The sequence below is a fragment of the Plectrocnemia conspersa genome, unplaced genomic scaffold (assembly GCF_051122295.1).
Source record: "Plectrocnemia conspersa isolate PC_06_02 unplaced genomic scaffold, ASM5112229v1 ptg000013l, whole genome shotgun sequence".
Taxonomy (NCBI): domain Eukaryota; kingdom Metazoa; phylum Arthropoda; class Insecta; order Trichoptera; family Polycentropodidae; genus Plectrocnemia; species Plectrocnemia conspersa.
In genome coordinates, this window is record NW_028277177.1 from 21,907,668 (window position 1) to 22,124,772 (window position 217,105).

Genomic DNA, 217,105 nt, shown 5'->3' on the forward strand with positions numbered 1-217,105 from the left:
AAGCGCTTATTAAAGCTGCTACGAGTATTTGAAATTACCCATTCTAGAATGACTACATGTTACGTGTTCGTAAACTTTGGCAAGCAATAACAGCTATCGTTAGGCCTTTATATGTAATTGACAACGTGACTCACAATGAAAAATATAGAAGTGAATGGGTTGCCATGCGCGTAAATCACAAATGGTCAAAAGATCATGACCAATGCAAAAGTACCCAGCGCACACATATCTACACGTGCACAGATAAAATGTTTGAGCGATGACGAAAAGTGTCGATAATATTTGTTTTATTATATTTTTTTTTAATAATCAACTACCTTCTCGTGGAAAATAAAAATACGTTATTACGTAACATTTTTTTTAAATAAATATTTTTATATATAATTTCTTGTTATTTTTATCATGTATTTATCGCTTTTATTTACGAACCCAAACTAGGGCATCTTGAATATATATAATACATAATACATGTACGCGAGTATTTTCAGGAAATTAGACATTGGTATACGACCGATTTAAAAATTATTGAAAAAAATAATATAACCTAATTGAAAATATATTTTAAATTGTTTTTTAGCCACCCTATATATTGATTTCATAACAAGAACATATTATATGATACCATAAAACACCTTATTTAATCAAATACACAAGCGTCATATAATAAACAATCTGAATATTATAATAATAATAAAACGACAAATTTTTAACTGTTGCTGTTGATTTATATTAGTTTTATATTTCCAATATACGCTTGTCAGATTCCTGATTGAACACTAACCGCAAATGCCCATACCTTCCCCCCTTCCCACCACAAAATTTCCAGCGATATATTGTCATGCATTTCACATTTTAGCAAAGTATTGAAAAAATTAACTAGGAATTTTATATAGCCTAACACTTTTGTTTTTATTTTAGAGGATATATTTTGGACATTAGCTGGTCATCTGACGGATCTGCCCGTCGCGTGTGACTGGCGGACAAATCCGATCGTGTGTGATGAGCAAAAACACAGATTTGTCTGTCCGTCGTCTGTCCGCTCTTCGTGCTCAAATAAAACGAATCGGACACAAACAGGCAGTTCTGAGCACTACGTTTGCACGTGTGTGTGCTTTATGTTTGTCCATTCTTAAGAAATTTCTTCGAAACAGATAAAACCACAAGAGTTTGCTCGTTTGAAATTGACATCAGACAACCGTTTTTTTTTTAATTTTAATAAGTATTAAAATTGATGTCCGAGTTTAGACAGCTTGCGTGTGTGGCGAAGCTCGGACAGATCTGTGCGTGTGTGCTTAGCTAATATGTGCATGATTTAAATCGCACTATGTTTATGATTTATCTGTAGGTGAATGTAGTTTTCTGTTAGCATGTACATACAAAGTAAAAAAAAACTAGCCAACATTTCCGCTTTCTCCTAGTTGGTATTGGACATGTTGCTTCTAGTTTTTTGACGGTGGAGGATCAAAAACTATTTTTGAATGATTTAGTTATTATTCTTAAATACTTATTTACCGATTTTAGTTTTTTTACTTAACCGCAATAACATGTATTTTTATTTTATTTTAAATTAGTTTATTACTTACAACTATTAAACTTTTTTATGCCAATGATGCCTAATTTTATTTGAATTTTTTTGAATTGGGTAATTTTTCAGATTTTTTCTTGGTGAATAATCTTTCTGAAAATTATTTTTATATTAAACTTTCATATGTAATATCGTTGCAGAATATTTATGAATAGTTGATATTAATTTAATTTTTAGTTAATAATCATTCATTTAGTACATTATCTTATATATTGTTACATTATATACATATCATTTATTAACATTAAAATTGGGTTTCTCCAACTATAACATTTTATTTGAGTCCTAACAGCGCCCCAAATAAATACATTACAGTAGACAATACAATTATTTATGGTGGCCACCTCTAAATGTAATATTATAAAAAATATTTTCTGTCACTAACAAGTGCGGTTCATATACGTACCAAAGGAAGGTTGAATTTCCCCTTCAGCCTAATTGTATCAAATAAGCCCAAAGCTGCCAGCCATTAATAATATAAAAAAGGCTTTTCACTGATTCCGAAACTTTAATTCAAGCTACATACATCATAACTAAGCTTCAAGGAGCGTCCTGAAATCATCGCTTCGTCCATTGATCAATAAGCTACAGATGTAGGCTTTGTGCCTATATACAAAAGTATCTCACTGACCGACAAATTTACACTCACTCGGTCCTATAACCCGATAAAGTAAATCAATCATATATTTTTTATTAAAAAAATTGATAAACTTTAAAGTATGATGGAATATATGTTATAAATTGCATTTATAAATAATGTTTATTTTGTTTGAATACGCAAGTATGAGTATATAAATATTTGCAGATTGAATGCAATATATATCTAGAATTCCATTTAATCATCTAGGTTATCGCATTATTTAACCCTTACTAGTTTATTATAAATTTGCATTAGAATTGTTTAAAATAAAAATATGTTCTATATTTATTTAATATTACAATAGATATCGCATAGATTCAATCATAATCATAGAATTTCACATATTTGTTTTTCTCTAGGAAAATGGGTCACTTTTGAATGCCAACAAACATAAACTTCTCATCTATTGTGTTTACTTACGATAAACGGTCTGTCCAAAAAACATGTACGACTGATATATGATATATTAATAATTTGCGAATCATTAGTGTTACAGAAAAAATTAAGATTAAAAAATAGAGTACACTTCAAAACCCTTTCAAAATATATAGAAACATTTATCATAATTTTCGTTACATTTTTAGTAATCGTAATTATTATATTTTTTTTATTAAGGCATTCTAATAAGAATAAAATAAAACGCAAAGGTCAAATAATACAGTCCTGATAGAAATATTACGCATCATAACACCAAACAAAGATTGCAAGCAAATTATTGTAAAAAAAGGTCATCAACTTTTCGTACATTGGATTGAACTTGTATAGATCAAAATAAACAAGCCAAATATTTCCAAATAATTCACAATCTTACACGCAATTCCACTGGATGACATTATCACTCCTCGAGTGCTTATGGACTTATTTTAAAAAAACATTGATAATGTCGATAATGAAAATCTTATTTTGAATTAATTTAGTTCAATGTTTCATCTTATATTGTATATGTGTACTCTGTTTTTTCTTTCTTAAAATAATCAACAGATTGTATACCCAATCGCTTAAGTGATTAATCGTATCGATTGTTTTGCGAAATATTTACACTTTACACATAAATCTTCAATTTTCCGGATACACCGTGACCTTGTAAATAATTTTCAAGGCTAAATATTGCTGTATATAATGTAACGATAAATTATTACGATCAACAACAAAAATGTTCATGTTATGAAAATATTTGTTTTTAACTTATTTTTAGGTTCTGATTAAGAAAATAAATAGATTGAATAATTGTAACGTTTCGAATCAATAACGTGTACGTATGTATATTTGATAGTGTTCACTTAATATTTATTTGTTTTAAATCAGACAAATTTTACAGTTAATTTTAAGCTGTTACTTCAAATACAGATATGTCTCAAAAATAGTTATACCAAAACAATAAAAATTACAACTTTTCTTTATACGTAATATTACATTCTGCGAATCTTTTGTGATAGTTATAGTTTTAATGACCTAAAGTTCAACATTTTTTATTGCTGGTGTTACTCCATACCTAGCAAGCGTATGCTATTACCGGTTTTATTAGATGTGTTTCTGTGCAATTTCGGTCTTGAATTCACAATGGCAGCAAATTGTTAAGAGCTAAGTTAGAAATATAATTGGTAAACGCTAGAAGTAGAGAAATATTTGTGCAGTTTTCTCGTTAAATTTCAATAGGTAGGAACAAGTTTTAAATAAAATAGTTTATGTCTTATCTTTCGCAATATTTAACTTTTATTGAATTAAATACATATTACAATTTAACTTGTTATAACAGCTGTGTCGTTTAACATTTTATAGAAAGGAACGGTCGGAGAAAACTGTTCTGTTTAATTCTGAAATATGATGTGGTATTGAAAGTTCATTATTTAGCAAAACAATACAGTTTCAACCTTTCAGATATGATTGTATTATGTCGATAAGATAATCAGAGCCTCTGTTTTCAACTGTCGTGCCTCACCGTATCGAAGGCTTTTTCAATATCGAGCATCAACCATCATATGTGCTCGGTTAACCTGTGTAGTTAATGAGTAATTTTTCTACTGCTATATTTCTTCAACCTCGATAATATTATTATTATGTTAGCATTACCTCTGTTAGATTAATCTTTCATCGTATGAAGTGAGATTTAAATTTACAAAAGCCACTTTGATTATACATACATATTATTTGGATTAAGCTTCATATAGTAAATGTAATATTACCAAATGATATTTTTAAGTATTTTCTTTATTTTAGCCAACCTGTATATAAAAGTCGAATACGCACATGCGTGCGAAAAATTAATTCAACATAGATAAAACGCCAACCTTGACCGCTGCTCGTGTGTGCATGAGAAATTGTTTACATTTCCGGCAATCGAAAACTGTGCCATATCAACGCACGTTGTTATACATAAATATACATATGATTTTATACCACAAAAAATAGTTTTTCGCGAAAACATCAACAGCAGTTGCCTTCTGACATCGCTCAATCACTTTTTGCAAGGACAGGTCATTTTTTAGTCGGTTCAAAACCAACGATAGACTTGTTTTCGTATTGATTATTTTATGGAGTGAAATTAACCGCAATATGAAAACAAATTATTACAATGTAACTAAGTGTGTAAATTGTATGTTATTTTCAGTGTAAAAAAACAATTCTAAAAACATGAAAAAACATCACAGTTCACAGAAATGTTCAATTCTCGTTGATAATTTCAATGAAAATATTATTTGTAAACAAGCGTAAATACAGCGAATGTTGTATATAATGTATAAACACTGGCGCTGTTTTTCCTGGATAAAAATAAACACATGATTACTCAAAAAGTCATTACTGTTACATGCATGGATCATAGGCGGTTTGTTCGAAAAAAATAGTAGATACATAAATATTTCCTTTAAAAAAAAAATGTAAAATGTCTGTGGAGTTTGGAAGGGATGAATGTGATATTCTCGGGGTCCTAAAGTGCAACTGGACAAATTTAGAACAGATGTTCAGCAACAATTTATTGGTTTATTTATTATTGCATTAATAACTCGCAAATATTGCTTGAGTTTATTTTTTAAGAAAGACAAAATACTACTAAAAAATGTGCAATATGATAAAAGCGAATTTATATATATTTTTTGTGAATATTTTGTGCTATGGCTCTTTGTAGTTTAAATATTGTAATTCAAGTTGCAATTATTGTTGAGGTAAAAGGGATTGGTAGGCTAAACAAAATCTGACGGTTGAATTGAAAACGCTGCTATGCCTTTCACCGCTCTCAAGAACCAGACAGTGTCGATTTGACGCTAGCTCCACTAGTAGCGAGCAAAGGTTCTGACTCACAATGTGAAGTGGCGGCGTTCTGTGTTATACATATGTACATATATAGTGTCAGAGAATTAAAAATATATTAACAATTCTTCTGTCTAGTAACTCTTCAACTTTTCTCAATAAATCATATGTGATTTGCGGTCTAACTAGAGTAATCCATATTTGTTTGTATATTGATGTTGCAGGTGTATTACGAATTTTTAGAGTTGTACTATATTTCTAACAATTCAATTCGGAATTTTCCTAAAATGTATTGTATGTATCTAAAAAACACGCATTCCCTAGTTATTTTTCATTTAAACGCGTTTCTGAACAACGATAAATATTTATTTTAAAAGAGCTAATTGCGCCGGAAAGTAAATTTTAGTGTCATATCGCGTGACACTAAGTCGCGTAATTTATTAGTTATTATGTATAATATATAGAGTGTAATAATATGTTGCTTAAAATACTATTTTAATCAATCAAAAACGTATAACTTATATATAATGAATTTTTATTCTAAATATAAAATGTATTTATAAACAGACGTGCCCTATGACCTATGACATTTATAACTTGTATTAAATTTACATACACTTTATATTTAGCTCAAATATCTCTTAACAAAAATTAATAAAATATTTAATTTGATTGAAAATAAATTTTAAATATCAAACTTATTATACTTTAATCTAATTATTAATTGATTGCAAATGTTCTATCCTAATCTGACGGCTCGTTAAAAAAATTGAAATAACACAAACAAAAATAGCAAAGTTCATGCGATGTTATGAAATCTAACAAATATTATTGTTAAAAACAACGATTCCACCTACAAACTTGACATTGAAATCTGGGAATTTTATTCGAGGCAATTTACATTTAGCCTTGAATTTTTAAAATCTTGTCGAGACGAATATGAAAAAAAAGTAATCAATTCAGATGACATAAGGTTTTAGGAAAAACAGCAAAAAGGCGACAAGGATTATGTATTATACAAGTACAAGGCCAATGCCAAATATTTTAAGATGTGAAAAATAGTGTTTAATTCATGAATCTAGAAAAAAATAGCATGTATTTTAAATGAACAAATTATAAAGAATAGTTTTTAACAATTTTCTTAACAGTCCTCAAGTAATTTTGTTTCATCGATAAATATTTAAAAAAATAGATTATTCGAAAATTATGTAATATTTAATTACTTTAAAATTTTAAGGACATAAGATAATTATTTTACCAAAACGTAAAAATATTGAAAATACATAATATTTTATTATTACAATAACCATTGCAAATATACAGACGAAAATGGTTTACCTAACAGAACATTAGAAATTGGTAGAAAACCTAGACTTGCACAATAGCCACGTTGACTTTCAAAAGCTGTCAATTATAATTCTACAGAAAACTCTTTAAACGCTTTAAAACTCATCTAAAAAAACACCAATGGCCTTCACATTAAACGATATGGATACTAATTTCTTTTGGCTTAGTAAATTATGAAATGTTTTCATATTTTTGTAATGTTAGGGAAATTAAATTATCGTCATCGATATATGTTATGTTACGATACGCAAAATATTATTTTATTTATTATATACTAATAAAAACGTATTTTGATTATATAAATTGATATTTTATTCAATTATACTTATTTTTCTCATAGAATATAAATATTTAAATTAATTTTCTATTTATGTTGTTGTGTAATTAAGACGATTAAAAATACAGTTAAATATTTTTATATTATTTTTAATAAATATTAATATTATTAAATATTTTACTTTATTTTTAACACGCCATGCAGTAAATGTGTATTCGTAAAAACGTATTGAAAATGTTTCAAAACACAAAGCTATTTGTAAATAAATACCGAAGAAATTCAATCATTTTTTAATAAACGTATGATTCTTTGGCAATATTTTAATGCAAAAGATTTAATTTTCGACTGCCTCTTTGATTGATCTGTCAACAGTTTGTTTGAAGGAGCTTTTGCATAAGGGCTTCGGTTCGTGTCTTCTGTTTCGTACAACTGCTTTAAACATTTCCCCATAGAAACTTAACAAGAAATTTAACATCTAAGCCCCGCGATGGGGTCTTTGCTTTATTTTAACGATTTAATTTAATCCGACTGATTACTGGACGGAAATTGCACTGAAGGTTTCCAAAGACTAATAATAAACTTCGCTGCCATTTTTAGTCTAAAATAAGTGTGAATTAAACATATTTTAGCACAGTTTTTAGCGTGATTCAGGGCTATAAACAATTTAATTTACTGTTTATATTTATTAATATATAGACATAATAATGTATGACTCACAATTAAGAATAAATGTTTTATCTATGTTCGGGGTCGTTCTGAAGACCGTTAAACTATTATCACCTTTGTATAAATGCAATAAAATGCAAACATAAGAGGCAAATTTATTTTATATTGGGTAAAAATAAAAATAGCATATGTATTGACGAGATAAAATAACTTTATTTGCGGCTTTCTATAGTTTTTGTATTTTTATTACTATTATGTCACATTCAGAAATTATTATAAATATATGTGTTAAACATTTAATACTTTAGTAAGAAATAATCATAATATTATTAATGCGTAGAAAAGAAAATTGTTTACCTCACATTATATATTGTGTACATTAAAGAAGTGTGTATCTATTAATTTTTGCTAGTCAAGAAATTAGATATATATTTTTTGTGATACGTATTAGATAGGCAATGTGCTTTCTTCTAATGTTTTTGTTTTTGTGGTTTCAACGATCCATGAACTACTTAAAATTATTTGTCTGTGGTACTCTTTGACATTAGTAGTTGTATTGTTTTTTTGGTCCATTAGAAATACATTCAGAAAAAGTTCAGATTCTTAGAACACAATCAAATTTGTTTTTACATTTGAGGTATCTTCCCAATGCATAATTAGTAAAATAAAATACAAATATGTAATTACTATTCTAACATAAACATCAAAACGTATATGTATATGTGTAGTTATATTTACTAACATGAACCCACTAATTTGATATCTTGCAAAAACAACACAATTAACCCAAAATAACCTCAAACTAAAAGGGGGCGACAACGAGTGCGATAAATAAAATTGACGATAAATTCTCATGGCAAATATCTTTTGTCTTCTACCCGACTATGCAATCAATTTTACTTTGGATAGTTTTCTTGAACACAAGTATCTCCAACCCAAATTACAATTGGTTTATGTTTATGTTCATCTCTTTATTGCATGTAACATATCAAAATCTTAATAATAAATAATATCCTGGTCTTGGTAAATAAAATTTATTCCTTAAGTACCACAAATATGTGTAGGACTAATAACCAATCATTTTTTTTAATATAAAATAAAGTTAACATTACCTAAAATTATATGTTTTACTGAAAAGCATGTCTATATATATATATTTGATTAAGTACAGGTTTATTATGGTCTTCAAAGTACACCCCGTGCCAAATTCGCATCTCCTCTGGATAATATTATTTGATTTGTCTTATGGGTGGTCTGCCATAATGACTCAGCGACCATAATTATTCGTATTATCTGTCCAAACATCAGTTATGTATTTTATAAAGTCTTGAAATCACGTTTGTATATTATTGTTGATGAACAGTAACATGTAACACCCTCTATAATACTACTCTATTATCATATGGCCACTAGAAAAATGGACTTATGTATCATCTAACGAAATACGCAGACCGCGGTCCTTCTAATCATACGAACCTCTGACGAATCACGTACGCGTATTTGTATACCTTATTTTAGTAAACATTAATAATGTAGATATTAATGTTTTAAGCAATATATTATAATGGGAAAATACTTACACAGTCTTTTAACACGTATTATTTGTGGTAGCAACCTTGTGGAATATATATTGTCTGAAATTAAATTAATTTCAAGGATCACTTGAAATTGGAACGTTACCCAATACGTTTTCAGAAGGTTGTATAAATGAATAAAATAAAATTTATTTAAGTAAGGCTTGTTTGAACACTAAATGAAATAACATAGATAATAATAGTTAAATTTTCTTATTTTGTCAAATGAATCTTAAGCTCATTAAACGAAAATTTGTTTAATGCTTAAAAATGAGAAAACTTTCGCAGTGCGCGGTTAAATTGCAGGTTATGATAAATATTTCATAGAGTCATTTTATAAAAAATAATCGTTTGACCAAATGTACTGGGATGAAAATGATAAACGGGCAAATAATTAGCTAATTACATGCAATTAGAGTAAATTAATTTTTTTAACTATCTCGCAATAAACTCAACGTATCATGAATAATTAAAGCAATTTTTAAAAGCTAAACAATTTTTATGTATATATAATTAATATGATTACTGATTTAAATGCTTGGTTGTCCCAGATATGTCTTATTAAGATAATTATAGTTGCTTGTATTATATTTTTTAATTGGAATAATAAAACTAGAAAAGTATTCCAAATTAAAAACAAGAATGTTTTTTTTTAATGTGTCGCTACTTTTATTAGTGTTAAAACATCTTCCATATAAATATTAATATCAAGTTTGTTTAAATTAAATTTATATAATCTGTAAGTAAATTCAATATATTTTTAATAAAATCCATTTGAGATGAATTATATTTCTACAGCTTCATATAAAAAAATAAATTTCAATAACTCACATTGTTTCTCAGTTGAGTTACTTATCTAATGATATTTATCACAATTTAACGGTAAATTCAGTATTTTTCTGGTTAATATCCTTTTCTCAGAATTTATTTTTTATAAAAATATATTAATTTTATTTCTCTATTCTAAAGATATAATAAAACAACCGCTTTGATGAAAAACCAACTTTGGCAAACAACACTTTCAAAGAAAATCACTAAAAAATTTAATACAACTAAAAATTAAAAACACAATTGTAAAAAATTATAGTGAAGTTAAAAGAAAAATAGCAATAATTTCATAATTAACAAAATTCATACAAATAAACCGATTCGAAAATTAATTCACTTGTTGTTACCTTAGTAACAAACAAAAACACGCCCAAGATGATGGCCATGACATCGGTGGTCGAAACATTGTCAAACAAGATGCAAGAAAGAAAAAGCGCGATACGAAAGCCCTCAAATCTCAAAAAGCTAAGTAACGTTTAGAATAAATCTTTAAATATATATATATTCTTTCAATATTTCGACTGCGATGCTTCAGCCATGGTCACGAATTATCTGTAACTGACGCTTTGGTCCTTGATCTTGTCATATATACACGATTCGGTGGGGCAGTATTAATTAATTATCCATCTGCTCGGGAGGCGTCATTTGTGTGTGTTTGTGTGGCAATTGGATATAAATCGCGATGAATCCCGAGATTCCAATAATATTAATACTTGCGAACCTCTAAAAATCCATATACTTTTTTTCCATATGTCAATAGTTATGTGAGAGAACGTTTCAAATGTTTGAGAGAAACAGCAACATTTTCTTAAGCTGAACTCTTTCGCATTTGACACCGCCGCCCGATACTGACACCTGAATTATATTTGTATAAATAATAACTTGTTCAATTAAACGTAGTGACATATTCACACAGCGTCTCATTGTGTGAATATGGCAGCAAAAGCAGAAAAAAACATAAATTAATTCGTGTTTTAGCACAATTATATTTATTATTATTTTATTTTTATACAGTTATTATCTCCAGTGAAAAGTGGAAGATATTTAGTATACAATAACCAAATAAGCAATTTTAGTTATCTGTTGTAATATATAAAATAAATTGATTTCACAGAAATTTTTACATTAGAAATGCAAATAGTAAAGCAAAATCTTATTGAAAAAAAATATGTATAAATATTAAAAAATTGCTTATGTGTTTATAGTAATTAAATATGTTATGCATATTTGTGAATATCTGTTCTTTTGAGCAATTAATCCATTTATTACTCTAAACGTATTTTATTGCTTTATCCCAAGTTCTAAGCAATAAAATACAAATTGCGATTGTATGCAAAATGTTATGATTTTTACTTAGAGTTTAGTTGCATTAATTGAACTAATGTTATTTTTTTTTGTATACTAATCTGTCCAAGCATTGTTTATAATAATATAATAGACAGGAAAATAGTTTACAATTACTCCTTACTGGACTATGAATTAACGAACTTGAACTAAGCTAAAATTACAAGAATTTGGTAATTTTTTTACTATTGCATATATTTTTATTTATTTATTGTAAATATTTCTTTACATGACAAGTGTTAGCCTATAATAAAAAAGTAGTGAGATATCAGACTAAAATCAAAAGCTGTAAATTAGTGAATCCTATTTTAATAATTTTTAACTATTGTTAAGTTCACAAGATTAAGAAAATATAGAAACACCTAATCTGTGATGATCGATCGGAATTATAATTATATAATAATCTCCCAGACGCAATATATCATATATGGGATTCATACCTATATCCTTTGCGTATTAGTCAACACTACACTTACAAATCTGCTAATTGTATTTTTAGCACTGGGGAGAAAAATAGACATAATACTTGTTAATATGACATAATATGTTAAATATTAGTGGATTCCAAATTTACACTAGCAACTTTAAAATAATTTTTATGCTTATGAAATCAAATCTTATTAGAAATTACAATATTTTAAAGTTAAAAGGCATGTCGGTCGATATTGATAATATGAAAATAAACATTTTATTTTAGCTTTATTTTTATTTTAAGTTAAATTATATTTTGACGCACAATCTATGTGAATCCCTGTTACGAAGTATGCTCCAACTTTTGAATTTAAATTTTGGGACGATATTCCAGGTGGTTATAAAATATCTGTTTGTTCGCTATTCATTATCGTTGAACGAATTTATATTTATTTAATAACATTAATTGTTATTTTTGCTTGGTTACTAAAATTCCGTATACAAAATAGTATTTCAGTCACATATACTACGTTCTAAATTAAATATCATAAGTGACAAATCCTTCAGTATTTTCCCTGTCAAAAAATGGCGCTACCCATTAATGTTGAAAATCAATAATTATATTTAAAGCTTTAGGTTTCTCTCTGAAACTGTATATATGTATATGTATTAAAATAATAAAAAAAAACAGGGGGCAGGGATTTTAGTATTGTAAGACTTCTGTAAATACGTACGCTAATGATAAATTAAAATAAATATTCGTTTACATATGTACATGGCAACTAATTTTTTAACACCGAATTAGAAAAATCCAGTGAGTAGATTTAACACGTGGTTTCAATATAACTCGCATTCTGTAGATGTAGTAGGTTAAAATACATGTTTCAGAAAAGAGTTGGTATTATAGTTTATTCTGCAATTTTATTTTGTATTAATTTGCTCAATGTAAGTTTTTAACTTTAATTTCAAACTTCCTCAAGGAAATATTTGGTAATTGTATTTCTCAAGATTATGTATGGAATTCCCAAAAATATTTTTCAGCCTGACTTGTTTGCTAATCTTTGTTGAAAGTTAAAAGACATTACGTGACTATTTACGTTCTAGTTATTTACCACTTTACCTCTTGGTGACAGCATCGCTGATAAATAAATCTAATTATTTATTAAAATATTTACCAGACATCCGTGCCAGACGGTTATATGCGCGTATTATAAATAAATACACCATAAAATGATAATTATAAAATCGTTTAATTGATTTAATAGTACGAATCGGGCATGTTTTTCGCACGAGCCAGGGCTGAGCAAAAAAAAACATGAAAATCTTATCACTATTATTAGATAAAATATTATTTAAAAATATGTAACATAAACAAATTATTTATTGATAATGTAGTATTATGGTGTAATAGTAAGTGATGGACCATGTACCTAAAACAAGAACGATAAAACTGACCAAATATTGTATATATTATTATAATTTAATTTCTATAGAATGATATGTGCGCTAGTATTAAATACTATAAACCGTAGCCTTGAAAAATGGTTATGTCACACCTTATATGAATATATCAGTCTGAAGTCTATGTTAAAATATGTAAATTTTTAGATTAACTGAATTTTAAAATTGTTAGTAAACATTGCTTGTAGTGCCAAACATATTACTATTCGTGTAATACATAATATGCTACTAGAACAAAAATATACTATTTTTTTATTTCAAAGCGTAAATAGCTGAATAATGAGCAGATTTTTTAAATTTATTGCAAATCCCACGTTGCAACATCACAGCCGTTAGCCTAATGCGTTACAACAGAGTAAACATAATCAATAAGACATCAGACGCAAATCAAAGTCCGTAAATTAGTGATTTTTTCATTAAATATAAACTATTATTATAGCTTACAATCATTATATGTCAAAAAATAAAATATAGGAAAACCAAATCTGTATAGCCGTACATGTACGGCGATACTCTTCAAAGGCTTAATATATATATATATATATATATATATATATATATATATATATATATATATATATATATATATATATATATATATATATATATATATATATATATATATATATATATATATATATATATAGCACATATATATAAGCACATATATATATATATATATATATATATATATATATATAAATATATATATAATATTATATTACCATGAAAAAAATATTTTTTGTTTATTGTAACTAGAGTTTTTGAATACCAGTGATTTGGTCACGACTCAATGGCATTTCTGAGAATTGGTAAAAATTCATCTTTTTTTGATATTTTATTATTGTAAAACTGTTTCAATTACGTATGATATTTTTGGTAAGCTAAAGATTTTATTAGATATGGATTTTTATTATTGTAACCTTTTTGATGATCTTAATAGACATTTCATCTTCAGCAACATAAAAAGATCTATTAACACAAATTTTGTTCTAGTAAAAACTTTTCAAGTATCTTTTCATTGAACATGTAATTGACGCTTTAAACTTAGTTGCGACATTTTTTCTAATACATTTTATACTTGTGAGTGATTTATTATTATAGGCTAAAATATGAAAGAAAACTATTTCAAATCAAATTTACAAAACTCTTTTAAACTACTTATATAAAAAAAATTCTAAAATATTAAAAATAAACACAGAGCATAAAAATATGCGTCGAATCAATCAACAAAACTCAGGACGGAAAATTATAGCCTAAAGCTGAATGACGTTGTTGAAGTCAGAAGTAAATGTGTCAGCAATTAGAACATTGACTGCTTCTGCTAACAATATTATAACAAAACCAACGATTAACTGCAAAAAAATATATGAATTAAATTATAAAAGTTCCCGAGTAGTGAGAAAACAAAAAAAAATGGACTTACCCGGGAATCATTTTTCATGAATGAGTCGGGACCCTAAATTTATATTGACTATGCTAAAAAAATAAATAATGTGTGTATATAAAATAAAACAGATAATAATAAAAATAAAATAACTATATAATTAATTCCCAAAAAAGCTAGCACATAAATATATGTATATATAAATGACAAATCTAAGAGCAAAAATATGAAGATAATTCAGATATCATTAGCAGTAATATGCTACTTATTGATAATAAAAGGTTGAAGCAATTAAAATATTCAGTGAAGCTAGATGATACATAAAAATTAATAAGTTTGGTTAGATCAAAAAATAATCAGATTAAAAATTAAATTACTGTAAATACGTCTACGATTTTTTGTTATATTTAATTATTAATAAAAAATGACATACATAAAAAATGTACCGAACGGACATATTACATTCTAATTCACTTACTAGAGAGGCATTTGATCATCACTGCACTTTTTTTAATCGTATATATGAAACAGATACTAACTGCAATATTTTTTGCTTAATATTTTTATTACATGTTGGAATTTAGTTTTTGTCATGTGCGCTTACGTCGTTGCGCGCTTTTGACAGTGCAGTTTTGTCATCCGTGCATTGTTACAAAAGTATGATTATTTTAAATAAATTGTACGTTCTTAAAATTTATTGAAATATTTTTTAAACATTATTCGATTTACATATAATATCTTAGCTAGAGTGTATGAAAATCTTCATTACTTGACACATTTTATTAGAAATTATATTATATACAATTTCATAGTAAATTTAGATGTTGTTGAAATTATAAGCAATCAGAAAAAAAGGGATTTTCTCTCCATTAAATAACTTTTCAAGTCAATCCCAAATTAAAATGCATTAAAATATTTTACTTAAGTTTTCGATATATTTTTGCAAAACGATAAAAAAAATATATTTATTCCCACGCAATTTCCAAATATAGCGCATAAAATTTTAACTACGCCTCTGTCCATATTATACTACACGTGTGTTTATCTATCGAAAGAAAATGCAAAGTGACCAATACGCATCAGACATGCTTGTGTCAGCCCTAAGCGAAAAAAACGCTGTCGAGGTCGAGGAGTTCGGAGCTTTATCGTCATGTACCAGCCTCATGCAAAATGGTTGTGACATATAAAAAGCTTCAAACGTCCCCTAGAGTCACATCGCACCAGTAGTCGTTCGATTGTGGACGCGTTGATACGATACGAATCGCAAGCCGGATATACTATTATAACACTTGAATTATAACTAACAGTGACGGCAAAGAATCGCGTAAAGTGACACAAAACAGTGCAATTTTTCTGTGTGAATTGTGTGATTGAAAGTGCAACTTTTGCATCGACGGGAAAATGGCGCCCATTTTACAATACCTACGTACACCCTCTGTAAGTTATTCACTCGATTTTTACTAAATATTATATTACTGAACAATCACTATTTCATTTACACTATGCAGCAAAACATAATTGTTTTTATAACTAAATTTATTTGTCCTTTAGGTCATCTCAGTGTGTGTGATAGTGTTCATACTATTGACAATAACTGACTATGCCGATTCCAGACCTTCTTGGACCACTCCAGACAACTATTTCATCAAGAAGTTCGGAACACTCTCTCAATGTGATCAAGATGTAAGTACCGCGCATATTTTATGATTTTGGGATATTTTAACAGTAGTAATTGGATTATATAGGAAATAAAACAGGTGTTAAATATTTAATATTGATTTATTCGTTTTATATTCATAGATTGACTTGATGGAGTTATGTCAGAGATGCGCAAAAGCGACCAAGTCCAACTTGGCCTATCCGATGTGCTGCACTAATTCGGAGAACGCAACACCTTGGTGCAAAGAATTCATATTCTTTGGCATTCATGATTAATTCGAGCATACATTGTAATACAAATACAATGTTAGTTTATGATAAAGTATAGCAGAAAATAGGGAAACCAGTAGTCGGAGGAGCAAAGCCTAAAGTTTCCGATCAACGTCCAATATGTGTTAGGTCGGTGCCACATTTTTAAATACTTTAATATTTGTAACTGAATGGCTAACTAATGTTTTAATAATTAATTCAGGTACAGATTGTAAATCATCTGACGTTTCAACTTAAATTTTAGGGTTATTCTCATGGGATATTTTAAACAAAATTGAAACATAATCATTATGGCTATAGTTTTGAGTTTCCGTAATATTCTTGAAATACAAAAACCTATTCACACAAATACGTTTTGATCTAAATATCAAAATAAATGATGCATCCAGATTCGCCGAAAATAATTTTTAAAATCAATAATCAAAAACATATTTAAATGTTAAATAAAATCTAGGTTTTTGTGTTAATAACCCATTGACATATAATAAGACGTCAGGAGGAGTACTTTTCTTAAATATATTACTTTATTTAAATTGTAAATCAAGTAATTTAGCAAATATAAACTAATTCCTTTCTCCTCCTGAAGTCTTGTGTATGTAAAATATGTTTCGAAATCATTTTGTTGAAATTATGTAGCTTATTATTGTGGCCACAAATTTTAAGAGTTAGATACAAGTATTATAATTAAAGAGTAACGTTGAAAAATAGCATTAATTTGTTCTATAAAATACGACATAAAATACGCACCAACCTAATGTTTAAATTACTTGATTGTTTTTCGATATTTAATCGAATTCGCTTATTATTATAGTTCCTTTTTATATAAATATATATTGAAAAATCACGTGCATTTATGGATAAAAAAATGGGGAATTTTTATATAAATACAAAATTATATTTAATATTAATTTACCTTTATTTAATAATATAAAATATTATTTATTTATATTTTGAAACGAAATATGAATTAGATTTAAAAAAAATCTATGGCTTATGATATAAAAACGTATCTAAAAGATTATATGTTTAGTTAAATTTCTATATTTTCTATGACTAACTCAAAAATCTCCATTTTTTTTATCTGATGCAATAAGTTGATAGCAAATATTATATCGAATTCAAACAAAATTAGATTAATTTATTTAAACAACGGTTCGTGGTTCCTCTATTTAATTATAGTTTCATGGCTTATATTATTTATCGAATTATTGTTAATTTAATCATAGTCGTTCATAATCGTCTGCATTCATTGCTTTGGTAATTTGATTAGTTTGCATCGAAGCATACTATAAATCAATAGGGATTATTTATATAAGATATTTTTTTAATTTAACCTAAACACGATTTTTCCATCAATTATAATATATCTCATACGCAAAATTCCTATAATTTATTATTGTATAAGTTTATATAAAACTAGTATGAATGTATGAAACAAGTGGCTCAGAACTTGATTCGCCTATCTGAATATATTATTTATAATTAATAATTCTGTTAAAAATATTAAAATGAGATAGGCAATTCCTGATCTGATCTACAAAAATAAAACTATTTGTTAATTTATAAAGTATTGTTAGATGGAAAATGATTGTGTATATGTTCCTATATAAATATTGTAAAATATTTTAATTTTGTGAAGTAAGGCTGTGAAATAAAATTGTTGTTATTAAAATTTTATAATTATTTTTTTTAATGAAATAAAATACTTGTCATAACTAACCAATCGATTCCTAACTTTATTAAATTTTTTACATCTTGCAACATTTTTTTGCGCTTCGTCTTAAAATATTTATGTATATTATTTAATTGGATCAAATATAAAAATTACATAATCTATTAATCTGTTTAAATTGACCTTCTGTCATGTAAATAACATATCATAACATTATTATTACACAACGTTTATAGTATGCGTAATATTATGTAAGATTAACAATAATAATATTGGATACGATCAATAAAAAATATGCAATCTTATATGTGATATGAGAGGTATTTTGTTAAATAAAATTACATCATCAAAACTAATTTATTTTTCATCACTATCACCCAAACAATAACCCGCGGAAGGATCTTGTGTAGCCCTATAATTTAAAAGTTTCTAGCTTTATGATTACTATCTAAAATATTATTAACTCTTGAAGAAAAAATACTTTACAATCCATTAAAAATGTATTCAACTCTTCAGATTATAAGTATTATAGCAAGATTTCGGAAACCAAAGGGTTAATGTATGTAATAAGAGTAAAAAAAATATTTTACAATTTTACACAAATATCTAACTTACACTGAAATTGAATTTCTATAAAAGCTTAATAAAAATATTTTAGTTATTTGAAGTACATACACCCTTTGCTGCCAAACAATGATACATCGTTGTTTGTGATACTAACTAAACTCATTATTGGCGAAAGGTATCGGTGGTATATAATATTTTTATTGGTGTGTAGCATGAACTTATGAATATGTAACCAGGTAGGATTTTGAAAGACATCATAGCAACCAAATAGTTTGGGAAGTACATTATATGTATGTATGTTTATGCAATAATGGAATAAAATGATCAATATATTTTTTTACTTATTCACGAAGCACCTATCATATATTCATGAATCCCGCAAGTTTGGAAAATAGTTAATCTTACGAATTACAATTTTGGGCGTAAGCTATTCACTTTTTAATTGGAAGATCGGCATTTTAAATAAGTTTATTTATATTATTGTTAAATTTCAGATCACTTACCTAAAATTAGATTTTGGAATGTTGTTGAAAATAAGTAACTTTAGATTTTAAATTAAAGTAAGTCACTTACCATCTAGTAACTATGACTTACGTATTATGTCATATTCCAATCTTGACTACACAGAATTGTGTGTGAAATAATATTCGAGTTTCTAATATAATAATGTAACTATCACTGAATATGTTTTAAAGTATCACGTATCAGTCAATGTGCGTTAAAAGCTATGAAATCGTTAAAAATATATGAAATGATGACACCAGTCCAGACAAGGTTAAGACATGAAGATAATTTCTTCACAAGAATTAACACAAACAACTTTCGTTATAAAATACAATTTTATATATAATTTAATAATAATAAAAACAAGAACCAATGTGTATTGTAACAAGTTACATTTTCATAGATTCTACGACAAAATTTGGTTTAGAATCTAAAAAACGTTGCCAAATAGTATAAGGAAATTTAAAATCATAATATTCACTAGCCCTAGAGATTAAATGTTAAAATAACATTATAAAACTATAAAGCAGAGGTCTTAATTTATTAATGATACTGTGGAGGTTTCAATAATATCCCTCTATAAAAGTAGAACATCAAAGATGCATGGCCAAGCAAAACATGAGTGAAATCGCTATTTCGGGACACTAAAGAGCAGCTCTAAGTATACATGCAGACTTTTGAAAGCCTTTATAATAAATTACCACAATGAACTTCAAATAACACGCCTAGAAACATTAATCATGGCCTCGCAAATCAAATGTCATTGTTGCACGTCTCTTTAAAATTTACATAAAACGTATTATAAGTTTAACTATAGTTAATTCAGTGTCAAAATTAAATAAAAACAAAATTGTCAATATGGTATTAAAATATTTTATGGACATATGTATCTTTCAAGATCTACATGACCACATTTTTGACCTATTTCCATTGGAAAACTATTTAATACAGTAATTTTGGACAAATATTCAGATGTAAGAATACATTTTATAACAAACTCTTTCATAAATATAGCAATTAAACGTAATTATTATAATAAACTAATCCATTTTAAAGGCAGATAATTTTGAAAAGATAATTATTGTATGTTAGATATTTACATGTAGTGTATAAATCGTATCTATACTGACAAAAGTCACTAACGACAGTTTTTTTTATAAAATTGACACCTACAAAAAAATAGAATTGTCGTCAGACAACAGTCCTTGTTTACTATATTATACATACCAGCAGCTTGCTTTTGAGAAATCACTTAAATAGATATTTATCAAAATCTATTTCAAAGGCTTTTTAAAATTGGTTTAGCTCAATAATGAGTTTTTGCAATTAGTGACTTTTGTAAGTACATAAACGGTATATTGTATATTTATTAAGATGGCAGTTTTCTTTACAGTTCTTTATGTCAATACTAATAGAACGTACGGACCTTAATATATAATAATATAGCGGAAAAAAATAAATTGTATTTTATTATTTTATTTAAAGTAAACAAACCTAATTGATGTTCTCAAACGAAATACGATGGTGCATCGGAAACAAGCGCGTGTGAATAAATCAATAATATATCATTATATTTTGTTTTTGGAATTAAATATTACATATTATGTAAGTAACATTTGTTTATTTTTATTTAAAATTTATTATAATAATGACAACTCTTATTTAAAATAGTTTCTCTTAAAAAAATGTATATGTATGCTGGATACGAGAATAGTTCAAGCTTTCGACTTTTGTAGGCAACAGCTGTTCTATTTATTCTCTATTCTGTGACAAAAACTCACGGACTCACAGACAATACGAAGTCATCAAGACGCTCATTCGAATCAATTGACGAGGAACCAGAGACCAGAGAGACTCAAATTTTTTACAACTGCAAGGCTCAGCGACTCTCCTTTATTCGACAGCGGTGTGAAATTATAATACTATATATCAAACAGCTCCTCACTCGACATACAATAGAAATATATATACTTCCAGTAATTGATTTTAAAATCAGCTGTAAACAATGTTCTCTTTCATCTTACCACACTCACATATGACCTGAAGAATTTCAAACTGAAAATCATACAAATTAGTAGAAAAACGACAAACCTCTTGATGTGATGCGTCATGTATTTTGGAATAAAAAAATCATTCAATTTTACACAGATGAACTTACACGTAAAGTATATTAAATATATTTGTTATTGCACATTTATGTGGAAAAGAATATCATTTGGAATCGTGTCGTGGATAATATGTAATCGTTACCGAGCGTTCCCACTGCGACGGCGCTGGCACAGTTTTATTGCTTTTGACGTGAATTTTTGACTTCTGAGAAGTGATAATTGTTTTTGCGCCCGCCTATTGACCAAAATTCGGTTACAATATACCAATACTCACATATTCCGTATTCATATCCATATTAAATATCTTTGGCAATTGTTCGTACACTGTAGATACAGCTTGTTTCTTGAATGACCACCGAGAATTGCAATGTTTCTTCAAAGACACAGGTAAATTTGAAATAAAAAAACCCAATCACTTGAGATTGTATTCCTTTATATTTCCCAGTCATATTCGTGGCATTGTCATAACACTAAACTTTGCAATATTGAATATTGAGATGATCCACCTACAATTTGTCCAAAATTTTTATTTGTAGTTCAAATTTGTAAAAAATACTATTTTGGCGCTGTCTCCACCCTTCGCACGGGCTGTTTCATAAGATTCCCATGTCGTCTGGACGAAATACCGTTACACGTAATAGCATGCTTTATCTCTTTCTTCGTTGCATGTGAAGCCCCTCTCACTTCTCATCAGTCCTGGATTGTTAAATGAATAAATTTTATTAACCTACAATACCACTTACTTTATTCCATAATTTTGCTACATATATATTTTATTCTATTATATAATATTTATTATAAGAAAAGAGCATTATTATATAATAAAAATTACTATTTGCCTCAGCCTTACACCGTGGGGGTGTATGGCTGAGAGACAAATAGTAATGGATTCTAATTAGAATGGAACGGTATATCGTCGAGCTCGATGGGAAATCTTATGACGCGCACTGGCTTGGTCACCTTCTATGTAACAACTTGTATGATTAACTATATAGCCTAATTGATCATAATAAACCTGTTCACCATTCGTCAAAGTCACTCGCATTAAACATATAAACTTCGAGCTGCACCTACACGTCAGCAGTGTTAAAAAAGTTTTTAATCTTACTGTTTTCGGTTGAAACTGAAACACATTTAGTCAGTCTTTAATACGTAACAATCATATAATATCAATAAAAATACATTGAACTAATATTTACTAAAATAGGATTTGGAATTGATATTTAATTTAAAAAGATAATCCAATATAAATTCTTTATTTGTGTACAAAAATTAAGAATCAGGATTCTTTATAATAATGAGGAGCCAATTTCGTTAGCCATTCTTTTTGAATAACTATAAGGTCTTTTATGTACATTTTATCAGAAGAACTTTGTATATCACTATATATTAACCATTGGGGTTGTTGTGCATTATACAAGCAACTATTTGGACTAATATATAAATTTGTATGATCGCTCCGAAGAGTCTTATAGCATCCTGAATGATGAAGAAAACAAGCGTTCATGAAGAGTCCGGCACACAGGCATCTTAGTACAATTTCCATTTTAGCTATAATAAAAATTAAATATGTATTACAAATAAACAATAAAATAAATATATAATTAATAACCTACCGCCGCCCAATAGTTGTTTTTCATTATTTTTAATACCCAACTTCTTAGTCGCTAATTTTTCAAGACTAGTCCTGATATCATGTACCTTATTCAAAGATTTTTCATCTAAGAACAACCTATGACACCAGTCTTTTAAGTATTTCTTCCTGCCTTTCTTTTCTGAATAATTTAAATGCTTTTTATAAGCATCGTACACATTTAACATAGTGATTAAATCGCCTTCGGCGACTTCAAAAGTGTTCCTTTTCATAACTTTGGCCTTGATCGATAATCTTCCTCCTTCAGGCCGTATAAAAACATTTTCGACTTGAAGCATCGATATGATGGTGAGGATTTCGTTTAAACAACCGAATTCACCACTGATGCAGAGTATTTTCGCATACGCCGGTTTCAATGGTATCTCAGCCATATTCACACCCAATGGATGAGTCAATTGACCTTTTTCATCAATAGCACCCAAAGCATATAAAACTTCAATGGATGATAGTAGAATTTTTGATGGCGGAGGTGATGGAAACGTAAATCTAAAAATGTTTATCAAATTAAATATCGTATATTGAATAATATCATTGTGAGAAAATACCTTAAGATGTTATCTATTCCTAAAGCTTTCAATTGAAGTACAATTGCCGATAGATCGCTTCGCTGCATCTCGGGAGATACGTTATCAGATAATTTGTCATATTCTTTCTCAGAATATAATCGGTAACATTTTCCTTTGGCTGTCCTTCCTGCTCTTCCACTTCTTTGTATTGCATTCGCTTTTGATATCGGGCAAATGATCAAATTGTCCAGAAAAGCATTGCAATCAAAATATCTCACTTTATGAAAACCGCAATCAATTACTGCAAAAAAATAATAGATATGAAGAAAGCAAACAAATTTATTATATAACTGTTTGAGGCAATCTTTATCTTCATTGTTCTAATAACAAATATGAAATAACCTTTCACATATGATTGACGACATACTGATACTGACGACATACCGAACAATAATTAAATTAGAAATAATATCAAAATAATCTAAGGGTTATAAGTATAAAAAATAAACTATTTATCAAATTTGAACTGCTGTTGTGTAAAATGTGAAGCATAAAGCGAGCTTGATCTCTTACTATAGACCGCTCTGGTGACTAAAGCCAAGTTGAGAAATTAATGCCGTAAAATTGACCCAAAGGCGGTGACACATGACAGTGACAAGTAATTAGAACTCTTGCAATCTTATGTGCTACTACTGTATCATTAAAAACAAAAAAAATACCATATACAACTCCTGGAATAGTGACGGATGTTTCTGCTATGTTTGTAGAGATCACAACTTTTCTGACATTCTCTTTGCCCACCTCGAAAGCTTTCAATTGATCGCGATTTGGAAGACTGCCGTACAATGGCACGACGTTCATTTCAATACGTCTTCTGCCTTTGAAGAGAGAAGGATTTTTTTCAGCATTTTCGGCATACTCCTTCAGTGTTCTCACCACAGACATAATTTCATCCTTAAAAATAAAATATAATTCAATATAAAATGCATTAATAATGATCGAGGCAAATAAGTTTAAAATACCTGAGCAGTAAGAAATGCTAAAATATCACCAAACGGTTCAGTTTCATGAATTTTCATGACAGTATCAACAGTAGCTTTCAAATAATCAGGTACAGGTTCTAAATTATAAATGAATTAATTATAAAATACACATATTAAAATTTCATAAAATTAAAACAATCAACTCACCTTTTGAATAATATACTTCGACCGGATGAGTTATATATTTAAAATGAGCTCTTCCTTGAACAGAGATTATGGTAGATGTACTTTCTCCTTGATCTTTACCAGTTTTATTAGACTTCTTATTCAGATTGAAAAAGCGACAAAGAAACTCAGCATCCATGGTGGCAGAAGATACGATAACTCGTAAAGTTTTACGTTTCTATAATGAATTAAATATATTTATAAATATTTATTTAAACTAAAGTATAGTATCAGCGACTAACCTTCATTATCTTTTTTACCAAACCCATAATGACATCAGTTAAAAGGCTCCGTTCGTGTACTTCGTCTAAGACGATACAACTGTACTGAGTCAATAAAGGATCTGAGAACATCTCTCGGAGCAGGATTCCTTCAGTCACATATTTAATCTGATTTTGAGGTCCGTATTGATTGTCAAAGCTTACGGCATAGCCGACGGTTCCGGTGGTTCCGCAAATAGTTCCTCGTTCGACCGCGACTCTCTTCGCCAAAGAAACGGCTGCAACCACTCTAGGTCCAGTGACCACGATACTCCCATTGTTGCTGCAGTATCCGCCTTCAACCAAGTACTGTCGAATTTTTGTATAAATATTATAAAATTATATTAGGAAACAATTTATTACAAACAGATTTTTATATTCAAATGATTTTAATCAATGTAAAGCAAAAATAGTACTATCTGTATTTTTACTAATTTAAAAAGGACATAAGATTCCTCTAGAAAAAACCTTTTACTCTGAAAGGCGAAGTCTAAATGTGCAAGTCCTCAAGTGCAATTGATATGCTTAACCTTTTCTAGGAGTCTGTCACAGAACTCTGACCTTTTCAGATCTTTCCACTTCATTTGTACATATGTTAAAGCGTATACATAAATTCGTCGGCCAATAAAGGTTAAAAGTAATTTTTATTAGCCGACGAATTATATATACGCTTTACCCCTTCAATTATGAAACAGGCAGCAGAACGCTGCTTCTCTTCAGCTAGACTTGCCATTCATACATGGATTAAATTATCATAGAAGTAATTTGTGTTGATCTGTATGTTTGATGTTTATAACTACTAGGTAGTAACATGAGTAAAAATAATCTTTTAAGTCACACTAGATTATTTTCAGAACCTCGTAGAATCTCTGAGAGAAATCAAAATCACTTCAAAACATTATAAATCAAGCAAATGACAATGGTTCTGCGTTCAACATCGGCAGAACACCTAATATTGTACAATAGGTAACCAAGCTTTATAAAACCAGCAATAATCATCGATTACTACAGCATATAAACAATACATCGAATAGCAGTGTTGAACGAATCATTTGTAATTATCGGACGGTCGCTCAAATAATGGGCCACATTTAACAAATTTTCAATAAAAAGGTATGGTTAGACGCTAATGCAATTGGCTCTCAATCCGCCTCGTTTCCTATTCGTCCATGCTTCCTCAACAGTATAAAACATGTGGCACTCGGTTACATCCTCAATTATTGGAAAGCACACAAGGAACAACAATTACTGGAAGACAATCAACGACGACTACAATACTTATTCTCAAACACGAATCGTTCATTAACAACTACAGTGGAGACTCTCGGACTCTCAAAACTTACTTACCAATTTGATCTATATTTCGCTGTATTCAGTCAATTATATATTTATACAATAAACTGTTATCAGATTTTTTTGTGCAGAAGTGTCTACAGAAGTCACACTACTCGACACTAGTCCCGAAAATAGAACGTACTTGAAGAAACTCTCCAGTAAACAGAGTTTTGCATGATTTAAATTGATCAATCAAAAGTATATCTTGTTAAGTAGTTAGTAGATGAAAAAAATAGCTTTTAGTCTAAAGGATTTTTATTTCATGTAACTTATTATAAATTTATTGAGAAATAAGTTAACAATTCATAAATATTAAAAGCATAGTTCCCACCTCAAAAAATGTTTTAAATTACCAGCACGATAGACGTGTAGTCAGTGATTATTGCCTGAAAGACTTGGGTTCGAATCTCATATGAACCTTCCTCTCATACCGTCAATATCGATTGACATGCCTTTTAACTTTAAAACATTGCAATTACCGGTAAGACTTGTTTTCGCTATACCCATGAAAATAATCTGAAGTTTCTGTGGTAAATTTGGAATCACCTTATTTTTATCATGGTTAACAGCGCCGACGGTAGAAGTAGACTTTTGGTCGCCACAGAGAAGATATCTGTTTTCCGTACTATTGATTAAATTACAAATAGCATATATATTTAGCATCATGATAGATCAATGTCATCATCACAGATTAGGTTTTCAGAGATTTTCCTAATCTCACAGATGAATAATTAAAATCAAACTTAAGTCGTACGTATTAGGTTTTAAAAAATATCTAATAATAAGCTACTTCAACTGATAGAGAATATGTATAAAAAAAATGCAAACTTAAATCTGACAGCTCAAAATTAAGCAAAGTAGCAGAATGCTTCAAAGAAATCAATGATAATTTTGCAGAAAGTTATATCAATTTCATAAGGAAAAAATAGGCACTGAAAAACATTCACATTATGGTGGATGTCCGAGTAGGAATTAACAAATCAAAGGGCCAGAATAGATAACGTATCACACATAATATTTTTTTGGTAAGCATTTTAACAACGCCGCCACAACGAAAATGTTTTAACACTCACAATACTGTTCATTCAACAAAAATAAACAGATGAATAATTTAAAGGAACACATTAAAGAAAATCGTATAGGAAAATGCGAAGATCAAGATAAAGAAGAACAGCAGAAAATAGAACATACTCTTTAAATATAATTTTATGAATCTGTTTAAATATAAATTTATATTAGTTGTTCTAGGGCCGTAAAAGTCGTAAAAATTCATTAAGTAAAAAAAAGCCACGTCTACCTAATTCATCTTTATTGACTTATTATAATGATATATGTAAAAAGTAGGTACAAAAAATAAATTTAATAAAAAAATATACATAATATATGTTAAGTAAAATAAAATATTTATATTATATTAAATAAAGCGAAACATTAAAGAAAATAAAAATAACAAATTTAATAATTAAAATTGCAATAGAAAATGCTTGTTTCATTGCGATGCTAAATAATTTCGGGTCACATATGTAATACAATCTCACTGAACACGGCTCCTATGTCGACCATGAGGCTACAATATTTGTATTGACACGAGAGCCATGTTCAACACACTAAATTATCTTACTCCGACTCCCCCTAAAATACCACAACTTCAAGACTCTGACTCCACAGCCTTGGTTTCATTTAATACATATTTTATCAATACTGATTTTATATTGCATTGAAATTGTGTAAAAATTCTTTATTTACTCTTTAAAATATTCTCAGTTGAGGTAATATTTTTGAGAATTTCAAGTAACAGCACATACTCGATGGGTTTTGAATTTTTTTAAATCATAACACACAATTGTCACTAAAAAATATATATTTTCAAGAGTTACATATTCATCATCTAATTTTATTTAATTTAAAAAAAAAGTATTTTTAGGCTTTGAGATACAAATTTTAAAGTATAATAAACAAATCACTCGTCAATGAAAAAAGTATTGGAATGAAATATCTGTTAAAACAATCATTATTAGGAATGAAACATGAAATAAATATATATTTTGATAAATAAAACTTCAAACAATAAAATAGGCCATTATATGATACAATAGATAACGTAAAATTTGATTCAGAATATGAAAAAATTCAACAAATTTCATATCTCATATATAAACAAGATTTTGCTATTATAAATTCATATACATTAGAATTATATAGAATATATATATAAAAAATTAAACATAGTTCATATGCAACATTAGTCGATAACAATTACGACAAATTTTTCTATGGCATCGTGCTATTACAAAAAATCAACAATCGCCGACAGTCGATGCGGTACTGACGCGAAGAAGGATCACAGAGAAGCACTGATATTACATGCGAGAACAAAGAAGGAGTACACACATTAGACTATAATATCTATTTGCTATATTTATAAAAATATTCCATATTTATATTTTAAATAAAGGACTATTTTAAATATTTGTACAATATACTTCGAAAAGTATTTGCTTCAACATTATGTCACTTAGAAAACCCGCAGTCTTTTTCATTATTTAATTTAACTACATCACACTCTTCCTAATCAAATACAATCGATACGTCGTTAATTTATAATTATGTATGTATATATTAATTTATAATAAATTAAAGTAAAATATCAACTCTTTGTGGAATCACTAAAGAGACAATGAAAGGTAAATTGATTTTTTACATAAAAACACTGCTAATCATATTCTCTTTTTATTGCTATTTTGTTATACATACTTGTGGTTTGTCTGCTTTAAGATTTAATTTTATAAATTATTATCAAATAGCAGTCAAGCAGCAGATATGACAAGATAGCACACTGAAGGGACTATGTTTTACTAGCACAACTATAATACAATATAATAATAAAAATTACAATAATATTTTTGAAAAAAAATAGATTGTCACTTAGTTCAAATAGTGTGCTTCAATTTCTTAAATTAGCAACAGTTTATCAAAATAATGCTTAATTAAAAATCAAATAAAGCAATACATATTATTTGGAGAATATGAGTTTTCAAGTCAAGTTCAGTCGATTTATAAAGTGCAAAATTAAATAAAAATTAAGAGTATCAGATTTTTTCTTAAAAAATCATAAAAACATAAAGCATTGATCACTTGCATTTTTAATTATCATATAAGAAACATAATTTAATATAAGATCATTATCAATTTTCAGTTCAAGACATTAACAAATATTACGAAAATTATGTACGGAAGATGTTCTTTAGGTAAAATTCACGCCCTCAAATATACCTTACTCCAAACAGTAAAAGGCAAACACAGAGTTTGTACAATTTTAAGTGCATAACAATCAAGTGCGCATAATATTCTATTGAAAATTTACACATTTACATCGTACATCCACATAAATATATAAGAGCTTTTATTTGATAGGAAGCAGAGGTATACCACAATAGGACATTTCAACGATCCTCAACTCTAGTATTTTATAATAAGTGTGCAAATGAGTTTTATTATATTTTTTAATATACTAGGCTATCAAATCAAAAAACATATTAAAATTCATAAGTACACCTACTATTTAATACTAGGCTTTTATATTTACTATTCTTAAACACGCTTAATAATAAAACATACAATTAAATTTAATAAATATTAATTATGTCAATGATAATACGACTTTTAAAACATATCTCTTATGTAATAGCGTCTAGTGTATTTCAATATTTGTTCCTTTAAAGTATATTAAAAATTCATAAATAAATTCATCATTAAGATTCTTATAAAAAAAAACAACAACAAAAAATCTATCATAAACAAAACATTTCATTAGTCAATTACAGATGAGAATAGTTAGATATAGAGTAGCCAAACAATAAAATAAACCCTTTTTTAAATACATAATTTCCAAACATTAAAAGTAATAAATTAGGTGAACTGTTTTAACTTTTCCTTTTAGACCAATTTGTTGATAGTAAAAGTTAATTTTTAAAGGTAAAGTATTTTTTTACTCACACATTTCTTATAGAACTGAAATTGTGATGTATATTTATTTTAAAAATGTATATTAAAAATAAAAATGTATATTATGCCACTGGTTTTTATCCCCATTATTTTCTGTTTTGGTTTCTATATAATTCGAGTCGTTCATGTTATAATTATATATAATATATATATACATACATAGCTCAGAAGCTTATTTTTCAGATAAAGTACACAAATATATACTTACTCAAATGGGAAGTAGAGAAGAAATAAAAATAAAAAATAATTTGAAAATACGTTATATACTACGTACTGTCTTTGTGGCTTAATGGGAGAGTGTCTATATTTTGAGCAGGGTATGCAAAATTTAATTTATATCAGTCAAAGGGTGTAGAATTATATAGAGAAAACTAATGTACATTTATATAATATATAGATGATTGAATGTTTTATAAAGCAATCATTGTTACATTCCATAGTACATATTATTTTAATACCCAAATGTGAATCAAACCTAGGAATTAATGTTTAGCTACCATTTACACAACTACACTCAAACAATGAATCATAATAAATCAGATACATAAAATAATGATACACAGTATATAAAATCATTTCATAATAAGAACAATATATAAAACCACATTATATAAAATCATTTCGTAATAAAAACAATCATTAACTTACTAAGAATCCCGAAATTATTCGCATTCCAAATACATATACCTAATTGAGTTACTCAGTTCTTTAATTCATAATTCTTATAAAATACAATTAGACCTCGGGATCCTTATGTAAATAACTTTTCAGCGTTACACACTAAAATAAATACAGTTTAAAATACGCCTAGCCTATAATTGTGCTCCGCTGTTATAGGATAACGTCTTAAAAACATAATTTTGTACTTTAATAACGTGCATTTCGGTGAAACACACAGATGCAACGAGTAGAGCGTATCCTGCGAACTGCACAAACCGCAGAAACTCCCACAACTTATCGCAGAATATAGCGAACAAGATGAAGTGCATCAGATTGTGAACGTTGACGATCTTCCACAGCCAAGAGACGGCGAAGAAGAGTCCGGATCGGAACACAAACGATTGTCTTTGCTTCTGAGCAGAGTTGACGCTTATATCGTCTTTTTCTAAAGTCGCTTGATATATGTCTATGTATCGATTCCAAGCAAACGACGACAGCGCTAACTGTCCGGAGAACATCAATATCTTACGTACCATCTTCTCCGTCGACACTTTAGGTTTGTATATGAAACCGACATCACCGTTAGATTCGCTCGTTTCTTTAACACTCTGATTCTCATTGTATTGAGGTAATAACGTATGCACTTTCACATATCCTCTTCTAGGTGGGTTGTTTTTCAGGTAAAACAACACTCCGATTATTAAACATATACAACCCAAAAGATCGCATATTCCGTCTATATAATAACCAGACGTTCCCACTTCAGATCTTTCTCCATGTATATGCTTTCTAGCTCGAGCCACATGCCCGTCCACGTCGTCCAAGAAAGTTCTTATTTGGAATATCAAAACACCAACTCTCCGATAAGCTAAATTATCCATCGATATCAATTTACCGGCGATCATCGCTAAAAATACATGAGAGTACGATATCATATTAGGTGTTATGTATAACATGTCTTCGGATATTCCAATTGCATCGTCAAGGATGGAGACGAGCGGTGCGAATAAGTAGTGGTTAGTATGATCCAACATCAAAGCTTTAACCGTCGGATAACATAATGGGTTTATATTGCATGAAATCCACGTCACCGACTCGTATTCCACTTGCGATTCTCGTATCGATCGTTTGTGCGTCAGATTGACGCTTTTGTATTGCTCTGATGTATACTCCTTTCTGGTGGCATTGAGCAAAAACAGTGTAGAATTGCTCTCTTGGTAGTAGGGCTGCGGTTGAGACGGAAGCACATCATTGCTGCCAATCGGGTAGTTTTGGATTCTCAGATACATGCTGACGTCCATGAAGACGAAGTAAAACAACAGCAGGAAGAACAGCGCGAGCAGGATTTTGCTCACGTGAGACGACGGCCCAATCATTTCTCGGTAGAGTGACGAATGAGTCTAAATATTAACATGTTCCTTTCGGAGATATCGTTAGAGTTATCGTTATCGATAACTCTATACTCCTCATGTTTTTGCGCATTTTTTATACAGTGATGATTGGCGGCAACACTGTCTGAAAAAATAATTCGATTGCAATAAGAATATGTAAATCACTATTGAACTTTTCTTATAAGATAAAATACACAGTTCTTTTACAAAGCTTGTTAACCATATGCTTGTTGAACAAAAGAGATTGTAATTAGTAGAAGGACTACAAATTTCCTGTCATAAAAAAGTCTATAATAATTTTATTTGATATAAATAATATTATTAAAAACAACAAACTAATAAGAAAAAATCGATACAAACTATACAATATAATACAGGTATAAAAATATAATCATTACTACACACATACACATAGAGGTCAGTCACTCATGGGCTTCAAAAAAAATATAGGGTGAGTAAAATGAAAACCTTAAATTGGTGATAAAAATTCAAAATACTGTTCTATTGTCCTGTAAGAGAGGCCAGTAGGTGGCATTATGAATCTAGCATGCAACGCATACATCATACATAAGTAGCTTAAAAATGCTGCTGCCTTTTTACTAAAGTGAGGCAGCACTATTCAGTATGGTGATGTATGTCTAGCGAATGTACGAATGGATTTCTCGACAATGTATGCACACCGAGTAGTAAAATCATAGTCTTTTGCAGGAGATGAAGGCAGGGATGTCATTTCAGCTCTTTCCAGGGGAAGGCAAAAGTTGGCCTGTCAGTTTTCGTTTTTTTAATATTTCGATTTCATTAAGATTCGTAGTATTTCATATCAAATGCATTTTTCTGGCCGAATTTAAGTTAGAATCCACGTCAAAAACAATAAAATCGTGCATTACTATCTTTCATATTAAGACTTTTATTAACAATATTACTTTAATAAGTGAGAATTGAATGAAGCATATCTAAACCGAATTTTGACCAATAGGAGAGCGCAAAAACCAATTATCCCTTCTCAGAAATCAAAAATCCACGTCAAAAGCTATAAAATCGTGCTCTCGCCGCCGCAGTGGGAATTCTACATGACACGATTTTATTGCTTTTGACGTGAATTTTTGACTTCTGGGAAGTGAAAATTGTTTTTGCGCCCTCCTATTGACCAAAATTTGGTTTGAATATACTTTGACTAATACTCTCATATCAGAAGTCCATAGTAATATCGGTAAGGATAGCTATCATATTTTTAAAACAGTGTAATATCGAAATGCAGACAAGTTATAGTGCAATATGCAAAATATTACGTCTGTCTGTACTTCTTTTTCCGCCTATTTTCCCCTGAGAGTTGATTTGGTAAGCTTGTATTTTGAACTAATGAAAATTCTAAAACTATAATTAGTTTTAGTACTTTCGTTAGGTCGTTGGGTAAGTTGGGTTTAGTTAATTCGTGTAGGTTGTTTGGGTTTGAACAGCAAATGTATGTTTCGCAACTGTAAAATTGAGTTTCATAGACATTTTAGAGCAGTATATAATTTCAATATTACTAGTAGAAACATACATCTGCTGTTGAAAAGGTATTTGGACTTAACTAGATTTTAATTTTCTGAATAGATTCGAATGATTTTTTTAGATTTTTTTTGAGGGATAACCGGAGAATTTCTTGTTTAGAATCAGAGACATAATTTCAGATTTTTTTCAGGGGTTGTGGCAAAATTTGGCAAGCCAGTGGTTGTTTTTTTTTTAATACATTGATTTCATTTAAATTCATATTATTTCATTAAATTACATGTATTTTTCTGGGAAAATGCTCCTACCTGGCCAAATGACGTCCCTGAATGAAAGCATAATGAAGGAAAATTGCCAAGAACATTTTTGCATCGCTTTGAAGCAGCAAGTGATGGCTTACTAAGAATAATTGTTACCAAAGATGAAACCAAGATTTATGACCATCAGTATATAATAAAAAAATTAAGATTTTTCAGTATTTTACTTTTTATTTTAGATGTTTTGCTCATATAGCCACATGTCACACCGTTTATCGAAACAGATTAAACTGCGTCTCAGATAATAGTGACTTGCTGATGAAAATGTCACATAAATATAAGAAGTTTTGGTTTTGAGAAACCCCTTTTCTTCGGCAGAAGCCAGAGGTACCAACGGATTCAAGCCAATGGCACAAAAGTGAAGTTTTATTCTTTGAGGTAGGACCACGCACCACAAAGAGGGGCTACACCCACGGGAATTTGCCTTTTGCTAAATAAACTATAGTTAAAACCACGCAATGAGGAACGTTTCGTATAGATTGTCTAGCTTAATATTATGCTCATTTCAAAAATTGAAAAAAGTATTCAAATTTCATTCATCACTTTTAACTTATCTTTTAATCTAGCTGTTTGTTGACATTTAAACGGTAATAGTTAAAACCATCCGCAATTTCATCAAAATCACGTATCAAAAATTTTATTCGCATATCTTCAAACATTATACGTCATCTCTACTGATCCAACATTTGCTCGAAACACACATGCGAAAGTAGTTTGAAAACTTCGCGTCCTGCAATAATACTGGGATTTCCAATACCGGTATTACCAGTATTGACATTACTAATAGTTTTTATTAATTAGTAATAAATAAGAACGAAAAAATAATCTCCGTTCATTCAAAGTAAAAGTGAATGCTGTAATATATTGTTGAATGTTAACACATGTTTGCGAATTTACCGAAAAAAAATAATGTTTTAAAAGTCAGGACATTTTCTTTGAAGATATTAAAAAATATATATTGTCGTCTTCATCATTATTTTTAAATATAATTAAATAGCAGGTTGAATTTTAATTGAAGTTTCCGACATTTATAGCCGTTATTATCCACCTGACTATTTATTAGTATTTCAAGCAATAAAAATCGTTCAAACAATTTTCCTTGAATTCAGATACTTCTAAAAATACTTTATACGCTGATCGAGAGACCTGGGTTCGATTTCCGCATGGATCCACATGTTTTTTTCATTTATATTGTGCATAGAAGATTGGAATCAGTAGTTTTGATAAATTTGCTTATTAACGTGAAGAATAAATAATAAAAAACCGAGTTAGGTTATTTTTAATGATTTGTAACAAATTTGTAACAAATTTTGAAGCCACGCTAATTTCAGATTATATTTTTATGAATTATCTATATACGTGTAGGAAGCATAAACAGACCGTTTTTCTAAAAAAATGAGATAGGAAAAACACGTGTATAAAATTATCTATAATATTTTATTTTGGTGAAAAAAATTAGATTAATAACTTGGTATTCACATTTATGTTTTAAAGACCGCCATATTGGTTTTATCGTTAATTAATACCGTGGCCGTTGAAAAGCAATTAGACGGCAATTTTTATTATTTATCGACCATTAAATTTTTATTCACCATTAAGCTCGAAAATATTATTGTTGTGTTTTATAAATCCCTGGCGTATTTAATCATGTCCGATATTATTATTATTTTTATGGATTTGCATGAATTACGACTATATACGTGTATAATTTTATTTAAGTGAGCGACAAAATTAATATTAAAATACATTAGGAGTCGGCCATAACCCATTAAATTCAATATAACGGAGTCACAGCAAAAGGGGGCAAGTCACAATTTGCTAATTGTTCACGGAGGCGTGGCAAATCGCGCCATTGTAAATCGTATATTTGCATTTTATTTCCTGCAAATGATATTAAAGATCTTAATATGTGTTACATTGAATCTAAATTTACAAAAACTCAATTTAGAACTGTAAGCATTGTGGGTTACGTTGAAAAAATAACACTTTAATAATATATGTATGTTAAAGCTACTCACTAGCAAATATAGTCTGTTCACGTTCAAGAGTCAGCGCACATAATTAACAAATGAACAAAGGAGAACAACAAACCAATCAGAAAACAGGACAGAAAAAAACCATGAGCTCTAGAACAGGGATGGGGAAAATGTTTACAGCTGCATTTTACTTAGAATTTAACACTAGTTGCAGAGATTTTTAACCCTTTAGAGTCCTTTGCCCAACGCGTATTGGACATCTATTTTTTTACTGGCAACTTATGAATACTTTTCTCAATAAAATAAACAAGAAAACTAAATAAATAAAACGTATTTTAAACAATTCTTACAAATAATAAACTATTATAATTAAAAAAAAATATTATTAGTACATTTCTTGAATTAATATCAATTAAATGCCATTCGATTATAAAAATTAAATTTAAATAAGAATAAATAATTACAATTTAAAAAAAATATTTTATATTTTTTTAATTAATACAATACTATTTATATTATAAATATATAATTTAACTTCTAGAGTTAATTCTGGTAGAATAAAAATTATTTCATATAATACACATATTATATATAAAGAAATAATATAGAATAAATATTTGTTTTTTTATATTTCATGATCAATAAATTATTTAATTAAATATGTTAATTTAAAGCGGCTTGGACTTTAAGCAACACTTATTAAAAACAAAACTTTGGACTATAAAGGGTTAAGATTACTGTCTCAATATCAATGTATTACTTGATTAAAAAAATATGTTTGAAAAGCATGTTATTTCTCTCTGATGTATCCTCATCAAAAATGTATCCGGTTCTTTATTGAATAATGACATTGAAACTGGCAATTTTCATTTGCATACATTGCATTTGGCAATTAATGGGTTAAAAAATAGTGTACAGTTTATGTGTCGCTATCTCTGCAAAAAATTAGCTTCCCCTCGCAAAAAAAATCTTGAAAAGTTTTAATTGATGTATTTAATATGTAAATAAATAATTAAAAATAAAAATAATGGGGGGAACAATAGAAAACGTATGTATATAAATATTACTAAAATACTACAGATATGTATGCATAAAAGATTTTAATGTAATTTACTTAAACCATTTGAATGCTAAACCGCGATATATCGTTTTTCGTGATAACACCAAATAAGTGCTAACGGCGATTGTTGACGTCATATGCTCGAAAAAGTAAATTATTGTGGAAACTTCAAAGCATCATAGAAACCTAATAATGAGCATAAAGTGGCCAATAGATGACATTAGGAATCATGCATGTAATACGAAGGCATAGCAGTAGCATAAAATTACCGCCGCACTTAGGAACAACATTAATAATATATGTTTTTAGCGTATTTGAAAAACATTAAACCATGTTTTTTCCATACTATGTCGAGATTATTCTATTCATAAGTTATTGTTATGTTTTGCTAAAAATGCAATATTTTACTAATCAAGTTATATTTTAAGAACTCGAAAATATTAAAATGGCCAAGAAGGTTTAATAATAAATATATTTTCTTGATAAGAAAGTACAGAGCACATTACATTTTTGGTTAATTTACTTAAATCAAGAGCGTTATTTGAAAGGGATAGATAGGAGCATTTGCCCCCTCTTGAATTTGACCAGAGAAATGCATGTCGTTAAATACTATGAATATTAATGAAATAAAAATATTGAAAAAATATTAAATGACGTAGCTGATTATCCCTCAAAGAAAATCTAAAAAAAACAGTTTCTAATCTATCCCAAAAATATTTTTAAACTGTCATTTCAGTGTTCGAGTGATATACTATATCCATATACTATATAAACCTGTATATATGTATATACATACATAACCTTTTTAGGCTTTCATAGTTTTTTGTATATAGGCATAATAAATAAAGTATTGGTATTTGAATGCAATATACTTATTGCTCACATTATCATATAAATCATGAAAAATATTATTTTCCTCAATTAAAAAAAATATGGATAGTTTTGTTTATCAACAAGCATAAGGTCATATTTAAATTAGTAATAATTTGGCATTCCTAACTAACTACTTCTTTTATTATATCAACATACCCAGTGACTTAAGTCGGAATTTCCTTCCTTAAAGCTATTCTGATCAAAAATATTTTTAACACTTCACCTTCAAAACAAGACATGTTCACATTGCACAAAATAATTAATTTCACACGTATTTGATGTATTGTTTCACAAACACTATCGCACAGTTGTTCTTAAACTCTCCTATTATTCAAGTTTCACAACAGACACCATTGGCGCCCAAACGTTCGCTGCCGAACAGACGTCCGACTGACTGAGACCGCCTCTGTACAAGGATCGACCGCTAGCAGCGGTTGTCAAACTGTGCAACGCGAGCGACAGTGCATATTTCACAACTAAACGTGCATTACACTCATGCTCGACGGTGACAAATAAACGATAAGACTTGTAGTATTTGTGGATACAGCCATTGTTTTGTAGACACACAGAACCACTGTGCAATAGAATAATATAAACATGAATTAATTGAGCAATACAAAAGTAAGAAACTGTTTTTAATACAAAATTAACACGAACGCAATTTGCGCACATTATATAAGTACTAAGGAATAACAATATAATTTTATAATGTGATACAATGGTAGAAAAACTACGTAATAGTTCAAGTGGCAGACGACATAAACACAATTTGTATTGAGATGACGGTGTCATCCCATAATGAACTATTCATTAAAAACAGACTTAAATAGCTTGATATATTTTTTTGCATAAAGTGACATTATAGCACTCAATAATCGTTCTTTCTACTTATACTTTATCTCATGCGCTTATTCGGCCAACGAAAAAGCACAAAAACTCTTCCTCTCTCTAATTTTAATAATAAAAAAAAATGCAAAATATTTTTTTTAATAAATTAGGGCGCGCAGCGAATTTTTTTTCAGCCTTTACTCAACTTTCTTAATTGATAATTTAGATAACTCCATCTTTCCTTCCTAATTTTTAGTATATGACAATGTACCCAGCATGTCTAAAAGCTTTTTGTGAAATTGACGCACTGAGCGTGAGAAACAAATCCTCTTCATGTGCCGGTCATAAATTAAAAAGATTAGCTAAAAGTATCGGTCAGAGATGCTTTTACAAATGCATCACAATATCCATGCGAAAAGACAAGCACTGTTGTGTTATACATAGCGGTAGGTTGCCAGACTATATAACAGCCGTTCCAAACCTGTTTAAAATCCACGCAATTACACCCCCAAATCGTCGTAATTGATGGTGGCAGCAAAAAGCGAGCAAGCCCAAAATCTCCTCAGGCTGGCCATGTGTATAAAAACAGATATACGCCCAAATCGATAACTACCACTCGAGGCACCATCCCGACAACATCATAAAGAATTTCAACCGAGCTCTCCAGCTTAAACTCACACGAGAAGATTGCGAAAGCAGCCGCTTCCCTCTTCACGTCAACTATGGTCCAGATCAACGTCCGGATACTATTTTCTTTAAAAACATATATTATTCAAAGTTGCAAAATACAAAAACGTGTGTTTAAAAAAACTATTTTTTAACATACAAATACCACTTTAACGAGTTTGAGAATCTTTACAATATATATATGTTTATTTTAAACATAAAATATATTAAAAATAAATTATCCAAATATCATATGATGAAGAGCGACGCTTTGGTATCTAAGTTTCATATTTAAATTATACCACGAAGGTAAAAAATATTATTAAAAAAATTATACAGCAATTTTAAGCGAGTGTTTTTTTTTTAATTTTCTAAGTACATTCTAAAATGACATACTATATTTTATCTCGCTATATTGCGTTCAACGTTATTTGGTTCGTCAACCTTTGCTCATCTGGTATTTAGTTGTTAGTGGCTTTAATACTGAAATGGCGCAAATGCATTTCTAAAAACTTGTTTGGAGACTTTTCTATAACATTTAAATATAAATATTAGTATTTCTACAAAAAAAAATCACATTACTCCATTTCAAGTTTATGGCAATTAGTATTCAAATCCACGAAAAAAAATCTATAACTAGCTGAACTTGAACTGGATATGTTACAAATTAAAAGCAATTTTTATTATTTAGCATATGATATTGCATCTTATATCTACATTATATATGAGTTGCTTCACATGAGCGAAAATTAAATATTTAATCAACGATTAACTGCGTCGATAGTCTTCGTTCTACGATATACATAATACAATATTATTTAAAAACGGAATAGATAAAGGTGCAGTCTATCTAGTTTATTATCAGTATAACATTGTTTACGTTGAAATGCACTTCGTGTAAAATACAATTTCCGTTACAGTGTACAAATATGTACTGAAAGGAAGATTACAGCGGTGGTGATCGGGATCAATGCTTCAAAACAACGAAATTAAAATACACACTACAATCTATTGAATTAACCAGAATTAGATAATATCTACTGAGTTGGATTATTAATGTTGATTATACAGTATCAACTTTTTTAAATAGAACTAGTATGTGCAATATTTCGTAAACCTATTCGAATAAGACATTTGCGGGTTCAGAAGTCATTAGGATTGAATAGAACAATAAAGCAGTGGGAAAATCTTAAGAGACAATAGGAAATAGTGATTTTAATAGCTTCGAATTTTTTCAAGGTTCAACGATAGCCTTATCCTACATTACCATTAATAAGAATTATGACACAAATCAAGAATGTGTCTGTATTTATAATAATAATTCTGATCTTTTATACCATATGTAGGTAAATAATAAATACACTAAGATATGTATTACTAAAATATTAATTGCAAACAAAAATAATAGTTAACTGCTTCTACGAAAAGAAAACTTTCAAATTTATTTTGTCTGGTAACTATACTCTAAACACATTTAAATATCACTGGATTAGAGCGTTAACTGTTTTTTCTTTTAACCTTCTACTATATATTTTTATGGTAGATAGTTAATAGGTATTTTTTATAATGCTACTATTTTTGTATAATATATAGTGTTGAACAAATTGCCGATTAACTTTCATTGCATTAATCGTACCATAAACCATATACCATAGAATTTGTATAGCCTCGGTCATATTTAATATTACAGTGCATTCGAAGTAATGTTATGGCTCTTAGTTGTTGACTTACTGCGCAATTTTGAATAGCAATTTCATTAAAATGTATAGTTAGACTTAGATCAGCTTTGGAAAGAAATATTTCAATTGGGAATGATAATTACATTATCATTCACAAATCACGAGTCAGTCACACTATTAAGCTCTTGTAGGCGCTCTAGTAAAATAATTTTTAAATAAAATAAAGTAAAATTAAAACATTTTAAATATCTAACTTCAGTTTCTGAACTTTAAAAAAAAAACACAAATTTTAAAATATCAGATTTTTATTATTAATTGAAAATTTGATGTATTTAATTAATTATGAAAAATAATATCAGTCAATCCTTTCGATAACGTTTTTCGTACATTTTGTGCGGTATCTCAGCTATAACTTAGCGGATGTTGGTTTTTAGGTGCTCCAAAGTTTCCGGTTTGTCTGCGTAGACACGACTCTTAGCGTAACCCCACAAAAAAATCTGGTGGCTAGTTGACGTCACCAAAACGTGAAATAATGCGACCTGTGAACTTTTCTCGCAACACTCGATGTGTGGCAAATTTATCCGTCTTGTTGGAACATATGTATCACATCAATATCTTTGATTTCGTGCCAAAAATAATCGGTTATCATATGCCTTTAGCGCTCACCGTTGACTGTCGTTTGTTAAAAAAAAAATAAGGCCCAATGACGCTGCCTGACCATAATGCGCACCAAACATTCACGTTTTAAGCATGTAATGGTCTCTCGTGAATAACATGAGAATTTTCCTCGCCTCATATGCGACCATTTTGCTTAGTAACATACATATAAAGGTGGAAATGTGCCTCATCAGAGAAGAAAATGTTCTTTGAAAAATCAGCATAAGCTTCCTGCTGCTTTAACACTCAATCTGCGTAAATCACTGTGTGTTATCTACATTTTATATTGATGTAGATGCAATACCCTAGTTACCCTATCTCTAGAGCTTCCATTCTCTTACTGACAATAAAATTGACCATAATATTCTCGTAAATTTCGATACACAGTTCGTACAGAATTGTTTCTGCGACCCATTTGGTAAATGTAAAAAAAATAACATTTGACACTTTGAACGCGCGTGGTTATTGACAGCTGTCTGATTTACAACTGCCAACATAAGGAACTCGAATTGATCATACTGTATCAAAGGTCTATTGTGCTAGTAAATAATCTAAAATACACAATGCAGTGTTTTATTATTTAAAAAATCTTTTAAAATGTTGATCATTGAAATTATTTATGAATGAAATATATTAAAGAAGAAAATAAGATTTATTTTTTTGGTGGAGTTTTCCATTACTTTTCTTAGCATTTCCTGAGATATCAAGGCAATTTCCGCTCGAATATTCGCATTCAAGTACTGTCAATTCTGTGGCTAGTCGTATACAGTGTATTTTTTTCTTTAGGAAGCCTAGCAAAAAGTTTGGTGTGCTCATATCTGATAGACGAGATGACCATCTTAGATCTCCGTTTTGCGATATCAATCGATTTGAAAGTTTTGCCATCACCTAATACGAAAATATTGATAAAAATATTTTTTTATATAATAAGGAGACTTTTGTCGCATCCTATGAGAACAAATTAAGCATTTTAGAAAAAAATACTTTTAAATAGGAATACAAATTTGTATCTTATATTGTCAATATTCATCGCAACAGAACAATCTTGATATTGTTATTGATGTTTACAAAAAGTACATAAATTTCAATGGATTCTATTGTAAGTATACGTCGCTGTTTCATGTCTTCTAAGAAAATGCGATACATAGCAGTGACTAATAGAGGAAAATGATAAAAAAAATTGTGCACATGTCGGGTGCACACGATTCATAGTTATGGGAAACATATATTTAGAAGCAGCTGACGGCGCGTTTAAAAATAGCCCAGAGGCATATTTTCACATTAAATAAATTATTTAAAAACAACAGTTGGAAAGCTCGATGCATCCGCCGCGTTTCACTGCATTGCGGAAAACCACAAGTAAAACGCAGCAGCCGCCTGCTAATGTTGAGAAGCGCCGATCCGGAACGATGGGAACGACGTTAGACACGCGCGCGCGAAATAAGGAGAAAACAGTTGACGACCCCTGACGATAATATTCGTCGGATGGATACGTTTTGGTATATTTTTGATAGCTTTCGGTGCGTTTCGCGGCTATTTTCGCCCGCCCCCGTTTTCCGCCGCCTGAAATAGATTGTGAAGAACACACAGACAGACATACAGACTCATTCAGAGCTGGGGCATCCCCGAAGGTCGAAATCGATATGACGCACACACGCACTCGGACGTTCAGAGTTCCGATTCTGAGTGAGTGAAAAGAGTCCAGGAAGTCAGGCAGGTTTAAAGGAAAAACGCTGTCGACGCCGCATCCGCAAGCCAAAAAACACGCAACGCGAACTTCGAATGTAGGACTGGCGAATAACCGTGGTTTCTCTGTTGACTGGTTAACAGTTAACAAAAATGCATGGCTAAAGAGGATTGTAAGTATGTTTGAACACAGTTGATAAAGTAGCGTTGCTCATATACCAAAAATACCGTGACAATCCGAATATTTTCATGATCATATTAGATTTCCTGTTCACCTGAACTAAAAAACTATTCACTAGCGACACAAAAAAATCTTCCAGAAGAAGTTTTTAGGTCATGAACGTACCAATAAAAAGTGTGGATGTCACATCTTATCTGATTGGTTCAAGATGCTGAAGACCAAGCCGTACGTACACTGGCCTTTTATATCATGATTTTTTTACGTAATTCCGCTTGAGTAAGATATAACTCATTCTGTGGTTGCAATTTGATACATCAAAATTATAAATATAATACGTATACATTTAGAAAAATATAATATGTACAATTAAAATATTTATTATTAAATGAATTGTTTATTGACTTTATTTTATTTGGTTATATTTGCATGAATTCATTGAAAAAATATTTTTTAATTTCTTTGCAATTATTCCTAAATGATTTTGGTATAGCAGTACCAGGCGCGGAGTTATTTTTAACTTGTTTGTATATCTTATGACTTCTAAATTAATTTGGACCGTATTTATGAGTGTTTATATCATCAAATGATTTTTTGTATTTGATCTGATAGAAATGTTCCAATCAATATAAAATCTTTATTAAATTAAAAAAAATGATTCTGAATATTCCATCTTTCTCTAAAAAATAATATTAAAAAATACAATATAAACACTAAAACCCACAACTTATTTAGCTTAATTAAAATCCTTTCGCCAAAAGGGTTGTGGGTTTCGTGTGTATATAACCTTAAAATTCTTAAATTTGTCCGTCCTTTGAAATCATCCTTATGTGAGGAATTTTACGGTCAATTACCTTTAGCAAACTTCTGGTTTAAGGATTATAAGGATGGAAGAAAACAAATATAATCTAATTTAATTGAGAGAATTAGATGTGTATTAACTTTCAAATCTTTATAAATTGCCACTAATACAATATTATAACATTACACGTTAGTTAAATATTACTAAATAAAATTGACGCAGGCGACTTTCTGTAGTGTCTCACTAAAAAAAAGCTGATTTCGCCCACACTTGACCACATATTTTAAGATTTTTTATTTTGACTCACCATTTATCAAATAATTCGTCATTGAGACTATATGCAAAATTAAATATTGTAGTTCTAAATATGCGTAACATTATTGTTTATTACATTACGATTATTGACATTTAAAAAAATGATTTCTTGAATTTATAGCGACAATTAATGTTTCTTACCGAGAATCTTTTCTCAAGAAAAATTTTATAACGCATTTTTTATTATATAAAATTAAATTTGTAAGAATATTTTTAAAAGATTTAGAACCACTTTCTTTTATAACGCTTCATAAGTAAAGGCGTTTTCATGTATAATATGCATACTTCTTGCAAGGTTTTAATAGGGTTCTGGTAATGGCTTAAGTAATAAAAGAAGACACTCAGATAAGAAACCTTTCCAAAGGTATTCGTGCCAGATGATTGAAAACATTTGAATGACCAATTTTTGCAATTTATTACTTTAACCGGCCGGCGGCTTTATCTTTGCTCAGGTGATCAAAGAACCCGCTCACATAAGCAGAATTTACGCATTTTTTGTGAAGTAGCAACAGTTGTTATTGACAATTGTCTTACGGTTATTATTGACAGCCGAAGGGCTTAAATTTGTTGTTAAAACAATTGGAAAATATCAATTCTGAGCTAAGCTCGAAATTTCAATGGGCAATTAAAGAACAATTACATAATCGAAGAAATCAGACATTTATGTCATTAATTAAATATTTTCAAAATTCAGAATCTTTCATCAGTCAAAAAAAGAATGACTTTAAAAGCAGAAATATGGAAAATATGGAAAGAAATTATTCTCAGTTTATTTTTAATGGCACGACGAATTTTCAAGGACTCTCACGACTCCATTAAATCATTAGAATCCATTGAAGAAATTGAAAATGTATTATTGGCCTAAAAAATTTTCAGCCTTACAGAGAGTAGTGTAAAAAAATCAACGTCTTACAGATTAATGGAGAAGGAATTCAAAATATTTTAATCGACGGACAAGAGAACAAATAATTTATAGTGCCTATTTTAATTCTTTTTAAATTTTAAAAATTAAAAATTTTCCACGGCCGAAATTTTTTAACAAAAAAAGAGAATGTTTGACTACTTTAGATGACATGTGTTTTTAAAAGGGTTATTTTAAGAATTATATGTAATATTTTATTGTATTACATTCATTTTTTTCATTCGTCAAAGAAAAATTAAAATCATCAGGAAATCAGAATGCGTAACGACAATGATGAGTGTTGCAGTAAGTTAGTGATCATGATCGAGTGTAGACAAGAATAGGAAGAAAAGCATCACGCTAACGAAAGAAAAGTGTTTTTTTTTTCCGAAAACATTTAAGACATCTCTCAATCTCTAAGAGAAAATGTATTCAGAATCTATCACAAATTTCTCAAAGTACGTATCTCTAATAATAAGCTTAAAAAATGCTATTGTCACTTTAAAAATATTTTCGTAGTTTTCATAGAGAATCATACATCAAAAAGATAATTATAAATTAATTAGGTGTAACCAGTTAACGTGCTAGTAAATCATAAAAAAATACTTCGCGGCTTAGTCTGATTTTAATTATATATTATTATTATAAAATATTCGACAAACGGTTAACAGGTTAATTTCTAATTGACTTGAACAAAGCCTACAGCTAAGTCTCTGGATACGAGTTGTATTTAGTCTTAGAATAGAGAATATCTATTAAAGTTGGGAATAAATGAACAACACACTAACTTGTCAGTGTTTGCTAGATGTATGTAATGTTAGATTGTATGTATGAACAAGGGCACACAGCAAAACTTGGTGCTAGTTTGGGAGCATTTGTGTTATCTTGCCTTGTGGCTTGTAGCAATTTGCTTCGTTTTTGTCTGACAGTTTCGGTAGACGCGAGACAAATGTCGAATATTACGATTGACAAGATACTAGGCCGACTTTACTTATTATAACATTTGTAGTTATTGTTATCACTAATGGTCGAAACGCGGATACTTTTTGGTACTTGCTGCTAAAATTACAATAAAAAATTAACTCGGATCTATTCACCGCTGGTACAAAAAGAGCAGAAAACACTTTTATATGTAGCACATTAATCAAAAATTCCATTTTCTACATCTGGAGTTTTGATAAGATATTACAATAAAAATAATTTTGAAATATGGAATTAAAAACACCTGCTTTTCGTCGTATATTTTACTTGGACTAGCTGTCGGTACCTCACTATCGTGAGGTACCGATAGCTAGCGAGTGTGCGAATACCGGACCCTCAACTTTTTGGGTTTTAAATTAAATTTTTGCTTCGTTCTGATTTTTAAAAATATTTTTTAAAATTAAATGGTTCAAATTGGACATTACTATTTAGAATTTTCAATGATAGACAAAATAGTTCAATCTATAAAAAACTACTTAGCATTTTCAATTCATTTGAAAATAGGTTTACAACTTGACTAAATATTTCCAGAAGAAAACATTTTATATTATTTATAAGATTTACAACGTTAGATTTTATCGTTATATTGAAACTTAGATATTTAAAGATAAATCTAAATATTGTATATCATTTATGAATAGGTTTAAAACTTGGCTAGATAATAATAAATTAAAAATTGTTCTATGAAATTTCAATACAGCGAAGCTCACGGAACCAATGAATAAATTTTGGTATACTGAAAATTCGTTATATTGAACGTAAGGAAGATGATATATTTTATTTTTAATTATCACATTACTACAACATCAAAATAACCTCTTATAAGGTTGACAGATAGTTTTTTGCCCATTTTTAAGGATACTGTATGAAACAATAAAATTTGTGAATAAAATGTTTTATAAAAAAAGTTTGAGGGTCAGCGAAACACCTGTAATGTCGCTTTAGAACACATCTGCCACACACCACGTCAAGAACGAACTGAATTTGGAGAAATATTGTGTAAAGTTGCAACGTCATTCTTAAATTCGGATCAAAATATTTCGTTATACTGAGATCAGTCTTCGTTATAATGAAAACATTTTGTATGCAAGTTTTTCGGGGACAAATTAAAGATTCGTTATACTGGGAATTTTGTTATTTCGGTATTCGTTACAAAGAGAGTTCGTTGTAATATTTTTTAAAATAGGTTTGTAACTTTACTAAATATTATTAAAACTAAAAATATCAAAATGTTTTCAACATAAAAAAAAATATTAAAACGTAACATTTTGTATCATTTAAAAGTAGGTTTACAGTTTAATAAATAATAATAATAATAAATAGCATCGGTTACACATCCGCTCAAAAATATTACTGATATGAAAAAATATTTTGTTACACCTTACTAACGCTACAACACAATCGATCATATATAGTTAGTGCAATGTGAGTGATTATAAGTCATTGATTGTGTTTTAGCGTATTTTATGTGTTTGAGTGCCAGTTTTAACGCTGCATAACACAATTATATCATAAATTTAAATTTTCGTAATAAAAAAGTTTTTTGGTGACACCTTAAGTTACTTTATAATTTAAAAAAAATATTTCTATGTTTTATGTGTAAATATAAAAGTCAGTTTTTAATTACATTTACTAATGAGAAAGAAACAATAATCTAAAGATATCAAGCACCTAATCTGTTACTTTAGACCAAAAGTGCGTTTTAAAAATATTAATAATTTTGAAACCTTTGTCTTTTTTGATTAAAAAATATTTTGATTTACATATTTTTTAAAGTAAATGTTTTTCTGCGCAGCATTATATATTTTAATAATTAATGAGTGTAAAAAGTTTTCACTATATTTAAAATTAATAATAAACTAATGATATTTAAAATCTATAATAAATTAATAATATTTAAAATCCATAATAAAATAAAAAATATTTTTAATGTTGAAAAAAATATTTTGAATAAATCTTGAAATTTTATTCTGAAACTTTTATTTTAAAAAATATTTAAATTAGTGTTATACATTTTTGTGTAGTTTACTTTCAAAGGCGTCAGTAAGAGGGATTTTTGCAATACTGTGCGCTTAGTAGTTGGCTGGTAATGAATAGTACTTATTTTGAAACTTTGCCCCTTTTTGTTTAAAATATTTTTTAAAGCAAAGTTTTAAAAATTCTCTAAAAACTAAAACTTTAAATTGCCAACGTTCGCCAAAATTTAGGTACATATTTTTTCTGTATAAAGAAGCTAATACATATCCACATTATTTATATTATATTTTAAATCTATAAACTAAAAAAATATTTTAAAAAACATTTTTTTTTGTATTTGATGATTTTTATACATATTTTAATAAATTTTATACAATTTAAATCGTTAAAATAAATTTCGCTCGTTAAAATCAATTTCGCTCGTTAAAATCAATTTAGTTCGTTCTCAAGCGCGGGACTTCCCAAATTTGCTTTGACAGTTCTTCTGTCATCTGGCAAGAAATATGTTATAATCGCGGCATTTTTGTTACAAAGTGACAATTGAAGATGATTCAAGTGATGCAGCATTTGAAATTATAGACAAAACTATAAATTGCGGGTGTGCCAGTAAGTGTTTAGTTATAAATGAATAATATAACACAAAATTACTATTGACTTTCCAGGATCTAATATTAAAAGACTAACAGCGGTGATTTGGCAATTAAAGGTATACATACCGAAGTTAATTAAACATATTACAATGCTAGTAATAATAAAAAATATATGACATATTGTGACAATTTTGTAGAAGATGAAAAGATGCCAATCTACGTGTTTAATCCTCTACAGTACATCCATCAATTGTGTTCTTTGGTTGTCGTTTAAATTTAATTTATGGATTATATTAGTAGTAATAATGTGTTCAATGTTTACTCTTGATAGGAGTCTTATTGTTTTTTTAATTATTTTTCAGAAGCAATGATGGAACAATTTGATGACCTATATGGCTACAACGTAGAATTGGTATATATAAACAAAGAGTTAATCTTCTCATGTTGAAGTCACTGTCAGCAAGTATTATCTTTTTATAAAGAACATACTACATAAGTTTGATGTAACTGAATATCTTAAATTTGGCTATTCAGAAAGAGGAATGATGGCACAGAAAAAAAAATTGTACCTATTTTGCCACATCGGAATTAAAAATAACCCACTTTTAGATATTTTGGCTATCGATTATTCCAGGTATGCAATCACATATTTATAATCATTGTAAAATGTCGTTTATTAGATAACATCCAAGAAACTACACATTTATAAGCTGTCCGACAGCGCCGATTTGATCGACATTAACTTTCAATCCTCACATACTAAGGATATATTACACGTTCATGTTTAAAACATAACTGGTTAATTTAAAATTCTTAAAATCTAACGTATATGTGTATTAAATCGGAAAGCAATGATAATGTTTATGTATATAAAAGAAAAACTCACTTTCCGGCCTCGGAGCCCGGCGACGGGATATCAAAATTTGAAGATTTCATTACAAAGATTGTTTTATGATTGTTTATCTAATTTAATCAATGTATTCTTCTTATCCTAAACACATTATGTATATATTTAATTTTCATAGTTATAACACACCTAGTTAATTTGCAATCCGATTATTTATAAAAGCAAAAACTCACTTTTAGGCCTCGGAGCCCGTCGCCGGGAATTCAAAATTTGAAAATTTCATTACGAAGATTATTTTATGATTGTTTATCTAGTTTAATCAATGTATTCTTCTAATCCTCAACACATTATGTATATATTTCATTTTTATTCAGTCAAATGACGAATTAATGAAAATTATTGTCGCGTAGCAAAATTTTATTATTAAATAATAATTATTTAAAAGTGTTGTCACGGTACTGTCTATTTGAATTTGAATGCTTATTTTTCATTGGTCGAAGCTATTTGAATATTTGAATGCTTATTTTTGATTGGTCGAAACAACAGAACGCATTACCGGCGGCTCGAAAATCAATCGGAACAAATTCAATTTTAATTTTTATTATTATTTATTATTATATTTAAATATATTTCCTTTGTTTACGTGTATTGTTACACACCGTTAATACAAAGCGATACGATTTACAGAGTAGATAATTGAACGGAGAATGTTTCGTTTAAAGTTATGCGCGTCCGGATACGGAAGCGACGGCGGAAGCGACGGCTTAGAACAATTATATATAAGATAACCGAAAAGCACACTAGAGTTTATTACATTGTCTTTACTTTATGAAATTAGTCCTTAGTACGTTAGCAATAATTAATAAATATAAACATTTATACAACTAAATGGCGACGATAGTCCCAAGTAGAAGAAACGATTACATAAATCATGCACATATTATGTTTACATTCCCCAAATTAAAGTTACAAATATGTAAGACAAACTAATGGTTTTGTGCTAATAGCTCCATTATATATTGCCTCTGCATATGTAAATATATATTACAATAAAAATAAAATTGATAAACGACTCGTGTGAATTAATTCGTGGTTTAAATTTCAGATTGATATAGAATATGAAATGTGTCTCTAAATGCGTATAGAACAGTTAAATTACTGAAAAAATTGGTACATTCACGTTTTACTGCACCCGCCAGATAGAAAGCCTTTTGTATTGCGTTTATTCGCGGCTTTCATACAAGGTTCGATCGCCTATTCTTGATTACTTATAAAACAGTATCAACAACAAAAATTTTAGTGAACTTTATTTTTTTAAATGTTATTTTATACTATTATTCCAAGGAAACGCGATTTATTGTGAATTTGGCCAAGGTGAACTATTTTAATTTTCGGAAATTGGCACGCGTGACGGAAATTCATAAGGAAACTCTACTTCTTCTAATCCACCAGGTGTCATGTTCTGTAAAAATGAATCATACGTAATTTCTTGTAAGACTGAATTATATATAAAACTAGCTCTGTATCCGTTGATAAACTAACAAAAAATAACCTAACCAAACCGGAACTATGTTATCAAAAATGTAAACTATTTTTGCGATAGCAAAACGCGTAACATAATTTAAGAAGCACTAAAATATATTTAGATAAATTCAACTATGATTAGATGTATGTACTTATATATAATCATTTTATTTTTAAATTTTTCTAAAAACATTTAAATAACTTTTTATTACAAATTATATATGATAAAAAAAAACAAGTTTATTTTCCCTCTTTTTTATTGTATGCATTGGGCTTTATAAGACCATGACGATAATATTTAGAGTTAAATCCTACCATGGAAGTGACCGATGTAGTATACGCGTATTTTTTCGTAAGCAAACTATGCTGGTCACTGGTGCTCTCCATGGCACAATATCATTAATAAGTGCCGGAAACCAGTGAGCAGTGTTAAATATTTACTATTTAGAACAGGAATTTACTCTTCAGGTCTATCGATTTTTAAAACAAAACAAATTGTTAATATTTTTAAAAGCAAACAAAAACACCCGAAGCGTCACTTTTCAAATAATTATATGGCACTAAGTAATTAAATTTAATAAAATCTATTCGAAAATGGATGTTATATTCTTGAATCATATTTAAATTAAAAAATAAATGTTGAAACAAAAGCTTATTTCAAAAAAATATAAATCTATATGAATTTGAGCAAAAACTAAATATTATTTCAAACCAATCGACAATAAAATCAATAACTATTTATATGTATGTATATATATCCAGAGGAAAAGTTTAAATGCACAGAAAAATATAATAATCTTATTTGCGTCATAATTCAAAGTTCGCTACATATTTTTGACGAGTTAAGTCTAATAAAGGTAGACGCGACATCTACGCTTCCTTTTCGTTGCGTATTACGTATACGTACAATAATCCCGCGAAGCAGCACATCTCAAACATGCTATCAGATTTTTTATCTCATGTTTAATTAATTTAAGCAATCTATGCAGACTGTAGATTTAATATTTTAAATATCACATGACGAATGTTTTCGCAGTAAAATTTTATGATATCGCATCACATACTTGCAGAATTTATCGCACATTACCTGATGTCATATTGTCAATGCAGGTGGTAGCAATTAGGGAAATAAAAAAACTATAGCTATCTAACGCGATACGATACTGCACTGTTTGAAAATGGTACATAATTTATAATACGGTTGGATCGTTACTGACAGTTGTGAAAGTTTGGAAAGCCTCTGTACACAAACAAAAGCACATACATATTTGACTTTTGAAAACAGGCTCTATAATTCAAATTGTAATGAAGAAAATTTAGATTGAATTTAATTAAAACTAACTTGGAGATCAATCGATTGATAAAGTGATACTAATATCATATATACATATATACTCATAGTTACAGGAAGATAACATTTAATCAGCATAATCATAAAAGGCATAACAGCCATTTTTCTGGTGACTCATTTATACAATTGAGTATATTGGGATAAGAGGTTCAAGGTTTTTATTACGAATACGATAGCGACATAAAAGTATAAAATTATAATAAAATATGATCATAAGTTATTAAAAATAATTGTATTTTGACATATACATATTTAAAACAGTTGCAGTAACGAGGTAAGCTTATCGGATGATTAAATACGCTTTTACATTATAGGTCATAATAGATAGCAGAAAACCACTACACCAATTAATTTCCTATGGCGTTCGAATAGTCACTCTCGGCGCATTTCAGCATGATTATGTTTGTTAGGACCACACAAAATCGAGTTGAAATTAGTAGACGTGGTAAAAGATGCCACGGAGCCACGGAGAGACAAAAGCAGATCGTTTAGATAGCAACGCGAGAACACATCACGACAATGCCAGTCGCTCTACCAAAATCACGGCCGACAATAATACAACTCGAGACGCCAGCGAAGACTGTCCGACTTTCAAGACCTACCCTTTCAACTCCACCGTTCTCTACATTTATATATTTATAAAATTAACCGTTACTAGCTTTTCCAGCGTCTATTTAGCTGCAAATTTACACCCCTTCTGCCTCAAAACTCAAAAGATATTTAAATAGTTCACAAAAAACATGGCAGCTTTTTGAGAAAAATACCAATTGGGGAGAGACTCATGACACGACTTCAAAATTATCTGATTAACTTTTTTGTTTCATTATGTGGAATATAATGAAATTTAAGGACAAAATATCAACCGTAGTTTTAATCTTATGCCTGTTACACATGTGACTGTAGGCTAAAATATGCTCTCGAGTTGTAATATTTTAAATGTGTTTCAGGCAACAAGATGCTATTATGATTATTACAAATGGACTTTTACCAAAAACATTCATGAGATAACATTTTACAGTTCAACTTATTTTGATTGTTTTATGATGATATTGTGCACCATTAACTGTGTGATTATCAAATATGAAAATATGATATTCTATCTGACTAAAACTACCATCAACTATTTTTTTTAAATGGACTTATACCACTTTCAAAGAGCTCTTTCAAAGAGAGATTTTTTTTAACATATGTGTATAAATTATTTTCGACAAAATGTCAATTACCTTGGGGTCCTAAATATGACACAAAAATCAGTTGTTATTATTAATGTTTAAAACTGGTTGATAAAGGGTTAAAAAATATTTTTTAGTTGTATTATGAATACTTTGGTTAACTACCATTATATTCTTTGTTCTGTGGTTACCATACAGTTGTTTTCGTCGCTATCTACTATATTTAAAGTCGTAAATGCGTAAAGTTATATAATAATTATAATATGACAAAAACTATGTATTTATTTAATTTGAATTCCTATAATTTAAAAGGCTTATTAATCGCGCAAGATAATTAATGGTTAAGTAGTATTTGACTATTATATTTGAATATACATACATACATATGTATATGTTATATGATTTTTTAAATAAGTTTATTTTAATAATATAAATAATATACATGTTACTGATTTATAAGCATTTTCATGTTAAAATTCAATAAAAAAAAATAAGAATATATAACAAAACGTTTGTGGTTATAATTTAAGGGGGGAAAATACAAGACCCTTTACTATTTAAGCGTTAAATATATACATATATAATATATCATATCATGTTTTATATGGCCCTGTGTTAATGCGTAAAAATTGATATATGTCTATTATGGGTTATTTGTCAACATAGCGTGAAAAAGTTGACAATTTATTCTAAAATAATATCAGTAAAAAAAATCCTCAAAATCAGATCATTGCGTTTAAGAAAATGACGAAATATATTAGTTGTTTAATTGAAAAAGTTAACATATTCGTACTAAAAAAAATTAATTTTATATTAGAAATCAAAGAATCGAAATCTTTCAATGGGCGCGTAATCCGTAACTTAATTTATTTCTAAGACCATATAAGTAATTTTTGATAAAATAATTTCAAAATGTGAACACCAACGATATATTAATTGTGTTATGTCAACACACTAAAAGGTTAACTGAGTATAAGTATTTTTAGTAAAGCATTACATATTAAAGTATTCCATGTTACTAATCGGCGAAGGTTTATGATTTTACCTTCTTGAATATTTAATTCTGAATACACATTTTGTGCTTCTGAAACGTCGGAACGAAAAGCTCATAAAAAATTCTCATCATAATAATTTAAAACGAAATCCGTTGTTTTAGAATAAGAATTGCAATCGTATTTTTAGATAACCTTAATAAAATTTACCTTACATGAATGTTGGACATACAGCTCAATAAATTTTCCCTTGTATTACTAATGTTTATATCAATCACACTTTATATTTACGATACCTAAAATTCAACGGTGCCATATTTTCGAAACAACAGCAATGGACTAATGTCATACCTCTTGAATAATGCTGCTTAGGTATGGAAATTTAAGTCCTAAAAAGGCCGACGGACCAGTCAGCCGAAAATTGTTTACGGCCATCATTAGGCAACTAGTGACCCTAACACACTTTTATAGATACTTCACTGTCTTATCGAAGCGAATTGAGGGAGAGCGCATTTCGCAGATAGTGTAGCAGACTTAGAATTAATTAAATCCAATCCCTAGTTTATAGTCATGACATAGTGACAAGTTCTGTTTGGACTAATCGAATTTTTATACACACCTGTCACACGCGAGTGACCTTTCGTGATAGTTGTTTTCGAAATTGAGTTTTAATCTTCGCGATAGTGGTGACTCGGCGGCCAAAAACACCATTAGCAGACTATTACACGAAACGGTCGATTAGGTTAATTTAGAGTCCCAACCTTGAGTTCAACTTGTATCCCATTTAATCCTCCGCGTTTGCGTTAATTAAATTGTCGAAATTCGCAGATGGAATTAGCGCGGGCGGTCGAGCGCGGGATCGGCGCTTAACTGCCATAATGCGAAATGCGGTCAATCTATTTATTACGTATAGAATAATCTCTGGATTATAAACATTCATATTTTAAATACTTATTGATTCATTTTGTACACGTTTTATTGGTTATACACTAACATACGGCATCACAGTGACGCATGTTTGTACGAGCAATCGCAGAAATCGAATGGACACACTCGCCTTAATACACATGCCATCAAAAGGTTTCGAGAACTTTTATAACATAACGTGAACGCAGATAATAAATAATTAAATCACAGCCAATAAAACTTGATCGAAATAGTTGTAGCATATACCAAGGTGGATATGATCCGTTGGCATCATAAGATTCCCTATCGAGCTCGACGGTTTACCATTACATTCTAATTAGAATCCACTACTATTTGCCTCTCAGCTATACACCGTGGGGGTATTACTCTGCGCTTCTAAAGAAATATTCATAATTTTATTTTTATTATATAATAATGCTCTTTTCTTATAATAAATACAAATGTTTTATTTCTTTTGGAAACAACAATAGTAGGAACACATTTAATAATGACTATAATAATTATATTTATTTAAAAAAACTTTGAAATTCTGCGCAAAATTAAAAAAATCAGATACATAAGTAGCAAAATTATGGAATGAAGTTAGTGGTATTGTAGGTTAATCAAATTTATTCATTTAACAATCCAGAACTGACGCCGATCCCCTAGAAATAAAAGTAGGAGGGGTGTCGCACGCAACGAAGAAAGAGATAAAGCATGCTATTTCGTGTAACGGTACTTCGTCCAGACGACATGGGAATCTTATGAAGCGATCCGTTGTATGAGTCTTAATTACAGAAATAAACAGTCTTTGAACTAAGTACTGGAGGTAAAGTATAACTACTTTGGCAACTGTTGCGTGCACTACTGCCGTTACCAGTACTTGGGCCCTACGAGTCCAACCCTATGGGCGGTCACCCAGCTTTTGACGGCCGGATGAACGGGACCACTCCCTGTACTACATATTTTATGGGATTTCATTAGTATTTTTCCCGAGCGTGGGATCGCCCTTTAGTGCTCTCGTTGGCGATCTGCATTGTTTGCAATTGCATGCACTTGCAGATCATACTTGTAACAGTACCACCCCCCTTTTATAGGGGGGTGTATATACTGCCTCAGTCGCAGCCTCGGCCCTTGGGCCGAGTTTATGCTAATAAAAAATCGGGATGTAAAATCACATGGGAAATTGGTTTATATAGCGCATCTAAAGCGCTCCATAACTTATTATACTTCTACATATAATCTTGGTTACAGGAAATGCGAAAATCTGCAAAAGGTCGGTCGGCGAATATTTAAGACTTTCGTCGACCGACCCCTGAGAGTCAGCGGATGCTGCACACCACCAGCTGACATTTGCCGCTCACTGATATCAGAATGAGATCTTCGAAGTGAGGGCTTATTGATACATAATGGACCGTCCTGATTTTAGGATAGTTACAACATCCAACTCTTTCTGATGTCGAATATAAAACTTTACTGATTTAGCTACAACTTTAACGAACAATACTCGATTCAACTAATACGTCGGTCAATTATAAACCAACTTTGAAATAAAATATATACAATGCTTCTTTGTGGGTCACCACCAATTAAACGTTATGTTAACAACATAATCCATATATGAGTTTAAAATTGTTATCACACTCATTTGAGTCGTCCTGTTACTAATTATTTTATCCTTACACATGAACATGATTTCTGCCATATCGTTTTGTTTGACCGTATATATTCAATTATTGACAATATATTTTAAAATAGAGTTAAAAAAAATTAAGCATTTTAATTTAACCATAATAATATATTTTATAAACAATGATTAGGTTCAGCTAATCTTGTTTAGTTAAGTTTGATTTGTCCTTACAAATTTCGGCAAATATTCAAATGTGGAATCTCGGCGTTGCCTTTCTCTTTTTTATAAATAAAAAAACAAGAGCTTATGTAGAGTTTCACAACTACATACTTCGTTCCACTTTCTTGACCCTTTTGCTCAGTTTTTCAACCAACTCTTCGTCGGATGACTAGCGATAATCTTGCCTTTCTGAACAGTTGGCATTCGTTCTATTCAAGTTTCTAATAAGGACTTTTATGTACCAAGTCTAGCAGTGAGGTAAAAATAAGCAATTGATTCAATTCAAAACTACTTGTGCCCCACTATTATGACGAAGGCTAAATGCTATACACTTCTACACAATATTTATAGTAAATAAATCATAAAAAATACTGATTCAAGACATCACAACTCATATACATATACACATTTTACAAAACGATATTTTGATACAGCTTAAATTATTACCGTCAAGGAATTCAAAAGACGGATTTAAACATGTAAACACTTGAGTCATATTCACAGAAAATCCACGACCTTGTCCTACTAACTAACTGATTTGTCTAGCCAATAAACTAATTAACAGCTATAATTTTGGGTAAACCCAAGTAGCACCAAATTAATACATATACTTGATTCACGCTCAGCAGTCCGTAACGTGAAAAGAACTCATGAATCGTCTTTAATAGTTAAGCTTTTACACCTGTAAGGTCGTTTGAAAATCACACGTGCGTGGGTAGTCAAAAACCTGAGAGTTCTATATTATTCATTACTTTGGGCGTGCACGTGTGTTTGATTCCATTCGGAATTCATTTGAAAGAGTCCCAAAACCATCATGTTACAATCCTATAAAAATGAACGGATGATATTCGGTAGGCGTATGCCACAGTCTAATTTTAACATTAATGTAGTTCACATGTTCCAAAATAATCTTACAGAATGCAACTCCTCCATAAATATATGTAAACTGACTAAAAGATTTTGATGCATTTTTTTACACAAACATTCCTTTGCCGCGTGTCTAGCGCCAAGCGTGCGTCATCTGATGAACTCAGTAGACTGATCACTAAAAAATGATTTAATACTAGGCAATGTTACATCAGCGTCAGCGATATCTAAAATTGTTTCTTAAACATCAGGTAAATTTGCTACACTGTTTTTATACCATCGAATGATTTTTAGCGAGACATTGTTTGAGCATCACTAGTGTATGTATGGTATATAAATTCCCGGATTGGCGCTTAGCAGTTCTCTTGAAAAATTACTTGCAAATATGGTGCTAATCTGCTAATCAACACATTTAAAGTGTGCACCATATTTTTTTAAATGTTTACTATATAATGGCCATAATGGAGCATTGGAAAAAATTATCAAGACGTCCATATTATACAGGGCCATTTTTTAAATCACTCAGCGAGAACCTCGCGAAGAAGGGGCGCGCAAACGACAGCACGCGGAAGTTTGATCCTTGGAAATTTAATCGCAATGAATATCTCACGGCGAAACAACGCGCGTTCTGCGTAAAACAGTTTTACAAACACAACGCTTTTTATGTGATTATTCGGCGTCTGTTGAGTCTTGATTTAATTAAATCATGGCTCAGGAAATTCGAGGAGGCCGGTTCAACGCCAAATAAGAAGAAAACCGGGCGGCCACGGAGTAGGAGAAGCGAAGAGAATGTCGCGCAAGTTAACGAGTCTGTACGAGAAGATCCCGGCTTGTCGGCTCGCAAGCGTTTTGCTGCTGTAGCGATACGAAAATCAACTTTCCATCAAATTTTGAAACTGGGCTTGAAACTACACTTATATAAGATATAATTGGTAGGTAACCTGTCATACGTCCAATGTTACTATATCGGCGGTGAAAAAAATGTTTCCTAACAAACTAATATCACTCTTGATTTCTTTATCTCAAAAGTCGTGTTTACGGATGGTGGACTAAGGACTATGGATGGGTGAAATAGACATTCATTATTTTTTTAATTATTGATTGTTCAAAGGTGCAAAAATGAACAAAAGCGCACGTGCTGATCAGACATTTTGGCGGATTGGAACTACTAGAAAATGCACTTTGATAATGGGCCTGTACAAAGGTATGCGATGCCGATGCCAATACAAGGAATGCACTATCAGAAAATAGGTGGAATGTGCCTAGCAAATTCAGAATTACAAGTGCCCAGTATAGAAGCTTCTACTGCTTTGCTTGCAACTTGGCTGGACTAGCAGCTTGCGAAGCGACAAGAAATCCGATCCGCTTTACATCAGACGAGTCTGCAATCCAAAAGTTCAACCCGATCTTCAGAGACGAATGAGAACTACATGACGCAGACAAAGCTACGAGAAAGATTAGTTTATAAATTAATAACTTTGTATTTTACAAGCGGGCGCATATAATATTAAAGAAAAGTGTAACAGTTAATGTTGAAAACTACATACAGTGTATTTTAATGATTTAATCGATTATTTTTTTCGACAATCTTACACGAAGATTACTTTCATTTTTTATTAATACTGTTACATTATATAATATTTACAAATATCACTTATTTAGGAGATGAACGCTATATAACTATTTTAAGACGAAATGCCGCCTCCTTGTTTATTTATATTTTTTTCGAGATATTAGAGCAACTATGAGCCTGACGTAAATAATGAGCACAAAAGACTTTCGAAAACCATAAATATTAATCAGGCCAAGCTTGGCATCAGTATTTTCCCATCTGTCCAAACTTTCGTGAGAAAACATAAAAAGCACGTCACTTACTCTCTTAGAGACTTACTTAGACAAACACTCACGTATTTCAAGAACCACCAACATAATCTCTACAAAGATTACTACTATTCATCACTTTAAGGACAACAACTACTCTATATAGGAACTGGCTGCTACATTTTTGATGGACCTGGATCTTTTGAATTCAACACCGCCGCCCGATACTGACACCTAACTTACATGTTAAAAGTGTTTACCTTCTTACTTTTTATAACGAAGTTACGATTTTTAATCGTATCAATAGCGAATTAAATTGACTAAGAAATCTAATCCATTTCCAGAACAAGTTTTATGTTGATATGATTAAAACTAGGGCAGTTATCGTGTCCTTAAAAGCACACATAAATGGGCAAAAAAATTAAAAAGCATTTTTACAGCTGTACTAAGATTGAGAGTTGTGATTTTTTTGTTCTGAATAGTTGCAATTTTGAAAATGGCGAATTTGACTGGCAAGAACCATATCTATTTTCAGAATAAATTTCATGACGAAATCATTAAAAATCTACAAAAATTACCAAAAAAATATTTGAAAAAAATATTTAAAAAAAACTTTTTTTTTTTAAGGTTTTCATCCAAATGCGCAGAAAAATGCCGGAACGTAAAAGATGATAATTGAAAATATTTTTTAGTTTACATAAAGTTAAAAATATTATAGAATATTCTTTTTGTTCTAGGGAATATAATCATAAAGCATTCCGTACCATGCGGTCCGTCAGGACACATATAATATCGATCTCCACCCGAATCGCAGCTAGATCGTAGTGATAACAATTATTTTATGTTGCAGCAATAAGTTTCATCAATAAACCTGTAAGCTAAGAAGAGTTACTGTGAGTTAAATTAGAAAGCCTTCCTTGAAATATTGCGCGATAACCTTTGAAGCTGAAAGCTAAAATGAATAGCTGAGTTGCATCAAAGACTTCAGATCCTCTTTGAATTTTATTAAATTTTTTTCGGAATATAAATATTTAATAGCTGTATCACAAGATATCCAAAAATACATTTTCTATGGAAAAATATGAAAGACGTTTTACTAATATTATCAAAAATTATATATTATTGTATTATAATCATCTTTTCGTGACATTTTATTTGATTTCGTATCTGATTCCGTATATTAATTGAGAATTTTTCTCACTGCGATCTTTGATCGTTTGCAATCGGACTTTTTTGATTTTTTTTATGGCCTTTGGTCTCTTAGGTGTAGCAATTCTTCGCATTAGGCATCAATGAATAATTCAATAGAAAATTCATCATATTTCCTTCTTCTCCTACTTTATATACGCCAAATATAATATTTAGATTCTGCTCCACGCGCGCTATAAAGTCTGATACATCCTCCTTTCGCTCCTTTGTGTTCAATTATATTGGGCATTGATTTTCTCCCAACACTGTGTCGTGACTTTGAATTTCTTGTTATTTGATACTTGCCCATGTCGGATCGATTTAGCGCGTTACGTCAGTGATAAAAAAAAATGAATTTATATACAAAGTCCCGGCTGAAAAGACTGGATATATTCTGCGTAATAAATTTATGTTTTTCTTTTTGGCGTTTTATGTGCAAACTCCCCAAGGGCACATAACATACAATATACTTGCACATAAAAGCTGACTGAGACTAGAACAATAAATAATATTGAACAAATATGACTCACCTATATAAATGTAAATTACATATTCGATATGCATATGAGAGCCCATCGAGTAACAAGTTACTCAATATGTTCCGAAGCATGCCTCTCTATACTAATATACTTTTAATCGAGCTACGCCAAAGTTTTCCTACTCGCGTCTGAAAAGTTAGAAACGTGTCCTCTTACGCTGCTCGAGGAAAAACTTTTCCATATGATTTGATAGTCGTTATTTTTATTACGAATTTTGCACGCAGCGTAATGAACGTGTGACTACTTCATTTTAACATATCTACAATATTAACGACCGTTTTGTCTGATATAATTATATTAATTAAGATTTGTCTTGAATTCCATTGATGGAAAATCTATACCACGTCACGTTTTAAATATTCAACTAAATTATAAAGGAGATGTTAATACGTTTAATAATATAATTTAAGAACAAGATGATCACCTCAACATTGTAGTCAAAACGCTTAACAAGAGAAAAGGCGCGATACTATATGATTTTGCATTGCTATATGATTTTTTTAACAAATAATTGTGGGCGAATTATTATGGTCAAAAAATTGTGGGCGAATAATGTTCCGGACACCGTTTAAATGTTTGCAGGGCTTCCTCAACGGTATACGCTACGATTGAGTTGTTTTTAATTGAATATATATTTTTGTCATTTCCATCCCATTGATGTTTTAATACCGCATGTTGAGATCTGCTTCTTCTACCTTGCCATATCTTGTTTCTATCAAATATCTATTTATCAAATTTGCGGAAATCCATATCAACATGAATGTCTATTACCCATCAATTTTGGCCAGATTCCAAATAATCTTATTTCAACGTCACTCTTCACGTAAATCTCACCCCATATTATCCTTCGACAACGTCACACTTTCGGCGCTAAAGTGACGCCTTTCTATATTAACATCAACTCCGAATTGACGTTATCGTAACGACGCCGTCACACCGGTGTGTCTTTCGCGTAATTCGCCGCGGTGGTAAGGTTTCGCATTCAATTACCCCGTTGGCTCGTTCATCTCCCCGTGCTTTCTCTCTCGCTCTCCTTGAGCCGCCCCTCGTTATCGACCCCTAGGGACCTTTTGTCTACGCGTGTGTGTCCGTGGTGCCACTCTTTCGGAATTTATTCGCTTTACGTATTAATTTCCACCTCCGGACCTTCCGCGAATTCGCGTACTACATTGCGCCTCCGCTCCTTCCCGAGAGTGTCTTTTAACTGCGATTTATCGCCGGGAGTTTTTCGCGGGTTTGTTACGCATGTTTTCATTATTTTTACAAAAGTTACGATTCCTCATTTCCAACGGTGCTCCCACGCCTGCTTGACATATATAGCTTAGACACCCTGTCTTACTCGCAACTCATCCACGTTTAGTGTATGTTAGTTTTTGATTACCGCAGTATTTAAATAATCTACTTATGTCGGAACTTAATTAATAACATCTAACTAGGGCAAACATATACTAAGAAGACACCACAAAGATTTTTTGCGTGTATTGACATATGGCTTCCAGATTTTGTTGTAATGTGTGTTAATTCCTTGAGCTTAATAACTCGACAACCCCAATGTTACTTTTCATTTCCGAAAACAGCACATTATCTAAAAAGCATTTTTTTTTATTATAGAACTTCACAATCCTAATCCTAAAAATGTTTTGCACAGCTGTTTACTTTTTGTATGATTAAATATACTAAAGTCAAAATTGCAAATGGATTATTTTAAAATATATATAAATAATCTTAAAATGTGGTATTAAGCATTTTTTATATTAAAAATCTTATAAATTATAAAATTATAACTTATAATCAATATTTTCATACTATAAATAAAATTAACTTATTTCAACCGCCATTTTTCATTATTAAAACGCCGTGATACATACAAAAACATATTACAAACAAAATGTTTTAATCAATTGTTATTTATATAAGAAAGTGCATAGAAGAATGAAGTTGCGGACGGATTGATTGAATAACGAATGGCCTAGACTAGAGACCGTTATGGTCCAAATTGTAATTTACAAACGATATCGTCATTTTACATATATTTTATAACTTTGTATAATTGAGTAAAAATGGCCTAAATATATGGATATTTGATCGATATATTCGAACAACTAAACGATACTCGCCCATCATAATAGCCGCAATATATGTAATATAATCTAATAAAATTCTCACTAGTTTCCACTTGTGTCTTACTGGCTACGAAGTCACACTTCACAGGGTTTAAGACCCGAAATCTCCATCCAAATATCCATTCGCAGACACTTGGAAACGTAGAAAAATGATAATGGAATATAACTTAACAAGTGCGCAATCAAACTAAGAGCTAACCCGCAAGAAAATAATGACATATTAACACAATAGATTCAAACTGAACAATACGTGTAAATAATTAAGTACATATAATTTGATTAATTTTTAGCATGTGTCTATAATAATTTATTCGTTTCTATGTCAATTTATTTTTAATAAAATAATATGAGTAAATAATTTGTTGGTCCTAGCAATTTACAATTGCGAAAAAATCAATACATTATCGACCTTCGGAATGTGTTCATCTAGAAAATTTCACTCTTTCAATGCGTGGACATATTTTGTTGGTCGAATAACTAGTCAACTCATATCTGTATGGTTGTGATTCGCCGGAGACGCTCCGAATCAACCGTACAAAATGTCTGACTCTAGAAAGAGACGATCGAGTGATCAGACGAGAGACAGTTTAGTTCGGCGAAATGCTCCAGAGACGATCCAGAGACATTCCTGCGACTAGAAACCGAGACGAGTAACGACAGATCACATAGAACCATCATTCATTCTTCCACCAGATTCTAGCGCTCCAAACACTCAAATATTTCGCTTTGGTATATGTACTATAACCGAGTAAATAATTATCAGCTTTCCGGCGTCTATCTTAGCTGAAAAATCACACCCATTCAGCCTAAAACCTGATTTTTTAACGCTTTCAATTTCTTAAGATTTTTATTTTTAAATACACACCATTTTGATGTAAAATGACGGATCAGAGTGGCTAACTTAGAAATGTTGTGAAAATGAAAACCTACGGCAGTTACCATATCATCAATTACCACAACATAACTCTTTAAGCCCTTACATGATTTATGAGCTTCGAACCGCACGTCTATAAAAAATAATCAGGACCTCGCATCTAATAACGTATGTAAGTTCGTATCCTTCGTAATTAATTATTATACGGTGGCCCACAAATGGCCACCTTGAAAGTTACGTTTTTACTAAGGGATCAGATATGAAGAATGACGCGATTGGTTCTAAGTTAACCTTTATTTTCATTTGTACAAGCGGCCTTGAAATACAAGTATCAAGGATGTGACACTTGAACACATCATTACGTCACGAACTCATTCAAGATCAAGGAACCAGAGACAAGAGAGATTCATTTTCATTCAATATCGCTACCCAATACTGAAACCTGCATATGTATGTATCAGGGGTACCGGAAAGAAAACCATTATTTTAAACATCATAGGTCTTATTGAAATTTTATTTTCATATTATTTTACATATTATAAAATATAATCCCCATAGTTATCTAGAACTGTTTGCCAGCTTTTAGGCAATTTTTGGATTCCCGCTTTATAACAATTTAGTGGTTTCGAATTAAAATACGAATTTAAATGATTTTCGACTTCCTTCAGATTTTCAAATTTTTTGTCCCTAAATGAATGTTCCATAAATCTAAAGAGATAAAAATCAGAAGGAGCGAGGTCTGGCGAATATGTAGGATGCTTCAAGACTTCAAATTTAAATTGCATATTTTTTTACGGGTCATCTTTGCACTGAGAGGGTGCGCGTGGTCGTGTAACAGAATCACTCCATTTCGGTTTATCAAATTCGGACGTTTCACTTTTAATTTCTCATTCAATCTTTTGAGTTGTTGACAATAAACTTCTGCAGTTATCGTATCACCCAGTTTTAACAGTTCATAATGGATAATTCCACGAATATCCCACCATACACACAATAGGACTTGCGAAGGGTGAGGTCGGGCTTAGGGGTCGGAACAGGTACTTTCTTCTTTGAAAGCCATTGTTTTTTTCGCACCATGTTATCGTATACTATCCACTTTTTGTCACTAGTCACAATTTGATCCAAATATGGGTGAATTCTGTTTCTTGACAACAGTGAATCGCACGTGTTCATTCGCTCCTCTTTGTTCGCTACGGACAGCGCACGGGGAACCCAAACACCCATTCGATTAGTTTTGCCGAATATTTTTGTGTTCTTGCACTGTAGACCACGGAGCAGCAAGTTTTTGGGATAAATCCTCGATACTTTGACGAGGATTTGATTTCAAAATGACCTTCAGCAGTTCATCGTCGAATTTCGAAAGTCGTCCTGATTTCGGAACGTCTGTTAAGGTCCTATCGCCAGATTTAAATCGCCGGAACCAAAACTGGCATCTGTTTGCTGTTATTACTGCTCCATAAATTTCAATAATGGTTTTAGCTGCCTTAGTTGCTTTCCAGCCTTGATCGAAAAAAAAAGTAGCATGCAATGCCGTATGTATTGTTCGATTGCTTCTGGTTTGCTAATTTTACCCTTAAGATTAAAAGAATATTTATGGCGCAAAAAGAAAGCCGAGGAACAATACTATAGAAAAAAAAACATACAAAGATGCTAACTCCACCGTGTCCAGGATCAAACTGATCTCAAACAAGGAATGTAAAAAAAAATGGAATCTTTTCCGGTACCCCTAATATATAGGTATAATCCATGTATATTTTGTACAATGAAATATGGCGTCACACTGATTGTTTACAATAAAATATCAGGATATTATTATTCTAAAATTTAATTTATTGTTAAAATATCCAAATGCACATAACAGTTTAAAGTACAATAAAATACTCAAAGTCTGAAAAAGTTACCGACCCGATTTTCACGAAAATGCCCTTCAAGCTTAATCCGCCCGCATTCGAATAGCATTTTCTTTTTAGCTCCCAAGTGAACCATATGTTTAGCACTAAGTCGTATTGAGGCCCGAAAAGGATCTAAATATATTTCGCCCACATTCAAATTTTACAAGAGACTACTGTTTTAGATATGTTGCTATTAGTTGCAGGATTTCAAGTACTATTTACATATATATTTTACTCATCAATAACATAATTAAAAGTTTTTATGTGGCTTTAAAAGACCATTGAAAAAGTAATAAAATGAGTTCTTACAACTTGATGACTGTACATGTCTTAGATCTTTATGTCAGAAGTATGTATGCTTTTAAACAAAACTCTATGTTGTATGTGTGATATCGAGCAAGATAATACCGGGAGCAATGTTATTGTGTTACTTACATAAATAACCCAACATACACGCGAACACATGCCTTTTTGTGAAAAAAGAAACCATCGTCTCACATTTTATAAGATTATTTTTTCGAACGTATACACGCCATATAGGTAAGAATATATTATTATTCATACAATACTACAATGTATTTTTATACAGTATTTTTTCGTTTTTACATGACACTGCTGATGTTATCGCTTTAACACTGCAAACAATAAAAGGATGTGGTCAGAAACCAAGAAGTGTACTTTGAAATATCTAAAAATTTACTCCGAAGCGTATCGCAGCAATTAACTTTGGTTATTTATGAAATCGATTTTAAGCACCCTGTGCGAAACCAATTAGTCGCGATTTATCGTATTGCATTATTTGACCCTTCTGCAGAAAGGATTTCCTACGTCGCAATTCCCGAGAAGGAGAGAGTAAAGACGTAAAACCAATTACGTATTTCGAGTAACTTTTACAATATGACTATTTTTCATTGCTTTTCTGACTCACGTAAGCAAACGGAAATTTTATGAGTTGTATCTCGATTAGTTACAGTTTGATAACGCGTGTTTTATTTTCTATGATCCAAGATTGTGTTATATGAACCGAAAATTTTCAAAATTTTAAGATAATGTTTTTCTCATTCACTTGTATGTAAATATTGAATGAGTTTTAAATTCATTAATATAAATCAATCGATAATGGACTAAGCCATTTAAATGCGATTATAAGAATCTTAACTGATCCATATTAATTAATACGAATTAATACATTAGCGGCATCTGCTTCCAATTTATCGAAAATAACGAGGCTGTGTAACGAGATGTAAATAAGCCAGACATAATTAATCAACATGATTGAACCTACGCATATGAATATTGAATAACAACACAATCACGTCTGCTCCATATGCATATTAAATTTCATATAATATCCATTATACATCCATATCATATTCAACGTTCAATATCCGTCCGCCGAATATGTGTGCCACATTCAATGGGTTTAGGTGGTCCTCCAAAAGCAATTTTAAAAAATCATTCTCGACTAAAAATAATGAATTCAATTGTATGTTTTTAAAGTACGTAAAAGTGCAGTTCGCGTGTGAAAACTCCCCTACAGTCTGGTTTACAGGAGAGAGCTGCCTCAAGGGATGTAACCTCGATTCGTGTTTTTTTATTCGTTCACCCCCAACCCTGCCGGATGGCCGTTTGCCAAGAGCTCTCCGAATTGAAAATTATTGAGCCGACCGACGTTATCGGCGGATGAGGAGGCTCAGTTCTTCTGGAGTATCTTGTACATATGTATATGTGCGATCATATTTGACCTATATTGTCTGCTTTTATACGCCTCAAGAATGGATGCTTATGAAGTTTAGCTCGTGTATAGAATTCATCAAAAAAATTACTCTAGTCCAAAAGCACGTATTTTTGTAATTGTATACCGTATACGAGTTTAATAGTATTTATATTAATTGTGTATAAGTAATGTTTAGATACATACATAGAATTATTTACATTATTTAAATGCTGGGATTCATCGCGAATAAAACTTACCATTTGATATTTCGACAGTGTTGTACCTGCCATGGTCTGTTTTGGAATTTAAATAAGATAAATTCTTAAAATGCATATACAAATATGTATGTATGTATGTATATGGATATGAGACATTGCATTTTTTTAATATGTATAAGCACAGTAACATAATCGCGATTGAATTGACAATGTTCTTCACTTAACTTAATTATGTTAGCTGTTAAGTTACATTACTTTTACATATATGATTTATTGTCAATTAAGTAACTTTTTGTTTAATTATTAATCGGTATGATTAATGTTTCTTCGAGGGAACATTTTTTTGAAAAAAATAATAAATTTCGATAGAAACTATAGAAAAATTCATAAAGATGATATTCCATTTCTCAGGTAAATTTAGAGTTTCTCGAGAATCCTCATTGAATATTTTTTTTTGTTAAAAATTGAATTTATACGAATATTTTTATATGGCTAAAAATTTTAAAAACAGGAAGTGTTTTAAATCTGATGCATTCAAAGCAGGTAGTAAAAAAGGACGGAGATTTCTAATTAGCACTCATATAATATTGTTTGGCAATAGAATTTTAATGACCAATTTTAACATTTGCTGGTCAACAAAAGTTAAAAATGCAAGGATCGATGATTTAAAAAAATATTGTATTATAATGCCTGCACTACACTCTCTGGAAGTTGTCCGAACCGAAGTTACAACTGAAATCTGAGATCTAAGACTTCGAGTAAGCGACCACTGTCGCAAATTTCATATGTCGTCCGGACGGCAGCCGTGAATGACGTCCGGACGGCGGCTTCTGTCACGTACAGCCGGCATATTTGAGCGCGATCGAAAAATGTGCCAAATAATCGCAATTTTTAAATTGTCATATTATTAAAATTACGCTACTGATAATTATAAAAGTTTGTGTGGGCACTCACCAATACAATATCAGTGAAAACTTTTCAGTCGTAAATATTCAATTTACGCAATATCTTTGTCGGCTTTTGCAAAATGCCATAAGGCATAAAAATGATACTTTAGAATACGAACACCACATCTGTGACTATCCTAGAATTTGTCGCCATCGATTCTAAATAAGAATTCGTTATGGTGTGACATTTATTCGGATATTCGAAACAGTTTTTTTTAACAAAATCAAGTACCACTGATTATTTTTTAATTATTTAATTTTATATGAAAAAAAAATAATAACGATATCTGTAGAAGAATATACTATCAAAAATATAATTAATCCCTTTTGGTGCCCTAAAATATTCAAAGATGTCAGTAAGTCTGTTGAATTTTCCGATAAGCATGTGGTATTATAACTTGACCACGATGCAGCGCTCGACATGCGTGTTAACCATAGGACGCCTACGCGCATACTGAAATTGAACCGAGTTACTCGTTCTATCTCAGTTTGCGAAACACTATATCATTATCTCTCTCACTAAACTAAATACCTGCGACTAATGGTTAAAAACAAGCAATAATTGCATCAATAAAAGTCTATGAAAAATATTCTAGATTTAACAGTGTCAGTTGCAGCACGTTCATTTTACTCAATTAAAATATAATGGACGAATAAAATCTTAGTTAAGTTTTCAAGATTCCTAAATCTATGTGGATTACTATAGCACAAAACATGCTTTATGATAAATTTGGATACACTAAATCTGTGCAATGAAATGTAGTTAATTGTAAATGCATTGAGCATTCCTAAGTGAACATTTAAATTCAAGAATGTATTCTGCTGATTATTGGCGATTTAACCAATTGAATTCAATCCCAAATTGCTTAGCTTTTACTATGATAATATTAAATTATTAGTTTTAAACGCATTTTCGGTCTTCCACTTTTGTGCTAATTTTTTTTACTGATCCTTTCTTGGTGATAAATAATTAAATAATTATTAACGCGTTGTTTAGGGTTAACGATGGAATAAGATATTTGGTATTAGTTCTGTTTTGCTAACATTAGGCGATTAAAGATGAAATCGTAAAATCTCATCTTTACTATCTAGTTTTTGGTTCAAAGTGAAAGGCTTTAAAGATTCACCTACTGTTTTCGTGCAAGCGTTAAGGGACTAAACGAGAACATTAAACGAAACATAGAGAGAAAAACTCGTTAAGTTGAACCCTCAAATACTAAAAGAATACGGACCAGCAAGGGTAGCTAAAACTTTTTCACCGTACTGTAAATGCTTCTCGCGTGATCGCTTTCACAAGCCAAAAAACCATTTAAAAATAAGCATATAAATATTATAATAAACAGAAAAAAAACTCGTCTACAGTGTACGATATAACTAGAAGCTCAAATCAAATTAAACTTGTAACGCCATCAAGTAAAAACGTACCGTTGTAATTTAATTTAAACGTTTGCAATATCTTTGAGTGCTTGCAGTTAGTTGTCCGGTACCCCGTGTATTTATATAAACGATAGCGCATTATACTGATTGAAATTCTGACTTGCATCTTCGTTTTCATCACGTTGAGATAAAAATGAACGAGATCGCTTTAATTAATGAGACTAAATCTTCTAATTCCCAACGCTACAATAAATATGACCTCATCGGCAAAATGACGTAATTCGGCGTTTAAATATCAACACACTAAACACACGTAACCATTTTGGCAACATCAATAATTGAGCGGCCTTAAACCTGGATCATAATTCTGAAAATAGGTTGATGGAAGAGCAAACGAAAAGCAACGCCGGAGAGTAAGGTAAACCGAAAGTTAACGAACACTAAGCGACAAATGTTCATGAACACTGTGTACAAAATCAGCAATACATATTTTCTGACGAAAATGTACAGATGTAAATATAGTTTACAAATTTAACAAATATAAGATAAGACTATTTAAACATTTTACTAAGATAAGTTAAATAAATATTTTAATAATTAATTACTTTTTTTACTGTTATGTTTTCGATGATAATTTTCCGCGGTTTTTTGTATACCATCTAGAACGGAAGTTCGCATATATTACACACGTTGTACTACAATTAAAAATATCATTAGAAAATTCAATTTTAATAAATAAATTAATATATTCAATGTATTGTATAATATAAATATGAATTATGCAACAAAATAAATAATTAAAAAATCGGTGGAAATCCGGTCATAAATTAACTTTTTTCATATTATCATATTAAACTTTTATTATGGAAAAAATATTATTTAATTTAAAAATTATATACTTTTCAATAAAAACGTCAGCCGTGTCATGTTGTTTTTACAAAATCGCGGATATAAAATTTCATGAGGATACATGTCCCCCAAACCTTAATTTAGTCGCGCAACGAGAAATTTTTGACTGTTTTAAAAAATCATCACATTGATAATTAGGCGATAAAGACGTTATTGTGTTGATAAGGCAATACATCTGAAAATAGTTACAATTTCAAGATCATTTTTTTATTTTATCTAATAATAATAGTGAAAAATATTAAATACACAAAAACAAAAGAAAATTTTTTTTTAAACTTTCATAAGATCAAAAATAATAAGAAAAATACGAGTTCCGACTCAAGATAGTTTTTAGGTGTTCATCAAAAGGTTGTGAATTATATGTTATAGTGAATGTATATTACTAGCAAAGTAATGTTTTTAAATACTAGTATAAATATAATTTTACTAACACAGCCAGTTAAAATCAGAGACGTCATTAATAATAGAAAAAATATATATTCATTAAGATTCATAGTACTTCATTAAATGACATGCATTTTCTGGCCAAATTCAAAGGTGTCCCTGTTTAGAATCCACGTCAAAAGCAATAAAATCGTGCCGTCGCCATCACAATGATAACGCTCGATTATCAAGCGTTTATATTAAGACTTTTCATAACAATATTACGAGTGAGAATCGAATGAAGCACATCTAAACCGAATTTTGACCAATAGGAGAGCGCAAAAAACAATTATCACTTCTCAGAAGTCAAAAATCCACGTCAAAGGCAATAAAATTGCTCGGTATCGAGCGTTCCCACTGCAACGTGCCACTGTATACAGAAAAAAGTTTAATTTTAACTATCAAAAAATTACAGAAGTGCACACCGTTTTGCGAGCCATTCAAATTGTCACAAATTTGATCAGAGATTGCACGGTTACAGGTCTATAACTACCATAATTTATAGCTCATCATCTCGCGACACATTACTCAATTACTTAATCAAGGTGTCGTAAAAACCGAAGAGTCATTCTACGCAGATCTGCATACGCAATCAGTGGATTCACATTCCGTCGTTCGTTTACTTAAATATTTTAAACTCGATTTGTATTTACACTTCGTACACGGCTTCCGCTTCCATGCAGTGTAGCCCAAATGCGATTAAATCTCGCTAATCCCGTGTTTTATAACGTTATAGTAAATACAATACATCGCATAAATTTTCCGCAAAATTTTACACATCGATCCGACGCGTCCTCGGCGGCGTGTACACTGTACACGTCAATCGACAATCAAAACACGAGTCTTTAGTGTCACCATTTTTTTTAGTAATTTGACACAAATTTAGTGTAAAATCGATAGCAGACGAAAATGGCGCAAAAATAGATTTTCACATAAAATATATACAAGTATGGAACGGAAAAGCCCCATCATTTTTGATGTGGAAAATTTAACAAATCCTGGGCTATATCGAAATTCAAGACATTAATAAATCTATTTTTCGATTCAATGGCAGAATTTGCGTCAGCAGTCATTGTAACGCCAGCCATAAAGCCTTTCGTTCGCGATCAATATTTATAACTATAATTGGATTGATTTAGTTTTAAATTACGTTTCTGCCATTACGTTAACGTATAGAAAATATTATAAGTACGTACATAGTATATATTATTCAATAGTGTCAACGATTATCCTATGATCCCAGCTTATGTAGGTCATATGCGAAGGATGAATGAGTCTGATGATAAAAAATAATAGGCACGTGTTATATGCAAGCATGTGAATTTTTTATCAATGGGTTTGATAAGATTGTGAGCGCCGCACAATAAAAAAAATAGGTCAATTCTTACTCTAACAGACAACATAAGGAACTATACAGGTACAATAATATAAATTCTTTTACATTAATTTGTAAACACGGGTGAATAGCGTGGTGTAACAAATTCAGTCCCGTATTGAAAAAATATAATAAAATAATAACATAACAAGACGTTTCAGATTTTGAGGAAAAAATGTACTTTGCCTTTTCTGGCATAAGTTGAGGCATCAGGACATGCCTTTGGTTGTTCAATTTGCGTGGAAGAACTGCGGCAGTGGTTTCATGGTAAAAAGCAAACTTTTCGCTTTGGTATATCAATGGTTTGGAGGGAGCCAAAAAATTGTAGGGGATCTTATTCTTGAAACTCGCGTTAATGTCTGTGACCAAAATTATCATTTATCAACAATTGAGAGAAACAAGACAATATAGTGTAAAGGATGGGACCACACAAAAAAGGATCACAGCAATATCACGCAAGGATTCTCCGGTGCATTGACAGAATATTTCTTTGTTTCGAAACGGTCACGGGAAAGAATATATCAGCGGAAGACAAAAATCACCGTTCCACAATTCGAGCTCAGAGATGTCCATCAAGCAAATGCCACTTTCTAAAGGCGTATACACATTTCGCTGTTCTAAGAAGCGAGTGCAACGATTGGCTGAATGATCGCTGCATGATTGTGATTTGTCAGAAAGCTTTGCAGCCCTGAATATGTAAGGCTGATCTCCAATGAGGTGGGCAGACACCGGCAGACACGGCCCGCCCGCGGACAACATATAACGTCATGGAAGTCTAAGAATCTTCCACTGACATCATCCCTCCGCCAGCTTCTCTACCCCTGTTCGGGGAAAACATTTTGCCCATAAATAGTAACTCTAATTTTAAAAAAATTTAGACGATATAGAAACACTGCTTCAAATATACAGCGATGACATATGATCCTGGCAGCAATGATCCACAACTTTTCACCCAGTCTGTGTTAAATGATTTAGTCAGAAACTTAGATCTTAGAATAAAGAAGAAAGAACTACGTCCTTTTATTGGTTTCGAAGTAGAGAAAAAAAGTTTGTTCCTTTCTCAAAAAGATGATCTTGTTTTTGCAAAGATATTTATGGACTCATAGTAGCTTTCAACGTTGAATATAAACCTGACGATTGAAGGTTTTTTATTGTTTCATCAAAAATTCTGAACTAAAACAGTACTCTTACACAATAGTAATAGGTATGCATCTTTTCCTGTGGGACATTCAGTTCATTTGAAATAATACTACGAAAATCTTGGGTTGATTCTTAACAAACTTTCATATCCAGATGCATAAATGGACAATTTGTGGCGACTTAAAAGTAATATCGATGATACTTGGATAGCATAGTGGTTACACCAAATTCTCATGTTTTCTGTGTAAATGGAACACCCATGCCAAAGAGCAGCATTATTATCAAGATAATACGGCCAATCAGAAATCAAAAATACTGAGAGAGAATGCCTTGTTGATCCGAAAAAAGTTCTACTTCCACCTCTAATGAAACAGTTTGTCAAAACTTTGCCAAAATAACGAGAATGTTTTAAGTATTCCTGTGACCAATTCCCTAGTTTGTCAGAGGTAAAGCTGAAGGAAGACATTTTTGTTAGACCCAACAACAGAAAACTTATGAAGGATGAAAATTTCGAATCAGAAATGAAAAAAGAGTGAGAAAGCATTTAAACTTGATGTAACCAGCTTTCTTGTAAATAAAAAAAAGAGTAAAATGTTAAAGATATGTTAAAAAAATTCAAGATCTTGGGCTGTAATGACTATAAAGGTACATTTTTTCCATTTACATCTGGACTACTTTCCTGAAAATTTGGGTGCAGTAAGCGAGGAGCAGTGAAAGATTTCCCCAGATAATAGAAATGCGAAACCAATGAAGATAGAATGTGAAGATTATCGCCGTCTATTGTTGGATGTTGAAAAGAAATGATCCTTAGCAAGTTTACAAAAATAAAAGCGAAATAAAGAGTTTTTAGGGAAAGAGAAAACGTTGCTATAAGGACTTATAAATTTTTTGTATCTATTGGAAACTAGTTATATTATTGGTATGTATTTCTGATATATATTAAGTGTCAACATTAAAACATAAATACCTTAAAATTGCTTTTATTTAATCTTGTATATTATCTTTTTGTGGTATAACCTTGCATGATAGAAAAAATGGATGTCATTCTTAGAATCAGCACTAAAAATTGCATGAAAATCAGTTAACAAAACTAAAACAATTTTCAAAAAGCAGGCCAGTGAAAAACATGTATTTACACATGAATGAAAATAATTACTTTAATTCAATAACTACATATTTTTTGTTATTTTAATGTATAGCATTAGTGCAGATGATTCAGTTTAGTGAGAGTGACTGAATTTCCTAAATGTTTTGTAATTATTTACGTCAACCAAATAATTGTTGTTTTTATAGCGGATTATTGGTTTGTGTAACAGGATATGAAAATGTGATAAACTATGATAAAATATATCAAGTCAAATTTCAGAATATTATCATGATGAAATAAGTCAACGGTCTAATTTCTTACAAACAATAATATAGAATGTTCATTATTTTTAAGACTTAAAATAAAAATGCCTCGAAAATATATAAAGATAAAAATTAAACATCCTGTGGAGAACAGTTTTAACAGTTTACAAACGAAAATACAGAAACCAATAGTTCTTAGGTTTGCATGAAATGTGAAAAATACAGACTTAAACACATTTTTACATTCATTAAATTTTAATTACCGTTTCTTAAATGGTTCAAATACTAAAAAAATTATTGAGTTTTTTCCAATATGTATTATTTAGGTGTTCGTTATCTTACTATACTAAACTGTTGAATTTAGAATTTAATACCAAGGTTTATGTAATTTATGTAGAGACTAGTACTTGCAATATGGCTTTCTGTCTACTAATTAAATGGATATATTAAGGCATCTTAACTCATAATTTAAATACCGTTGTAAGGTAAAAAATATGTTTTTTTTATTATTGAAAAAAAATTGTAGAGAAAAATATTTACTGATTTGATTATTGATTTGAATTCAATTAAAAATCAGAAGTTTATTTATGATATTATAACACCTACATAAGTGACAAATCTAAATTTCAATAGTGCAGTGAGATAAGGGATAACTCATCAAAATTGTTTTCGTTGTATCGATATGCGAAATTTGAGTTTCTCATGTGACACAGAAGCGATAACGGTGATTCGAACTACTGGCACGGGACTTGATTGGCTGTGAGAAAAAAACAATCGACGGGGCTTCGCCCTTGGGCAGTTGATTTCACCACAGAAGGCACACTCTGCAAAAGAGATCATCTCCAGATATTGCAGTCCCACAGAAATAAGATCCCAGAGCCTGCCCACACATAGGGTGCCTATTATTTTAGCAATTAAATTGGTGAAATACAGCCAAATACTTATAAAGCCTAAAAAACTCGATAGAAGATTATGTCATAATACTTAATTTATTATGGATGTTTAGCCTCTATATTTTTAACAATGTAAAGATAATGATAATTCCGGTAGTTACAGATTTATATGATAAAAAACAAATTAATAAATATGTTTTACTTATAAACCACAATTGTTTATTGTATTATTATTTTATAATTTTATATTTGTCATGGAAATATAAAGATTGTAATATTTTTTAATAGAAAATAAGTAATATTATTGTTATTTAAATGTTATTTTTTGTAAACAACCCATAAAAAAAATTAACATCATGAAAGCCTGTCATAAAGATATCGATGAAATATTGTCTTTTTAATAAGACATTTAAAAAGTGTAAATCTTAAACCACAGTTATCTTAACAAAGTCGAACATAATTTTACAAGTTAAATTTGCAATTGTCTAATTATCTAGAAACGTTTCTGTCAGTTAACGTGTTATTTTTCTGTAGGGTCTTTAAATAATAAAAAATATTTACTAGCATTATGTCCTTTTTAAGAATTTTTACAAGTATCACTAGCTTTTTTATCTAGAATTTAGTTTAGAATTTCAAACTAAATATAAATATCTATATTCTAGAAGATAATTTTGGCATGGAATATTTTTTTTTAAATGAATAACATTCACAAAACATTTCCATTAATAAATAAATTAAATAAATTCTCTCATACAATGATTAATAATAGACTAGGACAAATTAAATAATAAATTCATGTTAGCTACTGCACCGCATTAGATTCCCCTCAAAATAATTATCTTAATACTTCCGAGCAATCATCGTATTACATACGAAACAATCTGTTGTACAACTCGACGGCTCGTCAAAGCAATAAAACTTTTTGCATACAAATTCATTAAATAAATAGTTGAAACATATAGAAAAACACAAATTATTTTCTATCTTGAACTAAGTTAGGCTAATTTAAAATAAAAACAATAAAACAGATCGTACCTGTGGTATTTGAGTTGATTTTCCAGAGCCGGTTTCTCCAACCAAAACCAAGGTTTGATACTTTTCCAGCAAGTATAATATGTGATTCTTGTATTGGAATATTGGAAGCTTTTGTCGTTGCGTCTCTAGTGATAGATGATGATGTCTGTTATATACAAAGCTGGTATGTGCATCGACATCGGCGTTTATGTTTTTCTCGGTTGTGGGTAATACTGTCTTCGGTGCTTGCTCTGTCGATATTGGTTGATAAATTGGAGTATCAGCTGACAATAATAATACAAAACACAAATTAATATACTTTTATTTTAAAAATATGATTATAATAAAAAAATGTTAACAAACCCGGTTTTAGGAATCTGGATCCGCCACTTGGAAAATTCATCACAATGGCAATCTAAAACAATAAAATAATATATAATCATTACAATCATATTGATTTATAATTATAAATTTAACACTGAAGCATTTATACGTACTCGATAAAATAAAATAAATATTTACACATTGTTATTTTTATTTTACAAATTTTTACCTTTCACTCCATAATTATGAAATAAAACTACAAAATCAATCGCCGATATAATGTCAAATACGCGTAAGCCAATTTAACAAATATAAATAAACATTAATATTAGCTGTAGATGATTGAAATACTCACATTATTTCAACAAAACCAGCAACAGTCACAACGCCATTGTATCTGACTCTGCTTGTCGTTATTTACATTTTTGGCCATAGTACTCTTACTCTTGATCATTGCCGTTTTAAAATATATTGCGCAATAAAATCAATAATGTAAAAGGGGAGAAGAATAAATAAAATATCAAATGTCAGTAAATATAACATGATTATTTTTATAAATAAACGCATATGAGTATTAACTAATATTTCATACATTTTTTTTATACAATAAACTTAAAAATAATACAAAAAAATAAAATTTAAATTACATCAACTGTTTTAATCATAAAACACAATTTATTATTCCAAACTCAAATATTATTTCTATTGTGTAAAAGAAATAAGATACCCGACTCAACTTTGTTTTAAAAATAATAAATAAAAATTACATTTAATTTATATTATTGTTTGCTTAATATGTTTAATATATGCTTTTTTGCCAAACGAATGGTGTCGGGTGGCAATTAGATACAAATTAAGCCGCTGCATTAGTATTTATTAAAGTTTACTAGTCTAGGTCCATATAAAATGGACCTATACTAGTAAACTAGTGTTATTTCAAATAAATGGGGCGCGAGCCCGCACCGCCGTAGTGGGCCCGCCTGAGTTTCCACAAGAAGAGGCTCCGTTATGCAAGTGTTACCAGAGTGCCGCCAAGTTTTGGCCATAATAAAATAATAATAAAAATTAAAAAAGGCCCCTTCAATTTGATTTTCAAAATGTGCCGTTTTATTACAAAATGTGAAAATATGAATGATCGACGGACGAAGCACCGCCGGTTGTCGTCTTCCTGTCATGGTCCGTCAAAGAATACGTTGCACTACTCCGCCGTCACATTAGTAATACCTACCAGAATGTTGCTTAGTTTTAGCTATAATGAATAAATATATAAATAAGCTTCCCAAAAGAGAATATAAATTTAAAAACCTTTCTAGAGCTTTTGATAGCAAAAATATGGTTACGCGATAGGTGGGACCGACAATAATCGCATAAGTCGGGGTACAAATTTGTTTATAAATACATATGAGTTTTGTTTTAGTGGGACCAAAGACTAAAAAAACACTGGTTTGTATACAAAAATATTTAATAAAATTGCAGTTATTTATACAAAAAAATAATTGAGTTAAATGAAAAAGTTATTTCGATGCTTTCATAAAATCTAACAAATTCGTCTGACGACATAATGCCTTCTTTTTTTCTCGCAAAATTTCTTCGTTGCAAGCTAATATTTTTTTATTTCTTGCTTTGTAGTTGTAATTTTCTTTTCGCTAGGAACTATGATTTCTAAGCTTTTTAAAGCATTTTCAATAGAGCTGAGACCTTCTCTCAAGTTTGCAATTGTCATCTGTTTTGTGGCGAAGCGTCGTTTTGCTCACACATCACTATACGCTTGTTGATTGTCAGCTCCTAACTATGCGACTCCAGCATCACATGCATGACATTACTAGTTTCTAGCGTTGTCTCTGTCCCATCTTGAGAAGAAAAAAATTTGCAAAGCTTCTTCCAGATACCATTCAATGTATTTTTTGAAATTTAAACTAAAAATAGCGGGCGGCAGTAATGCCAAACGAAAAAATCAAAAACCGCGTAACTTCGAGTTCGCGTAAGTCGGGGGATCACTGTATATGGCTTATTCCAAATATTTTTTTACTGTGTGGAAACCTAGATTTGTTATGGCCAAAAACTTGGCGGCACTTAAGTAGCATTGACGTGACTGTTATTCTCCCGCCTGGCAACCCTTGGTCCGTTCGCGCGCGTCTCGCGTTCGAGTCCCGTATATTATAAATAACCATGTAATGTTCATAAATCTTCAATAAAACATTACTGCAGCGGCTCAATCTGTGTCTAATTGCCACCCGTCGCCATCCCGTCGTTAAAACTACTTTGACTGTCTGTTTTGAGTCGTTATCTTGTTAAAAATAAAAATATTTAACCATCTCTCATACTTGTATTGATTCGCATTAATCATTTTGTGATTTTTGATGAAATATTACGAGATTGATGATTGAGGTTTTATTCACTTTTTTTGAGTCCAATATTGTTAATTTATATCCTCAAACCAAAGTATATACATAAGTAACATTAAGGATACAAAATAATTAAATGTAACGTATTTTGCCGGTATGATTTTTTAAACTTTAATATTCTTATGTGCGATACATTTCAAAACAAATTTTAAAAATAGGAGTCAAGAATTAGCCGCCTAAAATGCCACGACTTCGACACAGAATGAATGTAATACAAAAATTGTAAGAAATTAATATTAACTATTTAATTGTTTTTATAATTTGAATCAATAAATTTGATGTTTTATTGAAAAATTATTTTTCTTAAATTTTATTATTCTTCACATTACTTATTTATAAAATTTTGAAGCGTTCAGGTGGTACATAGTCATTTCGATAGTAGGTCTTTGAGTAGATTAATAAATTGTACAAGTTGTACGTATTCGCTTCGAAAGTAGATCTTCGGTTGTATTGATAGAAGTCTTTATATAAGTCGTCGGTACTTGTTTTCGAGCGCGTTCCTGGAGGTGATTGCTTGAACAGGATGTGAGGTGTAAGTCTGAGGTCGAAGAAGTCCGTTTAGCAGAGAAGTTCATGGCGATGTAGTAATTCGGACGTCAGTGTGTAGTAAAGTTGAATTTTTTTATTCACGTACGTAAACTGTATATCCACTCCCTACATTGGAGGGAGTAGTAGAAATGCGGTGTTCTTGTAGACGACTGCTAGGTTTGTTGTTCAGATTCGTGACTGACGTGTCTCTTGAGTAGTGCTGTGTATAATAATTCTAATTTTTAAAAATCAAATTGTGTACATATATAAAACACCAAATTAATGCAATTTTATTTAAAAATATTTTATTTTTAAATCACAGTTATTAAAAATATTAATAAAAAAAACTATTAGAAGAAAAAAGTAACCAGAAAAACTACAATACCGAAAGCATATTGTAAAAGTAATCTACATTTGTGTTTATCACACAAAAAAATATTGAGAAACATTTCTGGTGATATTATTAATATATCATAATAAAATTAACAATCTTTGCTCAATAATAAATAAAAATATTTTGTACATTGTCTTAAAAAATACATTATTAATCTATTATTGAAATGTAGTCTTATAAATGCACTATTTTAATAAATAAAAATAATAATGAATCATAATCGTTCACATACAATGAAGTAAGTTTCAATATGATACCTACTAATACATACATTTAAAAAATAAATTATGCGCTAACCAATTTAAAATAAAGTATAAAACTAGATATTGGAATATTTTAGTATTTACAAAATTATTAAACTATTAATTATAAGATTGATTTGCACTATTATATCACATAATCATTTAGTTGTTTTTTTCTTATTTCTATTTCTAGTCTCATGAGTTCATTTTTTAATCTCTCGTTTTCACACTGCAAAACATGCATTTCTTTCGTACGCTCCATTTTATAATTATGCTCTTCCCGTAACTGTTCCATTTTCAGCTGATGTTCTTCCATGGCACAATTCGTTATTTGTTCTTTCACTAATTTGTTTAACTCTAACATAGATCGTTTATATTCGATACCGTTTTTGGATTGATATACTCTTGTCGTCAAGTTTTTCGTTTTAGGTGGATTCTGTAAAAATACAATAAATGTTAAAATGTTGATATAAAGACATCGAAAAATCGTAAAGTTAGCAAATGAAATTTTGTAATGAGGAGACATCAGTGGTAAAATGTTATCCATAATTACCTCCTGAAATTCGCATTTGGATATTACATTTATCTATCATCATCTTATACTTATGGATGTAAATATATTAATTATTTACGAGATAAAACTGAAAAGCGATTATAAATTTAACTTATACAATTAATTATAATCCTGCGTGAAAGGATAATTTTGTTTTACTATAATAAAAACAAAACAAAAATATTATTTATATTTTTGATTCAGTTATTTTTTTTTATTTTAATTATAAATGACAATTAAAATTGTATTTTTAATGATTAAAAAATTGTAAATCATTATTTATATCATACCATTATGGAATCTCTGGCGTATTTATATTCTGCCTGGGCAATAGTCGGAGCTCCGTTTTCAACGCCGATGTAGTCCGTGCACTGCTGCATCGGTTCGACCGCTTGATTGATATTATTGAGCATCCCGTCTTCTTTGTCTTGAAGACCTAAAGAAATCTAGGGATTGTTGATTTATTCCTTGAAAATCTCGATGCTTTCACTGAAAGCGAATTGAACACTAGTACCTTTGTTTTTGAGACTCTTTGAGTGAAGTTTCATCCGTTTCCATTGTTCGCGTAGTTTTTGCACAGTGCGTGGACGTTGGTTGAGCAAAACAAAGCGCTCCCAAATCTCTTTCCAGGCTTCTAATTTATGCATATTTGTGTTGGTATCTGTGCTCTTGTTTTCCACCACATCGAGACGATCGGCCACTAACTGTCGCAGCAGAGCGCGCTCTTCCTCTGTCCAGTTTTCTGCGCGCTCGCGCTTGCTGCGCCGTTCCATTTTGATGCGGATCATAGTTTGACAGTTCGTATGCCGGACGCCATCTTGTTATTATTGCCAATGTACAAATTTCGTTCAGCATTTCCTTACATACATTGTGCAAAATGTAAACAATAAATATATATTTAATAAAAAAGTAATGATTATATAATTAATTTATATACAATATTTTAACGATTTTTATCACTGATATTTTAGCTCACAGGGTAATATAACAACTAATTTATCATCTAGTTTAAGTCGAAAGCAATGTTCGGCCAGATAGCTAAGAATCGATTAATATATTATGTATTAAAAGGCAAAATATACAATTTTTGTTTTACTAATAATAAAAATAAAATGTAGCAAATAGTTTTAACTATATAAAAACTTATATCATGGTCTCTTAAATAGGAAGGGGAGCATTTGCTTAGTGGCAGCAGAATTTGTCGTTGGCAAAAATTGGTATGATACATTGTCAACAATCGCAGGCACTTAAAAAGTTGTGAGACCCTTCAATGCCATTGATAAATTACTGCAGACCATTTTTTATAAAATAAGGTTTTCACTTTTTATAACTACCTACAAAAATTTATGTTTCAAAATAATAATATATAAAGGGCGGTAAAAATTTTTTTTTTAATAAGGTGTCGAAAAAGCTAGATCAGGGCCTGCTTAAATATGTATAATATGTTTAGTAGTCGCCAAACTCGATAAGCATGGGAGCTACATCAAAAATATAAATTATATAATAAAACTATTTTGAGAGGTCTTGAAAGTTTCACTTTTAACATTTAACGTAAAAGTTTTTAGGGGTGGTGATGATGGCGGGTGGCAATGAGACACAGATTGAGCCGCTGCAGTAGTATATTTATTTGAGGTTACGGTTTACATTACAAAAATGGGGCGGACGCGCGACGGCACGCGTCCGAACCCTTACAAGCTTGCCGGAAGAGAGGGAGCCGTCACAACACCGCTATTTCTGCGCCGACCAGTTTTGGCCATAACAAATCTATATTGGCCCCCATACGGCTCCGGCCCTAGCAATTTACAATTGCGAACTATAACCAGGGGGAGGTATGGGGGCCTTGGCGCTGCTGTTGATTAAATGCTGGCGGCGCAAAAGTAGCAAAGTCGTGACGTATGGTGTGGCGGCGCGGCCTCCAGTGACGCGCGGCGTGCTTCGCTCCAAGCCGAGTGGAACACGCGTAGACCCGGGCGGCGCGTAGGGCTCCAGGGGGCGCGAGAAGAACGGGCATGTCCGGGAGCACCTTTCGGGGCCCTGTGGTGCGTCGGTGCAGCTACACAGGGCGCGCGCGTGACGGGCCCCGAACATGTGGTTCGAGCTCGGAGTCGCGGGGGCGTAGCCCTACGGGTGCGTGACGGGTCACGCGTGGTCCACTCGAGCCTGGTCTACGGCAGCACTTCGGTGGCTTCCCGCTGAAGGCGCGTGGCGGCGCCGGGTGCTTCCTGGGTCACGTGGTCGGTGGCGGCGTCTGTCAGTGGCGACGGTGGCTGACGATGGCGGCACATGGTCGGGGGCGCAGGCCCATCGTCTTGGTGGTCCGCCAGCTCGAGTCCGGGTCCAGGGAAGCACCGGCGGGATGGCAGCAAACAGCTCAGCAGCGGCTCGGCTTTTGTACTGCAGCGGCGTCTGTGTCTGCCATTTTGAATCTGACTCCATGTACGTGCTCAGGATCACGTCGGGGTCACCAGTTTAGGGGTGGTGATGATGGCGGGTGGCAATGAGACACAGATTGAGCCGCTGCAGTAGTATATTTATTTGAGGTTACGGTTTACATTACAAAAATGGGGCGGACGCGCGACGGCACGCGTCCGAACCCTTACAAGCTTGCCGGAAGAGAGGGAGCCGTCACAACACCGCTATTTCTGCGCCGACCAGTTTTGGCCATAACAAATCTATATTGGCCCCCATAAGTTTTATTAGATATTTTTTTTATAATTAGTACATTAAATATTAAGGTATACTTTCGCAAGTGATTTAAAAAAAACTTTTGATTCTAACTGTAATAAAATGTCACTGCTAATTTTACTGCTCAGTAAAAATTAGAATTATTCCTTAATTTTATTTGAAATTAACTATAAACTTTGTTTTTGTTGAGCCGTTTATTATTTTTTAAAACTACAATTGCTCTGATTTTTTGAGACACAAATTTTGTTTTGGCTAAATGTTCGGACAGGAATAGTCCTGTTTAGGTTTAACACAAAAAATAGAACAAATGATTTAAATAATAATTTTCCGTTTCTCTAGTATTTTTTATTAAAACGACAGTAAAGATACCGTATATTTAAAGTTTAAATTTTAAACAGTACATCTGTTAAGCGAATTAATGATTTATAAATATCTTATTAGCTTAAACATATGGTGGTTTTTATATTAAAATATATTTATTTTAAATTATATATATTTAAAATAAGTATCATTGATTTGCAATGATTACTTTTTACCGGGCCCGGTCTTGGTTTATTATTACATTTGGAAGAAAGACCGAAATAATACAGCAATTAAATATTATTTTGAAATTAATAAATAGGAGTTTTTACTTAAAAAAAAATGATAATATTAAAATATATAAGTTATTTTAGGGTTTTGTTTATGTAATTTTAAGGCAGTGTGTTATATTTTGCTTTTTAAATTAGTTTGTTTTAAATAACTATAAACGTATTTTTTAAATCCATTCATAGTTCAATAAGGGCAGTATTAGCACACACAGAACTTCACTCAATTCCGTGAAACGCGAAATTTTTCATTCATTCTGCTATTTTATAGACAGATTCAAACACAAATGCCACCGCACATATTTAGTTAACTAATTATTGTATCCCTATAGGCAATATAATAAGTTGGAACCACATTATTTTTTAATAGTAACATATTTGCGATAAATAAATTATATGTAATATATTGTTCAGCGTAAACAAATTAGCATAGTTTACTCTAAATCTCTAATTTGATTCCCAGTTTGATTTTATTAAATTAAAGTATAATATGCATAAGAACACCTAAAAAAATGAAAGATTCTTACAATTTCTTTTAACTGTAACAATAATTGCTCTAAAACAATATTTAACAAGTTCTTGAGATCTGTATTAAATATATAATAATTAAAAAAAAATATTATTACATATCTGATGTATGTAGAAGCTAAAAAATTTATCGTATATACTTGGGGGAAAATATTATATACCAAAATATTATTATTTGCGTACATAACGTAAGAGTTTCAATTGCTTTTAAAAATGTTATGATTTATACGATCGAAATAAGCGTTTATTATTAATAAAAATAATAAATTAAGTATTAAAAATTGAACGATATAAGTTGCAGCGTGCGTGGGTTTCTTAGTATTTGATTATGCGTAGGAAAGTGTATGGCTCCCGAGCGTCAGTCGCTCGTAGCGTTTGTTACCGGTAGGTAGTGTCTATGTGTTGTTCTTCGCCACACGAAAACAAAACTAAAAGTGCATTAATTACTCCGATTTTATTAAGTTCAACGTTGACATTTAACGCCGGGCGTTTCTCTGTCGCCTTTAGTGAACAACTTTCATATATATTTTACGGTTAAATCGTAAAAGATCTGTCCCCCTCGATTTGTTTTATTTACATCTGTCTCGGTGGCGGCGTCCCGGCTAGACGCACGTGATTGCTGAACTCGAATAAAAAAGGTAAGCTTTTTTTAATATATGTAACATTTTTTTATGAGTGAACATTGTGCATAACATGTGATTGATGTTATTGCAAAAAAAGTAAACAAAACATTGTTTTTAACGACCAGCGCGGTCATAACATTTCGGTTACCGGACATGAACTTGTTTAATTTTAAATTTAATTTAAAACAATTCATTTAATTACCGTCCATTCTACGGAGTTAATTGTTGAATTAGTCATATTATATAATAGAATAGACGCATTGAGATGTCCGCCCAGTCAATTAAGAAAAATCCTTTTAAAAATTATACAATCGAGCTGTGGAGCGAGTAGCGCCGATTATATCACTAATGTGTTACCGGCGTTTCAATTATTCATGTGCGGTGTGCACAAAAGCTCTCTTTTTTGTAAATAGAAATAATGCCGAATCGTTCTTATCTGTGAATAGAATAAAGGCGCTCATCTGGCTTTGATCTAGTCGTAAACGCAAACATTAGATTCGCTCTCTAACTATTTAAAACAAAATATTTGTTTCAGTACGTAACACTTATGTTTTACGCATGGTCATTAAAACGCGCGTTATTGCCAATTGAAATATTAACGTCTACTTCATAAATGTCAAAAATGGCCGTTATTTGTCGAAACTGTATTTTATTCTACATCGACAAACATTTAATAATATAGCGGAGTAATTATAGATAATTAAAAATCAATTTATTGATGAACTAACTACGATATGTAAACATTTATGATACGTGTTATAATAGTATATTAAAAAAGAAAACAACTTTAACGGTCAGAATTTAAATCAACTTTGGGAAAAATAAAACAAATCTCGGTCAGAATTTTATTAACGGCCTGGTCCTAATTATATTATTTAGGGTCAGAATAAATATCTAATGACTAGAATATAAATAGCATATGATTAGAATAAAAATGGAGGACGATCATGTAAATTAAAAAATATACTATAACATTTATAAATATAAATGTGGAATAAATTATTTATTTTGGAAATATTTTTTAAAATATCTCGGTCGCAACAAAACTGTAGCGAACAGGCGTTGGTCAGAACACTGAACACCTCATGAATAACTCTTAGCGAATCTTTTAATCGTCGCGATGGTATTTAGTGAGACGAACGAAGCGGGAATAATGACAGAGCGGCAGTGGAGAGCACGCTTGGCTTGTTGTGTTGTCTGACAATGTTTTTATTGCTTTTGACGTGGATTTTTTACTTCTGAGAAGGGATAATTGTTTTTTGCGCTCTCCTATTGGTCAAAATTCGGTTAAGATATTCTTTATTTGATTCTCACTTATAATGAGTTTTTCTCTATTTGATTTTCTTTATTTGATTCTCACTTATAATGATTTGACCAGAAAAATGCATGTCATTTAATGAAATACTACGAATCTTAAAGACATGGGAATAATAAAAAAATACTTCCCCCCCCCCCCCATATTTGAATTGACATTGATGAATTCTTGCAGAAATATATTTGTTATAGTAAAATGTATTATAATCATTATTTTCATGCATTTTGATGACTTATCATAATTTGTTTGTTAAAAATTTTTTATATTAATATTAATGTTTTAGTATTTTATGTTCATGTTTATGTACTTAATAATTACATATTTAATTCAATTATTTTTAATAATTTATAGAAGTTTTAAAATTCATATTATTTTTTAATTTTACGTTATTACGCTTATTAGAGCCAGCCGCTTATTTGGGACAAAATGTCCCGATTAGTGGAGAGAAACAGAACCACTTGCTATTACATTTGTGTTGTATTGACCTAATTTAAATTGGAAACTGTTATCATACTCAATTATAAAAATTTAATTAAATCATATTTTTTCCAAGAAATTTATGAATGTTATATAATTAACGTATGTCATAATTTATGATAACCAAATCGACAATATCTAAAAAATTAGGATTGGATCGCAATTCATAATAATATACATATGTATATATACATAAAATAAAATGCTGTCTTGAGTTTATATGAGACAACACTCCCATAGAAACAGATATTTATGTAAATGTTAAAAAGTCTTACATATGTGTATCGTTTAATATTACATTGTAATTCGTCTATTGTACACAATGAGGCCTTCTTGGGATCAAGACGATCGATCTTATAATACGTCGCCTCGCATACCTTCTTCATTATCGAATCATTTTTTATCACGTACGAGATGAAGTGTAGAATATCATCTCAGGAATCCCACAACTATTCAATCCTTCATATTTAAATATGTTAAGTCGCGATGACTAATATCCAAAGATTCTAAGCTGTCGCTAGGACAAGGGAGTGAGGTATGCTTTATAAAAATGTGATACGCACATTCAACATATACTACCTGTGTTCATGACTCAGGTGTTTCGAATTCGGGTCATTGCTGCATATCACTTGAGTGGAATTTAAAGCTCAGTTACACGATGGGAGAGATCTTAATTGTTTTGAGTTATTATGAAACGTACTCGTTTGAGAAGTCTTCATGGAAAAAATCGTATTTTTTGATAAGATAGCCTTGTTTGTATGGCACACATGGCATTACTGGTCTCTACATTACTGGTGTGTGTTTTATTTTTCATCAGCGAATAAGAAACTGTGTGTCGCAACATATTTGCCTTATTCGGTCGTTCTCGTTCTGCGGACCGTGTCACAAGCGCGTTCCGCTGGCTTTGTAGTCGTTATCACAACTATTAAAGTAACGTTCTTCGAGTCTTATCATAGCAGCTAATTGAAACGTAAAAGGAAATCGAGAGTGGGATGTATGTGTTTTTTTGTTCTACTCGACAACAACAAAAAACTAGATCCATTAACCTGCGATTATTCAATCTTGCTCATTGCAATAAATTTATCATGACTGAAATTATCGGCGCCGTGATACATATTTCATGTTTTTAGATCGGTAAAAAACGGTTGTCTATTGGTGTATTTTTTATAGATCAACGTGCCTGAGGGCAAACTGACCGCAAAAGGTTCTTTTAATTTGCGCTATTACCTTATTGCCATCTGTTCTTAGAATCGTTTTGGTATTAAACGTGTAATTTAATGCAAAACTAACAAATTTGTTTATGTAAGTTTCGTTCAATCATTATTCAATTGAGCACTTGATAAATATCATTGCGTGCACGTAAAGTATAAACTTGGATCAGGTCCCGTCAACAAGTCGATCGCGATCGACCGGTCGATCACAAACTATAACACGGTCGATCGCGAAACAACGTATCAAAATATTCACAGTTGGTTGGCATAACGCGTATAAACATCACATTTCTAGATATTTAGTGTTGTTTTTTTTCAATCGGATTTTTTATTATTATCAATTTGTTGTAGATTATAAGTAATTTAAAAAAGACAAGAATTGGAATTAATATATTTTTTCGTCATTAAGATTTCTTTCGTAATATTTAAAAAAAGAAATATGGAGCGCTATTTCAACACTTTTCATGCTAAATTTTAATCTGATTTTCCTATTAATAGTAAAAATCTGGCTAAGTATGTTTTGTTTCCGACGCTAGTAGCGAGTGGGAAGATGCAGGAAAAAAGTGCTCGTGTGGAAAGTGGAAAGAGAATCAGCCTGTTGCCAGTTCGCTTTGCCCGCTGCAATTATATACTTCAAATAAATACTACTGCAGCAGCTCAATCTGTGTTCAATTGCCATCCGTCCGTCATTTAATTTTATTACATATAAGATGTTCTATATGAGCTGAAATAGCTCATTATTAGAACATTTTTAATACCTAATACGCACAATCTAATTCGATGTTAAGTAATCATCACGATATTAATCCGTGAGATTAGAAATATCTATATAAATCTAATCTGTGTTGATCGATTGGAATTATAATTATCTAATGTACATTAGAAATTTAAAAACACTGAAGGCCATATGGGATTCGAACCCAGGTCTTTCAGATCAATAGTCAGACGTCTACCGGTCGTTAAAAGTTAAGCAATATCGGTTTTTCGGACAGTCTGGCTAGCTTTATTTCGAGTTACGTAAGTGGCCGGTGTCAGTATGTAAGCTATGGTAAAGTGCAGGAACGTCATTTGGAGGGTATTTGCACCCCCCCCCCCCCCTCCTCGAATTTGGCTAGAAAATTGCATGTCATTTAATGAAATACTATGAATCTTGATGAAATTTGAATATTAAAAAACTGTTGCCCCCCCCCCCCACGGAAACAGCTGAAATGACGTATATAATTCTAAACCGTAAATTCTCGGGTTATATATCGAAAATATTTTTTAAAATATGTAATTTCAGTGTACATTTTCACTGGTATATATATTTTTACCACTGAAAATATAATTTATCTGGCAGGTGCTAGTAAAATTATATGATTTAAACTTTTCCATATGTAGTAATATATACATTTTTACATACGTATCATTATTTAATTCCATGCTATGTATAAATGTTACAGTCAGTTATAAATGTCGGCGACGTCACGATTTTATTGCTTTTGACGTGGATTTTTGACTTCTGAGAAAGGATAATTGTATTTTGCACTCTCCTATTGGTTAAAATTCGGCTTAGGCATGCTTTATTTGACTTAAAAAAATTTTTTTTTAATAATTTATTTAGCTAATATTAATTATTAAAATAAAAAAAATAATTATAACTAAAACAAATACATACATATAAAAAATACTCTATTGCATAAAGGTATTAATACTTCCCACTGCCAAGTCGTGTCCATATTTCAATCCTAGTGTTTTTTTTTGCTAGGAATGTTGGGATGTAATTTATGGCATTTTCAATGAAACGATTTTTGACGTTACTGAGGGGTGGTGTCGACAAACCGTACCAAAATGTATCATCAACAATTCAATCTATGAATACCGCTGAATTATATATACATATATAAACCGCATACAGGCGGCCATCGACTTTCGCGCATAATTGGTTCCTGAAAATGTGTGCGAATGTTGAATGTACGAAAGTCGAGGGAAGTAAAAAAAATTGAAATTGTGTGTATTTTAAAATATTTATTTATCAAGTAAATATAATATGTTTAAGAGGCGTTTAAGAGACACGTTTAAGTGGGGTTTGCGGATGTTTCCTTTGAAAAGTTATCAAGAGTTAACTGTTTTCTACTATTCTTTTTTTTTTCATATAGTATTTTATAACATGCTACGTTTTTATTGATCTCCCGACGCACTTGAGATATGCGTTCTTCATTGGAATCACAATCTTCCATAATATTTAAAAAGTTGTCAAGGTGCGTGAAGGCTTCATTCATATTTTTCATTGATAAAGAGTTTTCCAAAATAAACCTGTCTCATCTACATTAAATATTTGGCTAGAGGAATATTTTACATCTTCAATAATTTTGGATAATTAGTAAATAAATTCTTTTGCAGCATCTTTATCCGCATCAACCGATTCTCCAGTAAATTTAATATTATGAAAAGAATACCTCATTTTAAAATTGTAAAACCAACCGTTACTTGCTTGAAAAAACGCGTTAATTTTTTTTTTAATCTATCCTTCCAATCTTTGTGCAAACTAAGAGCTTTTGCTTGAATAATTGAAATAATTAGAGGGACATCTTATTGATGTTGGTCATCGATCTACGATGACAAAGATTTTCCATTTCATCCATGTTTTTTTGGAAACATCATTAAAGATTGTGAAATATATCTTTATTTTCCACAATTTTGAACGTATTCTTTAATTATATTTTCATTTTGCAAAATTGAACATATCGTAGACCTATTTGTCATACGAACGTCCGATTGAAGCAAAAGATTCACTGCTATTAAAACTTTTTTTTTTTAAAAATTAAAATAAAAAAAAATGTTTTTATAGCACGATCATCATGTTAAATATATTAAAATTAATATGCATACGATATCAATATAATACGAGCGGATATATAAAATCTGACTCGGGTTCAAACGCAAAAGTCGGCAGATCATAAACAAAATCGACTTTTATTGCGATTTCCTACCGAAGAACCGAACCAGAATCGTTCCCAGAACATCTGGCCAGCTACCATCAGGTATTGAGAATGTCCTGGAGAGCGTCGTATGATCTCATCGTCGCCGAAATAGACGTCTTTATTTTTCTCGGCTTCCTTGCGACGCTGATGCTGCAGTGAAACAAGAAGAAAACAAACGTTCAAGCAGTGTATAGATATAGATAGACGTAGCAGTGATTCAACTATGAACTGTTTCCCATCTCGTGATAGCTGTTGCAGTGTGCAGCGTATACAAATTTATGGTTACAAGATGTGTAATTTAGAGCACTGTGCATATGGGATGACAGTGATGCAGCGAGGTTTTCATCGACAGTGAACCTTGATTACGGTCATGCGAAACATCTGAAGCTACGTACAGATAGTTTTTTTCTTAAAACAGTACATAAATATAAAGTGTGTTTCAACATCAAGTTTATTTTCCGATATTGAAGATTCGTTAATAAAGAATACATATGTTATGAATACAATGACTGTGTTGAGAACAAAAGGAATATTCTTTCTAACTAGCAGTTAAATGATTTGATAATAGCTTTACACGATTAAGATTTACAGTTTAGGGACAGCTATTGTTAAAAATATACTTAGACCATCAGGGTCAAATCGTTTTTGACTAATTGGCGCTATTTAAAAAATAATAAATAAATTGGATCATTGCCACCATCGATCCTTTTATCCAATCAGCTCCCGATTTGGAAGTCTCGCTGCGGTGACGTCGTCTCGAGACAACTCATCTCAACAAAACACTCAAGAGACAAAGGGACGCTAAATGTTTGTACAATGACACGTCATTTCGACGTGATATAATCGACGTTGAAAGCATACGTGGAAATCGCATCGAACTGATTAAAACGTCCTCACGCAGCAAGAAAGTCGACTTGCAATTCTAGAGTTGTCTTCTTTAGAGAACCTCATATCGATGGATAGTTTTGGTTGCGCAATTCGAGGCGGTCAGGGAAAGTGTTATGCGATCTTGGATCTACATATCCATGCCAATTTCACCACGTGAGATTTATAGCTCAGTTCAGCTCTGCATTCTTCTGGTTCTGATTGCGCGTAATCGTGTTTGTATTTTATAACTCGATAAAAGTGCTATCGCGTGTTTGTAATAGGCGTATCGAAGAAAAAATATAATCTTCAAAGTTATCTCGGAATAGATACAGCACGCACAAACGCGTTGTTTTTGATGATCGTTTATCGACACGTATAGTTCATTTTATAACATCAAAAAAAAATCGCTCAACTGAGTGGTTATTATAAAAACAGATGCTGATCCAGTATTCGAGATGATTGATATAATTTATTAACCGCGATTCGCTAGTCTTCAAACATTTTGATTGATACCAAAAATAACGGCAAACTATACTTGGAAGTTCTTAGACTTCCTCGATCAAGCTAAATATCTGTAAAATAGTTACTTCCTGGTGCCGCGCTTGTTATTATATAATTATGTTTAATGACAGTTAAAGGGCAAGCATCCTAAGAAAAGTATTGAGAATTTAATAGATCCGCTTATAAAAATGAAGTAGCTATGACCGCATTTAAACCGAACTCAAGTTAGGTTTATATATATTAAAGTATAACATCATTAACTTAATTTAATGAATTTGCAATTGTATAGAATAAATCTTACTAGCTTACTATATTTCTCTACTGCAATATACAACTGTCAATTTTCAAACGCAAACTTTATGCAAATCATAGAATTGAAACTTGTTCTGTGATCAAAATGGAACTATGGGTCATCTTGTTAGTTTTTTTAATTAGTTCAGTCCTTCTGGAGCTAATTCCAAGAATTTGAGTTATATTTTCATATTTTAAACAAACGTGGGCTTATTAAAAAATAAATACGACCCATAGTTCTATTTGGATCACAGAACAAGATTTCCTATTCTGTGATTTGGATAAAGTTTTTCTAAAAATACCAAAATCCGACCAACTTCAAAAACACAGTTGTGTATTATTTCTTAAGTCTTTGTGTATTACATAGATAATGCAGCGGTACAACATTCTTTGTTGTACCGCTGCATTATCTACAGCTCAATTGTGCATTTTTGTTTTGCGAAATTTTTCTTATCTATATGTTATTTATAACAGCCATGGCTATACCAATGATTGCTGACAAATAAAATTATAACAAAAAAAAAAACAATTTTTAATTGCAGAAATTTCACAAATCACTCATTTTGTGCAGCTTTTTTAAATCAATACGAATAATGTTCATTAAGTAATTTATTATGATAATATTTTTAAGCATACTAAATTGTAGTATTTTCGGCAGCAGGAATCATTAAATGAAACTTCATACTGATTTAAAGTTTAAAACACTTAATGATATATAATTATTAGAATTAAAATACATGGTTTTGATACGTTTTATTGTTAATTTTTTTGTTACGAATAACATATGTATTTATTATTTAAACTGTATTTCTCGATTCTTCGACTTTTTACTAGTCGATATTCAAATAGTTGAAAAGATCGAATATTTAAAAACTAATTTATATGTACTTGATATTGATTTTTATGCCTGAACTACACTCTCTGGAAGTTGTCCGAACCGAAGTTACAACTGAAGTCGGCCGAAACCTACGACTTCGAGTAAGCGAACACACTGCCACAAATTTTATATGTCGTCCGGACGGCGACTTCTGTCACGTACAGCTGGCATATTTGCGCGCGATCGAAAAATGTATCAAATAATCGCAATTTTTAAATTGTCATTTTATTAAGTTTGTGTGGGCAATACAATATCAGTGAAAACTTTTCGGTCGTAAATATTCAATTTACGCAAAATCTTTGTTGGTTTTTGCAAAATGCCATAAGGCATAAAAATACTTCAGAATACGAACAACACATCTGTGGCTATCCTAGAATTTGTCGCCATCGATTCTAAATAAGAATTCGTTATGGTGTGACATTTATATAAACCGATCTAGGAAAATACGTAAGGATATTCGAAACCATTTTTTTTAACAAAATCAAGTACCACTAATTATTTTTTAATTATTTAATTTTATATGAAAAAAAATATAATAACGATATCTGTTGGAAGAATATACTATCAAACATATAATTAATCCCTTTTGGTGCCCTAAAATATTCAAAGATGTCAGTAAGTGTCAGTTGAAGTCCCCGATAAGCATGTGGTATTATAACTTGACCACATGACCACAATGCAGCGCTCGACATGCGCGTTAACCATAGGACGCCTACGCGCATACTGAAATTGAACCGAGCTACTCGTTCTATCTCAGTTTTCGAAAAACCATATCAGGTCACGATGGTTATAATTTTAATAAATAAATAAATAAATAAATTATCTCTCTCACTCTCGTCACTTAACACGCGAGAGAGCGAAAGGGAAAGTATCTCACCGCTCGCGCTCCAAAGAGCAGCTCTGACTTCGGTCCGTTTGCCGACAATGTTCGGAAGCGATCGAAGCTGGCCAAGTCGACTGAATTACCCCCACTTTACCTCCCGTTCTCGGTAACCTCGGACAACTTCCGAGAGATTTTTTTCCGAGAGAGAACTCGACCGAAGTAACCCACTATATTCTCCGTCCTTGGCCAACCTTGCAGGCATAAGGACGGAATAGCGCAGTCCGTAACGTCTCAGACAAGTAACTCTGAGGTTGCGGGCTCGAGCCCCGGCAACAACACTCGAATAAAATTAAAATAAATATCATTTAAAACTGCAAGATTTTTCTATTATGAACGATTTTATTTAGTTACATAATTTTTGCTACCTGCTGCATGATACCTGATGAATTCAAAAGTAATTTAAATTAAAAACTTGTATTATAAAAAAATAAACGCGTTTAATAATAATACGTAACGAGTACTTATCTTACTTCTGTTAAGTAAGCTCTGAATTTCTTAGGTTGTACAAATATTTACGGTTTAATGTTTACTATCGCTTTATTTTTTTCGAAAAAGCAACCAAACTTCTGTTATCTAATCAACATTTGTGGTCACTTTATTGAAGCCCAAATCGCTCTTCGCTCGGCATGCAATCCTATGTCGTGCCGTGTGCCATCGTTTTAGTTATCTCAATAAGTTATTTTATTTTTAAAAATCAATAATTCATATTTTAGGGCCTAAAACACTATATTACTATTCGTTAATTGAACCTGAAGTAGATCGGTACAACGAAAATGCTTCAGAAAGTTGTTTCAATGTGTTTATTGAAATTTAATATGTACGACATCTCACAAATATATGGCATATGTATACGTTTTTAGAACCCTTCTATGTTTTCTTTGTTCAGTTTGAGTTTTACGGTATACTGTTCATTTCTAAATATGTTTTTAGTGATATATTGTGAAGTCAAGAAGATTGATTATATATATATGTGTCTTATTATATAACCTGTCAATTAGTTTAATGCGTGAAAAAGTTTTTGTGATGAAAATAATAAGTCATTAACTACAATAGAAGTGTTTATTGCTGTTAAATTTTATTACAATGGTCAATTACGATTAAAATTCTTGGCTTGGTTACAGCTATAAATATTACCAATCGAAAATCTATAAATTTAGTTTGTTATATATAAAGAGCGTTATAACAATGGTGCTTTCAATGTTGTATAATAAAACACACAATCCATGAGAAAATTAAATTCTCAATAAAAAATGATTAACATACACATGTTCCGCATTTATGACAAAGAGCATAAAAAACTCTTATCGAACAACCTCAGATGTTTGCACAACACAATAAATAATGCGGGCCGTTAAAATAATCTCTAGGAGGATATACTATTTTATCTTGAACCAACAAGGTCTCGTTCTTTGTTTTTTAAAGAACAAATTCGCAAACATGTGTGAACCGACCGCGCCAGGAAAACCCATTACATTGATCTCATAGAATAATAGATTTCGCAGAACGCGAGCATAGAGATGTTTTCTGAAAAGATTCGACGGAATCGTATTTATAGTGCGTGAGTTGGTTTATTATTTTTGGACGGATGCTGAATGCGAAAATATGTATAAAATTAAGCACCTGTGCGACCTTAGCCATTATCGATAATATTCGTAGTAATCGATATCGGTAACTGGATAGTTTTAAGGTATTCGATACACATGTGATTTGCTCGCAGCTATTGAGTTACTTAAGTCTTGGGTTGCTTAATTGGCGATACGCATTGTTTGTTTGTTGCTGAAAGTTTTCCGCGGGAATTTGCCTTTTTCTAGGGATCTTAAGTAAAAAAATGTGGCGAAAAACGCCACCGATGAACAATATATACCGCTGATCCCACGTCACGGTAAGAGTAATAGTTATCGCACGCGCTTGCGTTTGTGTTAGTTGCATAACTGAGTTGGTCGCTTGTTTGTGCCAATTGTGCTGACTGCTGAGAAAGTGGGCCGAAAGTGGGATGCTTTGTGTCAAGAAGATGTCCAAGGATCATCACTTTCTTTCAAGATATTTTTGGATTTTTTTATTTACATATGTGGCGCCACCGCATTATATTCAATGTCATGCTTTCAGTCTCGAAATATCATGAGATTTGCCCAATGCGTAGGAATTACCGATAAAAGATGAAAACTTTGTATAGGTGGTGGTATAATTATTTTGTAAGAATAAGGGGTTAAGTGTAATCTTCATGTATTTGTCATTTTAAAAATCTTAAGCACATCATAAGTGCTTCAAAAAGGACATAATCTAGTACAACCTATGCTTAAATCTTCTATTGCTAGAATTGTATTTCAAAAATATGGAATTTCTGCTGGTTTCTCGTTGATTTGAGAAACATAGAGCTTCTTTCAAACAGCTTATTTCTTAGTTCTATCTTATTTTTTTTACTTATGTCTGTACATCTATATGCTATTATTTTAATTATTTTTCGAGTCAGGCTTAAATTTTTATTTTTTAATTACGATTTTTTTCTCTGCGTTAAGTTGAGTTGAGTACGTATATTGAGAGTCTCTCTGCAACGTCCAGCAATAGTCGGCTAGCATAGATGAACTTCATTTTCCGCAATATCCTGATTTTTTTCGGGGAATAAATTAAGATGAGAGTGTAGAAAGTGGATTTTAAAAGACATATACATCCCATATATTTGTAGGCCTACGTATGTATATATTTGTAACTACGTTCTTTTGAAGGCTGACCAAGTGGCTAGCTCAAACTGTCCCAACACTAAATTGAAATACAGAATAGTCAAAACCTTTCTTATTGTGGTCCCACAAAGATTCCTTCTTTTATTTTTGCATCGCTGATCATGGGAAACTTTTTTCAAGTACTTTATCCCATCTCCATCTTTAAACAAGCCTTTGTCAAAGTTTTTTATTAAGCCCAACTTAATGTGTAAGGGTGGAAGAAGGATATCTCCAGATTTTACTAGAAGTAGATGATGAACATTCTTCGCGCTAGGGATAATGTGCTCACAGAAAACAACAATACTTCGTGTATCCCGTTTGCATACCAAGTAATAGCCATATTACTTTCAGGTCGCCACATATTTTTCATACGCAATTTTTGTCAACAGCAACTTCATGTTGTCGTACGTTTTTTTGATATTTGAAGCATGCATGATTGAAAATTCCATTGTGAATCAAAACAGCTTTTAAACTCACTTTCGAAGAGTCGATGAAAAGTCTCCATTCTGTACTGTGCAAGCCAAGAACTGTCAACAGACCTTCAGTGTATTGACAGTAAATACGCTGTTTGACGTGTGTTTTTTATTGTCTATATATATTGATTATACAATTATTATGCTTTTTTTTATTAACTATTAGTTTTTTCGCATAAATTTGTCAAAAAAAATAGTGCATTAATCGACGCGTTCACATTCTACTTACCTGGTGGAATTCCCTTATAGTTTATCACTTATTATGCCTGCACTACACTCTCTGGAAGCTGGCCAAGGTTGGCCAAGGATGGAAAATATAGTGGGTTACTACGGTAGAGTTCGGTACAGCCCGCTCTAAAATCTCTCGGAAGTTGTCCGAGGTTACCGAGAACGGGAGGTAAAGTGGGGGTAATTCAGTCGACTTGGCCAGCTTCGATCGCTTCCGAAAGTCGGAGCTGCTCTTTCGAGCGCGAGCGGTGAGATACTTTCCATTTTGCTCTCTCGCGTGTTAAGTGACGAGAGTGAGAGAGACAATGATATGGTTTTTCGCAAACTGAGATAAAACGAGTAGCTCGGTTCAAATTCAGTATGCGCGTAGGCGTCTTATGGTTAACACGCATGTCGAGCGCTGCATCGTAGTCACGTGGTTAAGTTATAATACCACATGCTTATCGGGGACTTCAACAGACTCTTACTGACATCTTTGAATATTTTAGGGCACCAAAAGGGATTAATTATATTTTTGATAGTATATTCTTCTAACAGATATCGTTATTATATTTTTTTTTCATATAAAATTAAATAATTAAAAAATAATTAGTGGTATTTGATTTTGTTAAAAAAAACCGTTTCGAATATCCTTATGTATTTTCCTAGATCGGTTTATATAAATGTCACACCATAACGAATTCTTATTTAGAATCGATGGCGACAAATTTTAGGATAGTCACAGATGTGGTGTTCGTATTCTGAAGTATCATTTTTATGCCTTATTGAATTTTGCAAAAGCCGACAAAGATTTTGCGTAAATTGAATATTTACGACCGAAAAGCTTTCACTGATATTGTATTGGTGAGTGCTCACACAAACTTAATAAAATGATAATTTAAAAATTGCGATTATTTGGCACATTTTTCTATCGTGCGTAAATAAGCCAGCTGTACGCAACAGAAGCCGTCCGGACGTCATTCACGGCCTCCGTCCGGACGGCATATGAAATTTGGGACAGTGTGGTCGCTTCCCCGATGTTATAGGTCTCGGCCGACTTCAGTTGTAACTTTGGTTCGGACAACTTCCAGAGAGAGTAGTGCAGGCATTAAGGTTTCTGAGGGATGGTGTCGACAATCCGTCGTTTTTCGGCGATTTTTAGCTGCGGGTTGTAGAGTGACATAGAGCAGTATTCTTTAAAATATTTTGATCACGTAACCTAAGACGGAAATAATGCTTACTCCTAAATATCACAATCTCTATTTTTCGAGATATTATATTCGATTAAATCATTCATTAAATTACATTAGTGACATTTATGCTATTGAGTGCAAATCAGAATCGATAGAAGATTGGTTCTTATCTATGTACATATTTATGTATATTCTGCAGATAAGTTCAATCATTTCTTATTAGATATCGGTTGATTAATATGATGTCATTTGAAAGTTGAATGTGGATAGCTTTTATCCTCTCATCGCAATCTAGTCTCATATATTCTCCACTTAAACTATCATCCACTAAAATCTAGACAGCTATGCTATCTTCAGTTATATCGAAGAGTCGGCGAACGCCTTTGAAATGCCTTCGAGAATCCAAAGCCATTGAACACCAGCATGTAATATAATACAAGACAGTAACGCACTCGTAGGCATTTGCATGAAAATGCCCACGCCGACAATACAAGGTGCTTTTACCTCCCGGTGTGGGAAAAGGCATTGCGGTGCTTGATTTGCAACTCTTCATCAACCGTGACCTCCAAAAAGACAGAGCCTTGACCACAGATTCGCAAGGTTGAATACGTACGGTTCTTTGTCTCTTTTTCGGGCATTGTCACGAAGTGGCACGCACGCGGAGCGTGACCGGGAAGTTTTCCGAAGAAGACACGATCGACCGGCGAAAAAAGTAACTGTCACTCTGCTACGTGGGAAAATACTGTCATCTGACCGGCCAGCTGTGTTCTTTCCAATGACAGATTGAAAAACGTCGCCAGATTATTATTAGACGAAAGCGTATGAAGATTTGTAGTGAGAGCATTTTGGATCTATTTAGATGTTTTTGAAGAATAATTTCAAACATGAGATAACAGTATCGCAAAATAGGCCATATGTAACAAAAAAACAGTATATAATAACTGCATTGCAATACCTGCAATCTAGTATAAAAAAAATAATACAAATTTAATGCTCATGTTACAAATTCTTAAAATAAGATAACGGATAGTGGATTGTATCACTTGATACTGACACATTAGAGCTTAGATAATCAAAACAAAATTTGATTGAATCAGTGTTATTAATATTTATAATAAATAAAGTGTTTCCGGGCAAATTTTTAATTAATCAATTCAGAAACATCCGTTTCTAGTTAATAAAATGGTAATTAAACTTATGAATAATTGGCATACAAATGAGTTACATTAAAATATGTAACTTTTGTCATCTTTCTGATTACATTGGTTAAAAGTTGACCTTATTGTTATGGATTGCTGGGTCTCGATAAGAATCACACATGCTAATAATTTAATTAAACATGAGGCTCTGAAATCTTCAATGTAACTTAATTTATCGCGGAAGGTTTCAAAACTATGAGGTTTTCTAATTAAACTCTCATTAAATACATCTTCCAGGTTTATTGATTGTTGGATATTACCAGCAAATCAAGTAATGATCTATATTATCAGTGTCCTGATGAACCATATGGTACGGAATGCTATATGATAATGCTTTTTATACCAAAGAAGACTACTTACAGCTGTGGCCAATTGAAAGTTGCGGTTCTTATACATATTTTGATTATTTATATCAACTTTGATGCATTTTTTACACGTTTTTGAATTTATAATAGATAATTATAATTGCTAACTTTTGTTTTCCGTTGATATTGCTAAAAAGTTAGGAAGGTATAATTGCGTAAATTCTGGAAAACGTGCATTTTTTCGTCGTCCCAGCAAGCGCATAATGGCGAGCCTCTACCTCAACACGTGCGTGCGACCTTTTTTTGCTTCTATTTATAGAAAACAATATCGAGGACATTTAAAAATTAGAAGCTTGTAAATAAAACACTTTTATAACATATTAATAAAATTATTTTGCCATAATTTCACCTTTAATAAAAAATACAATAGAACAAGTTTTATGTGAAATATTGTCTATGAAACTTTCAATTGGCCACAGCTGTATGTATAACGTTATGTTATTTAAAATGAGATATCATTCATTGACTTGCCTTCTAAAAATAACTATGCAATGTTCGTTTCCCATAGTTAGCGCGCTTTTTATATTAAATATCGGTCTAAGAGCCGCGATGGCGGCAAGCCCTTTAGATCGAATAGGTGGTGGCAGAGTTTGTCTACATTTGAAAAAATAGTTGCTTCTGTTTTAATTCGGTTGATTTTAATTTTCCACCTCAAAATATTTATTTACGATTTCAAAAGATTTTTGTAATTTATTTGCGACTGGTTGTAAGACTGTACGCACTGGTTAAAGTAGGTGTATCGTCAGCGATTTTTTATTTTTAGAATATCATTCGTATACAAGATAAAGAGGAACGGCCCGAGCAAACTTTCCTGAGGCACTCCAGCTGAAATTTTACGCTGGATCGAGTATTCAGTATTTGGTGAAACAACATAGCTTCTACTTTTCAGGTATGAGCGTGTTAAGCCTACCAGATAGTCAGAGTTTTTGTTTTTGTATAGTTTATGAATCAAACCGTCATGCCATACTGTGTCGAAAGCTTTTTCTATATCTAACATTAAAAGACCCGTGCTCTTTTTAATATTAAAATTAGCGCATATGTGCTTCGTTAAACTATTAAGTTGGTGTGTTGTCGAGTGATTTTTGCGGAAACCAAACTGTGCGTTAATATTTTTTTCATATATTGTACTTAATGACAGTAATATACTGATCAGGCGACAATTAATCGGATTTGTAGGATATTATCGGTTTTTTATCGGATGAATGAGAGCATTAAATAAATATTGTTGTACGTGCCATCTCTTGCAGGCGTGCCCTAGGTTCGCTACCACTAGTCTATACAAATATATGACTCAAGCATAACATGCGAATTACGATATTTCGGACAATGATTTAATTTATCTATATATAAATAATTGAAAAATTTGGTATATTCTCAGGATTTTCATATTTTTCGAGAAACAGGATTCTCGAAATTTCAAATTATTCAGAATTTCTCGAAAGTTTTTGATCACAATCTCTACTTAAAAAACCTCCGCCTAAGCTGTAAGAATTTTACCGGGCAAGGTGATTTAGAAAATGTGACACTTCGTGATGTTGAAATATAGTCGATTGTCGATTGACTACCTCCACAGCGACTCTAGGTATTTTTGTAAAGAGAGTGAATACAAATTTGTGCAAATATGAAACACTTTTAGGTCATTAGTGTATAATAAATATTGATAAGGAGTAAAAAAGCAGATGACCCAAATTGTATTCCTGTGGTACTCCAGAATGAGCTAAATACTCATCGGAGCGATGATTTTGGAACGAAAGGAATGGCCAAGCGACAATTTTCTACAAATAGTTACATGATACAAACGATATATATCTAAGAAGTAATATAAATTGGTGCATTTATGTATCAAGTTGAATACAGGTGCATCCATACTACCATAAAATTGTGCTATTGAATTTTAAAATACATACAGTATAAAGCAAGTGCTTTATCCTCAAGAATAAACGAGACAACATTGACTCATAATTTATCTAATAATAACTTCCTTGATCTCAGTTTGCTCTCTTAACGCATACAAATTGTGGCTCTTCTCTATGCGGAAAACTGTTGAACTTCATAAGAATGATTTTAAACCGTTGTTGTTATACAACATTCATTAACATTCCTCAGGTAACGACTCTCTGAATCATTGGAGAGTTATTCTGTTTGATATCTTTCAATCTGACATATCGGGAGGAAATGTTTTTATCGATTTTGGAAGTCTTAAGCTATTCGTCATCGATGATCGGGTTAATAGAGATAAACCGTTTTTGGCGGTTGAACCACTTCTGCAAAGGAATGACTCAGGCTTTCCATCTCTTCTGGATCCAGTCGAGGAAGGTGTATGTGTTGCTATTACGTAATCTCCAAAGGATTCTGAGATTCTTTAATGGTTGAATCATACAAAACCAGACAGCGTTGCGGCATTTGTGTTTACACACTCTATGTATATTCTTCTTCAAGTCTTTGCTGCTGTCTATTTAATATATAGGGATTTTCTTATCTCCTTTGTGTTTGAAGCTACGGTTTCCAGTCGTTCTAACCATTTTTTCGCCTCGCCCCTGCTCTCCCTTTGACAAAGGTGATCGAACCGCCTACAGTTTGAATGTCTGATTTGCAAAAGGACAGTTTTTATTGCGCGTGGGTAAATCTGCCTCTATCGTGGGTAGACCATCTGTGATATTATGTTGTTCTTTAAAATGTCATGCGATACAATTATTAAATGCATGCAAGTACAGAGCTTCTGAAATTGGGGGACGGTTCTGAGCTGCTGGTCGGTCGTTTGGCCATTTCGACTGACGGTAGACCGGAAAGCGTTCCCCGTGCCATAATGTCACCGGAATTAATAACCGAGTACGTTGCCCTATAACAATGTGTGTTTTGTGCGTGAAATGAGGTTGGACTATAAAATTGATCATTTTAATTAAAAACTGAGAAAACTAGGGAGACGTCTATGCACATTATTTTTGCACACTCAACTGGAAAACTTCTTCGTACATTATCTTGTCAATTGAGTAAAATGAACATGCTGCAACTGACATAATCTTTAATCGACAATCTAAAAAATGTATATTTACTGCTGCATCGCATCTAAATCAATCTGAGGTGATTTATTTACTAAAATTATTAATAATAGTAATATTAATCTTGGTGACTATTGCCACTGGTCTATCGTACTATTGAAAAATTCAGGAGTGAATCAAATATGGATCAAAACAACAAGCAAGCAGCAACTATTATAGACGCAGTTATTGATAATCAATGCCTCAATTGAAAATAGTCTTATAAAAAATCTACACGCGTGTATTCGCCTACGAAGTAGTACCACACAAGGATTTTCCATGACACACTATTTCAACAATTTTAATTCGTCGCTCCGATTTAATTTAACAGCACTGTTTCAATTTGAATTAAAATCTCGTTTACTTTTTTTTGGTGCACACCTTAACAATCTATTTTTCATATCATTGTATAAAAAAAATAATTACATCGAGTTGTAGACAAACATAGAGCTTATATAAATAGCCAGTGTTTGTTTGCTCGCTATGATTATAAAGTTGGTTCAAAGTGATTTATTGAAGTGAGTTATTAGCCCGTATCCAATTCGATACGTGTGTTTGATGAATGCGATAAAAGGGCGATTGGTTATTTAAAGGACGTGGTGTGGGCGAGTGTATGTGACTTGTGATCAAAAATGGTTTATATGTTATGAAGGGTTGACAATTAATCATTGTCAAAGTTAACCGTTGTTTTTTTAATTGAATGAGTTGTTTGTATAACGTTTAATTGGTACTGACTGCTTTTTATGCTTTGAAACCAATTTTTGAAATGCATATTCTACTATATTCTGAATTCATCAGTTTTTAGTGACTTGAATGCATAAACATGAGTTTTTGAAATTTAATTAGGTCTAGTGTTTTACTGTATTTTTTATTTATTGTAAAGCATAATTTAGTGAAGCCATGAAGCTCTTACCAGCATAGTAACCGTTAAATGTCCATGAAAAATAGTTTAGAACTAACTCAATGTAGAATTTCCTATATTTATTCAGTTTGACAGAAGATGTTTGGCGAATGTTATCCGGTGCTTTAATTACGTCTTTGTACTTATAACACATGTGATAACGTATTAGTAGTGTCGTTTACAATTTTTACGTGCTGTAAAATAGCAACGCGTTGGCTTAGACGCAATATGTTTCGCTATGCTTAAATCGGCGCGTACACGATAATTCATTCGTATGTACATATAATATATAAACATATGCTAAACCAAATTTGGATATCGTAGTGCTGAGAGTGACATTATATTGATTTATAAATGCGATTTTTATAATTTTCATAATTTAACAACTGCTCCTGAATCCACATTTCTACAAAGCTTATAACGAATCTTCTTTGTTGGTATTGTCAATATCTATTAAATAGACACGGTAAATTTTGGACGCGTCATTTGGATGTGAGTGAGCGATAATTAAGATATGTCACTAAATGTATTTTCTAGTCCCCCAACTACACGCTCCCAAATAGCACGTCCCCAGTTTACCATGGGGTCTACCGTACATATAAATATACATACACGTTATTGTAGTGTTAAAAAAGCTGCATAGATAATAACACTAAGTATTATTTATATGGTCGTATTGCTTTTTGTACGTGATTTTTATATTTTAATAATAAATCAATTGCTCCTAATTCCGCATTTCTACAAACAGAAAAGAGCTTATAGAGAATCTTCATTGACGCCACTGAAAGAAGTATGGCGAATAAAATAATACTTGTGTATGCAGGGACGTCATATCAATTAGTCAGTCAGTCAATGGTTTTTTTTTTAATATTTCGATTTTATTAATAAGAATCAGCGTATTTCATTAAATAACATGCATTTTTCTGGCTAAATTCAATTCCCCCCCCCCCTCCCCAAAATGACGTCAACAATATTAAATTATTAATTTATTAATTATTGACAATATTACGAATTTTTATTGATAGGAGAGCGCAAAAAACAATTATCGCTTCTCAGAAGTAAAAAATTCACGTCAAAAGCAAGAAAGTCGGGTTGGCGCCGTTGCAGTGTAAACGCTCGGCAACGAACTTGATGCATTAATAAATAAATTATAATGTTAGGTATTTTTTTTATTTTATGTTTATATACATGTCCCGTTTAAATTTGTTTAGCGCAAAAAAATATATTTTTTATTTTATTAAATTATTTAGTATATTAGCAAAATAAATAATTAATCTTTTTAGAGTCCAATAAAGCATATCTAAACCGAATTTTGACTAATACGAGAGCGCAAAAAACAATTATCCCTTCTCAGAAGTAAAAAATTCACGTCAAAAGCAATAAAACCGGGTTGGCGCCGTTGTAGTGTGAACGCATTATGCATAAATAAATAAATTATAATATTAAGTTTTTTTTTATTTTATGTTTATATGTATGTCTCGTTTAAATTTGTTTAGCATAAAAAATATATAATTTTTATTGTATTAATTTATTTAGCTATATTAGCAAAATTAATTTTAATTCATTTTAGAGTCAAATAAAGCACATCTAAACCGAATTTTGACCAATAGGAAAATTATCTCTTCTCAGAAGTCAAAAATTCACGCCAAAAGCAATCAAATCGGCGCCGTCGCAGTGGGAACACTGTTTATAAATAAACAGGGTTTTTAATTATAATGACTATTCAATGTATATATTAATTATTTATTTGATAAATTATTTTTTTAAATTAAATATGAAACAATTCCTTGAAAGAAAGTTAAATATTTTTTCGAAATAATACCTCGTTTCTGATCTTCCTTCGCGACTTTTGCGGTTCTTGTACTCAAATACTGACTGTGCTCTATTTGAATATGTATTATAAATAAAATACCTAGAATGTTAAAAAAAAACCTTAACGGAAATAAAGTATATTAATAAAAAAAATACTCTGGAATGAAAGGCACGTAACCAAAACGCTTCCGTATTCGGTACATAAATAATTCCCGTATTATTAGTATTTATAGCATCTTCACTATATTCAAATGTATTTTTCATTGAACCCACTATTGTTAATATATATAAGTACAGTCCAAGTAAGAATGATTTACTGCAGGAATACAAAAGATGTTCACGACGATACGTCGTGTTACAGACTATTGTATCGAGCACCCGCTACATCTGGGCAGACTATTTTTTATTAATTCCAGATGTTGAATGAGTGGTTATTTGGTCTTAGAATGACAATTTTGTCTCTTTTTAAATCGTTATATAAATATAAATTATAAATTATTCGTTATAAATACAAACAGAAAACAAACTATTGATTTATAATCTCTATGGTAACAGTAACTACAATAGAAAAATACAATTGTTTCATAATTTATAAATTCATTTTTTTTTTATTATTTTATCGCATACATATATATTGACACATGTCGCTTTAAATAGTGTATAAGTATATAGAGAAATATCTACATATATATTTGTATATAGTACGTATAAGCAAATATATTCGATGAAAAGAATAGAAGCGATTTTTCATCATTATAAATCGTAAGTGATAGTTAAAAATTAATAATAATTTAATTTGTATAAAAATATGCTACATGTTATTTTTACGTAATGCTACAATATTGTTCGTATATAGATAATATATTTATAGAAAACGTTTTTGATACGCATCGTGTTCTAACTGATATTTTGACATTTTTATAAATGTCACCGAAACATAAACGCGTACAATTTTCTTTGATATCTAATATAATATAATATATATATGACATTAATCACAGACTAACATTAGAAACTTGCTTCTTACTTGATTTTCCCCGATTATTCGCCATTATTACTCTCATAAATATGCAAAAAAAATATATTTTCTTCTCATTTCGTATCTATTATTAAGATAGTTCACCGTTATAATCATATTGTATTATACACACGGAATCGTATAATAAATGTTATGTCCGAGAACATCACCGCGGGCATCCTGTTGTTTTGGTAATTGCTGCGCATCGTTTCACAAATCTTTTGAATAAAACATCTCCATATAAATTTCTTCAACTGTGGGGCGCGTGTCGGCTTCCATGTGTTAATTCGAATAGTGTATACCTGAGAGGAATACCTGAATAGATTTCTGAAACCCTTGAAATCGGTTATCATCCGCGTAATCGCCACGTCTGCTTTTTGTATCTATTGTATTCTAAATGTGCTTAAAAAATCCTTTTAGTTTTTTTACACACTTATTATAAACGAAAAAAATACGACTGCCTACTAAATCTTTTTCGCATTAATTTTACTTATATAGATAATCATTTAAAAACATAATATTATATAATACATTTGATTAAATTAAAAACAGTTTGATATTCTCTATTAACAATAAAGTCGTTCACCGTATCGCACTAGTTACGAAATTATATCGTTAATGTTTGTAGTGTGAGTCTGAATCATCAAGTATCTTGGAAAGTGTTATTTTTTTAACATATCCGCCATTGTGTTATATAATTGTATGTAATATTTAACATTGTATGATAAATATATAATATACATATTTTCTTATTAAAAATCAATAGTCGCATTATCGCGTTGATAATGTTTTTATAAAAAAAGTTTTACAAGTGAAAAGGTTAACTGTGAGTTCAAATTTACGGTTCATAAAATTTGATTATGTTTTTTTAATAAAAAAATATTTAATTTAATATATGGGTAATTTCAGTAATACATCATATATTAATTAAATAACACTATTTAATTTGATGTGGCATTCAATAGATAGATTATTCATACTAAATAATAAATAATACTTACGCTCAGTAATGTAATTGTTTATGTAATGTTGTGAATTAACCTTTTTTTATTCTTTTTTTTCAGGTAAAACATCAAGCCAAGTTGTTTATTCTACAGGCGTGATAATTGCAGTTCGCTTTTACTGTATTTTGCTGATAGTATTTTTTCCATTGGAATGATGAATGGTAAATATATTTTTGGATTAATTCACATTTTTTTTTGATAATTGTGCAGAGAGAGCTAATAGTGTGTAACAATACTTCAAACAAACAATCGAATACATGTTTTTCAATATATGACATATCAGTGTGAGAGGCAATATCGTCTAGTTCTTTTCTTTTAATATGCATTAATCTTATCACTCGAGACAGCTTCACTATCTATCTCGATGTCTCCCACTGTATTATTGTCTGAAGGTATTTTGTTAAGCTTAAAAAATCAGATTTTTTGAGCATTTAAAGGAATAGGTCGCAAAAAGTTTATAGCACCGCCGAGAGCGAACCCGGACCCTAGGAAAACAATGATTCCGGGCCTCATGACAAAAATGGCATTTTATATATTTTAACATCGTAATATAATTTCTTAAATAAAAAATAATACGTACGAGTTAACCCTTTCTATGCTACAAGTAAATATAAAAATTTGCCACCGTTGCAACTTATTTTTTATTGAAATCATATTTTATGCGAAATATTTTAATTAGGCATTAAAAATATTTACTCATAATATTTACTTGATAATTAGTCGTGTTTTCTTTTCTGCTCAGTGTTGCCAAATAGTGAATTTCCAGTCCAGGTCAAAAACAATAAAATCGTGCCATTGCAGTGTAAATGCTCGATTATTAAGCGTTTATATTAAGACTTTTCATAACAATATTACGAGTGAGAATCGAATAAAGCACATCTAAACCGAATTTTGCCCAATAGGAGAGCGCAAAAAACAATTATCCCTTCTCAGAAGTCAAAAATCCACGTCAAAAGCAATAAAATCGTGACGTCGCCGTCGCAGTGGGAACGCTCGTTACCGAGCGTTCCCACTGCGACGGAGCCGACACGATTTTATTGCGTTTGACGTGAATTTTTGACTTCTAAGAAGTGATAATTGATTTTGCGCTCTCCTATTGACCAAAATTCGGTTTGAATATACTTTGATCAGTCCCCTTTTATTAGTAGTTCATTGCAATATCATGTTAAAAATATATATCTACTAGTGAAAATGTATTCTCATTTACTAAAATGACATATTAAAAAAAAAATATTTTCGGGTTAGATTTGAAACTGTTTTTTTATAGTTTTTTTTTTAGGAATAACCACATGAAATTTAATGTATTATTTATTTATTTTGCTGCATTAAATCCGGTTGTCAAATTACCGATAATACAATCTATAAAACATTAAGTTAATATAATTCAGCTGGTGCTGTTGTTGATATTTCGTTATTTCTTTGTTCTTACTTAGGTATTCGATCTAAAAATTCAGATCGAATATCTAAATTTACTGATACTAATTTATATTTGTTGAATATTTCCTCTCATAACCCAAATTTTTTTTTAACAATATTTTGCAAATAAATTTTAACACAAACGAAGCCGCATCAAAAAATTACAAACTATCCCTTTGACTAATGTTGTTTATTGTGAAAGTACTACCTAGAAAGTGGATGCTGTTGAAGGCAATGTTCCGCTCCTCTTACTTCTTGTATGTATAAAAATGGCTGAAGGAACTTTACCTGATACACATTAGTACGTTCAGATTCATTATTTGAGGTCGATTTTTACTTTTTTATAAATATATACTTGCTCTGATTTTTTTTAGTCGGGTCGCTCAAGGGGAACTAGCCCCGGGAATTTGTCCCCTCTCCCCCCTCTCAGCCCTGGTGGGAAAGTCAATATTTTTAGTAATTTTAAATCGATCATAAGGCCATAGTACCTCCTCTTCTAATGAATGATAATATTTAAAGTGTAAAATATTTACCCATAGAAGCTTTTAAATATAGTTTTAGAGTATTTTTCATAGAATAAAATTTTTAAATATCTGTTTTTCTAGAAGCTTTCTCGCCTTTAAATTTTTTTTATCCTAATTTTTAAACATTCTTTCTGTAGGGTCACAAAAATGTGTATTAAGCTATCAATTTTTTTAAAACATTAAGATGATGTACTAAATCCAAATCATCGCATGGTTTTTATTTTGCCTGGAACATCATTCAAAATGTATAATATTTTTCTTCCTACAGGCAGGTAATGATTTATATAATAGAACAAAAGGGAAGTCACGTCATTTTGACGACGTTTAGCTTGACATTCGTGATACGTGTAAATGATGCGTTTGCTCATGTGCTTTTGTGGCGTTTTTGTAATATGATCTGCGCAATCCTCTTGTGTAAAAATATGGCCGCTAAGGGTTCACAGTTTCTAGAATTATACATACCTACATATATCATCATATTCAATTTTGTTCTTAATTGCACTCTTGTGTCTGTGATTTCATTTAGCAAAAACAAGGAATATACGAAATTATTTATATTTTCACTAAATATGAGAATAAAATATTTATTGCCTATTTAATTATTTTAAATTTTAAGAAAGACATACATACATATATGCATTGTACAGGCGGCCCTCGACTTTCGCACATAATTGGTTCCTGAAAATATGTGCGAACGTTGAATGTACGAAAGTTGAGGGAAGTAAAAAAAATTGAAATTGTGTGTATTTTAAAATATTTATATATCAAGTAAATATAAGATGTTTAAGAGGCGTTTAAGAGACACGTTTAAGTGGGGTTTGCGGGTGTTTCCTTTGAAAAGTTATCAAGAGTTAACTGTTTTCCACTATTCTTTTTCTTTTCTTCATATAGTATTTTATAACATGCTATGTTTTTATTGATCGCCTGACGCACTTGAGATATGCGTTCTCCATTGGGATCACAATCTTCCATAATATTTAAAAATTTGTCATGGTGCGTGAAGGCTTCATTCATATTTTTCATTGTTAAAGAGTTTTCCAAAATAAACCTGTCTCATCTACATTAAATATTTGGCTAGAGGAATATTTTACATCTTCAATAATTTTGGATAATTAGGAAATAAATTCTTTTGCAGCATCTTTATCCGCATCAGCCGATTCTCCAGTAAATTTAATATTATGAAAAGAATACCTCATTTTAAAATTGTAAAACCAACCGTTACTTGCTTGAAAAACCGTGTTAAAATATTTTTTTAATCTATTCTTCCAATCTTTGTGTAAACTAAGAGCTTTTGCTTGAATAATTGAAATACTCGGAGGGACATCTTTCTGATGTTGGTCATCGATCTACGATGACAAAGATTTTTCATTTCATCCATGTTTTTTTTTGCTGTGTTTTTTTGGATACATATCATTAAAGATTGTGGAAATATATCTTTATTTTCCACAATTTTTAACGTATTTTTTAATTATATTTTTATTTTGCAAAATTGAACATACCGTAGATCTGTTTGTATCATACGATCGTCTGATTGAAGCAAAAGATTCACCGCTATCAGAACGTTTTTTAAAAAAAAAATGTTTTTTTTTAAATGTGCGAAATAGCGAATTGTGCGAAAGTCGAACGTTTGAAAATCGAGGGCCGCCTGTATAGTCAGTTTTATCTAAAGAACCATCAATGTTCAGGACATTTACAACATCGATGAAAATTATTATCTACACATTTTATGGAAAAAGGTGAAAAATATCATTAACGATTATTGGTTTCGCCAAATGTATACAACAAATTATCATATTTTAATTTAACTATATGCAATGGATTTGTTGAAACGAAATTCATGATCCATATACTAGTTTCATATTAACGTATCGTCGGTTAACTTTTAGTTGAGGTTAGTGTTATTTCTATATACATAAGCTAAAATTAAAATGGCACCAAAGCATCATATGCAATTCCATTGACTTATGTATAATTAGATTTGTCGTATATTTGACGTCTATAAAATTTAATGAAAACATATAAGGCATCATGAAGCTTCAAATGTTTTTTTTAGATTATATTTCTATTTATATAATAATATGTTGTGTCTATAATATCGTAAAAACTATTTGTTAATCAAATTATAATTATCATAATTTGTGATATTTTCATAAACTTAAATTAGAAAAATAAAACGAGTGAGATGCTATGTGTAGTTAGTAAACAATAGGGAAATAAATGTTCATGAGTGAAGTGGCGAATCTTATTTACAGCCAATTAGGATGCATTCATTCTCTCATTCCCCACTAATTGCCAAAGCGAGCATTGCGATTCTAGCTCTGACCAGTATTTCAACAATTTAACCATTGATTTAACTCAATAAATAAACGATCCGAGGCGCAACTGCGCCAGTTCCAGCAATTTAACCGGACGTCTAACCGAAGACAGTTCAATTTAGCGCCTTGTCACTTATTGAAACACAATATTTCCTCAGTTCTTCCACGCGAAGCCGGAACTAGAAGCTTTCACGTCTCTTTTCACCAGTTAGTGGTTGCAACAGTAGCGTCGATGACGTCACGCATTAAGCAATGTCAATTAGTGTTAATGAAGAGAGTGCATTCACCGTTCGACTTGGATAGATCTCGTCTTCTGTTGTCTAATAATGATTTTAAGTTATTTTTCGAGTTAACAATGTGTGTTTTGGCAATTGAAGCGAAGAAATTTAAACCGAACAGAATATTACATTAAAAACGTATGTTTCTAATATAAAATAATAATGTTTCTAATATAAAATATATTTATATGATACGCTTTGCATATCTCTTTTATAAAAATGAGGTATGGAGTCGAATTAGGGAATGGAGTAGTCCGCAACGTCTCAGACCAGTAACTCTGAAGTTGCGGGTTCGAGCTCCGGCAGCGGCGCTCGAATTTGTATTTATAATTAAGTGCGGTATTATAAAAAAAAACCGGCCATATTGGTTATAAATTATATTACACAAAATAATTTATAATTATTAATATAGAAGTCACCGATTCTTAGACTTTGTCTGGTGGTTAATACTTGTAGGTATTCATTATATTTGATTGACTTACTCAGTTGGTACAGATTTACCCCGTTGTAATGCATTGGGCTTACGTCTGTAGGTTACAATGGAAGATTTAATAAAAATAAAAAACTATGTATTAGCTTGCACATTGCTTTTAAAATAAAACTTTTGTGCAAATATTGCCAAATATATTATATCTGCCACACAATCCATAGCAGTGAATTTAAAAGTATGTTGCTATTTATATTAAGAGCAGTTTCTTGACTTAATGAATCAGTTTAACGAATTTCTTTGCCAAATTAGCTTTATTGTGGTAGGGATGCGTGACTTTACATGTGTACAGGAGAAACTTATCTTATAAAGCAAGGCTACGCATCGGTGTTTGTCATATAGTATAACTATTTCTCGACAGAAATAATACAGTTGTCATTTTTTTATCGGCCTTTCATATTAGATTAAACCTAAACAATACATTTATGTATATATTCGTTTTATGTAGTATTAGTCCAGTCAAATAAGGGTTTAACCTCGGAATGAAAGATAACAAGCTGAAATTTTGCACACACCTTTGTTTTGACGTTCTAAAGATAGGGTGAAAAGTCTCATATGATATCGTGTCTGCTAATCAAGATATTAAAGGTCAAAGGTCATAAAAATTGTTTTTTTGCAAATATCTCGCCTCCTTTGCGCCGCATGTCATTAGATGCTTCACAAAAGTTATAGAAAATAAAATTTTCTACAAGTTTGTCATAAATTATTTCTTCGTATGGTTAATGCTTTTCGAGATATAGCGCGGGGAGTGGGAAGCGCGCATCCGTTTATAGGATAACGCTATGTAAACTACGGAGCCAGAGTTACCTGCACATTCTTCCACAGTTTCATAGGAAACATCGCAAATTGTTATCTGCTGAATGAACCCATCTAAAGCATTATAACTTTCAATCTCCATATCTTCAAAAATCATCATCGATAATGCAAAAAGTAATAGCGTATGGCCTTGGATACTTCTTGCAAAAGCGTGACCATCCAACATTTTGTCGACAGAATTCGAAGCATAAATTGTACTGGGAGCTTCCTTGATTCCTCTTCCATTCATTATATACCCTATGAATCTGAGTTAGCATCTGAAGCTGCTACGATTTCACGTGCTTTTATGTACAACGGCTGATCAAAAGTTATTAAGCATGTTCTTTGTTCATGTTTCTTGGCAGTGTTTATAGCACACTGTAATGTGGTGTAAATTGTGTCCATATTACTCGCAGGATGATGAATAAAAGTAAGAAACAGAATCCGAGAAGTTACAAAGTTCTCATTGTTTTTTGTAAGTTGTTCAATAAATCCATTCCACCCTGGCAACGGTGAGATATTTTTCCACTTTCCGTACATCCACAACAAATCAACTACATTAAATATTTGTTCGGTTAGTTCTACATCATTAAACTTTTGAACTTGAATCTCTTGCTCAATCCGGGTACGACATGATTTTCATACACTAGAAGGGGTATATGTGATAGTGCTGCTAACTCCTTTGCACTTGGTTTTGATGTAAATTTCTTTATGCGGTCATCGGATATAACTTCAGATTTTGGAGTTATTATTTTTATCATTCCCATTATATAAACAGTATTATAGCCATCAAGAGTATAAATATTTTTCTGCATTATCCGCTGCATACTGTACTAAGGCACTTGACTCTGATGGTTGATTACGAGGCTGTGGGTGATAAACAGCTGAAATTTAACATTTTACAGTATCACTATATGAAGCGAAAAAACCTAAACTTGACAAAACATCCAAAAGTCTTTTTGGATGTTTGGCCTATCTGTATTTCTTCTATGAAGAAATACAGATAGGCCTATTAATAACTGCGAAGAAAAGGACCGTTTTCGAATGGAAGTCATTATAGCATGACTTATAGCTGTGTACTTCGTTTTAAAATGCCCCGTCTTTCCTTTTCTGTTCTTTATAATAACTTCTTGCAGAAAATGTAATAAAGTTTTCGGAATTTCTTCATTAATATTTTACTCGGGGGCGGATAGGACTTGGTCTCAACAACAGAAGATCGAATATCTTCTCTAATAATCGCCGCAGCAGCTTCCACTATCCGCAAGTGTTCTTCTTCCGAAGTGCCTTTTTTATTTTCATACCAAGCTATGGATAAAATTTAAGCTTGAGCATCGCGAAAAGAAAAAATAGAGAATGATCCAATCTTCGTTGTAATTATAATATCAGTTAAATATTTTTCTTTTTATTTGGAAATGATTTTCTTATCATCTGGTACATACTCCGTAAGGACATCTCTCAATTCTTTCAATTTTTTCGCACAAATTTCTTGTCGAGCAATATTTCATTCTTAATTCCTAATAATACAATGAAGAAAGTAATAAAATTATGGTTCAAACGACTTGCCGAGACTAATTTTCACGATTGTTTACTTTTTCAAAGCTTATACCAAGTTAAGCAGGTAGAAATACTCGCTGGATTCTATAAACGGATGTACGCCTCCCACTCTTCACGCTATATCTCAAAAACGGTTAATGATACAAAACAAATATTGTAACCAAACTTGTAGAAAATTTTATGCTTTACAAGTTTTGCAAAGCATCTAATGACGTGCGACGTATAAAACGCGAGATATTTGCAAAAAAACAAATTTTGTGACCTTTGACCTTTGATATCTTGATTAGCAGACACGATATTTTATGAGACTTTTCACCCTGTCCTTAGAACATCAAAACGAAGGTCTGTGCAAAATTTCAGCTTGTTATTTTTCATTCCGAGGTTTAGCCTTTATTTCGCCTTATTTGACTGGACTAGTATGGGATGTTCGGCCGGTCTCAGTATAATGTATGGTTCAAGCATCATTTTTAATTGAGTTAGCTATATACACAAGGTCTATAAAGCAACACAAATCGATTGGGTCTGTGTCCGACATCTATGCAAACAACATAGATACGGTAACTATAAATTAGTCTATTTTAGAGCATATCTCAGCGCCGTATATATTTTATCTAATGAAAATATTTTTAATCTTTGTTTTGGCATTTAGACTCTGTAGAATTTCAAGTTTTGTGTTTTAATTAAACACCTTGCTTTTTATCGCTCAGTTATAAATTTTTAATCGGTATTTTTAAAACTCCTGTGGGCGATCCGAATCTGAGAGATATTCAAACCGTGATTAAGAATCCAGTTAATAATTATTTTTCAAGTTAATTCGAAAGGTGTGAAAATCGAAGATAACGGCTTACTTTCAAGATTGATTAATTCTAAATTGCACAATATTATAATTAGATGCGCTTCTAAAACATTTTTATTTGTTCGGAATCATCCGAGCATTCTCTTACCATAAAATCGGAGATCAGATCAAAGTAGGTCTGATTTCTTTACGCCATAATTGTAAAAGGAAAAACTTATACAGCTACTTAATTTATTAATTAATTATGTATTCAAGACATAAACGGCTTCCTTATTTTAAAACGTGTGAAAATTGTAATTTTCTATATCACGACACAAAAATTAATATATTTTTATTAGAATTTATAATAGATTTACACAAACTTTTTAATATTTCCTTAACTTATAATAGATTATGTGATTTTAAATTATAATTAGCATTTCATTCAAATTAGTTGAATCAGAATCAAAATATTAAAAAAAAAACGATTACTGACTTGCCAATTTTTGCCCCTTTCTGAAAAAAGCTGATTGTTGATCGTCAATTCTAGATTTTCCAAAGATTTTCAATTTGTATATTATATATTATGACGTGTTTTGGCTTCATGAAAATTGCTGATACGCAAAAACCAATGCTATTCTATATACCTTTATCTGTTTCAAACAGAATACAAGGCCAACAAAATAGCTTGTTTTTCGTTGTTAGCCATTTTGACGAATTATAATAAACTATCTTGAAGGGACGAGTATAATTTTTCATTATCCGTATGTCTACCAATCTTAATAACATCTTGTTTGTCTTCAAAACTTGAACTTCTTAATGAATCGAGAATGCAAGATTCCAATAGCTCGTTATTTGTTTTCGCTGTGATTCGTTCTGAAGGAATCGTTTCGTGAGCCGAGTCCCCTTTCATATTTGTATTCAGTTCTGTATGTGTTATTTAAAGAAAAAATATTTCATATTGTTATTTGAAAGACAAATCAAAATAATCTTATGCTTGCACTACACTCTCTTGAAGTTGTCTTGAACCGAAGTTCAATTGAAGTCGGCCGAGGTCGCCGTTATATGACATATGAAATTAGCGGCCACACTGCCACTAATTTCATATGTCGTCCGGACGGCGGCCGTGAATGACGTTCGCACGGTGGCTGCTGTGACATACATCTGGAAAAATGTGCCAAATAATCGAAATTTTTAAATTGTCATTTTATTATGTTTATGTGGGCACTCACCAATACAATATCTGTGAAAACTTTTCTGTCATATATATTCAATTTACGCAAAATCTTTGTCGGCTTTTGCAAAATGCCATAAGGCATAAAAATGATACTTCAGAATACGAACACCATATCTGTGACTATCCTAGAATTTGTCGCCATTATTCTAAATAAGAATTCGTTATGGTGTGACATTTATATAAACCGATCTAGGAAAATACATAAGGATATTCGAAGCGATTTTTTTAACAAAGTCAAGTACCACTAATTATTTTTTAATTATTTAATTTTATATAAAAAAATATATAATAACGAAATCTGTTAGAAGAATATACTATCAAAAATATAATTGATCCCTTTTGGTGCCCTAAAATATTCAAAGATGTCAGTGAGAGTCTGTTGAAGTCCCCGATAAGCATGTGGTATTATAAATTGACCACGTGACCACGATGCAGCGCTCGACATGCGTGTTAACCATAGGACGCCTACGCGCATACTCAAATTGAGCTGAGTTACTCGTTTTATCCCAGTTTGCGAAACACCATATCATTATCTCTTTCACTCTTATCACTTAGCACGCGAGAGAGCGAAAGGGGAAGTATCTTACTGCTCGCGCTCGAAAGAACAGCTCCGACTTCGGTCCCTTTGACTTTTGCCGACAATGTTCGGAAGCGCTCGAAGCTGGCTAAGTCACTTTACCTCCCATTCTCGGTAACCTCGGACAACCTCCGAAAGATTTTAGAGCGGGCAGAACCGAACTCGACCGAAGTAACCCTAAAGTAACCTACTATATTCTCCACCCTTTGCCAACCTTGGCCAACTTCCAGAGAGTGTAGTGCAGGCATTACTAAAAATTTATGTTTGAACAATATGGACAACGTCTTAAATTCATTGTAATTGTATTGTTGATATTTTTAAATTTTATGTAAAAGTTTTTAAGGGACTAGCCTAGTCCCTATAGTGTAATGACGGCACGCCACTGCTGCCAACATATGGAAACTTAATTCAAATATTTTGTGTCCCTTGTACTCTCTAAGAACGAAGTTTTTCTCGTCTGTGTAGAATTGATTGATTGCGTATTGGAGGTAAACGTACTACGGATGTTCCAACCCGCTCCTTATGGTCGAGCATAGGCCTTACCTACCGACCTATTAGTCAACCGTAGTTAAAACATCCTGTAGGCTTCGCATAATTAGCTGTGCGCCAATTCTGAAGGGTATATAAACATGTATAAATCATTTCCTTCAAACACTTCAGTTATGAACTTACTTCCTTCAGACATTAAGTCTGGAATCTGAAACTATCATTCCGTTTTTGATACGTTATTCTTAAAATTAGGCCACGAATAAAAATACTTAAAAATATCCACGGCATATTTTTTGAAAACAACTATTTCAATTAAGTGATTATAGGCAATAAAATATGAATTATGGTTGTAAACCGATTCGATTGAATTATGCCATTATTTTACAATCAAATCAACAATGAATACTTTTCATTTTATTTATGTCATTAAATTGCGTTTTAATATTTTTAATATATTTTTATAGATTTATAAATATTAATAAAAATAGGATGTGTTATGATATTTGCATAACGCATCTTATTTTTTTTAAGGAACGTGTTCCACATAACAAAGATGCCAAACGAAACACAGGAACTTCGCCTTCGACCATTAAGCTCACGATGACCATTCCGGCAGAGTCGAAACATTTTCTAAATCGCACACGACATAAAAACGGAATAGCACACAGGAAAACCAATTACACTTATGGTAATCGACGTGTGTGTCCGTCTGTCCGTAGGTGCTCACGCGAGCAGTTTTATCGTTCACCTCTTGGCATTTTCATTGTTCCCGCCTGCGGTTGCGAAAGCCGAAGTGAGCTATTTCGCAATTGACATTGCTTTGTATCTCTTTTGCGATAACGAATCTGTCAAATCGCAAATCAAATCTGTCGCGTTGAATCAATCAATCGGAAGCTGGTCAAATTATGTATGCCAAGGACGGCTAATTTATCGTGGGTTAGGTTCAGATTTATGTCAGCTGTCTGATGACATGCAATATAATGTTTTGAGTTGGAGTTGATAGTTTACGACTTGTAGATTCATTTTTAGTATTTAAAAAATATATATTTTTGAACATTTTATATCTGACTTATGAATATGAATTACTACTGCCGACTAATATAGATCAAAGAATATTTTTCTCTGAAAATTTTGGGACATTTGGGTAAAATATCCATATGCGTAACACTGCTTTTTATAATTACAGAATTACAGCCATATTCTTTGTATAAAAGTGTGTGGTACGAGCACATGCATGAGCGCAACGCTACGTGATTAATTTATGCAATGTATTACCATTCAACGATAGGTGCTGATCGTTTGTTACCACCGCTCGTCGTTGTTATTAAAATATTATTTTTATATTTATTATAATTTATGGTTCAAGTAGGCAATGCAATGTGATAATTTACAAAATAGTGCTACTTAAATTATGATATAATATAGACATTAAATATATTCCCGGAAACAATTCGAATAAAAATATTATCTAAAGGTCCTATTTTAATAATTGCATAATATGTTTTATTTTAACTTCCCGATTACTTCCGCTTGATAATTCTTCTTGGCGTTACGATCGCTAATATTTTCGCACAAGTTTTATTCTTTTAATTAGATAATATACAAACTTATTAAGCGAAACAGGTTGTATGATTTAAACATCATTAAAATAAGTAATAAAAATATCCATGAAACAGCTTTAGACAAATATAAAAAACAAATCATAATATATACTATATTTCCATCGTCATATTTACGTATCATAAAAATATAAAAAATATTTTATTTTAATATTTGCGGCGAAGAATTGTTGTGAATTCTAAAGCCATAAATATGTACCAATCTGCCTTTTTAAAATATGTTACTTGATATTAGATTTTCTAAATATCTGATAGTAAACGAAAAAATATTCGAGTATTCGAATATACATTTTCCTAAAAGAGGTTTTTGCCAACTTTTCCTCTACCGAAACACAGGTAGCATACTGAAAAATGTAACTAAAACTAATATAGAAAAATACTCATTGCTTCACAAATTATTCAATGTTTTTATATAGTGGTAATTGTTGGCTTTCGAAAGGGTGCGTGGCTATTGTGCAAAATTCTTGGGTGCTTCAAAATGCCTATTTCACTGATGTTATGTTTAGCGTAATTTTAGTTATTGTAGCTCTATGTTTTAATCCTCGCAGTAGTATTTCAGATTTAATGCAAATGAAGAAAAACATTCTTACTCCATATATATATATATGAAAAGACACAATATAAAATAATAAAAATACTTTATATAAATCAAATTTATGTCAGGGGGTAAGATACAGTGACTGTATTTTTCTTGGGATCTGTTGGTCTTATTCTCGAAACTCTCAGTAATTTACCTTAATCAAAAAAGACCATTCGTAATAATTGGAAAATGGAACGTAAAGGATGGGACCACACAAAAGCCCTCGTTACGACTAGAAAAAAAGGTTTCACATGAATAACATACAAGGATTCACCGGTGCTCACCCATCATAGTAACTCGCAGTATGTAATATAAACTAAATAAAATTATTACTAGTTTATAACTGCGTCTTTCTGGCTGCAAAGCTTGCTGACGAATCATAAACATCGCAGCGATCATTCAGCCAATCGTTGCACTTGCTTCTTAAAACAACGAAATATGTATATGCTTTTAGAAAGTGACATTTGCTTGATGGACATCTCTGAGGTCGAATTGTGCAACGGGAATATTGTGACTTTACGGTGCTTTTTGTTTATGTGAAACCCTTTTTTTTCTAGTCGTAACGAGGGCTTTTGTGTGGTCCCATCTTTTACGTTCCATTGTATAATTATTACGAATGCTTTTTTTTGGTCAAGGTAAATTACTGCGATTTTCGAGAATAAGACCCCACAGATCCTAAAATACAACTTAGATGTTTTAAGCAGTGTTCTAAAGAGTAACTATCCATGCTTTGATTTGATCAATCGAGGGGTGTTGGTGCTGGATTGTATAGAGAGTAAATTTATAAACCTTCAATGTAGATTCAATTATATATAAATACATATAGATTGTCATAGGTTAAGGTCATCACTCGTCGCCTTGTTCATCATTTAAAAAAAAATACGTACTCAACGAACATTAAAACCATGTGTGATGTCTTATTATGTATGCACAGAAACCCACCGTGACCTCATTATGCAAATAATCGAAAAATTCATGCGCTTTTAAATATTCCAAAAAAATATTTTGCCCACACATTCAATGTTGATTTATTGTATTATGCAATTGAATAAAACGCGGATCGGAAATTCATATTATGAAACATTTTTATATAAAATAAAATATTACTATTCACAAATTTATGCACCCATTATCATTTTCAGCTCCAATGAACTCTAAAATACAATACCACGATTGTTCTAAAAAAACAAACATAATTGGTTATGTGATATTGACGTTTTACGCGCAATATTAAATAGCAAAGAATTCTGAGAACGCTGAATATTACTTTTTTTTAAATAAAGTTGTTAAATTAAATCACACAATTAGTTGTAATATATCTGTGTTCATTGTGACGTTTCATATAAATTATTACATATTAATTTAAGTATACAATCAGATGCGATATTAGCCCAGTTATTCTTGGCCTTCCACGTTTATGACGGCCGTGCCATGTTGAGCATTTCACGCGATTGTTGAGTTATGCAAACAATTTAACCCATTGGCGATCACAATGACGTGCTTTGGTCTTAATTGAGTCATTGAATCGATCAAGTAGTCTGCGGAATCATATGTTTATTTTTTTGTCAGATACATGAAAAACTGTGGATGAGTTAGATTTACTTTTTTTACCAGCTTCCATAACAAAATGTATTGGAAAGATTTTAGCTTTGGCACCTTGATTTTTTTTTTTTGTGGTGACGCGAAAATGGAAACTCCTGATTCGCATGTCACCGATAAGAATGACACGAGAAGACACAGACGGAATACTAATCGATGCCAATCCAATAACCAATACGGTCACGTTTGTTCACTCTTCCGATTGCATTTCGAACACAGCTATTAAACCTCGCCCATATTCGCAAAAGTACTGCTCGAATGGCTGATTCTAAAAATATTTTGCTTAAAATTAAATCAAAGGAACTGGTCCGTCGATTGACGAATCTAATCGGGCCGGTATTATGCAAATGATCATCGGCTCCTTTGTAGTATCCGAATGATGTTATGACATCTATCAAAAATTCAAAGATACATGCTTTGATCAAGCGTGTTCTATTGATCCCTTTAGACTAGGTGCGGGGAACCCTTTTTATGCCCAAGGGCCATTTGGATATTTATAAAATCATCCGTGAGCCATTCAAAATTCTTAGATACAAAATTACTGTTTTTCATCAAACATTTATTTAAATCACTCCTAACGTAAATGCCGCATGGGGAATCGAAATGACAGGTCTTCGCTGGAGTGTCAAGTTGAATTATTGTTGGCTGTGATCTGTCGTATACTATCACTCCTTGGCATCTGCCTTTCTGTGATCAAGTGTCACATATTTTTAATTGCTGGTTTGAGACAGCTCTGGCGAATCACAGATAAGGGTGTTGGCGGGTCAATTGCATTGTTTCTTAGAGTACCACATCGTTGAGTAAAATCACATCAAGGTAGGGAACAATAAAAATAATTTTCTCAGAGTAGAATGCATTGCCAATCGCGCATCCTTTCCACACAAAAAGGTAGTTTTCCGGTACTTACGGGTGCTTAAAGTGACACGCGCTCCGTATAACGAAGCCGAGCATCCTCAAAGCTTTATCAAGAAGCATTTTTATTTTAAACATCTCCGCCTAATCTCTAAGCAAAAACTACCGTAAAAGGGATATGGAAAATGTAACAGTGTGCCACTTGACGATGCTAAAAAGGTAGATGGTTATCGATCGACTACTTCCATAGGTCCAGGTCTTCTCACTGCATTTATTATATATTTAATGCAAATTCTTTGTCATTTTTAAAATAGGAAATCGCCGAGCGTGACATTACGCGTCGTTAATACCTGTCAAACACAAACTATGCGTCCAATATGGCTGACAGTTAATATGTGCATCGCCAACAACGTGTGCCCTTTACCTTCAATTTATAATTTGCCTCACTTTCGTCATGCTCAATATAACAGTAAGTTATTTGAGAGATGAATGTTTTTTTCATGCTCAATTTTATGTCTCACTGTCACGAGTAGAAAATTAAGACACATGTATTCGCTGTCAGATAAAAATAATTCAATAAAAACATACTGTTTATGGAAAAGTATTGAAGGATACAAACTGTGCATAAACGTCGGCGAAGCCGGATACAAAAGTTAGTAAATATATATTATATTAAAGCGTATCATGTGCTTTTGATGTTCAAATCACGTTTTGTTCTGCGATGAAAACTCAGTTGATAGTTAATGATTATTTTTTCATGGAGTCCATTTGGCGACACAGATGAGCATTACAGTAAGTTCGCGATCACGATCGATGGAAGTAAAAAATTGGAAGAGAATACGATAATATTAAGGGCATATTGACTATTATGTGTTGAAAAACTTTAGTGCGAGTTAGACAATTTAGGTAATGCTATTACTTCAGCAGTATTCATATTGTGGAAATTCCTCACGGTCGTTTTATTATTAAATTATTATCTAATTTCACAGTGAAACAATGGATTACTGACAGAAAAGTTATTAGATAATACTATTATGCCTAACCATATATCTCAAGGTTCGCATTTTAAGGTCTTTCGCGTGCTTGATTTCGGACCTCTCGCCGACCGTGTACTCAAATGTAATTACACACATACACGAATGTCATGATGATTATTTCTGCTTGTTTAAGAACTTAACGCTCATGGTATATTAACATGCAAATTTTCCTCATATAGTGTGAATGTCACGGTATAAAACAAAAATATATGACATTGCATTGTTCACCTCTCAAGTGTAAAAGAACATCTTAAGATTTCGATGAAAGTATATTTTTTTAAGATATTAGTTAATAGTTAGGGTTGTATGTAATTCTTTTGTGAGGATAAAATAAAGTTTTATTATTAAGGTCGTTGCTCTGTTGTTGTATGGGCGTGATAGTCCCGTCAAAAGTTGGATGATTGGTTACACTTCTTCATGACCGGTGAGGTCCTCAGATCGTTTAAATATTTGCCCCGGGCGCATTTTTGAGACCCTTTTCGCATCAGATAAGTGCATATTCGCCATCGTTTTAATTTGTTTTATACGTGATTTAAAACACGCATGTGTTGTACGAAAAGATTTTATTTTAAATGTTCTATCATCTTTTATATTATCTATGTAGTTATATAATATGTATCTCACTGCGCCATACTTACATTTTTATATTTCGGAGTTGTAAATCGCTGATTTATAGGCAATAACAATTACTAAGAACACATTCCATTGTATTAAATAATGTTAATCTGGCATTTTATTAACGAGTATTCTTTTACGATCTATTTTTTTCCAATATATACTCTTTCTAAATATCTTCAATATACGTAAAATGATTTCTCTACTTTTTTTATCTGTTGTTTTATATATTTTATGGTTATTCTTTATTTTATAAATTTATTTTTGTAGCAGAAATATAACGTACAATAATAAATATTGATTAAAAAAATATTTTTTGAGTATGAAATTTGAATAATTTCATTGGTCCTTCAAGCCAGCTTCGACGAATTGGAGAAAAAGCCAATTTAGAACCAATCGTTTTATTGTTTAGCTCCACCTTAGTGTAACTAATAGTAGGTGACCGTCCAATGCAAAAGATCCCCATAACAATACTTATTCGATTTATGCCATAAATATTGTTATAGACGTGTCTTAAAGCTTATAAAACGGGATTTAAAGATATTTTGTTATTGTGGTAATTTATACTAATTGACAGTTTTCGAAAATCTGCGTGCATTTTCTGCAATTCTTGTATGTTTCTTGTATTTTGTTTAGCCAACCCATTGTTATTTTACCATTGTTTTAAATCTCTTAGAATTTAAAAATTAATCCAATTTACATACCTTACAACTATTCTTCCTACAAGTGTATACTGTCCTGCCATAGGTGGCAGGGTGGTTATTTTTTTACAAGACAAAGTGAATTCGTTACAAATGATTATAATATAACAAATTTGAGTCAGTCCATTTACAGTTATATACATATGTTACACCAAATCAGTGAAATCTCTTATTTATTGAAATAGGCAAAAATTGCTGAATTCGTGAAAAGTGCAAGTCCGTTGCGTCATTCATGAATTAGGCAAATTATCTGCCGAATGCCTGAATTGGGCATGAATTGTTTTGTTTATTTCGCGCAATGGAAAGGTGGTGGTGTTTTTCGTAACAAAATCAAATGTTATTTAATTATATAAAAATAAATCATTCATCAATTACAGTGAAGTTCATCTTTATTTAGAATGCCAATATGACAACGTACAAATTTTATTAACAAGTATTTTGGATAAATTATGCGCGAGCGAGCGCTAATCAAAACAGTGATTCGTTTCAGAGAGTTATTCATGGGGTGTTCACTGCTGTGATCAATGCTCACTCACTACCTAACTTGTCCGACATTCGCATGAAAAACTTATTATAGTTAATAATTTCATTAAATGAATATATATCTGTAAGTCGCTCAGCATCAGTTACACAACCAGATAAAATATAATTACATGGACCACTATTTTTAACTGCAATAATAATCATACACTTTACAGAAGCAAACAATTTTGACCCTTTAAAAACGTGACGTTTCGCAACTGTTAAAAATGACATTTGACTTAGTTACAAAAAACACTACAACCACATTGGCAGATATTTTGCCTAATTCATGAATGAAACAATGAGCTTTCACTTTTCATGAATCGGGCAATTTTTTGCCTATTTCACGCAATAATCGAATTCACTGATTCGGTGTAGTATATACACATACAGAAAATTATTGTAGCTTTGTCTACGTCTAAAGAATCCAATAGTAAATAAATCTGGCTGAATTCTGGACCACAGAGATCGTACCTAGATCAGAATCGACTGCTTCACTTTGTTTCGAATTCGGATGAACTCCCGCGTATCAAAGTTTGAGTTTCAATATAGATGCTATGTATTTGCTTTTATACTGTTGGTCCGCCCGTGAGAGGTTTCATTACTCGCCTGCTCTTCCGTAACAGACAATTTCGAGCATTTATTATTCATCTATTTTCTTACTGGAACAGGTTAAATTTTGAACAAGTTTGAGATATGGCAACCTAGCAACTTGTCGTTTCGCATTCCAATGTGTTGTCCTTTGCCAATATAATACAATAGCTCCTCGATTTGTTATGCATTTTTTTATAAATTATTGATATTCTCTATGAGCCGAAGTAGCTCATTATTAGATACTCGTTTTTACTTAATATGTACGTCATCGGTAAAATTAATAACATACTAGGTAAACCTAATCTATGATAATCGATCGAAATTATATTTATATAATAATTATTAAATCCGATCTCCCAGATACGATACAAATTGTAATATTTATACATATTTAAAGATACATTTTGCTCATACCGTTTGTTACGTACGGTATGCACAACAAGGTGCGCCGGTGCACCGTAAAGACTAATAGGATTTGGTTTATGGCGCTTTTAACGCGTGAACTATTTTTTTCTCACTGTTAAAATAAAATCTTTGGGGCCGATTGACAAAATGAATATCAGTAGCAGTAAAATGTAAACATATTTTTTAAATGAAAGTATTATAGATACACAAGTATTTTTTTACGTAATTTTGTATATATTTAATATTTTATATTACTTATTAAACCTAATTTAAAAAATACCGAAATATCTGTACTTGCTATTATTGTAAAACATGTATGCATTTAGATTACGTTTTATTTAAATCACATCACAGAAACTAATCATTTCTGTATTGTGTTATACATGCGAATTGAAGTTTCATTAAAAAGTATCAATTCAGATAAATATACTATACAATGAAGACTAATACTAATAATATGAATATTATTATCATGTACTTTATTTTACTATTAAGGTATTTTTCCATTATAAATTAAAGAATATACACCTACATAATAAACTAAGAATCTAACGGATTTACGATTATACGGAAGCACAGTTTTACAACACTTAGAAAGTGTATAATTTTTTTTAATTACATGTACTCACAATTATTTATGGAAATCACTATCAAAGGCAATAAAATAGTTGAATGGGACAAGAAGAATACAAAGCCATTCCGTGCAGTTAGGTGTTCATTCAATAAGATCATTTTGGAACGATTATAATACGAGAAAGCGTAAAAGCGTCAATGATTAAATCGATTAGACAATATCAATAACATTCAACATAAAGCCACAACATCGCCCATTGATTGAAGAAATTCCTTTATCATATACATTTTTTATGATCCAATAAAAAAGCATAATGGAACACTTTTTCATCAAAATTTCGATTAAAACCGGCGAAAAAGTGCCATAACAAGCGCCGCTATCCACAGCATAAAGTTCAAGAGCCCCGTGAGATTGCCTCGCGGCTGTAAAAAAATAATTCATCGGCCATCAACCAAAAAGGACATTACGCCCAGGCCTTCAAATGACGAAACCATTTACGTCGGCTATGGGACCCGCGAGGCGTTAATAAACAAAAACACATGTTGTGGGTGTTGGTAGTCGGACTGTGGGAGTGATCTACCAACGAGGTCCAATCTTATCGATTTGGTCAATTGGTGGTGGAATTGATACACATCGTATGTGTGTGCACACACAGCATCGTTTGCTGAGAGATTGTGAGAGAAACTCTCACGATGTGTGCAAGTTAATGATATGAGTGTCGGGTGCAGATGAGATGCTTAATAAAAGAGCTACTGAAGACTGGTGTGAGATAATCACAGACATGCCAAAGTGGCGCATTTGTTCATGCATTTCAGTAAGTAATTTTAAAGACTTACGTTTGAGTGGAAATACATTTTCTTTTCTCCAATTTTTTGCTTAGAACTCTTAAATATAATACGTTTTTAATGACTTGATTATCATAATGGACATTTTGGTAATGAAGATGAAGCAGTTTGAAATATGGTCGTACAATTAGTGCAATAATATACACTTGTCTGTTGTCTTGTAGATTCGGTGCGACTGCTTAGCTGGACCAGATCGGTCTGATCTGCGTTGCTCAGCTTGGTTCAATTGAACTCATGTTATTTTAAGTCGGAAGCAAAGTGATAGTTCTGTGGTCAAGTTCCGCATAGGAAGCCTGGATTGTAGTTCTGGTGTTTCTGATGGAAATGATTATTCTGGTTTATATACCATTCAGGAATGGGGAAAAGTCTAACGTTCCTTTCAGTCCTCAATGCTTCGGGGCGGAACGAGACTCTTTCTTTTTGTCTAATACAAATCTTATCAGAATCGAAATTGGTACATTTGGCAATGTGGTTATTTATTGGAATGTGCTAATTATCCCCTAAAACTTTAGTTTGTACTTTGGACTATGATTATTTGTAGACCTATCAATATGTCGAGTTAGGTTTGGTTAATTCGCGTAGGTTAGGTTTGGGTTTGAACAGCAAATAGACGTTTCGCAACTCTCAAACTGAGTTTCATACATAGTGTAATTATTCAGTAAATTTATATTTTCACCTATAGATATATATTTATAGTAGCGAAAATGAGCGCTAAATTATATGCTGCTCTAAAATGGCTATGAAACTTAATTTGCCAGTTGCGAAACGTCCATTTGCTGTTCAAACCCAAACCTAACCTAATGAAAGTTCTAAAACCAAGTAGTTTTATTACTTTTATTAGGTTAGGTTTGGGTTTGAACAGCAAATGGACGTATCGCAACTGTCAAATTTAGTTTCATCAATATTTTAGGGCAGCATATAATTTCACTAGCGTCTACAGGCGGCCCTCGACTTTCGCACATAATTGGTTACTGAAAATGTGTGCGAATGTTGAATGTACGAAAGTCGAGGGAAGTAAACAAAATTGAAATTGTGTGTATTTTATTTATTTATCAAGTAAATATAATATGTTTAAGAGACACGTTTAAGTGGGGTTTGCGGGTGTTTCCTTTGAAAAGTTATCAAGAGTTAACTGTTTTCCACTATTATTTTTCTTTTCTTCATATAGTATTTTATAACATGCTATGTTTTTATTGATCGCCCCACGCACTTGAGATATACGTTCTCCATTCGGATCACAATCTCCCATAATATTTACAAAGTTGTCAAAGTGCGTGAAGGCTTCATTCATATTTTTCATTATTAAAGAGTTTTCCAAAATAAACCTGTCTCATCTACATTAAATATTTGGCTAGAGGAATATTCTACATCTTCAATAATTTTGGATAATTAGGAAATAAATTCTTTTGCAGCATCTTTATCCGCATCAGCCGATTCTCCAGTAAATTTAATATTATGCAAAAAATACCTCATTTTAAAATTGTAAAACCAACCGCTACTTGCTTGAAAAACCGTGTTAAAATATTTTTTTAATCTATCCTTCCAATCTTTGTGCAAACTAAGAGCTTTTGCTTGAATAATTGAAATACTCAGAGGGATATCTTTTTGATGTTGGTCATCGATCTACGATGACAAAGATTTTCCATTTTATCCATGTTTTTTTTGCTGTGTTTTTTTGGAAACATATCATTAAAGATTGTGGAAATATATCTTTATTTTCCACAATTTTCAACGTATTCTTTAATTATATTTTTATTTTTCAAAATTGAACATATCGTCCTGTTTGTATCATACGAACGTCCGATTGAAGCAAAAGATTCACCGCTATCAGAACGTTTTTTTTTAAAAAAAAAAAATTAAAAAATTGTTTTTTTTTAAATGTGCGAAATAGCGAATTGTGCGAAAGTGGAACGTTCGAAAGTCGAGGGCCGCCTGTATATGTTAAATTATATTTTCACTAGTAGAAATATATATGTACTGGTGAAAATGTATTTGGACCTAACTAGTGAAAATATATTCACTTAAAAATACACATTCGCTGTAACATTTATACATCGCACATAAATAAATAATGATAATAATGTAAATGTATATATTACTATGAAAGTTAAAATCATATAATTTATCAGCACCTGTCAGATAAATTATATTTTTAATGGTAAAAATATATATCTACCGGTGAAAATGTATTCCGATATGATTTCATTGAAATTACATATTTAAAAAAATATTTTCGTGGTAGATTCGAGACTGTATTTTTATAAAAAAAAATTTGAGGAATAACTCAATAATTTCTGGTTTAGAATCAGGGACTTCATTTCAGATTTTTTCAGGGAGGACGATTAAGAGTTTTCTAATTACGATTTCATAGTATTTCATTAAATGGCATGCATTTTTCTGCCCAAATCCTGCCCCCCTCAAATGATTCATCCTAACTTGCACCAAGCGGAGCTACGCCGATCACCGATCGAGACCGACTAGTACAAAGAACACATGAACATAGCATATCTCTTGTAACTACACAAATTGTACGTGTTCATAAACTTCTATAAAATATACGCGCAAGGTTATGTTATTTTTTTACTGTATATTTTACAGTCTCCTCAAAGATATACGTATGTTTCTCTTTAATTCATATAAAATAAATATAGTCTATTTGGTTTTGTATGGGTTTCATTTCATTGATTCATTATGAGCGGTTGCTAATGGGTTGCAAATGCATCTGCCAACTTTACAGAACGATGCAAATGATTTCACGGTTTATTCGTTTCACACGATACACTCGGATCTTCGACTACTGTATAATAATCTTAAGTCTAAAGTGCGCGAAGCACTTGACTACCGGGTGTTCCGAAAGGCGTTGTGTTGTTTATTTACACGTGCTGTTTGCACGTGCGTTCGGACTTAACGGGTTAACAAATGGCTTGAGTTAAATAATCAACGCGTGCAATTACACCCCGAGCTATTTTTAAAAACCGGATGTACATACACTTTTACATTGTATAAGTCTAAAAAGTAATTATTAGCGTTGAAGTTTACTAAACGAGCCGCGTGTCGACATGAAAGCTTCTTATACGCCCCAAAAATGTTATGATATACAAAACTATGACGCCTCTTCATAAATCACAGATTCTAGCCATTTTTTTTTAATTGGACAAATTTTGACACAGCAAACAATAAACGAGACGGTAGACGAGTGATTTATTTCAACGCTTTTAATTTTCACGCCGCGTTCCATAAACATTTCAATGTCCGTTTATTTCTGGTGACATTCAACACCGAGCTTCGGCTTCGTCTTTCATCTGGCGTCAGTCGCATGTCGAACTATACGCAAACAAATACATTGGAAATATTACACAATCGTCTCGAAACGTTAAGGTGCAATCCATACATCAGAAAATGAATGCAGTTTTGCCATCAATATTTGCCATCGGGCGTCAACCTTGTATAAATTAGCACGAGAAGTTTGGGAAGTTGACGCATTATTGCAAAAACCAGATAACGTAATGAACTATGTTGTACCTGTGCTAATAAGCACATGCGTTTATGTTTAGTTCGAATAACGAGGTTTTGTTATCATCAATTCGAAACACCCAAGAATGGCATAATTGCCACGGAGACTTTCAGACGCATGTACAATAACTAATCTATTTCCACTCAAAACGTCGGAAATAAGCAAGGCAGAAAAAAAAGTATATACGTGTTATCTATGTGTATCAGATACTATCATTCGAAAAAAACCTTTCACTATCAAGAAAGCAGCCGCTTCCCACTTCACGTCAAACTATGAAATCTGAAATCCATAGTTGAACTCAACTGGATTACATGCGAAAGGAATTTGGTTGGTTTACCACCAACTCCAAGAAACAGTAGATTTCGGCAACTGTGGTTCGCTACCTGCTCGCTCGGAGACGGTATTTCGGGGTAAATATCTAAGGATTGAATCTACTGTGTTGGTACGATGCAAAGCAAAGTTTTTTTTATCAACATCAGTATTTCTTTCGTCCACACAAAACAGAAGTCATCATTTTACCAACAACATTGCACCACAATTGCTGAATTTTTAATCTTTCACTATTTTAAATGCTGTTTTAATCCAATAACACATATTAGGGCTAGTTTTAATATAAATAATATTAGGGCTAGATTTATAATGTAACAGCAAATCGCATAAGATCGAAATTAAAATCATAAAATTTGTTTTATTAATAGGGGGGGGGGGGGGGTAGTGACCTCGCGGCCAATGAGACTCTTGTGTGAATCTAAATGGACTTTTTTATTAAGTGATATTTACATGTGACAAATGGACGATTACGGCGTGACGTTTCTCGCGATGAAGGTGAAAGTGGCGCAGGTGGTAATGGCCGAAGATGATGCTCTGGGCTCTTGTGGCTGCGTGTGGCGAGTGTCAGGTGTGACTCTTCGATCGGCTGGTAGTTTGGGAGTTCCAGTAATGATCTTCTGATCTGTCGGTGAGGGCGCGTGACTGGCTCTTGCCAAAGGCCGTCTCGTATGGTGCCTCCGATCGTCTGCCTCAAGTGCCGTGGACCGTCTGCCCTCTCCTCATCGGAGTCCGGGCTTATATCCTTCAGGGGTTGCACGCTTGCTGGCCAATCGCGATTGTGCATCGATCTCCTAGCCAATCGCTGCAGTCGCTTCTTGGAACTCGAGAAATCAGATGTTGCATTTTCGAAAGCAAATTTCTTGCTTATCCAGACTTTCGAATTCCTCAAAGGGTTTGCGATGTGGTGATTTATTGCGTTGTCCTTACCGTTTTGTCACATAAGGGATTCTCTTAACGACTCGTGTTGTGTGGTCAAAAGAAATCCCTCTTGTGCCATGATATTTGTCTCATTGTTAATGAATGAACGTTTTTGGTCACGGTCATCAACAATGAGACAATTGCCCTTTTAAATCTGGATCTATTTGTGTGGCCGGTATAAAATCAACCAGTACCGAAAAAATATATGTAATATACAGTAAAAAAATTTTTTACATATGGTATATCTATGAATATGGAACATATTTTTATTGATTTAGTTTACAACAATTTGGGTCAATATTTATGCATATAAATTGTTTTATACTTACTTTAAAAAATATAAACGCGTAGATTGGTTTAACATTTAATAAAATATAATACTAGCTGTCAGTTTCTCACTATCGTGAGGTACCGCAGCTTACGAGTGTGCGAATACCGAACGCTCAACTTATTATTTTTAATTCACTCTGATTTTTTTAATCTAGACATATATGCATATTTATTATTATTTTATGTTTGATAACTTGTATGTTAAGTATTGCATAATCTTTAAAATATGAGGAAATATTTATCATACAAAATCTTCACTCGTTTATCATCGACTTACGATATTTTATATACGAGCTTAATTAACCAAATAAAGATTAGTTTAATGAACCTTGCATAAAACAATAAAAAATTGTTGTAATACCATTGTAATCCCTTAGTTTTTTTAGATCCGATATTTTTTTTTTTTATTATGGTTTTTATTTATTATGATTTTTATGTGGTAATTTGGTACTGCGAAGCAAAAAATAGCTAATGAAATAACTTACAATTTAAAAAAAAAACAATTTTTAAAGGTACTTATATAGATTAATTAAACAGCAAACGTATATTATTTAATTATTACAGTATAAGCGAAAATACATATGTTTTAATTAGAAACATATTAGTGATTGTACCCGCGGACCAATTTTTTTTTATCCCTATATTAAAACACTACCTAAACTCATTTATGTTTCATACTATATTATTATAAATATATAGTACGATTCAATATTAGTAATTTATATATTTTTTTAGAATTTATATTATATTTTACATTAAAGTTCCGCAACATCCGCCTTTTTACAATCCATAAGCCGCGCCGCTGTGACAAATACTCGAATCGCTGGAGGATTTTTGTGATTTGTTACATTTGATATCGAAATTTAGGGCCGCGTATTTGTGCGCCTCCCAAAAGATTCGAGAGACTTCACAGTTTAAATTAGTTTCAAACGTAAAAAATATATTTCAATGTAGGACAATCTTTATTGCTAATAACTATTACATTATTTATTTAAACGTACTATTTGTTAGATGTATGTATTTAGGTGAAGGAATTTGGGTGAAAAATACTAATATTTAAAACAAATAATTAAAAAAGAAACAATGTTAACTCTCCAGTGATGTTTTACGGATTTTTGTGTGCCTATCATACCAAATGTTTTGCACACTGCCTCGACTATGCAAAAGCGAACTCGAGGCACTCTCGGGAACATACGAGCATATTATTTATCACTTGAATTTTGTGTTTGGAAAGGTTATGTTTATATTTACTATTAATAATACCAAAGCGTTTTTCGGATGACCTTATTCTATTGTTTTTCAAGTCCTGTCTTCCGAAGAGAATAATAGTTACCCGGTCTTTGACTTTGGAGCTTAAAAAAGGTCACGCGAATACAACTTTAGTATATTACTAGGTTAGTTTAAAATGCATAAAAGAGGTACAGAAAATTTTTACTATACCAAAAATGTTCTATGAATGACCTTTTATGTTGAACCTGCAACCTTTGACCTATTTTAAATAGAAAATACAGCCCGCGAGGCTAAAAAGGTTGGCGACCCTTGTTTTACATCATGGTATTACATATATAAAAGGCCAAGGATGTTCGTTTGTTTGATTACGTATATGTATACATATATATTTAATGACTCGCAGTGCTTCAAAAGCCGAATTAAAAATAAACAGTATTTTTCAACTATACATTTACAAATATTGTGATAATTCCGATATTATAAAATCGTAGTCCTCTAATTTAATACTAGTAAACCACATCCAGGTAGATGATTTTGCAACGTACTCATAATATTTCACTCTGCGCTTTAATTTTGCCCTCATAGTATTGCGCAAAGCGCTCATAATTTCACGCTTTGAAAAAAATTCTAAATAGGATACAATCACCATGTACGAAATAATATAGACGAGCGACATATCTTTATTGCCACTCATATGGCATATTACTACATTCAGTTGATGAAATCCTAACAATTAGCGACAGGCCGTCTTTAGCTAAAATCCCAATTATCGATGCGCTTAGTGATACCCCATACCTTCTTTTACGTATTATTGTAATCTGTTTCATATTAAAAAAATCAGCCATTAAAATTATGCATAACTGCGCTATTAAACTCTACATCTCCAACCCGGAAATGTGTTTTATTTGTATTTAAATATTTATTGTCGATTGTTTAGCGTTATTTACACTATACTAATTTACAATACAAATATTTTTAGCCACCGTGCATTTGCTATGCACACAAACTCTTGTCTATAATACGCATTTGGACCCACCCACGGGTCTAAAACTAGATACAGCAGCAGCTTGTTTAGACAATAAAACTGCTCTCGGCGGCGGTTGATTGAATATACATAATATTCTAGTACGTAGTACGTACAAAAGTATTACACTTGCTCAATTACAATACACGGGTATTTTCTCGCCACCGAGGTACGCCGGTGCGGCGAGAATTGCGCAACTCGGAATTACGGACGCATCTCGCTAATTGGAATACGTGATCTCGTCTCACCATAAGTCTATGTGTATGTGCCAAGCGGTTAAGCGAAAGAAATTGCGAAAATTTTCTATGAGAAACGCTGAAATCACAGAAGAACTAGGCGATTGAATGAGAGAGGCTGGTCAAAAGAGGGCCTATTAACAAAATTATTATTGCCATAAATATCAAGCTGTGATGTGTTTCAATAAGGTGAGCTGCATATTGACCTAATGATAGACAATTGATAATCTTATATATATACAGTAGACCTCCCCAATAACACGGTAAATTAGGAACGTGCTATTATGTGTGAGCGAGCTTCGTACGTACGTATTGAAAAAATGTATGATTATTTTCTGGTCTCCAACTACACGCACCCAAATTTACCGTGCTATTGGGGGGTCTACTATACATGTCACCGATTCTCAAACTTGTAGATATTAATTGTTACGCTGCTGTAACGTATTTGAGTAACGCCTGTTATGTTACCAATGTAGATTTTTAATGATAATAATATTAACACATTATGGTCCGTTCACGTGTTATCGCGTGATAGCGAAAATTCGCACTAGGTCACGAGTTTTTAAGGGCTTAAAATAATGTAACTTAAGCTTGTAAAAATATCGTACGAACATAGTAAACATTTTATCAAGAAATGGCATTATAAACATTAATATTTTTTTGTAGCATTAAAAAAAATGTCATTCTTAAAAATTGTAAAATGTTTAGAAAATATGATTTTAATAAAAAATAATTATTAGTTAATAATAATTATTTTTATTAATCATTAATTATTTTCATAATCATTTAATATTATGAAAATAATTAATGATTAATAAAAAAATATTATTATTATAGTAGCCAATTTAAAGTTGACATGGCGGTTCTTATACGTATTTTGATTATTTTATCAATGATGCATTTTTTACATGTATTGAATTTATAATAGATAATTATAATTGTTAACTTATGTATAATTGCTGCAATTCTGGAAATGTATTTTTTTCGTCATCCCAGCAAGTGCATAATGGCGATCCTCCACCTCAACGCGCGCGCGCGACCTTTTTTTGTTCTATTCGTACAAAACAATATCGAGGACATCTAAAAATTAAAAGTGAGTGCTTGATGAATCAATTGATGCATACGGGATGAAATCTTTCGCTTTTTTTACGGCGGACTATATTTACATAGATTTAGAAGAACCAATAAAAATAACGGCTGACCCTTTTTTTAGACAACTCGATTTTTTGCATTATTGTATTTTTAGGTATGTCGTTATTGTGGCACATTACTATCCGGATGCCGCTGATTACGAATAAAACATATTGGCACCTTTATCAGTGGACGCCCTAATACACAATAGCTATATTTACTTAATTATAACAATAACCATATGCAGTCATTGCATACTTTAATTTATAAACAGGATTTATTACAACAGTAAAAATAACTGTTATCGATAATCGAATGCGTTCGGCAATATAAAGTTAATTACTAATATTACAACTGTATATTATAGTTTTATTTCACTATTTAAATGTTTACGTTGTTGTATATATATTGAGTTCAACCTATTACTTTGTATTTATACAAATAAATAGTGTAAATATTTATTTGTTATAAACGAAAATTTAATCTATCAAACTTATTTGTATAAAAAAACGAAGCGTATCTTAAATATACATTTTAATAAAAATATCATTAGTGCATAATCGATTTATGAATGGTTATACAAAAAATTTTAGAAAGTACAAAATTTATTAACTTGATACCAATTTCCAAATTGTATACATACTATTTACTTTTGATGTATAATTTTGTAAAATGTTTAATGGGTATTGTATATATTATTTTACATCGAAACACATCTGAGACCCAGTTCTCATACGCATTTTTTGCCAATATCTGGGTTATTCGCATTACCTAATTAAATGCGTAATTCTTAATATTCACAAGATTGATTGCAAAATCGATAATCACACATCAGTTTTGGAATATTAGGCTATATATGGCAAGTGTTTTAGAACATTAATCAGGTATATGTTGCGAAGTGGCCAATTTCCGTTAAGTGATTTTGTGCTCGTCATAGGAAATAATTATTACTACGTGTACGGTATGGCGTATAACGTAAATTTTCGACCTACACATATATGTATGTATATAATTTATAAATACTATAGTTTTAATAGCGTTGTTATTAGGTCATTTTTTATTTTAATAAATATATAAAATAATAATAAACGTTTATCACTAAAAATCATTAGTTTATTTGTCAGATCGATCATAGTATATGATATGAAATTATGAGCATTACTGATAAAAACATGTATGATTGTGGGTATTATAGTTATCGAAACAAGATTAGGTTTATATTTTCTGTTCAATACAAACTAGATATACCAATCACTGATGTATTATATTCTGTATACAAATTAGTTTTAATATTTGATTTTTAATTTCAAAACATGCGAGCGAACCCAGGCCCTGGGAAAACGATGATTCCGGGCCTCATGACAAAAATGCCATTTTATATATTTTTTAACATTGTCATATAATATCTTAAATAAATAATAATAGATACGAGCTAACTCTTTCTATGCTACAAATAGCCACCGTTATTTTCGGGATAGATTCGAGACTCTTTTTTCTATTGTAGATTTACTTTTAGGAATAACCACATTAAACTGAATATATTATTTATTTATTTTGTTGCATTAAATCCAGTTGTCAAATTACTGATAATACACTACAAAAACATTAAATTCATACTATAATTTTTTGCTTCTTCCTTAGGTATTTGATCTGAATTTTCAGTTCGAATACCTAAATTTATTGCTACTAATTTACATTCGTTAAATATTTCCTCTCATGTCTTATATATTTAAACGTTCAAAAAGCAATAAAGTCAAAAATAATGTGCAAAGAAATTTTAACACAAACTGTCCCTTTGAATAATAATGTTTATTGTGCAAATACTACATAGAACGTGGGTGCTTTTGAAGGCAATGTTCCCTTCCTTTTATTTCCTGTATGTATAAAATAGGCTGAAGGAACTCATACCTTAAAATAGCTGTAGTTTAGTTCAGCTTCATTATTTGAGGTCGGCTTTTACTTTTTTTATACATATATTCTTGCTATGATTTTTTCTAAAGTCAGGCCCTGGGAATTTGTCGCCTCTCGGCAGACCTGTATGTATGTATGTATTCATCTCGCAAAAGATTCCAGGATCAAGCAGGATGTCAGTCAATTATTTTTAGTCACTCCTCCCTTTCAAACGCTTAGTTCAAAATAACTCAACTTGGTACAATAACCGGCAGGCGCTGTGTTCTTAGCATGTCTTTTTTATGGTTAAACAAATATTTATTGTTGGAAATTTGTTTGCGTTACAAGTGCGTTTTTACGGTCGGTGTTGTATTGATAGATTTAATCCATTGCCTACTTTCTCCTCTGATTGTTGTTCGCCCAAATCACGTACAAGAAATGGTTAGATACCTATTAGTAATAGAAAAAAGCGTTTGGAATTGATCGGATGCGGATAAAAAGACGACCATTTGATTCAGATTTATATTTAAACTATAACTTTTATCTCATTTTATTTTAATATTTAAATTTTGTTTTAAGATCATTTGTTTTTTTTGCCTTTAAAATATTCGTCTTGATGACATTCGCCTTTAATATTCTAAACGCTTCATAAGTACATGATTATATATTTTTCGGATTGTGATGTCGAGTGCTGTGACTCTTTCAACCAGTTAATGTGTTGCACAAATATACATATAAAATTCAGATGCTAGTCGATGGGGTCTAGCGGAGGTCTGGATCGATGTAGAGTCTCTCTGCCAAGTTATAATACAGTAGTCAGTCTCTCAGCCTAGTGGTTATCTGAATATGAGTCCAGATTGATCCAAAAAGGATTGTAGCGGTCGGCCGGGATCGACGTAGATAAGTAGGATCATCGCATGGATTTAAATGTGTAGTGTTCCTCTAATCTCTGATTTATTGTGGGAATCTGGTGTTGAGTCCTTTATCGGAATCGTGCACTATGAGTCGATTTTTGATGTGCTTAGTATTTTATACGTTTTTTCGTTTAAGCTAAACATTTTTAAAATGTCTGCCGTGTGGTCCGTTATGTGTGAAACTATTGCGGCCGCTTACTGAATGTCGACAAAAATACGAGTAACTGTATGAGCATTGTTCTACGCATTCGATAATCATATATATAGAAGTACTTTTTTATTCATTTTATCATGAGCTAAAGTAGCTCATTATTAAAGAATTTTTATACCTAATATATACGATCTATAAAGCAAGAGTATGTCTTCCGTGTGGTTCCTTACACATGAAACCATTGTGATTGCATACTGAATGTCGACAAAATATACGAGAAACATACTGGATGAGACAATGAGAATTGCTTGGCGTAGCTCTACTTTGTTTCGATACAAACGCTATGTATCTGCTTTTATACGTTTGGTTCGCCCGGGGGAGGTTTTGTTGCTCACCCGTTTTTCCTTAAGAGCCAATTACGAATATTTGTTATTATTCGTTTGTTTATTACCGGAACAGTTTGACATATGGCAACCTAGCAATTTGTTGTTTTGCATTCCAATGTGCTGTCCTTTGTCAATATAATACAATATTACTTGCATTTGAACAGCCGTTGTAATGTATTTTTTATATACATATGTATGACATTTTATATGAGCTGAAAAAGTTCATTATTAGGTAATTAAATACCTTATATGTACGACATAGCTCTATTTAAACTAATAATCACTAATTCCGGTCTTCCAAATTTAGTGCGGTTATATAATTTTGTTTACGGTAATTAACACTAATGGTTTTCAAAAGTGCGTAGCGATTTAATGTTTAATCGCTCTTCAAATTCTTGAGTGTTCTCATGTTTTGTTTGGCAAAGCAACTTTGCTCATTTTCTACTAGTGATTAAGATACCGAGCACTAAAAAATGAATTCTCTAATTGTTGGTATTCGAAGGTTAATATGCAATTTTTAAGATTGTTATAAAAATATGTATTATATATTATTTTTAAAGACTTGCAATTTAGAAAAAAATATTTACTCCACGTTGGACAGGCATATGTTAAAAAGGTCTAATTAATTGTTTATAGATTCAAATTATATTTTTTTAAATTAAATATTGGTCTAAGGGCCTCAATGGTGGCAAGCCCTTTAGAGCGAAGGTCCAAAGTATGTTTCTTAAATTTAAGCTTGGAGTTCAGATGTAAGCCTAGGTATTTAACTATTGTTTTCCATTTGACATTATTGCCCTCTTCGTTTAGGAAAGGTGCTGACGAAGTTTGTCTACGTTTTGTGAAAATAATTGCTTCTGTTTTGATTCGGTTGATTTATTATTTCTTCAGTTATATATGTAAATATATATAACTACCTCAAAACAGTAAAATATCAATCACCGTACATGTACGGCGATACCGCTCAAATGGTTAACGCGGTAACGTTTCTCAGCTTACTTATTAAAATATAATTAAAACGTCTTGTTTATTTGAGTTATATGTTAGGGTAAAACTCCGTCTGTCTGTTGTTGCATAAGATATTTATTCTGATTCTCGCTCGACTTCCTACCTGGGCTTTCACTAGAGAACACCGCACTAGTTTATTGATGATCACCCAGCATAACTACTTCTATTAGAGATAAATAAAATAGAATAGGAGAGAGTTATAAATAAATAATACATAATAAAAAAAATCTAAATAATGTTTTTTGTCATTAAAATTAAACATTTTATAAGGCCTAGAATTTTTCAGGTCAACTTTGATTCATATTTAAAATTACCTTATATTGTATTTTAAACTATCATTTATTTTATGTAGCACTGTCTTTATGTTTTTATTTTCTTATCGTGTAAATTTATAATGTTTTAATATTGTGCATTCTAAGAAGTTATTCAACAATCTTATCTTTATTATTTTACTCTATTGAAAACTTAAGTTTTTTTTCTATTAATTATATTACTGTGGTAAATATTAGCTATGTTAACAATAATAAATCAATTGCTATATGCTCATCTGTAGAAATTTATTATACAAATATAGCAAAATCAATATGTATATATAATACATATAACTATGCATTTCGTTCCATACACATAAATTCTCCAAACTTCTTTTTTTTAATACTACATTCCATACGGCATTAGGCTTGGTGCGACTTTTAACTCTTTTTCTGTTCTTTTAGCTTCACATCACCAAATTCCGTCTGAATTCTTCTCTCCAGACTACAAAGCAATTAGAGACTTCATTTTATTTTTCTTCTACTAATGCTTACATTCTCTTTAATATTTTTTGTTTTCACATCCATACTTACACAAGAAACAACATTCGTAAATAACAGACTATCAATTGCCAAACCTCAAGCGATCTTTTAAACCGCAAAATGACCTCATCGACATTTTGTATGGATTGTTTATAATATTCAATTTATAATACCATTACGTCAGTCGAATGTTTTCTGTGTTGTTTATTGAACTAAAGCGATTATCGAAAATAATATACATTTAGATGACTTCATTGAATGAATTTACATTGAAAATGAGCGATTCGATCATTGACTCCCAGAAGTTAAATAGACATGAATGAGCAGGCTAGCACGAAACTCGAATTAGAGGTCGTTTTTCGCATTAGGTTTTATTTCGTCCGTTTCGAATCTCACCTGGAAGTCGATTTCTGAACGCTCTTTTGAAACGTATGGTATTAAGTTTAACAACCGCTCGTGTGTGTAATTTGGTATGACTGTATATATGTTTTTCGATTTAATATGAAAAAATATCCATTGACTGCCGCTACGAAGGGATTTCGCCATACTTTTACTCCCACTATGTGTGAGTGTGAGTTCTATGAAGATATTTCGCAATGTGTCGCCTTTTTGTGGTTGATAGTTAATTTTTTCTGGTGATAAACAGAAGTTTTCAATTTGCACAATTGTTACATTAGCATGTTGTAACTACTGACTTTGAACGACGTTTAATAATAACTGTGGTATGTGCTTGCCTGGATGGCGTGTTTAAAATTAGCCACCCTTGCACAATAATATTATTCATAGTTTAAAGCTTCAGTTGATATAACATATACTAATGAAGCTTTGTTTAAAAATCAATTATCTCAAACAAACATGACATATGTATGTGATGTACGTCGCGAAGTTTTTAATTATAAACTATTTTAAATACACAATATGTATAGTCCGTCCAAGATATGAACGCTCATCGTCACAGTATTGGTGAAAAAATATAATAGGGTGACCATGTGAAATTACAAGTGCAATTAATTTTTACTTTTTTAATTTAATTTGTCGAGGAAAGTGTAAAATATCACTTTCTTTCTTATTTTGCTTATTTATATACATATTTAACTAAAAAACATGAGAGCAGTTTTGGTATCACTCTCCAGGTTCTATATCTGTTCAATATATATTTTTTAAATATTAATAGAATATTACAGGAATTGTTTTATTGATTACAAAATACTACAACATGACAATAATTTATAATAAAAATTTAACACATTATAATTTTTAATTCAATTTCCAACGTATGGTCACCCTACCTTTAAAACAGCCCAGATTTAGTATTGGTAACGTTCTCCTATCGGTGTAAACAAATTCGCGGAAAACTGTGTATGTATGCATGCATGCGTACACGCACCCTTATTTCCAACACAACGATGATAAGCGCTAACATCTTGGACGGACTATATATGTGTTTGTTTTTGCTGTAGTACTGCGTCACGTAGTATTTAAGTTTGATCAAAAATCGTGATTTAGGTGACTGTTTAGCTGGACCTGGTCTGTGTAGCTCCATTTGGTGCGAGTTTGGCTGAACGTTTTGTGGTAGTTCTGTATGAAGTGCCTGAAAGCAGTATATTCCTGACTGAAGTGTAAGAAGAAAGTAAATTCCTGACTGGAGTGTCTAGAAAATGAATCAGTACGGAAATGTTACGGCTTATATAACATTCAGAATTGCGGGAAGACCAACGTCCCTACCCGTTCCTAATCCACTGGCTAATATCGTGATTATTGGTGGAACTAGACTCTTTGTTATTGTCTAATAATGATCTTAATAGACTGTATACATTATATTAAGATCATGCGCAACAGTAATTCGAAATCGGTTCAATTTGTAAACATCGTCATTTTTAAAGTATTGAAATTTATATATGTACTTTTTTCGAGTTCAGAGAAATCCTCAATGATGATGAGGAGGGTCGTTTAACTCCCCCCATTTCCCGATTGTTAATAAGCCGAAACGCTGCCATATAAAAATCACCTGCCCAGTATCACTTTTCGTTTATTTTAGTTGACATGCTGATTCAATATGACAATAATGTTTATTCACACCTAGCTACTTGATTTAAAATATAAATACGATTATATCGATACCAGTTCCTCCTAAAGATGTTGAATGTCTTTAAACCAAAGATCCGACTGTAGTACCTTGAGTCTTGAAACCCTATCCTTGAACGCATGACTCAAATGCATAAAATATTCGATTAACCTCTGACTTTTTATCTTGATGGCGCCCATAACGAAATTCAAAGTCAAATTAGTATTACTACCTCGATCTCGAGCAGTAAAAAGTATTATACTTTCAGATAACGCAACCGGCGCTAACTCTTGACTAAAGCCTAATGGCAAAATCGAAATTCCGCCATTGAAATGGAAATCTCGCCCGAGGCAAGGCGGTCCACTTTACGTCACGTAATAACACTCTTATGCGGGTACGCCCAGACAAAACAAAAACGAGTCATCGTACGATTAAATCGGCGATAGCCAACCATGTGGGTGACCCCAAATTTGGCAACTTGAAAATGTGAGTAACACGGGAACTCTTACTGTGTTACTTATTTCGTTATTCAATCCAAGTTTGGATTATATTTAGGTTTTTGTGACAAAAAGTCCGGGGCTTAGTAGTAATCTTGATTTTAATAATATATAAATATGGCATAGATAAGATTTTTTTAAATCCTTGAAATATATACGTTTGCTATGCGACATGTTTACGTTAAAATATTAACTGGCGAGAGTCAAAGATAACGCTAATATAAGTGATTCATAATTCATAAATCATACGTATAATTGAATAATAAATAAATTATTTTATTTCTGTAATATTTTTTAATCAATTTTATACATAACTTCATTCTAAATATTGACAATTTATATTATATGAGAAATTATAACTCCCATTAATATTGAAAACATATATATTTGCTCAAAAGATGCATATATGTATATATGCCCCATATTTTAATCAACTTTAGATTAATTATTTGTCCACAAATATTGGACATCTGTTTTTTTACTAGCAGCTCCCATGTCCACAACGTCTGGACATTTTTCTCAAGCTATTTAAAATTATATCTTAAAATTAATAATATTATAAATAATATAAATAAGAAAAATTAGTGATTAAAATGTATTTTAAATATTCCATTTATTATATAATATAATAAATTTATAAAACATTTTTTAACAAAAATAATTTTAATTAAAAATGATATCGAAATTAATTTAGCTGCGCAACGAAAATTTGATCAATAGCGCAGAATCTGCATAAACCATAGGTGAAACATTAATTATTGCATATTTAGGTTAATTTTACTTTGAGTTCAATTCTACATAATTAGAGGGAAAATGTAAAATAAAAATAACAACAGTGCAAAACTTGTTTTAAAGCGCAAGTAAATAAACTTTAAATAACTCTTACCTTTAAAATTGTGGCCCATAACGGTTTTTGGCTTAGATATTTGGCAGAGTTGTATTTAAAATATCTCTTTTAACCAATTAGAGTGGCGGAATCATTTTGGTTTAAAGATAAAATCAGAATCTCTTTCCACAAAGCTGATATAAGACATAATTATTTTTTAAATTAAGTCAATTGTATTGAGAATTAAAATTTAAATCAAAGTTGCATTATGGTTGAATCATTTACATTCAAGGCTTCATTATGATAATGTCAAGATTATATAAATCTTAAAAAGAATAACGACATCGGTGTCTCATTTATTATGGCAGTGTTTTTTTTGCAATAGCAAAAACTTTTACCTCTTGCAAAAAAACAATGCATCATTTCAAACCACATTATTAATCATTAAACAACGCTTTTTTGTTTCGCACACACTCGGATGTTTGTTCAGCCCTGACCAAAATTACATCAGTAACCAGTTGGCATTATGTAGTCCTCCGTTTGATTACTGTTTACTCATTAACGACCCATTCGATTATTATTGATTGTTGTTTTTTTATTATTTTTCAGTAAAGACGATGATTCCTAACTTGGGCAATGTATGATGATGTGATCGACGCAGATGTATGATGTCGGATATTCAAACATTGGAAAAGGAATGCATTGGAAGAGTTGACGTAGAAGAATGCGGCAATTCTTTGAGGTAAATATGACGTTATGGTGTAGTTTTACTATTCAAACATACTGAGTTAACAGTAAATTAAACTAGTATATAGTACAATAAATAAAAAGAAGCAAATACTAGATATTATCATATTTCTAACTTAACTTAACATAACCTGATTTATATTTGATAATTGCATGATTAAAGAATGATATTATTATTATAACATATTCCTAAGAGATAAGTTGGTTTAGTTTATATTTTAGAATAAACATAATGAAAGTTCCAGAACTATAACTAGTTTTAGAACTTTCATTAGGACAAGTTGGGTTTGGTTAATTCGTGTAGAGTATATTCGAATTATATTTTAGCTAGTAGAAATCACATAATTTCTATCTTCTTTTTACGATCTTCTAACGATCATAAATCATCAATGATTTATGATCGTTAGAATCTCGACTGCTTGTTATCTATTGGTTGATGGCTAGTATCGCTAGCAAGAGATGTGATCATATTTTTTTAATAATCCAATTCAATTTTGATATCAATTACACATAATAAATTATTTGGTTAGGTAGTTAATATTTATTATTGATTTAGAAGTAACAAAAAATATTTACTTCTTCACTTTTGGATATATAAAAAGAGCAAATTCTGTTTGTACAATTAGGTGATCCATCAATAGAAGATTATACAATTTTCATTCATAATTTTATGATGCTTTCAAGTTTATAATCCGCGTGATTTGACAATGGTCGGCACTTCATAAAGTTTCTGTGAATCCTTTGACTCATAATAGAAACACATTTTTGGTGTTAACAATATATTGGGACGGGTGAGCCCTTTCACGTGTTTTTACGATAAACAAATTCATATATTAAAATTATCCCACGCTCACAGACAAAAGTAAAACAAGAGTGGTTCTGAAATATTTTTTTCCACCTTACTTTGGTCTCATCACAAAACTGAATCTTGTTTGTGAACTTTAAAATTTATATATTATGACTAAAATGAAATCTTTCTTAGTTACAACTTAATAAAAAATACATTAATTTAATATGCGGTGTAATATAAATTATCAAATTGTTTATCCGTTATTCTACGAATATTTTAAAACTGATAAATTTATCAACCATAATAGTTTTGAAACAAACAATATTTTAGCCGCCGTTGCATTTAATTTTGAAATACTAATTTTAATTTGACGGTTGAAGCTTAGAACCCCCCCCCCCTCTTCTTACTTTATATTATACTTACTTACTTTATATTTTATTGAACCTCCACTTTTTGTTTCCCAAATGCAATACTAAATTTTTATGTGTTCTGTTTAAATTCATTTAAAGCAAGAATCAAAAATTATACATATATTTTAGGAATATATTTGCTTTATCTCAGCAAGTCTAATGTTACCTAGCAGTTCCGATTAATTATGTTATGTAACAGATAAATGACCACGCTACCGTAGCCTGCCAACCTCTTTTTTTATGATAGGGATGGCTGGCGAAGGGAAAACAAAAGCAGGTATTGCATACACAAAATTCTTTCTATTATTTGTACATTTTTATTTCCATTCAGACATATTTTTACCCAAATAGTCAACTGAATATGTTTCACTAAACATAGGTTGAATATTAGCAATACGTAAGTCTTAATAATTATATTTAAATAAAATAACACATTTGAAAAATTTGCGTGAAATGCATGTTTTTTTAAAAAAAAAAACTTTTTTGTTGTGAAATAATGCAATATTATTTTTTTCTGTTATTAACTAAAGATAGGTGGTACTAGACAATAAAATGCCCCCACCTGCCCCCCCTTCCAAATGTCGTCTCTGATAAGAAACATTCAAATGCAAACATAGTGATGATGTTTTGATTTCCAGAAAAATACATCATTTTGTACACGCCGAGTCAAAAGTTTCAAAACAGATTGCCTCTGATCCTGAAACTTATTATAAGTGTATTGAAGATTATGTTTCTCACATTTGCATACGCAATTTAGTTATTGTTATAGTTAACATGTGTATCTATATTATTTCAGAGTAGCTTCGTATACACCGCATCTGATTAGCCTCGGTTTCGGACGGTTGAGCACTGCTGTTACGATACATCCTTTGCAGCAAGGTATCATTATTCATTTTGTATTAATTGATTTCATATTACCATTGCTTTTAACACATTCTATTTGTTAGGGAAAGTAATATTGGGTACAAATTCTTCATGTGATATACCCATCCAAGGAACGGGCGTCGAATTCGAGCATTGTAAGATTGAGAACTCGAATGGAGTAGTCACTCTATACCCGATCAAAGGAGACACCACGATAGATGGAGTCAAGGCAGAATCGCCCGTACGACTATCGCAAGGTTCTATGATCGGAATCGGACGCTCGAACTATTTGAGGTTCAATCATCCTGAAGAGGCGAAGTTGATGAAATCGGTTTTGCCTAACAATAGAATATCGATGGCTCCCATTCAGTTTTTGCCGCAAGAGAACTACGAGTTCAATCAAGACAAGGGTAATATGAGCAACGGAGATATGCTGGTTCAAGCTCAGGCTGCTTTGGATAACGAATTGGAGATGTTGAATAAGAAGGTCGAGAAAAGAAAACCGCCCGTCGCTCCGAGACGTTTTAAAGACTTTGATCAGACGTCGAATTCGAGCAGCTCCGATCAGGAGGTGTTCGGTTCGCAACAGTCTGACAATGTGCCAAAGATCAATAGCATAATGTCTAAAGTTTCAAAGTTTGAGTTTTACGTCAAAAATTCTCAGAGAAACAACTCTAAAAGCACAACGAACAACGAATCGTTTTCGCCCAAAGTTTTCACTTCTAATTCACTGACCGGAAACATAGCAGCTAAGGACGTGTTGATCACTAAAAATAATAAAGTCTTACAACCGTTTCCTAGTGAGAAAGAAGCAATGCAAAGAACAGTGTTTTTAAACGAGAATAACGCGATAGAAGCCAGGAATTGTTCTTACACGAACGTTGTAATTAAAAATCAAGTTACAAAGATCGATCATATCTCGAAAACTTTTGATCAGAATAAGTGAGTTATTTTTTTATATTTTTATATGTACTATAAACTACATTATTTATTTATCATTTCAGGAATAATCCTTCTAATGGTACGAGCAAGAACAAACCAGTGTTTAGATATCAAACACCGTCGTCTAGTTTTAATAGAAATCCTACGTTTACAAATGCAAAATCAAACGATACAAACGAATCATCGAATATGTACAATCAAAAAAACGATTTCAATCGTCACCAGGTATTAAATTACTTTATATAATCCTACAGTATTTGACTGCTTTAAATCTAATTTTGCACCTTTTCATTATATTTACTTTTATGTTAAGACGCAGTGCATATATTCACAAAACAAATAGCCATTTAATATTTTTCAGGACACATTTACTGAAGAAAACCAAAGATACTTAGAGCAAGCTCACATTGACGAGATTTTAAATATGTTCGCTGAGTACGAAAAACAGAATTCTATCGGCATTCCGACGACTCCGACGGAAAAGAAAGTCCATAATAAAATCATCACAAATGGTTCTCTTCCAAGAGGATATCATAATAATCCGAGCGTCATTCAAACCAGCGACGGGTGTTACAGGTTAATAATAACTTAATATGAGGTAAACTTTTATATCTTATGGAGCACCTTGTGATTCCTTTTAATCTTTCAGATTTGACGCAGCTGTGCACAGAACTCACCAAATGAACTCTCCAGAATTCAACAGAAATGCATCATCGCCCAATTTTCCATCTCCATCGCAAATTCCTGAAGTTCTACAAAACATTCCAATTGCTTACACCGCCAACAAAGATCGCCACCTCAATTATGAAAACGTTTACGAAGAAGATCAAGACGATTCGCCTCAAAGCACTCACCATTTCCCCATCACTGAACTGTCGAGTCCTGTGATGATCAGAAAGATTGCCAGAAACGCTCAAAGCATGGTATCAACTTACATCGGCGTCCAAAATCCTAAAAGTATTATTAGTCCTTACGAAAACGTGACTTTGTTGCATAGCCAAGCCAACAATAACCCGACGAACTATATGCCAAAATCGCCAAATACAAACAGTCCAAGAACGAGAATTAAGACTACTTATACAAACAGAAACGCGGCTCAGCCTCAACATTTTATATTTCCATCTCCGCCGCCCAACGAAAGCATAAATCCAAACAACATCTTCAGTTCAAAATGTCAAGGGATAGAAAGACAGTTGAGTTTAGACGACGACATACCGATGATTGATGACACCAATTTTGCAAACGAATTAGAAATGAGGATCGCCAGATTAAAGCCTGAGAATCGAGAAAAGGTTGACAATTCTAACGATTTCATTATTGATCCACTACAAAATGAGTATTTAGATAAGAAGAATTTTGAAGATATAAAGAGGGATTTATTAGTTGGAATTCCAGAGTTTGACGCTTTGCGAAAAGATATCGATAGGAATCTGGCAAATAATGAGATGGAAAGAAGCAATAATCGTCCAGAAAAATGCTTAGAAGACTTGGCTAAAGCGTTGTCTAACATTCCCATAGGAAATAAAACTGATTATATGCTATCTAATAAATCGTTGAGCGATGAACTGATAGCTATTGAAAAGAAGAACCAGGAACTATCGAACAATTTGGCGAGCTTGAAAGAGAAAGAAGATGACGATCTTAAGACTGAACCAATAGTTACTAAGGAATACACTGTAAAAGTTACCGAGTCAAGTAAGGAGAAAGAAGATGAAATTAGGATGAAGGAATTGGATGTTTTATATACAAAAAGAAAGGATATCATGAATCAAATGAAAGATGTTAAAACTGAAATTCATGATTTAGAATTTTCAAGAAAACAGGTAGTTTGTTTGATCTGTTTATTTTTTAAAGTATCACTTTTTGATAAATATTTATTATTTTTAGTGTGAATTGGAACTGGATGAATATGAAATGCGGTTAGAAACATTACAAGACGGACTTCAAGTGGAGAAAGATATAAGAAAAGATGAGATTGATATGGCAGCTGTATCGGAATCCGATAAAGTCAAATTCAAAATGGCACAAGATGAACGACACACTGAGATGAAAGACATGCAGAAGAAATTGGAACAAGCAGAAGAGAACTCTAGGAGGTATGAAAAAATATTACTTCGGTATTTTTATCTAGTCTTATATTATTTATTTTAATTAATTTCAGTATTGAGACAAGTTTCACTGCGGGCGATTCTACTTTAGATGAACTACGTCAAGCACAAGAAAATTTAGAAAATGATAAAAAATTATTTGAGGATATGGAATTTCAACATCTGGAGAAAGAGTCTGAATTGTAAGATTTTTTTAATCAATTTGCCTTACATGAGATTTTCTCTTGATCTATAACTATTTTTTATTTTTTAGTTACAGTCGAATTGCAAAAGAACAGAATGTCTTAAGAAACGATCCTTGGGGTACGTGCAAAAAAATTAAAAAGATTGAGAAACTAATGGATGAACTTCTTCATGAGATGAAAATGTCTGAGAATCATATGAAAGAAACAAATAATTATGAAAATCCACACCTAAAAAAATTATTAGATGATTTGTCGAATCTGGAAGAAGAACTATGTGATGTAAATAAACAAATCAACGAAATCAAGAAGAAGATTGGCATTTATAGGATCAATGAAAGGAAAACCGATTTAGAAAACTATAAGGCGAGAATTAAATCTGGTGATTTTTCCCCGCCAACGTCTGATGATGATGATATGAATGAAATTAAAGATCGAGTGCGACAGGAAGATCAAAATGGAAGCATTAAAGAAGAAAATGAAAATCACGATGAAGATTTAGAAGATCTTTCCGGTTTAGTTAACGATAAAGTAAAACAATTCGATCCAATGTCGATGAGCATGTTTGTTGAAACCCATACAGAATATAAAGAAGTATTTGGAGAATCTCCTAAAGAAGATTCCGTTTTAATTAATGATTCAATTGAAAGTAAAGATTCTAAAAATGAAGAGAAGAAGGGTTTTTGGGAGCGTAATTTCGACTCTCTCACTCGTTTGAAGAATAAAGACAAAAAGAATAATAAAAGTCACGATATCATGTCACAGAGTTTGAATGAAAATATGTTTTATAATAACGAGAATATTGAATCGGAGTTCAAATCATTTGAGAATAATTTAAAATCGCCGAATTCTAAAAGTAGAGAATTGAACAGGGCTAAATCTGACGAATCTACTAAATCTAAGATTCCGTTCTCAAATATTAGCAAAATTATTAGGGGAGATTCTGTGGGTAAGAAGAATAAAGAAAATGCTAAGCATATTGCCGATGATAAAGAAAATGTTGATATAAACGTTGATAATACAGAAAAACATGAAGAATTAGCTTCTAAAAACGTGAAGCATAGATATTTGAAGAATTCGAAAGGCACAACGACTGATAATAAATACGCAAATAAATCAAATAAAATGATTCATTCTAATAATTCATCAAATTCATCTAATAATTCGCTGCAGGATAAGAATAGTTTTGAAGAATTAGAATTGTCGGGTAGTACAGTTTCTTCGAACGATTCAAAAAATAAGATTGCTTTCAGGAAAAGCGCTGGCGATGAAATTAAGAAGAATTACGGTGAATCTGGTGAGAAGTTCAGTATTTGTAATAAAATTCCATCTCAAGACGATATAGACAGAATCTCAAAGGTGACTTTAGACGCGCCGCTGTTTAAGAATAACGGCGAATTTAATTCATTGGGGCGTAAGACTATCGATAGTTTGAGGGAACTGGAAAGGAATCGTGTGGCTATTATGGAGCAGAAAGGCTGTGAGGTGATCGAGAACGAGCGAGAGAAAATGTTTGAGTTAAAGAAGCGGATCCAGAGCGAAACTACACTGAAATGGGAAGAGAATCAATTGAAATCGGCGAAGAACGAATCGAATATCATCGACAACGAACTGTACGAGAGTAATTCTATTAACGATTCTAGCAGATCTGCTTTGAAAATTGGTAATTCGACGAGAGAAGAAAATTTATCAAGTGCGGGTGAAGAAAAGAACGAGAGCAAGTTAACTGGAACTGATTTTGAAAGGTAAGTCTAAGACTAGTTAACCCTTTAGTTGCCGATCTTTTTGGGATTACTATCTAAATATGTATTAAATAAAAAATGTTATTTACCACTGAAGCAAAATTAAAAATGTATCCGATTCGTTCTTTAATGATGACATCAGATCCAGCGATTCTCGCCAATGTAAATAAAACACCGATATATCAGATTTCGGCAATCAAAGAGTTAAAGAAAATTAATTTAATAATTATAAATTTAAACATTTAATTTAATATAATATTTCTTTGTATGGTGTGATACATGGGTGATAATTTTGCGTTTTATAGTATTATAGATAATGCGTATATCACAATTTAGCCATATCTTATCTGTGTATTTGTAGTGGTAAATTCACTAACAATTTTCTCTTTTAGTATCAGTTTTATAGCGTAGTTAACAACATTTAATGCATAAAATGTCTTGTAAATTATGCTGTTGTTGGTTCGTAGGATATAATAGCATTACTTTAAAAACTATAAACAAAGATATTATAATTTAGTTTGTTTTTCAGTTCAAACGTGGTAGATTCGACACTGGAATTTTCATCATTTGAAAAGGTAATTAATATTCCTTATTTTTTTTATTTCAAGATTTATTGGTGCTTATTTACATTACATTTTTAAAGATTGTACTATTATATAACTTTTATTTATAGTCAAATTTTATTAGGTAAGATATTATATAAATAAAAAATGAAAATACTTGCAAAAAATTTTAGTTTTATCTCAATAATATCAATAGGTGACAATAAAGCAATGATAAAGTGACTTATCTTTTTTTTACTATTTATTCATATTTATTCAAAATTAATACTACATTTTTAAATTATATATAATTAATCTTATGTAACTGCTATTCATTTTCCAAGCGAGAAACAAACTTTTTAGACCCGAATCTAAGATATTTTATGTAGTGATGTTTATACATTCATTTATCGCTTTTTAATCCACAAATGTATACTGTACCAGGTCCTTATGTTCAGGTGCAATTTTGAGTGTTCTGAAATGCTGATTCCACTAATGTTTTGCAGATTTTGAAATGCCGTTGTGTTCAAAAACAAAGTGTTCAAAATAAACTGTGTTTTTTCTATGCATCGTTTACATACACATATAGTCCCTTTAATGGCTGATTTAAAAAAAAACAATAGGGACTATACGAGTACATAATCTCAGATTACATTAAAATTCAGATCAGTAGGGGGGACTAAAACTTTTGCACAATAACTGACAGTATAGTTTTATTGTTAATAGTACACACAGAAACACTGGTGAACATGCTAACTCTGACTCAATTTGTATTGATATGTTCGACTCAACTTATACATTTATATGCATTTTGAAAATATCATGAAAGGTCACCTCGGACTTTTTTGTTCGAGAAGCACAAAAGAAGGACAAGGAAGATAAAATTTTTTGAAGTGGACATCTGGTTACCCTATATACATATATACATGCCTAGTCAAATATATGTATTATTTTATCCGTATTATGTTATGTATGAAAGAGAAAGACTAAAATAAATCATTAAGATAGACGAGAACAGTTATTTTAAAATGTTTGAGAAACACTTTGCGCTTATTATGGCAAACTGAATTCTGGGTCAATCTACTTTCAGTTGCTTTTGTATTAATTATGTACGGTGTCGCATTCGATTTATCGACGATTAACAGTTTAATTCACGCCTTTACGTCGTAAAGTTATTATCAGATTAAATTCGAGCGTGACATAGTCTCAAATAATGGAAGTTTGGATATTAAAAGATGATTTGATAAATTTGTCCGATGTACAGATGAAAAGACGCATATCTAAAGTATAGTTTAATTTCGTTTATTATGTATATATGTTAATAAATATATTATTTATTTCATTACAGAGTCTGAGGCATTCTCAATCGGATTCGTACAATTCTTCGGCGTACATTGAAGATGAAAGAAGTGTCCGACACAGCTCACCGAATAGCAATTACTCTGCGGGTCAAGTCGGCAACAACAATATGAGACCTTTGAGCGAATTGTCCGATATGAGCAGTGATAATGGAGGTAATATTTGAGTTCGTTTATGAGATTGAATTATGCGATTAAGTTATTTAATGTATGAACTTGTAACAGTCACATTGCAACCGTTGGTAGAAGGTCCGCGCAGATCGAGAAAAGCTTCGTCTAACTCTCTGAATGGTTCCTTTATGTTGAACAAGAATAGAGAAGATATTCAGAGGCCGTTGACAAGGTACTTGCCCATCGATAAGGAAGATTTGAACTTGAAGCAGCATATCGAATCAGCAGGTGAGTGACAGTGACGAGTATTACAATAAATATAAAATATAAAGGTTTTGATGTTATCAAATATTTCACAGGTCATCAGGTTGTATTGTGTCCTCATATCTTGCTGGACGAGACTTCATGTCGAGGTTATTTACACAAGCTTGGTGCAAAGTTTCACGGATGGTCTAAAAGGCACGTATTAAACGTGAATATTTTTTATATACTTTCATATATTATACTAATAATATTAATTATTCCACAGATGGTTCGTCTTTGATAGAATGGCAAAAACTCTTGTTTATTACTCCGACAAAAATGAGAAGAAACCTCGGGGAGGCGCTTATTTCACGGTATTACAAATCTAATATATTTTTAAATATTTAAAAAATAGATGTTTATATTAATATTATATTAAAGGTCATCGAAGAAGTATATTTGGATCACTTGAACGTTTCGAAGTCTCCATCGCCACTAACTACATTTGTGATCAAAACCAGACAGAGGCATTATTACCTAATGGCTCCGTCGGGACCGGCAGCTCGAATTTGGATCGACGTTGTATTCACGGGAGCTCAAGGCTACACGGAATATATGCAATGAGTTTTGTCAGATAAAGATTCATTTTTTGCTATAAGAACAATGTTTATAATATACGGGAATCTCTACATATATATTTTATACAAATTAATCTATACCTCTGTTACCATAAGTTGTAAAGGAACGTGTTTTTGATCATTGAAAATACGTATGAGGGTGCTTTTTGTGTTTTTAATATCTAGTCACAAGTTTTTCAATTTAGAAAAGTATTGGCAGCTTATGCGTGTAATGTATTATTTTTACAAATCATCAATCATATTTTTACAAGATTTACATTATATTAAAGCCAGTTTATATTAAATTTACCATATAATCACATTGTAAAAAAGTAATGAGTGCCTTGAGAGGTTCATATATTTTACTTAATACCAAATAGACTAATTATTATATTTTTTACATTTAACAAATTCAGTTAAAATTAGCATTAATATTTAATTATTCCAAAGATAACGTTATTTTTTAATTGATATATAATTAGTGAATTTTATAACGTTTATAGTTGAACATGTGCAAAATTATGTTGTGATGAAAGAATTGTGCTCAAATATATTAGCATGAGCTTGTGGAGATAAACGTGCCTGATGATTTTAATTCTAAACTATCGCTTATACAAGATCATCTTGAGACTGTTAGTTAACAATGCGAATACAATAAATTTCCAATGTTTTTATATTTAATATATATATTATTAATTTTTAAGGATTATTTGCATATGGAATTATTTTACCATTAATTGTGCCTAACCATATTTTTTCTTAAATAGAATGCATTTTTATTATTAGTTAATTATTATACAAAATGTAATCCGTTTCATATATAATTTGTCTGTATATTATTTTATTAACAGTATTAATTTCTTTTAAGATCATAAATGCCAAATATTTGTGAATGCTGATATTTATTTATTATTAGCATTTCAACTAATATTGTGTGTTGTATCATTTTTTATTTAAATTAAAAACATAATAAAATTGTTTAGAAAATGTTTGTGTTTATTTGTGATTAATTATGTTCAAATTTTCTACAGTATAAAATAAAATTTTACAATTCAAAGTATCCAAGTAAAATTATATAATCACCGTTTTATTATTTTTATCGCAAAACTCGCTTGACCACTGATGCGAATATTCGTTATGAAATCCAAATATAATAGCAAAAGATTTGACTAAAGAGAAATCGATGAAATCTGTAAAATCACCATATTTAATGCAAAATTATGATTTTATTACATCACCCAACATACAGAAAATACAGAGTGAAAAACATTTCTTGATATAAAATAAAAAAATATGTATAGTATTTATTACTGTTTCTAATATTACAATATTAGATTTTGTATAAAAATTAATGATAGTTGCAGATATCTAACAAGCTTGTAAAATATTGTTTTGTAACAAACTTATTTTAAAATGAACGCACTGCAATGTTTGAAAAAATATACAAGCAAGATGAAGAAGATGTTAAGCTACACAGTTAACATGTTCTTGTCATAGATGCGTTTTGCCTTGTTGAAAGGAAAAATTGTTCATTTTTATGAATATGTAAGATATAAATTTTATTATATTAAGTCATATTTTATAGAAAAAAAATTATGTATGTTTTGAGGTTATGTTATGCATTCCTATCAATAGCTTAGTCAAGGGCTTTTAATACTGTTGAACAAATTACATTACACAATTATTTGGCTGTATTTATTGGAACCAACAACAATTTTCCTAGCAAAAGTAAAAAACAAATTATGTTAAAATCACATCTTTCTTCAATTTCAATTTTTGTTTTTATCTGAAGAAAGACGCGTGTTTTTATCTTAAGTTCAATTTGTGGAGGTATTAAAATTACATCATTAATTTATCTTAAATCAGATATTCGCTAAAAACTATTATAAGAAGCTAATAAAATTAGCTCAGGATTGCTATACATCTTCAGATTTATAAATAAAAGCTTCGTCACCAAATCAAAGCATTTATTCCGTTTTTTAAATTAGCTCTCTGAAGAATCAGGGAGCTGCCTTTTAAAAACTCGACCTGACAAAAACAGGCCAGGAAGATTAAGATTCAATCTACCCTAAAGTGACTAAATCTAATCTACTCTAAAGTGACCGGCGGAACTTTTGTGCTCCCCGAAAAATACAAAGCGGGCCTTATATCTTCTTAAGAAATAAAAACTAAACATTTTTTTATGGAAATTTTATTTATTTCACTAATAGTAATAAAAAAGATTAATAAAATGAATACAGCAACATACAAAAAAACGAATTCTAACAAATTTAACAGATGGTCAAAACTTAGCGGCACTCTAGTAACACTGACGTGACGGCGGCGCAGAACAGCACATTCTTTTGGTGGACCTCGACGGGAAGTCAACGACTGGTGGTGCTTCGTCCACCATTCACTCGCATATATTTGAATAACAAACATGTAAACTTTTATCTAAAAATACTACTGCAGCGGCTCAATCAAGTAAATCTACTTTATCATCAAGCATCAAGTCTATTTTATCCTAAAATTTTTAAGCATATTATTTTTTTTGTTTTTAAGACTTTATATTTTTTCTCAGGATAAAAAAACATTTTGACTTTTGATTCATAAGTTTAAATATGTCATGAGAAGGAAATTAAATAAATATATAGACATTCCTGAACTCTGTTTTAGTTGCAACATGTATGAACATCATCTCTCTTACAAATACTTGTAAAAGTAAGAAAATTGTGAATAGGAAGTTTCGAAATGCTAGAATACTGAATAAAAAATTCCTGATGATGATGTCAATGTTAAATGTTACTATATTAGTGTATTATATATATTATTGAATACATTTTGTATTCGTTACATAAGTCTGGAAGGAGGTCAGGGGACTCGCACTTTATTCTTGCGTAATGTTATTCATGTGGGCAGTTGCTTTGTGAGCAATGTCCACTGAACCCTTTTAAAGCGAATGCTCTAAATTCATAACTTAATAAATAACTTTTTTTAATATATTATGAAAACGTCGCTTCATTATTTTTAATAAATTTGAGAATCATTGTCATTTTTTTATTGCTTATTAATATTTTAAATTATTTTTGTTAAAAAATGTTTTTTACTTCTGGCAGCATTGATCTACGTAGCTGTCAAACTCGATTGAGTCAGTGTGCGACGAGCTGTAGGGTGTGTCTGGTTGTGTTTCACTTTAAAGTCCAACTCTTGAAATCCACCAAATATGGAAAAGAATTCGAACGTATTTTTGAGATTAATTGGATTTTTAAAATACTGGTATCTGAGATATACGCTCGTCACTGAGTTGTATATGGTGGAGCCTTGGGAGAGGGTCGTCATCCGTATCCTTTTGACCAAAAAAATGTTCAATAATCTTCTTTCCTGACAAGCGATATCGACTGATTTGCTCGAGTTATTTATTTAATATTTTAATATATGTATATATTATAATTATTTATTACTATAATAATATAACTTTACTTCGAAATGACCTAATTAAATTTTTAGTACCAGTGTTTTATATTACATGTTCAAGGTCATTTTGATGAAGTTATATTATTTATGATTAATGTATTGTATTATATAAGTCATTGAACGTTATTGTTAATTTTATTCCTTAAAACGTATGTAGAAATAATCATTATGTTGGGATTCTTGAGTCTCTGGTTCATCAATTACTCGGTACTCATCGGTGGAGTTGCACGATTCATCAACTTCATAAGAATTCAAGATAATGGTATAGAAGATGCACTAACTACGTAGCTGATTGGATTTTATTTTTAAATTGTGATAAATACGCCTTTTGTTATATTTATTAAATTATAAAATTTATTACTATTAATAATAATATTCCATACAATGTAATTTTTGATGAGTTTTATTGTTTGCTTGAAATATACTTTGTAAGGAAAAACCGTATTTTATTCTACAGTACTAGTAAAAAACGTTAAAACATATTTTTCATGTCCTTTAGATTCTGTAGAAAGTGAAAACGCAAGGTTGTTCTTCAATAAAGTTTATTTATTTCGTTATAATTTATACAAAACGATCAGTCATGGTCCGGATAGGAATTACATTTTGCAAAAATAATGTCAAGTCTATATAATGGAAAATATATAATCGATAAGCACTGATTCTAATATCACATTTAGATTCATAAATAAATGTATTTAAAAATGAAAATTAATACTTTTACATTTAATATAAAAAAGCATCGAGTATTATGAGAATTGTTTAATACTAATTAAACTTTGGTTAATAACTAAACAACGTATCCATAAATCTTTCCAATTTACATAAACCTAACTTAGATTTAATTTGGTTTTCTTAAATGCTAAAACATAACACATTAATTGTAAAAAATCAGCCGATTACACAAATATTAATCTCAAATTTATTCCTCTTGGTCGCTTTCATCGGCGTTTGCGCGTCTTCGCTTTGCATTTCTATTATCCGAAATAGTCTCAATCAGTTTCATTATAGTTTTACTCAGCACTTGAACTTTAGCTTGGAAACCGCTTCCAGAATATCCATCGTTTTGATCGTCTTCATCGTTAAACAATCGCTTTCTTCCTTTATTTGCATTATCGTCATTTATGTTCTTCGATGTACCTGGCTTCGGAGAACCGTCTCCGACTGTATCTTTCCAGGGACTTTTCACCGTAGACCTCTTAGAGGTCGATTCAGATTTTTGCTTCCTATCTACAGTTTTACTCTTGTTGGAAGGCTCTTCTAATACTTGATGCAATTGATCACGAATAGCGTTTAACGAGTCTTCGTATGATGTATCTGTACATTTATCAACAACCTGTGAATCTGAACAGTCTGATAAAGATACAGCATCGACGTTAGCTTCGTCAGATGCTTTGTACGAAGGAAGAGTCACACTCGCTCTTCTAGGTTTAATGATGGGACTTCCTAAAATAATTAACGGACAATTTAAAAGCATTTTAATAACAGCAACAACGAAAACGACATACCTTTTCGAACTTTATTAGCACCGATATTTGAAGTAGAAGGATCCAATTTTATTTGACTGCTAAAGTTCTTCAGTCTATGCAATGTATTTTTATCTTTTGCATGAGGCAGACTAGAAATTATAATATCGTGAATATCTGTCTCTAAAAATTAAAAACAAACTTTTAATTTTTAATTAATAGTAATAATATTATAGTGGCAATATAAAATATAACCTTTATTACTCTTTTTAAATACGCTGGCTAAAGACAGCTCTTTAAATTTGATTTCATATTCGTCAACTTTTTTCCTCAACTCAGCTGAAATAATAATGAAAATTAAAAGTAGCACATTATTTACTTACATAGATTGGTCCATAAGTCTCTTTAAGGCTTAAGAGATTTAAAGTTCAAAAACTATTTTTACTTTAAAAAACCTTGTTTATTTTTCGACAGTTTTTTTAACTCCAAACGTTTTATAACTAACCATTTGGTTGCAGGCATCAATTTTTGTATGGTCAGTGTTTGTGCGAAAAAGATACGGTGTAGATATTTCGATCTTCGTGTCATTGTGTCATTATTAATAAAAAAAATCCATAAAGATCGAATGTAGTGTGGAGCTATCCTGATTAATATTTTTTTTGATTTAGATGAATTAGGTATTTTTTAAAATAATGTTGTATGAATCTTCTTGTGGTACAAGGCATATTAAGACATTCATTTTGAAATCAAAAGGAATAATAAAAATTGACCCAGTTCCCCAGTAGCATTCAGAAAACTACCATTAATATTTGTATTGAACATAATTTTTTGAAATTTATTACGTTATTAAATTCCTATTATGAAAGATTGAAGGCCACTGACGCTAAGCTTTCTCACTTTCTTTTGGAACAGTTATTTCACTCATAACTGTCCCAATATACTAATAATCTATTCTCAATGTTTTCTTTCTATTTGTCTGTCCCACTAATAACTCATAAATGGAAAGCTCTAGCAATATAAAACGTTTACAGAATATTTGCTATGAATTCTAGGTCAACGGTCAATGCATGTTCAATTTAAAAAGAAATTATTTTAAGAGATATATACATTAAATAAATACATACTTTATTCCATAAAACATATTGTTTATGCATTATAATAATAAAAAATGAGCATTAAATAAATATATCTATGTTCAAAAAAAATAATAGATTGAACATTTTATTTGTAGTAGGTATGCATAAAAACAAATAATTTGTGCATTAAAATATTAAAAAATGAGCATTAAATAAATAAATCTTTATTCAATAAAAAATATTACATTGAGCAATATTTTATATTTAAACCCAAACCTTACCTAAACAAATTATTCTAATAGAAGTTCACTTCTATAATTAGTTTTGGAACAATCGATTTAATTAAGATTTAAAGCATTTCATTAAATGTCATGCGTTTTTTTGGCCAAATTAAAATGGGTCTATGTTTAGAATCCACATCAAAAGAAATAAAATCGTGCCGCAGTGAAAACGCTTGGTTATCTAGCATTCATACCAAGACTTTTTTATAACAATATTACGACTTATAATAAGTAAGAATCGAATAAAGTACATCTAAACCGAATTTTTATCAATAGGAGAACGCAAAAAAACAATTATCTCTTCTCAGAAGTCAAAAATCCACAGCAAAAGCAATAAAATCATGCCGACGTTGTCGTAGTGGAAACGCTCGTTACTGAGCGTTCCCGCTGCAACGGCCCCGACATATTTTTTTAAAACATTTTTGAGGTAAAAAAACTTATATTTTCTCGATTGCTTGGATAAAAATTACCAACCGTAATTTACTCTGGCTAGTGAAAGAATATGATAAGGTTGCCTCCCCCCCCTTGAATTTAGCCAGAAAAATAAATGTCATTTAATAAAATCAAAATATTAGCTTTTGTCCCCCCTTCCTGGAAAAAGCTGAAATGACGTCCCTGATTCTAAGCCAGAAATTCTCGGATTATCCCTCAAAGAAAATCTAAAAAAAACAGATAAATCTAACGAAAAAATATTTTTTATACACGTCATTTCAGTGCAATTATATCGGAATACATGCTCACCGGTAGATATATATTTTTAAAGTGAAAATATAATTTATCTAACAGACTCTAGTAGCATTATATGATTTCAACTTTTCCATACGTAGTAATATATATATATATTTATATACTTATTACTAATTATTTACATACGATGTATAGATGTTACAGTGAAGTTATACTTTCACTAGTGAAGTCCAGATACATATTTCTACTAGCAAAAATATAATTTAACTGATAAGCGGTAATGAAAATATATACTGCTCTAAAATGTCTATGGAACTTAATTTGACAGCGACTTTATTATTAATGTTATAAAAAATGATTATGTCGACATTCGGAAAGTGACCTCAACGGGTTAGCTTATAAAGAGTAACCCGTAAGACATATTATCGTAAATTTACAGCCACAAAATAAAATAAACACAGGCGAATGCAAGTTATTAATTATTAAAGCAACTTATAGACCATGTTATGTTTAAAAATGTATTATATTTACCAATTTTGAAACCTTGCTCCAATTGCTTTTGTGCTAACACTCGTTTGTTATAGGTCATCAGTCTTTTATAAACATTTACCTAATTTGAAATTAAAAGTATGTTAATAAAATATATTTCATATTATAAACCAGATTAAATAAATGAATACTTTTCTGGTTAAGAGGCGGCATCGCTTATCAAGCTTTATTATCGCTCTGTTGTTCCTCAAGATCGTTTCTCGCCACACCGTCATATCTGTAGAATTGCCTATTAATAAGAAGTTGAAGTTATCAAGGATGAAAGTACATTTGTAATGCTATGTAAGTACAAAACAAGTACCATTAGTTGCGTTTGTGTAGTTAAAGTTACAACTTTGAACTGTCATCGATGGGACTTCATAGACGATGTCCTCGATTTTTTGCCTCAGTAATGGTGCGACGACTTCTTCAAAATGCTCCATAGCCATTCCGGAAATATCGCGCAGCTCTTGCAATACTTCAAATGCCATCGGTAAAGGATCTGCCATATCAATGATTGCCATTACGTTGAGCATTTCATCCAAAACCTACAAAGGCAGATAAAAATTAAGTAAGCATATGAATAAAATATTCTTGTTAGATTCTAACAAAAAACTATTATGAACAAGAAATCCTAATATAATTTAGTTTTGTTACAATAAAGTTACATATTATTGATATTTTTTTGACAATATATAAATGAAACGTATTACATTTTAGTCCAAACATAATCATTTTACCTTTCCTGGAATGAAACAGCACTTTCCCTGCTCGATAAAGCGATTATACGCCATATTGAGCATTGAAATTCTTGTCTCGACAGATGTAAGTATATCGCAATGCCTCGACAAAGGGTGAAATCTTAAAACGTCAATTAAAATTGTACAAAACTGTACTTCTAACACAATATAAACATCAATATACCGTCTTTCGCTTTCTCTCCGTGGTAATTGTACTTTAATAGCTTTCAAATTACTCGATATCCTCCGTTCGATTCGTTGAAAGCCTCTGTTTAACATTCGCTGAGCTATGCAGTCAAAATCCTTACACACCTGGTTGAGAAAGTATGGAAATAACAAAGAATAACATTCAAAACTTTGATAGTGACATCTAAATCTATATAATCAGCACGGTAATAACTTACAACTCTGTTTTTTGAAATTAGGTCGTACGGAAGAAAGGAGAAGATGTGTTCTAACATCACTGTTGGTAATGTTAAAATATTCATAATGCAGCTCTGAAATAATAAACAGTAGGCACTTCATAATAAACACTAGAAATAGTTACGTTAACACATAATATTGTATTTCTTGTGTTTATTTGTACCTGAAAAGTACGACCCAATAAGTAAATAAAGAACTGTCAAACGCATCAGGTTGCGACGTAAAAAATCTTTATGGTGGCCATAACGCTACATTTTGCGTGCTACAAACAAAATGGCGACTAATAAGGAAAAAAATATATTTATATTAAATTTTAATTTTATAGATTAAATTTTAATTATTTTAACGCTATTTTAACATAATAATTAATTTAAAATAATTCAATATGTTTAAATCGATCCCAACATGTCGGTATTATTTTAATTACTTATGGACGTTTTAATCATGTTAATATTTTATTTGTAGAAAATATTTTAAAGCTATTATCATTTTATAATCTATCAATAATAATGTATACAATTAAAAACCACATAAATAAATATAATAAGAATCTATTAAGAGTCATATATTTAAGCTATATAAATTTTTTTTATGTCACTATGTTTTTATTGCGTGCTAGTAAAATTATATGATTTTAACTTTTTTATATATATTATAATAATATTCATATACATTTACATAATGATCATTATTTATTTACATACAATGTATAAATGTTACAGTGAATGTGTAAATATATTCTAACTAGATATATATTTCTACTAACGAGAATATAATTTCACTGATAGACATTAGTGAAATTATATGCTGCTCTAAAATGTCTATGAAACTTAATTTCACAGTTACGAAACGTCCATTGGCTGTTCAAACCCAAACTTTACCTATTAAATATTTTAAAACTAATTATATTTGTAGAATTTCATTAGGTTAAGTTCAATACACAAATTAAGCTAATTTATCTGCTAGGGAAAAATAAGCGGGAAAATCGCATCTCGAATATTATTCGGTAGTTTGTCTACACTTGAATATTACACTATGTTTTAAAAATATGATGGTTATCCTTACCGATTTCATTACGAACTTCTGATATAAGAGTGTTGGTCAAAGTATATTCGTACAAACTTTTGGTCAATAGAAGGGCGCAAAAACAATTATCACTTTTCAGAAGTCAAAAATTCACGTCAAAAGCAATAAAATTGTGATGGCGATGGCACGATCGAAAAAACTGAAATGACGTCCGGTCCGGAAATTCGGTGCATGTAATGCAACGAAGTTTAAATGATACAATCGTAGTCTATGGGACTATGCATAATTTTTATTTTAGTAATATCTTTAAAATATTTCCAATGAAAAAATTATACCGCATAGAACATTTGCTTAGTAAATATTTATTTTAAAATAATATACTTTTCTATTTTATTCATTTAAACTCAAACTAATAATACTTATATATGGTGTATTTTATTAGACCATTTAAAGTACTTTTAAATAGTTTTTTAGTACTAAGAGCACATGCCAAAAATGTACACATTATTTCAGAAAGACCTTATTACACCTAAATTAAAAATGTGTTTGAAGATCTATCGTGGTTATTATTTAATGTTTGGGATAAGGTTAGATATATAGCAAAGATAATATATTTTTTTTTAAATAATATTTTATTAAATCAATAATAAATAGTAAAAAATATTGCACATAAATTCGACTTCTTTTCTATAAATAATTAAAATTAAAAGGTACAATTATATAGGTACAAATATAAAAAGTCAAACATTCATTAATAAGTTACACATTATTAAATCAATTCCTTAATTCTAAATTGGTACATCTACGTATAATAAGAAAATATTGCACGATTTCTAATACGTTATAAAATAAATATAATTATTCGATAAAAAATTACAAGACAATAAAAGATTCTTAATGATTTATCAAAGTAAATAGTCATCAATTCATGATGTCAGTGAAAGAGAAAATCGGCATTTCACGAAGATTAACAACACATACATAGTACAACTAAGTAGTGATCATAAAATTCACACTTTAAATTAAATGCAGCACATAATTTGATGATAATGTAATAAGTATATATAAAATAAATTATCATACCATAATAGCATTCAACGAAATGATGAGCGATTTTTCTTATCTGCGTACATAATCAACCAGTTTCACTTTTTATACTCTCTTTTTTATTGAACATCTTTTCGGCTCTTGCATACATAATAAAAGCGCACGTGGACCTCTTTAATTATTTTTCGAGTGAAAGCTCTCTCTCATAATTGACATATGCATAGATCAATAACGTATCGGCGATAAAAACACATTCGACAGAGAAATCAGGGTCAGCGAGAATATTTTTATAAGAGGCTTAAGGAAAGAGAGATTATTATTATTTATTTTTTTTACAAATTTGGTGGTGCATCGTTAATTAAAGATGACTTCACCATAAATTATTGAAAATTATATTTATACGGTGAAATAAGATTTTGCATTAGATATAATAATGAAAAAATACATCGTCACTGTCTGTGATTTTTCATCGTGTTTTTAATTAAACTCTGTCGTTCAAGATTTCTATCATTTGTTAGCGGGTAATGAAGTGCCCTATAGAAAGTATTTTTTTATGTCATGGCACATGGTTAAAAAATAAAATTGAGAGATATTTTTGTGTGGCATTGGCCTTCTAGTCACCGCCATCAGTCCATTACGAGATGCTAGAGAGTCATCACGTGCTTTACCAGCTATTCATGATCAACTAAATTAGGTGCTTTGTGTAATAATATTGTTTGTATCCTATCGTTAAAAATTTGTGTTTTTTTAGTTATTGATATGACACATTTGCGTGGTAACCTGAAGGTCCTGCTACGTAATCGACGTGCTGGAGTCTTCCGTCTGGTAAGAGTACGTGGTAGCTCCCCTTTGCTGATTCTCCATCAGAGTGCTCCTGATGGCCAAAGTCGTTTCCTGTGTGGTGATCCTTGACTCTGTATCCAAATTCGTATTGAGCTGCGTAATGTAACTGAAAATAAATAAGAAAACCATGTAAATGTACATTATAAAACAATAAATGATATGATTAAAACGTGTTTTATTAAATATATGTTTTACATTAATAAAATTAAAATTAATGATGATGTAATATAAACTATGCTTTAAATATATTAATATGTAAATTTCACAATTTTAAATATAAATATTTTTTAAATTAACATCTATTTATACATTATTTTTTTTAAATATATATTATAGTAACATTTATTACTGGCAACAATTATCAATTACATTTGACGTTTGATTTTGACATTTGACCGCCATTATGTATTTCATTACTCTTTATATTGAAAATCAACGAATTTTAACACAAAATTAAAGATCTTGCAATTTATGGTTTAATTTTTGTATATTATGCTGTAAATGTTGTATGTGCCGAGTTTTTTCTTGCGGTGACCTTCCTTTTTTTATCGGTCGCCTTTTGTGCTGTTTCTTCTTTTTATGCTTCCCAAAATGCTTTCGTTCGTTAATTCCATCTTCATCATAATATTCTGAATCTTCATCGCGCGTTTTAGCTAACGATTCCCACATATCTAAAAAGTCATCTTCGTCATTCAAGTCTCCTCTTTCACTCCTATATCTTTGGCCATAACCACGATATTTTTGACCATGTCCTCCAAATGAATTTTTAAACCTATTTCTATAATTCCCCCCGTAGTTTTTATTAAAATTATTATAATTATGATTTTTATACCTATTTTTATTTACATTTAAAATTGTATAGGCTTCTAATTCTTCTTCGTCATCTTCTGAAGAATCATATTGGGGGTATCTATTTTTATACCTATTTCTAAATCGCGGCGATTCATAATCGTAATCGTCATATGCGTAACTCGGCGCGTAACGATTTCTAACTTCATCGCCGGCGCTCAGATGATCGTGATCGTAATCATAATCATCGCCATAATCGCGCTCTTCCTCTTCATACTCATTACCAGCTTCTGCATAATCGCGAGATGGGATCGGCCTATTTTGTCTAAAAATTTGACTATTTTCTAATCTAAATCCATGGAATCCTCTTTTAGGTTTTTTCACTAAATACTTGCGAAACCGCCACGGTTTTGGCCTTAAAACGCGAGTTTTAACTCCCCTATAAACCCTATATAAAGATGGCTTTCGTTTTCTTCTGAAATTAGTGAGAGCTTCAAAATGCGGATTTGTATTATTAATAAAATTTGTGCCTAAGATCGTTTGATTAGTCGCATTAATGAGACTTTCCCCTTTAGTTGTATTGTAAACTGCTTCGTCATCAAGATCGTAAAAATCAGAATTGGTCTCATTAGAATCATCATCGTAATAATAATATTCAAGATCCGTTACATTATTGATATAATCTTTAGCCGTTATGAAAATATCGGTCTCTAGCTTAATATTTTCCGTTGAATTCGTTAAGTCGCGCTTTATCCTAATTATTTTCTTGTAATTTATACTCACGTTGTCGTGTTCAGATTCGTGCTTATTGAGATACTGGTAGCCCGAGTTGGAGTGGTCTTGCACTACATGGTTTGCTACTTCCACTTTGTAGTAATTGGAAGCGTGTGTCGTTGGAGCTGGAGTTGCTGGAGGATGATAATATGTAACCGTAGCTAAGCTTGCGGGCTTCCTTGTATTTGGGACATCCTGAACGTGTTCTATGATCGGAGTGTGATCTTTAACTTTGGGGAGGAAGAGATTAGTATCTTGATATGCGTATCCGTAAGATGCTGCGCCTGCACTTGCGTAAGGAGAGACGTAATCATACTTCTTGCTGATATCTTGAATTGTCGGTTCGTCTAGAATAGAGCTTTTGATGTTCACGTGCGAGTTGCTCAAGTCTTGATAAGTGACTTTTTGTTCGACTCCGCTAACTTTCAACAGTTGATTGAATCCCTTCAGTTGATCTTTCGGTTCTTTCCCGATGAGAGCAGATAGAGAATCGACTTCTGTGTTGTATCTGTTGTATTGGATTGGCGTCGAATAGTACTTGTTGGCTTTGGGCGTTTGTTGAGTTATAGGAGTGAATCCATAATCGTAATACGGATTCACAGCGTAGACAGCTTCCGGTGCGGATTGCGCTAATCTACCGTAATTGTTGTAATCGTAAACAGTGCCGACTAAATCGCGCTCATTGTGAACTCTTTTGTTACGAATTTGTTTCGAGTTCCACCATTGTGCATTTGGAAAGTCTTTCAAGCTCCTGCTCCCGTTCTTTTGTGACTCATAATTGTTGCCGCTGTTAAGTCCGTTCAATCCTTTGCTCTGCTTCTTTTCGAGCTCTCTCTGGTAGCCGTCTTGCTGCTCTTGATAAGCTTTCACATAACTGTCCATGGTTTCGCCTCCGTGCGTCTGACTCCTCTGGGCCATAGCCTTTTGCTGTCTGAACTTCTCGGCGTTGAACCTGTTCTGTTGGTTCTGAACGTGAGCTTGAGCTCTTTGGCGTAATTCTCTCTGAGAACTACCGGCCAAGGGATTGCCAAAATTAGCAATATTATCGTGTACCCTTTCGTGTACGGGTTTCATAGGAACGTGTGCTCCCAAAGTGCACAAGCCACAAGCCAAAAGCCCCATTAGGATCGTCGGAGCAGACATATCTGAAAACAAAAGATGATTAAAATCATACTAAAGTGTAAAGTTAAAGAGAGATGTTTGCGATATATTTTATAAGACAAGATTGTTTACTTTTATGGATAAATCTCGGTTTATTTTGTCATGTGTCACGAAGCGCTTTTACGTTCAAATAGACGTTCAGAAAATTTATTTGCCAATATAGAAATCGTTTGCCAAATTAATTAATTAAATTATTTTCAATAAAATGTGTAAATTTTTCAATATTCAAAATATTTATAGTTTAATTATGTGTATAAGTGTTAGTGTTTTAATGCCAAAAATTGAAAGCTTACCGGTTCGGTGTAATAAATCTTGGATGAACTTGTGGAGGAAGTTAACTGTTCAATGTGTAAACTACAACTATTTCACTTTCGTTCGGAAGAGCCATATTTGTATATTTATTCTCGTACGCAACTCACCTGCGCTTCTCAAAATATACTCTTCTATTAATTTTTCGTAATAAAAATAATATATGATTTTATTTACAGCATAGCGTTACATATATTATAACCAACCAGCTACATTATAATTGTTATTATAATATTATCGATCTTTTTGTTTGCCTCAAATGCCTTTATGTAATATTCAAGGAACGAAGGATGCAAAATTTACTTCAGTGTAGTTGTAATAAAAATATTATGTAGAACAGTCAGTGATATTATATAGATTTTTATGAAAAAAGGAACCAATACTTATGCATTGGATGTAAATATAATTTAAAAAATATGGGAAGTACTACGTACTACATTACCTTATTTAGTAAATAAAGAAATACCTGATAATTTAAAGGTTACTATTATTATACCAATACCTAAAATAAAAAATAGTAAAAAGTTGTGAAAATGAGATCTATGTTAAATACGTTTTCTTTTATGGAAAAGCTGATTGAAAAAGTAGTAATCAAACAATTAAAGTATTCTGTGTAAATAATCGGAATTCAGAGAAAAACAATACACATAGACTGCATTATAAGTAGTGATAAGCGATAACAAATAGGAGCAGTTTTATTAGATTTTAAGAGAAACAATAGATATAATAAGTATAATGTTTAAGAAATTTTAAAGAGATTATAGACAGAACTTAAAGATTATAGGTGAAATAGTTTTAAGATGGTTTGATAGTTATTTAAAAGAGAGAAAGCAAAGATAAAATAAATTATGTTTATTCTAAAGAAAAAATAATATCTCGCGGTGTACAACAGAGGTTCAAGTCAGGACCATTGTTGTTTATAATATGTATTAATGATATAATTAATAATACAGAAAATGTGAAATATGCCTATTTGCAGACGGCACTTTAATTTATTGCATAGGCGGTAGTGTTAAATAAGTTGTAGGTAACGAATTAAGTATAATAGAAAGATGGTTAAAAAGAATGTGCCTAAACTATAACTTATAAAAATAAGTTAGATAATAATATAAAAATATTTATAGATATCTCTATTGTATAAATAGTCATTTTAGTGAAAAAAGCTTAAAGGAACATTGTACATAATCCAAAAAAAATAAAAAAATAGGTATATTATCTGGGATAATGTTAAGGGATACTATGTAACGTATAAATACAAACAAAATAACCTACAAAAGTATTATATTGTCCCATTTCAATTAGTGTGCAACCAACCATATTATATAAATGTGTTTAATCAATTAGATAAGACGATGTTGCAAAAATACAAAATAGGGTAATGAGAGTAGTTTTCAATAAATATAGATTTACTTGTTGTAGAAGTATCATTGAAAGTTTGGAATGGTTGGATATTCAATAAATATGGAAGATGAATGTTTTAGTATTTCTATTAAAGTTAGAAAATAATATATTACCAGAGTATTTTAATAAATATTTAATAAAAAATAAAGATGTACATAGATTTATTACCAGAAATAGAGATAATTTAAGGGCCAAGGGAATATTGTACGAAGGACATTTATTGAAATACAATAATTATTAACCATAACAAACTTTTCGTGTAACTATCGGACAAGTTATGTGCAAGCGAGTGATAACGAGCGAGCGTTGTTTAAAGCAGTGAACACCCCATGAATAACTTTCTGCAGCAAATAATGGGGTCTTTACATTCTAACCAACGCTCGCTCACACCCAACCTGTCCAAAATACCTGTTAATAAAACTTTTGCGTCATAATATTTATAGTTATAGACTTTTTTGGCATTATAAATGAAGAAGCACATCATTCTAGTAAATTATTAATTTATTTTTATATAATAAAATGAAATTTGGTCTAGTTACAAAAAACACCACCGGAGCGCTACTGTCGTACATAACCTGTCAAACAGTTACACCATAAGAGATTAAAAATCGGCCATACATTTACTATATAAATCATGAATATACCTGTTAATAAAATTGGTATGTCGTCATATTTATAGTTCTAGGCTTTTTTGGCATCCTAAATTAAGATAAACATTACTGTAGTTAATGATTGATTTACTTTTACATAATCAAATGACATTTAGTCTACTTACGAAAAATACCACCGAAGCGCTACTATCTATTATACATTGCTCAATGCACGAAATAAGCAAAACAATTCTTGCAAAATTCACGAATTCGGCAGATAATTTGCCTAATTCATGAATAAATCAACGGCCTTGCACTTTTCATGAATTCGGCATTTTTTTGCCTATTTCACGGATTCGGTGTAACATTTCTCAGATATCTTTACGTTTAATCAAACTTAGCTTTTAACGTATTAAATAAATATTATAAGCAATAATAAAAATATGCTGTAAATATTTTTTTCTTTTCAATATATCTAAGATTGAGCATTTATTTACGTTATATGTATATAGAGCTTTAAAAATATTATTTAATAATAAAATTACATTAGCTTATCATTTAATTAAATACTGATCTTCTACTGTAAACTTTGAGAAGCGTGCATGGTTTCCTCCTGATGCGAGAGTAAATTCTCAACCGGTTCCTAGAGCCGGCGGCTAGATAGTGAAAGATGTGAATTCACATTGCCAAGGTTCAGAACTCACCACTAATTCAATGCCATTGTCAAGGTGGGTCGTAAAGCTAGAATTTTTCGCACGCAATTCTAGATCTGACTTACGCATATGGGAGTTTGTTTTATATGCATTTTTCTCGAGAAAGTTGTAACAGTTACTCATCTGACCTCAGAGGGTCTTTTATGTAATATTATATCAGACCTCAGAAGGAATATCAAGTTAACCGATAAAGAAAGCAAAAGCTATTAAATCATTATAGACGATGATGCAATGAAAAATGCACGATTAATTAGTGACGTGGCGTGCACAGAACATAGTCAGAATCGACCGGAAAAGGTTAATCGTTTTATTTCCTTTTAATTGTATAATATATATTTGTGTAATTGTATTTTAGTTTAATTGCTAGTATATGTTATCCGTAATAAAAAAAGTTTTTTTTTATTGATTTACAATATTATTTAAAAGGTAATGTGTATACTTTTATTTATTTAGGACAGCAAGATAAATATTGTATATTATTATGCTGTTATTAATTGTCAGTTATTAGGTGAATTTAAAAAAAAATATTAATATTATTAGGGTATTTCAGCCCAAAAATTTAAAGGAAAGAAAAACTATTTTTTTACCCTAAATTATGCTTTATTGATAATTAATTTTTATATTTTCATAGATAATAACGAAAAACACTTTCAAATGATTATTACACACCATATATTTCATTTTATAAAAAATGGTTAGAAATTAAAATAATCTATAAAATAGGTAAAGTATATTATAGTTTAACTACATACGTTAATAAACTATATTTTTTAATAAAAAAGGGTTGAAATAACATTATGGTTGAAGAAGTCTTTCAAATATATTGTATGTATACAATAGCTAGCATAATAGTTATAAACCTATTGCATAAATATATTAAAATCATATATTACCTAACCGTATTATTTTTTTTAAATATTATCTTCTTGCAACTCTTTCTTAATTGGAAAGATAGTTATAGTGAATACGAAAACTTATGTATGTATGTCATCGTAAATAGTATTAAACGTCATCACAATTCACAGCAAAATACATGATGATTTCACGGAAATTTTCACGATTCTAATCCCTTTCTAAATTTCGAATGCTAGAGATAATACAATTGTCATAATACTTAATAATAAAATAAAAAATTCCCAAGATAAAATAAAATAAATATACATAGCTGCCTGATTAATTTTATTTTAATGTGATATTATTACAATTATATTCTGTTAGTTTTAATTTATTAGTATTGATTAAAACCATATAGAATTGAGCTGAGAAGTTAGGATCTGTATTATATTATATAATCTCATGTCAAAGCAACGAAAATATACTGTATAGAATAAATATATATTTTATATATATTATAAAATAATAATACTGTAGTAAAACATTCAATTTATAATTTGTAAGGATACTTAAGAATTAAATGGCTGATGTGATTAATATTTCATATCATATCATTAGTTTGAATGATGCGAAATTCAACCGTCGACAAACCATCACAAACATCAATTAATAACCAAACGATTTCGACGTTCAATCGTCATCCAAAGTGAAATTTGGTCCCATGTTCTCCGATTCAGATTCATCAAAAGCCTCATTTGAATATAAACATCGGTTTTGCTCCTCATCGTTGCTATACATATTATATTTTATTTCCCACGAGAAAGTTTATTAAATTATAATTTATCGCACGTATTAAAAAATATATTCTGGGTGTTCCAATGAGAGCCAAATCATTTAATAAGCACTTGGAAACTGTGCGGAGGGAATTTCACAAATGAAACAACAATGACCCTAACAATGAAAGTGATTATATTATCTTAATGATTTATAAGTCTGTTACTTATCACGAATGGGTCATTGAGTTTTTAACGTTATAGCTCATATATGTCTCAGCCTCCGCGAACGATCGTCGCTTTTAATTTAATTGCCTATAAAAGTATATTATATTCGTGCCATTATAATTTTGAAACTGACTCGAGATTGCAGGTTAGTTGCAAAAAATGTATGGAAATGTATTTATATTTTATATTTCACATGTTCCTTACCTACCCGTTGAGTGACTTTCTAATTGATACGAGTTTAGAACAATCTCTACTTCCGTTTCTAAACGTATTTGTGTTTTTGGTCAAGTGGAAGTTTAATTGGATTAAAATAATATGACGCATGAATGGCAAAACAATATACACACCGTTATAATTTATTTTAAACTTAAGTTCATTATAATTTATTTTATATGAAACATATTGCACGAGAACTATATTTCTAATTGTTTACTTTTACAATAAAAATATCCATATTAGTATTTTATAATATAAACATTTACATTTTATAAACTACAGTTTTTTTATAATGCTTAATAGTGCGTTTAAAAAATATTTGCCTGACAATATGTCGGGACCATCCATAATCGTTGCATCAAAATTAAAGACTCGCTAAAAGAGTCATAAAACCAATTGATTTGTATCCCTGACAGTTTATAGGAAACGATATATATTCGAACTATTATACGAATCCGGTCCTAAAGTACTTGCATATATACAAAAACATGACCATACTTGAAAAAAGATAATGGTCGGGCCAAATATCTCCACCGAACAGGTATCGAAGATCAAGATTACTCATTTCACAGAAGACATAATATCTTTTGATTCTCACGGACATAGTTTATAAACTTTAAATTGAAGTTTTCAACAATCTTCAGAGGTATCTGCCTTAGGAATATTTGAAATTAGGAATTATGAATAATTTTAATTATATCTTTATAAACATAACAAAATTTAAAAAAATAATCATGTGAAAACCCAAATCTATCCGTTTTTTAAAATTAAGGCATGACAAACTTTATCAAAAGCCTTTTCAAAATCAGTGTAACTGACCTCTATACGTTTGCCTATATCAAGATTACTATCACAAAATTAAAAAAAACAGTAGATTCGTTGCTACGGATGTTGATATACGAAAAATAGATAACTATAACAATAGAGAAAGGGGTGATAAGATAAAAATCTCGACAATCGAACCTCGCGAACAAAAAACAATAATATCGCCCTGTACACATACCGGTACCGCTCCTTACGGCAACCGACCAATCACATTTTCGTGCACTAGTTTGGAATTAAATAGACCAATAATAAATTGTAAAATGTATACATAACTGTGTTAATTTTAAAAACAACAACTTTAAAATAAAATTATAAAGCTATATTTTACAAGGTTAATCAGTAAACTAGGGTAAATTTATACAATAAATAATCAAATTTTTGATGAGGATAAGCTTGGTGTTACGCTATATTTTTTTTACATTATTTTATGTTTTTTTTTAGCAGCGGTATTAAAGAAAATCGACAGTATTTATAGGGCACCATAAAACTTTGAGCCTAATACTATGATTCTTTAGCGTAATTTAGATGTAAATCACTTGATTTTACTGAACTATAATATTTTTTTAAATATGACATGAATATGTGCCCCCTCACATATTAACAAATTTAAAAATGGTAAAAGGGTTAAATCTTCCTCAGTCACGCGATTAATTTAATAACAGCCTTCGCTTTTTTTTTTATTAATTTTAGCTTAACTCATTGCAGCTGTATATTGATGGCAATATGTATTAAGTTAATTACACTTATTTCTGGACTGACGAACTAGACGGCTGTTGAGTGATTAATTTAATCCCATCACCGACCGACCCCTAGAGTCAGCTGATTATCAACCATTGAACATCTGATTTTTGCCGTACACCGATCTTAGTTTGAGACTCCTGAGCTACAACATTACGATTAGAGAGCGTATTGATATGCTGACGTCAAATTCAAACTCGATTTACTAATACGAACTCTTCGATTTAGTAGCATCTTTGATGTTCACCTGAATTTAGACTATCGCGAATAAAGACAAACAGTTACAGACGATTCTGTGATTAAAATTGAATTCATATGTTTTTCTAAAATATTTTATGTTTTTTATTATTTATTTGCCTTTACTTAATTTTGCGAACTGGCGTTGGTTCACGGACCACTATTTGAGTAGCGCTGCCACATATACATATGCACAGACGTTTGCGTCACTGTGAAATCAGTATCGCTTCTACTCCCGATTCTGTCGCCCTAATGGATATACTTCGCCACCAAACTAAGGCTCGCTAAGTTCGCTACGTACCGATTTCACGCGTCTCTTCTCTACATACACAAACAGACACTTGCGTCACTGCGAAATCGTTAAAGCCATCTCCTAACGATTCTGCCGCCTTAACATATGTGAAGCTGCCGCAAAAAGGCGCTAATGTGGATTTACGCGCTCTGCTGTGGTCAGGAGTTCTAAACCAGATTCAAGAGATACGACAAAGAAAAAAGTATATAATATTTTGTTTTCACACTATAAAATATAACGAAAGCCAAAACTTAACTTCAGAAATGAATAATTTTTTAGCGACGGGATGGTGACGGGTGGCAATTAGACACAGATTGAGCCGCTGCAGTAATGTTTTTATTGATGATTAAAGTCGTTTAAAACAAGTGAAAAAACCGTTGCGAGCCCGCCCAGGGTTGCCACACGAAAGAATCCGTCACGTCAGTGTTACTGATAATGAGATATAAAGAGATCTAAATAGGCCCCATCAATTTAATTTCGTCCATTTATACTTGTTGATGTCGTGAAATTTTAAAGAATATGCAACATAATGGATATGTATATATACTCAAAAGCATAAAGGCATATGCATAACACTATGACTAGTTCTATCAGTGAATTTATGCCATATGTTACAAGTCAAAATTACAAAAACTTTTAGTTATACAAATATTATACAACATACCCAATTCCTGAGATTTTGTGTAAGCGAAAGCAGTTTTTAATAACAATACGTTTTGTTTTGTATTTCAGGTTTGGCAAAATGACGCAAATAAAAATAAAGGATTTTATTAAGAAAAACCAAGAGTTGAACATTAAATTTACTTCCTTTGAACTTTGTCCAACTAAAAACTGTCATTCAACGAGAATAGAATTCGACGAGCACTTTTGTTTTACCGAAACTCCACATTCATTCTTCTCTGTCGTTTGGAAACTTCCATACGATGATAAAGTTACACGAGAAAATGTGAGCAGTATTCCTCCTATTAAATTTGCTAAGGAATTGGTGGAAAAAGGAGATATCGTTTTATTACACATTAACGGTGGCAACATGACTAAGAATATGTTGAAAATTGTTCTTGATGAGTGTCAAAAGAACTCTATTAAAAACATATTTTTGGTAAAAGGAGGTAAGTTTTACATCATATATTATAACTAGTAGTGTATATATATATATATATATTTTTATAGATGAAGTTAAAGCAAACAATGACGACGAGTATTTCAAATACGTACACCAAATGATATGGTTTATTAAGGATCAGTTTGAAGACTATTTCTGCATTGGAGTTGCAGGCTTTCCTGATATTCATCCCAATTGCTCAGATACAAAAATTTACTTTGAGCACTTGAAGCAAAAAGTTGACGCTGGCGCTGATTTTATCATCACCCAATACTTTTTCGGACCAGAAAAGCTTGTATCGTTCGTTCAGCTTTGTAAAACGTATGAAATAACGATACCAATTATTCCTGGATTTTGCATATTCCCATCGTTTGAGTGTATGCTTCGTATGAAAGATATAACCAAGGTAGCAATACCAGAAAATTTCATGGATAATGTTAAAGATTTGAAAAATAATAACGTTAAGTTCCTAGAAGCTATGATTGAATATGTAAAAAATATGGTGCGGGAAGTACAATACTGCTTAGAAACTTTGCCAGGGATTCATTGGTTCACATTTAATCGTATAGATACAGTTTCTAGTATGTATAAGGTAAACCCTTTCATTAGTAGTAAGTATATGCCTCAGTTGAAATATTAATAATGTATATAATTAAGTTTTATGTAATAATACTTATTAAAAACTGAGTATTTTATATGAATATATTGTGCTTTATAAAAGTAACATTAAATGTATGTAGTATTATTTGTGAGTCGATAAAATACAGAAATTTAGAGACATCTATTTATCAAACTGCAAGGTATTTTATTTTGTATTTATAATATAATAATTACCAAATATTTTTATATACATGCTTCAAACCAACTATTAGTTTGAAGTAATAATTTATAATATAATAAGCTACAAACTGACTAAAGCAATTTATTCAATTCAATATTAGTTATATCAATGTATATCAATACACATTTAATACATGGGAGTAAATAAAACAGATGTGTTATTTGGGTAACTTATGCTTTATTATACATCAACAACTTAAAACTAATCACCCTGAGTCTTTATACAGTATATATTTTATTATGGCATAAATATAATACAAACAAACTCAGAAAGTGCATATCTTTCAATAATAAACTAAAAATCATGCATATTGACTATAATAAAAAGAAGCATGAAATATACAACAAAATATACCCTGATTAAGTATATATACACATTGGGCTTTCTAAAACATAATAACATACAAAATATATTTACAAATTATTGTCATTTGTGTTGACTATTTTTTTATCAATAAATTAACGTCTAAATCAAATGCTTTTCTACTATCAGCTTCTGTTGATCGGACGTCCTAGTAAATCGATTTCAATACTCGGTATCAGTGGTGGCTTAAAACCGTATTCAAGCCTGATTCCTTTCTCCGCCCGATCTGATCTTCTATATTTTAAATTATTATCGTTGATTGGAGCTTGGTTAACGTTCCACGAACTGTAAGCGTCCTTCAACGGAGCAGGTCCGACATAATAGTCTAAATTTTTAGAACTGTGACCTCCGTATGTTGGCATCCAATGATTACCTTCGGCTTTATTATCAGAATATGATGAAGTCGGTTTTCTATAGTATGAATCTACATATTTTGGGTATTTCGCTGGTGCTTGTTGATGCTGATTTACATCTTGTTGATATCCTGCATTGTAATTGATTGTGGACGGCCATCCGTACTGTAGCCATTGATTCGCTGAATAAACATTTATATCTTGCGGTCTGAGGTTATTCGTCTCTATGAAATATGGTTCTGCTACTTTATAAGGCACTGGTTTTTCTACTGGATACGGTATATGAATCGGTTGTTTGATGATTTTTTCAACTGGATATGGAACCAACTGCGGTACTTCGACTTGAATCGGAACTTGTACTTCTATCGGCACTGGTACTTTCTTTTCGATTATCTTCTCCACTTGAACGGGATAAGGTATACGTTTTTCGACCGGATAAGGTTTATCGACGAATTGTGTTATGTGCACTGGTTTCTCTACTATCTTCTCTACTATCTTCTCCACGATCCTTTCGACCGGATACGGTACTTTGACTTCGACTGGCACCTCTTTCTCAACAATCTTTTCGACAGTCACTGGATATGGCACGTTTTTCTCGACCACTCTATCTACCGGATAAGGGTGATGAATGTGAATTGGTACTTGTACTCGTTGCTTCACTTCGACCGGATACGGCTTATCAATGTATTTGATGACTTCGACTGGTTTTTCGACTATTTTTTCGACTTGTACGGGATAAGGTATATGTTTTTCAATATGTGATGGAATTGGAGTTGAACTTGCATATGAAACTTGTTCAGTAGGATGATGAATAAAATGTTGAACGGTCGTCGGCTTAGATATTTGATAATTTAAAGTATGCTCTTGATGCTGATGATGCTCAACATGTTCATTATGTTGCCCTTCAGATTGATAATACACAACCTGTCCAGATTGATCGTATGGATTCACATTTATATACTCTTGCTGTTGAGGTTGAGGTTGATTAGAATAATGATTTACTATATTACTATATTCATTCGGTTCATTATGAGATACTAATTCTTGCGTTGATTGATGTACATTTTCAGTATGGATCACGTATTGATTTTGTTGATGTGATTCATCTTGTTGAACGTTTGCAACATTCTGTGCATGTTGATTTATCAATACAGGATGTTGTACAATATAATAGTTACCGCCGTTCTGCTCTAATTGTGGAGATTGAACATATTGTTGTTGTGAGTCTAATAACAAAATTTGCTGTAAAGGGTGTGCCATAACATTACTATGAATATCGTTTATTTGCTCTTCTTCCGATTCATGAGTCGAATTCTTAAAATTCATTTCATATGGAATAGATTTGATCAATTCCACTTCCGTTTTACCTTCGTTATAATTATCTTCTTCGTAATACTTAACAGTCGACGTTTGTATATTGTTTGAGCTATCCAAGAAGCTGACTTTGTTTGCGTTTACCAATTGAACTCCGGCTGTTAGCGGAGCTAAAAACTTCTGACTAACTTTAGATCTTTCTTCGTGAGGCGATTGAGTTGTTGAATATTCAGTTTCTGTCGTCGGATTGATATCGGCCACAACTATCGGAGTTGCAAAGTTGTGCGTATTATGTTCAATGGATACAATACCAGCACCTACTGGTCTTTTGAAAGACGAACCTACATTATAATAATTCCTCGCAGGTTGATCTTGGTGGATTTGATCGTTTTCGTAAGTGTAAAACTCCGCTGCACCGTTGATCTTCAATAAATCATCATTAGATACTAAATCTTTTGTAGATGCGACCAATTTGGAATATTCTTCTTGTTTATGTACATGGATTGGTGGCAAAGGAGTTGTTGATGATATGTGAGGACGTGGATTATTCAACTTTTTGTTTGAGCTAATCTTCAATCCGAAATCGTTGATGTTCGGCAATGTCGGCTTAAAAGTTGACGTTGGAATATGATTGATTATTATGTTGTTCGGCTGCGTTGAGAGAAAAGATGGAGTAGGTGATATTTGAAGTTTTTTAATATCATCTCTAGTAGTTACATATGGTACTGTTGATCCTGTCGATACCGATACAAATTGAGCATCATTCTGAAAATTAATAAGTCATTTTTAATACAATTTCAACATAATAACACATTATAAATGGCTTTACTATCCTTTTCTAAAAGTATTACTATTTTAAAAAAATATCTTTTTTTTAAGGAATATTGTGTAAATAGGTACATGGATAGGTTACATAATTATCGTTATTTTATCCTTGATAATATTAAGCACATATACTTAATTCAATAGATAAAAGAAGAAATAAAACCTACTAGTACTTTAAATAGATTACACAGCACAATAGTTGGTAGTCATATAATGCTGCTAAGGAATTTAGATTCATTAAAACTGCATCTAGTTGTGAAGCCAATGAACTAATATTTATTTATTTATTGTAAATCTTCCATTGCAACATGATAGGCGATAGCCCAATGCGTTAAAGCAGGGTAAACACAATCAACAATTACTAAGTAGTGTGACACCAGACTGAATTAAAAGTCTGTAAATCAGTGACATATTTTATTAATTATGAATAATTACAATTATCAAAATTGATCAAATGTGCCATGTTTTTGTTCTTACTACTGATTCAAGACGCCACCTTAAAAATAAAAATATAAAAACTAATAATTAAAACCTTTTTTAATGGCGCGCTTGCAACTTGTTCGTGCAATCTTTTAACAGCTTCTTCTCCCAAAGCCAACTGAGTACTGGAAGAACCGTGATCAGTACTAGAACTGTATTTGACGAGCGGATGAAATCCCCAATCGTCGGCTACATATTCAACTTCTTGATTAGAAGATTCCTAATAGTCAAATTAAAAAGAATTAAATCATCATTCAATTTAAACATAATAAATTAATTACAGTTACTTTTGGTAAGTTCACATAGTAATGCCCTTGTGTGTGCTCGCCGTCTCTCTGCTCGTAATGCTCTTGATTGTTACCAGCCCCGTCATCGATCTTATAGCCAAAATCATATTTTGGAGGATTCTGAAATGAAATAAATATTTTTTTGTATTACAATTGATATTTGTATTATGTATAATATGTAGTATAGCTTTTAGTACTTACGGGATCATGTATTTTAGGTTTTTCTATGTATCCAGGGGGTTTTGTTGTCCAGGCTATTTGTAATAGACCAAACAGTAGAAACTGTCTGAGCAGCATCTGTGTATCATAATAAAAGTTATAGATAGATCTGACATTATTTACTATATTTTAATATACATGTACGTTTAGAATGCAGATTTTTACCAAAAAATATTATATATATAAAAACAATCAGCAATATGCCATATTATATTTTTAATATTCTTTTTGGTTTAGTTTACAAGCTTAGTAAAGCTAATTTTATTATCAGTATACTAGGGACGTAATACTATATAAACCACATTAATATTTAATAAAATACTACTGCAACGGCTCAATTTGTGTCTAGTTGCCACCCGTTACCCATCCATCGCCAAAATATTAAATTTAAAAAAACATAGTTATGTGTGTAACGCATGAAGTTAGCTGTGAAAGAAGTAATTAATATATTATAAATGGTTTTAAGCTTGGCTAAGCTGATTCCCTATTTTAATATCTCTCTATGTTCATAGATGTCTATATTAAAATATAGAAGAGAATTTTAGAATCAAAAGCTAAACTTCAGATTGTAATTTTTCCCAACATAAGGTATAAAATCATATAGATAAATCATTAATTAATTTGCCATTTTTTACAGTAATGATTATATTTAATCAATTTCATTTACATTTTAAGACAATTTAGCTAACAATATGGAATTTCAAATAGAACAACTAGGTACACTGTATAAATAATAAATGTACAAAATAATTTTGGATCACTTCAATTATTTAGACTATTTTAAATGTACGCCATACGTCACGCCATTACAAAAAAGTCTGATAAGATTTGTATTTAAAAAATCAAAGTGTCCCCCATTTCTCAAGGATATCTAAGACAAAACACTACCATACTTCCACGAAGAACTTCCATTAGGTCTTCATTCAGTAGTAACACTTCACTTCTGACTTATAAAAATAATAAAAACTGGCAAGCTCGCACCAAACAGAGCTTAGCCGAATCGACATATATGACCGTTAGAAGCTCGAGAAAAGCAGCAGCTTTTACTTCGACCATTTGATACGGTTCAGCCCAATTTTCAAGAATATAACTAGATCTTCAACACGACTTATAAACTACATACTTCGCTGAGAACAATATTTCAATGTTGATCAGGATTCAACGATTGTTACTAAAAATCAATATAAAATTTGAAGTACTATTTTTTAGTACCTGTTAGTTGTCCTAGAAACATGTGCAATATTTGGGTATTGCCATTAATTAGGGGTTCCATTATCGATAATAGCAAATTTATTTTCAACTAAATGTCTAAATGTACTAATATTTCTTGTTGCTTTAACCAACATATTTTCTGCTGTATTTTTTAACATGTAGTTAATTTAAAGCGTTTTTTTCTTCAAATATTTGTATATTGTTTTTAGATGTATTGTATATCCTGGAACGGAGTTAATACATCATAGGAAATATATTATATATATGTATTTTATAGTTAAGAAATAACTTATTTCTGATAGAAAGCATTTTAACTTTGCTTTCAACCAGATTTTATAATTACTTTAGCTAATATAAAGTTATTTATCTCATCAAAGATATTACATGTGTTCACATACAAGTATTATATCCTAGTTAACTAGTGTTATGCAACAATACGACTTAATACTAAGTATTGAGTAAACTGCATAATCGTTCGATATCTACCCATCAATCGCAATGACGGAAAATAAATATAGAACAATTTTCTTTCCGTTTTCCTTCACTGACGATATGTCGTTTTCAAATGCAATTAAGAAACTATCGAAAGGAAGTCGTTGTCATCAAGAAATATACACTTGATTATTTAATAGATCTGAATTCTAAAATGTCATTTCAAAACAGGAATAAGGAAGGATAGTGTTTATTTTTTTCTATTGCTATAATGACAATTTACAATTAAATGAAATCAAAGATTACACCAACTTCCATTAAATATCAGCGAAATATATCGGTTGCATCGATTGCAAATAATTGTATAACTAAAACACATAATTAAATAAATATGTAATTTATTACATTCTGTTTGTTTATAATTTAATATGTAAATAAGATTTCAGGGAAAATAAAATATGTATAGAAAGTCTTTTTTAAACATAAATACTCTTGGAATGCTTCTAGTGTTTTCTTTATAGTGAATGAACTGTCCAGTTAGATGTCATATGCTTATGGATATAATACATAGTTGTGGTTCAAGATCTAGTCAGCAAAAGAAGCAGATGCGAGAAATAGAGAGCAGTGCACATTACGAGATCAACAAGGTCGTAAGGCTTTATTGAGATTTCACATAAGGCGTCTAATTAAAGTTATATTAATATAAAACCAAATTAGTAATCTGGGGGTATATATTATATAAAAATATATAAAATTCAAACATCACTTCGAATTTTTAATGTAAATGTTTCAGAAACACTGGTTACTTGACAAATGTATTTAATTTGCACAAAATTAATTTTAAATAACTTTTCTTAAACCAATTTTATTTTGTGCATCATATCGTATTAAAATATTGATTATCATAAATCGCCCACAAAAGGTACTGTGGTATTCCATGATACACTTTCATTGGCCTAAATCCAAACAGGAAACGGATCGGAGATGAGAGAAAGGAAGTACGTCAGATTAGTTTCCAGATTTCTGTGTTAACTACTCTGCTAGACGCGACATTCTATCACTGTATACGTATCACATGTAAATTGCATCAAATTACCATATTAAACTAACACGCCTTAATTTATTTTAATACATTAGAATAAGAACCAATTGTATAAACTTAAGCTAAATTTTTAACCCTTAACTGTAATTTATCCAGGTTATTTTTCAATCATGTGTATTACATTGTAAAATGTAGTAAATTTGTTATTATATGTAAGAATTGAATATAATGATTGTGTTTTTTGTATTAATACATTGTATCATAAATAATCCTTTATAAGAATAAATTAGTTACAGTTAAAACGTCAATATTTAGATAAAAGAAATGAAAACCGTTAGCCAGAAAATTTATTGAAAAGAAATAATTATTTAAAGAGATTTTTCTACTGCACTTTTCTTAATCGAAATCGTAGAATTTAAAGTTAAATGTCACATCACATTTCTATTGCAAAATCTTTAAGAATAAACAAATACAGTGATAGACGATAATCTAATAATGTGCTTCTTAGAAAAATGACCGTATCAATATTAAAAATTGCTTAATTTTTAATATTTTAATGCGCAAATTATTCGTTTTAGTGTACACTACAAATAAAATGTTGCTCAATTTAATATATGTAATCAGAAATGGACATCTTTTACCAAATAACTCTTACTGTAATGAAAATAAAGAATTATGCTTTAAAAATTATGTGTTAAAAACGATATCATTTTTGATGGGAAATATATATTTTTTTTTAATTCAATATACAAACTAAGCCAACTGGTCTCTGTGATGTGGATTTTATCTTCTGAGAAGGTATAATTGTTTTTTGCGCTCTCCTATTAGGCAAATTCGGTTTAGATGTGCTTTATTTGATTCTCGCTTATTTTAAGTCGTAATATTGTTATAAAAAGTGTTTCCATTGCGAAGGCATGATTTTATTGTTTTTAATGTGGACTAAACACTCTTGAATTTGACCATAAAACTGTCATTTAATGAAATACTATGAATCTTAATGAAATGAAAATATTAAAATGACTGATGTATTTTAAATAATTTAGTCAATAGTCGATAGAAAAAATTGGGATTGTAGGTTGTAAAAAATAGATTAATAACATCTATATTTTTATTTTTTGTTACAAATTTTTCCATTATTACTTGACAGATATCCCAAATTCGTCATTATGGCCAAAATAAAAAAATATATACCATTAAATATTTAAAAAAAATATGGTGCACACGTAAAATAAATAAGCGCGATTCCGCATATTTTTTCAAACTCCTCATTATTATCGCCGAAAACGCCATTACAAGCTCATTGAGAAGCTGGATGGCTCGTGCAATAGAATAATTTTCAAGCACCGTAACAGGCAAGAATAAGGGACGCGATAGCGTCTCTTTAGACTCTAAATCTCGCAGCTGAAAGTCACCGAGCATTGACGGATTGTCGGAACTGTCATTTAGGTACTTTAAAAAGTGCCCAATTAAATAGACGCTACGCCGAAAATTCTTAGTGAGGAAAGTTTATATTAAAGGACTTTCAATGAATTTTATTTTTTAAGACCTTTTATATATAAAATAAATATTACTATCTGTACTTATTTTTTATATGGTCTTATGTATTTTATTGTGTTGTTAAGTTTAGAAATCAAAGCATAGTATTACGTGATTAGGTTTTTAAACTACCGAAATACTAATATTTGAATATGTTTTATAGTGAATACCTTGAAAAATAAATATTGGGTGGTAGCTAATTTCAAAATAAAATCTTCAGGATAGACTTTACTTTTTTATTTTCCTATTATTATTTTTTAAAATCGTTAGTTACCGCCAGAACTAATATAATAGCAAAACTGTGTAAGAAATAGGTGATAATATTAAAATGGCATCAAAAAGCATGCGATCGCTCATCATCATTATACAACAAAATATTTACTGACTTCCGCTGTAAAAATACGCAACATAATCCGATGGAAAGTTGATGGTAAGCTTTACATTTACAGTATTATTTGTATCATACTAGATGTTGTGGTGGCTGTTTTGCGCTTTGCGCTCATAATTGCTCCCCTTGCGCTCGAAGCCTTACATATTTATCACTGTAACTCATAACTCATTGAATTAACTATTGCTATTTTACAAATTAATTTTTAGCGTATAAAAAATCATATTTTTTTATCAGATAAGAAACCGAAACTGATTCACGATTCGACTAGAAACAGAAAAGAGCCAAATAATGATCTATGATAGTTTAGTACATTTGTATAGATTGTTAGTATGACCGCTTATTAGCTGCAATACGAACTTTACTGCCCGTTTGTATAAAAGTTACTGATCATATATTAATAATAATACTAACCATTTCATTAGAAAGTTTATTTGTTCCAAAATAATATATACTACCAGAATCTAGATATAATATTAAATGGTTAAATTTAATGATTTAGTTATTTTGTTTGATTTTAGACAGTAAATTTGTTGAACTGGCAATAATTTAAATAAATGGTCATTGAAAAAGTGCTAAGAAGGAAGCTGCCGAAAACGCAGATGATATTTCCAAGCGAGCCAAAACACCAAAAGAACCTAAAAACAAGAAAGTGTAACCGTATTTTATCATAAAATATACATTTGAAAACTAAAAAAAATACGCTTTATACACGCTATGTGAATCAATCCCATAGAATCAATATCGGTCGTTGTGTTTCGTCATTGTATAATATAATATTAGTATTTGCCTATAAATTGTGTCTAACAATAATTTACAAAATAATTCTTAATCTATTGTAGCGTTAAGTATAACTTTAGACTTAAATTAAATTAAATAAATAATTCTTAATAACATTATATATAAATGCATAGAACAACTTTTTTGTATAATGAATTATGAGCATCATTAAACAAGATATCTTAAGATGCATTAGCTTAGACAAGCTCAAGCTTACATTAGTAAACGCTTTTTAAATAACTATCTGATAGTAAAACGATTAATTTAACTCCTATAGTAACAAAACGCACTGAGCTTAATTATCGAAGCAATGATACATGGGCGTACTACATATTATACATCTATATTATAGCAATTTTCTCTGTAGGTAATTTATCTATCCACTACCTGGTATGTATGGGTGTGTATGTATATATTTTCTAAGATTGCGATCTTTCACTTTCGTTCTTAAATTTGTTTTTAAGAAATAATAACACATCGCCATTCTGTCGACCGCAAAACACATCGCGCTTTTCATCGCTCGCTATATAATAGCCACAATGTTGATGAATTAAAAAATGTAATGATGATAGTCAAGTTCATTGACAATCGAAGTTCATTGTGCTTTTCATATAGTAATTGTCGATAAAAAAACAATTTGATAATTTTTGCAATGCAATTTAAAGAAAGTTATTGTATATTTTATTTATGATTTTGTTGTACAACCTTAAGATGTTAACGATTATATTTTAATAGGTTCATAAAAGTGAAAGCAATTTAGAGATCATCTGAGGATTTTTTAAACTATATTATTTTATTTGGTTTAAAGCTGTAGATTGAGCAAATTTGTTAGCAATCATTTTGCAATACTTATTGATATTAATTAATATTACTAATTTATGTACATTAACTCAGTAGTTATTACTATTATTGAGTAATTTTTATAGCAATTTTAATTAGCAATCTATTGAATACGATATATATTTTATGGCCTATAAATATGTATTATGCATTATACATGCACAGATTTAGTATGTAAAATAATATTTATGTATATAGAAGTTAAAAAATAATACTTTAAATATATTTACTGATTATAAAAAAAAATATTTTAGAATATCAAGTTTTGGTTTATTTAAAATATTTTTTCATTAATATTTTTTAATGTTTGATATCATATTTAGATTTATCTTCTTGATTGAAGAAATTTATACAGATTATTGTGTATATATTATATAAATCAAGACAAAGACGCACCGGAACAATTCCATCGTCACAATACACATTTAAAGTCATGTTTTCATTGTATTCGAGTGATCTTTTTCACACAATTTTTTCAGCCGGATTTCCTATCAAGCTATAACATGATACAAGCGAAAGCTCCTACACTATATAATTTCATAAAATTCACAATCACACTATAAAATTGAATTAATCGCCTTTTTTACACACGTACAATACAGGCTGGTTAAATTAATTAGGGAAATAAAAATCTGAAGCAATTACTCAAGTCGGTTCCTTATCGCAGTGAACCAGCTGGGAAACAATGCGCCGTTTCGAGGTCTTAATTTTCCCGAAACGTTACCAAAACAATGCCTTATTCATCAGCCGTGTTATATGTATGTACTATAGAGAAAATAAAAAGTGAGTGTCTCAAAAGACCCAGCCCAAATGCACTTTCACGTGGGTACGTGCGAAAAAAATGATACGACCGATGAAATTAAATAAAAATTAAGAAAAAAAACACGCACACCCAAATAGGCGTTAATTACACAATTTCGATGGCGCCTAATTGATCAGCAGTTAAATGCGGTAGATAAAAAATATGTGTATAAACAAGAGAGGAAGTTCCCACCGTAGAAAGTGGCATTGAACTCGACATGAAAAATTGTATTGATAATGACCCTCGTTGTTGATTGGGCAAAAAAGGTAAACAAATTATATGTAATGGGTTAGTATAGTTATATGAAGAATTTTAATGTAATAAATTAAAATGGAGAGTATTTATTAATAATATGGTGAATTAATAAGTAATTTTGTACTTATTTTTTTATATTAGAATTAAGCGCAATTATATTAAATTTAAACTTCAGCAATGTAATGGATTATGTATTTTTTTAATACATTTTAATCTAAAGAAATTAAAGATAAATCCTACTAAAGCTTTTTATATATTTTTTATCATAAAAATATTAGGGAATATTATTAAACACTTTTTAAATATTTTAACAACCGCCGACTAATTTAGGCGAAATTTTAAAAGATATTTTTTATAGATATAATATGGAGGGCAATAACCTATTTTAAAATTATTATTTATAAAATAAATAAATACACTACTATTTATTTAAAATTATGAAAATGTGTCTAAATATTTTTTTTAATTCCTTTTGAACCTAAGAAAATAAAAATTGAAATAGACAGATTTTATGTATTGACATTTATTTTGATCACTCCATACAATCTAATTTACAAATAGATATTCACAGATTTTTTGTCGAGACTTAAAGCACCAATGAATTTTTCTAAAAAAAAAAATATATAAACTTTAATAAACATTTTCAATGTCAATGAGTAATTTTTAATTGCCAGTAGAATGTTTTTGTGATCCTGTTTTTTTTATTTATCTTTAGAATCCTATATTTTTATTTAAACCATTAAAAATTATGGTAAATTGTATAGATAATCATGACTACATTTATTAGGCATTAATTTATAGGATTGTGTTTCAAATAAAATTCCGAAGTAAAATTAAAGGATTCTTACACATAATCCTCATTGAGATCTCTTTTCCAAAAACATTTTATTTGGGCACTCATTTTTGAAATATAATTTTTAGAGCATAGTTCTTTATTTTTATTTAAGTAAGAGTTATTTAGCACTAGATATTTATAATTGATCACATATATTACCATTAAGCAACATTTTATTTGTAGTGTGCACTAAAACGAATGATTTGCGCATTAAAATATTAAAAAGTAAGCAATAAATAAATATGTATATCTTTATTCAATAAAGAATATTTTATCTATAGGGTTCACTGAAACGAATTATTTATGCATTATCATATTAAAAAATGAGCAATAAAAAAATTGCGAAATTTTGTATTTGTAGTATGCAACAATTTTTTTTGAAATAATAATATATACTATATTTTTTATATTATAATTATTAAATATTGATATTTCTTAATTAGTTTTAGAATTTTCATTAGGTTTCATTGAAATTATATTTCCAATAGTATTAACATAATTTAATGCTCATTTTTTAATATTATAATGCACAAATCATTCGATTTAGTGCACACTAAAAATAAAATGTTGCTCAATCTAAAAGTTTTTGTTAAACATAGATATATATATTTAATGCACAATTTTTATTAAATGATATGGCAAATTAGACTAGCTAACGAACTTAGCCGTGATGCTAACAAGATCTATATTTATAACCAGTTTTATGTAAATATGATTAAAACTACAAATAAACTCAGTTTTTATGTTCCTAAATACCATATAAATTAAATTATTTTAATTCCTTTACATGAGTTACATTTCTTAATAGCCACCATTTTGAAACGAACTTAACCGAAAATTTATGAATAACTAATTGATTTATTTGTGTCCCGTAAGTTTCTTCATCGTTAATGGACATCGATTAAACGGTATCCATTAACAGTTTCAAAACCACCTTCATAAAAAAAGCAGAACCGTACTTGAACAAAGGCACTAAAAGGTCGTTGCATATCTCCGACTAATAAATGCACTAAAACGGGTACTGAAGTATGGACTTTATATTCTATATAACGATGACGCCATTTTAGCGGTTGTCGAATTATTTTTACATAGATATGGTCTTGCAACATCAGTATTAAACAATAACAAATAATTTGGTTCTGCAAGAAAAGTTAGATTTTACTTAATTTCTAGTGTTTTGTTGTATATTGGATTTCCTCTGATAATAAATATATAAGCCAGAATGCCTCAGGCATTTCAGTCAGAAACTTTATCTAGAACTACCGCTTCGCTTTTGACTTGGAATAAACGAGAGTTCAATTATATTAGTACTAAGCAGAGCTATGCCGAATCGACGAAGACGAGCTTTAGAGGCTCGCGAGGTTAAGCAAGCGTCAGATAAACCAAACTTTGAAACGACTTGGAGACTACACGACGCAGAGCACTGCGGCAGGAACATCCACGTATTATTGTACAAATTGTATGCCCAATAGAAAAAAATAAAAATAATTTATATAAAAACTTTGTACTTGATACATAAAAAATACAGCTTGATTTCCAAAAAAAAGTATGTTTAAATTATTAAGTAGCATAATTTTTGTATTGAATATTTCATTGCCATTTTCCTTGATACTAACAATCGAGCTTTTAGAAGCAAAGTAGTATCATTAAAACACTATTATAACAGATTTAAATAACATAATAAAAGTTAATACATATCATTTTCTAATATGATTAGATTGATTTAAAATAATTACTTCCAAATATTTTTTATCATGCACTATTTATATTCATTAAACAAATTTTACATGCAAATGTTTACTGCTTTTTAATTAATAATTTATTCTATAAATTGTCCCATTCAACAACAATTTCCCATAGTTTTTTTATTACAATTTTAGCATTAACACGCATAAATTTCATTAACAAAATGAAGCTCCATTTAACTTGACTAATAAATCAAAATTACGAGTGAAATGTATATTAATCTACAATTATATAATGTTGGCATCATTAATTAAAATAGACAGAAAAGAAAAGGAGTCTTTTTTATACATAGCTTCATTTTATATATAACACAATTTTTATTTTAACAGTTACGCCACACCGGCCGTTAATTAAAACGAAAGGAAAATTTTAATACAGTTTTTACTTTAAACTATTTATAAGAGTGTGTACACACATGTCATTACTTTTGCCTTTGTGGCGTAGCTCGCTCGTTGATCGAAAGTGAAATTTGTTTTGTAAAAGGAAAAAAATTGCACTCCCAGTCCGAACCACTTTTTCATCATACCATCTACTCTTGACATTGCCGAGAAGCCATTCATGCCAATTAAATGCCGCATACAAGAATTACGCACCTGTGCGTGAGCGCGTCTGTTTCATTAACAACAACGCTATCTATCATTATAAATGTTGTGATCAGCGCAAGATTAGAATCAAAGTAATAATCTTCTAATTAGACTAACGTATGATTATTGCGGATGCTTTGTTCTGAATCAATGATAATCAATTTCCTGAATATACGAGAGGTTTTTTATGTATGTAATGCAACGCAGCAAGATAATTATATTTGCACATGTGCATGTAAATGCAGAATCTACGGGAAATGTTCACTAACTTTTCTTTGCATGATAACAGCACTTCATTAAAAGCAGGAAATAGCTATATTTAATATTTTTAAATAACGTTTGATGTATGCTACTTCCAGTGTAAATATAATATGTATAATAAAAAAGTAAACACATGTTGTAATGTTCATATGAAAAGTTTGTTTAGTATGTCAATATATGGAATGATCTGAATTTACATGAATTTTTAATTATGCTTAAAAATTAGAAATTTTATTTTGTTTTATATAATATTTTAAAGAAAAAACGAAAGCATAAACACTAGAGAGGCAATCTAAATGTAATGTTTGTTTATGTTTAAGTGAATATATGTATGTACAAAAGAGTGAAAATCAATAAACTCCACTGTTGGGTGAAATTGCAGGTTACACTATGGTCACTAAAAGTTAAGATAACTCTCACGTTATGTTTCATTCGAAAAAGATAAAAATTTAATTTGTAAAAATAACGTGAGGCAAAAATGAATTAGAACTATTTAGTAATAGTTTCATTAATATGATAATAAATTATTAGAATATTGAACATGGTGCTTATAAATATAAGCCTGCCACAATAAAAATCCTGTAAAATTGATACGTTATAAATACAACTTTAGTACTTTAGAATTTATTATAGTACAGTATATAAAGTATATAATATAATATAATATTATTTTATTTAACAGCACAGAGTTTCACTTCATAGAAATAGGTAACTTTATTGACAGAAAGGAAGGTAATGAACCAATTAAAAGCGAGGAGAAAGAAGACGAGTATCCCATTTTATTGCTCTCTTTAATATAATTATAATATTTTTAGATAAATTAACTTCTCTATAATAAAACAGAACCCGTATTGGTGTATCTTTTAAATACACAAAAACATGTATCATATGTTTATTCGCTCTAACTTATTCATTCGCATTCTGATTATTCATTACCATTACATAATTTAAACATAGAAACCGGCCTTGAATACTTGCTGGTGTAAAATTTTAATATATATTCAAGAAAATACGGTAATTCAGTTTAGTAATGATTAGTTATGTGCACTTTGTAAAATGTATTAAGAGCGCAAAGCGTGAGATTATGAGGGCGTAATGCAAACTTATTAACAACCTAGTAGTATCGATATTTAGTATATTAATATTAATCAATAAAATAATATATTTATATATTTGTCAATATCTGACAACATTACAGATTTTGCCAAATATATGAGGGGGGAAATTTTAATTATCTTTAATCAAACCCAACATCTTCAATACTTGAAATTGGTAATATTTTTAAAATAAAAATTAGATGTTTAATAAAAATATTGTTATGGCCAAGTAGCACTTGCACCAACGGGAGCAAGAAATTATCCGGCATAAGTTATATGGAAAGCGAAGTGTTTCGCTGGTCCTTCAGACCAGCAAATGTCGTATATCAGAAACTAAAAATATCGACTTATAGTTTTGTAAGTTTAAATTCTATACCACAGATTTATGTTATGGTCATAATTTCATATTAACATTAAAATCATTTTTTGCTTTCTCCACAATTAATAGTACATTTTTATTATAAACATAATAGGTTTCCTTAACAGCGTCACCAATTATTTTCCCCGGTTTACTTTGTTAATATAATATAAATTAATTTATTCCAATACAGTTTAACACCGTAAAGCGCTTATGGCAACACACCATTCGAACGTCAACTGTCAAAAGATTGATTTTTATTTAAATCAAACCTCATCGAACCGTAACACTCTAATCCGCGGCCATATCCTCCGCACCGTGATTATCAATAATTCCGACTATTCCACAGCGGACGTCTGCGTTTACACGCGAATATGAAAATAACAAAATCCATTTTGACCTTGAAATTTTTCTCTTGATCGCATCCGGTGAAAAGTTCACCGTCGTTTTCTAATCTCGGGCGAATGTGTCGTCGGCAAGATAAACAGCGCCGGAAGGGGCGAATTGAATTGTCATCAGTGGCGTAGGGGAATGTATTTCGGACCTTGTGCCCTTGATTTTTCTTAATATTATGGATTAAAATGGCTCACAATGAATATGTTTTTCATAAATATTTAGACTTTCTAGTAATCATTCTCGAAAGATTATCATTTCAAGAAAACTTTAAATAATATTTTTTTTTATATTTACTAGCAAAACAGCTAGAAGTAGTTTTAGTAGTTAGTTCAAAAACATATTTTTGACATACGTGATAGTTAATTCACGCCATTATCAAAGCGATCTTATAACCTCTGCAATGTATTTAAATGCAATAGAGGTGAAAATTGCAGCTTTATAAATTATATAGTAACTATCTTAAAAAAAGAAGAGGATAACGCTTTCATTGTGAAATTGCTATTTATGATTTACAGGCAATGCTTACAAATTTATACTTACAATGCATGCTCTTTCTATGTATCAAAATGTAATGTTTTCAGTTATACTACATACATATTATATATGCTTTGAAGTAACGAGGTCAGTTATTATGTTTGACGCGAAAGACAAAGAAAAAGATGAGGGAATGGAACTGGTTTTTATATGTAGCATTATCTGATGGGTTTTAACGATAAGGCTCAAAATGCAACAATTTGGAGTAAAACAAACAAACAATAACTCGTAAAAATCATACGCGAAATGAAGACGATAGAATACAATTAGAAATCAAATGGCACATCAGTAGATCATATGTTCATCTTTCTATGTCTCCAAGCAATATTATGCAAGAAAAAACATGAATCAAAAACGTATGTTAAAAAGGCGTATATGTATTTTTTATTTAGTCAGTAATTTAAATAAATGGTCAGTAGCTAAATAGTCAATTGTTAAACTGTCAGTAATTATATTAAATGGTCAGTATTCATTTTCGGTTTTGCTTTTTTATAATGAAAATGCTGTTATTAAATTAAATGGTTATTCATGTATTTTTTTATTAAATACATAGCAGTTGAGTTGTTAATATAAAACTAACAAACAACTATTTTTATTACTTCTTACTGAAATTTGAAGTTTTTGTAGTTCATGCAATTTTTTTATTTTGCACGAGTATACACGCAAACGGCAATAACATTTTGGATTGACGTGTATACACGTCTTACGCAGTTAATTGTTTACAAAGATTATGCGTAGCTAAGTATTAATAAGTATCTACATAAAAATGAAATTATACGATTATCGCTATGACAAAAATTACTGATAATTTATAATTAATAACTGTCCATATATTACCAATATCACTGATTAATTATTCTTCATTAAGCTAATTATTTAATATGATGCCAATAAAAAATTCGTAAAGTAAAATACTTGAAACCATAGATAATTTTTTTCATAATATTTTATTATATAATAAGCTGAAAGAATTATATAATATTTAAAAAATATCTTATAAGCTTTAAAATTTAAAACGCCTAAGATTATTATATAATACAATGTCAATAGAAAAAAATTATGACAAAATAAAGTTTTATTACATTAATAAGATTTTTTTTTTATTAATTTATAATTTTGTAAGCAATTACATTTTTAAATTAAAACATAATTTTATTGTGTTCATATGGATATCATTCAGTCTGTATTTAAGTTACGCTGAACTTGGTTTTATTATATAAATGTTGCTCCAAATTGGGCTATAGAACTAGAAAAGTCGAAGAAGTTTAAAACGGGCTAAAAAGCAGCAAAAACTGATTATAAACTGAAAAATGTATTTAATGTAGGAATTTTTAAAGAACCTACGATGCAATAGTGGTTCTAAAGAAAATATGCTTTGAACAAGATTCCTAACATTTCCTTTGCTGTGATGTATACCTAGTGTACATATCATCATATTATGTAAATATTTCTATAAATGTGTCGAATAAAATATTTATAATTAATATATTTTTACGATACCCTTACATATTTAATTATGTAATTATCGAAGTTAACAAAAAAATTATTTTATCAACATTCACAAATACAGAATTACTATTGCCAGCGTGCAGATTTTTTTCGCACCATAAAGGGAAAAGTTTTGGGTGTCCATCTTTGCTTGATAACAATCTACAATGCGTTTGTTGAAGCAAGCCGCAATTTAAGTTCTGGACCAAGGTAAGCAAATAATAAAGGTAACAAGTGGATTTTTCGATCATATTATAGCATGCGATAAAAATATATTTCACAACAACATAAATTGATCAATAATAAAGGCAAGAATGTCATATATAAGTGTGTATAATAAATATACAAAAATTGGTAATCTATAATTCTCCTTAAGATCTATTTTTTTTTATGCCAGAATTCTTTTGGCAATATATAAACACGAATTATAAATAAGAAACAACGTAGTTATGAATATAAAAGCTAACTCAACAAATGCTTGGCTTCAATATAGTTGAATTATTTTTTTGTATTCATTGTAAAGCGTAAGCGCGATGCGTTACAATAAAGTAAACATAATCAGCAACCACTAAGTAGTGAGACACTATTATATAAATAAGTGAGTTTTATTTCATTAATTTTAAAATATTATTATTGCTTACAATCAATATATGTAAATGTACGACCTAGCTAATAAATTTATCACGATATTCATCCGTGGGTTAAGGAAAATCAAGGAAAGCCTTTTATGCAATGATCGAGTTGAACTTTAATTATATAATAATCATTAATTTTGATTCCTCAGACATGATACAAATTTAAAAAACAATCTTTTAAATATACAAGTTGCTTGTAATTTAGCGCACAATAGTTTAACGCCTTAATAGTACTACCAAAATTAACCATCAATATGTGCTGTGGATATAGGGAATTGTATAACTCATTTGTAGTACGTTTCTTTTCTTAGCTTACAAACCTAATTTTATAATATAATATAGGTACGCCACTGGTTGTCATCGGCGCGGGATCATAGCCGGATTACGGTCGCTAATTTCGACCGTGAGAAATTGGCGATTGACCGCGAAATTTGAAAATCGACCAAAACGCGTCCAGTGGGTAAATAGATTTTCAGCGGAACGTCATGGCGAATCCGAATCATGAATAAATGCGTAATGGCGGATTTGTTTACATTTTATCGACGTGATTCGAGGAAATTAACGATTTTGCACGTTTATCGCGGAAATGAAATAGGTAGCCAAATATAATTAACCGATGTTTATTCATTCATGCGAAATATCCATAGTAAAAAATTAAGTGTGTAATACAAAGAAATGAGGAATTAAATAAAATGCAACTATATTAGAATATGCTCCAAACCAGATGAAAATGATACAGATGAGCTTTTTAAAAAGCTCAACTTATACATATCATAGGTACCATATGTATTTTTATAATTATTAAGTTAGTAAGTTATATATTATATATTTTTATTTAAAACTGTATTATATAAATAATACAGTTTTAAATAAATAGATAAATGAATAGTATAAATTATTTAACATAATTAGATAAATGAATAGTATAAATTATTCAGTACAATAATTTTTTTTCATAAAAATATACTTAAAATATTATTTTAATTCCAGTGATTTTTCAATAAATATAAGTAAATTATTGGATTATTAATTACTGAATATTAATGGTACGATCATCAATACGTCTTTTACAAAAACATAACACAACCATACAATATCAGTTACTTTAGTATAACTTAATTATTAACCCTACATTCAATTATATGCATTTGTTTTGTAGTAAACAAAAATTTGTTATTTATGTGATATTTTTATGTATAATATCTATGTTTAATTCAATAAGTTTATTATGATTAAACAATATTTATTGTAGTCAGCAATAAATAATATATTATTTGATTATTATTGATATTATATTTATTTATATGCTCAATTAAAAAAGTAAGTTTAAAATGCCTTTTATAGGATGAGATGACACAATGTTACTATTAAAGCATAAATCAAAAGGTAACAACTTATTTTATGTAGTACTACAATATAAATGTTATTTATACACAATTATTGTTAAGAGTCCGTCAGATTAAATCACTATAAATGTTTATTAAATATAATATAATGCAGTTGCTATATCTACCGTGTTTGTTTTTAGTGAAAATGAATCGTTCGAACACACCACCACTGTCACTACATTCACTGTTCCCTATTCGAGAGCGCCCGTAAGACTGGGCCGACTTTTCACCTCGTCTCACCATTAAGTCGTTTGTTTGTGCCACCACAAGTTGGAGGGGCACTGCTCTACTACACTGCAGCGGAAGGCCGCTGCACTGCTTAATCTTTGGAACTAATTTATGACAATTATCACCGTCGTATGTTATGAATGTTACATAACTAAGCGATCGTTTTCATTCATTAACATTGAAAAATAATCATCAAAACATTTTTGATTTTATCGCCGAGTATAAGTATACAATTTGGTAGGAAAATAAACATAGTCTAGAAACCAGCGAAAAAGAAAACAAACGGTTTCAAAACGGAAACGGAAAATACTTTTGTATCTTTATGATTTTTTATTCGAGCAAAATGATAGGTGAATTATTATATTTTCTATTTTCCACGGTGATAATCTTATCCCACGGCGATGAAAACATAAGGTGATTATCTCGCGTTCGTCTCTAATGACGTCAGATAATCATATTTGACATATTCTATTTTAAAGTTAAATTTAATTTGTAAGAGCGTATAGATCATATAAATGTATACTTATTACATTTTTTTAATACTCAATGATACAATGTATATTAAAAATTGAATACAAAATAGTTTATTTATTAGTGAATTGCAATTAGCACTAAGATAATAAAATCACAAAGAAAAGTGAGATATATAAAAAATATTTGTTTGTATATAATTAATTAAATTTAGTGTAAAATGTATAAAAAAATATTTTTTCAGGACAACCCGTGATAGTTGCGACGATATTTGTCGCAAGGACTTTTACAACATATATACTTTAGCAGTACAGAAAAATATCAGTATCAAGCGTGCATAAAATTGTGGTCTGTTTGAGAGACTTCATTGTAGTCGTTGATGATTAGATTGGTGATGCGATTGGTGATGGGACGTAATGTCACATTTTTTATAATGATACTGACAGCTTTAGTAATTCGATAGGTGGTTTTTTATGAGTTTCAAAGCTAATAAAAAAAATAGTTAAAGGGCTTTCGAAATTCTGCGTGGCTACTATGAAATTCTAGGTGCACTGACGATTTTTAATGTTATGTCAAACCAAACTAATTTATTTATTTATTTAAATTAAATTAGGACGTTACCTAACAGGTTTTTAATAAGTCACGATGGTTAAAAAATACATTGTATTATAACAATATACACAAAAAATATAAAAATAATACATAGAAAGAAAGAGAAAAATATAATAAGATGTTTAAATTAAAGTATACGAACCGGACCAGTTCAACGTAGCTCACATTAAATATATCAATATTCAATACTAGCGTATTAAGGATTCAAATGGCGACAACTAGGCATTGCAATAATACCGGTATTATGAGTAATAAAAGAAACGAAAAAATTATCCGAGTACCGCTCACAAAACCAAAGTATTTGAATACCCCGAAAATTATTGTTTCGATGTATTAAATATTTTTTAAATGTGCAATAATTAAAATAAATATATGTAAATAAAATAAATATAAAATGCGCAATAATTAAATAAAAAATATATAAGTAAATCACATTTTTTAATATATTTTTATTTATAAAAAATATGTCAAATTTTGAAGAAATAGATCTACAATTTTGTACAATTTAAAAAAAATATTTCGATATGCTAAAATTAATATGTGCAATAATTAAAATAAAATAATATAAATAAATCACACCTCAATCACAATCATAAATCATATAAATATGTTTTTCAAAAATATATGTCGCATTTTAAACAAAGAGATTTACAATTTTCTACACCCTCCTTTTTCATAAATTTTTTTCGGATAATCGTAATTGACAAAAAATAATTAGTAATATATTTTATTGGAATAAATTGGCTAGTGGTGCTCTTATCCATGGTATAAAAACTTAGGAGGCATCCAGAAGCAGTCGATGAAAGACTATATTTTTGTAAAGATGATGTTTTCCTATACTTATTGTTCCAAAAGATAAAAGATTTGCCATCCGCATTTTTAAAAATATTTTTTTCGACAATATAATGAATAAGCGAAAGTAAAAAAATGGAACAAAAATATTTTTGTACACAGTCGTTTTATTGATTTTTATTGGTTTCAGCGTATATAATATTTTTAGAAGTACCTGAATGTAAGGAATATTGATTAAACGCTTTTTGTTTGAAACACGAAATATTCATAAATAGTAATACGGATAGTTGGTCTTAAATGTCGGAATCTAACCTGCTTGTTTATTATATTTAAAAAACATGAAAAAGATAATAGTTACTACATCTTTATTCAACATCTTCAAAGGAAATGTTCTGACTTTTGCATCATTGGATATTTTCACAAAATTCGCAATCATGTATCACATTCAACAAAATGTTGCAGCGATTAAGCATTTAGTTTGACTTTAAATGAGTGGACTATCAGAAAAGAAGGCTTAACTGACAATTAGGTATTGTTTTAATTTAATTGTAATGTAAAAAAACAAATAAAAAACACACAAAAAAATCTATAAGTCACAAATTTCTACAAATCCTATTACCTGTGCTGGATATAAATATTGTAATTAGTAAAAGAATTAATTATTTAATTTTTTTTTGTTTTAATACCGGTATTATTGAAATTTCTAGTTGTAACGATCCATAATTATGCACCCCTCAAAGAGGTGGAAGATTGATTCAATTCACAGAAAATATTATAAAAGGTTTATGATCCAGAATAAAAAATATGCTAATTATAAACACAACAAAATACAATAGTATTTTGTTGCCCCTTTTTAATTATTGTGCAACACTATTAGATATGTTTAATTAATCAGATAAAATGATGTTGCAAAAATTACAAAATAGGGCAATGAGAGTATTTTTTAATAAAAATAGATTTACTAGTTGAGGAAGTATGATTGATAGATTGGAATGATTAAATGTTCAAAAAGTAGTGAAGATTAATGATTTATTATCTATATATAAGTCAGAAAAAATATATTATCAGAGTATACTCTTTTGCTGCTTTTTTATTATAAATGAAAAAAGTTTTCATTTGACTCACTCCTATATTTATTTTTTTTCCGTCTTTTCATAATACTTAGTATGTCAAGTATTTGACATTTGATTATTGAGGAAGCTAAAACTATATATGTAGAATGGTGCAATCTCATTTAGGTGTGCTCTACTTTTTTATTTAAAAAAATATTTCAAGCGCTTTTTTAATAAGATTATGTATGCTAAAGTGTTAAGATATATATTATATATGTGTATGAGTGCATGTTTTAATAAAGCTCATGTGTTATATTTTTTCATATTATAAAACGTTTTTTTTTAATATGATTTATGATGATAAATTTACAAACATACTTTCAGACACTAGACGTGTTACTGGTTTACAACCATTTTCATATTTATAATCGTGTTATTTTGGGGGTGCAGTACGAATTATTACTTTAAAATATTTGAAACAATACTTTAGCATCGAGAAAAGAAAATTCGACATATGGTATAACCGCAAACACACCACCGCAGAAGGTTAATGCACCCATTAAAAAAAATTAATTTTAATACCCATATCTGATAAATTATTATTTTTACTTTTTAAAGAACATTTTTTATCCATTTATTAACCCATCTAAATGTCGCTCTTTTAAAATAAATATTACGTATTCGAATAGATAATCTATTATTACAAGATCGTCAAATTTCTCGGAGATATCGAAGCACGTGTGTACCGAAAACCTGCAAGGCCACATGCGGTGATCGAATTGGATCGTTTACCATGAAGTCATAAATAAATAATGTAACGTTATAAAAGTACCGAAAGTTCACCGGACAACTGGACGGTGGACAACATCCGCCCAAAAAAATGAAAGTTTCCGTACCGGTTCGCAACGTAATATCGTATTATTCGTGTGCGTGTGTGTATAATACAAAATACAATATTTTTTTCAATAGCAAATTGCCAGTCCGGTCGGTTGTTACGTTGCCACATTCCGTCGCCATTGCGGCCATCTACGGCCACTACAACCTACCCCGGCGGCCATTACCCTGGCAAATAAAAATTTCCCTCTCTGAAGAGTCTGATTTGCCACTTAAGGTGCGTGACTGATTTCTTTAAATGATTTCGAAATATTAGTAAAGTAGCTAACTATAGATAAAATTAAGCTCATTATGTGAGATGTCGACAAATTCTAGAGAAGTGGATTTGCAGTGCTTATTAATGGGAAGCTGTTAATAACATAAACGTTCCAATAGATAAATATGACATAATTAATAAATATGGAGATGTAAAGCTTAAAAGCTAAAGAGCTAAAATAGAATTATTTAAAACCGTTTGTTTAAAACACAGTTAGCAAAACAATTGCGATTAAGAGATATAATTACGGCATCTAAATACCCTACTAAAAGCATTACCTGATTCTTAAATATTTTTCTTTAAATTAATCAGGTACTCGTAGTTTTTATAGTAATATTATGCCCCTCAATAAGTAGGGGTAAGATGGGAGCGCAATCGACCAAGGGCGGAGCCCCAGCGGTAAGCCCTCGACACTTTTCTGGTGAAGGAAAGTTATAATACAAAAGATGGAAATTCCTTGTTCCCGCAGATAAAGATGATAATGAAAGGACAACTTTTTCGACCATAAAGGAGATAAATGCAAAATCACCGAATGAGCTCAAGATCAGATACTAAATAGTGCATTCCAAAAATGTTTGGCGGATTATCGAAATTCGCTGACATAAGTGTATAATAAAAAAATAATATTCTGTGATGAAAATAAAAATTAATGATATTTTTTGTTCACATTGGATCAAAAACCCAAATACTGAAGTTAGTACTTCGATAAAACATATTTGTATTATTCAAATATGTTTTATCAAAGATGAAATATAAGTTGAGTATTGCATAAATTTTCAGCTGATATTTAATGAAGCGAAAAAGTTATGTATTCGTCGCGGAAGAAATAAATAAACATTGCGCTGCATTTCCTAAATAATTTATTATATAATTTTATACCGGAGAATCAAAATGAAAGGCTGAATAGTTATTGATTTAAAAAATACATATTATTACAGAAATAATATTATTATAATCACGATGCAATGATACGCTGTAACAATCAGATGCAAAAAATGTTCGATCGTCGATCTTGGCGAATGAACGGGAAAGGCAAGAAGTTCCAATTTGGAAGTTTTAGATTGTAGAAATAGATAAAAGTTCGTAGACAATAAAAAACATGGGTTGGGCACTAGGAAGTTGACCAATGATGCAATAGACAGGTGGCACGTGGAAATAAATTATTTTAACACAATAAGTTAAATTAATGCATATCGACCAGTCATCGACGCAAAGCTTTTCTATATAACTTAAATTGCAAACCGAACAAATTACACTCTCTCTCTAATCGATATAAAGGTACGCCATAATTATGGAGGAAGGCTGAGAAGGGCATTGAACAAATTCAATATGAAATGCTCTCGATTAGTGTGAACATAATCCTCTCCACATTGCCGAGAAGAAAGTAGCCGAGTTTTGCGATCGTATAGGATAAACTTTTACTTGTTGCTGGCTTTCTTTGCTTTTAATGGTATTTTTTGCCCTTATCGAAGATTGTTATCTATAGTCATAAAAACTGATGCACAAGACCATTAAGTGTAAACACAATAGTTAAAATCCTAATGAAAAATACAAGATGATCCTTAAGAACTTATGCTTGGCTTATTGACATCAGGCATAAATTTCATATTTGGTTTATAATTCACTATGCAGTCTCATACAATGAATGCTATTATGATTTTCTGCATTCACTAATAATTCCTGCGTGAGTGTCATTATCATAAATTTGTTTATCCGTTAGTATTTGTAGAAGCTTCTTATGCTACATTTTGTCAAATGCTTTTTAATAATCCACAAATAATATAAACACATATATTAAAATCCAGACATCTTAGTACAATAATGTTTATATAAAATAGAGCTTCTCTTGCGCATTTCTGAAACTAAAATGAGTGTCACTCATTCCTTTCTCACACTTATTACGTATTGGCAGAATACTGAATGTTGATAATGCGAATCATTTGGTATTTAGCCTATTTCATATATATGGTTAAAAAAATGTATGGGTGAATTTTATTGTCTTCTAACAGTTTCACCAGTTCGATATATTATATATATCATCTTGTCCGACTGAATTTTTGATTTTTTTGCTAGTCATTTATTGCTCTCTTCAATATCATTCTGCCAAGCATCTCTTTTATCATCAAAGAGCTCTTCCATGTATTCCTTTCAACGTTCCAGTTTATATTTTATATGCATTACTTATATTCCGTCTGTATGATGCATACAAAAAGATTATTTTTCATTTGCAATAATTGTTTTTTTAATTATTATTAAGTTCTTATTGTATCTCCTATACAATGTACATAATCGTGACTATCATATCATAATCCAACTAATGGATTCGATTGTGTGTACGTGCACATGTCATTTAGCCGAATGGTCAATGATCCATTTCACCTATGGCCACAGTCCACTTTTCTTGTCGATCTTAATAATTTATTCGGTCCGGTTGAATCGACTTTCTTCTGTGCGCCGCTGCCTCGAGGGCAGGTTCCTGCACCAGCTGCAGCCTTTGGTCGAAGCCGTTTTTTATGCACCCTGTTTCGATACTACCAGTCTTCTCGTACGTACAGTAGATAGAGCCCAGTGGCGCTGCAACTATTCAAACATTTTTCCATAGATTGTTTACTTTCACATGAAATAAGGCGAATCTAGTGTACGTGCATGGAAGCTATTGATAGTTTATGTATTTGTAAATACATGCACGTGGTCTAACAGTGCCTTGGACGTAAAACAATATTTTATAACTATGATATGTAAATATAAATATTTATAAGCATACTTCGATCCGAAATCTTGCTTTTATTTCAAAACACTCGTATATCAAAGCAAATTTCCCTATAAGAAACAATATAAAATTAGGCGAGTCGGTAAGTGCGGACGTCTTAGCCCTAACAGGCATCAAAAGAGGACGCGATCGTTCCGGAACCCAAAACTGGAATTCCTCGAGAATAGTTTGATTGTTGACAGCACCCTTCCTGACCCCTCCCCCCCTCTTTAATGACGTCCCTGATACAGTATATTTTTTGAGTTTGCTTAATTTGTTTAGATTAGGTTTTGGTTTGAACAGCAAATGCACGTTTCAGTCAACAGATGCAAAGGTAGACCGCACAGATGTAAAAGTAGAAACGAAATGGCAGACCGCATGCTTAAGTGGCACCCTTCCCACTATAAAACGGATACTTTCGGTGTAATCAATGAGATATGTGGGTTGTACAGATATTATAACAACAATTTGTTTAAATTTATTTGGCTTTATGAAGAAATTAATATACTAACAAATCGTTGTAAATATATCTCTTTCTTCTTTTGCAAGAAGAATTTTGTTATGTATTCCTTGTTGCGTCACATTTCTGGTTTGGCCCTAACGGCTACGAAAGCGGCCAACAATGTTTTGCTACATACGTTTTAAAATGTTGATAGAGTAAATATATAACATAGAGCAAACGTTGATCAGGACAGTGAACACCACATGAAATATTCTCTGCAACGAATCTACTTAATGGAGAGGGGAAAGCTGGTGTAGACTTTTGCCCCTTGTTGAATTTGGCCAGGAAATCTATTTAATGAAATACTATGAATCCTAATGAAATCGAAATACATATTAAAAAACGAACACAGACTGACGAATTTTTGTCCCCGTCCGAAAAAGCTGAAATTACGCCCTGAACAGAATAACAAAAAAATAATAAAATACACAATGTAAAAATTAAAGATTTAAAAGTTAATTTATCGTTCTAGCAAAACAAATGTTTTTGAGAGTGTGGTTTAATCAAAAATAAAAAAGAATTTGTTGCGGGAAATTTGGCGGAGGCTGCCAATTCAATCTTATTAGATTTTAAATAAAAATTGATCATATGTCTATCTCCCTCCCCCCCCCCTTCTTAGAAAATCTGAAATATCCCTGTATTCGACAGGTTTGTTTATAAAAAACATAAAATTGTATATATTTTATGGCCAGGGATGTCGTTTGTAAAGGTGCGGGGGGGGGAAAGTGGAAGCATTTTCCCTCCCTTGAATTTGGCCAGAAAAATGCATTTAATAAATTACTATGAATTTTATTGAAGTCAAAATAAGAATAAAAAACTCCCCCCCCCCCACCACCACCACACATAGAAAAAATAAATTGATTTCCTTGCATTATATAGGTTGGTTTATAAAAAACATTAAATTGTATATGCTTTATGGCCAGGGTGGTCATTGGGGGAGGGGCAGATGATCGAAATATTAAAAATAACGACCACAGCCTAGCCATGTAGAATTAAAGGTCTCTTGGTAACCTAACCCTGTGCTTTATATATGCTCTTGTGGCAGCTCAGGATGTGGAAATGATTTTTACAAAAGTCTCTAATTGTATTTTAGGTAACTTCGAAGCATCGCTGAAATAGCGATTTGGTGTAAAAAAATTAAAGTTTGAAATGATCTGCTGGTCCATGGGGTGGAGTGATGGAGTGGTGTTAAGAAGAAGAAACTGATCTTAATGAAATCGAATTCCTTCATTAAGTCGTCCTCAAAGTCTGGAGGATGAGCAGGGGCATTAGCCATGGGCAAATGATTTCTTTTCCATAATGCATGAATTTACTACAAGAAGAATCATCAGCTCAGTTAAGGAGCATGTGACGCAATACGTACTGCTCGAATTGCAAGATATCGCTCGTTTATCAAGTCAAAGATGATTAAAAAAAATATTGCGAAACACTTCTAAACCAAGCTACTCACAATCAGAGGTTCCACTGTATGTTAAATTGAGATAAATTAAATTAAACTATACATTTTCTTGATAAAAATTTAATAATCATTTCCCTAGTCATATACATATGTAAAGTCGGAACGCTGCTATAGATAAATCCTGACCTTACACTCAGTGGAGCATACGGCTAATCAACACGAACGACACCATCGAAGTTCAGAGAAAGCTGCTTTACTTTTAGCGTACAATCTGATCCAGCCTTTTTTGAAAACAACAAAACGTTTTACGAAGCAGAGCACGGCAATTTATAATTTTTGTAATATAAACTTAGAAACAAATAGAATGGGTACAAGCATATTTTGTAAAGGAATAAGATTGAAGGTAATTTTATTCGATAATGCCATTCATTAATTTAAATAATTTAATTATTTAAATATCATTCTCGCGCCTTTTTTTCCGGCACCCAACGCGCGCAAAACTTAGCACTATTTACAAAATAATCAAAATTTATTTTCTTTAATTCTTAACTGAATAAACCTTCGCTAGATTATGTATTAGATATTATAAGTTAATCCCTTTAAATGTAAATAAGAGATTAATTTAATTGCTATATATATTTAATAAATTTTTAAATTATTTTTTTAATAAAAAATATAATCATCATAAAAATATTTAAATAGTCCAAAACACTTTTTCCCTAATCACAGATCATTAAAATGATTATAAAATATTAAATAATATAAATTATTTTGGCAATTACTATAACGACAATATAATATTATATCACTGTACTGTATATAAAATATTATTTAGATTAAATTACAGTTTATAAATTAACATTAAAAATAATTTAATTATAGCAACACGATTGTGTCAACCTTAGTGGTGTGCCGTTAGAGCTCAAATTATTATAAAGATAATATTGAAAACGCTTAGTAAGAATACGAACTGATTTTTGAAACAATAATAGCTAGTTATCTTCATCTAGTTTCATTAAAAAACACGAATTTAGACGAACGCATGAATTCATGCGCTTGTCGGTGAACAGGTTAAAACCAATAAAACGTGCACGTTACGCGGACATACAATTTCACAAACTCTTATTAAACATTTAAGTATAATATGTATCCTATTTTTTAATCTGAAATTATCGAAACGTTATAATAAATTGTACTATTTACGAGAATTATAAAAAAATTGTGTTACTACAGATCGTCAAACTTATGTGTGTTAAATAATTTTATTATGTACGTATGTAGATGTACCTATGCATATACATACATAAAGTGGTTATTGTTTTTTAATTAATTCAGTTAAACGTTCGAACACGTAACAAAAACATTATCCCCATGTAATAAATTACCCGATTAGCATAATCGTAAATAGATACCGTTTTTTACAGCCACACATCTGTACGAAATGTGATTCAGCGTATATCAATGTATGAAATACTTATTATGTAATTAATTAGATCAACCGTTTCATACTTTCTCTCCATTGCGTTGCGGGTCAAACTTTTGACCATTAAAATTGTTTTGCCAATTATTTTACATACATTTTTTCTACATCGCAATAATAATTGTCCACACCCGCATTTGCGTTACTCGCGATGCGAAAAGGCGACGAAAAGAAAAATTAAAACTTAGAAAGTCACGTATGCAAAAAAACATTACGAATAATTTTTCGGTTTGATTTAATCGCAATAAAATTGCACGAAATATTTTAATATTATATTGTGTGTGACAGTGAACGTAGGAAATTATATGACTGTACGAAAAAAAGAGACAAAGTGTCCAATTAGAGTAATAAATGTGTTATTGTCTCGATGCAACAATCACTTTATCAATGAAATATAGTGCTCATTAATCAGATGTGTATCGAATATGAAAATATGAAATAAAAAAATCATAAAAACTTACTTAAAAATGCCATTATAAATATTTTTCAAAAATATGTATCCTTTGAGCCTTCTTTAATTTATACCAGGTAACTATGGATATCGATTTGCTACCAATCTAACTCTACCAACAGATTTTTTGAATAAATTAAACAAATACATGTATATACATTAAATTCAAAAAAAAAATATTACAGTTTAGTCAGATAATAGAATACTATTTTATAAAAACAAATTGATTTTAGAGTACTCTTTTGAGTATAAGGAAAAAAAATCTTTGTGGGTCAATGATTATTATTTGACAGATATTAAATAAATTAAACTAATACCATCGATTATTGAATATGCTTATAAAAAAGAGCAATAAAAAATGGTATATAAACTGCCCTACGAGTTACAAGTTTAAATTTAAAAAAAATATGTCTGAATTTAAATAACAATCTTATTTAAAAATAATAACAGAAAACTGAAGCAAGATTATTAACAACTCAGATAGGATTTGCCATGACTTTTTAAAACCAGATTGCATTATTAAAGGGATAAGCGACAAATAATTATATACTCAACATATCGCAAAACTCATATCCATAGGACTTGCTGTCATTGCGAACCTAAAACCAATATTTAACATAAACAGGGCAATTTGCAAATGTAAAATATTTTTAAATGTATGTATGTTACTGAACTTGTTCTTTTCTTTATGTTTGACTGCGAATAAATCTTGGCATCAAAACCAGTGACTTCTTTGAATTGAACCCACTCCAAAATAATGTCCGATCACATGACGAAAACGATGTCCTTTGATTGATATTTTTTTATTTATATGACTTTGGTATAATTTGCATTTCAAGTATGATATTGCTTTAAAGTATGTTCTTCTCTATATTACATGTTAAATTTGACTGTTTGAAATCAAAATTGGTCGTATGTATGTAATTAAGAAACTATATAAATACAATATTTCATATTTATTCTAGAAGCCACAGGTATAACTATAGAAAAGATGATAAATATATTTATGGTAATAAAAATAAATTACTTATGGATTGCTTGAAACGATAATTGGAAAATATACCATTTAAGAATAATGATATTTGTTATTATACATATAATTAAAGTGTGACTACTATTTTATAAAAATAGATGTTTATAATTCAATAGACTATTTCAATTATTCTTTAATCGTTTAACTGTGTCGGTTTTAGAATACACTAGTTCATAAAAAATATAAACGAGAGTACTTCTAATATATTGAAAGGAAGAGGTGGAATATATCAAATTAAAAAAATGCATATTCTCAATTTACGAACGATCACGATTTTTATAAACAAATTAACTTCGTGTCCAAATGTATCAAGAAGCAATCTTGATATATTATAATGAAATACATTTAGAACATCTATATTAATATCGAATTTAATTTAAAGTAAAATGTACAAGTGTTACTATTTCATTGTATCATCTCAGCTAAATTAATCTCAAACTCATCTCTATTTTTATATTCGATAAAATATCATTAGTAACTTATTACTTACGAAGTAAATAAAGCATATTGTATTATATTAGAATACTTTTACTTACTTTGTACATCAATTATAATATCATCATAACCAGATTGAGTTTGTTACACTTTAATAAATAAATCGATAACAAATTATAACATTTGACCCGACTATGAATAAAGCAAAAAAATCAAAAGTAAAAGTGGTTCCACTTTTGTTTTCACTACATGGTGATCGTAAATCATTTTTATGCATAATATATTAAAACAAATATAAATATTTATAATGTAATAAACATTTAACTATGCCCAATAATATTTTTAATAATAAATATATTTAATTCGGTTTTGAATAAAATTATTACAATACATTCACACGTGTATACTAATAGTAACTTTACTCATTTTATAAGTTTAATGACTATAATTAAACTCGTCGAGAGAACGTAACATAAATCTTTAATCAGGCTGTAGTTCACTTTTTTTGTCAGAGTAACTTTTTATTGCTCTCGCTCGGATTTTTTCACTCTCACTATCAATTTAACGGCCTGCTATTAATTCTTATCAAAGCGGTAACAGCATTCTTTGGGGAAAAACACAAAATGAATAATATTCACATAAAACGAAAATTACTCTCATTTACGTAACACAAAATCATGCTATTTGTTTATGCCACCTATGTATATGCTAATGTGGTGACCGTTTACTTTTGTTATTGAATGGCACTTTTGCTTTTTAATTCCTCTCCCAATTTGGTCGTTTTCATTGGAATTTGCATATTATCCAATGTAAGTCACTCTGCGTTGCTGTTTTGTGGCACGTAGTAAAAATAGCACATTAATCATAAATAATGTAATTTAATGAAACGAATAAAAACTGCTGCAACATGCTTTTTTCACTTTCAGATACATGAAATGCACTTTCATGTTGATTACGTTAAATCAACACATGTATTGTTTTTTTTCTGCTTTAGGAAGAGATTAAATTTTGGACGAAAACATGTTTAAATTAAAGAAGTTTTAAAATAATATTTTTAAGAACTTTGGTTCTATAATTGCAACGTGAAGATAAGAAATTCATTAAAAATCATATATTAAAAAAATGTTAATATGATGGTACATATCTGTAACTTCAACAAATATACGAGTAAATTAGAATATTTTAAGATCAAAAATCTTAGGGCATTTAAGAATTTTTGTGAGACCTTTGAGAAGTGCCTTTTTTTGTTGTTTTCTTCAATAAGAATTGGTTAAAATTGCGTTGGTGATAATATTTATTTTTGTTCTCATAGTGAGAGAGATTCTTATGTACGCGAAGCGCGACTAACCACTACTTTTAATCTTATTTTCCATCCCTGATATTGATTTTTCGTCTATATTAATTTATTATTGATGATGGATACAGTGATGTAGCTATGAGGGCGGGGGGGGGGGGGTGGAACGAAACAATCCCTACAAAACCATCCACGAGATAGAATTATACAGAATATTTTTTGATTGCAATTTTACTTTAGGAAAACGTTGAATTACCCGTGCTGTGTGTTATATATTTTGCTTTAATTATGAAACAATT

General features: G+C 30.7%; 10 protein-coding genes and 1 long non-coding RNA gene across 16 annotated transcripts; 5 read left to right on the forward strand and 6 right to left on the reverse strand.

Moving 5' to 3' along the window:
* Positions 1-15,977: 15,977 nt before the first annotated feature.
* LOC148227594 (uncharacterized) lies at positions 15,978-17,599 on the forward strand. The gene is made up of 3 exons (XM_088202591.1): positions 15,978-16,203; positions 16,318-16,449; positions 16,567-17,599. Exons 1-3 carry the CDS (start codon positions 16,168-16,170, stop codon positions 16,699-16,701), a joined length of 303 nt encoding a protein of 100 aa, XP_088058717.1. The 5' UTR covers positions 15,978-16,167; the 3' UTR covers positions 16,702-17,599.
* Positions 17,600-22,786: 5,187 nt separating this feature from the next.
* On the reverse strand, positions 22,787-79,583 carry LOC148227595 (putative ATP-dependent RNA helicase DHX35). Of its 2 annotated transcripts, XM_088201593.1 has the most exons (10): positions 79,530-79,583; positions 79,214-79,265; positions 78,872-79,134; positions 25,157-25,483; positions 24,897-25,092; positions 24,729-24,826; positions 24,426-24,660; positions 23,746-24,007; positions 23,163-23,686; positions 22,787-23,097 (listed from the first exon to the last, which is right to left on the reverse strand). In XM_088201593.1, exons 2-10 carry the CDS (start codon positions 79,251-79,253, stop codon positions 22,826-22,828), a joined length of 2,217 nt encoding a protein of 738 aa, XP_088057719.1. In that variant the 5' UTR covers positions 79,254-79,265; positions 79,530-79,583; the 3' UTR covers positions 22,787-22,825. The 2 variants fall into 2 exon arrangements, with proteins under 2 accessions (XP_088057719.1, XP_088057720.1); XM_088201594.1 differs by lacking the exons at positions 78,872-79,134; positions 79,214-79,265; positions 79,530-79,583 and adding an exon at positions 38,506-38,670.
* Positions 31,196-38,579, reverse strand: Cpes (Ceramide phosphoethanolamine synthase). The gene is made up of 2 exons (XM_088201595.1): positions 38,439-38,579; positions 31,196-32,689 (listed from the first exon to the last, which is right to left on the reverse strand). The coding sequence occupies exon 2, from the start codon at positions 32,548-32,550 to the stop codon at positions 31,327-31,329; it is 1,224 nt and encodes a 407-aa protein (XP_088057721.1). The 5' UTR covers positions 32,551-32,689; positions 38,439-38,579; the 3' UTR covers positions 31,196-31,326.
* Positions 79,584-82,395: 2,812 nt separating the features above from the next.
* Positions 82,396-84,147, reverse strand: LOC148227597 (uncharacterized). 2 transcript variants are annotated; one of them, XM_088201891.1, is made up of 3 exons: positions 83,811-84,147; positions 83,587-83,732; positions 82,396-83,179 (listed from the first exon to the last, which is right to left on the reverse strand). In XM_088201891.1, the coding sequence occupies exons 1-3, from the start codon at positions 84,082-84,084 to the stop codon at positions 82,889-82,891; spliced, it is 711 nt and encodes a 236-aa protein (XP_088058017.1). In that variant the 5' UTR covers positions 84,085-84,147; the 3' UTR covers positions 82,396-82,888. The 2 variants fall into 2 exon arrangements, with proteins under 2 accessions (XP_088058017.1, XP_088058018.1); XM_088201892.1 differs by having other exon boundaries at positions 83,587-83,742; positions 83,811-84,131.
* Positions 84,148-87,456: 3,309 nt separating this feature from the next.
* On the forward strand, positions 87,457-160,305 carry LOC148227598 (uncharacterized). 3 transcript variants are annotated; one of them, XM_088201930.1, is made up of 16 exons: positions 87,457-87,734; positions 149,272-149,404; positions 151,406-151,488; positions 151,557-152,415; positions 152,478-152,640; positions 152,759-152,991; positions 153,065-154,238; positions 154,303-154,511; positions 154,577-154,705; positions 154,777-156,450; positions 156,977-157,022; positions 158,338-158,503; positions 158,573-158,746; positions 158,818-158,917; positions 158,988-159,075; positions 159,143-160,305. In XM_088201930.1, exons 2-16 carry the CDS (start codon positions 149,328-149,330, stop codon positions 159,323-159,325), a joined length of 5,358 nt encoding a protein of 1,785 aa, XP_088058056.1. In that variant the 5' UTR covers positions 87,457-87,734; positions 149,272-149,327; the 3' UTR covers positions 159,326-160,305. The 3 variants fall into 3 exon arrangements, with proteins under 3 accessions (XP_088058056.1, XP_088058058.1, XP_088058057.1); XM_088201932.1 differs by having other exon boundaries at positions 158,594-158,746; XM_088201931.1 differs by having other exon boundaries at positions 152,777-152,991.
* A 2,114-nt stretch (positions 160,306-162,419) lies between these two features.
* On the forward strand, positions 162,420-163,210 carry ghi (ghiberti). The gene is made up of 2 exons (XM_088202347.1): positions 162,420-162,638; positions 162,929-163,210. The coding sequence occupies exons 1-2, from the start codon at positions 162,521-162,523 to the stop codon at positions 163,057-163,059; spliced, it is 249 nt and encodes an 82-aa protein (XP_088058473.1). The 5' UTR covers positions 162,420-162,520; the 3' UTR covers positions 163,060-163,210.
* Positions 163,211-163,296: 86 nt separating this feature from the next.
* Positions 163,297-168,207, reverse strand: pall (F-box protein pallbearer). The gene is made up of 10 exons (XM_088201934.1): positions 168,133-168,207; positions 167,951-168,043; positions 167,731-167,858; positions 167,547-167,667; positions 167,129-167,354; positions 166,959-167,056; positions 166,810-166,888; positions 164,490-164,573; positions 164,277-164,417; positions 163,297-164,214 (listed from the first exon to the last, which is right to left on the reverse strand). The coding sequence occupies exons 2-10, from the start codon at positions 168,032-168,034 to the stop codon at positions 163,691-163,693; spliced, it is 1,485 nt and encodes a 494-aa protein (XP_088058060.1). The 5' UTR covers positions 168,035-168,043; positions 168,133-168,207; the 3' UTR covers positions 163,297-163,690.
* A 2,157-nt stretch (positions 168,208-170,364) lies between these two features.
* LOC148227601 (uncharacterized) lies at positions 170,365-174,341 on the reverse strand. Its single transcript, XM_088201119.1, has 3 exons — positions 173,903-174,341; positions 172,458-173,593; positions 170,365-170,991 (listed from the first exon to the last, which is right to left on the reverse strand). The coding sequence occupies exons 2-3, from the start codon at positions 173,589-173,591 to the stop codon at positions 170,794-170,796; spliced, it is 1,332 nt and encodes a 443-aa protein (XP_088057245.1). The 5' UTR covers positions 173,592-173,593; positions 173,903-174,341; the 3' UTR covers positions 170,365-170,793.
* A 4,155-nt stretch (positions 174,342-178,496) lies between these two features.
* Positions 178,497-180,541, forward strand: LOC148227602 (uncharacterized). The gene is made up of 3 exons (XR_015811855.1): positions 178,497-178,602; positions 179,940-180,113; positions 180,189-180,541. It is a non-coding gene; the product is annotated as an uncharacterized LOC148227602 (long non-coding RNA).
* Positions 180,542-180,835: 294 nt separating this feature from the next.
* On the forward strand, positions 180,836-182,660 carry LOC148227603 (uncharacterized). The gene is made up of 3 exons (XM_088201122.1): positions 180,836-180,967; positions 181,498-181,874; positions 181,936-182,660. The coding sequence occupies exons 2-3, from the start codon at positions 181,508-181,510 to the stop codon at positions 182,505-182,507; spliced, it is 939 nt and encodes a 312-aa protein (XP_088057248.1). The 5' UTR covers positions 180,836-180,967; positions 181,498-181,507; the 3' UTR covers positions 182,508-182,660.
* Positions 182,661-182,865: 205 nt separating this feature from the next.
* Positions 182,866-203,451, reverse strand: LOC148227604 (uncharacterized). 2 transcript variants are annotated; one of them, XM_088201120.1, is made up of 5 exons: positions 203,284-203,451; positions 186,532-186,627; positions 186,331-186,450; positions 186,096-186,263; positions 182,866-185,503 (listed from the first exon to the last, which is right to left on the reverse strand). In XM_088201120.1, the coding sequence occupies exons 2-5, from the start codon at positions 186,625-186,627 to the stop codon at positions 183,197-183,199; spliced, it is 2,691 nt and encodes an 896-aa protein (XP_088057246.1). In that variant the 5' UTR covers positions 203,284-203,451; the 3' UTR covers positions 182,866-183,196. The 2 variants fall into 2 exon arrangements, with proteins under 2 accessions (XP_088057246.1, XP_088057247.1); XM_088201121.1 differs by lacking the exon at positions 203,284-203,451 and adding an exon at positions 189,990-190,106.
* Positions 203,452-217,105: the final 13,654 nt, after the last annotated feature.

Excerpts from the sequence above, each read along its gene's own strand:
- LOC148227594 (XM_088202591.1), top strand. The coding sequence starts at position 16,168 with ATGGCGCCCATTTTACAATACCTACGTACACCCTCT. Across the intron at positions 16,204-16,317 it reads AATACCTACGTACACCCTCT|GTCATCTCAGTGTGTGTGAT; the intron begins GTAAGTTATTCA and ends TTTGTCCTTTAG. Across the intron at positions 16,450-16,566 it reads TCTCTCAATGTGATCAAGAT|ATTGACTTGATGGAGTTATG; the intron begins GTAAGTACCGCG and ends TTATATTCATAG.
- Cpes (XM_088201595.1), bottom strand. The coding sequence starts at position 32,550 with ATGATTGGGCCGTCGTCTCACGTGAGCAAAATCCTGCTCGCGCTGTTC.
- LOC148227595 (XM_088201593.1), bottom strand. The coding sequence starts at position 79,253 with ATGAATTTTCCAAGTGGCGGATCCAGATTCCTAAAACCGG. Across the intron at positions 24,827-24,896 it reads CGAAGTATATTATTCAAAAG|AACCTGTACCTGATTATTTG; the intron begins GTGAGTTGATTG and ends TTTATAATTTAG. Across the intron at positions 23,098-23,162 it reads AAAACAACTATTGGGCGGCG|CTAAAATGGAAATTGTACTA; the intron begins GTAGGTTATTAA and ends TTTTTATTATAG.
- LOC148227597 (XM_088201891.1), bottom strand. The coding sequence starts at position 84,084 with ATGATCCGCATCAAAATGGAACGGCGCAGCAAGCGCGAGCGCGCAGAA. Across the intron at positions 83,733-83,810 it reads AAAGAGTCTCAAAAACAAAG|GTCTTCAAGACAAAGAAGAC; the intron begins GTACTAGTGTTC and ends AGATTTCTTTAG. Across the intron at positions 83,180-83,586 it reads ACGCCAGAGATTCCATAATG|AATCCACCTAAAACGAAAAA; the intron begins GTATGATATAAA and ends GTATTTTTACAG.
- LOC148227598 (XM_088201930.1), top strand. The coding sequence starts at position 149,328 with ATGATGTCGGATATTCAAACATTGGAAAAGGAATGCATTGGAAGAGTT. Across the intron at positions 154,239-154,302 it reads TAGAATTTTCAAGAAAACAG|TGTGAATTGGAACTGGATGA; the intron begins GTAGTTTGTTTG and ends TATTATTTTTAG. Across the intron at positions 158,504-158,572 it reads TATGAGCAGTGATAATGGAG|TCACATTGCAACCGTTGGTA; the intron begins GTAATATTTGAG and ends AACTTGTAACAG.
- ghi (XM_088202347.1), top strand. The coding sequence starts at position 162,521 with ATGGAAAAGAATTCGAACGTATTTTTGAGATTAATTGGATTTTTAAAA. Across the intron at positions 162,639-162,928 it reads TTGGGAGAGGGTCGTCATCC|AAATAATCATTATGTTGGGA; the intron begins GTATCCTTTTGA and ends AAACGTATGTAG.
- pall (XM_088201934.1), bottom strand. The coding sequence starts at position 168,034 with ATGAATATTTTAACATTACCAACAGTGATGTTAGAACACATCTTCTCC. Across the intron at positions 167,859-167,950 it reads TAATTTCAAAAAACAGAGTT|GTGTGTAAGGATTTTGACTG; the intron begins GTAAGTTATTAC and ends TTTCTCAACCAG. Across the intron at positions 164,574-166,809 it reads GGAGCAAGGTTTCAAAATTG|CTGAGTTGAGGAAAAAAGTT; the intron begins GTAAATATAATA and ends TTATTATTTCAG.
- LOC148227601 (XM_088201119.1), bottom strand. The coding sequence starts at position 173,591 with ATGTCTGCTCCGACGATCCTAATGGGGCTTTTGGCTTGTGGCTTGTGC. Across the intron at positions 170,992-172,457 it reads ACGAATCTGAACACGACAAC|TTACATTACGCAGCTCAATA; the intron begins GTGAGTATAAAT and ends ATTTATTTTCAG.
- LOC148227603 (XM_088201122.1), top strand. The coding sequence starts at position 181,508 with ATGACGCAAATAAAAATAAAGGATTTTATTAAGAAAAACCAAGAGTTG. Across the intron at positions 181,875-181,935 it reads CATATTTTTGGTAAAAGGAG|ATGAAGTTAAAGCAAACAAT; the intron begins GTAAGTTTTACA and ends ATATTTTTATAG.
- LOC148227604 (XM_088201120.1), bottom strand. The coding sequence starts at position 186,627 with ATGCTGCTCAGACAGTTTCTACTGTTTGGTCTATTACAAATAGCCTGG. Across the intron at positions 186,451-186,531 it reads AACCTAAAATACATGATCCC|AATCCTCCAAAATATGATTT; the intron begins GTAAGTACTAAA and ends ATTTCATTTCAG. Across the intron at positions 186,264-186,330 it reads ACTATGTGAACTTACCAAAA|GAATCTTCTAATCAAGAAGT; the intron begins GTAACTGTAATT and ends TTTGACTATTAG.